Raw genomic sequence first — 288358 nt, 5'->3', positions numbered from 1 at the left:
CATCATGTTATCAAACATAAATATGTTATTTTGAAGAATAAATTTAAGTAAAGATATTACGAAAGCTGTATGTTCTCTGTACTTAGGACCTCTTGCGTCCAAATAGTGTTCAGCAGCTTTTAAACCTTCCCTGTGTGGGATAGATGAGTATAAACCCTCCACGTCTAAAGAGACTAGGAGGGTTTCTGTATTAACCTTAACCCCATCCAGTTTTTTCAAAAGGCTGTGGAAATGGTAAAGTGAACTTTAAATTTATTTCTCGTCATTCTGAGGAACTGGTGCATCCAAATAATGGTGCAATATTATTAGATGGAATTATGACTATGCTAGCACAGTTTCACTATGCATAATTTCGCCTCTATATCTACTAAGGGGACTGTTCTAATGTTGCAACATATGTTTGTTACACTTTTTGCTACATTGCTATAATCTGTTGGATAACATTTTCTCTGCAGTATGTAATACTGTTTGTTGTGTATATTTGTGGTTGTATATATCTATTCATCACATTACCAATTGATTATAGTTTCAGACTGGCCAGTCAAATGTGATTTTCTGCATCCTTTTTTGTGTATGTCTATGTTGTGTAGGTATACTGCCCATTGATAGGGCTGGATTCCGCCATTTTTTAGATTTTGATTCTGAAATAAATTTATATTAGACTATTTTCAAAAAGAGTGCTGCAATCCCTTTTCTTTATACTTAATTTGTCGAAATTTTGTATACTCTATCTATCTTTAATACTTTTTAAATATATATATATATATATATATATATCTCAATCAATACAAATTTTTGCATAGGAAATTAGCACATCTAGGCAAGTTCCCCACTTGCGTTTTCCCAGTAAAACTCCACATACATTGTTACCAATGCACAAGAGGATAAGGTAAGTTATGCAAATTAGATATGCAAAATCTCAGATTTTTTGCTTCAAATACTGTTTTAACACAGCGACCCCTTAACAGGATTACTGCAACAATACAGAAACCACTTACTAGACAGCCTGTTTTGTTCTTTTGAGAGCTTGTCAGTAGAAGATAGATTTGTGGTTGCTGCTTTGGTAAAGCTAATTTCAGGGTTAAATTAAAATTCATTAAAATTATGGTGGAGATAAAAATCTGATATAAAAATCCTCCATGTCTCAAAAGTAAATCGATACAAATTTTTGCAAAGGAAATTAGCACATCTAAGCAAGTTCCCTGCTTGCGTTTCCCCAGTAAAACTCCACATACATCGTTAACAATGCACAAGAGGATTCTGGGTAAGATATGGAAAATCTCAGATTTTTTGCTTCAAATTCTGTTTTAACGCAGTGATCCCTTAACAGGATTATTGCAGCAATAAAGAAACCACTCACTAGACAGTCTGTTTCGTTCTTTTTAGAAACCGTCAGTAGGCGATAGATTTCTGGTTGCTGCTTTGGTAAAGCTTATTTCAGGGTGAAATAAAAATTCATTAAAATGATGGTGGAGATAAAAATCTAAGATTAAAATCCTCCATGCCTCAAAAGTAAATTAATACAAATTTTTGCATAGGAAATTAGCACATCTAGGCAATTTCCCCACTTGCGTTTCCCCAGTAAAACTCCACATACATTGTTACCAATGCACAAGAGGATTCTGGGTAAGATATGCAAATTAGATATGCAAAATCAGTTTTTTGCTTCAAATACTGTTTTAACACAGCAATCCCTTAACAGGATTATTGCAGCAATACAGAAACCACTCACTAGACAGCCTGTTTCGTTCTTTTTAGAAATCGTCAGTAGAAGATAGAATCCTCTTGTGCATATCTATATATCTATATATCCATCATCTATCTCTATATCAATCAATCTCAATCTATCTATATCTATCTATCTATCTTTCTATAAATAAATAAATATTTTGAACTAAAAAGAACATTTTATTATATGTGCAGAATATTGGAATAATAAGTATTCATAACTCACTTCAGGTTTAGCATAGTTGGTCTAACGAGGTGTTGGGTTAGCTTGTGAGCAATAACTGTCCTGAATTTAGTATGCATCTGACTTCCAGTCTCACACTGTTTTACTTTCTACTTGTAATATGCACGCTAACCTGCCCGCAATACATTTTTACTTTGAGCTCAGCGTGTGAGAGAAAAATGTATTTAGAGTGCCATTTGTAATCTGACCTTAGTATATTTAAAAATACTTGCAATGTGAGAACTGAAAAATAACACAGTTCATATTTTTATAATTTTAATACTTTAATTTTGCACTCAAGTAGTGACATTACCATTAACATTGTATTATTATAATTATTAGATACTTAGACATACATTAAGATATAGTGAAATGGCATAGTGATTATTAGACACTAATATGGTTTACAAATTATGGGCAAAAAATAATAATAATTTACATGTAACCCAGACACCTTTACAATCAATGAGAACGCAAAACACTTGTTATGGATTAAAAAATTAAACAAAGCACTCTCTCTAATGGATTAGAGCAGAGGTCATGAATCAACAGTATTTTAAAATTTATGTCAACATAGATTGTACTTCAAAGCTCCCTTTCTGAAAAATATTCTTATTGATATTAATATTTAAATCCAATAGGGAAAGTATCATTCATTTTACTGGCCATATTGCAAAAGGTGTTCTGTATGACATTTTAAACCAGTTGTGTCTAGATATTATTGTGTCTTGTTAAAGAAAATATTTTTGGAAGCATTGTTTGTGGCGTTACTTTATTTACTTGTATTTGGTCAAGTCTATTTTACGTGTATATTAGGAACAAAAACATTACATGTGTAAGTGCAGCAGTATTGGTAGCCTTTACTAATTCATCAGCTGTCTACCAATGTATAACAGGCTGCAAAAGTAAGATAAAGCTCATTGCTTGGACAGAGATAATGCTTCTTTTTTTATTTTGCCCCTGGGGGAAGGATAAGTAAATTATGACTAAAACACTTCAATATATTTAATAACATTATTAAAATATGTTTTCTACCATTTTGCATGGTAAATAATATGCCTAGTCACTATTGCATATAGCACCATTGTTAACACACATGTTTATCAGAGGAATTTATATATAGATATGTTCCTGAAAATATTTTATAGGTAAGGAGAAACTATGTAACCCAGTTTTGAAGGTAAAACATCCATAATGGACATTCCTAAGTTTGGCAAAATGATAATACCAATTTTATATTATTTTTCACTTCTTCTATATGACAGAAATATATTTCTAAAAAATAAGAATCAAGGCTTAGATTACAAGTGAAGCACAGATATAGTCACACTCTTTATTGCTTGAGCAGTAGTCTAGGGCATGCTAACATCTACATGTCTCATAACGTGGGTTTACTAAATCCCTCACAGTCTTCTCTCGAGCATGCAGTTAATGGGCCAGATTACAAGTGGCTCGCTAATGATAGCGCAGGGGTGATAATCAATATCACTTAACCCTGTTTGTATCTCAGTGTGTTTAGTTGAAGAAGTGCATTGTTTGGCTGTAGGTTAATGACCCAGGGAGGAAAAAACCTTTATGTGGTCCTGGGCCTATCACCATTTGGCCAAATGCTGTAACTAACGCTTCAATTTTTCTTTTAATCTAGCTGTGTGCTTGCAAGAGAGTGTCAGGCTTTCTATGTGTTGTGTTAATAATTTTATAATTTTTCCCACCCAAGTTTCCCAGACTTGGCTGGAGTTAACTGCCTTAGACCCTGTAAACTGTGCAGCTGGCTATGAGTGCTGGTAAACCCCCAGGTCTGGAAGCTTTGTAGAGTCTGGTTTGAGAGTGTAGCACATTTCCGTGTTTTGTATGTGTCTAGGAAAATTACAAAGGACCTGTGTCTCCCTTGTTTGCATCTTAGTGTGTTTGGTTGAAGGTACACATTGTGTGGCTGCTGTAGGTTAGGGACCCAGGGAGGAAAAGACCTTGACATGGTTCTGTGCCTATTACCATTTGTGTTGTGTATGTATATATATATATATATATATATATATATATATATATATATATGTGTGTGTATGTGTATTTATATGTGTATACACATGTAAACACTTATATACACACATACATACAGTTTTGAGCCCTTCCCAGTCAAATACCTTGAAACATGCAATATCATTTTAATTATTTTTTAATGTTTTTCTTTTAATAGAAATACTTTAATTTCCTATGTTCTTTTCATAGAATTTTTTATTTTTTTTATTTTAAGTAGATATATATATATTTTACAGAAAAAAAAAAATATATATATATATACTGTAAATTAAAATTAAAATATAATTTTTTTCTATGTGGAGAACATAGAAATTTCATGTATTCCAAACTTTCTTCGAGTTTAGCGCAGTTGATCTAACACAGTCTAGGGTTAACTCGCGATCGATAACTGCTATTTTTTTACGTGTGCAACATAGAAGTCTATGGGGAGAAGAAGTTAAAGTGGTCCTGGTATTCAATGTCCTGAAGTTAGTGTGCCTTGTTCTAACTTTTTACTTTTAACTTGTAATACCCACTCTAATGCGTACACAATAACATTTTAACATTTTACTTTGAGCACAAAGCGCTATTTTGAATTGCACTCAAACACAACACATAACTCACCACTTGTAATAAAATCACTTCATTATTCTTTGCAAAGTTGAGTGCACTAGCTAGCGCAGGGTGCTTTATTGCGACCTCACACAATCTCACCAAAAATAGTAAATACAGCAGTATCTATTATTTATTATTATTATTATAAGTAAGACATTTAATTTGCAAATTATATTTGTTTAAACTACGCTGATACTTTTCTTACCCCCCAAAAAACAACAAAATAAAAGCACTAAACTACATTTCTTGTTGAAATGCAAGAAATGAGCCTTTTTAGCTTCCTTTTAACTTTGCATTACTTGCATCTGACGGTGATTCATGCTGTCCTGAATCTGTATGCATTAAAGCCTGAGGGAATCTTTTATTGGCTCAATCTGATCCAAATCGGCTTATGAAGAATCTTTGATGATAAATAACTAGGAGAAAAACGACTAAGGATAAGGAAATGTATTTACGTGGCAAAGCTTGTGTATCAGTTAGTTTAAGAATTCTTGATTTTAATAACATGTTATATTTGATATTGCACTGTGAGTACGAAACAGCATAAGGCTGGTAAAAAAAGCTCATGCTCTACATATGCTATCAGCAGGCAACAGCTGTGCTACAGGAGCAATATATCATTCCTGTGTAACATTTGGCTGTGAACTATTAAATATCTATCTATGGTTAGTCACCCAGCAAGGAAAGAAAATCAAAATATTAACATACAACATAGACTTAAAGGGACATTAAACTCAACATTTAATTCCACAAAATTGCTTTATTATGTTTAGCAATGCACTTTCATTAATTATTTTGACTGCTTTTTTTTTTTTTAAAGGGACAATAAACTACAATAGAACGGTCACTACTCACAATGCTAATTGTTTTTTGCTCCTGTGCCTGCAGCTGTCTTCAAAGTCATCCTCTTATTTTAACCCTTTACAAGTATCAGTAAGGCTCTGCATCTTCACACTGGGCGCCGCCATCTTGAAGTTTATATTTGTTGCATAAATTTTAAACTGTGCAAAAAAATATGCAAAGATGTAACACTTCTGCTATCTGTTATGTGAGCTAAACTCAAGTGTAAGGTACAGCTGTCAAATAGTCTGTAACATTACAGATCTGTGCAAGTGCACTGCTCCTATCACAGGATGTAACAATACACAAGCTACAAGATGGCGGCACCCAATATAAACTGCCATGGCCAGACTGTTATCATTTGTCCGCAGATAATATTCCGACAGACAAGTGGCCATTGGATAACAGTCCGGCCACAAGATAGATAGAGTCGATAGATTCAATAGATTGATAGATATATAGTCTTGATAGATAGATAGATACATTTGATGATAGATAGATAGATAGAGTATTACCTAGACAGAGAACCACAAGACGTGGGGGGGTGAGACCCATGGTTAGGTTCCCAGAGGCGGTTGCAGTGCCCGAGGCTCTGATTAGAACAGGGCACTCTGGAGCATATCTGCCATCGGCCAAATTCAGAACATGCTTCGGCATTCTGTCTGTTAGCATTCTGTCTGAGAACCATAAACTGCAGAGCTTTACCAGCTGGATTCTGTAAAGAGTTAAAATAAGAGAACGGCTTTAAAGAGAGTTGCAGGTACAGGAGGGAAAACAATAGTATAGTGAGTATTAACAATGCTACTGTACTTGTACACATTTGAAAACTGTGTTTTTTCCTACCAGAAGTGTGTTCTGTGGAATGCAGACTCCTAAACTTTTTACATACTTCACAATTATTGGCCTGTATTACTTTAATAGCTTTTAAATACCTGGTATTAAGGCCTTAGTGGTATCCATCTCAAGGATCTGCCTCTGCATTTTACCTCTTAAGTTTCAGAAACCCACAATTAATCACTAAACCATCAGAACCACCTCTACAATTAAATGAATGTGTGTGTGCTTGGAGGGGGGTGGTCTGGTAGTGTAGCCACTTAAAGAGACAGTAAACACCTTGACATTTTGAAATACAATGTTTAGTTATTGGAGGCATTGCCCTATGTTAAACAGCTCTTTAACTTAAAAAAAATACCAATTACCCCCTAACAGTAAACCCCCCCCTCGCCCAACCAACCGCACCAAAATAAAAAACTAACATTTAAAAAAAACTAAGGCCTAGATTTGGAGTTTGGCGTTAGCCGTGAAAACCAGCGTTAGAGGCTCCTAACGCTGGTTTTAGGCTAACTCCGGTATTTGGAGTCACTCAAAAAAGGGTCTAACGCTCACTTTTCAGCCGCGACTTTTCCATACCGCAGATCCCCTTACGTCATTTGCGTATCCTATCTTTTCAATGGGATCTTTCTAACTCCGGTATTTAGAGTCGTGGCTGAAGTGAGCGTTAGAAAAAACTAACGACAAAACTCCAGCCGCAGAAAAAAGTCAGAAGTTAAGAGCTTTCTGGGCTAACGCCGGTTCATACAGCTCTTAACTAATGTACTCTAAAGTACACTAACACCCATAAACTACCTATGTACCCCTAAACCGAGGTCACCCCACATCGCCGCCACTCGATTAAATTTTTTTAACCCCTAATCTGCCGACCGCCACCTACGTTATACTTATGTACCCCAAATCTGCTGCCCCTAACACCGCCGACCCCTGTATTATATTTATTAACCCCTAATCTGCCCCCCAATACGTCGCCTCCACCTGCCTACACTTATTAACCCCTAATCTGCCGAGCGGACCGCACCGCTATTATAATAAAGTTATTAACCCCTAATCCGCCTCACTAACCCTATAATAAATAGTATTAACCCCTAATCTGCCCTCCCTAACATCGCCGACACCTAACTTCAAACATTAACCCCTAATCTGCCGACCGGAGCTCACCGCTATTCTAATAAATGTATTAACCCCTAAAACTAAGTCTAACCCTAACACTAACACCCCCCTAAGTTAAATATAATTTAAATCTAACGAAATTAATTAACTCTTATTAAATAAATTATTCCTATTTAAAGCTAAATACTTACCTGTAAAATAAATCCTAATATAGCTACAATATAAATTATAATTACATTGTAGCTATTTTAGGATTAATATTTATTTTACAGGCAACTTTGTAATTATTTTAACCAGGTACAATAGCTGTTAAATAGTTAAGAACTATTTAATAGCTACCTAGTTAAAATAATTACAAAATTACCTGTAAAATAAATCCTAACCTAAGTTACAATTAAACCTAACACTAAACTATCATTAAATTAATTAAATAAAATACCTACAATTACCTACAATTAAACCTAACACTACACTATCAATAAATTAATTAAATACAATATGTACAAATAACTACAATGAAATAAACTAACTAAAGTACAAAAAATAAAAAAGAACTAAGTTACAAAAAATAAAAAAATATTTACAAACATAAGAAAAATATTACAACAATTTTAAACTAATTACACCTACTCTAAGCCCCCTAATAAAATAACAAAGACTCCCAAAATAAAAAATGCCCTACCCTATTCTAAATTACTAAAGTTCAAAGCTCTTTTACCTTACCAGCCCTGAACAGGGCCCTTTGCGGGGCATGCCCCAAGAAGTTCAGCTCTTTTTCCTGTAAAAAAAAAACATACAATACCCCCCCCAACATTACAACCCACCACCCACATACCCCTAATCTAACCCAAACCCCCCTTAAATAAACCTAACACTAAGCCCCTGAAGATCATCCTACCTTGTCTTCACCTCACCAGGTATCACCGATCCGTCCTGGCTCCATAATATTCATCCAACCCAAGCGGGGGCTGGCGATCCATCATCCGGTGGCTGAAGAGGTCCAGAAGAGGCTCCAAAGTCTTCATCCTATCCGGGAAGAAGAGTAGATCCGGACCGGCAACCATCAACTTCCAAGCGGCATCTTCTATCTTCATCCGATGAGGACCGGCTCCATCCTGAAGACCTCCGACGTGGACCCATCTTCATCCGGCGACGTCCAACTGAAGAATGACGGTTCCTTTAAGGGACGTCATCCAAGATGGCGTCCCTCGAATTCCGATTGGCTGATAGGATTCTATCAGCCAATCGGAATTAAGGTAGGAATATTCTGATTGGCTGATGGAATCAGCCAATCAGAATCAAGTTCAATCCGATTGGCTGATCCGATCAGCCAATCAGATTGAGCTCGCATTCTATTGGCTGTTCCGATCAGCCAATAGAATGCAAGCTCAATCTGATTGGCTGATCGGATCAGCCAATCGGATTGAACTTGATTCTGATTGGCTGATTCCATCAGCCAATCAGAATTTTCCTACCTTAATTCCGATTGGCTGATAGAATCCTATCAGCCAATCGGAATTCGAGGGACGCCATCTTGGATGACGTCCCTTAAAGTAACCTTTATTCGGCTAGTAGGCGTCAGGAGAAGAGGATATTCCGCGTCGGATGGAAGATGATGGCTCCCGAAGAAAGAAGATTGAAGATGCCGTTGATAGAAGACTTCATCCGGATCATGGACCTCTTCAGCTCCCGCTTGGATGAAGACTTTATCCGGATCATGGACCTCTTCAGCTCCCGCTTGGATGAAGACTTCAGCCGGATCATGGACCTCTTCAGCTCCCGCTTGGATGATGACTTCAGCCGGATCATGGACTTCTTCAGCCCCCCGCTTGGGCTTGGATCAGGACATCGGAGGAGCTCTTCTGGACCGATTGGTGAACCTGGTATGGTGAAGATAAGGTAGGAAGATCTTCAGGGGCTTAGTGTTAGGTTTATTTAAGGGGGTTTGGGTTAGATTAGGGGTATGTGGGTGGTGGGTTGTAATGTTGGGGGGGGGTATTGTATGTTTTTTTTTTTTACAGGCAAAAGAGCTGAACTTCTTGGGGCATGCCCCGCAAAGGGCCCTGTTCAGGGCTGGTAAGGTAAAAGAGCTTTGAACTTTAGTAATTTAGAATAGGGTAGGGCATTTTTTTATTTTGGGGGGCTTTGTTATTTTATTAGGGGGCTTAGAGTAGGTGTAATTAGTTTAAAATTGTTGCAATATTTTTCTTATGTTTGTAAATTTTTTTTAATTTTTTGTAACTTAGTTCTTTTTTATTTTTTGTACTTTAGTTAGTTTATTTCATTGTAGTTATTTGTAGGTATTGTATTTAATTAATTTATTGATAGTGTAGTGTTAGGTTTAATTGTAGGTAATTGTAGGTATTTTATTTAATTAATTTAATGATAGTATAGTGTTAGGTTTAATTGTAACTTAGGTTAGGATTTATTTTACAGGTAATTTTGTAATTATTTTAACTAGGTAACTATTAAATAGTTCTTAACTATTTAATAGCTATTGTACCTGGTTAAAATAATTACAAAGTTGCCTGTAAAATAAATATTAATCCTAAAATAGCTACAATGTAATTATAATTTATATTGTAGCTATATTAGGATTTATTTTACAGGTAAGTATTTATCTTTAAATAGGAATAATTTATTTAATAAGAGTTAATTAATTTCGTTAGATTTAAATTATATTTAATTTAGGGGGGTGTTAGTGTTAGGGTTAGACTTAGCTTTAGGGGTTAATCCATTTATTAGAATAGCGGTGAGCTCCGGTCGGCAGATTAGGGGTTAATAATTGAAGTTAGGTGTCGGCGATGTTAGGGAGGGCAGATTAGGGGTTAATACTATTTATTATAGGGTTAGTGAGGCGGATTAGGGGTTAATAACTTTATTATAGTAGCGGTGCGGTCCGCTCGGCAGATTAGGGGTTAATAAGTGTAGGCAGGTGGAGGTGACGTTGTGGGAGGCAGATTAGGGGTTAATAAATATAATATAGGGGTCGGCGGTGTTAGGGGCAGCAGATTAGGGGTACATAAGGATAATGTAAGTAGCGGCGGTTTACGGAGCGGCAGATTAGGGGTTAAAAAAATATGCAGGGGTCAGCGATAGCGGGGGCGGCAGATTAGGGGTTAATAAGTGTAAGGTTAGGGGTGTTTAGACTCGGGGTACATGTTAGGGTATTAGGTGCAGACGTAGGAAGTGTTTACGCATAGCAAACAATGGGGCTGCGTTAGGAGCTAAACGCGGCTTTTTTGCATGTGTTAGGTTTTTTTTCAGCTCAAACAGCCCCATTGTTTCCTATGGGGGAATCGTGCACGAGCACGTTTTTGAGGCTGGCCGCGTCCGTAAGCAACTCTGGTATCGAGAGTTGAAGCTGCGTTAAATATGCTCCTTTTTTGGAGCCTAACGTAGCCTTTATGTGGACTCTCAATACCAGAGTTATTTTTATGGTGCGGCCAGAAAAAAGCCGGCGTTAGCTAAGCGGGTCCTTACCGACAAAACTCTAAATCTAGCCGTATGCTATTCATTTCCCCTAGGGGCATTTGTATGGGCATTGCCCTTAAAAGGGCATTCAGCTTTTTAACTGTCCTTATAAGGGCAATCAGCTCTTTTCCAGATCATAAAATCTCTAATCTTAAAAAAATAAAAAAATCCTAACACTAAATCCATAGTAGAAGGTCTTCTTCCAGATGGCTCTATCATTTTCTATCTTCATCCAGAGCGAAGGCGGCGCGGAGCAGTGGTGTGGAGCTGTGGATCCTCAGCGGTGGTCCTAACCGGCGGCGTGGAGCGGAGGTGCGGAGCTGTCTTCTCCGATGCGTGGATCTGCAGCAGCGGTCCTCAATTAGCGGCAGCGGTCCATGGCGGCATGGAGGCTTCCCTTCATCTGATGTCTGTCGTACACTAAAGATTGAATGCAATTTCATTCCTATTGGCTGATTTTTTTTAAATCAGCCAATAGGATTAGAGCTACTGAAATCCTATTGGCTGTTCATTTCAGCCAATAAGATTTCAGTAGCTCTCATTCTATCGACTGATTTCAAAATTTCAGCCAATAGGAATGCAAGGTACCCCAATAAATATAGGGTACCTGGTATTCAATATTCAGTGTGCAACGGATGATCGCAGGAAGAGGAGCCTCGACACTGTGAAGGACCACCGCCGCCAAGGACCACCGCCATTGAGGACGACCGCCGCATCGGGGGTAGTCCTCTCCGGATGAAGATAGAAGATGATGGAGCTGCCTAGAAGAAGACCTTCTCCCCCGGACTTCAGGAATGATGAGTACCTATTTGGGGCTTAGTGTTAGTTAGTTTTTTTTCAATTTTTTTTTTTTTAAGATTAGGGATTTAATGGACTGAAAAAGAGCAGATTGCCCTTTTTAAGGGAAGTAACAGAGCTAAATGCCCTTTTAAGGGCAATGCCCATACAAATGCCCCATTATGGGCAATGGGTACTTTAGTTTTTTTTAATGTTATTTTTTTTTATTTTGGGGAGTTGGTGGGTGGGGTGTTTTACTGTTAGGGGGATGTAGTAATTTTTAAATGTAAAATATCTGTTTATCTTATTGTAATGCCTTAGAAAAGGCCCTTTTAAGTGCTATTAGTAGTTTAGTTTAGGGGGTGTTTTTATTTTGGGGGGACTTTTTTATTTTCATAGGGATTAGGTTTCATTTTTTTATTTTTGATAATTTTGTTTTTATTTTTTGTAATTTTAGATTATTTTTTTTTATTTAATATTAGGTTTTATTTAAGTGTAACTTAGTATTGGGGTTAATTTAGGGGGTGTTAGGTTAGGGAGCTTATTAATTAAATTAGTTATTTGCATTGTGGGGGGCAGGCGGTTTATGAGTTAATAGGTTAGTTAGGTTTATTGCGATATAAACTGTTGGCAGTTAAGGGGTTAATATTTTAATTATGTTATTTGTCGATTAGGGGTTAATTACTTTATTATTTTGCAATGTGGAGGTTTGCGGTTTAGGTGTTTGTTAATACTTTGTGCGGGAGGTTAGGTTATTTTTTTTATACTTCATGCGTGCGGGTATGTTTTTTTTGTTATACTTGGTGCTGGCGGTTATGTGTTTTTTATTTATTTCTTGCGGGCGGTTACTTGTTTTTTTTTTTTTGGCTTCGGTTTGCCTATGCTGCATACAGGTGGATTCTGAAAATGGCATTCTTTTGGCTACCATGAGCAGCCAACATTCCTTTGAGGATGTGTGCGCAACTGGTGATGGACGCGTTACAAATGCGAATATAGTATAGATATTATGACACTGTTTTAATTAAAAATATATGTGGATAGTTTTAAATGTAACCTTTATCTATAAAACGCGTTTGCAACTGAGACTACTACATTTTGCACATAATTAATAAATGGTAGCAAATAACTCAAAACAGTGATACAAAAAAAAAGGTAAGATTGAATTTCACATAGGTCATTTTGCCAGTGGCTAAAATAGAAAATTTAATTTAAAATGAAATATACAGTTATGTAGTTAAAATTATAGAAAATATACAGAAGCCTTTGGGGTTTGATTCTTCATGATTTTTCTGTGCTACTTTTTTATTTGGCATTTTATGTATTATTGAACATGACTGTGTGCGTTTTTCTTAATACAGAATTGTAATTTTTGTTACTAGATTTCTAAGATGCAATACAAGACCAATTAAAGTGGGATACAGTGAAAAAGCACATAATTGGATTTCTCATGGAAACCGTTCAGATTATTTGTGAACTATGTATTCAGAAATAAATACTGCAGGACAACATAAATTATAGATATTTAACCCTAGAACATTGTCAGTTAAAGCTGAAAGATCTTTCCAAGGACAGGACAAACCTTTTGAATTTTATGAACAAGCAAAACCTTATAGAAACACTCTGCATTTAGTACCTAGATAATTTAGCAAATTATGAAGACAAAGTACACTGAACGCAGCTGATTATATTCAACAACAATGTAATAGTGGTTTATTTTTGTATATAAAAATTGCTGTTACCGGTAATTGAAACCACAGCCCAATCAAATGGATTAAGCTTTAAGGGAGAGCAAATATCATTATCCTCTCTCTCTCTCTCTCTCTCTCTCTCTCTCTCTCTCTATATATATATATATATATATATATATATATATATATATATATATATATATATATATATATATTATATATTTATTTATATATTTATATATTATATACATTCAAAAGGCTTTTGTTTCACCAGTCTCACAATCCATGTGTCTGATGATATTTAAAAAGAAAAAAAAAAAAAGCAGGCTAATCCTCTCTGTCCCGACAGATGGTAATGTGTCTTTCATAACAAACAATAGGGATTTCTGTCTGAGCAAAAATCGTCCCACATTGCCAGTGAACTTGGATCTCGGGAATGTGGGCAGAGGCCGTGTATTTAAAGCATGTTTATACAACATAGAATGTGTATTAAATAGAAATAAATAATGGTTGATGTGTAGTAACAGTTCAAATGCAAATACATATGTAAGTTTAGTTTCACTGTACGTTCAATAGATTTCTTACAATTAAAAATCTATCCACTGAAAATCTGTCGAGACTGATAAGGGTGAACGGTTCATTTTGAGATGTAGGATAGTCTTTTTAAAAGGAGAGACTCCTGGAAATATTTCCCTAATAAAATGCAAGTTGCTCCTTTAGAGCACCCATAAAACTCTCATGGAACACCACCTATATATTCTCTATGTGTGCGATCAACATTGTTAATAAAGAAAAAGAAAACACCTTAAAGGATTAGTCTATTCAAAATTAAACTTTTGTGATTCAGATAGAGCATGCAATTTTAAGCAACTTTCTAATTTGCTCCTATTATCAATTTTTCTTCATTGTCTTGGTATTTTTGTTTGAACGTAATTATAGGAGCCGGGCCATTTTTGGTTCAGGACCTGGGTAGCGCTTGGTGATTGGTGGCTTCATTAAGACACCAATCAGAAAGCGCTAGCCAGGGTCTGAACCAAAAATGGGCCGACTCCTATGCTTACATTCTTGATTTTTCAAATAAAGATACCAAGATAACTAAGAAAAATTGATAATAAGACTAAATTAGAAAGTTGTTTAAAATTGCATGCTCTAGCTGAATCATGAAAGTTTAATTTTGACTAGACTATCCCTTTAATAAAAATTCTATAGGAGCTGGGGCATTGTGGGTATATTATAGATCTGTATGAAGTTAATTATATGTATGTATTAGACTGTCTCTAAAGTCTTTTAGAGTGCAGTTAATATAAAAAAAGTTAATTAATAAAGTGCATTTAATATTAATAATCAATGTTAATGTACAGCACTTGCAAAACAAAGAAGTCTACAGTACAATTGTCTGCAATGTATCGTAGTGAGAGAAGGTGTAAGCTGCTGATAAACCTGAACTATCATAGAAGAAAAAACCTTGAACGCAAAAAACAGTAAAATTTGAAAAACAATGCAAGAAAGTCGTTTTGCATTGCACATCTAGGACAAAGCACAACAAATTACAATTAGTTTATTTGAAGGGGCATCCTCTTCCATTCCTTTCCTACTAGTGCCCCCTATGGTAATCCCAGTGCCCCCTTCCACCTCTTATGCCTTAATCCTTAGTGCCCCCCTCAGTGGTATCACTATGGGAACCACTTCATTACACCTTCAATGCAGGTGCCATGCTAGTTTTAACATTTTCCTAGTGTCAGAGAAATATTGCCACCCACAGAAAAGTATAGTAAAATGCTTCTTGGTGAGACTGCCTTCAAACACTGATTTCAGCCCTTTATAACATTTCACAGACAATCTCGATCCCAAGATGGATCCCTTTTTAAATATCTCTATTATCACAATGCTTTTAACATTGGGGCCTTAGTAAGAACAATGGAAAATAATCTTTTAGTACCTCTTTCACCACTAACTGGGAGTGTGATTTCTTTTAAACCTTCTTGTATATTTTTTATTATTTTTAGTAGTAGTAGTATTATCATCATTTATTTGTATAGCGCCACAAAATGCCATAGTGCTTGGTACAGAGAAATGCACAAGATAATAATAGACTGTTTCTAAATAGCTGCAAAAAAATCCAAAATGCCATTCCAGGGCTTTATCAAGTGCCTTGAGGTGTGGAATTTTAAAGTCAAAACTGGCCTCAAAAATTTAATGAAGAGCCTCTTGAAAATAGATTCCGATCACGTAGAACTTTTTCACCCCCATAGTAAAAATTAGGGCTTTTAGCGATGGGCTGAAAACACAATTGCTGGGGTGGGAAATAGCAAAAAAACATAATATTAAGATTGCTTAAATCCAAAAGTGGCCTTTTCAGCCAGAAGAATCGGTGAAAAGTCCTCAGCCAATAGAGGGCTAGATGTGGTTGTATTGCTGCTCTTTGTGCGCGTTGGAAGTAGCGCACATATTATGAGTTGAAAGTAAATGCGTTCCTTCAAGCACAATTGAATTTAACATGCGTCATGATAGTACAATTTCAGAGCTCTGGTTAACTTTTACACTGGAAAGTTGCACAAAAAACATTTAAAATACATTTAAAAGTGCAGTTACACTCATAATAACACTGTCTAATAAAAAATATTTTAAAATTGGCAATATAAAATTATAAGGGCTCAAAAGTATGAGGTCTCAGGTGTTAGGGAACAAAAGGCTGCAAAGAGCTTTAACATATAGATACATACATATACATGTATATATATATATATATATATATATATATATATATATATATATATATATATATATATATATATATGTGTGTATATATGTATTTACAGTCATATAAACACATATAAAACACATAGATACATATGTATACATATATAGATATATATAAGAGCATTGGAGCCCTTTACAGTCAAGTAGCTGAAAACATGTAAAAGCATAGTTATGCAAAATTAATATTTATACATTTATTAAAGTGTTGAACTTTGTATTTACTGTAAATATTTCACATTCAAATGATTTTCACATAGGGGAATATGTTCTAAGTATTTTTAAATATAGATTCCTATACATATCTGTATATATCTATACCTATATAAAAAATATAATCATGTATATAGGTATTGATCTATTTTGTACTAAAATACCATTTATATCACCAGAAATGCTTGTGCAATGCCGGCCCCTGCTCACTGGTGGCCGCTAGCAGGGGCTGTCAATCATCGCAATTGAATCAGATCCTGTTGATTTCCATCCGCCACCCGCTGCTTCTTAACTTTCGTTTCAGGTGAGCCTGAAACAATGGGCCTCTGAGGCAGCATCCACTGCTTGATAAGTGGAACCCATAGAATGAAACTGTTATGCTGTTGTTTGAACAGTTGACCCATGGATGAATTTTGTTTGATTTGTCAGGTAATATTAATAGAAGCAACTAAAGCCTTATATATAATTACAATCAAGGGCTATCTTATGATAATACTATATTCTAAAAGTGACCTGATATAGAACTGGATTTAAAAAGCTATGTTATACTGCATAGGTAAAACCAAATAAATTGATCATTGTAAGCAGAATGTATGGGATTTCTGTTTATGAATAGAAGCAGCAGATCAGACAACTTGATGGAAATCATAAAGAATTATTTATGATCTTTTTTAATCTCCATAGACATCAAATAAATCTTTACTCCATCTACAAAAAAAATACAGCTTAATTTCCTTATCTGTGGACAATTTCTATTGATTGTATATCAATTTGAATGGCAAAGTCTGCTTTTAAATTGCAAATTATTGAAGTACTAATTAAGTAATACTAAATTATCCAATAAGAGATCTAGCTCTTACAACAGTTACAATAATCATTTTCTAAATAGATGATTTATATTTTTTTCCAACAATTTTCAGAATAAGTTCAAATGCTTTCAGAATACAAATATATTTCACTGAGTTAATTAAACTTTCTGGTGGGGTGACTTATTCCAGTTAGATTCTTTTTTTCCTTTGTTTGAATTCTCTACTGTAAAACTGATTATGTTTTCATATGGCAGGATTCTGCTCAATAACCCAGAGATAATTGAGGTCAGCAGGTAGAAGCTTATTACTGCAGAGAGATGGGTAAAAGTGGTAAAACTGAGAACAAGATAAAGTGTTGTTACTTAAAATCATATGCAAATATCACCTTTTAAGATAGAAGATTTATTCATTAGTTAATGATGATACTTTGGCCTCATTCCAATCCATTAGCGTTTGCTGTACATAAACCTATCATTCAGCGCTAGCAGCCTTCAGCTACATTATCTACAGCATTCTAAGTCAGCAGAATCAGAAAAGTTCTATTAGTTAAGCAACTCACAACAAAACAGGTGTTTCTCTGGCTTTTCATAATATATGCAATTAATGAGAAAGTAAACCATACTAGATAATTGATTCAATATAAATGATAAGCCACAAATGTGTTTTGACTGATGATTTTGAATGCAGGTTTTATCACTTCATGACTTGAGAAATGTCATATTTTTGCATTCAAATTTAGAACTGAGATGTTTTAACTGCTAAATCAAGATTTTGCATTCTAAGGTTTATATTGTAGTGGTGTATTTGCTTCATAGTTTAAAGCAATGATTTGAGATATATTTTTAACGCTTTAAACTGGGGGAGAAATCGTATTTATTGATATGTGAATTAAGTATGAACAACGCATCTAAATAAACATATGGGAACAAACAATATATGCAGATTATTTAAAGAGATGTTGAAATCATATCAAAAAGTAATTTTGTTAATGGATTGGAATACCAGCAGATTCTTTCAAAGCCACATATTTGTGGAGTTTACTCCGTTTAACGCAACTAGAAATCCACAATATAACCATAATTTATAAAGTGTTTCTAAGGAAAAAGACTGGCCTCTAATTTTAAAACCCACAAAACATTATGGAAAGAAGATTGATAGCTCCTCTGTTGGATTGGAATAAACCCCAGTAGTGTTCCATGTAAGCTTTAATTAGTTATAGTTCTAATATATATGGGGCTTTAAACCTAATGTGCTTAAAAAAAAAAATTCTCTCTTTTTATCTTCATTCTCATTTTTCTGTTTAATACTCCCCATCTGTCATGTTTTTATTAAATATGAAAATGAATTCATTTTAGAGACCAATACTTAATCTTCAGTTAAGATCTTAACTGATATCACAACCATCTCAATCCCTAACTATTTTTATTACCCATGGATGTTGCTACATGATCCCATGACTACATGCAATCTCTTTCCCATCCTGCTATTAGAACTGCACCTCTACAAACAATCTCCTAAGGGTTTCTGGCATTAGATACCCCAACGGCAAGTAATACCTAATTGTTTTAGTCCTATCCATCCAAGGGCCAGAATACAAGTGGCACGCTAATGATAGCACGCAATAACCAGTTTTGCTTGACCGCGCTACCATTAGCGCGCAAATTTGATATTGCAAGTCCATCGCAAAGTGCGTTAACCAGAGAATGGTTAGCACAGCCAACTTTGCTTGAGCACAACCATTATTTTAAACCACTTCATTTAACAATCTCAACCCTATTAGAAACAAAATAACATCCAACCTCTGTAACTCTGCTTTTTTTGCCCTTGGTACAGAGTATAAGGTATTGGCCCTTTAATCATTTCCCATCTTATTTCCTGCCCTCTTTTTCCCCAGGTCTCCTTGACACTGTTACACAAATCCTCAGGTACATATTCACACTTTTCATTCAAAAAGGCACTCTTTAAACATCAACAACTATTAATAGATTCTTATGAAACTGTCACTTGATCTAGCATTATGCTATGAAATTTCCCTATCTCCCTAATCCCTCTCACTTCATAACTTCTTGCAAAATATCTATAAGATTTGCTTGTGTTATCCTCTCTTTTTGACTCTATGTAGTCTAGCTTTCATCCCCAATAATCCAGAGACTTCAGTCACCAATGTGACTAATAACCTGTTCACAGCACAGTCTAAAGGTAATTTCACTCTGCTAATTCTAAAAATAGGAATAAGCATATAGGTCTTGAGTCTAATTTTGTATTAAGTAAGGAGTTATGTAGAACTGTAACAGCATGGCTAAACATTGTTTAGAAGTAATGTGTCCTCTTTAAACAATTAGTTGCTAAAAAAAATCTATTTGATTGGAGACCGTATGGGATAATAAGACAAAAAGTTAAGTCACATAAAAAGAAGCATAATTATGCAAATCCTTGAAGGTCAGCAAACCTTGAAACAGATGCATATTGTTGTACAAAGCAAGTACAGAAAATGCACTCTCATGTGACCAAGAATACATCTAATTAAATATACCTCCTGCTGATAAATAAGGTTAGAACATTTTTTATTAGATGTTACAATAACAGTCACTGTTTTCTTAAATTAGTTAAGGAAATGTAAAACACTAGTTTCCTGGAGGTATGAGTCTAAAATATTTATTCTATACAGGAAATGTTATTCTCACTTTTACTTAAAGGGACATGAAACCCACATTTTGTCTTTCATGATTTAGAAAGAGAATGTAATTCTAAACATCTTTCTAATTTACTTCTATTATCTAATTTGTTTTATTCTCTTGATATTCTTTGCTGAAAAGCATATCTAGATATGCTCAGTAGCTGCTGATTGGTTGCTGCACAAAGAAGCCTCATGTGATTGGCTCACCATGTGCATTGCTTTTTCTTCAAATAAGGATATCTAAAAAATGAAGCAAAATAAATAATAGAATTAAATTGTAATGTTGTTTAAATTTGTATTCTCTATCTGAATCATGAAAGAAAGATTTTGGGTATAGTGGCCCTTTAAAAATCAGCAATGTAAGAGAAAAAATAGATTTAGTTGAAATAATCTTTATTGTCAGAAAGGAAGACAAGAGACATATCTAATACATCATGCCCCTAGTTCAGATAAACATATTTATATTCATTGTTACAGTCTCAGGACCTCTTATCATGTTCGATAAAGTTTTATAATTCCATATGTCTGTCTCAAACAACATGAAAAAGAGTTGGAGGATGAAACAACTTCTCTCAGCAATTAGTATATCCATCCGGCTTTCCCAATGTATCTCCATCATTACTGAAATCTCTGAAAGTCCATAGAGTCCTAGGAAAAGCTCCCACCTACTGAAGTTGCCTTCAGGCATAGGAAATATATGAGGTCCTGTTTATTTTCCTGAAGTAGGAACAAAATTATCTATAGTCTTCCTTCCCCTCCCTTTTCTAATGTGTTTTCCTTTTATTTTAATAATTGTAAACATAAACTTTTGAAACTGTAAAACAATAAACTCATAACTGTATAACCTTTCCCGTCGAGCAGAGAGAGAACCATCAAATTGTATCTAAGATGTATATAAGTTCCCCATAAAAGACTTAGAAAAAATAGATTTAAAGGGACAGTCTAGTCAAAATTAAACTTTCATTATTCAGATAGAGCATGTAATTTCTTTCATGTAATTAGCAAGAGTCCATGAGCTAGTGACGTATGGGATATACATTCCTACCAGGAGGGGCAAAGTTTCCCAAACCTCAAAATGCCTATAAATACACCCCTCACCACACCCACAAATCAGTTTTACAAACTTTGCCTCCTATGGAGGTGGTGAAGTAAGTTTGTGCTAGATTCTACGTTGATATGCGCTCCGCAGCAGGTTGGAGTCCGGTTTTCCTCTCAGCGTGCAGTGAATGTCAGAGGGATGTGAAGAGAGTATTGCCTATTTGAATTCAATGATCTCCTTCTACGGGGTCTATTTAATAGGTTTTCTGTTATCGTTCGTAGAGATTCATCTCTTACCTCCCTTTTCAGATTGACGATATACTCTTATATATACCATTACCTCTGCTGATTCTCGTTTCAGTACTGGTTTGGCTTTCTACTTCATGTAGATGAGTGTCCTGGGGTAAGTAAGTCTTATTTTTGTGACACTCTAAGCTATGGTTGGGCACTTTTATATAAAGTTCTAAATATATGTGTTTAAACATTTATTTGCCTTGATTCAGGATGTTCAACGTTCCTTATTTCAGACAGTCAGTTTCATATTTGGGATAATGCATATGAATAAATCAATTTTTTTCTTACCTTAAAATTTGACTTTTTTCCCTGTGGGCTGTTAGGCTCGCGGGGGCTGAAAATGCTACATTTTATTGTGTCATTCTTGGCGCGGACTTTTTTGGCGCAAAAATGTTTTTTCTTTGTTTCCGGCATCATACGTGTCACCGGAAGTTGCGTCATTTTTTGACTTTTTTTGCTCCAAAAGTGTCGGCGTTACCGGATGTGGCGTCATTTTTGGCGCCAAAAGCATTTAGGCGCCAAATAATGTGGGCGTCTTTTTTGGAGCTAAAAATTATGGGCGTCACTATTGTCTCCACATTATTTAAGTCTCATTGTTTATTGCTTCTGGTTGCTAGAAGCTTGTTCACTGGCATTTTTTCCCATTCCTGAAACTGTCATGTAAGGAATTTGATCAATTTTGCTTTATATGTTGTTTTTTCTATTACATATTGCAAGATGTCCCAGATTGACCCTGAGTCAGAAGATACTTCTGGAAAATCGCTGCCTGGTTCTGGATCTACCAAAGTTAAGTGTATTTGCTGTAAACTTGTGGTATCTGTTCCTCCAGCTGTTGTTTGTAATGAATGTCATGACAAACTTGTTAATGCAGATAATATTTCCTTTAGTAATGTTACATTACCTGTTGTTGTTCCATCAACATCTAATGCTCAGAGTGTTCCTGTTAACATAAGAGATTTTGTTTCTAAATCCATTAAGAAGGCTATGTCTGTTATTCCTCCTTCTAGTAAACGTAAAAGGTCCTTTAAAACTTCTCATTTTTCAGATGAGTTTTTAAATGAACATTATCATTCTGATTCTGATAATGATTCCTCTGGTTCAGAGGATTCTGTTTCAGAGGTTGATGCTGATAAATCTTCATATTTGTTCAAAATGGAATTTATTCGTTCTTTACTTAAAGAGGTCTTAATTGCATTAGAAATAGAGGATTCTGGTCCTCTTGATACTAAATCTAAACGTTTAAATAAGGTTTTTAAATCTCCTGTAGTTATTCCAGAAGTTTTTCCTGTCCCTGATGCTATTTCTGAAGTAATCTCCAGGGAATGGAATAATTTGAGTAATTCATTTACTCCTTCTAAACGTTTTAAGCAATTATATCTTGTGCCATCTGACAGATTAGAGTTTTGGGACAAAATCCCTAAAGTTGATGGGGCTATCTCTACTCTTGCTAAACGTACTACTATTCCTACGGCAGATAGTACTTCCTTTAAAGATCCTTTAGATAGGAAAATTGAATCCTTTCTAAGAAAAGCTTACTTATGTTCAGGTAATCTTCTTAGACCTGCTATATCTTTAGCGGATGTTGCTGCAGCTTCAACTTTTTGGTTAGAAGCTTTAGCGCAACAAGTAACAGATCATAATTCTCATAGCATTGTTAATCTTCTTCAACATGCTAATAATTTTATTTGTGATGCCATCTTTGATATCATTAGGGTTGATGTCAGGTATATGTCTCTAGCTATTTTAGCTAGAAGAGCTTTATGGCTTAAAACTTGGAATGCTGATATGTCTTCTAAGTCAACTTTGCTTTCCCTTTCTTTCCAGGGTAATACATTATTTGGTTCACAGTTGGATTCTATTATCTCAACTGTTACTGGAGGAAAAGGAACTTTTTTACCACAGGATAAAAAATCTAAAGGTAAATTTAGGTCTAATAATAGTTTTCGTTCCTTTCGTCACAATAAGGAACAAAAGCCTGATCCTTCACCCTCAGGATCAGTTTGGAAACCATCTCCAGTCTGGAATAAATCCAAGCCTTTTAGAAAACCAAAGCCAGCTCCCAAGTCCACATGAAGGTGCAGCCCTCGTTACAGCCCAGCTGATAGGGGGCAGATTACGATTTTTCAAAGAAATTTGGATCAATTCAATTCACAATCTTTGGATTCAGAACATTGTTTCAGAAGGGTACAGAATTGGCTTCAAGATAAGGCCTCCTGCAAGAAGATTTTTTCTTTCCCATGTCCCAGTAAATCCAGCGAAGGCTCAAGCATTTCTGAAATGTGTTTCAGATCTAGAGTTGGCTGGAGTAATTTTACCAGTTCCAGTTCTGGAACAGGGGCTGGAGTTTTACTCAAATCTCTTCATTGTACCAAAGAAGGAGAATTCCTTCAGACCAGTTCTGGATTTAAAAATATTGAATTGTTATGTAAGGATACCAACATTCAAAATGGTAACTATAAGGACTATCCTGCCTTTTGTTCAGCAAGGGCATTATATGTCTACAATAGATTTACAGGATGCATATCTGCATATTCCGATTCATCCAGATCACTATCAGTTTCTGAGATTCTCTTTCCTAGACAAGCATTACCAGTTTGTGGCTCTGCCGTTTGGCCTAGCAACAGCTCCAAGGATTTTTACAAAGGTTCTCGGTGCCCTTCTGTCTGTAATCAGAGAACAGGGTATTGTGGTATTTCCTTATTTGGACGATATCTTGGTACTTGCTCAGTCTTCACTTTTAGCAGAATCTCATACGAATCAACTTGTATGGTTTCTTCCAGAACATGGTTGGAGGATCAATTTACCAAAGAGTTCATTGATTCCTCAGACAAGGGTAACCTTTTTAGGTTTCCAGATAGATTCAGTGTCCATGACTCTGTCGCTGACAGAAAAAAGACGTCTGAAATTGGTTTCAGCTTGTCGAAACCTTCAGTCTCAATCATTCCCTTCGGTAGCCTTATGCATGGAAATTCTAGGTCTTATGACTGCTGCATCGTACACGATCCCCTTTGCTTGTTTTCACATGCGACCTCTTCAGCTTTGTATGCTGAACCAGTGGTGCAGGGATTACACAAAGATATCTCAATTGATATCTTTAAAACCCATTGTACAACACTCTCTGACGTGGTGGACAGATCACCATCGTTTAGTTCAGGGGGCTTCTTTTGTTCTTCCGACCTGGACTGTGATTTCAACAGATGCAAGTCTGACAGGTTGGGGAGCTGTTTGGGGGTCTCTGACAGCACAAGAGGTTTGGGAATCTCAGGAGGTGAGATTACCAATCAATATTTTGGAACTCCATGCAATTTTCAGAGCTCTTCAGTCATGGCCTCTTCTAAAGAGAGAATCGTTCATTTGTTTTCAGACAGACAATGTCACAACTGTGGCATATATCAATCATCAAGGAGGGACTCACAGTCCTCTGGCTATGAAAGAAGTATCTCGAATACTGGTATGGGCGGAATCCAGCTCCTGTCTAATTTCTGCGGTTCATATCCCAGGTATAGACAATTGGGAAGCGGATTATCTCAGTCGCCAAACGTTACATCCGGGCGAATGGTCTCTTCACCCAGAGGTTTTTCTTCAGATTGTTCAAATGTGGGGACTTCCAGAAATAGATCTGATGGCTTCTCATCTAAACAAGAAACTTCCCAGGTATCTGTCCAGATCCAGGGATCCTCAGGCGGAAGCAGTGGATGCATTGTCACTTCCTTGGAAGTATCATCCTGCCTATATCTTTCCGCCTCTAGTTCTTCTTCCGAGAGTAATTTCCAAGATTCTGAAGGAATGCTCGTTTGTTCTGCTGGTGGCTCCAGCATGGCCTCACAGGTTTTGGTATGCGGATCTTGTCTGGATGGCCTCTTGCCAACCGTGGACTCTTCCGTTAAGACCAGACCTTCTGTCGCAAGGTCCTTTTTTCCATCAGGATCTCAAATCCTTAAATTTGAAGGTATGGAGATTGAACGCTTGATTCTTAGTCAAAGAGGTTTCTCTGACTGTGATTAATACTATGTTACAGGCTCGTAAATCTGTATCTAGGAAGATATATTATTGAGTCTGGAAGACTTACATTTCTTGGTGTCTTTCTAATCATTTTTCCTGGCATTCTTTTAGAATTCCGAGAATTTTACAGTTTCTTCAGGATGGTTTGGATAAAGGTTTGTCTGCAAGTTCCTTGAAAGGACAAATCTCTGCTCTTTCTGTTCTTTTTCACAGAAAGATTGCTAATCTTCCTGATATTCATTGTTTTGTACAAGCTTTGGTTCGTATAAAGCCTGTTATTAAGTCAATTTCTCCTCCTTGGAGTTTGAATTTGGTTCTGGGGGCTCTTCAAGCTCCTCCTTTTGAACCTATGCATTCACTGGACATTAAACTACTTTCTTGGAAAGTTTTGTTTCTTTTGGCCATCTCTTCTGCTAGAAGAGTTTCTGAATTATCTGCTCTTTCTTGTGAGTCTCCTTTTCTGATTTTTCATCAGGATAAGGCGGTGTTGCGAACTTCTTTTAAATTTTTACCTAAGGTTGTGAATTCTAACAACATTAGTAGAGAAATTGTGGTTCCTTAATTGTGTCCTAATCCTAAGAATTCTAAGGAGAGATCTTTGCATTCTTTGGATGTAGTTAGAGCTTTGAAATATTATGTTGAAGCTACTAAGAATTTCCGAAAGACTTCTAGTCTATTTGTTATCTTTTCTGGTTCTAGGAAAGGTCAGAAGGCCTCTGCCATTTCTTTGGCATCTTGGTTGAAATCTTTGATTCATCATGCTTATGTTGAGTCGGGTACAACTCTGCCTCAAAGGATTACAGCTCATTCTACTAGGTCAGTTTCTACTTCCTGGGCGTTTAGGAATGAAGCTTCGGTTGATCAGATTTGCAAAGCAGCAACTTGGTCTTCTTTGCATACTTTTACTAAATTCTACCATTTTGATGTATTTTCTTCTTCTGAAGCAGTTTTTGGTAGAAAAGTGCTTCAGGCAGCTGTTTCAGTTTGATTCTTCTGCTTATAATTTCAGTTTTTTTCATTATAAGATTTAAACTTTATTTTGGGTGTGGATTATTTTCAGCGGAATTGGCTGTCTTTATTTTATCCCTCCCTCTCTAGTGACTCTTGCGTGGAAGATCCACATCTTGGGTATTCATTATCCCATACGTCACTAGCTCATGGGCTCTTGCTAATTACATGAAAGAAAACATAATTTATGTAAGAACTTACCTGATAAATTCATTTCTTTCATATTAGCAAGAGTCCATGAGGCCCACCCTTTTTTGTGGTGGTTATGTTTTTTTTTTTGTATAAAGCACAATTATTCCAATTCCTTATTTTTTGTCTTATCACCCCACTTCTTGGCTATGCATTAAACTGATTTGTGGGTGTGGTGAGGGGTGTATTTATAGGCATTTTGAGGTTTGGGAAACTTTGCCCCTCCTGGTAGGAATGTATATCCCATACGTCACTAGCTCATGGACTCTTGCTAATATGAAATAAATGAATTTATCAGGTAAGTTCTTACATAAATTATGTTTTTTAACAACTTTCCAATTTACTTTTATAATTATATTTGCTTTGTTCCCTTGGTGGTATTTTTTAAAAGCTAACCTAGCTAGGCTAAAACTGATTGAAACTGGCCTCTTAGCTCAGAGCATTTTAAAAAAAATTCACAGTTAGACAGTACTAGTTAATCTGTGTCATACAGATAACATTGTGCTCACTCTCGTGGAGTTATTTAGGAGTCTGCACTGATAGGCTAAACTGCATGTCTGTCAAAAGCACTGAGATAAGGGGGCAGTCTGCAGAGGCTTAGGTGTAAGGTAATCACAGTCGTAAAAGGTATATTAATATAACAGTTTTGGTTATGCAAAACTGGGGAATGGGTAATAAAGGGATTATCTATCTTTTTAAACAATAACAATTCTGGTGTAGACTGTCCCTTTAAGTGTTAACTAAATAAAATAATACATGTGAACTTTACTGAATTTATCACTCAGACCTTGTCATTAAAACCACATAGCCCTAGTGATTCAGCTTTTTTTCTTTGCTTGAGCACGTTCTGCATAGAATCCATTGTCCATTTATCAAACACTGGATGGACAAGGCATTTCAGTAAAGGGGCAGCATTCACTGCTCACATTTCAGTGCACAAACATTTGCTTGTGCAGCCATGCCCCTGATCTTGCACAACCAATTGCACATGGGCAATAATTTAAATAGCATTTCAGAACTGCTTGTGTGAGCCTGCAATGCTTGGTTTCCGAAATTACGTCCACAGCTTCACAAATAGAATCTATTCCACTCACTTTATTGCATTGTATTGTATTTCTTCCTTTTTAAATAGTTTTTGTTGTGGCTGAATGCGTGTAAATATTTTTAACTTTAACATCTATTTAAAAATAATAGTTATGGCCTGCAAATCCTTGTTCTGTGCTAACAGTGAGGAATTTAGTTTAGAATGGATTGAAGTCCCCAGGTCATTTAACCAAGCAAACAAAAAATTAAATGTAAGCAGAATGTCCACCAATATCAGGTAAAAAAAATCTCTTAAAGAGAAACTAAATCCAAATGTTTTCTTTTATGATTCAGGTAGAACATGCAATTTTAAGCAACTTTCTAATTTACTCCTATTATCAAATTTTCTTTGTTCTATTGGTACCTTTATTTGAAAAAGAAGGAATGTACGCTTACGAGCCGGGCCATTTTTGGTTCAGCACCCTGGATAGCGCTTGCTGATTGGTGGCTAAATTTAGCAGCAAGCACTACCCAGGTGCTGAACCAAAGATGGGCCAGCTTGTAAGGTTGCATTCCTACTTTTTCAAATAAAGGTACTGAGAGAACGGAGAAAAAATTATAATAGTAGTAAATTAGTGCTGACTAGTAAATAACTCCACAGGAGTAAGTGCAATGTTATCTATATGGCACACACAAACTGTCAAAATGCACTGAGATAAGAGGCGGCCTTCAAGGGATTAGAAATTAGCATATAAGACTACCAAGGTTTAGCTTTCAACAAAGAATACCTCAAAAACAAAGCAAATTTAATGATAAAAGTAAATTGGAAAGTTGTTTAAAGTTGCATGCCCTATCTGAATCACGAAAGTTTAATGTTGACAAGACTCTTCTTTTAAGCACAGGATGTGAAATTACTTTTCTTTAAGGGTTTATAGATTAACATAATGGTAGTCAATGCAAGCAGTTGCATTAGCAATTTAATTCTAAATACAAAGGCTAACCTTATTATTTGTTATATATAGAATAATTTTGCTTAGTGTGTCTAAAGACTGTTGTTTAATGAAAATCCATTACGCTAGGTAAAACTTATTGGATACCATATTTAAAACCAATTTGGTCAATTTCCTGTGTTTATATTGATCCTAATGGACAATGGCTATAAAAAAACTAATTGTCTTTGAAAAGCACAGCCAGTAAGTTTACTTTTGCAGTCGAATAGGAAGAACTCCCAGTATGTTATATGGTCTCATTAAATGTAAAAATGAAAATCAGAAGTGAATGTGTAAGATTTACTTTCTGTTTTCTATATATTCATTTCAACATAAAACCACTTTAAGGTATCAAAACTGATCAACAGCTGTTGTAATAGTTGAAGCAATTAAAAATATGTTTTATTATGAGGAATTAAATTAATTGTTCTAGCAATATTTTTTGAATACATTCACATATGTATTATGATAATTATACATAGTTATTGACAAATGTATGTAAGATGTATCTGTGACATAAAGAAAAATGTATCAAGCTGAAAATAGACAAATTATCAGAGAACCTGTATGCCTGCAATTGGCACCTATGATGTAGCAATGTTTGGAAAAAATTATGATTGCACAAGAGCTCTCTTTTAGAATCTTGTCCTCAAATCTTGCACAACTAATCACATGAGAGCAGGGCCTGTATCTCACTCCAAATGAGCATGTGGAGTGCTTTATCTCTGCCACTGGTGAGAATAAGAAGCAGGAACTCTTTCTTAAATGGACATTAAACAGCAATCTTGAAACATTCCTTCATTCGAATCGAATTTCAAATGTTTATATAACATTTTATTATTCTATTTTTTAAGTTTCGTTTTTGAATGTTTCAATAAAATTCGAAAATATTTGTTCGAATAATAGAATGTTTAGCTATGCATTCATTCAATTTTGAAATATAATATTAGAATTTGAATGTCACATTCGAATTTGAATGTCACAATCGAATTGGAAATAGTATTTCTATATGTTTTTTTTTTTAAATGTAATATTCGAATGTGACATTCGAATTCGAATGTAACATTCAAATTCGAAATAGTATTTCTAGTCTACAACTATGTTTAATAAATGTAATATTCAAATTTGAATGGTGCATTCGAATTCGAATGTAACATTCAAATTTGAAATAATATTTCTAGTCTACAACTGTGTTTAATAAATGTAATATTCAAATTTGAATGCTACATTCGAATTCGAATGTCACAATCGAATTGAAAATAGTATTTCTATATGTTGTTTTTTTTAAATGTAATATTCGAATGTGACATTCAAATTCGAATGTAACATTCAAATTCGAAATAGTATTTCTAGTCTACAACTATGTTTAATAAATGTAATATTCAAATTTGAATGGTGCATTCGAATTCGAATGTAACATTCAAATTTGAAATAATATTTCTAGTCTACAACTGTGTTTAATAAATGTAATATTCGAATTTGAATGCTATATTCAAATTTGAATGTCACATTTGAAATGGAAATAGTATTTCTAGTCTAATACTGTGTTTTTTTAATGTAATATTCGAATTTGAATGTGACATTCAAATTTGAATGTAACATTCAAATTCAAAATAGTATTTCTAGTCTACAACTGTGTTTAATAAATGTAATATTCTAATTCGAATGTAGCATTTAAATTCAAAATAGTATTTCTAGTCTACAACTGTGTTTTATAAGTGTAATATTCAAATTCGAATGTGACATTCGAATTTGAATGTGACATTCGAATTCGAAAGTGACATTTGAATTCGAAAGTGACATTCGAAAACTGTAAATAATATTCGATAATAGAATTTTTAAGAATATTCGTTCTTATCAACATTCTATTATGTAAATTGAATTTCTACAATAACATTCGTTTTAACATTCAAATTTGAATAAAAACACATTCGCCCATCCCTACTCCTATTACAGAATGCATCAATATGCACACTACAACATGGCGACACCCAGTATAAAATACAGAGCTTAACCAAATGAACTTTTTAATGAGTTAAAATAAGGCAATGGCTTTAAAAGGAAACCTGCAGGTACATGAGCAATAGCATATTGAGTAGTAGCAATGCTACTGTAGAAGTTCTGAGCTGTTTAGTGTCCCTTTTAAAATTCCGGTTAAATGTTTACTAAACCCAGATTTTTTCTTTTATGATTCAGATAGAGCACATTTTTCTTTGTTCTTTTGCAGTCTTGATTTAAAAAGCAGGAATGTAAAGCTTAGGAGCTAGCCCATTTTTGGTTCAGAACCTAGGTTATGCTTGTTTATTGGTGGCTAAATGTAGTCACCAATAAGCAAGCGCTATCCATAGTGCTGAACCTAAAACTAATTACTGCTTTTTAAATGAAGATAGCAAAGGAACAAAGAAAACATTATAATAGGAGTAAATTAGAAAGTTGTTTAAAATTGAATGATCTTTCTGAATCATGAAAGAAAAAAATTGAGTTTAGTATCCCTTTAAAGATTCTCTTGTCAAATCTGAAGTGCAATGTCTGAAAAACTGCAAATGTAGCATGATACATTTTCCCTATCTATCCCCACAAACTAAATTAAAGTGAAAGAAATCGTAATCTTAAAGGGACAGAAAGCACGTTTACATTTTTAAATAAAATGTTTAGTTATGCATAATGCAACAATGTTGCAATATATTTTTATTATTTATTTTGCATCTTTTCATGTAATTTAGCTTAGAACATGAAAAGCACCCTACTAATTTCTCAAATAACTGCAGTTAAATATTTGTTAATTTGTTTTAAAAACAAGCAGGAATTGCTGGCCGCTATTTAAATAATTTTTTTAAGGAACCAAGGTTCACCCTTATGGAAAATAGGGTTAATAAAATTTGTACTTTTTTGTTACCTGTGTGACCAAAGGTCAGCCAACATAGGATATTCGCTCGGTAGGGGTATGTTAGGAGTTCTTGTTTTATGTTATGTGCAGTGTTTTTTGTTTTTTTTCTATTGCTATGTGTCATTTAAGTATACAGAGTATCTTTAAATGGGTACACAGTTGAATATCCTGTCATGGAATGTCAACAATTGGTGGTACACGATGTATGATAGGTAATATATATGGGCCAAATGTGTTTTCTCCACAGTTCTGGGACACAATTAAAAGTAAGTTATACTCAATTGCTAGTGAAAGATTAAGTTAGACAGATCCTCAACTAAAGAGAAGGTTAAGAATGAAAATATTGTCCAGTATTTTAAAAATACAATACGATATCTGGAGAATTAAAAACCCAGAAAGCTATGAATATACATGTGTGTCCAAGACTCATCGTTCATTCTCCAGAATTGATTATATTCAATTCATGATATATTAGTCTCGAATCACGCAATAATTTCCATCAAATTTCAATTGATAAAAGCTGAAAAGCGTGTAAATAATTTTTTCACATTTCCACGTTTTATGTTAGAGAATACTAAATGTAATACTTGGTTGTCCGGTCAATGGAAAGATTTCCATCATAATAACAGAGGGTATTATGATAAAATTGAAGTATTTTGGGAAACAGCAAAAGCGGTTTTGAGGGGAAAGATAAAAGCATATATGTGTAATTGGAAAAGAAAATGGCAAGCTAGGGAACTACAGCTATCTAATCAGCTCAGAAATGCATTTTTATGATATAGATTGGAGAACTCTAAGTTTAACTGGGATAAATACTGCCACGCTAGAACCAAAAGGGAGTTATTTTTAAAGCAAAAGTGTTTAGAGGAAGATAAGAAAATCAACAATCGATATAAGGGGTATATTGGTTGTTCAGCTAAATATTTAACAAAAATAACTAAGAATAGGAAGAGTAAAAACTATATAGCAGCAATTAAGGAAGGGGGTTATAGATATACTGATAACGAAAATATCAGGGAGGCATTTTTTAAATTTTATCAAAATTTATATAGAAAAGTTGATGAAGATCTATCTAATAGAACAAACTTCTAGCCTAAAATTTCACCTCCCAAGGTTTCAGAAAATGATCTTGAATTGATCAATAAACCATTCTCAGTAGATGAGATATGTGAGGCTATCAGTGAATCTAAACTGATTAAGGCGGCAGGCCCAGATTGGCTACCGGCAGAGTTTTATAACATTTTAGTGGAAGATATTAAGTATACACTTACTAAACTCTTTAACTCGTATTATATTACTAATATGCCAATATCAAGCTACTTTTCCACAGCTAATATTACTCTTATTCAGAAAAAAGGCAAGTATGCCGAAGAGCCAGCTACCTATAGACCGATTTCTGTTTAAAACGCTGATTATAAAATCCTCACGGCTATCTTAGCGAACAGGTTAAACAAATTTCTGTATAAAATAATACATCCTGATCAAACAGGTTTCATACAGGGAAGGAATATGTCTTTAAACTTGCATAAAGTGGAAGTCATTTTGGATTATTTTTGGAATACAATCCCTCAACAATTACCTAAAAAAATCTAATAAAAAGAAGATGTTTGACACAGATCTGGCTCTGTTGTCATTAGACGCAGAGAAAGCTTTTGACTCCATTTCGTGGATTCACCTACTAGATTCTTTATCCCAGTTTGGATTCATTGGTAATTTTGTAGGTTTTATTCGGAAACTATATACAAATCCTTATTCCTATCTATTGATTAATGGTAACCCCTCAGCTAGAATTTTATTAGGTTGTGGGACTCATCAAGGATGTCCCCTTTCCCCGTTATTGTTCAATATATCTATAGAATCCCTCGCTATATGGCTTTGGTCTGAATTGATAGGGCTGAAATTTGGTACTGAGAAGATTAAAATATTATTGTATGCTGACGATTTACTGGTTTTCTTGGAAAACTCAAAAAAATCTATACCTTTATTATTAGACATGCTCACTATCTTCAGCTCGATTTCAGGCTATAAGATCAATCTGGGAAAAAGCGAATTGATGTAGATCATGAAGAAGCCCGATAGCTATTTACATCATCCTTTTAAAACAACGGTTTACATAAAATTTTTGGGGATATTCTATTCTATTCTATTGGGTACTTGTAAAGCGCAAACTAATCACCCGTGAGGGTCTCAAGACGTTATGGGAGGGGGGAGAGGGGGGCTAAGGGAAGATGATTCAGTCGAAGAGACAGGTCTTGAGGTCCTTCCTGAAGTTTGTAAGGGAGGTAGATTGTTTGAGGTGCAGCGGGAGGGAGTTCCATGACCTTGTTGCCATATAGGAGAAGGGTTTTCCTCCAGTTGTTTTTTTCTTGATGCAGGGGATTACTGCGAGTGCATGGTCAGCAGAGCGGAGTTGTCTGGAGGGGGTGTAGAAATTGACACGGTGGTTGATGTATTCAGGACCGATGTTGTGGAGGGCCTTGAATGCATGGGTTAGGAGCTTGAAGGTGATTCTCTTGTTGACAGGGAGCCAGTGTAGGTTCCTTAGGTGTTCAGTGATGTGGTTTTGGCGAGGGATGTCAAGGATAAGTTTGGCCGGGGTGTTCTGGATGCGTTGGAGTCGTTTCTGGAGCTTGATGGTGGACCCGGCATAGAGTGCATTGCCGTAGTCCAGTCAACTACCGATGAGGGCGTGGGTGACAGATTTTCTAGTTTCAGTGGGGATCCACTTGAAGATTTTTCGCAGTAGGTGGAGTATGTGAAAACAAGTTGAAGAGAATAAGAATCGGAAATTTTGGTGTGAGATGAATTTTCCACAGGTTTTTAGTAAATCTATCTCAGATCTTAAAAACTGGATGGATCTTCCCATTTCTTTGTCAGCCAGAATCACCTTGATTAAAACAATTATATTTCCACAAATTCTGTATTTGTTACAGAATTTAACACTTTTTGTTTTTAAACAGCAGATAAATAAATTCTACCCAATTTGTTCACAATTTTTATGGAAAAAGCAAAAAGGCCCGCATATCAATAGCAAAACTTACTAAAAAAAAAGAGAATGCTGGGCTGGCTTTTCCAGATATTAAACTGTACAATTTTGTAACGTTAGCCAGGACTGCCATGGACTGGCTAACAAATCTTAATAAATTCACCTCTAATGAACTTGAAACAGAAATAATCTCACAATTTTCTCTCAAGGTGATTTTGCATTGTTCAATAGGGAATCTCCCTAGTATTCTAACAAATTTAATAACTTTAAATAATGTTATAATTGCATGGCACAAGATTTGCTTCAATCTGGGAATAGATTTTAAATGCTCTTCCCTTCTTCCAATATGCGGGAATCCAGAATTTATACCAGGAATCCAACAAACAGTTTTTAAATCATGGTCCCAAAAGGGGTTGATATACCTGCATTAATTGTTCTCTTCTACCGGACATTTACTATCCTTTAACCCCTTAAGGACCAGCGACGTACCCTGTATGTCACTGGCCTTTTTTTGGGACTTGATTGTTTTATAGCGTGGTCTTGCCACCAACGTTGAGACTGCTCTATTCCACAAAGCCTGCTGGAGGGAGGGCATTAATAGCGTGTTCTTGCTAGACTTGTGCTATTATGTCCGGAAAAAACCCTTAACGACCAGTGACATACAGGGTACATTGTGGTCATTAAGGGGTTAATAAACTTATTTGCAGGTTCCAAATATCTAGGAATGACTAGTTCACATATTTTCAGATACGTCATTTTATTAATTCTAAAAGTTGGAAAATTGAGCTACTGTGTCGATGGTCCGAGATCAATCTATCCATTAGGATATTTTCTGTAGGCAAATGTTCTATATCGTTATTGTATGATATTTTGCTTTCTAAACAGGGTTAGTTATATTTAAATACAATTCAAGCTTTCTGGGTATTGCATTTTCCAGCAGTAGACTCTATTAATATTAGACACAGTTTTATGTTAATGCAAAAACTTACAATTCCCATTGGTTGTATGTATTGGGTACTTGTAAAGTGTTGCAAATCACCCGTAAGGGTCTCAAGTCGCTGCTCATTTTATCAACCTCGGAAGGAAAAAAAACTGAGTGGACCTTGCCGGGGATCGAACCTACAACCCTTGGGTTTCTACAAAGCTCAGCCACAGTGCCTTAGCATGCTGAGCTATCTGTCCAGAAAGAATCACACGTCAAACTGATTGACAATGTCTATATCTCTCCCTCTAAATTGGCAAAATTCTTTTCAAATAATGATTTTTATTGTTCTAATTGCCACTTAGATAAAGCAGATATTCTACATATATTCTGGAAATGTCCAAAAATATCACAATTCTGTGCCAAATTTAATTTTTGGTACAACACACTTTTTTTCGGATCATTTCAAGATTAATGGTAGATATTTATTTTTTTCTGACGGATTTGGCAATTATTTGACCAAACTACTATCATACCTATTGTACGATGATAATGATAATGCGATACATGATATTGAAGAAGTGGAAGGATACTTCTCCACCTAGTTTTACCAGTTTTATCAGTACCCTTCTACAACATATTACATTTGAGATTCAGAATATTAATTTATTAAATGATAATAAGACTCAGTAATTTTTGGATAAATGGTTACCATTGATCAGAGCTCAAACATTGGTGATTCAAAAACAGTTATCTCCATTATTCAACACCAAACCATTTATATCAGCTGCCAAAACTGGGCTGTTTCCTCTTTCCTGGATACCAGCTTCATCAGTAACATAATCATTTGAAGACTGTGTTAAAGTGAATAATGTTATAGAGGGATGGAGTGATTTATTTATTATTTATGGTTGCGTTGTTGTTTTTTTTGTGTCTATTTTATGTTTCTGGGGGGATAAAAGAAAAATGGTATGGTTCACAGGCATGATAGTACCAAAAGATATTGGGATAACATATACAGGAATTGTCCTGTACTTGTGTTGGAAACTTTGAAATCAGGGTAACCTTTGGAATTGAGATTAATTCTTGGAAGACATGTGGTTTACTCTTATTTTTCGGTGGTTTATGTATTTATTTATTGTTTGTCATAATTTGTCATCTGTTTTATGGACATGAAATGTATGTAATTTTCTCTCTTATGTCTTGTGAACTGGTTTAATAAAAGAATTTAAAAAAAAAATGTTTTAAAAATATAAAGACTTGGCTCATATGTTATTCTATAGCAACACATCAGAAATGTCTTGTAATGACAAGGTTTTTACTGACCCTTTAAACTCACAATATATTTAAACCAATAGTCTATCTTTGCAATATGAAATAATGGTATAATTGTAGAGAAAATAATCAGCATCCCCATCCCCCATTAACTCCATTGCATCCACCCACAATCCTGAGGCAAAAGAAACAGCAACGCAAGGGGTGCAATCAAATATTTTAGGGGAAAACGGAGCACTGCAAAAATACACAGTAGTACAGTATAAAATATGCATTGAAATATACTCAGGTATACACTCACTCTCCTTAGGTAGCATTAAAGGAACATAATACCCAAATGTTGAAGCACTTGAAAGTTGTTAAAAGATGACTAGAACATATCGCCTGAACTTCTATATGTAAAAAAGGAAAATATTTTACCTCATAATTTCCTAACTATTCACATCTCACTGTAAAGAAACTTTAAGCAACCAATCAGAATGCAAGTCCCAGGACTTGCAAGGCAGTGTGCATCTTGCATGGGCAGGCACAGTCATTTTATTTTTATATTCAGTTTTTGAGGTAAAATGTTTTCCTTTTTACAGATTTTCAGTTGATATTTTCTTGTCAGCTTGTTACAGTTATGCTGCATTACCTTCTAGTGATTTAGCATATGAGTAGTATGTCCCTTTAAGCTAATGAACAATATATATTCTTCTATTTAGCATTCCGTATAATTATTTATTTAAAAAATATAAAAAAGCCACATCATGCAATCCAATTAAAAAAATTCTACTGGCTTTATTAGAAACACATGTATGCAATAAGATAAAAAAAATAGCAAAATAGCTTAATTGGATATTGCTCAATGTGCTTTAGTGGATTTCAGCCACCTTCCTCAGGTTCAACTTTATCACTGTATATAAGCTAAATAAAACTAAAAAAAAAAAGCAGATAAATGAGAACTTCAATTAGTTTTGTTTAAGGAGAAGGAAATCACTTATGTGCTAAGTGTTTAAGAATATAGTGCAGAAGAAGGCCAGGGAAATAGAGGCAAATGAAGATGGAAAAATCCCCTGGCTATACAGCTTTTTTTTGGCTATGCACCTTCTATAAATAAGTTGTTCTTTTAAAAAGAGTGCTGTTGTGTGCCCTCTAATACAAAACGAGTCATAAGTCGTGTGCAGAATCTTCAGATTACATGAATAGAAGTGGTGCTGAGCTTATGTGATTGTGTTGCTTCAAAATAAAAAGGAAATAATGTAAAAATTAGCAATAGAATGAATTAAAACTAATTTGAAAAAGTAGGCCAAAAACAAACCAAAAACAAAATGTTAACCAAAATGGTAACTATAATTAAAGAGGAAGATAAGAGGTAGGTATATTAATTATAAGTAGATCATCTTATATCAAGAAGGCTAAAAAAGATTCCATCACATAAAAATACATTATTTAATGCTCCCGCTCTCACGCTAACTCCGCTAGAAGTAAGCTTTTTGCACGTGTTGGGTAACGCTCGTATTACAAGATGAAAGTAAACAGTTTTCACACGAGCGCTAACCCATGCGTGCAAAAAGCAGGTTAGAATATAAGTGTGCTTTCTCATATTCCTCCCACAGAAGTCAATGAAGAAAGGGGAAAAAAAAATCACTATCACATATTCTCAAGCGCACTAACCCGACATGAAAGTATGAATATTTTACATTTTCACATTCTAATGTTCTTCAAATAGTAGACTATGTTCTATTTATTTATAAATACATATTTCTACATATATCTGATGGTTTTGTGGTACAACATATATATATATATATATATATATATATATATATATATATATATATATATATATATATATACAGGGAGTGCATAATTATTAGGCAAGTTGCATTTTTGAGGATTAATTTTATATTTTGAACAACAACCATGTTCTCAATGAACCCAAAAAACTCATTAATATCAAAGCTGAATAGTTTTGGAAGTCGTTTTTAGTTTGTTTTTAGTTATAGCTATTTTAGGGGGATATCTGTGTGTGCAGGTGACTATTACTGTGCATAATTATTAGGCAACTTAACAAAAAACAAATATATACCCATTTCAATTATTTATTTTTACCAGTGAAACCAATATAACATCTCAACATTCACAAATATACATTTCTGACATTCAAAAAAAAAACAAAAACAAATCAGTGACCAATATAGCCACCTTTCTTTGCAAGGACACTCAAAATCCTGCCATCCATGGATTCTGTCAGTGTTTTGATCTGTTCACCATCAACATTGCGTGCAGCAGCAACCACAGCCTCCCAGACACTGTTCAGAGAGGTGTACTGTTTTCCCTCCTTGTAAATCTCACATTTGATGATGGACCACAGGTTCTCAATGGGGTTCAGATCAGGTGAACAAGGAGGCCATGTCATTAGATTTTCTTCTTTTATACCCTTTCTTGCCAGCCACGCTGTGGAGTACTTGGACGCGTGTGATGGAGCATTGTCCTGCATGAAAATCATGTTTTTCTTGAAGGATGCAGACTTCTTCCTGTACCACTGCTTGAAGAAGGTGTCTTCCAGAAACTGGCAGTAGGACTGGGAGTTGAGCTTGACTCCATCCTCAACCCGAAAAGGCCCCACAAGCTCATCTTTGATGATACCAGCCCAAACCAGTACTCCACCTGCACCTTGCTGGCGTCTGAGTCGGACTGGAGCTCTCTGCCCTTTACCAATCCAGCCACGGGCCCATCCATCTGGCCCATCAAGACTCACTCTCATTTCATCAGTCCATAAAACCTTAGAAAAATCAGTCTTGAGATATTTCTTGGCCCAGTCTTGACGTTTCAGCTTGTGTGTCTTGTTCAGTGGTGGTCGTCTTTCAGCCTTTCTTACCTTGGCCATGTCTCTGAGTATTGCACACCTTGTGCTTTTGGGCACTCCAGTGATGTTGCAGCTCTGAAATATGGCCAAACTGGTGGCAAGTGGCATCTTGGCAGCTGCACGCTTGACTTTTCTCAGTTCATGGGCAGTTATTTTGCGACTTGGTTTTTCCACACGCTTCTTGCGACCCTGTTGACTATTTTGAATGAAACGCTTGATTGTTCGATGATCACGCTTCAGAAGCTTTGCAATTTTAAGAGTGCTACATCCCTCTGCAAGATATCTCACTATTTTTTACTTTTCTGAGCCTGTCAAGTCCTTCTTTTGACCCATTTTGCCAAAGGAAAGGAAGTTGCCTAATAATTATGCACACCTGATATAGGGTGTTGATGTCATTAGACCACACCCCTTCTCATTACAGAGATGCACATCACCTAATATGCTTAATTGGTAGTAGGCTTTTGAGCCTATTCAGCTTGGAGTAAGACAACATGCATAAAGAGGATGATGTGGTCAAAATACTCATTTGCCTAATAATTCTGCACACAGTGTATATATATATATATATATATATATATATATATATATTGATTTGTGCAGATTTGGATCATCCATTTTCATACAAACTTTCTGTGCAATCATTTTTTATTATATAGAGTGTGCTGGCTAGGGCATCCTTAAAGGGACATGAAACCCACATTTTTTTCTTTCAGGATTTAGAGAGAGCATGCAGTTTTAAACAGCTTTCTAATTTATTTATATTATCTAATTTGCTTATTTCTCTTGATATCCTTTGCTTAAAAGCATATCTAGATAGGCTCAGTAGCTGCTGATTGGTGGCTGCACTTAGAAGCCTTGGCTCACCCATGTGAATTGATATTTCTTCAACAAAAGATATCTAAAGAATGAAGCAAATTAGATAATAGAAGTAAATTGTAATGTTGTTTAAAATTGTATTCTCTATCTGAATCACGAAAGAAACATTTTGGGTTTAGTATCCCTTTAAACCCTCTTTTTCTTGTCTTTTCTTTTTTCTGCATATTCTTTTCTTTTTGAATTATATATATATATATATATATATATATATATATATTAGTAATAACTATTTTTAAATACATTGAACATATTCTGCTATGTGCAGAACATTTGAATTTAAAATAGTTACAGTAAATACACAGTATAACACTTATTAAATATGAATATTGCATAAATATGCTTTTACGTTTTCATCTACTTAACGGCAAAGGGCTCCAATGCACATATATATATATATATATATATATATATATATATATATATATATATATATATATATATATACTGTGTATATATATATATATATATATATATATATACATTTTTTTTTTGTGTGTGTACATATGTATTTATGTGTTTATATGTGTATATATATCTGTAAATACATATATACACATATAAATGCATAAATATATATATAAATATATATATATATTATATATATATATACACACGCATACATATATATATTTAGACATGTACATGTATGTATCTCTATGTTAAAGCCTTTTGCCTGCTTTTTTTTTCTAACATCTGAGACCTGATACTTTTGAGACCTTATAACTTTTTTGTGCAATATTCTTTTTTTTTATCAGATAATGTTATGAATGTAACTTACTTTGCATTAGGATAAAAAAAATTGATTTAAAAAAAAAAATAATAATAATAATATATATATATATATATATATATATACAGAGAGAAGTGCACTCACAAGATCAAACAACTGACTCAATACCATTGTTAGCCTGTTCTATGGCTATTTACCACCTGGGTGCAGCTTTTTAGCCCAGTAATGCTTTTTACAGAGTAGAACTTTCCTGTAGTATATCAGTCTGGTCCCACCTATTATGGTCAGTCCACCGCCGAAATACCAGGCAATTCCTCTCTGAACAAGGAACACAGCATCCCCAGACGATTGTTTCGGCCTTCATTGGGCCTCGTCAGTGAGGTGTAGCTATAATCCTCTAAGCACGCTGAGCAAGGAGTCCACGTCTGGTTGCCCCTTTTTCCCATAAGGAGACTAAATACATACAGAGAGAAGTGCACTCACAGGAACGAACAACTGACTCAATACCATTGTTAGCCTGTTCTATGGCGATTTACCATTACCACATGGTTGCAACTCTTTAGCCCAGTAATGCTTTTTACAGAGTAGAACTTTCCTGTAGTATATCAGTCTGGTCCCACCTATTATGGTAAGTCCAGCACCGAAATACCAGGCAATTCCACTCTGAACAATATACTATATATATATATATATATATATATATATATATATATACAGTGGATATAAAAAGTCTACACACTCATGTTAAAATGTCAGGTTTCTGTGATGTAAAAAAATTAGACAAAGATAAATCATTTCAGAACTTTTTCCATCTTTAATGTGACCTATAAACTACACAACTCAATTGAAAAACAAACTGAAATCTTTAAGGTGGAGGGAAGTAAACAAAAAAAACCTAAAATAATATAACTGGGGATGTAGCTATGTTCAGAATTAAGCAATCACCTTCAAAACCATGTTAAATAAGAGTCATCACACACCTGCCATAAATTAAAGTGCCTTTGATTAACCCCGAATAAAGTTCAGCTGTTCTAGTAGGTCTTTCCTGACATTTTCTTAGTCGCGTCCTACACAAAAGCCATGATCCGCAGAGAGCTTCCAAAGCATCAGAGGGATCTCATTGTTAAAAGGTATCAGTCAGGAGAAGGATACAAAAGAATTTCCAAGGCATTAGACATACAATGGAAAACAGTGAAGACAGTCATCATCAAGTGGAGAACATATGGCACAACAATGACATTACCAAGAACTGGATGTCCCTCCAAAATTGATGAAAAGACAAGAATAAAACTGGTCTGGGAGGCTACCAAGAGGCCTACAGCAACATTAAAGGAGCTGCAGGAATATCTGGCAAGTACTAGCTGTGTGGTACATGTGACAACAATCTCCCGTATTTTTCATATGTTTGAGCTTTGGGGTAGACGGCACGACGGAAGCCTTTTCTTACGAAGAAAAACATCCAAGCCCAGCTAAATTTAACAAAAACACATCTGAAGTGTCCCAAAAGCATGTGAGAAAATATGTTATGGTCTGATGAAACCAAGGTTGAACTTTTTGGCAATAATTCCAAAAGATATGTTTGGCGCAAAAACAACACTGCATATCAGGAAAAGACCACCATACCCACAGTGAAACATGGTGATGGCAGCATCATGCTTTGGGGCTGTTTTTCTTCAGCTGGAACTGGGGCCTTATTCAAGGTAGAGGGAATAATGAACAGTTCCAAAATACCAGTCAATATTGGCACAAAACCTTCAGGCTTCTGCTAGAAAGCTGAACATGAAGAGGAACTTCATCTTTTAGCATGACAATGACCCAAAGCATACATCCAAATCAACAAAGGAATGGCTTCACCAGAAGAAGATTACATGTTTGGAATGGCCCAGCCAGAGCCCAGACCTGAATCAAATCGAAAATCTGTGGGGTGATCTGAAGAGGGCTGTGCACAGGAGATGCCCTCACAATCTGACAGATTTGGAGTGTTTTTGAAAAGAAGAGAGGGCAAAGCTTGCCAAGTCAAGATGTGCCATGCTGATAGACTCATACCCCTAAAGACTGAGTGCTGTAATAAAATCAAACGTTGCTTCAACAAAGTATTAGTTTATGCAACCATATTATTTTTTTATTATTATTACTTCCCTTAACCTAAAAGATTTCAGTTTATTTTTCAATTGAGTTGCATAGTTTATAGGTCACATTAAAGGTGGAAAAAGTTCTGAAATTATTTATCTTTGTCTAATTTTTTTACATCACAGAAACCTGCCATTTTAACAGGGGTGTGTAGACTGTTTATATCCACTGTTTATATCCACTGTATATATATATATATATATATATATATATATATATATAGTCCAATTTACTCAATATTGAATAAAAGCAGCTGCACTCACCGGTCTGAAAAAAGTCATTTATTTTTTCTTTATCACAGCATCCAAAACACAGTTTACCCCCAGATATTTATATATATATATACGAAATGAGGAAAAAAGGAAAGCTGAGTCCAAAGGTCGGTAATACAGTTTATTGCAGAACAGGCTTCTGAAGGCTAGGTGAGCTCCATCTAACGCGTTTCGCGCATGGGCACATGCGCTTCATCAGAGATATATATACGCACACACATTTGAGCCCTTTACAGTTAAGTAGATGAAAACATGTAAAAACATATTTATGCAATATTCATTTAACTATGTATTTACTGTAAATAGTTCACATTCCTATGTTCTGCACATAGCAGAATATGTTCTAAGTATTTATAAATATTCTCATATATATATATATATATATATATATATATATATATATATATATATATATAAATAAAAACATGTAGAGATAGGTGCACTCCCACAAACAAACTTCATATGCCAGGTTGCTAAGAGTAGTAGATAGAGCTGAAGAACGAAGCACTCTCTGGTCTTATCAAGTGTACAACACAATTTTATTTACAGTGACGTTTCGGGGTGTTCACCCCTTCCTCAGACCAACAAGAGTAAAAAGAACAAACAATCATTTAAACCAAATCTGATCCCTCCCCCAACACAGAAATCCGCCAAAACGGTTGCCATGGTGATATCTAGGTGTTGCAAACTGTGCCACAACAAAAACATAGTATCCACATTGATACAATAGAATAAAACTTTGCAATACCTATTGTTTCTTAAGTGAGCGTAGCTAAAGTGATAATGCTAATAATATCCCTAACCTGAACCCTGTGCGTGTGTTTAAGAAAATTGGACTACAATGGGACATATTGTATACGAGATAAAAGATATGTTTTTACATTGTCTGATATATGGAAGACAGCAGCCATAGTATATAAGTTATCAGATTGTGCTGTTTATGCTTACCGTTATTGTTTAAAGGCTGATCATGCCTTAAGGATTATCTGTCACATACGGCATGTATTACAATAAAGACATGACAGTGTAAGAACGGGGTCAGCTTGGCCCCGCCCATATTGGGCATGTGTTATTGCGTCATAGACATTACTGTGTCTAACTTACATATCATATAACTAATTGTGTCATGATCCTAGCAATAGTATGTCCCTATTACATAACGGGTGGATTATTAGGAAATAAAAAATAAGTGAAAGTCACTATACAGAGGCACGCTAGATATGTGGCACATCGGTGATAGAGCCACAAGATAACGACTGGATAAATTAGGCTCAAAGATCAAAAACCAAAATAAAACCAAAATTAGATCATCTTATAAACTCTAACAGATAGATGTGTTGGCATAGCATAAAATATATACAAAGTACATTTGCAATGTAAAAGTTGAGAAAATGAGAACAAATTTTATGTTGCTATTTCAACATCAAAAATAAATTTGATGTTGCTATTTCAACACCAAAAATAAATATCAACAAAAATGATCAAAAGTTAGCAACTAAGAACTACCAAAATTCATCAAAAACAAAATGAGTCATGCTGATTATTTAAATTCAGACAAATCAGATGTCAGGTGCCTACCGCCCTAGGACAATTGTATCTATGGTATAATTAGCAAGAAATTAAACTAAAAAAATATCCTATTGTACGGGCCAAAAGACAGGATCTCACAGGTATATATCCTATGTATATCTATGGATCAAATGTAAAAGTTGGGAAAATAAAAAACAAATGTTATGTTGCTATTTCAACACCAAAAATACATTTTAATTTGATGTTGCTCTTTCAAAACCAAAAATAAACGGTGACAAGAATTGATCAAAAGTTAACTGCTAAGAACTAACAAAGATTAAAGTGAGTCAAGCTGATTATTCAAAATTAATTGTATCCAGTGGCGTAGCGTGGGGGGGGCAACAGGGGCGGTTGCCCCGGGCGCATAATTCTGAGGGGCGCTTCCAGCCTCAACTTAGCAAAGGGAAGAAGGGAGGCTAAAAATTCTGACAGGCCCCCAGCTCTGTTCTGCGACCCGTCAGGAATGTGGTGATGCCGCGACTAAGGTAAGGTGTCAGGACCAGACTTACTTATAGCCCTGTTTTTGCCTGATACTGGCAACATGCAAAATGCAGCTTAATTACGGTTCTATTATTATCCAACAATTAAGTTCCCTTCCAACAAAGGACCCAGAGCCTGAATGCCATGCATTGCCTGGGGCACTTTTTAAGGATCTCTAAGCAGAGGTGGGGGGGAGGAATCCTTAAAAAGTGCAATAAATCTCTTTCAAACCCGTGGCACTGGTGGCAGCATGGCTGGGCTCCGCCTTTCTGTTAACCCCAGTTACCTAGTTAGTGGGATGGTGGGGTGATCAGAGACCATACTTTCATGTTTGACCGGATTCTGATTACAACTTACGCCATCTTGTCCTTGCACAAAAAAAGTATATTTGTGACAGTTGACAAAAATGAGGCCTTGTTTCCTGTATTTGATTTTTCCCCTCCATGATCTTCCTAGGGCAGAAGTAGATTTAGGGATTTGTGTGCTGTCTGGCACCATGATTGTGCTGCTCACCAGGCATTTCACTGTGTTTGTCTCCTATCAAAGAAGTCCTATGAATTCACCATCTTGAATCTATTTCTTGCTGGACTCCTGAGGTGTGGACTTTTACTGATTTTTATGGTTTGGGTGCTCATTGCCTTTTTTATTTACATTAAACCCACTACTGCATTTAAAGTAAAAAAAATAACTATAATGTGTGTTAGTAAATAAATTTAACAGCACCCCCCTAAATACCATACACCCTCCCCCCATATATGTATGTAATGCTGGGTTGTCTGTCCCATGCCCCTTTTATATTGATTACTTACAATTGTTATATTTATTAAGGTAGAATATATACCACACTTTTATATGTCATTGGCACCCAAAAAACAGTCTGCCCAGCAGGGACAACCTTATGTAACAGCTGCCAACCTGTGTGTCCCCTTTTCCTCTTTTTAACGACTTACCAAAAACCTATTGCACCACATATACAATATGGGTTGCTGCAATGTGGGGGTGGGTGCACCCTGTGGTCTGCAGTATTTGTACCATGAAGTTTTACAGAGCAGCACATGTCACCACCAGATGGGGGTTAAGGGGGGCTTTCCACCCATGTGTAAAATGAGAATAAATCTTAAAATTTAATATTGTATATATTTGCCCAGCTCTGGAGAGCTGCAGACAGGGTTTGATCACAGTGGGATAGCACATAATGCTTGCAGGCTTCACCCACTGCCTCTTGTATTGCCAATATATTATTTTCATGGCTTTGTTTATAAGGCGCTACTGATTAGCAGCTGCTTATGACAAGGGACATATTTTGGGGATATGGGTATCAGTAGCAATAACTGTTAGTTATCCAGTAAAGATGGTTAAGGGAGCATTTTGTCCCTTGCTTTATGTGATCTACCAGGCTTGGGTCTTTGCTTGGTTTGTCCCAAATGTAAGAAGAAGCAGCATATCTAAAATGGGGTTGGGGGGGCACAATACTTGCCTTGCCCTGGGCACTGACAACCCACGCTACGCCACTGCTTGTATCTATGGCATAGGTAGCAAGAAATTAAACCAGAAGTATCCTGTTGTATATTGTAGTGATTTTTACTGGGTGCAATTTTCTTAGACACACGCACAGGGTTCAGGTTAGGGATATTATTAGCATTATCACTTTAGCTACGTTCACTTAAGAAACAATAGGTATTGCACAGTTTTATTTGATTGTATCAATGTGGAAATTATGTTTTTGTTGTTGCACAGTTTGTAACACCTGGATATCACCATGGCAACCGTTTTTGCGGATTTCTGTGTTGGGGGGATCAGATTTAGTTTAAATAATTGTTTGCTCTTTTCACTCTTGTTGGTCTGACGACAGGGTGAACACCCCGAAACGTCACTGTAAATAAAATTGTGTTGTACACTTGATAAGACCAGAGAGTGCTTCGTCCTTCAGCTCTCTCTCTCTCTCTCTCTCTCTCTCTCTCTCTCTCTCTCTCTCTCTCTCTCTCTCTCTCTCTCTCTCTCTCTCTCTCTCTCTCTCTCTATATATATATATATATATATATATATATATATATATATATATATATATACAGGTAGCCCTCAGTTTACGCCGGGGTTAGGTTCCAGAAGCAATGGTTGTAGGCCCCTCTCAAAATTGTCATAAGTAACACCTAATACATTATTTTTAAAGCTTTGAAATGAAGACTTTACATGCTAAACAGCATTATAAACCTAATAAAATAATCACACAGCACAGAATATATAATTAAACTAAGTTAAATGAACAAAAACATTTGCTAAACAGCATTATATACCTAATAAAATAATCACACAAAACAGACTTTACTTGCATTTTTCTGAAAACAGTTCTTTCTATGCATTCCAATCTGGACTGATTTATAGAAGATCTTGTTCCTTTGAAATCAGCTCGATAGCTCAGGTCTGGTTAAACTGATTAATATCAGCTTGCTTGGCTTGCATATCTTTGCTGCAACACAAGCGGACAGCTCCACCTACTGGCTATTTTAATCAATGCACTGCTTCTCAATGCTTTTCAATAGCAGTCACATGACTGAAAAAAAAGGTTGTTATTCTGAAACGGTGTAAATTGAACCGTTGTAAACCGAGGGCCACCTGTATATATAATCATCCATATATAGGTATAGATAAATTCTACAAAAAAACATCATCATATATATAGAAATATTTATTTATGAATACATAGAACATATTATTTTATGTGTAGAACATTAGAATGGGAAATATTAATATTTTCATGTCGGGCTAGTGCACATGAGAATATGCAGTTTAGTTTATGCACTTGTTGTGTGTTGGGTTTTTTTCTACTTTTTTTGCTCCATTTTACTTTTATGGGGAAATAGGTTATCACATGCGCAATATTCTAAGTTTTGCTTTTTGTGCTTGTCAGGTTACTTCTAGCGCAGTTAACGGTCTAGCGTGATCGTTAAATAACGCTCCACTCGTAATCTAGCCGTTAATGTCAGAGACTACATACAGTTATAGTTTTTAATGAATATTTTAGTTATTTTTTGTTAGAAAAATAGGTGTAGATGCAATTGTGTTTAAGTATCTACAGTATTGTAAAGGAATTTAGGAAGTTAGTGCACTTATTTATACAGGGAGTGCAGAATTATTAGGCAAGTTGCATTTTTGAGGATTCATTTTATTATTGAACAACAACCAGATTCTCAATGAAAACAAAAAACTTATTAATATCAAAGCTGAATAGTTTTGGAAGTAGTTTTTAGTTTGTTTTTAGTTATAGCTATTTTAGGGGGATATCTGTGTGTGCAGGTGACTATTACTGTGCATAATTATTAGGCAACTTAACAAAAAACAAATATATACCCATTTCAATTATTTATTTTTACCAGTGAAACCAATATAACATCTCAACATTCACAAATATACATTTCTGACATTCAAAAACAAAACAAAAACAAATCAGTGACCAATATAGCCACCTTTCTTTGCAAGGACACTCAAAATCCTGCCATCCATGGATTCTGTCAGTGTTTTGATCTGTTCACCATCAACATTGCGTGCAGCAGCAACCACAGCCTCCCAGACACTGTTCAGAGAGGTGTACTGTTTTCCCTCCTTGTAAATCTCACATTTGATGATGGACCACAGGTTCTCAATGGGGTTCAGATCAGGTGAACAAGGAGGCCATGTCATTAGATTTTCTTCTTTTATACCCTTTCTAGCCAGCCACGCTGTGGAGTACTTGGACGCGTGTGATGGAGCATTGTCCTGCATGAAAATCATGTTTTTCTTGAAGGATGCAGACTTCTTCCTGTACCACTGCTTGAAGAAGGTGTCTTCCAGAAACTGGCAGTAGGACTGGGAGTTGAGCTTGACTCCATCCTCAACCCGAAAAGGCCCCACAAGCTCATCTTTGATGATACCAGCCCAAACCAGTACTCCACCTGCACCTTGCTGGCGTCTGAGTCGGACTGGAGCTCTCTGCCCTTTACCAATCCAGCCACGGGCCCATCCATCTGGCCCATCAAGACTCACTCTCATTTCATCAGTCCATAAAACCTTAGAAAAATCAGTCTTGAGATATTTCTTGGCCCAGTCTTGACGTTTCAGCTTGTGTGTCTTGTTCAGTGGTGGTCGTCTTTCAGCCTTTCTTACCTTGGCCATGTCTCTGAGTATTGCACACCTTGTGCTTTTGGGCACTCCAGTGATGTTGCAGCTCTGAAATATGGCCAAACTGGTGGCAAGTGGCATCTTGGCAGCTGCACGCTTGACTTTTCTCAGTTCATGGGCAGTTATTTTGCGCCTTGGTTTTTCCACACGCTTCTTGCAACCCTGTTGACTATTTTGAATGAAACGTTTGATTGTTCGATGATCACGCTTCAGAAGCTTTGCAATTTTAAAAGTGCTGCATCCCTCTGCAAGATATCTCACTATTTTTGAATTTTCTGAGCCTGTCAAGTCCTTCTTTTGACCCATTTTGCCAAAGGAAAGGAAGTTGCCTAATAATTATGCACACCTGATATAGGGTGTTGATGTCATTAGACCACACCCCTTCTCATTACAGAGATGCACATCACCTAATATGCTTAATTGGTAGTAGGCTTTCGAGCCTATACAGCTTGGAGTAAGACAACATGCATAAAGAGGATGATGTGGTCAAAATACTCATTTGCCTAATAATTCTGCACTCCCTGTATATAGATTTCAGGAAATGTCCTTTTTTCTTTCTCATTTTTATCATATAATAATATGATCATATTTTCAGTGTCTATACAATCAAATAAATTTGCACTACTCATAATAAACATATTAATATAGTTGGGGCTAATTGCTGTTTAACAAAGTTTATTATTTTGCTCCCATTGTTATTTAATTTAATTGTATTGTAAGGGATAGAAAGGTCAAAAATGAAATGTGCATGGGTGCGTTTCAGTTTGAATTATAAGCATTTTTGCAATATACTTCTATTAGCAAAAAATCCTTCTAATTAAAGGGATTGTAAAGTCTAAATTAAACTTTCATGATTCAGATAGGGTATGTAATTTTAAACAACTTTCTAATTTACTTTTATCATCAAATTTTCTTTTTCTCTCTTGTTATTCTTAGTTGAAAGCTAAACCTAGGTAGGCTCATATGCTAATTTCTAAGCTCTTGAAGGCCACCTCTTTTCAGAATGCATTTCACCGGTTTTTTTTTACAACTAGAGGGCGTTAGTTCATGTGTTTCATATAGATAAAACTGTGCTCATGCACGTGAAGTTATTTAAGAGTCAGCACTAATTGCCTGAAATGCAAGTCTGTCAAAAGATTTGAGATAAGGAGGCAGTCAGCAGAAGCTTAGATACAAGGTAATTACAGAGATAAAATGTATATATATATACATTAGACATGTGCGATTCGGTTCGGTTCGATTCGGAAATTCGGAAAATTCGGCAAATTCGGCGATTCGGATCGAACCGAATTTCCGAATTCAAATTTTGCCGAATTTTCCGAACCGAATCGAATCGATTCGTAAATTCGGATGGCCATTGGATTACACTAGTATTATACAGTATGTTAGGTTAACACCTAATATACAGTATAATACTAGTTTAATCACACCTAACACTTACCGAATTGCCGAATTTACAAACCGAATCGAACCGAAAAGAACCGAATCCAGCCGAATTTCTTCAAATCCGAATGAATCCGAAATGAATCCGAAATGAATCGATTCAACATTTTCCGAATTCGAATCGATCCGAACCGAACTTCGAAAAATTCCGAATCGATCCGAACCGAACCAAATTTTTTCGCCATGCACATGTCTAATATACATATATAATTTGTAATAATTTATTAGTTATTGTTAAAAGGACACTGAACCCAAATTTTTTCTTTTGTGATTCAGATATAGCATGACATTTTAAGCAACTTTCTAATTTACTCCTATTATCACATTTTCTTAATTCTCTTGGTATCTTTATTTGAAATGCAAGAATGTAAGTTTAGATGCCGGCCTATTTTTGTGAACAACCTGGGTTGTCCTTGCTGATTGGTGGATCAGCAAAAAACAAAACAAAAAAAAAGCTTAGATGCCTTCTTTTTCAAATAAAGATAGCAAGAGAGTGAAGAAAATTTGATAATAGGAGTAACTTAGAAAATTGCTTACAATTGCATGCTCTATCGAATCAAGAAAGCAAACAATTGGGTTCAGTGTCCCTTTAAGTAGTTATCTATTTTAATTGTGAACCTCATTTCCAATGTGCCAGTATATTCACAGATGTTTTCTTCTACTATTGAAGGTGAATACTCCTATTATTCATTTTTCTTTGTTCTCTTGTTATCTTTATTTAAAAAAGAAGGCATCTAAGCAATTTTTGGTTCAGACCCTGGATAGCACTTGTTTAATGGAGGGTGCATTTAGCCACCAATTAGCAAGCACACCCCAGGTAGGGGAACCAAAAATGGGCCAGCTTCTAAACTTACATTCTTTCTTTGCTAATAAAGATAGCAAAATAATGATGACAAATTGATAATAGCAGTAAATTAGAAAGTTGCTTAAATTTGCATGCTCTATCTGAATCATGAAAGAAAAAATGTGGGTTCAGTGTCCCTTTAAACATATTATTGCATAGAAAAATGCTGTTTACATTAATAATGAAATTAGCACAGCTTCACACATATGGTACTGTTGTATCAATGAAGATTCTCTAACAAGGATTATTCTTACAGTTTCATTGGTAGAGAAAGACATAACTTATCAAACCTGAAGTAAAAAAAGTTTTATTTATCATTTACAAACCTACAATAATAAATTGAAATTAATTTTAAAATGCATTTTTTTTTTTGATTGGAGAAAAGATAAATTGTAAATGTATTATCCAGTAAGAAAGAAAAACTTCACTTTGAAATAGAAAACGCAACATACGCTACAAAATGTGCATTATGTCTAATAATTAACCAGGGGCACATCAAGCAGTCTAATAGAAAAATGAGAACTAAACAAAGTAGGTATTTCCCTACAGCCCTTGTTTACAGAGGAATAAGAGATCAGTCCTTAAAACTATTCTCAGTTGTGTTCTATTGTTCATCGATATGTGCTTATTCATAGCTTCACTTAATTAACTTTAATGAATTTTTTCTTCCGTATAACAAACTAGCAACTAGATCACATTAGAGCTGATGTGATTATCAGCCTTGTTTTCAGGATACAATATGCTTATTTATGTGATCTTAAGGTTTGTTGCAGAATCACATTAACACTGAACATTTTCCTCCAGGAATATTATTATGTCGTATTCATTTCTAGGCATGGGCAAAATTTCGGTATATGGCATTTACTAGTGAACCGAATACCTCATTTGGCTGCAGGCAGCAATATTCATTTAATTTTGGCACCGGATATATCAATGTAAAAGAATAACACACAGAGATCTATGCAAATCCACATAGTTGTGTGTTGCACTATCACACAGATATATCGGCACCAAAACGATGAATGCCACTGCTTGTAGCCATATTCTGGATTAGTTTTGCCAATGCCAATTATTTTTAATAATAAAAGCATTGATGGTGGGTATGTTTTACCCAGGTTTTAGAACATGAATAGCAAACCCTTTTTTTGTGTAATGCTATTTAAAAACCCAGGTCCTTTTTTCTACTCTTCCCCCTGAAAAAAGAAAATAGTTATACTCATGAATTGTTAAATAAAATAATTAGAGGGATTATTTTTTCTCCATTAAATTATTATTTTTACTTTATATGTAGAGTAGTGGTGTGCGTTCTTTTAGTTATAAAAGCTCATTTGTATTGAAAAATTGATATTTGTTTCCGTAAATTAAAATTAATATCCAAATGAATGCTCCAGTAAAATTTAAAGAAAATGAAAAAAATACTGACGAAATTCATTAGTATTCATTAGTTTTCTGTAAATGAATGACTCGATCCTTTTCTTGACAGAGCCCTTGCCGCGATAACAGGAGGCAGTTAGTGCAGGTTTGTGCACACTAAGGGGCCAAATTATCAAGCTCTGAATGGAGCTTGATGCCCCGTGTTTCTGGCAAAAACACAAGTTATGAAGCAGCGGTCTAAAGACCGCTGCTCCATAAACCTATCCACCTGCTTTGAGGCGGTGGAGAGACATTGCCAGAAAATCAACCCGATCTAATACGACACCCCGAATCTGCAGGGGGCGGTATTGCACCAGCAGTTCACCCGAACTGCTGGTCCAATGATAAATGCTGAGAGCGTATGCTATCGACATATATCGATGTGCAGCGGACATGATCCGCAATATTGAATCATGTCCACTCACAGCATCATAAATAGGCCCCTAAGCCTCCTGTTAGCACGACTGGGACTCTGGCAAGAAGAGGATTGGGTTAGCGCTCTCTTCAGAGCATGTTAGGGTAAGTATTGTAGTTACAGGTAAACTTTTCATCTGTAGCTTTGAAACATTTACATTAATTTTAACAAAACCAATTGTAAATGTTTAACTAAAATTCAGCATTCGTTTAATCTTAAACAAAACCAATATTGGATAGTGCAGACAAAGAATATTCGGGGAAACAAATTTCCCTGAATATTCAGAACGAAAACTTCATCCAAAACAAATTTTTCTTGGCTGCACAGGTTTACCGTAGACTTTGCATTTACCAAGAAAATAAATCATTTTTAATTATTTTACCTAAAGTACAACACTCTTTTAGTCTAGTCTAGAATGATGCAAGTGGTCATATCTAGGTTGACAAGTCTAATGCAGGGTTTGGTGGTTTCAAAATTCAGAATTTTGTATTGCCAACAGTTTTGATTTGATGTCATGTATTGGGCACCTCACATAACTATATATGTGAATGGCAGGAACACTCACACTATCTCTCCTTCCTAACACAGCCCCTTTTCAACCTTACAAGCATCTAAGTATCAAGGCCATTGTGTGAAACGTACCCTTCTTAACTGTGTGCAGTCAATTGTACTATTTTACAGTATTCTTCAATATTATTTTCAATGCATGATAATTGTGAGGCATACGTGTGTGTGCATGTGTGTTTAAATGGAGAAACATAGTATTTAAGTACATTTTGAATTTTCCATTTTTGATAATAATATAGATTCATAATTTATTTATGAATATTAGTTATTCTTTTCAGGGGATATGTGACTCCTTGGGGGTATCAAAGTCTTTAGCTGAGGATTCCACATAAAATTGGAGATGGCGTTAAATCTTTACCAAGTTGCTCAAGGTACCATTTTTTTTAATATAATCTGTCAAACTTCTGGGTTAACTTCTTTTTAATTTCACTTATTGGACTACATTTATTAAGCAGCGTATGCTGCTTCAGAGGCCCATCATTTCAGGCTTGCCTAAAACGTAAGTTAAGAAGCAGCGATCGTAAGACTGCTGCTCCTTAACCTGTCTGGATTGAAATCATCCTGATCCAATCGGGATGATTGGCAGCCCCTGCTAGCACCCGATTTGCCACCAGTGAGCAGGGGGCGGCTTTGCGTATGCTGTCTGCATTTAGCAATGTCGAGCACACATTATTTACTATAGAGAATCATGTCCGCATGACAAATGATAAATCAACCTCAATGTCTATAACTAAATTAATTTTTGTTTGAAAGTCATTTCTTATTGCTAAAACATACTAAAATACCAAAGATTGATATATATATATATATATATATATATATATATATATATATGGTTAAAAGGTTAAAAAAAGTTTTGAAATTAGAGCTTTATTACTCCTCATAAGCGTAGTGATTGGTAGAGTATTGAAGTATTGTTTATTAATTCAAGGAAGGCCAACAATATGTTAAAACTTGGATAAAAGACATTATTGAACAGTACCTATTCCAAACAATAAGGTTGTATGGTAACTTTGAGAAGTATTATTTCATATGAGACAGGACTATTTTGAGTATGGGTTCAATTTTTCTGTCTTTTTGAACAGCCTATTGTTCTAACCTTCAGAAATATTGCTAAACACCAGAATACAGTTCTCACCACCACCACTACAGTAAATGCTTGAACCCTCCAATGTGCTCTGTATAAAACAAGGACTACCAATAGCATATATTTTTATTCAAATTTATAGGAATAGATCTAAAAGACAGTTCTTGTCAGATGATGAACAACATTCTGCTTTGTTTGGCAAATAATTCTTCTGTAAACATTCTCTGAATTGGCAATTGATGAGTGTTAATTTGTTGGTTAAAGACTCCAACTTTGACCACTTTTCTCTTTAAAATGTTATTTTAAGGGACCAATTCTCTAAAGCTCTCTAGTTTGACAAAATTATAAAAAATGCCTTGTCAGAGGCCACTAGGGATTGTTTTAAATGCAATTTCGTGTGAGAGACACTGTATTTACAAAATACTGTATTTACAATATGGTTCTCAGTAAAATAAGCTGATGATGATATCTCTCAATAGAATTGGCCCTAACTCTGAACTGATTTGAAAACTATCCAGAAATGTAAGCCATAGGGTGTATTCAGCAATGTAATCCTTTACAGGTCATATTTCCTTCTAAAGTCTTTTTAGGGATACTCCTGCTATGTAGAACAATAGAACATTTAGCAAAGGCACCAAAGAAGTGTTAAAGTGATCACAAAGTTCACTATTACTACCCATGTTACTATTTAGCAGAGAGGTGGCAGTGCAAGTTTAATCAAAATTTAAGTTGCAGTTGTATTGCTTTAAACAACATACATTTAAAGGTAAATGCTATTTATATAATTTTAGCTTGAGAACAGTAAAACTTTTCTATTGGTGAAATCTGTTGTTCTGTTGCTAAATCTAAAGAAAAAAAAGATAGCTATTAGACGTGCATTTGTCTATTTCGTGCTAATCCAAATGCAGCCAATCAGAACAGCTTTCAAAGCTTTAATAATAAAATAAAATATATACATATATAATTTATTCATCTCTCTGCAATCAACACAAAAAAAATTGTGGGGGATGCTACACTATAGAGATGCATTTATACTTGTTTGCTGTCAATAGTAAAGAGTAGGAGAGGCATGGAACAGCTAATTGACAAGAGAGTAATATCAGTCATTTGAAAAATGCTATTTGTTCAGTTTTCCATGTACCGCAATTTTTTTAAATAAAAGGGACACTAAAGTCAAAATTAAAATTGCATGATTCAGATAAAGAATGTAATTAAAACAAAAAAACATTCCAATATACTTCCATTATCAAAACATGCATATACTTATATATACTTATATATACATACATGTATATATATGTATCCCTATGTTAAAGCCAATTCCCTGCCTTTTTTTTCTAACACCTAAGACCTCCTATCTTTGAACCTTTATAACTTTTTTTGTGCAATATTTTTTTTTAATAATTTTTATTACATGGTGTTATTGTGATTGTAACTGTACTTTTTGATGTATTTTGTATGTGTTTTGTGATACTTCTTTGTTTTGCAAAACAGTTAAACAGAGCTCTGAGGATGCGGTAATCATTGTAGCGTAAATCGCGATGGTGCTCAAGCGATCGAGTTTACTTTCAACTTGTAATACGAGTGATAGTTATGCATGAACGATAAATCCTTTATCGCTCATGCATAACTGTTAATGCGCCACTCGTAATCTGGCCCTTTATGAGGCTCCAGCTCTTACTAACCATATCGGTATATACTATATGCATTGTCTAATTGGATGATGGCTGCCACATGATACAGGGGGAGGGACAATTGGATTCACTTTGAAAATATCCTACACCTTTTTTAAATTCAAAGTAAATGTTGTTGCATTGTCTTTTTATTGTATTTGTCAATTATTTAATTATACTGTTTTTAAGTGGTCCTTTAATAAAATTAAAAATAAATAAATAAATAAAAACATTCATCAACAATTAGAAATTTGTAAGTGTAATAAGAAATGTAAAAGGAAGAAACTTCCAGACAATATGTACAGTAATGTGGCTGTTTTACATGTACAGAATACAGTAAACCTGCAGCTTAATATTGTTCTACTATCAGTACACATATAATAGAATAATAGAAGCCCATGTTAATGGGATTTCAAATAGTTCCCTTCATTTCAATGGTAAGTAAAGATATTGCCAAACTACATGTCATAAAGAAACATTACATGCAGTGATATATCCAGTGCTACAATGAAATATTTATTTAAGACAAATGTTAATGCTCTCTTCTACTAGATATTTTTACATTTACATGGAAAAAGTCGTATAAAAAAGTATAATATAACATATCTTCTAAATCAATGAAGGCTTTTTGCTGCAGTCTGAAACTTTAACTGCTGAAATAGAAATGTTCTGTAATTGCACCATTATTCTTGAAAATCATACTCACTGTTGGATTAACTGACAAGTTCAGTGTTCCCCTGTACACTTTTTACAGTATGTTAAATGCTTATGTCTTACTGCATAATTTTCCTTTTTGTAGCCAATGCTTATACTATGTTTCCTGAGTGGTCTATCTATTTAATCTATCTATCTATCTATCTATCTATCTATCTATCTATCTATCTATCTATCTATCTATCTATCTATCTATCTATCTATCTTAAGCTAACTCTTTCAGTCATGAATTTTAAGCAAATGCTTTACAAATATTTGACAATCAATGACAATGCTAAGATTTGACTTAGGTGAATTATTTTGCTGCACTGTATCAAATTAATCAGTCTTACAGTTTCGCCTTCCTTAGCACATGACCTGCTCTGTAAACCAATAGGTTGCAGCTATAGTCATTACTGCAATAACCTATTATCTACTACAGTCTACAGGCGGTAGACATGTTTGTATGTGGTGCCTAAACCCTTCAGCAGTGATAACGGTACCCTAACAATATGTTTTGTGTCTTTATGTAAATTACTGGTCCATAAAAGGTGTGTCCCATTAATAATTTCCTACTCCTTTTTTTTACCCAGCAATTTGGCTTCAACATTTTAATTTAAGCCATATTCATCTAAAACTCAATCATTTTTTTTTAACATGAGCTATATCTTGTTGTTTAAAAGAAGTAACCTTTCATAATAATGACAAGTTGGATAGTGTGGAAGATCAAATCGCTCAAGATGCCACTTGGCATTGATAGAAATAGCCATAATTGTCATGCTGGTATTGACAGACTCCTAACTAAATTAAGGAAAAATGTCTAGCCCATACTGTTGCTATCTACCTGATTTATTATGACTTTTAGTTGAATGTTGAAAGCATATGACACATATTTAAAAATCTAATGATGCAAAGTCCTAATACAGAAATGTCTACTAGAATTAAATGGGATAGGTAACCCAAATTAGTGCAGTATCTCAGATTATGGGCTCCATGTACGAAGCAGCGAAAGCTGTCTCAGAGCTTTTGCGGGGCAGGTTCGCATATGCGAGCCTGCTTCCTGCAATGTAAGAAGCAGCGTTTATTAGACCGCTGCTTCCTACACCCTATGCCACCTCTTAGGTGGCGAGGGAAAATCACAGAGAGCACGCTCGCTCTCATGATTGAGAGCCTCTTCAGTCGCGTGATTGGTCACGCGATTGAAGGGGCGGGCATTACACACTCCGATGAGTGTGTAATGATACATACGGGCAAGCGGATCAACAGATCCGCTGCCCGTGTAGTAGCGAAGGCGGGCGGACAGCTTCGCGAGTTGAGAAGCTGTCCGCCCACCATTTAGTACATGGAGCCCTGTGTGATGATTAAGAGCTCTGTCCCACTATTGTCCTTTATCTCTGTGTTACTCTAATTTATTTATAATGCCCAAAATCTGTCCAAAATCTGCAAACCCTTCTTAAACTGCCCAACTCTACTCTGCAGCGCTGTTCTTGGACTGACTGATACCATTCTTGGACCATTCAGCTACACCTATACGCAACTCTATCTCTATAATCTTGCACCTTCACCATTATTCCCAGAAACTGAATCTTCACAAGTAAATATTTGGAGGTATGGTAGTGTGCTGTTTTACAGTATGAGAAACTAAATTATATTGTTGCTTTGCTGACTTTTTTCAAACCTGATTCAACCCAATGTTTAGAAAATCAGACCCCAGACTCATACAGTATGAGAAACAAAAGTAGAAAAAAATATTATGTTTACATACCAGCAAAATGTGTTAAAAGGACATAAAAAACACCTTTTTCTTTTATGATTCAGAGAGCAAGGCATTTTAAAAAAACATTTCAGTTTACTTGTATTATCCAATTTGCTTTGTTCTTTTTCTATCATTTGTTGAAAATCATAGCAAAGTAGGGTCAGGAACAACTGCTGACTGGCTGCTGCACATACATGCTTCTTGTCATTGTTTCCCCCAATGTGTTCAGCTAGTTTCCAGTAGTGCATTGCTGCTTCTTCAGCAAAAGGAAAACAAGAGAACAAAGTAAATCTGATTATAGAAGTAAAATGGAAAGTTGTTTAAAATCATGGTTTAATAGGACGATAGGACGAGAGCTACTGAAATTCTATTGGCTGATTTGAATAGCCATTAGAATTTCAGTAGCTCTCATCCTATTGGCTGATTCAAACAGCCAATAAGATTTCAGTTGCTCTCATACTATTGGCTGATTTAATTTCAAAAATCAAATCAACAAATAGGAATGCAAGGGACGTCATTTTGAAAAGGATCCCTTGCATTGAAGATTCAGTGTACGGCAGTGACTGTATGAAGAGGACGCTCCATACCGGATGTCTTTAAGGATGGACCCGCTCCACGCCACCGGGATGAAGATAGAAGATGCCACCAGGATTAAGATAGAAGATGCTGCCGGGATGAAGATAGATGATGCCATCTGGATGAAGATAGAAGACGCCACCTAGATGGATGAAAAACTTGCCACCTGGATGAAGACTCCTCGCGCCTGGATGTCCGGACTTCAGAAACTGTAAGTGGATCGTCGGGGGTTAGTGTTAGGTTTTTTTTTAACTTTTTTTGGGTGTTTATTTTTTAGATTAGGTTTTTTTTTTTTTTTTTAAAAGAGCTGAGTGCGGTATGAAGCTTACAGCCACCATATCGCACGCACAAGGTGTCTTTTCAGAAACTTGTAATGGCAGCGCTATGCAGGGTGAAATAACGCAACTTTTGTTGTGTTCGCTTCGCACCCTCTATAGCGCAAAACTCATAATCTAGGCGTCTATTTTCTAATCTAAAGCTATAATTTACGTGAGTATATTGCCTACAGTTTGATTTATTAGTAAAATTAAAAATGGTTTAAGATATAAAAACATTAACCCAAGACAATATCACCAATAATATACTAAGTATTAACCGCTATTGAGACAAAATGGAAAGTTGTTTAAAATCATGTTTTATCTGTCTCTTTAAATATTAGGGAGCAAACTGCTTACCAGCAATTCCAACACGAGCTCTCATTTGCATTGCTGTTAACTTGTGATACCAGCGCACATTAGCATACGCTGGTATTACACAGTGGAATACAAATATCGCTTTCTTGAAAGCAATATTTAGCACTCCACTTGTAATCTGGCCCCAAATAAATACATTAAAATAAACTGTTACACTCATATAAACACTATCTGATAAAAAAAATTATTGTCATATAAACATTAATAAAAACATTTTTTATAAGGGTTCAAAGGTTTATGGCATATGACCAGGTATGTGATTGCAAAGGGCTATAATATATATATATATATATATATATATATATATATATATATATATATATATATATATATATATATAATATATATATATATATAATATATATATATATATATATATATATATATATATATATATATATATATATACATATATATATGTGGCTAAATAATAATATAATATTTGATAATGTGTTTTACTATGTGTTACCTGTAAATATTTAGCATATTTAGTTCTTCACATGCAGGAAAAGTTTATTTTTATTTTTAATACATATTTTTCTATATATCTGTATATATATATATATACTTATATACCTATTCCTATAGATAAATATGTATACATATGTATTTAACATTAACATTATGAGATCATTTTCAGAAAATACATAAATGTACCCCTATTTTAACATTATTATTGCAATAGATTTATTAAAATGTTAATATTTTTTTTCAAAACAATAAAATAATCATTACTTCTCCATCATTTAAGCAAATTAGATTAATGGAAAGAACTGGATTAATTTACATTGTATCTTTACTTTTAAGGTGAATAATAATTGTAATAGTTTAGGTTCTATTTTTGAATTGTACTTCTGGTTTCCATTTTTAAATAATTGAAATAAAGATTAATTTTTACAAGAATTACTCACTTCAGACCTATATAGTCCATGTGTGGTGGAAAAAATCGGTAATATGGAATATGTATATACTTTCTAAAAGTGATTGGGCTGTTGAACAAGGTATAATTTATAATAGGACCTAAAGCACTTTAAGTGCTGTGCACCTTAAAAAAAAATTATTTTGTGATTCAGATAGAGCATGAATTTTTTTTTTTCCCATTTATTTATAACCAACAATGAATACAATATCCATAGTGACAAAAAGAAAGAACAAGAGATATTTCAGTTATCATACATGTCATGTCAACAGAAAAACCGAAAAACAATGTCAACCAGCCATGAAGTATATGTTACAATTCATATATACAATAAATTAAACTGAATTATCCACATATTTGGTAATTACTCATTGTTGGAGTTTTTTAATCATTTATGAAATAAAACAAAACCAAATAAAACAAAAACAACAACACACAAAACAACAACAAAAAAAAGGGGGGGGGGAGGGGGGAAGGGGAAGGGAGGGAAGGAAGGAGAGTACCTGATTCTCTCTAACCCTCATTATTTCACCAAATACCTAGCAACACTATCTCCGAGTTCTTAAATGGAAATATCAAGTGGTCAATTTCTCTCTCAGGGAAGATCTTAATAAACGGAGCCCATTTTTCGAAGAATTTCCTTACTCCTAGCTCATTATCTATATTTGTGTTTTTTTGTTCTAAAACACATTGTTTCTTTAGATGATTCTTAATTTCAGAGGTAGATGGTATTGATCTCAGTTTCCATTTCTTGCATATCAAATATCTAGTAGCCAAAATAGATAAGTTTACTAATTTCTCCTTAGGATGGGGTCTATTTTCCAATTTTAAACATAGTATGATCTGGAACAGTGAGAGAGTTAATGATTCAATTCTTAGATTATTCTTAAGCCAGTATTCTAGCTTACTCCATACATTTCTAATTCTAGGGCAGAACCAGAACATATGAGTTAAATCTGCAGCTATATGGGAACATTTGGGGTATTTATTGAATTCCTGATTTCAGACTCTGAGGCCTCTTTCCGGGGTGAAGTATGCTCTGTGCAAAAGTTTTAAGTGTGTGTCACGCCAATTAGAGGAAAGGGTCTTTTTTATTACTTTGCTTAGTGATAGTTGAATGGTCTTGGGTTCAATGTTACTTTGTGGGATTAAGCCATTCCAAGTCAGCGCCAAATTTTCTATAATAGAGGTATCTCTAGAACAACCCAACATATAATAACAGGGAGCAATGGACAAGGAGCTAATTTTAGTAATTATCAACCAATTTTCTAGTTTGCCTAACGTCCAGCACCATCCAGACTTATGGACAAGATCTGTGACGTAGTGTCTTAACTGCAGATATGCAAAAAAGTCTTTGTTTGGCAAATTAAATTCACTCTTCAGCTCTTCAAATGACTTGACACATTTTCTATCCTGATCAATTAAATAGATGACTTTAGTCAGGCCATTGTTGTGCCATCTATTGAAGATCAAAGAGTCTAAGCCTGGTTGGAAGTTTGGGTTTCTAAGCAAGGTAAGGTATTTTGATGCTGTATGGTTTATTGAAAGGAGATTAGATAACTTAAACCATGCTTTAAGGGGATTCAAGATGAACTTAAGTTCTTTAATACTTATTGGAAGGTCGCTAGGTTCTAAATGCGCTAAGGCCACTAGTGAGTACGGTTCACATATGTTTAATTCAAGTTAATTATTTAGCACATAATTCTTAGAAGACATCCAGTCTGCTACTATGCGAGCTAGAAAGCATAGATTGTAAGCTCTTAAATTTGGAAGTGCTAAGCCTCCCCACTCTCTTGGGACTGTCAATTTAGAAAAGGCTATCCTCGATCTTTTCCCTTGCCAAATAAATTGCCTAATGGCTGAGTTCATAGAGGGTAGATCTTTTTCGAATAGGGTTACTGGAACGTTCTGTAGAATATAGAGCAGCTTTGGAAGCAGTACAATTTTGAATAAGGCCGACCGACCAGATATTGAAAGTGGTAAGTTTTGCCAGGCCTTAAGTTTTTCTTTAAAATAATCAAGCATTGGAGTTATATTTACTTTGTATAGGTCCCTTAACTTGATTGGGATGTTAATTCCTAGGTATTTCATTGAATCTGTTACCACTCTAAAAGGCAACTCTAAGTTACTTCTAATATTTTTCCTAAGCCAAATTAGCTCTGATTTTATGGCGTTAACTTTATACCCTGAGAAAGTGCCGAAATGATCAGTAATTTGCAAAAGCTTTGGGATATTGCAGGCCGTATTGGAAAGGTAGACAAGCAAATCATCTGCATATAGACCAATTTTAATTTCGTAGTTCTGGATTTTTATACCCTCCAGGGTGTTCCTAATCATAATTGCCAAAGGTTCTATGGCTACGTCAAAAAGAAGCGGGGAGAGAGGACAGCCCTGTCGAGTGCCCCTATTCAGTGCAATTGGGGAAGAAATATCATTGTTAATAATTATACTTGTGAAAGAATGGTCATATAGGTTCTGCACAAGCTTAGGAAAATTGCCCTCAATCCCGAACTTTGTTATGGAGAAAATGATATGCTTATGTGTTACAAGGTCAAAAGCTTTTTCTGCATCAATTGACAGAATGGCCAAATCAGTGAGGTCCTCCCTCCCTAAGCCCCCTGAAGAGATTCCCTGGATATATTCCATGGTGACAAGTAATTCCGTAATTTTTGCTGATGAATTGCGATTGTTAAGAAAACCAGCCTGATCCGAGTGGATTATTTTAGATAGAATAGTCTGAAGTTGCGTCGCTAAAATTGAAGAAAGGATTTTATAGTCCGAATTCAGCAGTGCAATTGGTCTATAGGACTCTTTGCATGTCGGATCCTTTCCTTCTTTTAGAATCAGAGTAGTCAGAGAAGAGGAGAAGGAAGATGCAACCGGTTTATTGTTAATAAAGATGTCATTGTACAAATTGCCCAAATAGGGGACTATCTCTGATGATAGAATTTTGTAAAACTCATTGGGTAATCCATCTGGGCCTGACGCTTTATTAAGAGAAAGTTTGGCAATTGTTTTTTCAATTTCTTCTCTTGTGATGGGAGAATTAAGTCTATTTATTGCTTCAGCAGTAGCCGTAGGGAATGTGATCTTACTCCAAAATTCATTTGCTTTCTCTGTGTCAAACTCTTTACTAGTGTATAGATCTTGGAAGTATTGATGGAATGTGTTTGAAATTTCTTCGGGCTTAGATAAGTGTTTCCCATTATGCTGAATTTTGTCAATGTTAAGTTTTTTGTTCTCATTCTTAATTAATTTAGCTAGCATTTTCCCGGACTTATTCCCAAATTTGTGCAATTTAGCTTGTAGTCTCAATTCGTTGTAAGTTTCCTGAGTAAGATAAAAAGTATCTCTGGCAGCTTTAGCACGTATATATCTTGCCCAGTTTAGGGGAGTTCCTTCAAGCAAATAAAGATTATAAGAATTGATCACTGAGTTGCAAACTTCCTTCTCCCTTTTTTGAATAGTGGAATATGCTATGATTTCCCCTCTGAGGACTGCTTTGGCAGTTTCCCAGAAGATACCTGTACGATCTACATAATTGTTATTGAATTGAGCATAATCCTTAAATTTATTCCTGAGCCACTCTTTAAATTTCAAGTCAGTGAATAAATAATAAGGAAATAAAAATCGCATGGTCTTTATTTTTGGTTGCACAGAGTTAAATTCAAGGGAGATGGGGCCATGGTCTGATAGAAAGATTGGCAATATCTCTGGGTTTTTTTTTTTTGAAATTTATTTTTTTATTGAGGTTTCAAAAATACATAAAGAAAAGACAAATAAGCAACAACTCGACATTACAGTGGTCAGTGGAATTATAGAGCAATATAGTGAGTGACATCTCTGCAAACATACATTATGAATGAACAACCTAGATGTTATAAATATCGCATTGGTATATAGTAGAATGAAGGTTCCATACTGTATACAAGTTTTAATAGCAAGACCTTGAATAATGTATTACATAGTGATGAGTTGCTGATGATGTGACCTCAGTTTTTAATATAAATTAGGATATGATAGCTAGAGCTTGAGCATAGTGTAGATTAATGCATAAACACCAGAAAAAGAAAAAGAGAGAAGAGATCTTATGTTCAAGTGGGTTGGTGGGAGCTTGGCGTGTTATCGTCAAGGAAAGGTAGTTGATCCATGGTTCCATATGAGAGAGTTTAAGGTGTATAAGCGATGAGCTTAGCTAATGAGCAGGGTGTAAGGCAAGGGAGTACAGCGGACCAGAGCCGCTCAGAAAAGGATGGGGGGATAATCTTATTATAGAAACCGGACCTCTTAGGATATGTTATGAGGGATAGGAGTTGCATCAGGGGGTTATTAAAGTAGAGACATATGTAAGTGAAATATACCACAAGAAAACCAGGGGGCCCAAAATAAGTAAGTGAGGATGGTTATGTAGGGAGGAGGAGTAAAATTAATTAGGCATATGACAGCTGGTGGGATCTATAGTCCGTGGAAAGCTATGCAGGATAGAATAAAGGAGGGACATATTTTTGCGAATTGTAAAGTAATGGGGGTAGTTCCTCCATGTTTAGGGGGAGGGATAAGACCTAAAAGGCATAAGAGGTATGATATGTTATATGTGGGCTATAGATAATGCTTAGTTGTGTAGTATAGGAGAAAAAAAAATGAAACGCTTTGTAGGTAATGAGAGCTAGAAAGCTAAGTAAGTAGAAATGACTAATTATAGCATACAATAATATCTTCTCTTTCTGTATGATATCAAGTATGTGGGTAGTTCTCAGAGCCCTTGCTGATCCATATTGATTTGTAGCTTCTATAGATGAGACCATGAGATAGATCAATCTGAGCGCATAAGGCTGCCAGATGCTACATGTAAGAATAGCAAAGAGATTATATGATTTGAGGGAAGAGAGTGAACAACCAATAGGACAGAACTCTGCAATGAATATGTCCCAGTAGGCTTATTATCTGTGCGTTCTGCCCTGACTGAACCCATATTATTAAGCAACAGGGAAGCTGGACCATAAACAGTCCGTGGTGTAAGCACATAACATCTCACACATGATGTTCAGGCCAGAGCATGATATTAGTTATGAACATATGTAATAGCTATAATGAGACGGTATTGGTCTAAATGGCATGTCTATGACATAGTAGGCCCCTTAATTTAAACTACATTAAAGTAATAGTATTCCCACTGTATAACTGGATCCTATAAAACATGAGAGACATCTCAAAGAAACTATATAAATAGCTTAAATATCACCAACAACTGTGAAACTGTAAGAAGGTAAATGATTGTGAATAACAAAAAAAAAAATTTAGGGTTAGTTCCCTGGCTGTAGCTAAGAGTCTTAGTCGCCATAAGCAGCTGTACTATTTCACCCTATGCCCAATGGTTTGTGAAAGCAGGCATGTGGATAACAGATCAAGAAAAGTCCACCTTCAACGTATCGGAAGTTCCACTGGTGTAGTTCAACTGCTGACATAGAAGCATCTGGATATTTTGGAGCCCTATTCGTTGGTAAGTTCACAGTGGTGCAGAGCAGATAGGAGATAGAGTGCTGCAGGGTAATGCCTAACCGAAACCCCCTTTCGACCGGCCGCATCTCCAGCGGGTCCGGTCTCGGCTCAGCATCGCCAGATATAATATCAGGACGTAGGTGTGTAGAAAACATGGCGTCTGGCAACGAGGAACAGGATGTAATCCCCGCAGCATCTCCGGGAAGAGTAACCAGACGGTCATCTCTATCTGGGAGCAGAAGGTAATCACTGTTGCAGATTTCTAATATCTCGTTCTGTATGGTGCTTAAGTTGGAGTCAATGCTGCGACTAACGTTCTCACAATTGTCAGGGCTCTCTACTTTCAAAGCCACCATGAGGGAGATGTAATGACCGTGTAACTTGCGTGAGAGTAATTGCAGTAGGGCTGTTATTGCGGGTTCCATCGTGGGGAAGCGTAGTCTCGTCTGTTTGAAAAAAATAGTGGAGAATAATTTTCACTCCTCAGCCGATAAGCCTCTCTGTGATCTGATGCAACTGTTCTATCCGGCGTAGTATGAGGCCGGGGGGGAGAGATGGTAAAATCGTGAGTTGGGCCGCAGTCAGAGGTCTCAGTTGGATAGGATCATTTGCGGTACAGAGATGTATTAAAAGTAGGATCCTTAGATAGCCCACCTCTTCTCCGGGAGATATATGACAAATATATTGGAGGTATAATTCTAAAAGTTAAGAATAAGTGTCCAAGTTTGTGAAATAATATCGGAGCTACTATGAGGCACTTCTGAACATGGCTGCGGCCAGGACACGCCCCCCGGCAATATCTCTGTTTTAACCTTTGCAGAGCCTAAGCGATCATCAATTAAAAACAAGTCAATCCTTGATAAAGTTTTGTGAGCCTTAGATAGACATGTAAAATTCTGAATATCAGGATTCTGATATCTCCAAATATCCCATACAGCAAGAATCTGTTTAATTGTATTGATCATTTTAAAATGAAGACTATCTTTCTTTTGTTTTGGGTGCTTGGTATCTCTTCTGAGTCTGTCTAATGGACATTGTGGGGCCATATTGAAGTCCCCCCCCCAAGATTAAATGGCCTTCACTGATGAGAAGGAGCTTGGCCTTCAATAAATCCCAAAACTCAGGGTCAGTTTTATTCGGGTCCTAAACGTTGCAAATTGTATATTTCATCTGGCATCGCCAGATATAATATCAGGACGTAGGTGTGTAGAAAACATGGCGTCTGGCAACGAGGAACAGGATGTAATCCCCGCAGCATCTCCGGGAAGAGTAACCAGACGGTCATCTCTATCTGGGAGCAGAAGGTAATCACTGTTGCAGATTTCTAATATCTCGTTCTGTATGGTGCTTAAGTTGGAGTCAATGCTGCGACTCACGTTCTCACAATTGTCAGGGCTCTCTACTTTCAAAGCCACCATGAGGGAGATGTAATGACCGTGTAACTTGCGTGAGAGTAATTGCAGTAGGGCTGTTATTGCGGGTTCCATCGTGGGGAAGCGTAGTCTCGTCTGTTTGAAAAAAATAGTGGAGAATAATTTTCACTCCTCAGCCGATAAGCCTCTCTGTGATCTGATGCAACTGTTCTATCCGGCGTAGTATGATGCCGGGGGGGAGAGATGGTAAAATCGTGAGTTGGGCCGCAGTCAGAGGTCTCAGTTGGATAGGATCATTTGCGGTACAGAGATGTATTAAAAGTAGGATCCTTAGATAGCCCACCTCTTCTCCGGGAGATATATGACAAATATATTGGAGGTATAATTCTAAAAGTTAAGAATAAGTGTCCAGGTTTGTGAAATAATATCGGAGCTACTATGAGGCACTTCTGAACATGGCTGCGGCCAGGACACGCCCCCCGGCAATATCTCTGTTTTAACCTTTGCAGAGCCTAAGCGATCATCAATTAAAAACAAGTCAATCCTTGATAAAGTTTTGTGAGCCTTAGATAGACATGTAAAATTCTGAATATCAGGATTCTGATATCTCCAAATATCCCATACAGCAAGAATCTGTTTAATTGTATTGATCATTTTAAAATGAAGACTATCTTTCTTTTGTTTTGGGTGCTTGGTATCTCTTCTGAGTCTGTCTAACGGACATTGTGGGGCCATATTGAAGTCCCCCCCCAAGATTAAATGGCCTTCACTGATGAGAAGGAGCTTGGCCTTCAATAAATCCCAAAACTCAGGGTCAGTTTTATTCGGGTCCTAAACGTTGCAAATTGTATATTTCATCTGGCCAACTTTCAATTTAGTCACAACATACCTCCCCCCGGGGTCAGCCTCAGAGTGCAGAGTCTCCACTTGTAGTCTTTTACCTATAAGTATTGCAACCCCCCTTTTCTTTCCAGAACTCGGAGCACCAAGAACCTCCTTTACCCAGGATGATTTTAATTTTAATGATTCCTCAGAGTTTAGGTGAGTTTCCTGTATTAGTCCAATATCAGCTTGCGCTTTCCGTAAGTGTGTCAAAATTGCCTTTCGTTTGATGGGGGACGAGACTCCCCCTACGTTCCAGGATATAATTTTAAAATTATCTATTCTTTGCATCGTAGTTTTCTAAAACGTTACAGAAATAGTAAAGGCGGAAACTGTGGGGGAGGGGAGAGAATCGGGGAGAGAGGAAGGGCGGAGAGAAAAAAAAAAAAAAAGGGGGGGGAGGGGAAAAAAAGGAGAATTGTGGGATATCCCCCAACCTTGTGGCTGCCATTGCCATACACCTGTCTTATAAAGATGTTAAAAAAGATAACCCAATTTATGACTTATACTTATGTGTCTAGGGTCTTAAAGAGATTTTCTGCAGTTGGACCATCCTCAATTATGTGTGTTGTCCCTTTTACCACTACTTTAAGTTTAGCAGGATAGATCAGGGCCGCTCTATACCCCTGTTGAATGAATTTAGAACAAATCGGTGCTAGCTCTCTTCTCCTAAGGGCTGTATCTGCCGAAAAGTCTTGAAAAATCAAAATTCTATTATCCTGAATCATAATTGGTTGATTTTTACGAAAATATTGTAATATTAAGTCTTTGTCTTTGTAGTTAAGTAGTCTTGTGATTACAGGCCTAGGTCTACTGCTATTGTTACTATCAGAGCGGGGAACACCTATTCTATGAGCTCTTTCAATTATGATCGGTGGATGTGTGGATGGAATTTTTAAAGCTTTGATGAGTGTATCAGATATAAAAGTATCAAGGTCTTCAAAATGTTTATTTTCAGGGAGGCCAATTATTCTTAGATTGTTCCGTCTGGAACGGTTTTCAAGGTCTTCAAGCCTATCAATCATTTTTTGTAGATTTTTAGTTGAGGGCTCTAAGACCTAGATTTGGAGTTTGGCGTTAGCCGTGAAAACCAGCGTTAGAGGCTCCTAACGCTGGTTTTAGGCTACCGCCGGTATTTGGAGTCACTCATAATAGGGTCTAACGCTCACTTTCCAGCCGCGACTTTTCCATACCGCAGATCCCCTTACGTCAATTGCGTATCCTATCTCTTCAATGGGATCTTTCTAACTCCGGTATTTAGAGTCGTTTCTGAAGTGAGCGTTAGACATCTAACGACAAAACTCCAGCCGCAGGAAAAAAGTCAGTAGTTAAGAGCTTTCTGGGCTAACGCCGGTTTATAAAGCTCTTAACTACTGTGCTCTAAAGTACACTAACACCCATAAACTACCTATGTACCCCTAAACCGAGGTCCCCCCACATCGCCGACACTCGAATATTTTTTTTTAACCCGTAATCTGCCGACCGCCACCTACGTTATACTTATGTACCCCTAATCTGCTGCCCCTAACACCGCCGACCCCTGTATTATATTTATTAACCCCTAATCTGCCCCCCACAATGTCACCGCCAGCTACCTACAATAATTAACCCCTAATCTGCCGACCGCAAAGCGCCGCCACCTACATTATAGCTATGTACCCCTAATCTGCTGCCCCTAACACCGCTGACCCCTATATTATATTTATTAACCCCTAATCTGCCCCCTCAACGTCGCCTCCACCTGCCTACACTTATTAACCCCTAATCTGCCGAGCGGACCGCACCGCTACTATAATAAAGTTATTAACCCCTAATCCACCTCACTAACCCTATAATAAATAGTATTAACCCCTAATCTGCCCTTCCTAACATCGCCAACACCTAACTTCAATTATTAACCCCTAATCTGCCGACCGGAGCTCAACGCTATTCTAATAAATGTATAAACCCCTAAAGCTAAGTCTAACCCTAATACTAACACCCCCCTAAGTTAAATATAATTTAAATCTAACGAAATTAATTAACTCTTATTAAATAAATTATTCCTATTTAAAGCTAAATACTTACCTGTAAAATAAACCCTAATATAGCTACAATATAAATTATAATGATATTGTAGCTATTTTAGGATTAATATTTATTTTACAGGCAACTTTGTAATTATTTTAACCAGGTACAATAGCTATTAAATAGTTAAGAACTATTTAATAGCTAAAATAGTTAAAATAATTACAAATTTACCTGTAAAATAAATCCTAACCTAAGTTACAATTAAACCTAACACTATACTATCAATAAATTAATTAAATAAACTACCTACAATTACCTACAATTAACCTAACACTACACTATCAATAAATTAATTAAATACAATTCCTACAAATAAATACAATTAAATAAACTCGCTAAAGTACAAAAAATAAAAAAGAACTAAGTTACAAAAAATAAAAAAATATTTACAAACATAAGAAAAATATTACAACAATTTTAAACTAATTACACCTACTCTAAGCCCCCTAATAAAATAACAAAGACCCCCAAAATAACAAAATGAACTACCCTATTCTAAAATACTACATTTCAAAGCTCTTTTACCTTACCAGCCCTGAACAGGGCCCTTTGCGGGGCATGCCCCAAGAAATTCAGCTCTTTTGCCTGTAAAAAAAAACATACAATACCCCCCCCCAACATTACAACCCACCACCCACATACCCCTAATCTAACCCAAACCCCCCTTAAATAAACCTAACACTAAGCCCCTGAAGATCTTCCTACCTTGTCTTCACCCTACCAGGTTCACCGATCCGTCCTGAAGAGCTCCTCCGATGTCCTAATCCAAGCCCAAGCGGGGGGGCTGAAGAGGTCCATGATCTGGCTGAAGTCTTCATCCAAGCGGGAGCTGAAGAGGTCCATGATCCGGATGAAGTCTTCGAACAACGGCATCTTCAATCTTCTTTCTTCCGGATCCATCTTCCAGACCTCCGACGCGGAACATCCTCTTCTCCCGACGCCTACTAGCCGAATGACGGTTCCTTTAAGGGACGTCATCCAAGATGGCGTCCCTCGAATTCCGATTGGCTGATAGGATTCTATCAGCCAATCGGAATTAAGATAGGAATATTCTGATTGGCTGATGGAATCAGCCAATCAGAATCAAGTTCAATCCGATTGGCTGATTGGATCAGCCAATCAGATTGAGCTTGCATTCTATTGGCTGTTCCGATCAGCCAATAGAATGCGAGCTCAATCTGATTGGCTGATTGGATCAGCCAATCGGATTGATCTTGATTCTGATTGGCTGATTCCATCAGCCAATCAGACTATTCCTACCTTAATTCCGATTGGCTGATAGAATCCTATCAGCCAATCGGAATTCGAGGGACGCCATCTTGGATGACGTCCCTTAAAGGAACCGTCATTCGGCTAGTAGGCGTCGGGAGAAGAGGATGTTCCGCGTCGGAGGTCTGCAAGATGGATCCGGAAGAAAGAAGATTGAAGATGCCGTTGTTCGAAGACTTCATCCGGATCATGGACCTCTTCAGCTCCCGCTTGGATGAAGACTTCAGCCGGATCATGGACCTCTTCAGCTCCCGCTTGGATGAAGACTTCAGCCGGATCATGGACCTCTTCAGCCCCCCGCTTGGGCTTGGATTAGGACATCGGAGGAGCTCTTCAGGACGGATCGGTGAACCTGGTAGGGTGAAGACAAGGTAGGAAGATCTTCAGGGGCTTAGTGTTAGGTTTATTTAAGGGGGGTTTGGGCTAGATTAGGGGTATGTGGGTGGTGGGTTGTAATGTTGGGGGGGGGTATTGTATGTTTTTTTTTACAGGCAAAAGAGCTGAATTTCTTGGGGCATGCCCCGCAAAGGGCCCTGTTCAGGGCTGGTAAGGTAAAAGAGCTTTGAAATGTAGTAATTTAGAATAGGGTAGGGCATTTTGTTATTTTGGGGGTCTTTGTTATTTTATTAGGGGGCTTAGAGTAGGTGTAATTAGTTTAAAATTGTTGTAATATTTTTCTTATGTTTGTAAATTTTTTTTTATTTTTTGTAACTTAGTTCTTTTTTATTTTTTGTACTTTAGCTAGTTTATTTAATTGTATTTATTTGTAGGAATTGTATTTAATTAATTTATTGATAGTGTAGTGTTAGGTTAATTGTAGGTAATTGTAGGTAGTTTATTTAATTAATTTATTGATAGTATAGTGTTAGGTTTAATTGTAACTTAGGTTAGGATTTATTTTACAGGTAAATTTGTAATTATTTTAACTATTTTAGCTATTAAATAGTTCTTAACTATTTAATAGCTATTGTACCTGGTTAAAATAATTACAAAGTTGCCTGTAAAATAAATATAAATCCTAAAATAGCTATAATATAATTATAATTTATATTGTAGCTATATTAGGATTTATTTTACAGGTAAATATTTATCTTTAAATAGGAATAATTTATTTAATAAGAGTTAATTAATTTCGTCAGATGTAAATTATATTTAACTTAGGGGGGTGTTAGTGTTAGGGTTAGACTTAGCTTTAGGGGTTAATCCATTTATTAGAATAGCGGTGAGCTCCGGTCGGCAGATTAGGGGTTAATAATTGAAGTTAGGTGTCGGCGATGTTAGGGAGGGCAGATTAGGGGTTAATACTATTTATTATAGGGTTAGTGAGGCGGATTAGGGGTTAATAACTTTATCATAGTAGCACTCAGGTCCGCTCGGTAGATTAGGGGTTAATAAGTGTAGTTAGGTGGAGGCGACGTTGTGGGCGGCAGATTAGGGGTTAATAAATATAATATAGGGGTCGGCGATGTTAGGGCAGCAGATTAGGGTTACATAGGGATAATGTAAGTAGCGGCAGATTAGGGGTTAATAATAATATGCAGGGGTCAGCGATAGCGGCGGCGGCAGATTAGGGGTTAATAAGTGTAAGGTTAGAGGTGTTTAGACTCGGGGTACATGTTAGGGTGCAGACGTAGGAAGTGTTTCCCCATAGACAACAATGGGGCTGCGTTAGGAGCTGAACGCGGCTTTTTTGCAGGTGTTAGGTTTTTTTTCAGCTCAAACAGCCCCATTGTTTCCTATGGGAGAATCGTGCACAAGCACGTTTTTGAGGCTGGCCGCTTGCGTAAGCAACTCTGGTATCGAGAGTTGAAGCTGCATTACAAATGCTCTACGCTCCTTTTTTGGAGCCTAACGCAGCCTTTATGTGGACTCTCAATACCAGAGTTATTTTTATGGTGCGGCCAGAAAAAAGCTGGCGTTAGTTTTTCGGGTCGTTACCGACAAAACTCCAAATCTAGCCGTAACTTAGCACACTGTGAAGTTGCTTGATCTTCCAAATCCGAGACCCTCTGCTCTACTTCCTGCAGCCTATTCTAGAACTGCCTTATCTCTTGAGTTAGGGAGGAAATATCTTATTTAATTTCAAATTTAAGTACCTCAAATTTAGGAGCAAGTGCATCTGCAATATTAGATACTAGTGTCTGCATGTTAAGAGTTTCTAAAGATACTGCAGTATTAGCGGGGGTTGTTTGAAAATCAGAGACTGGGTCCTGTGCATTCTTAAGTTTCCTGTCTCTATGCCTTCCTGCCATATTTGGGGAGGGTGTTTTCAGTGAGTTAGAAAGGTATTTATCCATATACCACGTGATTGGGGGTGAGAGTGAAAAAAATGATTTTTTAAATTAGATGTGGTGAAGTGAGAAAAAATAAGGAGATTGTGGAGGTGATCAATTTATTGAATATAAGACAGTGAGGCAGTGATATTGCAAGGAAAGTGAGAAGGTTGTGATCTAGGGGACCGAGGCCCGGTCAGTGTAAGGGGCTAAAAGCCCGTGGTAATATAAATAATAAGTGTGGTAAAGATAATTTAACTGTAGAAACTATCTGTGTGCAATTGTGAGAGCATATGAGACAAGTGTAAACTTTGTAATGCAGTAACCGATTAATACTCCTGTCTCATAAATGGAGCTTCTAACTAAGTAATTCTTACACTGTTGCTATTTCTCCTCTAGCCGTTGCTTGGTAGGATTTGAGTGAACTTGTAGTAACCCTTGGTGAGGTTTTCTCCTTATCCTAAGTGGGCAGAGGGTATATATTTTTTACCCTAATTATATCTTGCTGGTAATAATCCTTTGTCAGGGGTTAACAGGGAGCCTTAAATCAATGACAAGGCAATTTTGGAAAGGATAAATAGAGAGCTATACCTGTAATAATTTAAGCCACCTTTCAAGGTGAGTTTTACAGTTTTCTTAAAAACTTAAGGTTGCTCCTCTATTATTTTTGTTTTCCCCCCTCGCCTGCCCCAGTCAATTAATGTATATAGAAAAAAAAAATGTACACTTAAGTCATGCAAGGCATAAGTTAAGTTGAAATGAACAGAGTTTCTGTGAAGCCAGAGGTAAAAGTAAAGGAATAATTCTCTCTCAAGGTTTGCTTATATAAGAACACAATTTTCTAGGGTACAAATAGTCTCTATCAAAGCATCATTTTACAAATTCAAGCCAAATAGATTTTATCTATACAACCTGAGTTTCTGATTTACAGACAGCATAGGCCTAAAGGCTAGAACATAGCGGCAGTGTCTTGTTAATTTAACTACTGAGTCAGGAATAAACGTTTACCACCTTTCCATAAGGGATAGAGGGCTTAAAAAGGAATCATACATTTGAGTTCTCTTATATAAAGCAGTGAAGCAAGCTAGGGAAAAAAAAAAAAAAAAAATTTTTTTAAACAGGTCCCTAAGAATTACCTTGAGCCCTCTATATCCAATTATATGTAATCAATTTGTAACCAAACATAAATTAACCAATGTAACACTTTTAAGTCATCCTCATTAGCTTCTGTAAGAGAAGCATATGTTCTTAAATATAGAATTATTGAAGCCGTCCCTTTTAATTATGCTAGGACTCCAGAATTAGCTTCATGATGGAGGGATAATTTGTCAGATTTTGAATAAACATAAGGTGAAGATACCAAAACAAGGGGGAAAAAAACTAAAAAACAAGGGAAACAACAAAACCATAAACCTTGTTAAGGATTATTTCTAATGTGAGACAAGCAAAATAGAAAGTTAAAGTCCATCTTTTCTCAGTTAAACAAATCTTTTTAAAGATTTATTTCCATGTAATATAACAGTTTGTGTTTCTTATCTTTGTCTTCACTCCCCTTCCCCCTTTTCCTTCCTCTTCTTCGTTCCACTCTTTTTTGAAATGAGCTCTAGGCAGCAATGATAGCTCTTAGATTCAGATCTGGGGCCGTTTGAAAAAAAGTTATTTTTATTCTTTTTCTTTTTCTTTATCACCTTCTTGACTTTCTCTCCCTTATGGGTCTTAGTGTAGGGGGTATATGACTCCAAGCTAATTGGAGCCAAATTCCTCCCTACGCACCCCCTCAAGAAAAGTTCAATTACTCACCTCCTCCTTCCACAGTCTTCTGCTGGTAGTGTTCCCACTGATGTTTCCTGTGGAGTGGCTTGCTTGGTATCCTAAGATGCTAGGGACTTACTCTGCGTGAGAGCTCCCCGAGTTTCAGCCTTCAGCAGCTTACCTCCCGCCTCTCACGCAGCAGCGGTGGCAGAGGAGGGGGAGGGATCCAAGTAAGGGACCATCTCACGGGCCGGTAGGCTCGGTCACACACCGCCACTTGACTTCTGTGCGAAATTACCCTAACCCCCTCTCACACAGCACCGGTGGGAGAGGGGGAGGGCGAAGGATATATCCAGAGCTGGAACAGGACCAACGGAAAGTCCAGAGGCGAACGATATGCCTCTATCTGCGGCAAAATTTCTACGGCAAGAAGTCTCAGCCGTTAGAGAAGGTGGAAGGGAGGAGACAGGTGAGCGAAAGCCAGGGGTGCAGGGAATGGGAGAGCAATGGAGCTTAGCGGGAGACTCGGAATACAGCCAATATTCTGCTGTTATAAAGTTGTAATTATGTCTCTTTCTGACCCAGTAGAGTTAGATTAGGAGAAAACGGTGATCACTATTTTGTAATTTCTTACATTAAAAAAGTGGTTAAGTCCGTTTCAATAATCCTTTTGTAGGGGTCTAAGTACAAGGTATGTTTAGCAGCTCCTCAGCCTTGGCAGCGGGATGTAGTGCCGCTGAATGGGTTCCAGGAGTGTTGACAATAACTGTCCTAATACAAACTCCCTAGCTTGGGAGAGGCGCGAAGATCACCGCCAGCAGCTGTGGGACTGGAGATCAGAGCTCAGGTACACCTGCTTGCTCCACCTCCACCAGAACCAGTCAGAGCCAGAGCATGTGATTTTCAGAGCATGAAATTTTAAGCAACTTTCTAATTTACTCCTATTATCAAATTGTCTTCATTCTCTTGGTATCTTTATTTGAAATGCAAGAATGTAAGTTTAGATGCCGGCCCATTTTTGGTGAACAATCTGGGTTGTCCTTGCTGATTGGTGGATAAATTCATCAGCCAATGAAAAGTGCTGTCCAGAGTTCTGAACCCAAAAAAAAACTTAGATGCCTTTTATTCAAATAAAGATAGCAAGAGAACGAAGAAAAATTGATAATATGAGTAAATTAGAAAGTTGCTTAAAATGTCATGCTCTATCTGAATCACGAAAAAGAAAAAATTTGGGTTCAGTATCCCTTTAATGCAATCAAATCAAATGACTAAAACAGCTTTAGCAAAAAGGGTGCGAAGTGGCACAGTTGTGAAAAAAATATTTAGATGGTGTCTATCACATATATAATTTATGTTTAGTCCAATTAGTTTCTGTGCAAAGTGAAAAACCGTTTCTCATGGTATCTTACGCTTTATATTGTTTTAAATTAACATAATAGAGCATTAACTTTGCCTAAATGTTTTATTTTGGTCTCATCATGTCAGACAAAACAGTGGCTGATATTTCATTTCTATAAAGAATGTAGAGATTGTTTGACTTCTATTGTGCTAACTCTGCTATTCCTATTCATTTTTTTTATAGTTTCATAAAGTATGTTTAAGAAAAAATAGCACAGTTAAATTATATCCATGAAACAACACTTATAATAGCTTTAAAGAAAAAAAAAATACAGGCATTAACCTTGCTTTTTTTTTTTTTTTTTTTTGCAGCCATAATTCTATTCTAATGTTTGCAGAGTTTAATAGATAGTTTGAAAACCTTTAATACTAATACCCAACTTTCTTCACACTAGATGACTCTGTAATATGTTTGCAAAAATCTCATGCTTATTGTTTACGTAGACACCTTACAATTTACATTAAAATTGAAAGGTTTAAGAATTTTCTCCTTTATTTCCACTGAGATGGAGACTCATGTTGACATTCTAGCTATTTTCTAACAATAAATTTTAAAACAAAATTGTAAAGTATATTGCCTTTGACAAACAGTTACATGTCATCAAACTGTAGGCAATATACTCACATAAATGATAGCTTTAAATTACAAAACAGATGCCTAGATTACGAGTTTTGCGCTATAGAGGGTGCAAAACGAATGCAACAAAAGTTGCGTTATTTCACCCTCCATAGCGTTGCCATTGCAAGTTTCTGAAAAGCCGTCTTGTGCGTGCAATATGGTGGCGTTAGCTCCATACCGCTTAAAATCCATAGGCTGCTTTGATATGCTCGTGCACGCTTTCCCAATAGACATCAATGGGGAGATAGTGTTAGAAAAAATATAACACCTGAAGCGCGGAATGGCGATCACCGTAACAAAACCCCATTGATGTCTATGGGAAAAAAAGTTACATTTAAACCTAAATCCCTGACATAAAGTCTAAACACCCCTAATCTGCTGCCCCTGACATCCCCAATACTGAAATAAAGTTATTAACCCCTAATCTGCCGCAACCAACTTAAAAGTTATGAACCCCTATTCCTTCACACCCCAATATTGCTGACACTTTAATAAAGTTATTAACCCCTATCCCGCCACTCCCCAACATCGCCGCCACCACTAAATAAAGTTATTAACCTCTAAACCTCTGGCCTCCCATATCATGGCCACTAAATAAACCTATTAACCCCTAAACTGCGAGCCCCCCAAATTGCAAAAACTAAATTAAACTATTAACCCCTAAACCTAACAACCCCCTAACTTTATATTAAAATTACAGTATCCCTATTTTAAAACAAATAAAAACTTACCTGTGAAATAAAAAAAAACTCAGTTTAAACTAACAATTAACCTAACATAAATATTACACTAAAATTAAAATAACTACCAATTAAAGAAACTAAATTACGCATTATAAAAACATAACACTACTAAAAAAAGAAAGTCTAACATGACAAAAAAATACTAAATTACAAAAAATAACAAACACTAAATTTTGAAAAATAACAAATGAAATTATCAAAATAAAAACAATAAACCTAATCTAATAGCCCTATAAAAGTAAAAAAGCCCCCCAAAATAAAAAAACCTAGCCTACAATAAACTACCAATAGCCCTTAAAAGGGCCTTTTGTAGGGCATTGCCCCAAACAGTAAAACCTATTCCCAACCAACCCCCAAAATAAAAAACCTAACTCTAACAAAATTGTAAGCTACCCATTGCTGAAATGGGCATTTGTATGGGCATTCAGCTCTTTTACATTGCCCTTAAAATGGCATTCAGCTCTTTCAAAAAAGTCCAAATCCTAATCTAAAAAAAAACCCACCCCAAAAAAGTTAAAAAAAAACTAACACTAAACTCCGACAATGCACTTAGAGTTTCTAAAGTCCAGACATCCAGACAGCAAGAAGTCTTCATCCAGGCAGTGAGATCTTCATCCACCCAAGCGGCATCTTCTATCTTCATCCAGGCAACTACTTCTACTGAATCTTCAATGCAAGGGAGTCTTTTCAAAAGGCATCCCTTGCATTCCTATTGGTTGATTTAATTTTTGAAATTCAAATAAGCCAATAGGATGAGAGCTACTGTAATCCTATTGGCTGATTTGAATAGCCAATAGAATTTCAGTAGCTCTCATCCTATTGGCTGATTCAAACAGCCAATAGGATTTCAGTTGCTCTCATCCTATTGGCTGATTTAATTTCAAAAAATCAAATCAGCCAATAGGAATGCAAGGGATGTAATTTTGAAAAGGCTCCCCTGCATTGAAGATTTAGTGTATGGCGGTGACCGTATGAAGAGGACGCTCCATACCGTATGTCTTTAAGGATGGACCCGCTCCGTGCCACCGGGATGAAGATAGAAGATGCCACCAGGATTAAGATAGAAGACACTGCCGGGAACAAGATAGAAGATGCCATCTGGATGACGATATAAAACGCCGCCTGGATGGATGAAAAACTTGCCACTTGGATGAAGACTTTGCGCGCCTGGATGTCCGAACTTCAGAAACAGTAAGTGGATCGTCGGGGGTTAGTGTTAGGTTTTTTTTTTTAACTTTTTTGGGGTGTTTATTTTTTAGATTAGTTTTTTTTTTTTTTTAAAGAGCTGAATGTGGTATGAAGCTTATAGCCACCATATTGCACGCACAAGGTGTCTTTTCAGAAACTTGTAATGGCAGCGCTATGCAGGGTGAAATAACGCAACTTTTGTTGTGTTCGCTTCGTACCCTCTATAGTGCAAAACTCATAATCTAGGCGTCTATTTTCTAATCTAAAGCAATAATTTATGTGAGTATATTGCTCACAGTTTGATTTATTAGTAAAATTAAAAATGGTTGAAGATATAAAAACATTAACCCAAGACAATGTCACCAATGATATACTAAGTATTAAAGCTATTGAGACAATATAAAATCGTCTGCCTTGCTTGATAAATAGCCTTAATACCTTTGTATAATATAAAACTATGCACTATGGCACAATAAATCAATTTGCAATGCTTATGTACTAGTGCTTTGATATGATAATGGCTATATTATTATGTTGTTGTTCCCACGGCAAATAGATATTATATGGTAGTCCAGTGTTAAAACCATAACGCAAAACTCGTAATCATAGGTGAGAGTTTGATGTTATAAGTAAGGTTGAGGCTCCTACCAGACAAATTGTTAGCTATGGGACAGTGCGTTATGATTAGGGTTTCTAGCTGTCCTCCTTAAAAATACTGGACACACAATGCCCCCCTCCCCCCCAAAAGCTCACAATCTTGATCCAACCATGTATATTTTTAACAACCAAGCTGTTATTTATTCTTTGGCCTCTATTTATCAAAGTCTGGTGGACCTCGCTGAATGCAGAGAGCAATACGCTCTCCGGGGGATAGTTATCAACGTGTCATCTTTCCTGCCTTCGCCGGCCCAATACACCTGCCTAAGCTCGCCTACCATCGCCGCCGTGGACCTGAAAAAATTTGCCTAAGTTATCAATATATCTGTCAAAAAGCCGCACACCAAGTACGGGGCGATGAGCAGCGGACTGTGAGAGTTATCACTCATCCGATCTCGCTGCTCTTCGGCTTTTTTACAGCTTTATTGCTAGCCTGTCACTAAGCACTCACACTAACTACACTGTTCTACCCCCTATACCGGCACCCCCGGAGCCCCCCGCAACTAACCCCTTAACCGCCGCTCCTAGACCCCACCGCAACTCTTATAAATTTATTAACCCCTAAACCGCCGCTCCCTCACACCGCCGCAACTCTTATAAATGTATTAACCCCTAAACCGCCGCTCCCGGACACCGCCGCAACCTACATTATACCTAGTAACCCCTATCCTGCCCCCCCCTATACCGCCGCCCTCTATAATAAAGTTATTAACCCCTATCCTGCTGATCCCGCACCTTGCCGCAACTAAATAAATAGTTTAACCCCTAAACCGGCGCTCCCGGACCCTGCCGCAACCTACATTATACCTAGTAACCTCTATCCTGCCCCCCCCTATACCGCCGCCCTCTATAATAAAGTTATTAACCCCTATCCTGCTGATCCCGCACCTTGCCGCAACTAAATAAATAGTTTAACCCCTAAACCGCCGCTCCTGGACACCGCCGCAACCTACATTATACCTAGTAACACCTATCCTGCCCCCCCCCTATACCGCCGCCCTCTATAATAAAGTTATTAACCCCTATCCTGCTGATCCCGCACCTTGCCGCAACTAAATAAATAGTTTAACCCCTAAACCGCCGCTCCCGGACCCTGCCGCAACCTATATTAAATTTATTAACCCCTAATCTAATAATTTATTAACCCCTAAATTACAATTAAACCACTAACACTACACTATCATTAAATAAAAAACACTACACAATCATTAAATAAATTACATAAATTAAATACAAATAACTACAATTAAATACAATTACATAAACGAACTAAAGTACAAAAAATAAAAAAAAAGCTAAGTTACAAAAAATAAAAAAATAGGTTACAAACATTTAAAAAATATTACAACAATTTTAAGATAATTACACCTAATCTAAGCCCCCTAATAAAATAACAAAGCCCCCCAAAATAAAAAAATTCCTTACCCTATTCTACATTAAAAAAGTTAACTGCTCTTTTGCCTGTAAAAGAAAAATACAACCCCCCCAACATTAAAACCCACCACCCACATACCCCTAATCTAACCCAAACCCCCCTTAAAATAACCTAACACTAATCCCCTGAAGATCATCCTACCTTTAGTCGTCTTCACTCAGCCGAGCCACCGATGGAACTGAAGAGGAGATCTGGAGCGGCAGAAGTGATCCTCCAAGGGGCGCTGAAGAAATCTTCCATCTGATGAAGTGATCCTCCAGGCGGCGCTGAAGAAGTCTTCCATCCGGGCAATGTCATCTTCCAAGCAGCGCTGAAGAAGTCTTCTATCCGGGGCGATGTCATCTTCCAAGCGGGGTCTTCAATCTTCAATCTTCATCCCGCCGACGCGGAACATCCTTCTTTCCCGACGGACTACCGACGAATGAAGGCTCCTTTAAGGGACGTCATCCAAGATGGCGTCCCTTCAATTCCAATTGGCTGATAGGATTCTATCAGCTAATCGGAATTAAGGTAGGAAAAATCTGATTGGCTGATTGAATCAGCCAATCAGATTGAACTTGCATTCTATTGGCTGATCCGATCAGCCAATAGAATGCGAGCTCAATCTGATTGGCTGATTCAATCAGCCAATCAGATTTTTCCTACCTTAATTCTGACAGCTGCTTCATAACTGGTGTTTCTGGCGAGCCTGCAGGCTCGCCAGAAACACGGGGTCTCAAGCTCTATCCAGAGCTTGATAGATAGGCCCCCTTGTCTACCATTAACATGCAAATCAATAATTTTATCTCTGATTGCCAGTAACACATGTAAACAGTAGTGATTTGACTACTCTGTAATGCATTAAAACATAGGAGGATTTTTACATTAAGCTAAAATTCAGGAACTTTAAAAAACTGGACATTTAAGTGTCCAGTATTTTTGTAAAACATTTACTGGACAGCCTGCTAAAATACTATACTGTCCAGTTGAATACTGGACACCTGGCAACCCTAGTTATGACTGAAAAACACTTGACAAACGCATGATTTTAGGCACTCAATGGTTAATATATATTGGGCTACATTACAAGTGGAGATCTTACTATCTCTTGAATGCAAGCAAGATTAGCGCTCCACTTTGTAATATCAGCTCATGATTATATGCTCTGGTATTGCCAGTAAATCGCAAGTAAATCTGGAGATCCCACTTCCATAGGCTCCTATGGGAGCCTCGTTCTGATGCCATCACAGACATCATCAGAACCTCACGTAGCACAAAGGGAGTAAGTAGCCTAGGGATGGACAGCATTTTTAAATATATATGTACAGGGAGTGCAGAATTATTAGGCAAATGAGTATTTTGACCACATCATCCTCTTTATGCATGTTGTCTTACTCCAAGCTGTATAGGCTCGAAAGCCTACTACCAATTAAGCATATTAGGTGATGTGCATCTCTGTAATGAGAAGGGGTGTGGTCTAATGACATCAACACCCTATATCAGGTGTGCATAATTATTAGGCAACTTCCTTTCCTTTGGCAAAATGGGTCAAAAGAAGGATTTGACAGGCTCAGAAAAGTCAAAAATAGTGAGATATCTTGCAGAGGGATGCAGCACTCTTAAAATTGCAAAGCTTCTGAAGCGTGATCATCGAACAATCAAGCGTTTCATTCAAAATAGTCAACAGGGTCGCAAGAAGCGTGTGGAAAAACCAAGGCGCAAAATAACTGCCCATGAACTGAGAAAAGTCAAGCGTGCAGCTGCCAAGATGCCACTTGCCACCAGTTTGGCCATATTTCAGAGCTGCAACATCACTGGAGTGCCCAAAAGCACAAGGTGTGCAATACTTAGAGACATGGCCAAGGTAAGAAAGGCTGAAAGACGACCACCACTGAATAAGACACACAAGCTGAAACGTCAAGACTGGGCCAAGAAATATCTCAAGACTGATTTTTTCTAAGGTTTTAAGGACTGATGAAATGAGAGTGAGTCTTGATGGGCCAGATGGATGGGCCCGTGGCTGGATTGGTAAAGGGCAGAGAGCTCCAGTCCGACTCAGACGCCAGCAAGGTGGAGGTGGAGTACTGGTTTGGGCTGGTATCATCAAAGCTTGTGGGGCCTTTTCGGGTTGAGGATGGAGTCAAGCTCAACTCCCAGTCCTATTGCCAGTTTCTGGAAGACACCTTCTTCAAGCAGTGGTACAGGAAAAGTCTGCATCCTTCAAGAAAAACATGATTTTCATGCAGGACAATGCTCCATCACACGCGTCCAAGTACTCCACAGCGTGGCTGGCAAGAAAGGGTATAAAAGAAGAAAATCTAATGACATGGCCTCCTTGTTCACCTGATCTGAACCCCATTGAGAACCTGTGGTCCATAATCAAATGTGAGATTTACAAGGAGGGAAAACAGTACACCTCTCTGAACAGTGTCTGGGAGGCTGTGGTTGCTGCTGCAAGCAATGTTGATGGTGAACAGATCAAAACACTGACAGAATCCATGGATGGCAGGCTTTTGAGTGTCCTTGCAAAGAAAGGTGGCTATATTGGTCACTGATTTGTTTTTGTTTTGTTTTTGAATGTCAGAAATGTATATTTGTGAATGTTGAGATGTTATATTGGTTTCACTGGTAAAAATAAATAATTGAAATGGGTATATATTTGTTTTTTGTTAAGTTGCCTAATAATTATGCACAGTAATAGTCACCTGCACACACAGATATCCCCCTAAAATAGCTATAACTAAAAACTAACTAAAAACTACTTCCAAAACTATTCAGCTTTGATATTAATGAGTTTTTTGGGTTCATTGAGAACATGGTTGTTGTTCAATAATAAAATTAATCCTCAAAAATACAACTTGCCTAATAATTCTGCACTCCCTGTATATGAATATATACATATATATTTATGTGGAAAAGTATAGAAGGAGACAGGCGCACAGGGGCACACTTCGTGTAATACGTTCACAGAAGTAACATAAAAAGCAAACAGTGGGGGAATTATCCGCGCTCACCTGGTGTACCCTCAAGTAGTGAGGTACTAGAAGTGCACTTATATGGTTGTACTCTGTTCCTTTTCTCCCTTCTCGTGTGTCCGCGATCCTCCGGTGTTAGGTGTATCTTCAGTGGATCACCGTTATCCGTTGTCAGTGATAAGGGGAGTAAGGGGATATTATATGTATAGAGGTGTGTGTATAGTCTATATATCTCAATTGACCACACAATACACTATAGTATAACAGAGATTATAAAACCATATATTTATTTTGAATAGTATAAAACAGACACACTTGTCTGATTAGGATACAAGTAGAACAAACATATATATACAATGGTAGTGAGCCGTAGTGCTGCCCGGTAATAAGATCTTTATACAAAAGGTCTGTTTCCAAATGCATACACTAAATTGCTCCACAACCGTTAAAACGTTAGAAGTTAACAGTATCACAGATATACAAATATACAAGTATACAAGTAAGGAGCACCAAAGGTATCAATCGGAGCTAATAAGGCTAATTTCGTTGCCCAGCAACCGATTACCTTATGCAGCTCCGTGTATGCTGTGCACTCGAAAGCGTGCAGGTGTGACGTGTGGCGGGGGGCGGAGCCTAACGCGTTTCGTAACCAATGGGTTACTTCATCAGAGGTGTGGGCCGCCCCCAAACCTAGCTCTATAAATGCGTGTGGCTGTGGCTGATTGGCCAAGTGTTAGCCCCTCGGTCGCCATTTTGTTTAAGGGCAAGTGGCCAGGTTTTACTGTTCTACTAAACCCAGTATTTTTAGTTTTCTTTTTCTAGTTTCGTTAGCCATGCATTTTAAATTGACAATAGATTTTTAGTTCCAAGTTGGCAATCAAACTTTTTGTGTGCTTGTTTGTAACTTTGAGTGTTACTATATCAAATTGAAGTATCCAGTTAGAAACGATACTTAATAGAGTAAGGTCTATATAAAAAAATAATAATCGTAAAATATATATATACAGTAAACTTAACGAATTGTATTGTGACTATCATTTTAAAAAATGTAATTAAGAATAGGTACAGAATTACTGTAATGTTATTAAAAATAGGTACAGAATTACTGGGATACGTTATGTATACTCGTATTATTTCTTCCTCATATTTGTTAATGAAGAAAGGATACTTAAAAGAACAAGAAATGTCAAAACACCATAAAATTAGCATATTATTAAAAGGGGAGATAAAATTCTAAAGGGATAGGATATTCCAAACTAACTTAATTAAGAGCCATAGTGTATATTTCCTAATGGTTTATATACTTTTAAAACTCTAAAAACATAAAACATAAATTAACTGTCTCGTGATTTTTTGGAATACATACATGGGGGAGAGATCAAGTGGTGTTCAGAAAAGTCTCCCCAGTTAGTATACCAATGATTATAGAAATGCTGCTAGGTCAATATCTCTATTTAACCCATTTGGTTCTAGCGTTCCCAATTTATGGATCCAAACTGTCTCCCTTTTTCGTAGTTCCAGAAGTCTACTACCTCCTCTGTTTCCTTTGTGTATTTGTTCTATAGCCTTAATGAAAAAAGCCTCTTTGTTTTTATTGTGAATATTCGTAAAGTGGTTTATGAGAGGATTTTTGAGGGTTCTTGCTTCTATATTTTTCATGTGTTCCAGACAGCGGATTTTTAAACCCCGTGTCGTGCGTCCTATATATCTTTTTGGGGTGTTACAGGTGCACTCCAGCATATAGACTACATGATCAGATCTACAATTTAGTAGACCTTTAATCGGATATTTTTCTCCTTCTTTTCCACAGTCTATAAATTTATTAAAATTTGTATTCTTATTTATATGTGCACAGCACACACAGTTTTTTCTTGCACATTTGAAAAAACCTTGTATATTAGTAATCTGACTTTTAGGTTGTTTATCTGTTTTCCTGATTTTCTGAATGTCACTAGGTGCTAAGAAATTCTTTAGATTCTTGTTTTTCTTGTATGTGACATATGGTCTGTTGCCTATAGTGTCTTTTAGTATGGGGTCATTTTTCAAGATTGACCAATTTTTCTGTAGAATGTTCTTAATCTTCCAGTGGCCTTCATTGAAAGTTGTAACAAAATTAATTTTAGTATTAGTATCTCTTTTCTGTATTGCCCTTATTGTATCTGGTGTTGTGGTTGGTTGTGTCTGTAATTGTTGATTATTACCATGTACTAATGTTTCTCTGTTAAGTTGAATTGCTCTATTATATGCCTTTTGGATAGTTTTAGTTGAATAGTGTTTTTCTGTAAACTTATCTTTGAGTTTATTTGCCTCTAATTCAAAATTACTCATATCTGAGCAGTTTCGCCTCAGTCTCTGAAACTGTCCGAATGGAATATTTTCTATCCATTTAGGATGGTGGCTGCTACGTGCGTCTAGGTAACCGTTAGTGTCAGTAGGTTTTCTGTATAGCTTGCTGCATATATTCCCATTTGATACATATAAAGTGACATCTAGAAAATCAATGGATGAGATTTCTATTCTTTGTGTAAAAGTGAGATTCATGCAGTTGGCATTAAGTTCTTGTACATATGTATCCCATAGATTAATCTCTCCATCCCAAATAACTAGGATGTCATCTATAAAGCGATGCCAGAACACAACATTTTTGTTTTTAAATTCAAAATTATTATAAACCATCTCCTCCTCAAATATACCCATATATAAGTTAGCAAAATTAGGTGCAAACTTTGTACCCATGGCTGTTCCTGTGTTTTGCAGATAATATGTTCCTTCGAATTTGAAATAATTATTCTGTAGGATATATCTAATGGATTCTAATAGAAAGTTTCTCTGCTCAAGGGCAATCTGATTAGCATTGTCTAGTGATCTCTTAATCGCACTTATCCCTTGGTCATGAGGGATAGATGTATATAATGCTGTTACATCGAGTGTAGCCCATTTATAAGTTGACTTCCATTGTATTCTTTCTATAATTTGGAGAAGGTGGGGTGTATCTCTAAGGTATGATTTGAGATTAAGTACCATAGGTTTTAAAAATTGATCCACATATTCAGATAGTCTAGATGTTATTGAATCTATACCTGAGATGATAGGCCTGCCAGGTGGTTTGGTCAGGCTCTTGTGGATCTTTGGTAGGTAATAAAATATTGCCATTTTCGGTTCATCATTTGAGAGGTATTTTCTCTCTCTGTCCGTGAGTACTCTGTTTTGGTAACCAGAATTTATGTGTTCCATATAAGTTCTCAGGAATAGAGGTGTAGGGTCACTTTTCAGGGTCATATATGTCTTACTATCAGAGAGTTGGCGATTAGCTTCCTCTAAATAGTCTTTCCTGTCTAGAATGACTATGCCTCCTCCCTTGTCAGCCTCCCGTATCACAATCTGTTCATTATCCATTAGTGTTTTTAGCACCCTTTTCTCTCTTATGCTCATATTATGTTTCTGGATTTTGTAGTTACTGCAGAGTTCCATACAGTCTTGAATGACCTTATCCTTAAACATGGTTATGTACTTTCCCTGTGATTGGACAGGGAAGAAAATGGACTTGGGTCTTAGGCCACTATTAATAATACTTAATTCATTTGAGTCAACTTCTGGTCCAAAATAGTTATTACAATCTATTTGTGAGTGATGGTTGTTCCCATTCTCTAGATCCATTAAGGCTTCCAGTGTTTCTAAATCTGATTGTGTGAGGTTAACTGAATTTTGTGTCTTTTTATCTTTTTCAAAATGTCTAACTAATGTTAGTTTACGTATGAATTTATTTATGTCAATAAATAATTCAAATGGATCTGGTTTTTGTGTAGGCGCAAATGACAAACCTTTTTTTAGAAGGTCTGTTTCGTCTAAACTTAGATTGTGTGTGGACAAATTGAAGATTTTTATGGTTTCTTCTTTTACTGTCTCATCTCTCTGCGTCTTTTTAAGTTGGAATTTTCTACCAGCTCTACATCCTCTTCTTCTTCCATATGTCTTTTTCCCCTTCTTCCTTCTACATGTGTTTGTGGTTGTCTCCATTCTAGTGGTATATGTTCTTGTGGTGGGGGTCTTACTTCTCTCTGTACCTCTAAAGCTCTTGGTTTGTCTGTCAGATGTCTGTCGTGAAAACCCTTATCATTATAACTATCTCTATTCCTAGAGTAGGTGTGTGGTTGTTGTTCCCAATTAGAATTTTGGTTTGCCCTTGTATCATTCCACCCTTGATTACCATATGAATCCTGATCGTACCTGTTGGATCTATAATTTGAATTATAATTATAGTTATGGTTATAATGTCTTATACCTCCCCTGGGATGTGCTCTACCTCTAGAGTGATAATAATTTCCCTCTCTATTTTCTCTTTCAATCATATGGGAATCATGTCTCAGGTTTGGATTATGATAATAGTTATCTCTGTTAGTATTGTGACCCCTATTTTGTCTAGGTGTATACTCTCTAGAGGGGAAATTGAACTTAATGTTTGTTTGTTTGGGGGTTCTTGAACCTGTTTTTTTCAAACTTTTGAGATGATTATTCCTAATTACATCACTGTATAGAGTGTTTGTGGTTGTTAGTGGAGTGTTAGGTGTCTCATTACCCCCTGGTGTGTTTGGTGTTAAAGGTACATCGGTCTCAATTTCGATATTTCCTGTTTGTTCACTAACTTTATTTTGTAAGTCTCGTTCCAACTTTTTCTTCTTTTTAAGTTTTAAATCCCTTTCTAATTTGCTCATTCTTTCTCTTATGTCACTATCTAATTTGTCAAAATATGTGTCTCCCTTAAAGGGTAACAGTAAAGTGCGCAATTTGTGTAGTTCTGCAGTAACCTTATCCAGGTTCGCCTCTCTAAATCTGATTATAATACGTATCAATTTATTTGAACTCTCTTCCAGAACAGTTTCCCACTCTGTAATGAGTTCTATGTCTGTACTGTTGAATATAACTGTTTTTGTCAACATCAAACCTTTGGGTATTACCCCTGCCTTCAGATAAGCTTCTAGTCCTATTATATCGCACCAGTTTTTAATCTGTATTTTACTTAATTTTTCCACCTGTTTAAATAGTTCTCTAGGGTTAACTGGTTTTTGTACATTACTGATGTTAGTATCCCCTTGTAAATCTACAGACAAGGTTCTTTTTTTACTATTTGGATCGAAATACATTCCAAAATTACATGTGGATAAATCTTCAGCTGCTGATGACATGATATAAGACTTCTGATCACAAGTGGTCACAGTGAATACCCAAAAATACAAAAACAAAAAAATGGTCAGCGCTCAAAGTTAATGTATGAACTGCTATTTACAATAAATATATATTCTCATCCACTATTAAGAATAAATATATTTATATAGATATATGTCTCTATATATGCAACAATTTATAGTTAGTGCAAATGGCAGTCTTATTCGGATGGAAAGTCTGTGGATGTATAATATTCCATATAGTCCACAAAGCTAGTTCCCGTGTGCTATAGGTGTGGGCAGCCCGTCTGGTCTAAAGATGATCCCCCGCAAGGTGAGGTTCTTCTCGAATTGTCTGGAAAAGTATAGAAGGAGACAGGCGCACAGGGGCACACTTCGTGTAATACGTTCACAGAAGTAACATAAAAAGCAAACAGTGGGGGAATTATCCGCGCTCACCTGGTGTACCCTCAAGTAGTGAGGTACTAGAAGTGCACTTATATGGTTGTACTCTGTTCCTTTTCTCCCTTCTCGTGTGTCCGCGATCCTCCGGTGTTAGGTGTATCTTCAGTGGATCACCGTTATCCGTTGTCAGTGATAAGGGGAGTAAGGGGATATTATATGTATAGAGGTGTGTGTATAGTCTATATATCTCAATTGACCACACAATACACTATAGTATAACAGAGATTATAAAACCATATATTTATTTTGAATAGTATAAAACAGACACACTTGTCTGATTAGGATACAAGTAGAACAAACATATATATACAATGGTAGTGAGCCGTAGTGCTGCCCGGTAATAAGATCCTTATACAAAAGGTCTGTTTCCAAATGCATACACTAAATTGCTCCACAACCGTTAAAACGTTAGAAGTTAACAGTATCACAGATATACAGGTGGAAAAATTAAGTAAAATACAGATTAAAAACTGGTGCGATATAATAGGACTAGAAGCTTATCTGAAGGCAGGGGTAATACCCAAAGGTTTGATGTTGACAAAAACAGCTATATTCAACAGTACAGACATAGAACTCATTACAGAGTGGGAAACTGTTCTGGAAGAGAGTTCAAATAAATTGATACGTATTATAATCAGATTTAGAGAGGCGAACCTGGATAAGGTTACTGCAGAACTACACAAATTGCGCACTTTACTGTTACCCTTTAAGGGAGACACATATTTTGACAAATTAGATAGTGACATAAGAGAAAGAATGAGCAAATTAGAAAGGGATTTAAAACTTAAAAAGAAGAAAAAGTTGGAACGAGACTTACAAAATAAAGTTAGTGAACAAACAGGAAATATCGAAATTGAGACCGATGTACCTTTAACACCAAACACACCAGGGGGTAATGAGACACCTAACACTCCACTAACAACCACAAACACTCTATACAGTGATGTAATTAGGAATAATCATCTCAAAAGTTTGAAGAAAACAGGTTCAAGAACCCCCAAACAAACAAACATTAAGTTCAATTTCCCCTCTAGAGAGTATACACCTAGACAAAATAGGGGTCACAATACTAACAGAGATAACTATTATCATAATCCAAACCTGAGACATGATTCCCATATGATTGAAAGAGAAAATAGAGAGGGAAATTATTATCACTCTAGAGGTAGAGCACATCCCAGGGGAGGTATAAGACATTATAACCATAACTATAATTATAATTCAAATTATAGATCCAACAGGTACGATCAGGATTCATATGGTAATCAAGGGTGGAATGATACAAGGGCAAACCAAAATTCTAATTGGGAACAACAACCACACACCTACTCTAGGAATAGAGATAGTTATAATGATAAGGGTTTTCACAACAGACATCTGACAGACAAACCAAGAGCTTTAGAGGTACAGAGAGAAGTAAGACCCCCACCACAAGAACATATACCACTAGAATGGAGACAACCACAAACACATGTAGAAGGAAGAAGGGGAAAAAGACATATGGAAGAAGAAGAGGATGTAGAGCTGGTAGAAAATTCCAACTTAAAAAGACGCAGAGAGATGAGACAGTAAAAGAAGAAACCATAAAAATCTTCAATTTGTCCACACACAATCTAAGTTTAGACGAAACAGACCTTCTAAAAAAAGGTTTGTCATTTGCGCCTACACAAAAACCAGATCCATTTGAATTATTTATTGACATAAATAAATTCATACGTAAACTAACATTAGTTAGACATTTTGAAAAAGATAAAAAGACACAAAATTCAGTTAACCTCACACAATCAGATTTAGAAACACTGGAAGCCTTAATGGATCTAGAGAATGGGAACAACCATCACTCACAAATAGATTGTAATAACTATTTTGGACCAGAAGTTGACTCAAATGAATTAAGTATTATTAATAGTGGCCTAAGACCCAAGTCCATTTTCTTCCCTGTCCAATCACAGGGAAAGTACATAACCATGTTTAAGGATAAGGTCATTCAAGACTGTATGGAACTCTGCAGTAACTACAAAATCCAGAAACATAATATGAGCATAAGAGAGAAAAGGGTGCTAAAAACACTAATGGATAATGAACAGATTGTGATACGGGAGGCTGACAAGGGAGGAGGCATAGTCATTCTAGACAGGAAAGACTATTTAGAGGAAGCTAATCGCCAACTCTCTGATAGTAAGACATATATGACCCTGAAAAGTGACCCTACACCTCTATTCCTGAGAACTTATATGGAACACATAAATTCTGGTTACCAAAACAGAGTACTCACGGACAGAGAGAGAAAATACCTCTCAAATGATGAACCGAAAATGGCAATATTTTATTACCTACCAAAGATCCACAAGAGCCTGACCAAACCACCTGGCAGGCCTATCATCTCAGGTATAGATTCAATAACATCTAGACTATCTGAATATGTGGATCAATTTTTAAAACCTATGGTACTTAATCTCAAATCATACCTTAGAGATACACCCCACCTTCTCCAAATTATAGAAAGAATACAATGGAAGTCAACTTATAAATGGGCTACACTCGATGTAACAGCATTATATACATCTATCCCTCATGACCAAGGGATAAGTGCGATTAAGAGATCACTAGACAATGCTAATCAGATTGCCCTTGAGCAGAGAAACTTTCTATTAGAATCCATTAGATATATCCTACAGAATAATTATTTCAAATTCGAAGGAACATATTATCTGCAAAACACAGGAACAGCCATGGGTACAAAGTTTGCACCTAATTTTGCTAACTTATATATGGGTATATTTGAGGAGGAGATGGTTTATAATAATTTTGAATTTAAAAACAAAAATGTTGTGTTCTGGCATCGCTTTATAGATGACATCCTAGTTATTTGGGATGGAGAGATTAATCTATGGGATACATATGTACAAGAACTTAATGCCAACTGCATGAATCTCACTTTTACACAAAGAATAGAAATCTCATCCATTGATTTTCTAGATGTCACTTTATATGTATCAAATGGGAATATATGCAGCAAGCTATACAGAAAACCTACTGACACTAACGGTTACCTAGACGCACGTAGCAGCCACCATCCTAAATGGATAGAAAATATTCCATTCGGACAGTTTCAGAGACTGAGGCGAAACTGCTCAGATATGAGTAATTTTGAATTAGAGGCAAATAAACTCAAAGATAAGTTTACAGAAAAACACTATTCAACTAAAACTATCCAAAAGGCATATAATAGAGCAATTCAACTTAACAGAGAAACATTAGTACATGGTAATAATCAACAATTACAGACACAACCAACCACAACACCAGATACAATAAGGGCAATACAGAAAAGAGATACTAATACTAAAATTAATTTTGTTACAACTTTCAATGAAGGCCACTGGAAGATTAAGAACATTCTACAGAAAAATTGGTCAATCTTGAAAAATGACCCCATACTAAAAGACACTATAGGCAACAGACCATATGTCACATACAAGAAAAACAAGAATCTAAAGAATTTCTTAGCACCTAGTGACATTCAGAAAATCAGGAAAACAGATAAACAACCTAAAAGTCAGATTACTAATATACAAGGTTTTTTCAAATGTGCAAGAAAAAACTGTGTGTGCTGTGCACATATAAATAAGAATACAAATTTTAATAAATTTATAGACTGTGGAAAAGAAGGAGAAAAATATCCGATTAAAGGTCTACTAAATTGTAGATCTGATCATGTAGTCTATATGCTGGAGTGCACCTGTAACACCCCAAAAAGATATATAGGACGCACGACAAGGGGTTTAAAAATCCGCTGTCTGGAACACATGAAAAATATAGAAGCAGGAACCCTCAAAAATCCTCTCATAAACCACTTTACGAATATTCACAATAAAAACAAAGAGGCTTTTTTCATTAAGGCTATAGAACAAATACACAAAGGAAACAGAGGAGGTAGTAGACTTCTGGAACTACGAAAAAGGGAGACAGTTTGGATCCATAAATTGGGAACGCTAGAACCAAATGGGTTAAATAGAGATATTGACCTAGCAGCATTTCTATAATCATTGGTATACTAACTGGGGAGACTTTTCTGAACACCACTTGATCTCTCCCCCATGTATGTATTCCAAAAAATCACGAGACAGTTAATTTATGTTTTATGTTTTTAGAGTTTTAAAAGTATATAAACCATTAGGAAATATACACTATGGCTCTTAATTAAGTTAGTTTGGAATATCCTATCCCTTTAGAATTTTATCTCCCCTTTTAATAATATGCTAATTTTATGGTGTTTTGACATTTCTTGTTCTTTTAAGTATCCTTTCTTCATTAACAAATATGAGGAAGAAATAATACGAGTATACATAACGTATCCCAGTAATTCTGTACCTATTTTTAATAACATTACAGTAATTCTGTACCTATTCTTAATTACATTTTTTAAAATGATAGTCACAATACAATTCGTTAAGTTTACTGTATATATATATTTTACGATTATTATTTTTTTATATAGACCTTACTCTATTAAGTATCGTTTCTAACTGGATACTTCAATTTGATATAGTAACACTCAAAGCTACAAACAAGCACACAAAAAGTTTGATTGCCAACTTGGAACTAAAAATCTATTGTCAATTTAAAATGCATGGCTAACGAAACTAGAAAAAGAAAACTAAAAATACTGGGTTTAGTAGAACAGTAAAACCTGGCCACTTGCCCTTAAACAAAATGGCGACCGAGGGGCTAACACTTGGCCAATCAGCCACAGCCACACGCATTTATAGAGCTAGGTTGGGGGGCGGCCCACACCTCTGATGAAGTAACCCATTGGTTACGAAACACGTTAGGCTCCGCCCCCCGCCACACGTCACACCTGCACGCTTTCGAGTGCACAGCATACACGGAGCTGCATAAGGTAATCGGTTGCTGGGCAACGAAATTAGCCTTATTAGCTCCGATTGATACCTTTGGTGCTCCTTACTTGTATACTTGTATATTTGTATATCTGTGATACTGTTAACTTCTAACGTTTTAACGGTTGTGGAGCAATTTAGTGTATGCATTTGGAAACAGACCTTTTGTATAAGGATCTTATTACCGGGCAGCACTACGGCTCACTACCATTGTATATATATGTTTGTTCTACTTGTATCCTAATCAGACAAGTGTGTCTGTTTTATACTATTCAAAATAAATATATGGTTTTATAATCTCTGTTATACTATAGTGTATTGTGTGGTCAATTGAGATATATAGACTATACACACACCTCTATACATATAATATCCCCTTACTCCCCTTATCACTGACAACGGATAACGGTGATCCACTGAAGATACACCTAACACCGGAGGATCGCGGACACACGAGAAGGGAGAAAAGGAACAGAGTACAACCATATAAGTGCACTTCTAGTACCTCACTACTTGAGGGTACACCAGGTGAGCGCGGATAATTCCCCCACTGTTTGCTTTTTATGTTACTTCTGTGAACGTATTACACAAAGTGTGCCCCTGTGCGCCTGTCTCCTTCTATACTTTTCCAGACAATTCGAGAAGAACCTCACCTTGCAGGGGATCATCTTTAGACCAGACGGGCTGCCCACACCTATAGCACACGGGAACTAGCTTTGTGGACTATATGGAATATTATACATCCACAGACTTTCCATCCGAATAAGACTGCCATTTGCACTAACTATAAATTGTTGCATATATAGAGACATATATCTATATAAATATATTTATTCTTAATAGTGGATGAGAATATATATTTATTGTAAATAGCAGTTCATACATTAACTTTGAGCGCTGACCATTCTTTTGTCTTTTGTTTTTATATATATTTATGTGTTAATATTTGTATATACACATATTAACACATAAATATATATGTATATATGCATATACATATATATTTACATTGAGGTCTATGAAAACACATAGTTTCCATAGACCGCAATGTAAAGGCACTTTTCAGTGCTTTTTTTTCTAATACCCACTTTAAAGCCCCAAAACTGCCTAGTGCAGTTTTTTTATAAAAAAAAAATGCTAGTTTTTTTTCAATAAAAATCTATAATGCCCTGTATTTCGAGGTCATTTTTGGGCACGTTAAAAAACCAGAGCTCGAGGGGGCGGAGCCAACAGTTAAAGTAGCAGGACGTGTTTATACAGAGCTCCCGCTGCTGGATTAAATAACCTATTATTATGAGCAAGTAGAGGACTTTTGTACACCTATATCTCTCACTAACTGACCCCCAGATCTCTGGGCAATCACTTTGGGTCGCTGAACTAAAGCATTGGCCACTACACCGGCACATAGATTGCTGGGCCTGGTGTAAATGTTATACGGAGCAGCCGCCATCTTAGAAAACGCACCGCAACTTTGACAGAGACTCTCTTATTATCCACTAGCCCAGATCTAATATGGAAAGTCAGATCATTTCTTCTCTGCAGGGCTTGTCACGCTCTCTGGATGCCCACCACCACACACTCGTTGAGGAGCTGAGAGCTGCTATGAATCTGAAGTGGGCTATGCTGATACCATGTGAGCCCGAGAGAGAATCTGAGCGCGGCGCGTTAAACATATTGTCAAGGGGAGTAGATAGACTCCAAGACCTACGAGAGGCACACGCAGCAACTAAACAGGTCCTTGAGTCTCCTGAGCTGAACCCGACAGATTACTACGAGGGACTGAGCTACATTACACCAGAGGCCGGGTGGTCCGGTGCGCTGCCTCTTCAGAGCCGGTCGATGCAGATGAGAGTTATAGCGGTGGAGTTACATTCGGGTCTGCCTGAACAACTAACCAGCTCTGGACACCCAAAGGTTGATTTCAAGTGTATGTCCGTTACTTGGACAAATGCCAAATCTGACTGGAGCTTTCTCATTACCTGCCCTACACTAAGCCTCCAATTACTGTCTGCGCACCCTTACTTAATATGGCTTGGTCAGGATCTGCTGACCACACTCTTGCTCTCTCCAGAAAATATTAATAATAAAGGTCTAAAGAGAGGTGTGGGCTGAGGATCAATGAGTGAGTAGCGCAAAGCAGTCTTTAGCGTTCCCATCATAACGTTCCCTTTTTTTTTTCTCTTTCTTCGACCATGAAACCTGTGAACTCTCATATACATAAAGGGACTCTGATGTAAAATGGACGGTATTTGTCTCTTGGTTAATCCCCACTAACAGACAGGGCCCTCTACGTAACACTTCTTTTTTGTCAAGCTCAAAGATTTAGTTCTCAGCAATAACTGTTTGTTTGTTTTTTTGTGAGATTAACTATGCTAGTGCTTACTGAGATTTTTCTCACATTTTTTTTTTTATTTAGATATATTTCACTGTTAAGGATTGTCCTACGAACCTAGCCAGTACTCAAGGATTGTTTCACACATATTTTAGGAGATTTATATTTGTACTACTGTCACGTCCTTAGGTTAAGTTGTACCTTTATAAAAGCAGTGCACCTGAGCAGGCTATTGGATACAAAAGCTTAGGTTCTTTAGTTCAACATGTAACTGAAATTTATCTATAACTAGTTTGATGTTGCTGTCTATGTGTTTTGCACATGTATCTATGTTTTATCTTTTACTGTCGATATAATAACCCCATAGAGATATAAGGACAAAAACACTCTACGATTTACCCCAATCACTGCTATATATCTTATGTCTAAGCCATATATTTGTTTAAGTTGGTATGTGTGAGATGCATAGATTCTAGATAGTTGGCTCTCATGCCACAAATGCATTTTACTACGCTAATATGTCCGTGTTTTATATTTCTCCATCTAGATATTGAGCTCCTAGGATGCATGTATATTGTACCTTACTAGTATGTGTGGGTGTTATATCATCTCTAGAAGTGTAGCTTGTATTGCACATTTTTATGGCGCTGTGCTAGTATGTATGGGTTTTCTATTACCTCCTCTAAGATAGCTAGCTCTATTATAAGATATTGGTCCAAGATGTCCTATGGCTCTCTATGAGCATTCAACCCTTATAATCCACTAATTACCTAATCTTCCCCCAATGTATTAGAAAGTAGGAAGAGTTACTTTGCATTCTATTCTTAATTTGAGGGTAGTAATTGTCTATGGGACTTATTGGCAGGGCGTTGCAGTGTTGCTCTTTTTAGTGACAATCCTATGATTAGATCTAAGGGTGACAGTTCTCCTGTTCAGGGGTTCAAAGACCAAGCTAAGATATAGATATGGTATGTCCAGGTTTCACTACTTCTTACTTCGGCTTGAACTATGTTTAACTAAATTTGCATATACCATGTTCTCCTTGTGCTTTATTATCTCTAACTTGAAAGAAAGCAACACAGACTTAAGCTTTATTTGTGCACATGTCATCACAACGACTCTATTGCCTGATCCTTACAGTACATTTCCCCCGCTCTCTCAGTGAATCCCTCACTTCTTTTTATTAGCCCCTAGATGTCTTGCAAAATAGCTTCTTCTGTTTATCTGAATATTAATGCCTAACCTAGTATACCAGCTAGTTAATTAATACAGAACATATCTAATGATTTCCCTCTCTCAATAATTTTTTCTCACTGCCTAGTACACTTGATACCTATGTTGAAACTATTAACATGCGGCTCAATTAGCTGAGACATCTTGAGGGGAGTTATTTCTACTACCAGCAACATACTAGTTCATAAATTATTAATAGAAATTGGGTAACAAGTTCAAAGCCTGTTCTATCTTGTGTTCAATAGTTATTGTTGTTTATTTGGGTGTGCGTGACTTTTCTTTTGCCTAAATGTTGTCTTATATTCATATTATTTGGTACTGGCTATCATTTTCTGTGACTGTACGACTGTTACCCCTAAGTTATCTATGCTTATGCTCACATTACTAGTACATAATAGCTGTCCTGCTTGAGCCTCTCTACTCCCTTTCCCACTGGTTCCTATGCCTGCGGGTCATATCCCTTCTCCTTTTTCCCACATCGCCTATAGGTGGCACTCCCCTAGGAGAGGGGCTCACCCAGAGGTTCCCCAGGCTCCCCCAGACTCCAACTATTCTAACGTCCCCCCTCCACTTGATAATATATTATATGTTTCCAGGCCCCCTCTGTAGATATACAAGGGCTTAGATGAGTGTGATTTTGTTTATATTAAGTAATAACACTCTAGTTCCATCTAAATTCGCTCCCGGTGAGGACATACTAACCTGCTCCGCCCCCCGCCTCCCCCCCCCCTCCCTATTGTATCTTGAGCGGCTCTTGCCCGCTGCATCCCTCTTCCCTATATAACTATAGAGTTACCTCCTCCCTAGACTTGCCTTTATCTGAATAGATACCTTACTTCTCTTTGTATATAGCTAGGTGAGGACCATTTTTGCTTATGTTACATTTGTTATACTCTAAAACAAAACTGAAGTCTCTAAATGTGATAGCCCATATTTTATTGAAATGTTTGAGATACCAGAATATACTGTCTCCTATTTATGTTCTGTACACATTGTCTCGTGTATGTTTTGAGACATACCCTACGCTCTGTATTGGTTTTTGACTTCAATAAAAAATAATTAAAAAAAAACAAAAAAAAAACAGAGCTCAGATAGATGGCTAATTTTCTAAGAGCTTATTGCTACCTTGAGCTGGCCACTTCTGATGGCTATTTTATTATTGTGCTCCCGCAAATGGACAAATATGCAAATTTGCGGGAGCATGATAATTTAGCGCCCCACTTGTAATCTAGTCCATTGTGTCCACAGTAGTATAGTGCTTGTTGAAACATTTCCTTCAGTTAATATATTTTTACAAGGACCCATACTAAAGTTCATGTTGGGTAACAATGGAGCACAAAGCCAAGGGAGTGCAAACATTTTGCTCAAGTAGAGGATTTTTTCATTTAGTCCATTGCCATACACTTTCAATGTAGATTGTACTATTATTATTATTATTATTATACTTTATTTATGAAGCGCCAATATATTCTGCAGCACTGTCTGTGGTTACAATTGTTTTAAATAAAAGAATGATATAAAACTTGTAAGAAACAGGACAAAAAATAACAAACACATACAAGAGGAATTGAGGCAGTCTCAGTTGATTGCTTGGGGTGGAATCCAGATTACAGGGGGTCAAGCAAAGAGTTGGTGGACAGGAAGTGGGTTAGGCAATTGTTAACTAGTTTGTATAGGAGTTTTTATGTTAGTGGAAGCATTGATATGAGGCGGTAGCCTTCAGGAGAATTAGGGTCAAGGGAGTGACTTTTATGTGTTTGAAAGAAGATGGGAATAAACCGGTAGAGAGATAGGTTGCAGATGTGAGTAAAAGCAGGAGTGAGGGTGGAAGACAGGGAGGGTATTAGATGGGAAGGGACAGGTTTGAGCGGGCAGGTAGTGAGGCGTGAGGAAGATAGTAAGGAAGAAACTTCATTCTCAGTGGCTGGATAGAAGATGCAGAGGGTGGCAGAGGGAATAGCTGGGCCTGTTGTTGGAAGATTGCAGGTGGTATTGGGATATTGCTTCGCATAGTACGTGTTTTGTTTAAAAAGTAGTCTGGCTGGTGGAGCAGGTGGGTAGAGGAGAGAGTTAAAGAGGGAGAAGAGTCATTTAGGGTTTGAGGAAAGAGTGGATATGAGAGAAGAGAAGTAGGTTTGCTTGGCTATTTTATATATAAGATTGAAAGGGACAGTAACATCAAAATTAAACTTAAATGTATTGGATCGAGCATGACAATTTACAAATTTCCAAATGTCCAAATTACTTCTCTTGGTATCCTCTGTTAAAGAGTAATCCTAGGTGAGATCAGGAGTATGCACATGTCTTTAGCCATCTGGCAGCAACCATGTTTATAGCAATGTTAAACATAGTTGCAAACACTGCTGCCATAGAATGCTAAGGACACATGCACACTCCTAAGTCCCTAACAGTCTACCTAAATTTACTCTTTAACACAGGATGCCAAGAAAACAAAGCAAATTTGATAATATAAATAAAAGGAAAAGTTGTTTACAATGGCATGCTCTGTCATAAATGTTTAATTTGGAGTTTGCTGTCCCTTTAAAATATACATATACTCATACATATATCTTATCTCTTTAACCATTCCCCAAAACTTTTAGTTTTTTATTTATTAACCATTAATTCACCTCCATTAATATATTTCTTGTCAGCAACCTTACCTTCGGTGCTGGATCCTGCAGTTGGGTTTCTCAGTGAGTGCTATGTCCGGCATTGGCTTTCAGTGTGGTGTCTCCAGCTGCTGGATCTCTAGGTTTTGCTTCTGGTGTATTATCCCATATGGGGCACACAACACTTTGCTGTAATTTATGGATTCCTTTTGTGTGTTAAAGCAGGTGCAACTATTGCTCCACCAATCACAGCTTAGTTATGTCAGAACAAAGCCCATATATACCAAGAACTACCTTCCTTTTATGCTTGGTTATTCTAGTGTTATAATGCTAGTCTACCCAGCTACCAAAAGCTGTCAGTACTGCTACCGGCTACTTGGTCCTTAACTATTCTCACCATTACTACCTTGAAGCCTGACCCCTTTAGAGTTGACACCTGTTCTGCTTTATATATATATATATATATATATATATATATATATATATAAATATATATATATATATATATATATACAGTATCTCACAAAAGTGAGTACACCCCTCACATTTTTGTAAATATTTTATTATATATTTTCATGTGACAACACTGAAGAAATTACACTTTGCTACAATGTAAAGTAGTGAGTGTACAGCCTGTACAACAGTGTAAATTTGCTGTACCCTCAAAATAACTCAACACACAGCCATTAATGTCTAAACCGTTGGCAACAAAAGTGAGTACATCCCCCAATTAGACATTTTCCCTCGCCGGTGTCATATGACTCGTTACTGTTACAAGGTCTCAGGTGTGATTGGGGAGCAGGTGTTAAATTTGGTGTTATCACTCTCACACTCTCTCATACTGGTCACTGGAAGTTCAACATGGCATTTCATGGCAAAGAACTCTCTGAGGATCTGAAAAAAAAGAATTGTTGCTCTACATAAAGATGGCCTAGACTATAAGAAGATTGCCAAGACCCTGAAACTGAGCTGCAGCACAGTGGGCAATACCATACAGCGGTTTCACAGGACAGATTCCACTCAGAACAGGCCTCTCCATGGTCGACCAAAGATGTTGAGTGCACGTGCTCAGCATCATATTGAGAGGTTGTCTTTGGGAAATAGACGTATGAGTGCTGCCAGCATTGCTGCAGAGGTTGAAGGGGTGGGGGTCAGCCTGTCAGTGCTCAGACCATATACCGCACACTGCATCAAATTGGTCTGCATGGCCGTCGTCCAAGAAGGAAGCCTCTTCTAAAGATGATGCACAAGAAAGCCTGCAAACAGTTTGCTGAAGACAAGCAGACTAGGGACTTGGATTACTGGAACCATGTCCTGTGGTCCGATGAGACCCAGATAAACTTATTTGGTCAGATGGTGTCAAGTGTGTGGGGCAGCAACCAGTTGAGGAGTACAAAGACAAGTGTGTCTTGCCTACAGTAAAGCATGGTGGTTGGAGGGTCATGGTCTGGGTCTGCATGAGTGCTGCTGGCACTAGGGAGCTACAGTTCATTGAGGAAACCATGGATGCCAACATGTACTGTGACATACTGAAGCAGAGCATGATCCCCTCCCTTCAGAGACTGGGCCGCGGGGCAGTAATCCAACATGATAATGACCCCAAACACACCTCCAAGATGACCACTGCCTTGCTAAAGAAGCTGAGGGTAAAAGTGATGGACTGGCCAAGCATGTCTCAAGACCTAAACCCTATTGACAATCTGTGGGGCAAACAGAAGTTGGGGGAGCGCAAGGTTTCTAACATCCACCAGCTCTGTGATGTCATCATGGAGGAGTGGAAGAGGACTCCAGTGGCAACCTGTGAAGCTTTGGTAAACTCCATGACCAAGATGGTTAAGGCTGTGCTGGAAAATAATGGTGGCCACACAAAATATTGACACTTTGGGCCCAATTTGGACATTTCCACTTAGGGGTTTACTCACTTTTGTTGCGAACGATTTAGACATTAATTGCTGTGTGTTGAGTTATTTTGAGGGGACAGCAAATTTACACTGTTATACAGGTTGTACACTCACTACTTTACATTGTAGCAAAGTATAATTTCTTCAGTGTTGTCACATGAAAAGATCTAATAAAATATTTACAAAATGTTTGGGGTGTACTCACTTTTGTGACATACTATATATACCAAGATAAAAAGAGTACTGCATTGAGCAATAATACTTTTTTATTTGGAAACTATACATTTATAAGTAGAAAAGCTTTTGGAGATATTCTTATAAATGTATAGTTAGTCCAATAAAAAAGTATGATTGCTCAATGCTATTAATATTTTTGAATCTAAATCACTGGATTAACATGGCTACTCCAATCATTCAATCAATCAATCAATCAATCAATCAATCAATCAATCAATCTATATATATGTGTGTGTGTGTGTGTAATACTTTATTTTAATAAGCTTTAAATGTGTTTATGAGACTTTTCTTGTAGCTCTTTACTTCAGTTATCTAGTTGTGCTAACTTTTTTGAACTGCTATGTGTTGTGCTCTAGCAACATGTAATATGAGAGGTGTTTGCGCTATCCAATTAAAGTATAAGGCAGGCTAGAAGAAACTAATCTTAGCACAGTCCAGCAATATTAATAGTGCACCCTGTGCTATCAATAGAGCTCCACGTGTAATGTAGGTTTTGGGAGGTTAGGGTGTGTGGAACTCAGAATGCCGGAAGAGATACATTGAACAACAGAAGTTGTTTACTGAATGTTAAACAAAAGAACAGTAAAATAGTTAAAACTATATATATATATATATATATATATATATTCTGTGAATAAAATATTTAATTTATATTAATTTTCTAAATAGAGCATACATATCAACTAGATCACTAAATCCCAGTCACATTACAAATTCACTAAGAACACTTCACCAATTATTTTCTTTGATTCTCACTGCAGCTTGAATTTCAAGCTGTGACAGCTCAAAAATAGATAGGGCATGTCCTTGATCTTATTTGAAAATGAATGCTTTGAACTTCAAAAAAAAAAAATATATACCATGCAGATATGACAGTTATATGACCACTGTCTTAGTGGATCACTAGTTAATTTATTTTATTTATTGGGAAAACAGACATATGCGTATATTCTTAGGAGAAAAAAGCAAAAGATTGTAAAATGACTTTCTATTAAACGCAAACAGTAGTTTTTGATGTTGTTGTTATAACACATACTATTTTGTGGTTTTAGTACCAAGGTCATGCTAGAGCATAGGTCAGCTGATGCTCTCCAATGCCTACCCTGGTCCCTGCATACATTATGCTTTCCTCCCATGACTCTGCCATATATTGTTAACTACTCCTGGTTGCATACCTGTTAAATACCTGGTAATTCCACAAGCTGTATAGCATTGCATTCCACTAAACATAAAAAGTTACAGCAGGTTATATAACATGCAAATATTTAGTACTGCTTCAGGTTACACAGCATTGAATACTCCTGAACATAAATAGTTACAGGAGGTTATCTAACATACAAGAGAACTTTTATATAGCCTTTACATGCAATCACATGTAAATAAAGAACATTTGACATTTTAAATTTCACATTTAGGGCTAGATTACAAGTGGCGTGCTTATGTTAGCGTGCAATATTGAAATATTGTGCCAGCACTAACTTGTGCTCCTATTAAACATTGAAAGTAAAAGCGATCACATACAAGCAAACTAAATTTGTGCTCATCAGAGTGGTGCAACTGAAGACCTCGTGTAAAGGGTTAGGGCAAAAATGTAATTTGCACTAAACACAACATAAATACAAAAAAGTAGACTTGTATTTACCCTATCTAATACAAATTACACATATTAATAAAAAAGTTATAAAGGTTTAAAGGTATATGGTATGTGACAAGGGGTTTTGACTGCAAAGGGCTAATATATATATATATATATATATATATATATATATATATATATATACAGTCATGCCAAAAATATTGGCACCCCTGCATTTCTGTCAGATAATGCACCACTTCGCCAAGAAAATTGTTGCAATTACAAATGTTTAGGCATTCTCATATTTTGTTTTTATTGGTATGACACAAAAAAGTAGAGAGAACAAAGCCAAATCTAACACATTCCACGCAAAACTCCAAAAATTGACTGGACAAAATTATTGTCAACAAACAAAAGTTCAGGAGCCGCAAAAAAAGTGAAGTTCAGCTTTATTCCATAAAACAGAAGTGATACAAAGATAGACAAAAGACATGCCCTTTAGTGTATAGTTCAGCTTACGCGTTTCAGCATGTTTGCCGTACTCATAGCTTACTATTACCTTGTAACTACTGGGCTTAATAAAGGGTGTAAAAACATTCAATTGGCTAAAGGGCACTTTGCAGGATTAACTCCTTCATTACTAATTAACCTATTACAGGTCTGACAAATCTCTTATACAATGTCTATTTCATAACTTATTAAGTATTAACACTGTTCATACCAATATAGTTCCACTCATAAAGTTCTATAACTGGGATTAGATAGCAATCTATTGAATAGTAATTCACTTAAATAAAAGACTCATCTAAGTGAGAAAACATTTTATATAAATGAATAAACCCCTATAGATAGACTCATTTAAATGAACAACTCATCTAAATAAAAGAAGAGGCTCATTTGGAGAAACCTTTACACAAAGGAAAGAAAGGGAAGAGTTTATGGAGAAAGCTGTGTATGCTCTATACTTGATTGAGATAATCATATCAAAACCTCTATTACATACATCTTTAGCTTAGATCCTTGAAATGGGGCTTATGATAATTTATTTCTTATCTAGCAACTACTAGTACATTCCTTTGGCTCTCACCATTTGACATAACCCAATTTGAAAAATGGCCCTACTTGCTCCTATCAGTCACTGTGAGCTAGCTGAAGCAAATTGCCCAAGAATTGGATATTTATTTTTGTCTATCTTTACTATACTGCTATAGCCCCTGAATGTGCTTAATTATATGTTTACCTAACTTGTAACCTCCCCTCCTATGATGTTACTCCATTTTGACTTAAAATACCTTTAATGCCAATGATTTATAAGGTCATAGGCTGAATTTAATCCAGTTGGTTGCCTAGTCCTTAATTGGAAGATCCAAAATACCTCTCTTCCAGCCAAAGTGGCTTCTCTGTCCCCACCTCTTCGTCCAGCATCCACATTTTCTAGGATAGTCCATTTGAAGAATGCACACTCTTTATTGTGGACCAATTTAAAATGCTGTACGAGTGGGGTAGTCAGAGTGCCCGCCTTGATGTCAGAGAGGTGCTCCCTTATACGTACTCTTGTTTCCCTGGTCGTCATTCCTACGTACTGTAGGTCACAGGCTATACAGCCTGCTAGATACACTGTAAATTTACTTCTGCAATTCATACATTTCTTATGACTATACCTTTAATTAGTGACACTGCTTTTGAACCCCTCGCCTATCAAAAGATGTTCACACGCCTTGCATGTTAAATTACTGCATTTATACACTCCCTTAAATCTAAGCCAAGAACTAGATTCACTTTGTTGTATACTCTTTAATTGTGTGGGGGCAAGAATATTGCCTATTGAAATTCCTCTCCTAAAGGAGCATTTGCATCCTTTTTCCACTGTCTCTGCCAGAGCATCGTCTGCAGCCAATAGTTTAAAATGCTTCTTAACTATTTGGCAAATTGATATTGTACACTGAAATTTGTTACAAAGAAAACACCTTCCTTCTTGTCCTCCCTTGTAACTGTCTTACTTAGGAAGTTCTCTCTATTCCTCGTTGCTAATTCTTTTCTGGCTTTACAAATATCGTGAAACTTATACCCCCTCTTCTTGAGGCGGTCAGATAATTGGTCAGCATGTGACTCATATTGTTCAACCCTGCTACAGTTCCTCTTGAGCCTTGTAAACTGGCACTTCGCAAACAGATCTAAATACCTGTTGAGGATGACTGTTCCTGGCGTGGAGAAGCTTATTGCCAGTTATTGGCTTTCTATAGACCTCCGTCTCAATACCGACATTGGGACCACCAATCAAAGTGAGATCCAAAAAATTGATCTTTCAGTCGTTATATTCAAACGTGAAATCAAAACCAATGTCGTTATTTTTCAACCAGTCAACAAACAATTTTGCACTCTCTTCAGTGCCCCTCCACACCAGGAGCAGATCATCTATGTAGCGTCTGTAAAATTGAATACTCCCCCAGAAGGGGTTTTCATCTCCATAGATGCGGGACAGCTCCCACCACCCCATATAGAGGTTGGCGAAAGATGTCGCAAATTTAGCGCCCATTGCTGTCCCGCATCTCTGGAGATAAAAAACCCCCTCGAAAGTGAAGTAGTTGTGTGTCAGTAGATATCGTGTTACCCTCAACACATATTCAATCAACTCATCAGTGAAATTATCCTCCCTTCGTAGAAAGAATTCCAAGGCTACAAGGCCTTTTTCATGGGGTATAGAGGTGTACAATGACTTAACGTCTATTGTGAGCCACTTGGAAAAAATAGCTGAAACCAATCGCTTCCTGTAACCATCAATGAGTTTCTTTTTCTTACACCTCTCTATTGGAATTTTGGACCACTCTTCTTTCACAAATTGCCCCAGGTCTCGCAGCTTGGAATGGTTCCTTTTCCCAACTGCTGTTTTGAGATCTCTCCACAAGTGCTCTATGAGATTGATATCTGGACTCATTGCTGGCCAGTTCAGTACTCTCTAGTTCTTTGTCTTAAACCATTTCTGGGTGCTTTTTGACGTGTGCTTTGGGTCGTTGTCCTGCTGTAAGACCCATGACCTCTGACAGAGACCCAACTTTCTGACACTGGGCCCTACATTGCACAGCAGAATTCTTTGGTAGTCTTCAGATTTCATAATGCCATGCACACAGTCAAGACATCCAGTGTCTGAAACAGCAAAACAACCCCAAAACCTCCACCATGTTTGACTGTGGGGACTGTATACTTTTCTTTAAAAGTCTCATTTCTTTCTTCTAAAAACAGAAGAATGATGGGCTTTACAAAAAAGCTGTAGTTTTGTTTTTGTCTGTCCACAGCACATTTTCCCAAAATGATTTTGGCTTCCTCAGATAAGTTTTGGCATACTCCAATCTGGCTTTTTTATTTCTGTGTCAGCATTGGGGTCCTCTTGGGTTTCCTACCATAGCGTCCCTTTTCATTCAGATGACGATGTATAGTGCGAGCTGACTCTGTGCCTGAAGGTCAGCTTGAATTTGTCTGGAAGTTGATCAAGGTTCTTTATCCACAATTCGAACAATCCTTCATTGCAATCATTGATACCTTTTTTCTCTTTCGCCCTTGTCCAGGGAGATTAGCTACAGTGCCAAAGGCTGTAAACACCTTGACAACGTTGCGCACAGTGGACACAGGAACATTAAGACCTCTGGAGATGGACTTGCAACCTTTAGATTGTCCATTCTTTTCCACAATTTTTGTTCTCAAATCCTCAGACAATTCTTTGCTGCTCTTTCTCTTCTCCATGCTCACTTTGGCATGCAAGAGACACACAACTGAAAGGTCAATTTTTCACCATTTTAACTGGTTCCCAGTGTGATTTCTATATTGTCAGCACTTGATACAGGTGAGTTTAATTACAAATTACAGGAGCATCACAAACTTGGAATTCAATTATTTGTTACAATTTTGAGAAGGTGCCAATAATTTTGTCCTGTCCATTTTTGGAGTTTTGCGTCTAATGTGTAAGATTTGGCTTTTTTTTTCTCCATGTTTTTGTGTCATACCATACCAATGCAAACAAAAGAAATAAACATGAGAATGCCTAAACATTTGTAATTGCAAAACATTTCTGGGCAAAGTGGTGCATTATCTGACAGAAATGCAGGGGTGCCAATATTTTTGGCCATGACTGTATGTATATATATATATATTTATATAATAAGATTCACACACTTCACTGTGCTACACCCTGTTCTATTACAGAATAGTACATTCAATATTTAATAAAATTTGACTATCTGTAGGGTGGTTTTGTCTGACGCCGGTCAGTGGCCTCGATTTGTGCTGTGAAACGGAATTTAATTTAATTGTACAGCACACTGTAGAGAAGAGCTGTGCACAGACTTCTGAAGGAAGAGGGAGGAAGTGGGTGGAGCACATGATGCCTCATGTGAACTGCAGTGTAGGAGTCAGATAAGAGGGTAGATCGTGTTCCTATGCAGTTATGTGAAACAACCTGGATGGGGAATAATATTTGCCACATGGAGTTAACACCAAAGCATAACTGGGACTGTCAGTGAGAAAAGGAACCGGGAGATACTGAGCGGAGGTGTTCCAGCAGGAAATCTTCAACTCGATCCAACATTTGTGCAACTAACTTACCTCATACGAATGAGGTAGCCGGATTTAAGTAGGATAGGAGCCCAATAAGGGATACTACTTGGACACCTAAGCAAGCTGAATGTTTTTTTAAATGTAACTCTTTTGATGATGCGATAGTCTTTGCATTTTGCATATTACATTAAATATTATCCAATTATCTCTGCATAGATTAATTGCCCTATTACAAGTAGCTATAAATAGAGCTCTTAGGTCCGTAATAACTATCTTGTATTACTTCTATAGATATTGGGAGTTGAGTTGTGTGACCGCTTTTTATTGTAATATCTGGTATTTTTTATAAGTGGGTAACATGTTTTGATACATATACAGATGCTTGTTACATTTATTGTGCATCAATACCCATATACAGTCAAATTTCATTGTATATCCTCATCCTACAGATAGTCAAATTTTATTAAATATTGAATGTACTATTCTTTAATAGAATAGAATAATCTGCACTCTCTGGCTTTACAGTGTTCAAATTATTTTATTGTTAAGGTTTTCGGGGCTGTCACCCCTTCCTTAGACTCAGTACACATGGCACCCAAAACCTTAGCCACACGCAACATACATAGGGACAGATTATAAGTCAAGCCCTAATTACCGCTTCATGCATTAACTGAGCTAGAAGTTAGCTTTTTGTGCATGTTGGATTGCGTCGTATTATGAGTTGAAAGTAAACTGTTTTCGCTCGCACTACCCAAGCGAGAGCAAAAAGTAGAATTTAGAATATAAAGCGCATGATAACCTATTCCCCTATAGAACTCAATGGAGCAAAAAAGTGGAATAAAACTTAACACCCTACTAACGCGCAAACCCGATCGCATATTCTCATGTGTCCTAACCTGACATGAAAATATAAATATTTCACATTCCAATGTTTTTCACATAGAAGAATATGTTTTGTGTATTTTTTATAAATATTTCTACATATATATGATGGTATTTTGGTACAATATATCTATACCTATATATATATATATATATATATATATATATATATATATATATATATATATATAGATGCTTATATATAGGATATATAGGATATATATATATATATATATATATATATATATATATATATACTGTATAGCCAACATTGAAAATGAAAGATTAATTGCAAAGGATTTTACGTCAAACCCTAAATGTTTTTTTAAGTATATAAATGGCAAAAAAATCTAAGAAGGACAATATAAATACATTAAAATGTGTAGAGGGTAGCATGATTAATAGTGACAGGGAGAAGGCTGAGGTACTAAACCAGTTCTTTTCTGTTGTACACACAAGAGAGGAACCAATGGGAGATACACACAAGCCCATGCCATTAATTGGGTTATCTTTAGATGATATCAGGAAAAAAATGATAATATTAAGGTAACTCCAGGCCCAGATGGAATACACCCAATGGTTTTACTCGAATTTAGCACTGTTATAGACAAACCTCTACTCTTATTGTTTCAAGACTCATTATCCCCAGGCATAGTACCCCAGGACTGAAGTAAAGCTGATGTGGTGCCACTTTTTAAAAAGGGAAGCAGGGCTAATCCAGGAATCTATACACCAGTTAGTCTGACATTAATATTGGGCAAGATAAGGAATTATATTCATGTAAACAAGATTATGGGGCCGAATTATCAAGCTCCAAATGCCCCTGTTTCCGTGCAAGTCAGAAACAGCAGTTATAAAGCAGCATTCTTTAGACCACTGCTCCATAACTTGTCCGCCTGGCTGCGGACATCAATCCGCCCAATTTTATACAATCGGGCTTATTGACACCCCATGCTAGCGGCCGATTGGCTGCAAATCTCCAGGGGGCGGTATTGCACAAGCAGTTCACAAAAACTGCTTGTGCAATGGTAAATACTGACAATGTATGCTGTCTGCATTTATCGATTTTGGGCGGCGGACATGATACGCTACATTGTATCATGTCTGCTCGCACTATAATAAATTGGCCCCTATGAGTTCAAATCAGCATGGTTTTATGAGAAATAGATCATGTCAAACTAATCTAATTAGATTCTACGAGGATGTAAGTAAAATTATAGATAAGGGGGAATCAGTTGATGTGATATAATTGGATTTTGCAAAGGCTTTGATACAGTGCCACATGAGAGATTAATGTACTAAATGAAGGGACATGGGATAGCTTAAAATGTTAGCTCATGGATAAATAACTGTATAAAAGACAGAGAGCAAATAGAAGTAGTTAATGGATCATACTCAGATTGGACAAAGGTAATCAGTGGAGTCCCCCAGGGATCAGTAATGGGCCTGTTCTTTTTAATACTTTTGATTTGGAGCAAGGATTAAATAGCAACATCTCTATTTATTTTTTTGCAGAGGATACAAAGTTGTGTAAGTTCATTAGGTCAGGGTAGGATGAACTTACTTTACAAGGGGATCTGCAAGAATTAGAATAATGGGCAGGTAAATAGAAAAATATTTAATACTGGAAAATTCATGGTTCTACATTTTGGAAGTAAAAATAAGCAGACAATCTATTGTTTAAATGGGACTAGATTTAGCCAAACAAAGGACGAAAGGGATTTGGGAAAAGTAATAGATAACAAGCTAAAGATTGGCACACAATGCAGGGCAGTGGCTTCAAAGGCTAATAAGATACTAGCCTGTATTAAAAGAGGCATTGATACAAGGGAGGAAAAGCATAATTCTGTCACTATATAAATCCCTTTTAAGACCTCACCTTGAGTATGGAGTGCAGTTCTGGGGAGCGATCAGAAAAAAAGACATTGCAGACTTAGAAAAAATTCAGAGAAGGGCCACAAAACTAAGGAGAATGTAGAATTTAAGCTATGAGGAGAGATTAGTCAAACTGGGTCTGTTTTCTCTAGAAAAAAGGTGCTTGAGCGGTTACATGATTACTATATGTAAATATTTTCAAAGGTCCATATACAGAGATAGTATAAGCTCTGTTTATTCCAAGAAAATGGTTTATGACAAGAGGTTATGATTTAAGACTGGAGGAAAGGAGATCAAGGCCTCTAGATATTAATGTCTGTCGGACCTGATCCGACAGAGCGGATCAGGTCCAACAGACATCGCTGAATATGGAGAGCAATACGCTCGCCATATTCAGCATTGCACAAGCAGCTCACAAGAGCTGCTGGTGCAACTCCGCCCCCTGCAGACTCGCGGCTAATGGGCCGCCAGCAGAGGGGTGTCAATCAACCCGATCGTACTCAATCAGGGTGATTTCCGGCGATGTGTGTCCACCTGCTCAGAGCAGGCGGACAGGTTATGGAGCAGCGGTCTTTGTGACCGCTGCTTCATAACTGCTGTTTCTGGCGAGCCTGCACGCTCGCCAGAAACACGGGGCATCAAGTTCCAAACGGAGCTTGATACATATGCCCCTTAGTCTGCTGCAACATAAACATTCTTTCACTGTAAGAGCAATAAAATTGTGGAACACATTACCTGAGGAGATAGTAAATGCCAATATCTTACATACATTTAAAAATGGTTTATATAAATTTCTGGCTAGAAACAGAATTCAGGGATAAGATTGTTTATGTTAAATGGGTCACCTTTATATAAGTTTAATTTAAGCTTTTTATAAGTGTATACACATATAAATACATATGTAAACACACACACACACACACATATATATATATATATATATATATATACGTATATATACATACATAACCATATTTAGATATGTATATGTATGTATCTCAAAGTTAAACCCCTTTGTCTGTGTTTTTTATGCACCTGAGACCTCATATCTTTGAACCCTTATAACTGTAACTATATTATTTTTTTAAATAATTTGTATTAGATGGTCTTATTATTTTCATAACTGTACTTTGTAATGTATTATTGATGTGTTTTGTGACACTTTTTTGTTTTGCAAAACAGTTAACCAGAGTTCTGAGGACACACTAACTCGACGAGCATCAACTTGAATTGTGCTCAAGCGATCACATTTACGTTCAAATTGTAATCCGAGCAATAAACACAACGTCTGTAAACCCCCATGATAAACCCCTTATCACTCACGTGCAAATGTTTGCGCTCCACTTGTAATCTGTACCATAGTATTTAAACACCCTGCTTACAATTGTCCCCAAAATTTCTCCAAAGACCCTTCTCAATCAAACCAACTGTCATGATAATTATATCCACCTATTCACAATCACTTACACTCCTTCACTCCTCCACACCCATCACATCTGCACCATTCCGCTGCACCAATATCTAGCATGACCTTATTTACACCTATCTCCACTACGCATTTCCCAGACAACCAGTATGCAAAAAATCCATACTAGTGTTTGGTTTCAAGGCGCTGTAAGAACCACATTACATTCACCTGCAGGGCAAGAGCTATAGTATATGGTCATACTAATTCTAGGATGTCTAAAGTGGTAGAAGCTCAGGGTCATGCTAAAGAACATATAAGGAACCTTCAAATTAGTGAGGCAAACAGTGGAGGTGTGCTGCTTGAGTAAAGGACTGTTGGTGAAGTGCGCTAAGGGTTGTATTATTTATTATTCTTTATCAGAATTGACCCCCTGCAGTTACTTTGGTGAGAAGACCGAACCTTTATCTCCTATTCCGAGCTTGGTTTTTCTTTATGGAAGTCCTAGCATTCTTGTTCCAGGTCTGCCATCTTGGTTTTGATCCTTAATTACATAATGTGCTTAACCCTTTATATGTGCCTTAAATTTCAGACTCACTACCTTTGTAAATAACTTTGCATCTGCTGTTTAAAATATTCTGCTATTTACCTATATGCTTCAACACCTGGTTCTTAACATCTTCTGGTTTTGAATTTTAGCCTTGATTTTGACAACACTCTTGTTTGTCCCCATATTTCAAGCAACTGTTCTCTCCTACTCAGAGTTGCTCTGAGTCTACTTTTGTTCAGATCTAACTATACATTTTCTGTAGAAGTGGTTACATGTACCAAATGAGGCAATTACTGTTTTACTTTGTAGCTACATATACACTGCTGTAATAAGACATCCATATAACCATAATCAATAGCATGTGCACCTATTCCACCACATCCAAATATCAATGTCTTAACTACTTTTTTTAAAAAAAAAAAGGTTAAACAAACATATACAACACAGTTGTTTGCAACATTGTAACAATGTGACCAACTAACAACTGCTCCATTATTTTGATTAAATGTTTATTTTATTTGTATTTCTTCTAGTTTTACACACTAATTTGCCTTATGGCACATCTATAGTAATGCAAAAAGTATCTGTTATGAATACATCATTTCTATATTTCTATATTTTCAGTACATAGTTTTCAGTTATATGCTATATGTATCTTTTAGTGAGAAAGCATAGGCCTAGATTTGGAGTTTGGCGGTAGCCGTGAAAACCAGCGTTAGAGGTTCCTAACGCTGGTTTTAGGCTAACTCCGGTATTTGGAGTCACTCAAAAAAGGGTCTAACGCTCACTTTTCAGCCGCAACTTTTCCATACCGCAGATCCCCTTACGTAAATTGCGTATCCTATCTTTTCAATGGGATTTTTCTAACTCCGGTATTTAGAGTCGTGGCTGAAGTGAGCGTTAGAAATCTAACGACAAAACTCCAGCCGCAGGAAAAAAGTCAGTAGTTAAGAGCTTTCTGGGCTAACGCCGGTTCATAAAGCTCTTAACTACTGTACTCTAAAGTACACTAACACCCATAAACTACCTATGTACCCCTAAACCGAGGTCCCCCCACATTGCCGCCACTCTATTAAATTTTTTAACCCCTAATCTGCCGACCGCCACCTACGTTATACTTATGTACCCCTAATCTGCTGCCCCTAACACCGCCGACCCCTGTATTATATTTATTAACCCCTAATCTGCCCCCCACAATGTCACCGCCAGCTACCTACAATAATTAACCCCTAATCTGCCGACCGCAAAGCGCCGCCACCTACATTATAGCTATGTACCCCTAATCTGCTGCCCCTAACACCGCCGACCCCTATATTATATTTATTAACCCCTAATCTGCCCCCCTCAACGTCGCCTCCACCTGCCTACACTTATTAACCCCTAATCTGCCGAGTGGACCGCACCGCTACTATAATAAAGTTAATAACCCCTAATCTGCCTCACTAACCCTATAATAAATAGTATTAACCCCTAATCTGCCCTCCCTAACATCGCCGACACCTAACTTCAATTATTAACCCCTAATCTGCCGACTGGAGCTCACCGCTATTCTAATAAATGTATTAACCCCTAAAGCTAAGTCTAACCCTAACACTAACACCCCCCTAAATTAAATATAATTTTAATCTAACGAAATTAATTAACTCTTATTAAATAAATTATTCCTATTTAAAGCTAAATACTTACCTGTAAAATAAATCACAATATAGCTACAAAATAAATTATAATTACATTGTAGCTATTTTAGGATTAATATTTATTTTACAGGTAACTTTGTATTTATTTTAACCAGGTACAATAGCTATTAAATAGTTAAGAACTATTTAATAGTTACCTAGCTAAAATAATTACAACATTACCTGTAAAATAAATCCTAACCTAAGTTACAATTAAACCTAACACTATACTATCATTAAATTAATTAAATAAAATACCTACAATTACCTACAATTAAACCTAACACTACACTATCAATAAATTAATTAAATACAATATCTACAAATAACTACAATGAAATAAACTAACTAAAGTACAAAAAATAAAAAAGAACTAAGTTACAAAAAATAAAAAAATATCTACAAACATAAGAAAAATATTACAACAATTTTAAACTAATTACACCTACTCTAAGCCCCCTAATAAAATAACAAAGACTCCCAAAATAAAAAATGCCCTACCCTATTCTAAATGAATAAAGTTCAAAGCTCTTTTACCTTACCAGCCCTGAACAGGGCCCTTTGCGGGGCATGCCCCAAGAAGTTCAGCTCTTTTGCCTGTAAAAAAAAAAATACAATACCCCCCCAACATTACAACCCACCACCCACATACCCCTAATCTAACCCAAACCCCCCTTAAATAAACCTAACACTAAGCCCCTGAAGATCATCCTACCTTGTCTTCACCTCACCAGGTATCACCGATCCGTTCTGGCTCCAAAATCTTCATCCAACCCAAGCGGGGGCTGGCGATCCATCATCCGGTGGCTGAAGAGGTCCAGAAGAGGCTCCAAAGTCTTCATCCTATCCGGGAAGAAGAGGCGATCTGGACCAGCAACCATCTTGATTCAAGCAGCATCTTCTATCTTCATCCGATGACGACCATCTCCATCCTGAAGACCTCCACCGCGGACCCATCTTCATCCGGCAACGTCCAACTGAAGAATGACGGTTCCTTTAAGGGACGTCATCCAAGATGGCGTCCCTCGAATTCCGATTGGCTGATAGGATTCTATCAGCCAATCGGAATTAAGGTAGGAATATTCTGATTGGCTGATGGAAGCCAATTGGATTGAACTTGATTCTGATTGGCTGATTCCATCAGCCAATCAGAATATTCCTACCTTAATTCCGATTGGCTGCTAGAATCCTATCAGCCAATCGGAATTCGAGGGACGCCATCTTGGATGACGTCCCTTAAAGGAACCGTCATTCTTCAGTTGGACGTCGCCGGAAGAAGATGGGTCCGCGGTGGAGGTCTTCAGGATGGAGCCGGTCGTTATCGGATGAAGATAGAAGATGACGCTTGGATCAAGATGGTTGCCGCTCCGGATCGCCTCTTCTTCCCGGATAGGATGAAGACTTTGGAGCCTCTTCTGGACCTCTTCAGCCACCGGATGATGGATCGCCAGCCCCCGCTTAGGTTGGATGAAGATTTTGGAGCCAGGACGGATCGGTGATACCTGGTGAGGTGAAGACAAGGTAGGATGATCTTCAGGGGCTTAGTGTTAGGTTTATTTAAGGGGGGTTTGGGTTAGATTAGGGGTATGTGGGTGATGGGTTGTAATGTTGGGGGGGGGTATTGTATTTTTTTTTTTACAGGCAAAAGAGCTGAACTTCTTGGGGCATGCCCCGCAAAGGGCCCTGTTCAGGGCTGGTAAGGTAAAAGAGCTTTGAACTTTATTAATTTAGAATAGGGTAGGGCATTTTTTATTTTGGGGGTCTTTGTTATTTTATTAGGGGGCTTAGAGTAGGTGTAATTAGTTTAAAATTGTAATATTTTTCTTATGTTTGTAGATATTTTTTTATTTTTTGTAACTTAGTTCTTTTTTATTTTTTGTACTTTAGTTAGTTTATTTCATTGTAGTTATTTGTAGATATTGTATTTAATTAATTTATTGATAGTGTAGTGTTAGGTTTAATTGTAGGTAATTGTAGGTATTTTATTTAATTAATTTAATGATAGTATAGTGTTAGGTTTAATTGTAACTTAGGTTAGGATTTATTTTACAGGTAATGTTGTAATTATTTTAACTACGTAACTATTAAATAGTTCTTAACTATTTAATAGCTATTGTACTTGGTTAAAATAAATACAAAGTTACCTGTAAAATAAATATTAATCCTAAAATAGCTACAATGTAATTATAATTTATTTTGTAGCTATATTGGGATTTATTTTACAGGTAAGTATTTAGCTTTAAATAGGAATAATTTATTTAATAAGAGTTAATTAATTTTGTTAGATTAAAATTATATTTAACTTAGGGGGGTGTTAGTGTTAGGGTTAGACTTAGCTTTAGGGGTTAATACATTTATTAGAATAGCGGTGAGCTCCGGTCGGCAGATTAGGGGTTAATAAGTGTAGGCAGGTGGAGGCGACGTTGTGGGGAGCAGATTAGGGGTTAATAAATATAATATAGGGGTCGGCGGTGTTAGGGGCAGCAGATTAGGGGTACATAGGGATAATGTAAGTAGCGGCGGTTTACGGAGCGGCAGATTAGGGGTTAAAAAAAATATGCAGGGGTCAGCGATAGCGGGGGCGGCAGAATAGGGGTTAATAAGTGTAAGGTTAGGGGTGTTTAGACTCGGGGTACATGTTAGAGTGTTAGGTGCAGGCGTAGGAAGTGTTAACGCATAGCAAACAATGGGGCTGCGTTAGGAGCTGAACGCAGCTTTTTTGCAGGTGTTAGGTTTTTTTTCAGCTCAAACAGCCCCATTGTTTCCTATGGGGGAATCGTGCAAGAGCAAGTTGCGTTAAAAATGCTCTACGCTCCTTTTTTGGAGCCTAACGCAGCCTTTATGTGAACTCTCAATACCAGAGATATTTTTATGGTGCGGCCAGAAAAAAGCCGGCGTTAGCTACGCGGGTCCTTACCGACAAAACTCCAAATCTAGGCCATAGTGTTTTTACATTAAATAATATTTTCAAAATAAAAATAGTGCAACATTTAACAGGTATAAATCAAAATCTGAAAAATTTCTGGCTAACTTAGCTAAGAGCAGGAAAAAAAAAATAACTATATTGGAGCAATCACAGTTAATGGGTCAAGCTACAACCTGTCTAAAGATATTTTGAACCAATTTTATAGGTTCTTCGAGAACTTACAGTATATACATTTGATACTATTAATATTGAAGCTAAAGAAAATCTGGGGAAGAATTAAGCTACCTTAGCTATGGCCAGAGCAAGTATCAACACTAAATAGTGATATTATGCTGGAAGAAGTTATACAGGCTATTCATAATTCAGCCAATGGTAAGGCTCCAGGTCCAGATCAAATACCATCTGAATTCTATAAAGTCTTAGAGGAGCAAATCTTTCCTCTCGATGTCAGCCTCTATAATAATTACTTTATCCAAGGAATCAATCCATCTGGATATTTTACTGCATCTAATGTAGTACTCATTCTTAAAAAACAAAGTCTATGGATTCCTACTGACCAATATCCCTCCTTAACACTGATTATAAGATGTTAGTTAGCATTTTATCTAAAAGATTAAAATTAATCATAGGAGAAATAATATGCTTAGATCAAACAGGTTTTATGTCAGATAGGACTTTACAGAAAAATATAAGACTAGCTATGCTGCTAATTGACCATTTTACATCCCAACTTAAAAGTAAGACATATACAGGATGATTTTGCGCTACTTACCATTGACACTGAAAAAGCATTCAATTCCATATCATGGGATAGTTTATTTACATCCTTAGAGAAATTTGGTTTCACAGGTTGCTTTGCTAGTTTTATAAAACTAATATATCAAAATCTGATCTCACAATTAAGCATAAATGAAATCCTCTCACCAAGTATTACTCTATATAAAGGAACCAGACAGGGCTGCCCTCTCTCTGTGCTTCTTTTCAATATTGCATTAGAACCCCTAGCTGTATTATGCAGGAAAACCTTAGAGGGTACATTAATTGGGAAAAAAAAGATTTATCCTATCCTTATACGCAGACTATATTCTCTTCTATATGGGGAATACTAAAATAAATATACACCGACTACTAGACATAATCTCTTAATTAAGGGCTGATGCTGTAACTGGTAGTTCCAACCCCTTACAAAAACCTCTTAACATAACTACTTAACCTATAAATAAAGACACGACACAGTTAGCTGGGATTTAAAGACCATTAGGAGATACATGGATGTTATGAAGCGCTTCAGCCTCTAAGGCACTGGTATGGCAAAGCCCTGCAGCAAAGCTCATCCAGGAAGCAAATAAATTATGGCTAAGGTCTTACCAAGACTAGGTCAACTAACCCCATCCCTGCCTTTCGCATCTAAAGGACCAGCAACCCGTCCGGGAAGCCATTGGCCTGAATGACGCCATGGATGTTGCATTAGCAACTACTTATTAACCATTAACAATAGGGTTGGGAGGGAGGGAAACTTTCTCCTTGCAAAATCCCAGATGGAAGAGGCCAGATTGTTCCAGAACATCCCTTATATGAGGTAAGCCTAAGACCTCCCCTCACCTTGCAACATTGTTGCTACTACACTGCCCTGGGATTTTCCACTAGCCTGTCAGCTCATCCCTTAACTCCATTAAAGGAGACTCTGCTACCTTTCATTCCCCTAAGGGCTGATGCTGTAACTGGTAGTTCCAACCCCTTACAAAAACCTCTTAACATAACTACTTAACCTATAAATAAAGACACGACACAGTTAGCTGGGATTTAAAGACCATAACGATGGTCATATTTATTAACAAATACTAACTTGACTTCAACGGAAGTCATTCAAATATTTAACCTGTGGCGGCATTCGAGGCCTAGTAAAATAATACTATTAGCTCCATATGACAAGAGGTCGCAGCCAGATGTTGTGGAATTGCAAATGCCATGGGTGGGCTGCAAATGTGGCCCCACCCCATTCCGTCTAATAGGTGCGGACGTCCTAAAGGATCTTCAGCCAGCAGACCCGTGGGGCGGGGCCCCCCAGGTCACGACCTGAGGACATCACCCCCGCCCATTAGCCTGACTGTCACCTCTGCAGACTCCGCCCTCAATTGTTGATGGCTACGACCTCCCGCCACAAGAGACAGGCACTCCCACATAAACCGGGCTCTTGCCGCCACCCGCTAAATATTACTAACCAGAGCCATTTTGAGGTCCGCCAGGAAGATCGCCAGCCCTTCATCGGACAGGTGCACCCCATCCGGGCGATACAGCCCTTTTTTGTCCGCTGAGATCAGTTCATGGCGGACCACAAAACCCCCTACCTCTAGTACTGCTCTACCCAGCTCCCTATTAACTTTTTTCCTAACCCTATATGCTATCCTAGGTGTGGGAAAATATCTCCAACGCAGCCGGGGGATTATGTTGGACCATGCTAGCCTAACCCCTGGGAACGTGGTACAGATCCACTTGACATCCGACCTCATCGCATTGATGAGGTCCAAAGCCGGTGCACTCCCTATGTCATTTCCCCCCATGTGAAGGAGGATGATGTGGGGCTGTCCCCATCTATGTCTAGCATTCTGGAGGAGGTCAGGCAAACCATCCCACTGTAAGCCTCTACGGCCCAACCACCGTATTGATGCCTTAGACGTCGGAATCCCCAACTGCTGCCCCTCAGGAAGAGGATGGGCCCTCAGTGCCGCCCAGTGCACGTAGGAGTGCCCTATTATCCAGATGCGAGAAGGACCTGTAGCCACACCTGAAAAACGGATTACATAGTCAATCACCAGAGACTAAAGAGAGACAACACAACCAGAACAACTGTAACACGCATGTTTCCTTACTCATGCCCCGATTACCCCCTACGCCTCAGCTGGAGGGCACACGTAAGACTTGTAACATTGGGACCTCCATCTGCCCAACTTCTGTATGCGTTCTCCCTTCCAACCCAGTGCCGCAAGTTTGACATGAGCCAACTGCATGCCCGCGTTAACCGCATCCTTTGAGGTTGCGACCAGCTCGCCCGGCCTAAGGGCCGCAAAGAACGCCAAGGAGAATGCGCACTGAAACAGTTCTCTTTCACCGGGTTCGACGCAAATGCCCTCGATGGCGTCCATCAGCTTGGCTAGCCTACAGAATGTCACAGGTTCGCGCGCATCTTTCGCTCTACCCTCGAGCCTTCCCCAGCCCTTAATCACTTGCCTCACCAGAAAACCTTTAGTGATGTTGGGCCACTCTAACATATTGCAAAAGAAGGAGATTGCTGCTATTCTATTGGATATAGCGCCTTTCGAAGTCCCTTGCCCGTGTTTCTCTGCCAGCCACTCCAAGAACAGATCCCTTGAGACCCTGTCCGGCGCTGCGCCCTGCTCGTGACAGTAACTTACCCACTCACCCCAGTGCTGTGAATAAGCTCTCCATGTATTTGGCGCCAGGGACGCCGTCACTAGTTGCCCTATGGACCTCCCTGCCCCGCCAACTGCCAAATAGAGTGGGGACAAGGTAAGCCAACTGCTGCTGCGTTAGGGGCCAGTCTGCGAAACTGCTCCCATTGAAACCTCGAGAGTGCGTCCGCCAGGGTGTTGTTGACCCCTGGAACGTGCCTCGCGGAAAACTGAATATTGTATTGCAAGCACCTCAGCACTAGCTGACTCAAGTACCTAACAACTACCGGTGACAACGCAGACAACCTATTTATGGCGAACACAACGCTAGCGTTGTCTGTCCAAAACACAATGTAACGATCCTTTAACGCCGGCCCCCAGAGCTCCATAGCCACAACTATGGGAAAGAGCTCCAGAAGTGTCAAGTTCCTTGTCAGACCGACTTGGACCCATGACAGGGGCCATGGCTCGGCCCTCCATTGCCCATCCAAATAGACACCATAACCTGCTGCTCCAGCTGCATCCGTCAGCAGGTGCACTGTCTGACTGGAAACCCTAGGAGCGCGCCAAAGCAGTGTTCCATTGAAGCCTTGCAGGAAGTGCTCCCATACCTTCAAGTCTTCCCACATGTCTTCCGAAACCGACACTTAAAGCTTCCATCCTCCTGTTAAACATGCGACCCATGGGTATAATTTTGCACGCGAAATTGAGTAAGCCTAGCACTGACTGTAGCTCCCTCAGGGGCATGCTCTTTGCTGCCCTTGCTTTGCGCACCGCCGAGAGCATTGCTTTCACCTTATCGGCTGGAAGACGACATAGCCTTGCAGCAGTGTCAATTTTGATCCCCAAGTACGTGAGTCTTGTACAGGGGCCCTGTGTTTTTTCCTCAGCTAGTGGCACTCCAAATTTCGACATTAGCCTTCGCATTACTGCGATCAGTCGATCGCATTCGCGTGTGTTCACGGCGCCAACCAGCAGGAAGTCGTCCAGGTAATGAGCGACTATTCCCCCGCCGGCCGCCGTGATGATAGCCCAGTGCAAGAATGAGCTAAACTCTTCAAAATAAGCACACGATAGCGAGCAACCCATGGGCAAGCATTTGTCGATAAAATAATTCCCCTCGAATTTACACCCCATCAGTCTGAAAGATGCTGGGTGTATGGGGAGTAACCGAAAAGCAGACTCGATGTCCATTTTGGCTAGCAGCGCGCCCGGACCTGCCGCCACTACCAATTCCAATGCCTGGTCAAACGATTGGTAAGACACCGAGCTTATCAGGGGGTCTATTGCGTCGTTGATGGAACCCCCTTTCGGATAGGACAAATGCTGAATCAGGCGGAACTTCCCTGGTTCCTTTTTGGGGACCACCCCTAAAGGGGAAATAACCAGGTCAGGGATGGGAGGTTGTTCAAATGGACCAGCAAATCTCCCCAGAGCAATTTCTTTGCTCAGTTTCGCAATAACTTCGCCCGGCATTTCATAAGCCGACTTTAAGTTCTTATGCGACGAGGACCCCATTACCAACCCCAATGTTGGTATCTTGAAGCCTTTCCTAATACCCGCTAGTAGGTTGGCAGCCGACACCCTGTCTGGGTAGGCCGCCAGCCAAGGTCTAATGGCGTCCAGCTTCAGGGGTGTTGGAGCTCTTTTGTCCAGCCCCCCCGATTTTGCCCCACGGAAGGCTCCTCCGTCCCTCCGCTTCGGACATTCAACACCAGGGTGTTGACCGCTGCAGTACATGCAAGCATGCCGAAAGGAACAGGAGGCTCCTTTGTCACACTGCTTCTCATTGTACTTCCAGCACTCCCTGCCTCTCCGCTTGATGGGGCCTGCTGATTGCCTCTGGAGCCCTGTCCGCAGCAAAGAAACTCCTGCCCCCCCCTTTTCCGGTATGAGCAGGGACCACAGGTCCAAGTCTTTTACCCCAAAGTTCAAAACCGGGTTACCGACCATCTTCCGCCTAAATTCGCTATCATAAGCACGCCACATGCCTTCCCCGTATCTATTATAGATACATTCTATTATTTCCGCGTACTTAATTACATCTACCGCGGCCTCCGGCCTCTGTTCGATGTAGCAGGAGGAGAATACCCTAAAGCACTTCCTCCACTCCTCAAATGTATCTGGGCGCTGGATCTTTTTTGGCCCAGTCCCATCCTCACTACGCTCTTTGTCTCGCTGCGCCTCTAGGGACAGCTCGAACATATTGACGTATTTATGATTGCAAATGTTTTGTACCGTCTTGGGCTTGAGATGTGCATGCAGGCAGTGGATCTTGCAAGGATAAGAGTCACCCTGCAAAGCCACCCTCCTGGCACTGCCTGACATGTCCTGCAGCTGCGCAGCGCTCTCGCCTCCCTGGGCATTGCCCATGGATATTGCCACTGTGCTTTGCCCCACTGTCAGCACAGGCTGCTCCATGCTACCTAAACCTCTAGCCTGATTACGCTCAGCCACCAGTAGCTTTAACATTTTGAACATGCCCTAATTTCTTCCCACTATCTGAGTCTGAATCAGTGCTATAGTCGGTGTCAGTGGTGCGTGACAAATTAAATAAATTTCTCTCACCCACTGCCGATGTGGAAGGTGTAGATATTCCTGGTGCTGCTGCCACCGATTCGCTTGACGGCTGTACAGATAGTCCAACTCCAGTTGTACCCGGGCCCTCTCTCCTCGGCGGTGCAGGCATTGTGTCCTGTGGGGGAGAAACAAACGAGAGGGGAGTATCCAGGCCAGCCATGCGTCCCCCTTGCCTGCCGCCACCAATCGGGGTAGAAGTACTGCCACCGGCCCTATCTGGGACCCCTCTAGCCCTCTCGTCATTCATATCACCATTCCATTCAATCACTGGCCCTGCCACATAGGGGGATTCTCTGACCACGTGTTCCCTGACTGAGTGAACGCTCTGAGCACCTGCAGCAACAAGCCCTTGGCCTCCCTGGACCCCTGCAGTTATTGTGTATAGCGACTCGCCCTGTGCCCCATCAGCGGGCACATTCTCCCTGGTTTGGGGTACATAAGTGCTGCTGGCACCCCCCCTGTTAGACCACTGGCGCTCCAGCAATGCGCTTCTAGCTCTCCCATAAGCCTGCCTGGTAACCTTGGACCCCCTGAGCCTCCCTCTCTGCACGCCGCGGCCCCTCTGCAAGAGACTGGCCCTGTCCGCAATGCTAGATGCTGCAGAGTGTCGCGCAGCGGAGCAGGCCCACCCGGATACTCCCCCCTCACCTGTGGAGTGTACCCGGCTAGGCCTCTTGCGCGCTCCCTGAATGCGTCCCTCCGCTCCAGGTTCCGGCCGTGTGACTACCGCGGCGCTGGAAGTGACGTCACGCGTGTCACCTGACCGGCCGGAAATGGACGCGGCGGACGCAAGGCCGCAACCGGAGCCTGCACTGGAAGTGGCAGGCTCTGACTGAGCCACCAATGAAAGCGGCGGTCCGGTGAGTGGGCGAGGACCCGCAGGCCCCGCTCCAGCAGCCGACTGAGCCACCAATGAGGCATCCGGGCCGGGCCCTAGGGACCCGGCCGGATGAGTTTCAATACTGGGCCCTGCCTGTTGAGGGTCGCTAGGCCCCTGGCCCACATGAGGGGGATGATGAGGGGCGGTAGGCCCCGGTTCCACCCAGCCTGCCACCGGAGGCAGAACGGCGGCCGTGAGGGCCTTAAACATGCCCACAATGGCCGCCGCCTCAGGAGACATTCCGGAGGCCGTAAGGGCCCCCAGGCCTGCCTCCAAAGCCATGTCCAGGCCGGATGGGCCAGCGCTCACTGCACTTGCCTGTCCCGCAACTATAACAGTACCGGGCCCGGCGGGTGCAAGCTCAGGGGCTGGGGGGTTAATCACCACAACATTAGGAATCAAAGCAGATGATACTGGCCTTGTTTTTTCCGGAGTTGGTGGCACCACATCCTCATCTTCCTCTTCAATTACAGGTGCACTCCTCAAGGATCTCCCAAGGGACTCCCTGAAGCGAATGGGCACCGCAGCACTTCTCCTGGACCTAGACATTTTCACTTGAAGAATGGCAAAACTTTCTCCTTGCAAAATCCCAGGTGGAAGAGGCCAGATTGTTCCAGAACATCCCTTATATGAGGTAAGCCTAAGACCTCCCCTCACCTTGCAACATTGTTGCTACTACACTGCCCTGGGATTTTCCACTAGCCTGTCAGCTCATCCCTTAACTCCATTACAGGAGACTCTGCTACCTTTCATTCCCCTTAGTAAATTTTCGGACTATAAAATCAATCTTAAAAAATTGGAATTACATTGGATAGTGAAAAAAAGAGACAGCTTACTGTTAAAAGGATAATCTAGTCAAAATTAAACTTTCACGATTCAGATAAAGCATGCAATTTTAAGCAACTTTCTAATTTACTCTTATTATCAAATTTCCCTCGTTCTATTGGTATCTTTATTTAAAAAAGCTGGAATTTAAGCTTAGGAGCCGGCTCATTTTTGGTTCAGCACCTGGATAGTGCTTGCTGATTGGATGGCTACATTTAGACACTAATCAGCAATCACTACCCAGGTGCTGCACTAAAATTGGCCCGCTCCTAAGCTTACATTTTTTTTTGCTTTTTTAAAAAAGATATCAAGAGAACGAAGAAAAATTGATAACAGTAATAAATTAGAAAGTTGCTTAAAATTGCCCACTGACAGAAAAATGAAATATTTAGGTATATTTCTATCCAATAACCAAATTGAATGGTATGATCTTAATTTTTTCTCCCTATTGCAAAAATGTTCAATTCTATTTAATAATTGTACTAGATTGCCCTTATCTCTTTTGGCTAGAATAGCCCTTATTAAAATGATTATATTCCCTAAATTATTATTCGCAATTCAAAATATTCCAGTCTTTTTGCACGCTCAAGATATTAAAATGTTTAATTATATCTTTTCTCAGTTTCTATGGGGAAAGAGGAAGCCTAGCATCTCAATTAACAAATTGTCACAGTATAGAAAGGATGGTGGTCTTGCCCTGCTTAATATCAAGTTTTACAACTGGGCAACTGCTGGTGCAATATCGCATGCAGATTCGCAGCCAATCGGCCGCTAGCAGGGAATATCAATCAAACCAATCGTATTTGATTGGGCTGATTGCTGTCCACAACCCCAGAGGTGGCAGACAAGTTAAGGAGCAGCGGTCTAAATACCGCTGCTTCTTAACTTTCGCTTCAGGTGGAACTGAAGTGGAGTGGGACAGAAGCAGCATCCGCTGCTTCATAAATCGACCCCTATATCTTGTGTCATAGACTGCCAGGTCTTTGGGGGATATTGATACCGTCATTAATCGCTTAAGCTCTGGGTATCACTCCATTTCTATGATCTACAAACTCAGTATCCCAGGACACAGAAGATAAGATGGTAGATCTCTTTCATCAATGGCGCACAGGCATTCCAGGCCTTAATTTTGAATGCTTTAGTAGAAGTTTTTCTTATGTAACAAAGTACACCAAGGCAATCTTTTTCAGAGGAGCCCATATAAGAATATTAAATAGATCTTACATCACTTAAAAAAAGTGTACCCACAGGGTAATAATTTATGTTCCAGATGTAGTAAGCCAGCATCAGATCTACTTCATGCATTCTTTTTATGTCCCAATCTTCAGAAACTCGGGATGCAAGTCACAATCTGGCTAAACAGATTTCTCCCTACCAAAATCAATCTGGACATTAAACATGTGTTCTTCCTGGTTACTCCAAGAAGTCTTCAGAACATATACTTAATTAATCTGGCAATCTTAGTTGTAAGACAAATTATTTTAAAAACCTGGAAGGACAAAAAGGCCCCAACTATTTCTGCCTTCTTTAAAAACATGTTATTCCAACTGGCAGTTGAACAACAAGACCCATTGATATACTCAGATACTAAACTAAAAGCTTTTTTATCAAAGTGGGAGAAAGTTATACTGTCCCTCCTTATCGAGATTCAAATGTAAATTCTAGATCCTTTCCGTGCCTCCCCTCTCTTTCTCCAACAGCTGCAACTGGATTGTTTCCCATCGCATTGGCAAAAAATCTTGGTATAGCTAAAGGGAATTCCCCCCCCCCCCCATATTGCGGTATTGTATTTACTTTATTTTGTTTATTTTAATATTTAATTTTTTGCTTAGATATAAATGACAAAGACAGGATTTGACCATTGCAAGTGAACACTATATTTTCGCATGGTTCCTGTCAAATTTAACAAATCACTGTTTTGTGATATATTTACTTTTCTTTTGTTTATTTAGAAAATTATCCATTTCCGGGTTAATTTAATCTGTTATGGCAGAATTTGATTTATGATAAAATGAATTATGTTTACATTGATTGCTTTCTGTCAAAGCTAATTATGCAGATCCCCTTTTATACCTTTGTAAGTCATGCCTTGTACAGATGTTATGGTCCTTATTTTTCTTTTCTGTTTCTGGAATTAGATTTTAAATAAAGATATAAATATATAGATATATCGCAATACAGACATGAGCAGCGGACTGTGATAGTTATCACTCATCCGATCTCGCTGCTCTTTGGCTTTTTTACAGCTCTATTGATAAGCTGTCACTAAGCACCCAAACTAACTATACTGTTCTAGCCCCTATATCGGCGCCCCCAGAGCCCCCTGCAACTAAATAAATTTATTAACCCCTAAACCGCTGCTCCTAGACACAGCCGCAATTCTTATAAATGTATTAACCCCTAAACCGCCACTCCCGGAGCCCACCGCCACTCTAATAACTGAATAACCCCTAAACCGCCGCTCCCGGACCCGCCGCCACCTACATAACCCTATCCTGCCCCCCTATACCGCCGCCACCTGTAATAAATTTATTAACCCCTATCCTGCCAATCCCATACCCCGCCGCAACTAAATAAATAGTTTAATCCCTAAACCGTCGCTCCCAGACCCCGCCGCCACCTATATTAAACATATTAACCCCTAATCTGCCCCCCCTACACCGTCGCCACCTATAATAAATTTATTAACCCCTATCCTGCCCCTCTTACACCGCCGCAACTATAATAAAATTATTAACCCCTAAACCTAAGTCTAACCCTAACACCCCCCTAACTTAAATATTAATTAAATACATCTAAATATTATAACTCTTATTAACTAAATTAATCCTATTTAAAACTAAATACTTACCTTTACAATAAACCCTAATATAGCTACAATATAAATAATAATTATATTGTAGCTATCTTAGGATTTATTTTTATTTTACAGGCAAATATCAATTTATTTTAACTAGGTACAATAGCTATTAAATAAGTATTAACTATTTAATAGCTACCTCATTAAAATAAAGAGAAATTTACCTGTAAAATAAAAACTAACCTAAGTTACAATTACACCTAAAACTACACTATCATTAAATAAATTATTCCTATTTAAAACTAAATACTTACCTGTAAAATAAACCCTAAGATAGCTACAATGTAATTAATAATTACATTGTAGCTATCTTAGGATTTATATTTATTTTACAGGTAACTTTGTATTTCATTTAGCTAGTTAGAATAGATATTAAATAGTTAGTAATTATTTAATAACTACCTAGCTAAAAGAAATACAAATTTACCTGTAAAATAAATCCTAAGCTAAGTTACAATTAAACCTAACACTACACTATCATTAAATTAATAAAATAAATTACCTACCAATAACTACAATTAAATACAATTAAATAAACTAACTAAAGTACAAAAAATAAAAAAAACTAAGTTACAAAAAATAAAAAAAATAAGTTACAAATATTTAAAAAATATTAAAAATTTTAAGCTACTTAGACCTAATCTAAGCCCCATAATAAAATAACAAAGCCCCCCAAAATAAAAAAATGCCCTACCCTATTCTACATTAAAAAGTTAACAGCTCTATTACCTTACCAGCCCTTAAAAGGGCCTTTTGCGGGGCATGCCCCAAAGAATTCAGCTCTTTTGCCTGTAAAAAAAAAAATACAACCCCCCAACATTAAAACCCACCACCCACATACCCCTAATCTAACCCAAACCCCCCTTAAATAAACCTAACACTACCCCCCTGAAGATCATCCTACCTTTAGCCGTTTTCAGCCAGCCGACCACAGATGGAACAGAAGAGGAGATCCGCAGCGGCCAAAGTCTTCATCCAAGGGGCGCTAAAGAAGTCTTCCATCCGACTGAAGTCATCATCCAAGGGGCGCTGAAGAAGTCTTCCATCCGATTGAAGTCATCATCCAGGCTGCCTCTTCAAACTTCATCCATCCGGAGTGGAGCGTAGCCATCTTCAGATGAGCTGACGCGGAGCAATCTTCTTCCACCGACGGTTCCTTTAAGTGATGTCATCCAAGATGGTGTACCTCGAATTCTGATTGGCTGATAGGATTCTATCAGCCAATCGGAATTAAGGTAGGAAAAATCTGATTGGCTGATTAAATCAGCCAATCAAATTGAAGTTTAATCGGATTGGCTGATCCAATCAGCCAATCGGATTGAGCTCGCATTCTATTGGCTGTTCCGATCAGCCAATAGAATGCAAGCTCAATCTGATTGGCTGATTGGATCAGCCAATCCGATTGAACTTCAATCTGATTGGCTGATTTAATCAGCCAATCAGATTTTTCCTACCTTAATTCCGATTGGCTGATAGAATCCTATCAGCCAATCGGAATTCAAGGGACGGCATCTTGGATGACGTCACTTAAAGGAACCGTCATTCGTCATTCAGTCGTCGGTGGAAGAAGATGGTTCCGCGTCGGCTCGTCTGAAGATGGCTCCGCTCCGGATGGATGAAGATTGAAGACGCCGCCTGGATGATGACTTCAATCGGATGGAAGACTTCTTCAGCGCCCCTTGGATGATGACTTCAGTTGGATGGAAGACTTCTTCAGCGCCCCTTGGATGAAGACTTCGGCCGCTGCGGATCTCCTCTTCTGTTCCATCGGTGGTCGGCTCGCTGAAAACGGCTAAAGGTAGGATGATCTTCAGGGGGGTAGTGTTAGGTTTATTTAAGGGGGGTTTGGGTTAGATTAGGGGTATGTGGGTGGTGGGTTTTAATGTTGGGTTTTTTTTTTTTTTTTTACAGGCAAAAGAGCTGAATTCTTTGGGGCATGCCCCGCAAAAGGCCCTTTTAAGGGCTGATAAGGTAATAGAGCTGTTAACTTTTGAATGTAGAATAGGGTAGGGCATTTTTTTATTTTGGGGGGCTTTGTTATTTTATTAGGGGGCTTAGATTAGGTGTAAGTATCTTAAAATTGTTGTAATATTTTTTAAATGTTTGTAACTTATTTTTTTTATTTTTTGTACTTTAGTTAGTTTATTTAATTGTATTTAATTGTAGTTATTTGTAGGTAATTTATTTAATTAATTTAATGATAGTGTTGTGTTTGGTTTAATTGTAACTTAGGTTAGGATTTATTTTACAGGTAATTTTGTATTTCTTTTAGCTAGGTAGTTATTAAATAGTTAATAACTATTTAATAACTATTCTAACTAGCTAAAATAAATACAAAGTTACCTGTAAAATAAATATAAATCCTAAAATAGCTACAATGTAATTATTAATTACATTGTAGCTATCTTAGGGTTTATTTTACAGGTAAGTATTTAGTTTTAAATAGGAATAATTTATTTAATGATAGTGTAGTGTTAGGTGTAATTGTAACTTAGGTTAGTTTTTATTTTACAGGTAAATTTCTCTTTATTTTAATGAGGTAGCTATTAAATAGTTAATAAATAGTTAATTTAATAGCTATTATACCTAGTTAAATAAATTGAAATTTGCCTGTAAAATAAAAATAAATCATAAAATAGCTACAATATAATTATTATTTATATTGTAGCTATATTAGGGTTTATTTTAAAGGTAAGTATTTAGTTTTAAATAGGATTAATTTAGTTAATAAGAGTTATAATATTTAGATGTATTTAATTAATATTTAAGTTAGGGGGGTGTTAGGGTTAGGGTTAGACTTAGGTTTAGGGGTTAATAATTTTATTATAGTTGCGGCAGTGTAGGGGGGGGGACAGATTAGGGGTGTTTAGACTCAGGGTACATGTTAGGGTGTTAGGTGTAGACATCTCCCATAGGAATCAATGGGCTATCTGGCAGCAGCGAACATGAACTTTCGCTATGGTCAGACTCCCATTGATTCCTGTGGGTTACGCCGCCTCCAGGTATGCTGGGCCAGAAAAGTGTCGAGCGTACCTGCTAGTTTTTCGATAACTAGCAAAAGTAGTCAGATTGTGCCGAACTTGTGTGCGGAACATCTGGAGTGACGTAAGAATCGATCTGTGTCGGACTGAGTCCGGCGGATCGAAGCTTACGTCACTAAATTCTACTTTTGCCGGTGTGTAGGGCTTGATAACTTAGGCGAATCAGCCTCGCCACAAATACGCTGCGGAATTCCAGCGTATTTGAGGTTGACGGCTTGATAACTAGGGTCCTTAGTATCAAGCGAATGTGTACTCAGATGGCGATCAAATATAGTTATATGTAAGTTACATTGTAAATAGCATGTACACTATACCTGATCAGGTGTTACGATCAGGTTAAAAATATGCACTTGAACAAGGATTAGTAAACACATACGATATGAGCACTAACCTATAAGTTCAATAAGGTAACGCTCTTAAAGGGACACTGAACCCAAATTTTTTTTGTAATTCAGAAAGAGCATGCAATTTTAAGCAATTTTCTAATTTACTCCTATTATTAATTTTTCTTTATTCTCTTGCTATCATTATTTGAAAAAGAAGGCATCTAAGCTTTTTTTTCTAGTTTCAGTACTCTGGATAGCACTTTTTTAATGGTGGATGAATTTATCCACCAATCAGCAAGGACAACCCAGGTTGTTCACCAAAAATGGGCCGGCATCTAAACTTACATTCTTGCATTTCAAATAAAGATACCAAGAGAATGAAGAAAATTTGATAATAGAAGTAAATTAGAAAGTTGCTTAAAATTGCATGCTCAATCTGAATCACGAAAGAATTTTTTGGGTACAGTGTCCCTTTAAGGAGAAATCATATTTTAGAAAAACGGAAAACCCTAATTTTTGAGCACACAGTATTTGTTGAGCACAAATATTTTTGATATATATTAGTATACATAACATGATTTAAATAAACTGGTAGTATCACAGATTAACACTTCCAGTTTTACACAGATGGAAAGCAAGTTATGCGTTCCACACAGAAGTTTGCCGCGATTTTCACTGAGTGGATACAGGTATTAGTTATTTGTTGATTGCACATATATGTATATAAGTTTGAATGTTTTAACACCTTTTGTTATGCTGATGAAGGGGAAGAAATCCCTGAAAACGTTACATTAAAGAAAGCTTTGTTTTTTCACCTTAAAAAAGTCCTGTGAGTGCATTTGTTCTGCAAGGAGTATTTATTTCATTTCTGCACCCAGACAGATGTCCCTGGGAGGGTGACACAGTACATTGGACGGTATTTATGTGATTTATACTAGTGTACCCCCTGGAACCTACAGTGGACATACTCAGTGACTACTATACTACAACAAGTTTGTGCATTTTTTCTGGCACTCTCATATATTGCAATAGGATAGTGTGGGAAGTACTGGAGAGACCCTTATCCCAGACCTGAACCAAATTGATCCATACAGAGCTGACACCAACCCACTACAATGGAACCTGTGTTTCCTCCTATCTCTGACCTCCCCCTGACAGGAGTGACCACAACGGATATCGCAGATGATCCGGGAGTGCAGGCACTAGGAGCACAGATTGGCATGGTGACATATACACATAATGATGCGGCCAGAATCTTATTTGCACCCATCAATAGAACAGCTGGTGAGACCCTTGTAAATGTATACTATAATCTGTTAAAATTAAAAAAATGTGAAATAGATCTTATGTTACATGGTAGCTACTTATCAGAAAATCATAGATTAAATCACATCCCTAGGGGGTTTAGGGTAAAAAATATCCCCACAATAGGAAGAGAGAATCCAGAATTCAGAAAAAAGTGGTGCCATATATTAAAAAAATGTTCTCTAGACTTAATATTACTTGTTGTGGAAGAAGTAACTACTATTCTGACCAGAGTTAGGATGGAAATAGTTAACCAGAGATCAACAAGAAAATTGGCTACTTAAACTAAAACAGCAAATAGAAAAAAATAGATCAGAGTTATTGGTCTTTAGGAACAGAAAATTATACACAGTTAACTCTGACTATACACATGGAAGAGTATACAATATAATACAAATGAAGGTAGAGTTAGGAGACCGCATAGACCTAGGAGGGTACAATTCCATACTATTGATACCAGTGGAGCAGAGACATCAGACACTGACACAAGTACCCTACGTATAAACCATACACCACCTGATACATACACCTCACAAACCTCACACCATGCCCCATATTCAGGTAGAGGACACTCCATACCTGAACATTTTTTAGGGGTAACTACACGATCAAGAGGGGAGGGAGGAGGCACAGACCACACATCAGGAGGGCGGGGGGGCAGAAACAGACCAACACGCCGTTACAGGCGGAGGATATAGTGGTCAATTTAAGCAAACATACTCTAACTCCAGCTGAACAACTCATTTTAAACAAAGGATTATCCTTTGTACCCACTCACACTATATCTGAAATTTACCTGAAGATGGGCATCTACAAGCTCAATAGAAACATGAAAATTAAAGAATATTTCCAAATTACACCACAGAGGGAGGATATACACAATCCCTTGCATAAGTTTAGGAAATCCAGTACATTTGAGCCCCAGAATAGTAGTGCGAGTACCAAGACATACATGATGCTAGTTACACAAGACATGGAACAAGAGAGGACAAGTAGGGCATGGAAACACAATCTATCCAACATAGAAAAAGTAGCCATTAAGACACTACAGGATAAGCATACTCTCTGACACTATCTATGAATTTTGTCCACCAAAGAAAACAATTGAGAGCGCTAGTATAAAATAAAATATAACCTTTATTTGGTATATATAAAATAAAGTAGGACAACACAGTGTCAAAAGAGACAATATGGGGCACCTCTGGCTGGCAGGCTTACGCGTTTCGGCATAGCCGTAATCATAGCATACTGAAGCCAGCCACAGGTGTTCCTTATGTACATAAGTAAGAACAACCTCATTGGCTAAAAACATATTGAGAAACAACACGCCCTGAGTTTATTTTAACCCCATATATACTGGTTGTGAACAAAAGATGACAGAGCAACAAGAGGTCATGAGTCCATTTTTTGTACATTTTTCTTTCCCGGTATTAACAAATAAATGAAGAATTATATCATATTTAAATACTATTATCTGCAGTGTATTTGTTTAACCTGGGCATTCTTTAACAAAAACCATGGTCTACAATCAACATGATATAAATTATGAATTAAAAGTCTAACAATTAGCAAAGAGTTATTTAACTTTCAAAAATGCTTACGTCCTGAATTTGTGATTGTATCACATACATGAGAGTAAGGGCCACTTTTTCAGGCTTCTGATAACCTGTTACACAACTATGCGTTCATGTATGACGCTTAATAGTTTAGACCCACTCTCTGTGACAAAAAAACAAAACACAAAAACAAAATAAGTTGAAAAGTTACCTCTATGCATTGATGTATGAAATATACAAATATATATAGAGACACAATCCCCTATTTTCTTAATCCGTAGAATTACATATTGTTTGGAAAATCTAAGAGGACCTATATTCTAAGAGATGGAGTAATTAGTGATTATATCTCTAGATCGAAACTGTAATATGTACATATATACAAATAAGTGTAATGTTTTAGATGATTGTTTGTTTTGTATAGATAGCAGTAAGAATAACCTTGAGGAATATAATTGTAGGCATAACAAGGAATAATACATTCAATCCTATTCCCAGTAATTTATAAGATCAAACTCAGAGTTCAATCCTTTTGGGACTCTGGTTTCCATCTTAAAGATCCACAGCATCTCTCTTTTAGAGAGTGCTACTTCACGATCACCCCCTCTTCTCGGTCTAGGTACCATATCAATAGGTTGCCAAGAAAAGCAAGTCAGATCTTGTTCGTGGATTTGTGCGAAATGATGTACTATAGGAGTAGTAGCCTTGCCCACTCTAATGGTGGACAGGTGCTTTCTAATCCTACTTCTGATGTCCCTAGTGGTGAGCCCAATGTATTGTTTTCCACATCTAGTGCAGGTAATGCAATAGATCACGAAGGTAGATGTACAATTTAGGCAGAAATTTATATCATAAGAGATACCAGTCACAGTGGAGCAAAATTGTTCCGACACAGTCAGATATTCACATGCCCCACATCTAGAACTACCACATCTGTAGGACCCTTTGCTGGTTAACCAAGCACTTCCTTGTGAAATGGATTTTGGTAGGACAGTTGGAGACAAGATATTTCCTAGAGTTTTATTGCGTCTATAGGAACATCTAAGTCCTCCTTTTACGCATTGTATTAGTCTGTCATCTGCCACCAGCATATTAAAATGATGTTTTACAATATTACAGACCTCTTCATACTGGTCGCTGTAGTCTGTCACAAAGGTTACCCCTTTCATGGGGTCCTTAGTTTTCCGATCCTTTTCTTTTAAAAGATCTTGTCTGTTCAGATTCCCAACTTCTCTCTGGGCCCTATTGACCACCTTTTTTGGATAGCCTCTCTGTAGGAGGCGCTTTTTAACTTCCATCATCTGTTTCTCACCTTCTCTGGTGTCAGAGCAATTACGTTTTGCCCTCATAAGTTGACCTTTCGCTATGCCATACGGGACATGCTTGGGGTGGCAGCTCTTGGCATGCAACAAAGAGTTGCCTGAGATTGGTTTTCTGTACAGACATGTTTTTACTGAGCCCTGAGGGCTACCACTTAAAACTACATCCAGATAGTTGATCTGAGTCTGTTGAATCTCACTCGTAAATTTAAGGCCTATGTCATTGACATTCAGCCCTTCAATGAATGTTTTTAGGACATCATATTCACCGTGCCATATGACAATCAGATCGTCGATAAAACGACGATAGAAAGCAATACAATTGCGTGATGGGTTCCTATCTCCAAAGATGTGGGACAGCTCCCACCAACCCATGAAGAGCTATCAAGAATTTTTTCAACGGATAAAGCCTATTCCTCACTAGGAGAACTTTTTGACGATATGGAGAAGCTAAAAATCAGGGAAATAAAACTTCAATGGGACATTTGGTCTATGAATAAATATGTTGAATTATGTATTGTCCCAAGGGGGTTAAGGGTAAATAAGTACCCAACTTTTGATACCAATGATACTGATTTCATAAAAGCTTGGAACTCAATATTAACGGAATGTTCTGTGAGGCTTATGATACTACTATGTGATTATAAATCAAAATTATTGTCTACTGTTAGAGATAACATATGTGAGATACAAATGGAACTTAACTCTAGAAAAGAGGATGTAGATTATGGTCGATTTGATACTGTATTACGAGACACTATAGCAGAAGCAAAAAGAACTATTATTAACACTAAACACAATAAATATATCCGAGATCAGACTGACTATGACACTGATTCAGTGTATGTGTGGAATAGATCTAGACGTACACAAGTTCGTAGGCAACAGAACCGCAATAGGGGAAGACGAAATAGAAGAGGGAGAAGACAGTCACAAGTAACCTTTTCAGACACCGAGGCAGAATCAGGGGACAGTACTAGTGGGGATGAGCTTATACCACAGAAAGGAATCCTTAAACATAAACAAACTGAGGGAATAGCATACAGTGCACCCACATACAATAGAACATCAGAGGTAGATCCTGCAATAAAACAAAGGGAAACTAACACTAAGTATAAAGCCAGTGAGCCAGCAGTATCCCAAAGAGATGTAATTGTGGCTAATACCATGGCTAATGCCATGAGGTCAGCTTTACCCGCTAACCCTGATATTGGACATGAACAAGTACAGCAGGTTTTTTCCTTGCCCCAGAGCAACCCCGACAGGGGAGGGGCTATGGGACAGGCAAAAAGAGGGTACAAACTGAGAGAGACAAGGAAGGAAACGAAGTACAAGTAACATGTGTAATTAATCTTTCAGATGAAACTTTGTCTGAGACTCAGATATATGTACTGAGCCTGGGACTGGGATTTGTGCCATCTACAAGTTTCAATCTCTTTAAAACTGTAATTGATGTAAATCGTCTAATTCGCAATGTTACATTGAAAGGTCATTTTTCAGGTGGAGATGAAACACCACCAGACGAAAGTCGGGGTGTAAAGTGGGTTACCACTAATCTCAACACTGACCTTTCGTTTCCTGACTTTTGTGATTTGGTTTCACTCAACACTCTTTTTATAGAAGGCGATCAGCCAGGGGCCAGACTCAGCACAAATAAAGTGAAAAGTCTTAAATCGCCTTCTAAATTTTACCCCATACACAGTAGGGGAACAGTTATTGAAAACTTCTATAAAAGAGTGGAGAGTGATTTAAGAACACTATCGAAGTCTCCAAAACAGAGACCTGATAATTTGGGCAGAGCTGAAAGGGAAGCCCTTTCCTCTCTGGCTAATAACCAGAATATTGTGGTGAAAAATGCGGACAAAGGCGGCTCGGTGGTAGTACTGAATAGAATTGATTATATAAACGAAGCATTGCGTCAACTAAATGATGATTGCTGCTATTCAGTGCTACCGACCGATCCAACCTTTCGATTTCAGAGAGAACTATTGCACCTTTTGGATGAAGGGATGGAAAATGGCTTTATTGATAAAGAGACTATGTCATACTTATACGTTGAACATCCGGTTACTCCTGTTTTCCATCACCTCCCAAAAGTGCACAAGTCCCTACAGGATGTCAAAGGACGTCCAATCGTAAGTGGTATAGGGTCCCTTTTTGAACATCTGTCCCAATGGTTGGATATGATCCTACATCCATTTGTGGAATCACTCCCCAGTTTTCTCAAAGATACCAAGCATTTAATGAATTTGGTACAGGACATTAAATGGCAGGAAGGGGCACATCTATGGGCAACCATAGATGTTACAGCACTGTATTCCACCATTCCACATTCTAAAGGATTGGAAGCTGTATCATTTTTTCTAAAAAATTGGTCCTCTTTCACGACAGATTTCCAACAATATATTTTGCAGGTGACTGAGTTTTTATTAACTCACAACTTTTTTGAGTTTCAGGGTGTCTTTTATCTCCAAAGATGTGGGACGGCGATGGGGGCTAAGTTTGCCCCCTCCTATGCCAACCTCTTCATGGGTTGGTGGGAGCTGTCCCACATCTTTGGAGATAGGAACCCATCACGCAATTGTATTGCTTTCTATCGTCGTTTTATCGACGATCTGATTGTCATATGGCACGGTGAATATGATGTCCTAAAAACATTCATTGAAGGGCTGAATGTCAATGACATAGGCCTTAAATTTACGAGTGAGATTCAACAGACTCAGATCAACTATCTGGATGTAGTTTTAAGTGGTAGCCCTCAGGGCTCAGTAAAAACATGTCTGTACAGAAAACCAATCTCAGGCAACTCTTTGTTGCATGCCAAGAGCTGCCACCCCAAGCATGTCCCGTATGGCATAGCGAAAGGTCAACTTATGAGGGCAAAACGTAATTGCTCTGACACCAGAGAAGGTGAGAAACAGATGATGGAAGTTAAAAAGCGCCTCCTACAGAGAGGCTATCCAAAAAAGGTGGTCAATAGGGCCCAGAGAGAAGTTGGGAATCTGAACAGACAAGATCTTTTAAAAGAAAAGGATCGGAAAACTAAGGACCCCATGAAAGGGGTAACCTTTGTGACAGACTACAGCGACCAGTATGAAGAGGTCTGTAATATTGTAAAACATCATTTTAATATGCTGGTGGCAGATGACAGACTAATACAATGCGTAAAAGGAGGACTTAGATGTTCCTATAGACGCAATAAAACTCTAGGAAATATCTTGTCTCCAACTGTCCTACCAAAATCCATTTCACAAGGAAGTGCTTGGTTAACCAGCAAAGGGTCCTACAGATGTGGTAGTTCTAGATGTGGGGCATGTGAATATCTGACTGTGTCGGAACAATTTTGCTCCACTGTGACTGGTATCTCTTATGATATAAATTTCTGCCTAAATTGTACATCTACCTTCGTGATCTATTGCATTACCTGCACTAGATGTGGAAAACAATACATTGGGCTCACCACTAGGGACATCAGAAGTAGGATTAGAAAGCACCTGTCCACCATTAGAGTGGGCAAGGCTACTACTCCTATAGTACATCATTTCGCACAAATCCACGAACAAGATCTGACTTGCTTTTCTTGGCAACCTATTGATATGGTACCTAGACCGAGAAGAGGGGGGTGATCGTGAAGTAGCACTCTCTAAAAGAGAGATGCTGTGGATCTTTAAGATGGAAACCAGAGTCCCAAAAGGATTGAACTCTGAGTTTGATCTTATAAATTACTGGGAATAGGATTGAATGTATTATTCCTTGTTATGCCTACAATTATATTCCTCAAGGTTATTCTTACTGCTATCTATACAAAACAAACAATCATCTAAAACATTACACTTATTTGTATATATGTACATATTACAGTTTCGATCTAGAGATATAATCACTAATTACTCCATTTCTTAGAATATAGGTCCTCTTAGATTTTCCAAACAATATGTAATTCTACGGATTAAGAAAATAGGGGATTGTGTCTCTATATATATTTGTATATTTCATACATCAATGCATAGAGGTAACTTTTCAACTTATTTTGTTTTTGTGTTTTGTTTTTTTGTCACAGAGAGTGGGTCTAAACTATTAAGCGTCATACATGAACGCATAGTTGTGTAACAGGTTATCAGAAGCCTGAAAAAGTGGCCCTTACTCTCATGTATGTGATACAATCACAAATTCAGGACGTAAGCATTTTTGAAAGTTAAATAACTCTTTGCTAATTGTTAGACTTTTAATTCATAATTTATATCATGTTGATTGTAGACCATGGTTTTTGTTAAAGAATGCCCAGGTTAAACAAATACACTGCAGATAATAGTATTTAAATATGATATAATTCTTCATTTATTTGTTAATACCGGGAAAGAAAAATGTACAAAAAATGGACTCATGACCTCTTGTTGCTCTGTCATCTTTTGTTCACAACCAGTATATATGGGGTTAAAATAAACTCAGGGCGTGTTGTTTCTCAATATGTTTTTAGCCAATGAGGTTGTTCTTACTTATGTACATAAGGAACACCTGTGGCTGGCTTCAGTATGCTATGATTACGGCTATGCCGAAACGCGTAAGCCTGCCAGCCAGAGGTGCCCCATATTGTCTCTTTTGACACTGTGTTGTCCTACTTTATTTTATATATACCAAATAAAGGTTATATTTTATTTTATACTAGCGCTCTCAATTGTTTTCTTTGGTGGACTTTATACTTTAGCCTGGAGAGCGTTAGTTCCCTGCCTCGTCCACTCCTCTGCTTATCTGGGAGCAATTACTGGAACTGTTTTGGTCTGTATTATACACACGGCAACTGGGATATCCTATTACCACACATGTGAGAAGCCGTTTTGGTACGAAGGTTTCGACTATCTGAGCGGAGGATTCCTATGGTTCCAGACTGCGGTCCCGGGATTGGTGGACAACAGGTGTGACGAAAGCAGTCGAGCACTTGGATTGGAGTATTGTCCGGCAGAGTTCTGGACACGCCCCCTGGTGGGCGGTAGGCCTCTGATCCTCAGAAGGAGTGAATCTGCTGAACACTCGGCAAGCGGCAAGTGAGTGTAAAGATCGATGGAACGGTTTGTGGAGTACAACTGATACAGCACTGTATACGCCTTCCCCCCCCCCCTGGTGGGGACGAGTGTGCAAAAGCTCAGCGGTATTCTGTGATCATAAAAGGAGAAAGAGCGGAATACAGTGTGAACCGAAATACACATAACAGAGGTGAGACTGTATCATTCTATCTATATATCTGCATTTCCTGCATCACGCACCACTACCTTATTGCCTGAACTTTATTTCGACATCTGTCCACTACCTGAGACTGTTTGCTTAAATTGCTCCTGTTCTGTGCAGTACATTTTGAGATGGGACGTTGTTTAATTCTTGTTGGGTATTAGGTTTTCTCACTTTGTGTCTTTGGTATATCTATGAATTTTGTGTCACCCAATACCCAAAGGTTCCTATCCTGTACACAACTCCAAAAATACATAAAAAATTACATCAACCTCCAGGCCGCCTCATAGTGTCAGCGGTGCAGTCACTAACACAACCAGTTGCCCAATTGATTGACATTCTCCTACAACCTATTGTGGATGTCAACAGTCTCTACACCATTATCCCACATGACACTGGAATAAATGCTGTCAGAACCCATCTTATAGAGGGTACGCAATATGAAGGACCACCAGTGGAATACTTGCTGACCCTCTTGGAGTTCTGCTTTACCCGAAATTATTTTCGATTTGAGATAAAATTCTACCTTCAGGTAGCAGGAATGGCGATGGGGTCTAATATGGCCCATCTTACGCCAATATATTCATGTCCCATTTCGAAACAAGGCGAGAAACAGAATGGATGTACAGACTGGGCACCATAGCCCCAGGGGGCCTCAATTCACCGCCGGATTATAAAGCGCTTATTTAGATTGGAGATACAATATAAGGTACAGCCAGTGGTTAATTCTTGTATATTTGGTGCTGCTGACAGCCTGTCCCCTGAGGGGGTGGACTTTCTAGCACATACCAAAATACCGAGTAGGAGGGAGACACGGAGGTGTCACCCACCACTTGTTGAACAAGAAGCCCACTAAGGCGAGTTACCCTGCCCCAAAACCTCTCCTGTATCTAAACACTGAGCCATATAACGGCTGATATTGCTCCTACATAAGGACAAAGGCATTGGTATAACACCTTACAGGAGGGATCAGAAAATGGCGAATTCATGGATCATGGTGGACTATGTACATATTAATAAGTAGCATACGGCTAATAACAGTATATCAACAGTGCCCTATACTAGGTGGAACAGCGTGGAATGACCACAAGGGCCCTACATGGAACACCATTGAAGGTCATTATACAAATACAGGGACTCTATGTGTAGGAATAAGAATGTCTAACATGTTATAAATCTCTCTAGGATAAAAATATATAAGTAATATGAGCTTTAACAGCTATTCCCAAGAAATGCAATAGCTAGTGTGATGTTCAGTAAAATACTGGTTTTGAACATGTAAAAATGGTAACTTGAAGTAGATGATAGTAGACTATGTAGTAATGCATAGTACTTGGTAGCATATTGGCATAAAAATTAATGTCAGTATTGATAATACATAGGATGAATATCTGTATGATTTTAACTGTGTGTGGGTTAATCTGGGACCATACTATAGTTGCCACTTTGTACATATACCTTAGCGCTACTATATTAAGCCATATACGGGACTACACTGATATAAATCATTTATACATTAAAACAGGCTATTCACATGAATACATATGAATATATAAGTAGATCCCTATGCCAAGTAGTTCCGGCAAGTCACGGTTACTAAGCCAACCAAGACAACAAACATAAGAGCCGGGACCGATATCGCAATACAGACTTAGTATCCAGCGAATGTGTACTCAGATGGGGATAAAATATAGTTATATGTAAGTGACATTGTAAATAGAACGTATACTATACCTGATCAGGTGTTACAATCAGGTTAAAAATATGCACTTGAACAAGGATTAGTAAACACATACGATATGAGCACTAACCTATAAGTTCAATAAGGTAACGTTCTTAAGGAGAAATCATATTTTAGAAAAATGGAAAACCCTAATTTTTGAGCACACAGTATTTGTTGAGCACATATATTTTTGATAAATATTAGTATACATAACATGATTTAAATAAACTGGTAGTATAACAGATTAACACTTCCGGTTTTACACAGATGGAACGCAAGTTATGCGTTCCACACAGAAGTTTGCCGCGATTTTCACTGAGTGGACACAGGTATTAGGTATTTGTTGATTACACAAATATGTAAGTTTGAATGTTTTAACACCTTTTGTTATGCTGATGAAGGGGAAGAAATCCTTGAAAACGTTACATTAAAGAAAGTGTTGTTTTTTCTCCTTAAAAAAGTCCTGTGAGTGCATTTGTTCTGCAGGCAGATGACACAGTACATTGGACGGTATTTTTATATATATATATATATATATATATATATATATATATATATATATATATATATATATTTCTGATATTACATGACTGAAAGTATACTACCTGAAATAAATAATATTAAAGTGACAATAAACATCTTGTAGTTAAATTTAAAAAGTGTACATTTTTTCAATATATTAAAGGGACATAAAACTACAAATTTCTCAGAATCACTGTAGCTCTGAGTATATGGCGTTTTTCAATAATCCCAACAGGTATACTTGATTTAAACATTACAATAAGATTGCATACACCACACTCAGGCATATCTTAGCCTTATAGTAAACACATTAGAGGTATAGTAATATATTATAATACATACTGACCTAAAAAAGTCTCATAGAAACACAGAAATATATAATTTTATGGCCGATTAAGACCTAAAAGGCTCATTAAGTCTACCCATATTACATGTTACTGTTTTCTTAGGATAGCCTTATTCAGGTCCCAGGCATTTTATTTTAGAGTCCCTGTGTTTACCACCTCTATTGGAAGTGTATTCCAGGAATCCACAAACCTTTCTATAAAAAAATAGTTCTTCACATTGTTCCTGAACCTGCTACACTCTAACCAAAGATTATGACCCCTTGTTTTGGTATTTTTTTATTTTTGTTTGCAGAAAATGCTTTCAGCTTCCACTTTATTAAGTCCCTTCATATATTTGAAGTTTTTTTTATATTTTATATTTTTATTGAGGTTCATACACCATTACAAGAGTAGTTTGTATATCAAATGAAGTAATGTTGAGTATACAATGGGTACAAGCAACAAAATGGAATTATGGAAAGGTCACATAGGGTAATACACTTATCCTGTGAATAATATAAAAGGAGTATGCCATCTAGAGACCTCTCAAATGAAACAAGAGGCTACACTTGGACCTTCAGAAATGGATGGAAAATAATAAAGCTATAGGTGGTCATTTAAGACTAAGGTGAGCACATTTGGGTCTCAGATACTAAACCTCTTTTAAAAAAAAAAAAGAAAAAAAAAAAAATGAAAACATGTGTTTTAACCCTTTCAGTGCTAACGATGGCTCAGAGCCATTGCAGAGTTTCCAACTCTGCTGCTCAGAGCCGTTGCTAGCACTCTCACACCTTGAGGGAGATCTGCGGGCTCCCACCCACTCCTACCCCGGTGATCAGGCCTGTATAGTAACAGGCATTGCAGGGGCTTCATGTTATGCGTGGTGACGTCACATGCAATGACGTGATGACATCACCGCACAACTTTATTTAAAAATAACAATATTAAGTATAGGAAAAGGGGGTATGCTGCTTAGAAGCCTGTATCACAGCCTGTATCACAGTCATATAAGCAGCTACTGACCCCAAGGACCCACTCTTGGAAAGGTAATTGCCTAACCTTTCCAACAATGGGGATATGAAAAAAAAGTTAAAAATATATTTAAAAAAATAGAAAAACCCTTAAAATAGGCTTTGCACCCAGGTGGGAAAGTACTTAGCACTCAAAGGGTTAACATCACTTGTATCTTTCAAATAATAATATTAGCATTGTAGTTTGGACCCATAAACTGAAATATAACATAGAACCATCGGCAGTAATAAGAGAGTAATAAACTTTGATTAAATAAAGGCAATTAGTAAAGGACATAGATCATTGTAACTGCGCAATAGAGGTAAATCGTTTTTTAAATCATAAAATATTATTGTAGAGACTGGCCACCTACTTAAATTTGTGTACCATCTTCCATAGGATTAGTTTGAGGATAAACTGGGGTTTTCTAAGCATTAACAATTATTAAATGGTGTAGAACTCATGAACAGTGTCAAAACAGAACAAAATGAGCATAAGCTGTTCCTGAAATCGACTTCGGCTATCAGATTTAAAATGGTATAATTATACTACTATTATTATCAGGTATTTGTAGAGCACCAGCAGGTGCCACAGCACTATGAACATAGGTGGTATATAAAAAACAATTACAGGGATCAAATGGGTAGAGGGTCCTGCCGAGAGTTGCACTGTTGTAGTTGGCTCTTATGAAGAAGGACTATAAACAGCTGGGCTCATAGTCTTACATGCTATGGGGTTTAAAAGGATAGCAGTGGAGATAGGAAAGTTTGTGTAAGTTGAATGCATCCATGAATAGCAGAGTCTTCAGGGAGCACTTGAAGATTTAAAACTAGGGGAGAGTCTTGTGGAGCAAGGCAGAGAGTTCCATAAGATGGGAACTCATCTGGAGAAATCTTGTAAACGGGAATGTGAGGACATAACAAGAGAGAAGGAGAGTAGGAGATCATGAGCAAAGTGAAGGGGATGGGAGGGAGGGTATCTGGAGACAAGTTCTTAGATGTAAAAGGGAGCAATATAATTGAGGGATTTGTGTGTCAGAGTGAGAATTTTGTGTTCAATCCTGGAGGCAAGAGGAAGTCAGTGAAGGGATTGGCAAAGAGGTGCGGCAGATGAAGAGTGACATGTAAGGAAGATGAGACTGGCAGGGGCATTCATTATGGATTGTAAAGGAGCTAGGCGGCAGCTAGGGAGACCAGAGAGGATGGAGTAGCAGTAGTTGAGGTGGGAAAGGATGAGAGAGTGGATTAAAATCTTAGTTGTGTCTTGTGTAAGGAAATGTCTAATTTTAGCGATGTTTTTAAGGTGGAAGCGGCAGGCTTTAGTCAAGGTCTGAATGTGAGAAGTGAAAGAAAGATCTGAGTCAAGTGTGACCCCTAGACATCGGGTATGTGAGGTTGGGGTAATGATGGAGTTATCAACAGTTATAGAGACATGGGGGGGTGGAGATTTTGGAAGAAGGGTGGAAAATAAGTAGCTCAGTTTTGGAGAGATTTAGCTTGAGGTAGTGAGAGGACATCCAAGATGAGATATGAGAAAGACAGTTAGTGACACGGGCTAGTAGGGAAGAAGATAGTTCTGGTGCAGAGAGGTAGATTTGGGTATCGTCGGCATACAAATGATAGTGAAACCCATGGGACTTTATTAAGGAACCTAATGAGGACATGTAGATTGAGAAGAGAAGGGGACCGAAGACAGAGCCTTGCGGTACCCCAACAGAAAGAGGTAATGGGGAAGAGGATGCGCCAGAGAAGGCTACACTAAAGGTACGGTTAGACAGATAGGAAGAGAACCAAGAGAAAGCTGTGTCACAGATGCAGAAGGATTGGAGGGTATGGAGCAAAAGATGGTGGTTGACAGTATCAAAGGCTGCGGACAGATCAAGGAGGATAAGTAGAGAGAAGTGGCCTTTGGATTTTGCTGTAACAATTGCTGTCTCCGTTGAGTGAAGGGGCAAAATCCAGATTGCAGTGGATCAAAGATGGAGTTTAATGTAAGGAAATGGGATAGACGTGCATATACTAGCTTTTCAAGAAGCTTTGAGGCAAGAGGGAGTAGGGAAACAGGGTGGTAGTTGGATGGGGAGGTTGGATCAAGAGAAGGTTTTTGAGGATAGTTGTGACTAATGCATGTTTTAGAGATGTGGGAACTATACCAGTGCTGAGGGACAGGTTGAATATGTGTGTGAGTATCGGGATAAGGGTAGAAGAGAGGGAGGGGAGTAGCTGTGAGGGTATGGGGTCGAGGGGACAGGTAGTGAGGTGAGAGGATAGAATAAGGGCAGAAACGTCTTCCTCTGTAACAGGGGCAAAAGAGCTAAATTTATGGCCATGTGGGTTTTGGATGATTGTGAGCTTTTGAGGGGGTGGGAGACCGGTAGAATGTTGAGAGCTGATTTAATTTCTGATGGAGTCGAACAATTACAGGGATCAAATGGGTAGAGGGTCCTGCCGAGAGTTGCACTGTTGTAGTTGGCTCTTATGAAGAAGGACTATAAACAGCTGGGCTCATAGTCTTACATGCTATGGGGTTTAAAAGGATAGCAGTGGAGATAGGAAAGTTAGTGTAAGTTGAATGCATCCATGAATAGCAGAGTTTTCAGGGAGCACTTGAAGATTTAAAACTAGGGGAGAGTCTTGTGGAGCAAGGCAGAGAGTTCCATAAGATGGGAACTCATCTGGAGAAATCTTGTAAACGGGAATGTGAGGACATAACAAGAGAGAAGGAGAGTAGGAGATCATGAGCAGAGTGAAGGGGACGGGAGGGAGGGTATCTGGAGACAAGCTTTTCAAGAAGCTTTGAGGCAAGAGGGAGTAGGGAAACAGGGTGGTAGTTGGATGGGGAGGTTGGATCAAGAGAAGGTTTTTGAGGATAGTTGTGACTAATGCATGTTTTAGAGATGTGGGAACTATACCAGTGCTGAGGGACAGGTTGAATATGTGTGTGAGTATCGGGATAAGGGTAGAAGAGAGGGAGGGGAGTAGCTGTGAGGGTATGGGGTCGAGGGGACAGGTAGTGAGGTGAGAGGATAGAATAAGGGCAGAAACGTCTTCCTCTGTAACAGGGGCAAAAGAGCTAAATTTATGGCCATGTGGGTTTTGGATGATTGTGAGCTTTTGAGGGGGTGGGAGACCGGTAGAATGTTGAGAGCTGATTTAATTTCTGATGGAGTCAATGTTGTTGTTGAAGTAGCTGGCAAAATATTGATCTGAGAGAAAAGTTGTGGTGGGAGTTTTGGGTATGTGGAGAAGAGTATTGACTGTGGAGAACAGATGTTTTGGGTTTGAAGAAAGAGTAGAGATAAGGGTAGAGAAAATACTCCTAAAATTGGGCAAGTTCGACTGTAAAATTCTCCTACTCTGTTCTAACTCTCCTTGGAGAACATGTTCTCCAAAAAAAGGGTTAAATTAGATCTTTTTAGTCGTATTTTATTTAGTTCTCCTCATAATTCTCCTAGTTTATAATTTATATTCTCCTGTGGAGGACTGAAAGTTCTCCTGCAAGTTCCTACCTTAAAGTTCTCCATAGTTAATGTGGAGAACAGCATTAGAAATCTATTCTCTACCATTTGTAGAAGCAGTTACACACAAAAAAGGGCTCTACAAGGTGCAAAACTTATCTATAACAAAGCACAATAATAATAGTTATTGGAGTGCAATAATAATTTATGATGGAGTAAAAAAAATATATATATAATGGAGCACCAAAATAATATATAACAGAGCACAAAAAATGATATCTATTGGGGCATAAAAATAAGATATAAAAAAGCACTAAAATTGAAGCACAAAAACAATGAAAATGTAGATCTATTTTCTTATATGAAAGTTTGCTGAAGAGGGGCATTAACAAAGCTACTAGGAAGGCTGTATAAAGATTTCTATTGGTTTATATATGATTGACATGGAGAATAGTTGCTTATTTTTAGTGAATAAAGAGAAGATACTAATCCGACTGGAGAAATTTATCATTAGTTCTCCCCAGCTCTCCTCATCTCTCCCATGGAGAAAAAACAACTTTTTTATGAAAAATTTGGCGCACATGTGCTCCTCTCCTAAGGACAGCTGTGGAGAACTGATAGGAGAACAGAAAGGAGAATTCCCCAAATGATTGATAAATGGAGCCCATTATGTGAACTTTTGGGCTCATAAACAAATTTTGGCGAATATGCGGTAGTAGTAAGCTAGGGTGTAGATCTTGAGAAATCTCCATTCCTCCCCGGCTGATCGAGGAGTCGGCAGACTTTTCTGAAGAGATACTGATCTGCCCATAGAGCTTGTCAACCCCATCCAGTGGATCTCTAGGTTTGGCTCTGTTACTTTCAGCAGCTGACTGCATATAGCCCCTCGCATCTGTGTCACGCACTTTATGCAGCTTGTCATTCTGGATTACTGAGAGCCGTGTAGGAGACATATCCTCAAATGCTGCTATCAGCATCTGTTCCAATCTTTGGAAGTGGTCATCCAGAAGTTTAACGGTTGCTTCTTCACTTAAGGATAGCGCCATCTTTGTTCACCTAAAATAGGGTATTTTATTTTTGAAAAGTGAATGCAGTTGTTCTTAATAAAATTTAGTTATACAACAATGGTTTTGAATAGCTCAACTGGCTATTGTACCTGGAGTCATTGGGGGGAAGGGAGTGTTAGGTGAAGACCATGGGTGTTTTCGCACAACAGTTAAAGGCTCCAGGTTCCAGTACCTCAGAGCTGGAAATCGAGCTTCAAAAGATCTTCACCAAATCCTGTGCAGATCACTTAATTAGAAGGTGTAGGTATATATCAGGTATGCCTGCTCTATCCACTGATAAACAACAAATTTGTCAGCTTGTCCATGCAGCTCCAAAATAAGTCAGCCATCTAGGCTACCACCCGGAAGCGTCCCCCATATTTGAAGGTTTTTATCATGTCATCTCTTTCCTTTCTCTACTCTAAACTATGCATATTTAAATCAAAGTGTCTTTCTTTGTATGTTTTATGTTTTAGACCATGTACCATTTTAGTAGCCCTCCTTTGGACAGTTTCTAGTTTATTTATGTGCTTCTGGAGATATGGAGGCCAATTTATCAAAGGTCTTGCAGACCTGATCCAACAGTGCGTATCAGGTCCGCAAGACCTCACTGAATGTGGAGAGCAATATGCTCTATGTATTCAGCATTGCACCAGCAGCTCACAAGAGCTGCTGGTGCAATGCTGCCCCCTGCAAACTTGCGGCAAATGGTCCACCAGCAGGGGGTGTCAATCAACCCGATTGTACTAGAATTCCAGCGATTCCTGTACACCTCATCAGAGCAGGCGGACAGGGTTATGGAGCAGCGATCTTTACGACCGCTGCTTCATAACTGCTGTTTCTGGTGAGTTAGTGCACAAATAAAAACATTTTACTTTCAACTTATAATATGAGCGTTATCCGACGCTCACAAAAAGCTTACTTCTAATGGAGTTACCGTGTAAGCGGGAGTGTTGAATGCTGCTCCACTTGTTATCTGACCCATAGTGAGCCAGGAGTTCATTGCTGTTCCTAAGCCTACCTACAGTAGATGTTCTCTTAAACAAAGAGAAGATAAAGAGAATTGAGTAAATATGATAATAGAAGTAAACTGGAAAGTTGTTTAAAATTGTATGCCCTCTGAATCATAAAAGTTTGACTTTACTGTCCGTTTAATGTATTTGATGTTGTAAAGTATGGATCTATACTTCTTTTTCTTACTGTCATTCACCTAGATTACGAGCTTTTAGCACTATAGGGAAAGTAAAGCGCTGCCATTACAAGTTTTTAAAAACCCGGCTTGTGCAGACAATATGGCTGCATTGAGCTCCATACCGCACACAAAACAAGCACTGTGTTTGACATGTTCATACACGCTTTCCCCATAGACATCAAGGGGGAGAGCCGGCTAAAAAAAAAAACTAACACCTGCGATTGCGGAAAAAAAAGCTCCGTAACGCCGCTCCATTGATGTCTATGGGGAGAAAAAACCTACACCTAGATGACGAGTTTTGCATTAGCAGGGGTGCGGTGCTAACAAGTAGTTTTCCCTCACCGCTCACTTGCAGACAGCGCTGGTATTACAGGTTTTTACAAACCCGGCGTTAACCGCAAAAAAGTGAGCGAAGAGCAAAATTTTGCTCCACATCTCACCTCAATACCAGCGCTGCTTATGTTAGCGGTGAGCAGGCAAAATGTGCTTGTGCACAATTTCCCCATAGGAATCAATGGGGAAGAGCCAGCTGAAAAAAACCCTAACACCTGCAAGAATGAAGGTTTCTTTAAATGACGTCATCCAAAATGGCGTCTATCAGCCAATCGGAATTAAGGTAGAAAAAATCCCATTGACATGCAATCAGCCAATAAGATTGAAGTTCAATCCTATTGGCTGATCCAATCAGCCAATAGGATTGAGCTGGCATTCTATTGGCTCATAATAGAATAGAATTCTATCAGCCAATCGGAATTGAAGGGACACCATCTTGGAAGACGTCATTTAAAGGAACCTTCATTCTTCAGTCTGTCGTTTGAAGAGGATGCTCCGCGTCGGATGTCTTGAAGATGGATCCGCTCCGCGCCGGATCAATGAAGATAGAAGATGCTGTCTGGATGAAAACTTCTGCCCGTCTGGAGGACCTCTTCTGTCTGGCTTGGATGAAGACTTCTGCCCGTCTGGAGGACCATTTCTGCCCGGTTGGGTGAAGACGTCTCACGGTAGGGTGATCTTCAAGGGGTTAGTGTTAGGTTTTTTTAAGGGGGGATTGTATGGGTTTTAGAGTAGGGTTGGTTGTGTGGGTGGTGGGTTTCAATGTTGGGGGGCATTTGTACTTTTCTTTTTCAGGTATAAGAGCTGATTTCTTTGGGACAATGCCCTGCAAAAGGACCTTTTAAGGGCTATTTGTAATTTAGTGTAGGTTAGGGCTTTTTTATTTTGGGGGCTTTTTTATTTTGTTAGAGGGATTAGAGTAGGTGTAATTACCGTATTTTTCGCTCCATAAGATGCACCTGACCATAAGACGCACCTAGTTTTTAGAGGAGGAAAACAAGAAAAAAAATATTCTGAATCAAATTGTGTAGTAAACTATTTAATAAACTATACCAAATTCTCCAATACAAAGCACAGGTGGCTGAACTAATTAGCAGGGCTAACCTGAAAACCTGTGTACAGTAATTTAGAAAAAAAATTACTATAAGAATCTTAGCAAGATATAACAATGAAGATCTGACAGTCAACCAAAGGTTGATCTAGGCCAGTCTAAAAAGGAAAGTCTATTTAACACGACCTTTCTCTTTTGCTTGTAAATCAGAAATATACTTAAAGAAGTGTCTGGAGGCGTTATAGCCAATATAAGAATATTGTCATAACAACAAATATTTTAAATAAAATGTTTTAAACAATATATAAATAAGACCTATTGTAAATAACAATATCTACATCCTATTACCAATTTGGCCACGCTTAAAGGCTGGGTTTGTTTGTCAGCGGGAACACTGTATAAATTAAAATCTACATCTGCTGTGTATATATTACTGTTACAAGTCAGTTAAACATTAACCATGTTAAACCAGACAAAAATTGTTTTAAGGACAACGTAGCCGTTTGATTAACATTTAATATAATGAAAAGCTTTTTCTTTGGCCACGCTAAAAGGCTGGGTCTGTTTATATGCAGGTACACTGTGAATATGCAAAAAACTATTTACAAACAAATATCTACATCTGCTATGTATATTTAACTGTCACAAATCATTCACAAGGTTGATGCACAAAAAAACTTTCACAAGTCGTTTACAAAGCTGTATATGCAAAAAAACTATCTACAAACCAATATTTACATCTGCTATGTATTTTGAAGTGCCATAAGTCATTTACAAGGCTGATTTATTAGTCTGATTAACGGTTTATTTAATATACATCTCTTTCTTTGGCCACGCCAAAATGCTGGGTCTGTTTATATGCAGGAACACTGTATATATGCAAAATAACTACTTATAAACCAATATTTACATCTGAATATTTAACTGTCATAAGTTATTTAAACATTATCTATGGACCAGACATAAATAGTTTTTCCATCAAGGATAACATAGCCGTCCTATCAGACGGTGCATTAAACACACACCTTTTTTCTTACCCAACCAAAAACATGCATTGAACCAAGCCTGTCAAAACACTGAGCCAATAAAAATTGCCGAAAATCGTCAAAGACAATAAACGTCTGTTCATGCTTGATGTGAGTTATAAATATATACTACAAACTTTATATGGTAGTAGTAAAATAAGGATCTTTTCGATACAAATATGATTGATATAATTTGTGTTACATAGAATTTATTATAAAAAAAAACGGAACTACTAAGCATCCACTTCCGGTATCACACCACAGCTGTTTCCAACTAGGAGGGTATAAAAGACCACATATTAAAATTAAAAACTAGTCTTGATAAAGACTGTGAGATCCGAAATGTCCTAGGTAAGGACAATACTATTCTTATACCCTTTGAATGCAATCTACACTATTGTATATTTCTTCCTTTGGCAGGAGGATTATTCAGAACCAACGATCGAAATTTACACCTTATCGTCCAAACAACATTTATCCACTGAACATAGGAGCCGTTACTGACATATAAATACTGAAGTTGGGGCACCAAATTACTTTTTCATTATCTGACTTTAAGCAACCTCACCTTGTTATCGTTTTGGAACTACACATTATTTACAAAGCAGTCTAAGTGCTAAATACTTCAATATTTAAAGGCACAATTTACCACTGTTGATTCAGAGCTTTTTTCACTTTTTTCATAATTTTTGTTTTTAATTTTTGTTTTTCATAGATTTGGTTTTCAGTTTGATTTTATATTTATTTGCCTTTTATCTGGTTTTAGACAGCGTACACAGTTAGCATTTTTATACACCTGGTTTATACACTGTACCACCATCACACTGACACCTTTATATTGAGTTTGGATTAATACCGTTTATTTGTTTTGTTCACGCCACTGCCCTATATAATTTTTGTACATACATCCAAATGCACCATTGTATTGTTGCAGCCAATATATTAAACATATAATAAACACATAATTGAAGCACACGTTGTGAGCTTTTTCACATTCTGCACTCACAGTTTGCTTATATCCCATTCCTTCTGATATGTATATAGGAATCTAACAGCCTACTGAATTCTGTTATTTTCACTCTCAACTTGTGAATTGAATCTATAAATTTATTACTGAAATTTATTATTGAAATACAAGTTGCGCTTGTTCACCCTTATTGATCGTTCACACACTGCTGAGCGTCACCTCATTCATCAAGATTGTTTATAATTTTTATCATTTTATATCATATTGAATTTTAACTAATATTGTTAAACCAATCGATTGAGTTGTTGTTTTTATTTAGTATTGTTAATCACATGGATCCATGATATATATTTGTACTGTTTTTAAGTTTGTCAATAAATTGTTATTTTAATACCAGTATTGTCACCAGTGGCAATTTATATATACCCAGCCTCCTCCAGGGTGGCGCTTTGGTATATTTCTGATTACTTGTCATACTCTAGTTGAAAACTAGGTGTCAACACATCAAAGCCAGAGGTCTGTACATAGTAGGCGCTTAGTGTATCCACTTCAATTGATAGGATTCTATCAGCCAATCGGAATTCAAGGGACGCCATCTTGGATGACGTCACTTAAAGGACCAGTCATTCAGTCGTCGGTCGTCGGATGAAGAGGATGCTCTGTGTCGGATGTCTTGAAGATGGACCCACTCCGCTCCAGAAGGATGAAGATAGAAGATGCCGCCTGGATGAAGCCTTCTGCCGGTCTGGATGTCCTCTTCTGCCCGGATAGGATGAAGACTTCGGCCCCTCTGGATGTCCACTTGTGCCCGGCTGGGTGAAGACGTCATAAGGTAGGGTGATCTTCAAGGGGGTAGTGTTAGGTTTTTTTAAGGGGGGATTGGGTGGGTTTTAGAGTAGGGTTGGGTGTGTGGGTGGTGGGTTTTAATGTTCGGGGGGTATTGTATTTTTTTTTTTACAGGTGAAAGAGCTGATTACTTTGGGGCAATGCCCCGCAAAAGGCCCTTTTAAGGGCTATTTGTAATTTAGTGTAGGGTAGGGAATTTTATTATTTTCGGGGGCTTTTTTTATTTTATTAGGGGATTAGATTAGGTGTAATTAGTTTAAAATTCTTGTAATTCTTTTTTTATTTTCTTTAATTTAGTGTTTTTTTCCGTAATTTAGTTTATTTAATTTAATTGTAATTATTGTAGGTAGTTTAGGTAATTAGTTTAATTATAGTGTAGTGTTAGGTGTAATTGTAACTTAGGTTAGGGTTTATTTTACAGGTACTTTTGTACTTATTTTAGCTAGGTAGTTATTAAATAGTTAATAACTATTTAATAACTATTGTACCTAGTTAAAATAAAATACAAAGTTGCCTGTAAAATAAAAATAAACCCTACGATATCTACAATGTAATTATTAATTATATTGTAGCTATCTTAGGGTTTATTTTATAGGTAAGTATTTAGTTTTATATAGGATTAATTTATTTAATTGTAGTAATTTAATTTCGTTTTATTTAAATTATATTTAAGTTGGGGGGGGTTAGGGTTAGATTTAGATTTAGGGGTTAATAAATATAATATAGTAGCGGCGACGTTGGGGTCGGCAGATTAGGGGTTAATAAATGTAGGTAGGTGTCGACGATGTTAGGGATGGCAGATTAGGGGTTAATAAAATTTAACTAGTGTTTTTGGAGTGTGGTGGTTTAGGGGTTAATACATTTATTAAAGTGGCAGCGATGTCCGGTCGGCAGATTAGGGGTTAAACATTTTAGTTAAGTGTTTCCGATGTGAGGGGGGGCTCGGTTTAGGGTTTAATAGGTAGTTTATGGGTGTTAGTGTACTTTTTAGCACTTTAGTTAAGAGTTTTATGTTACGGCGTTAGCCCATAAAACTCTTAACTACTGACTTTTATATGCGGTAGGAGTCTTGCCAGGAGAGGGTCTACCGCTCACATTTTCAGGCGGCGATTGTAATACCGGCATTAGGCAAATCCCATTAAAAAGATAGGATACACAATTGACGTAAGGGGATTTGTGGTAAGCTAAAATCGTGGAAAAAATGTGAGCGGTAGACCCTCTCCTGCCTGACTCGTAATACCAGCGGGCGTTAAAAAGCAGCGTTGGGACCCCTCAACACTGCTTTTTAAGGCTAACGCAAGACTGGTAATCTAGCCGTAAGTTTGTATTCAATTGGCATAAAAAAATACAATTAACAAAAAATTAAAAAAGAGCAGCACATATAACTGAAGCAGATTGCAATTGATCTATGTGAAGATAGCAGGTATGTGTTTTGTAGACACTTAGGACACATGAAATGCTTAAAATCATAGGGGATATACTTTCACAGATGGTGTTCATGTCTATATAGTGAATGAAAATACAGAAACTGCAAGCTAGAAGATTAACACATATCAATGTTTAGCCTTACTAATGTGATAAAAATCTGAATGGGAAAAAATAACCAGAACACAACAAAGAATTTGAGTAAACAAATAATATAGTTCAACACATAATCAGTTCATCATTTGTCACAGTTTGATGTAGAGTGAAAGATCTTCCGTTATGTTACCATATAAGAAAAGGCAGAGAAAGATCCTAGCCTAAATGAATTAAGAAGATAGAAATTCAGAAATTGGCCTTAACACTACTTTATCTTGATAAATAAATCAAATACGGCCAGATTACGAGTTTTGCGTTATGACTGGCTAGGTAAAACCTTGCAAGTTATTTCCACCGCTCAGCTTTAATAGCCCTGCTATTACAGGTTTTCCAAAAACCTGCGTTAGTGGGCAATATGGTTGCGTTGAGCTCCATACCGCACACAAATACCAGCACTGCTTTGAGCTGGTTTTACGTGCTCGTGCACGATTTCCCCATAGTCATCAATTGGGAGAGCCGGTTAAAAAAAACCCTAACACCTGCAATAAAGGAGAGTATAGCTCTGTAACGCAGCCTCGTGGTTTCCTATGGGGAAAGAAAAGTTATGTTTACACCTAACACCCTAACATAAACCCAGAGTCTAAACACCCCTAATCTGCCGATCCCGACATCGCCGACACCTACATTACATGACGTCACTTAAAAAGATATTCATTCCAAAGAAGACGTCGTTTGAAGAGGATGTCTTGAAGATGGATCCGCTCCACGTCGGAAGGATGAAGATAGAAGATGCTGTCTGGATGAAGACTTCTGCCCGTCTGGAGGAACACTTCTGAGGGCTTCGCTGAAGACATCTTGCCGCTTGGATGAAGACTTCTCACGGTAAGTGAATCTTCGGGGGTTAGTCTTAGGATTTTTTAAGGGTGTATTGGGTGGGTTTATTTTATAGGTTAGGGCTTTGGGCTGCAATAGAGCTAAATGCCCTTTTAAGAACAATGCCCATCCAAATGCCTTTTTCAGGGCAATGGGGAGCTTAGGTTTTTTTAGTTAGGATTTTATTTGGGGGGTTGGTTGTGTGGGTGGTGGGTTTTACTGTTGGGGGGTTGTTTGTATTTTTTGTTACAGGTAAAATAGCTGATTTCTTTGGGGCAATGCCCCCGCAAAAGGCCCTTTTAAGGGCTATTGGTAGTTTAGTTTAGGCTAGGGTTTTTTTTTAATTTTGGGAGGGCTTTTTTTTATTCTGATAGGGCTCTTAGATTAGGTGTAATTAGTTTAAATATCTTGTAATTTGTTTTTTATTTTCTGTAATTAAGTGTTTTTTGTGATTTAGCTAATTTAATTTATTTAATTGTATTTAATTTAGGTAAGTTATTTAATTGTAGTGTAGTGTTAGGTGTTAGTGTAACTTAGGTTAGGTTTTATTTTACAGGTAAATGTGTATTTATTTTAGCTAGGTAGTTATTAAATAGTTAATAGTTAATAATTATTTAGTAACTATTCTACCTAGTTAAAATAAATACAAACTTGCCTGTAAAATAAAAATAAACCCTAAGATAGCTACAATGTAACTATTAGTTATATTGTAGCTAGCTTAGGGTTTATTTTATAGGTAAGTATTTAGTTTTAAATAGGAATAATTTAGTTAATGATAGTAATTTTATTTAGATTTATTTAAATTATATTTAAGTTAGGGGGTGTTAGGGTTAGGGTTAGACTTAGGTTTAGGGGTTAATAAATTTAGAATAGTGGCTGCGACATTTGGGACGGCAGATTAAGGGTTCATAAATGTAGGTAGGTGGTGGCGATGTTGGGGGCAAGCAGATTATGGGTTAATAAATGTAGGTTGCAGCGATGTTAGGGGCGGCAGATTAGGGGTTATTAAGTATAATGTAGGTGGCAGCGATATCCGGAGTGGAAGATTAGGGGTTAATAATTATAATGTAGGTGGCGGTGATGCTAGGGGCAGCAGATTAGGGGTTAATAATATTTAACTAGTGTTTGCGAGGCGGGAGTGTGGCGGTTTAGGGGTTAATATGTTTATTCTATTGGCAGCGATATCCGGAGCGGCAGATTAGGGGTTAAAAATTTTATTACAGTGTTTGCGATGCGGGAGGGCCTCGGATTAGGGGTTAATATGTAGTTTATGGGTGTTAGTGTATTTTTTAGCACTTTAGTTATGAGTTTTATGCTACAGCGTTGTAGTGTAAAACTCATAACGGACAGACTTGTAATACCAGCGCTATGGAAGTCCCATAGAAAAAAGGGTTTACGAACTTTACCTAAGTCGGTTTGCGGTAAGGCCAAAAAAGTGTGCGGGCCCCTAAACTTGCAAGACTCGTAATAGCAGCGGTAGGGAAAAATCAGCGTTAGGACCTTTAACGCTGCTTTTTCAGCTTACCGCAAAACTCGTAATCTAGCTGTTTGACTTTTTATAACTTCTCTGTGCAATATAATTTTTAAATATTTTTCATTAGAGAGTACTAATATCAGTGTAATTTTACTGTACATTGTATTTTGTATATGCTTTTTGACACATTTTAGGTTTGCACTATGATTAACACCTGCTTTTCAGAAGCGTTGCTAACCATTGCAAATTGCGATCATGATGTTGTGATCGCATTTACTTCCCACTTGTAATATTTGTAGCATTACGGGTGTGCTATAAAGGTATATTTTTGCCCCAACAAAAGTGCCCGGAGCATTGTGCTCTAACTGTAATCTAACCCTATATGTACAACTGGCAGATAATGTAGATAGTAAAAAATGAAGCTGTACAAATAGCCAAGATATGCTGCAACTCAATAGGTGAAGCATGTACAATTATGTGAAAAAGTGTTCTGAACATTGTTTCCTGATGGATTAGGATACACAAGTTGGATTATTGTATGCAAAATATAGTGGTGATATTAGCAATGTATACATTTGAAAAACTTGTAAAAGGTGGGTTATAATGGGTTTTTGCATGGTTTGTGTTTGCAGTATTTTTTGTGATAGGCTCCAAATGATAATGTCTAATGTTATTTGCACAACAAACCTCTGTGCATCCTTAATAATATTTTGTGGCACTTTTTCTTTGTGGCTAATGTATAATTAGGGTAAGATACTGCTAGTAATTAATTAACAGTAAAATACTATTTATTTAACTATAGTGAACCAATAATAAACATGATGAAAACATACATTGCCAGATTACAAGTGGAGTGCCAATTAATGCTCCTGCTTGAGCTTTAATTGCGCTAGAATCAAGAATTTGCATTTGTCGGGTTGCACTCGTATTATGAGTTGAAAGTAAACTGTTTTTGGTCTTGCGCTAACCAGACAAGCGCAAAAATCCAAAGTTAGAATATCACACGCGCGTTCATGTATTCCCCATATAAGTAATTAAAAAAAAAAAGTAGGATTAAAAAACACCTTACTCTGGCACACACTTGATTGCATATTCTCATTTGCGCTAACCCGACATGAAAATATGAATATTTCATATTCCAATGTTATTTACATAACAGAATAAGCTAGATTACGATTTTGGCGTTATGAGACAAATAGCATTGTTATGGCCCATAACTCTGCTTTTTCCCTAATGCTGCTATTACAAGTCTTGTAGGTATAGATGTAAAGCACACCTTTTAGCCTGTCACGCAATGTCAGAACCACACTTTTAAAAAAGTCCCATTTCAATGCGACTCCCATAGCGCCACTATTACGAGTTGGCCTGGGAGGCCAAAAAGTGAGCGGTATACCCTATAACGACAAGATCTGTACCGCCATCTAAAGTCAGTATTATGAGTTTTACGTTACAAAGCTGTACCATAAAACTCATAACTAAAGTGTTAAAAAGTACAATAACACCCATAAAAAAACTTGGTGTCCGCCCACACCACCGCTATAATAAACCTATTAACCACTATACCGCCGCCCTAACACATCGTAAACACTATTTAAATATTATTAACCCCTAATCTGCCATCTGCCCACACTGCCATTTTAATAAACCTATTAACCACTAAAACACAAGCCCCCACAACGAAATATACTAAGATAAATTATAAACCCTTAAACCTCTGACCTCCCACCTCACTAACTCTGCATAAATATATTAACCCCTAATCCTAAAATTAACGTAACCCTAACCCTAAGCTTAACACCACCTAATTTAAAGATAATTAAAATAGATCTAAATAAACTTTACAATTATTAACTAAATAATTCCTATTTAAAACTAAATACAAACTTACCTGTAAAAAAAAAACCTAAGCTAGCTACAAAATAACTAATAGTTATATTGTAGCTATCTTAGGTTTTATTTTTATGTCACAGGTAAGTTTGTATTTATTTTAACTGGGTAGACTAGTTAGTAAATAGTTATTAACTATTTACTAGCTACCTAGTTAAAATAAATACAAAGTTACCTTTAAAATTAAATCGAACCTGCCTTACACTAAATCCTAACATTACAATAAAATTAAATAAATTAAATTAGTAAAATACAATTTACTAACTTACAAAAATATAAACACTAAATTACAAAAAATAAAAAACAAAATTATCAAAAATAAAAATTAATTACTCCTAATCTAATAGCCCTATCAAAATAAAGAAGCCCCCCCAAAAAAAATAAAAAACCCTAGCCTACACTAAACTGCCAATGGCCCTTAAAAAGGGCCTTTTGCGAGGCATTGCCCCAAAGATACCAGCTCTTTTAGATTGCAATACAAACAACCCCCCAACAGTAAAACCCACCACCCACCCAACCAAAACCCACGCAACGTCAGTACCACACTTTTAAAAAAGTCCCTTTTCAATGTGACTCCCATAGCGCCACTATTACGAGTTGGCCTGGGAGGCCCAAAAGTGAGCGGTACACCCTATAACGACAAGATCTGTACCGACATCTAAAGTCAGTATTATGAGTTTTACGTTACAAAGCTGTACCATAAAACTCATAACTAAAGTGTTAAAAAGTACACTAACACCCATATAAAAACTTGCTGTCTGCCCACACCGCCACTATAATAAACCTATTAACCACTAAACCGCCGCCCTCCCACATCGCAAACACTATTTAAATATTATTAACCCCTAATCTGCAATCTTCCCACACCACCGCTTTAATAAACCTATTAACCACTAAAACACAAGCCCCCCACAACAAAATATACTAAGATAAATTATTAACCCCTAAACCTCTGACCTACCACATCACTAACTCTACATAAATATATTAACTCCTAACCCTAACGTAACCCTAAACCTAAGTCTCACCCTAAGCTTAACACCACCTAATTTAAATATAATTAAAATAGATCTAAATAAACTTTACAATTATTAACTAAATAATTCCTATTTAAAACTAAATGTAAACATACCTGTAAAAAAAAACCTAAGCGAGCTACAATATAACTAATAGTTATATTGTAGCTATCGTAGGTTTTATTTTTATTTCACAGGTAAGTTTGTATTTATTTTAACTAGGTAGACTAGTTAGTAAATAGTTATTAACTATTTACTAGCTACCTAGTTAAAATAAATACAAAGTTACCTGTAAAATGAAATTGAACCTGCCTTACACTAAATCTTAACATTACAATAAAATGAAAAAAATTAAATTAATAAAATACAATTTACTAACTTACAAAAAATAAACACTAAATTACAAAAAATAAAAAACAAAATTATCAAAAATAAAAATTAATTACTCCTAATCTAATAGTCCTATCAAAATAAAAAAGCCTCCCCAAAATAAAAAACCCTAGCCTACACTAAACTGCCAATGGCCCTTAAAAAGGGCCTTTTGCGAGGCATTGCCCCAAAGATACCAGCTCTTTTAGATTGCAATACAAAATGCAAACAACCCCTCAACAGTAAAACCCACCACCCACCCAACCAAACCCCCCCAAATAAAAACCTATATAAATAAACCTAAGCTAAACATTGCCCTGAAAAAGGCATTTGGATGGACATTGCCCTTAAAAGGGCATTTAGTTCTTTTACAAATTGCCCAAAACTCTAACCTAAAAAAAACCCACACAAAAAAACCTTAAAAAACCTAACACTACTCAGGGACCTACCTACGAACAGATTACAATCTTTTACTAATAAATGGGAGACAGAGCTTCAGCTCAGGCTTCCAAAAGCTGACTGGGCACAATGCTTTCAAACGACACACTCCGCTGCAATCTCCTTGATACTAACTGAACTTAAAGGGCCACTAAACCCAAAATCTTTCTTTCATGATTCAGATAGAGAATAGAAATTTAAACAACATTACAATTTACTTCTATTATTTATTTTGCTTCATTTTTTAGATATCCTTAGTTGAAGAAAAAGCTATGCACATGGTGAGCCAATCACACGAGGCTTCTATGTGCAACAACCAATCAGCAGCTACTGAGCATATCTAGTTATGCTTTTCAGCAAAGAATATCAAGAGAATAAAACAAATTAGATAATAGAAGTAAATTAGAAAGATGTTTAAAATTGCATTCTCTTTCTAAATCATAAAAGAAAAAATGTGGGTTTCATGTCCCTTTAACTATAAAATCATCTCCCGATGGTACCTAACTCCCCAGAGACTGACGGAAATATTCCCTGGGACTAGTTCGAGTTGCTGGCGGCGCTGTGGGGAGACCGGCACTTTAGCCCATATATGGTGGTCATGCGATAAACTATCGAATTTCTGGGCCCAAGTGGAACGTTGTATTAACATCACACTGAACACACAATTTACTCTCTGTGCCCCAATGATATTACTAAATTTAGTCCCAATTATGCAGTGCGTTTATCGCAAAAAACTCCTACAGCTGATGCTCACATGTGCTAAACGTCTTATACCTAGGTTGTGGAAGCAACAACAACCCCCTACATTCTAACAATGGGAATCAGAGCTAACTCATACATTATCCCTAGAAAAGAGGCATTATTGTTTTCTGGGGAAAAAAGATTTTATTCTTGATATCATTTTTATCTGGGAACAAAGAGCGCAATAACATATAGACATGGTCCCTTTTGCTCTCCATCACCGACCACTTACGCCTGAACATAAATTAGTGAGCTATTCCTTAACTCCTTAACTACTTCAAGTCCATTAAGTGTGAGGAAAACTCTTACACTACTTTTTCTTCCTCTTCTCTCCCTTTCTTCTATTTTTTTTTCTTTACCCTAAATATTGGTTCTTCACCTTTACCTTTCCTTCTTCTAAAAAATTATATGCTGAATTAACGTCAGAGTTATACAGAGTGTTAATACTTATTGTACCATACTCTTTATGTTAACTGTATGCTTGAGCTTATTTATACTGTTTGAAAAATTGATAATAAAAACCATTTGAAACAAAAAAGGTTACTCAGGAAAGACAAGTATCTGTCTAAAAAACAAAATAAAAAAAAACAAAAAAACCTAACACTAACCCCCGATGATCCACTTTATTATCAAGTTATCAAGTTAGTTATCAAGTCCAGACATCCATGCTCATCCAGACGGCAAAGTCCTCATCCAAGCGGCAAGATGTCTTCATCCAGATGGGCTCTTCGATCTTCATCCAGCCGGCAAAGTCCTTATCAAAGCTGCAAGAAGTCTTTATCCAGACGACATCTTCTATCTTCATCCATCTGGCACGAAGCAGGTCCATCTTCAAGACATCCGGCGTGGAGCATCCTCTTCTTATGGTCGCCGCCGTAAACTGAAGATTCCCTTTAAGTGGCGTCATCCAAGATGCCGTCCCTTGCATTCCTATTGGCTGAAAGATTTCTATCAGCCAATAGAAATTAAAGGGGAGAAATCCTATTGGCTGTTGCAATTAGCAAATAGGATTGAGCTTTCATCCTATTGGCTGATTCAATCAGCCAATAGGATTGAGCTATCATTCTATTGACTGATTGGAACAGACAAAAGAATGAGAGCTCAATCCTATTGGCTGATTGCAACAGCCAATAGGATGAAAGCTCAATCCTATTACAAGGCTATTATGAGGCTTGGAGTACAGCGTTATGCCGAAACATGTTAGCCTGTGGTTTATTTTCTCTAATAATTGACTCCGTTTTACCCCGGGGGTTTCTAGACCCTGTTTTAATGTATACCCAATAAACTGACTTTTTACCTACTCAACACTTGGTGCTCCTCTATCTTTTTGTTATAGGATTTTTCCCCTTTAATTCCTATTGGCTGATAGAAATCTTTCAGCCAAATGGAATGTAAGGGACGCCATCTTGAATGACATAACTTAAAGGAAACCTACAGTTTACGGTGGCAACCATAAGAAGAGAATGCTCCATGCCGGATGTCTTGAAGATAGACCTGCTCTGCGCCGGATGGATAAAGATAGAAGATGCTGTCTGGATGAAGACTTCTTGCCGCTTGGATGAGGACTTCGCCGGCTGGTTGAAGATCGAAGAGACTGCCTGGATAAAGACTTCTTGCTGCTCGGATGAGGACTTCGCCAGCTGGATGAGGATTGTCGGGGGTTAGTGTTAGGTTTTCTTAAGGGTTTTCTGGGTGGGTTTTTTTTTAGGTTAGGGTTTTGGCAATTCGTAAAAGAGCTAAATGCCCTATTAAGGGCAATGCCCATCCTAATGCCCTTTTCAAGGCAATTTTTAGCTTAGGTTTATTTAGATAGGTGATTATTTGGGGGGTTTGGTTGGGTGGGTGGTGGGTTTTACTGTTGGGGGGTTGTTTGTATTTTTTATTGCAATGTAAAAGAGCTGGTATCTTTGGGGCAATGCCCTGCAAAAGGCCCTTTTAAGGGCCATTGGCAGTTTAATGTAGACTAGGGTTTTTTTCTTTTGAGGGGGCTTTTTTATTTTGATAGGGCTATTAGATTAGGAGTATATTTATTTTTTTTGCTAATTTTGTTATTTATTTTTTGTAATTTTGTGTTTATTTTCTTTGTAAGTTAGTAAATTGTATTTTATTAAATTCATTTATTTCATTTTATTTGTAATGTTAGGTTTTAGTGTAAGGCAGGTTAAGTTTTATTTTACAGGTAACTAAATATTTATTTTAACTAGGTAACTAATAAATAGTTAATAACTAGTCTACCTAGTTAAAATAAATACAAACTTACCTGTGAAATAAAAATAAAACCTAAGATAGCTACAATATAACTATTAGTTATTTTGTAGCTAGCTTAGTTTTTTTTTTACAGGTAAGTTTGTATTTAGTTTTATTAATTAGTTAATAATTGTAAGGTTTATTTAGATTTATTCTAATTATATTTAAGTTAGGGGTGTTAGGGTTAGGGTTAGGGTTAGACTTAGGGTTATGTTAGGGTTAGGGTTATGCTTAGGGTTAGGGTTACATTAGGGTTAGGTTTAGGGGTTAATAACTTTAGTATAGTGGTGGCGACATTGGGGACGGCAGGTTAGGGGTCAATAAGTGTAATGTAAGCTGCGGCGATGTTAGGGGCAGCAGATTAGGGGTTAATAGCTATTATGTAGGTGGCAGCGATGTTGGGGTAGCAGATTAGATGTTAATAACTGTAATGTAAGTGGCGGTGATGTTAGGGGCAGCAGAGTAGGGGTTAATAACTGTAATGTTGGTGTGGCGATGTTAGGGGCAGCAGATTAGGGGTGTTTGGACGTGGGGTTTTCTGTTAGGGTGTTAGGATTTAACGTTACTTTTTCTTTTCCCCATAGACATCAATGGGGCTGCGTTACATGGGGCTGCGTTACGGAGCTTTTCATTCCACGATCGCAGGTGTTAGGCTTTTTTTTGCCGGCTCTCCCCTCTGAGGTCTATGGGAAAATCGTGCATGAGCACATCAAAGCAGCGCTTGATTTCGGTGCAGTATGGAGCTCAATGCCACCATATTGCCCACACAAGCTTGCTTTGTTTAAACCTGTAATAGCAGCGCTATAGGTAGGTGAAATAACGCCGCTTTTGTGACGGTCGTTAAAATCCCTATATCGCTCAAAACTCGTAATCTAGCTGAATATGTTCTATGTATTCATAAATACATATTTCTGAATATATCTGATGGTATTTTGGTAACAAACAGTATATATATAGGAAAGAAAGAAAATCCTGGAAAATAGACCAAGATAAAAGACAGGGAATTCAGCACTCTTTTTTTAAAGAAATTTATTAGCTCATAAAAATAAATAAATAAATGGTGTATCCAAAAAGAGCATGGGTTGCTGGGAGAGGAGGTGATCTTCAACACCCTTAATACTTATTCTCCCTATTTCTGTCACAGCCCATTAACAATACAGATGATACAATTATGTGTATATATTATCAGCAACAAAAAATATATAAATAAATTAAATTAACATTCAAACCTGACCGGTCAGGGGGCTATGTAGGTACCTGTTCAAGAAAAATGCATGCAAGTATTATCGGTTATCGATTAAACCTCTTACATCAATATACAGCAAGTTTAGGCATCATGATGTACATTCGTTAAGGTAAATATAAGTGGGGAACAGCAACCAGGATACTACACCCAGCTGCATACGACACCTTAATGTATAAGGCTTAATGCTGGGCAGGTATTAAGTAGGCTCTAATGCAAAATACCATCTTGGAGATCAAAACTGGATTAAGGTTGTATGCTTCTATGACTTTTGCCTGATTGATAGGCAAGCACTACTATGTGTTTTACTTAGCTACCCTGTCGTGGGGGCTAATCATTAGTCCTTGAATCCATAAGGAAACTGCAAAATATGAGAATGCTCGATGTACATAAATCATACATTTAGTGACTTGCTATCCTGCACTCCCTTACATCCTGCTTTCCTGCTTTATGGCTAACATACCGCCTGCTTGCATGACTGATTTAAGGACTTTAATGCAAAACTAACGACCTTCAGTATTATATGTGATCACAAGCCTACTAATCTGGTTGAATATATTGATCTTGAATCTTGTCACTTGCATTTTCGCTACTTGACCATAGCATATGTACATATTCTGGGGACATGCTCTCAGTAACTACTTAGATCCCACTACTTAATACCTGCCCAGCATTAAGCCTTATACATTAAGGTGTCGTATGCAGCAGGGTGTAGTATCCTGGTTGCTGTTCCCCACTTATATTTACCTTAACGAATGTACATCATGATGCCTAAACTTGCTGTATATTGATGTAAGAGGTTTAATCGATAACCGATAATACTTGCATGCATTTTTCTTGAACAGGTACCTACATAGCCCCCTGACCGGTCAGGTTTGAATGTTAATTTAATTTATTTATATATTTTTTGTTGCTGATAATATATACACATAATTGTATCATCTGTATTGTTAATGGGTTGCGACAGAAATAGGGAGAATAAGTATTAAGGGTGTTGAAGATCACCTCCTCTCCCAGCAACCCATGCTCTTTTTGGATACACCATTTATTTATTTATTTTTATGAGCTAATACATTTCTTTAAAAAAAGAGTGCTGAATTCCCTGTCTTTTATCTTGGTCTATTTTCCAGGATTTTCTTTCTTTCCTAACTCATGTATGATATTTAAGGGTCTGCACCAAACATATTGATATATTCCCGTTTCAACCAGTATTTATTAAAGAACTGGTTGGATGTTTATATTTAGCTCAAAGCAGTTGCGTCCCCTCTGTATAATTCTTGAATATATATATACAGTAAACTCTCAGTTAACCAGAACTCAAGCAACCAGAAAAAAAAAAAAATTTAAGATACTGTACGTTAAAACGAACACTACCTTTGCTCTGCAGCTTCCTTTCTCTATAGTGGGCTCTCAAAGGTGAAAGCAAGTTTTTTTTAATGCCACCAGACCCAACATAACTGCTCTTGAAAGTTTTGAGCACAATGCAGTCTGAGAATTAGACATCACGCTGCCACTGGGTGCCCGGGACTGAACGAAGGCGGCATTAATATTAATTAATTATTTGCTTTTATTTACTGTATTTAAATATTAACATTATGTACAGCATTTATAGTATTGTATGGGTTATAGAACCTAGTTAGGCCTATTTTAATAGTAACTCTCAAGCAACCAGAGACTACACTTATCCGGAATCTACCAATCCCCATGGGTGCCGGTTAACTGGGAGTTTACTGTGTATATATATATATATATATATATACACAGGGAGTGTAGAATTATTAGGCAAATGAGTATTTTGACCACATCATCCTCTTTATGCATGTTGTCTTACTCCAAGCTGTATAGGCTCAAAAACCTACTACCAATTAAGCATATTAGGTTATGTGCATCTCTGTAATGAGAAGGGGTGTGGTCTAATGACATCAACACCCTATATCAGGTGTGCATAATTATTAGGCAACTTCCTTTCCTTTGGCAAAATGGGTCAAAAGAAGGACTTGACAGGCTCAGAAAAGTAAAAAATAGTGAGATATCTTGCAGAGGGATGCAGCACTCTTAAAATTGCAAAGCTTCTGAAGCGTGATCATCTAACAATCAAGCGTTTCATTCAAAATAGTCAACAGGGTCGCAAGAAGCATGTGGAAAAACCAAGGCGCAAAATAACTGCCCATGAACTGAGAAAAGTCAAGCGTGCAGCTGCCAAGATGCCACTTGCCACCAGTTTGGCCATATTTCAGAGCTGCAACATCACTGGAGTGCCCAAAAGCACAAGGTATGCAATACTCAGAGACATGGCCAAGGTAAGAAAGGCTGAAAGATGACCACCACTGAACAAGACACACAAGCTGAAATGTCAAGACTGGGCCAAGAAATATCTCAAGACTGATTTTTCTAAGGTTTTATGGACTGATGAAATGAGAGTGAGTCTTGATGGGCCAGATGGATGGGCCCGTGGCTGGATTGGTAAAGGGCAGAGAGCTCCAGTCCGACTTAGACGCCAGCAAGGTGGCGGTGGAGTACTGGTTTGGGCTGGTATCATCAAAGATGAGCTTGTGGGGCCTTTTCGGGTTGAGGATGGAGTCAAGCTCAACTCCCAGTCCTACTGCCAGTTTCTGGAAGATACCTTCTTCAAGCAGTGGTACAGGAAGAAGTCTGCATCCTTCAAGAAAAACATGATTTTCATGCAGGACAATGCTCCATCACATGCGTCCAAGTACTCCACAGCGTGGCTGGCAAGAAAGGGTATAAAAGAAGAAAATCTAATGACATGGCCTCCTTGTTCACCTGATCTGAACCCCATTGAGAACCTGTGGTCCATCATCAAATGTGAGATTTACAAGGAGGGAAAACAGTACACCTCTCTGAACAGTGTCTGGGAGGCTGTGGTTGCTGCTGCACGCAATGTTGATGGTGAACAGATCAAAACACTGACAGAATCCATGGATGGCAGGCTTTTGAGTGTCCTTGCAAAGAAAGGTGGCTATATTGGTCACTGATTTGTTTTTGTTTTGTTTTTGAATGTCAGAAATGTATATTTGTGAATGTTGAGATGTTATATTGGTTTCACTGGTAAAAATAAATAATTGAAATGGGTATATATTTGTTTTTTGTTAAGTTGCCTAATAATTATGCACAGTAATAGTCACCTGCACACACAGATATCCCCCTAAAATAGCTATAACTAAAAACAAACTAAAAACTACTTCCAAAACTATTCAGCTTTGATATTAATTAGTTTTTTGGGTTCATTGAGAACATGGTTGTTGTCCAATAATAAAATTAATCCTCAAAAATACAACTTGCCTAATAATTCTGCACTCCCTATATATATATATATATATATATATATATATATATATATATATATATATATATATATATATATATATATATATATATATATATATAGATGATTGTATATAGGTATAGTGTAAACTATGCTAGACGGAGACTGTTTAGGTGCATTGGGTTGCGATTGTATTACAAGTTGAAAGTAAGAGGTTTGTGTGCCAAAAAAATTGTTGCAACCGAAAAAACGTACGGATAGATTACGAGTTGTGTGTTAAGGTAAAAAAGCAGCGTTACGCTTTTTTACGCCCGCTGGTATTACGAGTCTTGCAGGTTTAGAGGCACCGCACACTTATTTGGCCTTACCACAAAACGACTTACGCAAAGTTTGTAAAGTCTTTTTTCTATGGGACTTCCATAGCGCCGGTATTACGAGTCTGTCCTGGGAGGCCAAAAAGTGAGCGGTGCACCCTTCCCCGTCAAGAGTCCTAACGCATTTAAAAGTCAGTAGTTATGAGTTTTATGGTACAACGCCGTAGCATAAAACTCATAACTAAAGTGCTAAAAAGTACACTAACACCCATAAACTACCTATTAACCCCTAAACCGAGGCCCTCCCGCATCGCAAATACTAAAATAAAAATTTTAACCCCTAATCTGCCGATCCGGACACCGCCACCACTATAATAAACATATTAACCCCTAAACCGCCGCACTCCCGCCTCGCAAATATTAGTTAAATATTATTAACCCCTAATCTGCTGGCCCTAACATCGCCGCCACCTACCTACATTTATTAACCCCTAATTTGCAGCCCCCAACGTCGCCACCACTATATTAAAGTTATTAACCCCTAAACCTAAGTCTAACTCTAAACCTAACACCCCCCAACTTAAATATAATTTAAATAAATCTAAATAAATATTACTTTCATTAACTAAATTATTCCTATTTAAAACTAAATACTTACCTATAAAATAAACCATAAGCTAGCTACAATATAACTAATAGTTACATTGTAGCTAGCTTAGGATTTATTTTTATTTTACAGGCAAGTTTGTATTTATTTTAACTAGGTAGAATAATTATTAAATAGTAATTAACTATTTAATAACTTACCTAGTTAAAATAAAGACAAAATTACCTGTAAAATAAAACCTAACCTAAGTTACACTAACACCTAACACTACACTATAATTAAATAAATTAACTACATTAAATACAATTAACTAAATTAAATTAAATTAGCTAAAGTACAAAACCCCCCACAAAATTACAGAAAATAATAAACAAATTACAGAAATTTAAACTAATTACACCTAATCTAATAGCCCTATTAAAATAAAAAAGCCCCCCCAAAATAAAAAATAACCTAAACTAAACTACCAATAGCCCTTAAAAGGGCCTTTTGCGGGGCATTGCCCCAAAGTAATCAGCTCTTTTACCTGTAAAAAAAAATACAAACAACCCCCCCAACAGTAAAACCCACCACCCACACAACCAACCCCCCAAATAAAATACTAGCTAAAAAAACTAAGCTCCCCATTGCCCTGAAAAGGGCATTTGGATGGGCATTGCCCTTAAAAGCACAGTTAGCTCTTTTACCGCCCAAACCCTAATCTAAAAAATAAATTCCACCCAATACACCCTTAAAAAACCAACACTAACCCCCTGAAGATCGACTTACCCGGAGACGTCTTCATCCAAGCTGGGCGAAGTGGTCTTCAAGACGGGCAGAAGCCTTCATCCAAGCCGGGCAGAAATGGTCCTCCAGACGGGCAGAAGTCTTCATCCAAGTCTGGCAAAAGTGGTCCTCCAGATGGGCAGAAGTCTTCATACAGATGGCATCTTTTATCTTCATCCATCCAGCGTGGAGTGGGTCCATCTTCAAGACATCCAACGTGGAGCATCCTCTTCATCCAATGACTAAAACAGAATAAAGTACCTTTAAGTGACGTCTTGATGAAGACTTCTGCCGTCTGGAGAACCACTTTTGCCCGGCTTGGATGAAGACTTCTGCCCATCTGGAGGACCACTTAGCCCGGCTTGGATGAAGACGACTCCCAGTAAGTCGATCTTCAGGGGGTTAGTGTTAGGTTTTTTTAAGGGTGTATTGGGTGGGTTTATTTTTTAGATCAGGGTTTGGGCGGCAAAAGAGCTAACTGCCCTTTTAAGGGCAATGCCCATCCAAATGCCCTTTTCAGGACAATGGGAATCTTAGGTTTTTTTAGATAGTATTTTATTTGGGGGTTGGTTGTGTGGGTGGTGGGTTTTACTGTTGGGGGGTTGTTTGTATTTTTTTTTAACAGGTAAAAGAGCTGATTAATTTGGGGCAATTCCCTGGAAAAGAGGATGCTCCACGTTGGATGTCTTGAAGATGGACCCGCTCCACGCCGGAAGGATGAAGATAGAAGATGCCGTCTGGATGAAGACTTCTGCCCGTCTGGAGGACCACTTCTGTCCGGCTTGGATGAGGACTTCTGCCCGTCTGGAGGACCACTTCTGCCCGGTTGGATGAAGACATCTCCCGGTAGGGTGATCTTCAGGGGGTTAGTGTTAAAATTTTTTAAAGGGGTATTGGGTGGGTTTTAGAGTAGGGTTGGTTGTGTGGGTGGTGGGTTTTAATGTAATTTTTTTTACAGGTAAAAGAGCTGATTACTTTGGGGCAATGCCCCGCCAAAGGCCCTTTTAAGGGCTATTTGTAATTTAGTGTAGGGTAGGGCTTTTTTATTTTGTTAGGGGGATTAGATTAGGTGTAATTAGTTTAAACATCTTGTAATTTTTTTTTATTATTTTCTGTAATTTAGTGGGGGTTTTTTTGTACTTTAGATAATTTTATTTAATTTAGGGAATTAATTTAATTATAGTGGTAGTGTTAGGTGTAATTGTAACTTAGGTTAGGTTTTATTTTACAGGTACTTTTGTCTTTATTTTAGCTAGGTAGTTATTAAATAGTTAATAACTATTTAGTAACTATTCTACCTAGTTAAAATGAATACAAACTTGCCTGTAAAATAAAAATAAACCCTAAACTAGCTACAATGTAACTATTAGTTATATTGTAGCTATCTTCGGGTTTATTTTATAGGTAAGTATTTAGTTTTAAATAGGAATAATTTAGGCCTAGATTTGGAGTTTGGCAGAAGCCGTGAAAACCAGCGTTAGAGGCTCCTAACGCTGGTTTTAGGCTACCGCCGGTATTTGGAGTCACTCAAAATAGGGTCTAACGCTCACATTCCAGCCGCGACTTTTCCATACCGCAGATCCCCTTACGTAAATTGCGTATCCTATCTTTTCAATGGGATTTTTATAACTCCGGTATTTAGAGTCGTTTCTGAAGTGAGCGTTAGACATCTAACGACAAAACTCCAGCCGCAGGAAAAAAGTCAGTAGTTAAGAGCTTTCTGGGCTAACGCCAGTTTATAAAGCTCTTAACTACTGTGCTCTAAAGTACACTAACACCCATAAACTACCTATGTACCTCTAAACCGAGGTCCCCCCACATCGCCGACACTCGAAAAAAAAATTTTAACCCCTAATCTGCCGACCGCCACCTACGTTATCCTTATGTACCCCTAATCTGCTGCCCCTAACACCGCCGACCCCTGTATTATATTTATTAACCCCTAATCTGCCCCCCTCAACATCGCCTCCACCTGCCTACACTTATTAACCCCTAATCTGCTGACCGCAAAGTGCCGCCACCTACGTTATCCTTATGTACCCCTAATCTGCTGCCCCTAACACCGCCGACCCCTATATTATATTTATTAACCGCTAATCTGCCCCCCTCAACGTCGCCTCCACCTGCCTACACTTATTAACCCCTAATCTGCCGACCGGACCTGAGCGCTACTATAATAAAGTTATTAACCCCTAATCCGCATCACTAACCCTATAATAAATAGTATTAACCCCTAATCTGCCCTCCCTAACATCGCCGACATTTAACTTCAATTATTAACCCCTAATCTGCCGATCGAATCTCGCCGCTATTCTAATAAATGTATTAACCCCTAAAGCTAAGTCTAACCCTAATACTAACACCCCCCTAAGTTAAATATAATTTACATCTAACAAAATTAATTAACTCTTATTAAATAAATTATTCCTATTTAAAGCTAAATACCTGCAAAATAAACCCTAATATAGCTACAATATAAATTATAATTATATTATAGCTATTTTAGGATTAATATTTATTTTACAGGTAACTTTGTATTTATTTTAACCATGTACAATAGCTATTAAATAGTTAAGAACTATTTAATAGCTAAAATAGTTAAAATAATTACAAATTTACCTGTAAAAGAAATCCTAACCTAAGTTACAAATAAACCTAACACTACACTATCAATAAATTAATTAAATACAATTGCTACAAATAAATACTATTAAATAAACTAGCTAAAGTACAAAAAATAAAAAAGAACTAAGTTACAAAAAATAAAAAAATATTTACAAACATAAGAAAAATATTACTACAATTTTAAACTAATTACACCTACTCTAAGCCCCCTAATAAAATAACAAAGCCCCCCAAAATAAAAAAATGCCCTACCCTATTCTAAATTACTAAAGTTCAAAGCTCTTTTACCTTACCAGCCCTGAACAGGGCCCTTTGCGGGGCATGCCCCAAGAAATACAGCTCTTTTGCCTGTAGAAAAAAACATACAATACCCAAGCCCCCCAACATTACAACCCACCACCCACATACCCCTAATCTAACCCAAACCCCCCTTAAATAAACCTAACACTAAGCCCCTGAAGATCATCCTACCTTGTCTTCACCTCACCGGGTATCACACCGATCCGTCCAGAAGAGCTCCTCCGATGTCCTGATCCAAGCCCAAGCGGGGGGCTGAAGAGATCCATGATCCGACTGAAGTCTTCATCCAAGCGGGGCAGAAGAGGTCTTCCATCGGATTGAAGTCTTCATCCAAGCGGCATCCATCCGGAGCGAAGCGGCAGCATCCTTAAGACCTCCACCGCGGAACATCCATCCTGGCCGACGACTGAACGACGAATGACGGTTCCTTTAAATGACGTCATCCAAGATGGCGTCCCTCGAATTCCGATTGGCTGATAGGATTCTATCAGCCAATCGGAATTAAGGTAGGAATATTCTGATTGGCTGATGGAATCAGCCAATCAGAATCAAGTTCAATCCGATTGGCTGATCCGATCAGCCAATCAGATTGAGCTCGCATTCTATTGGCTGTTCCGATCAGCCAATAGAATGCAAGCTCAATCTGATTGGCTGATTGGATCAGCCAATCGGATTGAACTTGATTCTGATTGGCTGATTCCATCAGCCAATCAGAATATTCCTACCTTAATTCCGATTGGCTGATAGAATCCTATCAGCCAATCGGAATTCGAGGGACGCCATCTTGGTTGACGTCATTTAAAGGAACCGTCATTCATCGTTCAGTCGTCGGCCAGGATGGATGTTCCGCGGTGGAGGTCTTCAGGATGCTGCCGCTTCGCTCCGGATGGATGCCGCTTGGATGAAGACTTCAATCGGATGGAAGATCTCTTCTGCCCCGCTTGGATGAAGACTTCAGCCGGATCATGGACCTCTTCAGTCCCCCGCTTGGGCTTGGATCAGGACATTGGAGGAGCTCTTCTGGACGGATCGGTGTGATACCCGGTGAGGTGAAGACAAGGTAGGATGATCTTCAGGGGCTTAGTGTTAGGTTTATTTAAGGGGGGTTTGGGTTAGATTAGGGGTATGTGGGTGGTGGGTTGTAATGTTGGGGGGCTTGGGTATTGTATGTTTTTTTTACAGGCAAAAGAGCTGTATTTCTTGGGGCATGCCCCGCAAAGGGCCCTGTTCAGGGCTGGTAAGGTAAAAGAGCTTTGAACTTTAGTAATTTAGAATAGGGTAGGGCATTTTTTTATTTTGGGGGGCTTTGTTATTTTATTAGGGGGCTTAGAGTAGGTGTAATTAGTTTAAAATTGTTGTAATATTTTTCTTATGTTTGTAAATATTTTTTTATTTTTTGTAACTTGGTTCTTTTTTATTTTTTGTACTTTAGCTAGTTTATTTAATTGTATTTATTTGTAGCAATTGTATTTAATTAATTTATTGATAGTGTAGTGTTAGGTTAATTGTAGATAATTGTAGGTAGTTTATTTAATTAATTTATTGATAGTGTAGTGTTAGGTTTATTTGTAACTTAGGTTAGGATTTCTTTTACAGGTAAATTTGTAATTATTTTAACTATTTTAGCTATTAAATAGTTCTTAACTATTTAATAGCTATTGTACATGGTTAAAATAAATACAAAGTTACCTGTAAAATAAATATTAATCCTAAAATAGCTATAATATAATTATAATTTATATTGTAGCTATATTAGGATTTATTTTACAGGTAAGTATTTAGCTTTAAATAGGAATAATTTATTTAATAAGAGTTAATTAATTTCGTTAGATGTAAATTATATTTAATTTAGGGGGGTGTTAGTGTTAGGGTTAGACTTAGCTTTAGGGGTTAATACATTTATTAGAATAGCGGTGAGCTCCAGTCGGCAGATTAGGGGTTAATGTTTGAAGTTAGGTGTCGGCGATGTTAGGGAGGGCAGATTAGGGGTTAATACTATTTATGATAGGGTTAGTGAGGCGGATTAGGGGTTAATAACTTTATTATAGTAGCGCTCAGGTCCGGTCGGCAGATTAGGGGTTAATAAGTGTAGGCAGGTGGAGGCGACGTTGTGGGGGGCAGATTAGGGGTTAATAAATATAATATAGGGGTCGGCGATGTTAGGGCAGCAGATTAGGGGTACATAGGGATAATGTAAGTAGCGGCGGTTTACGGAGCGGCAGATTAGGGGTTAATAATAATATGCAGGGGTCAGCGATAGCGGGGGCGGCAGATTAGGGGTTAATAAGTGTAAGGTTAGGGGTGTTTAGTCTCGGGGTACATGTTAGAGTGTTAAGTGCAGACGTAGGAAGGGTTAGCGCATAGCAAACAATGGGGCTGCGTTAGGAGCTGAACGCGGCTTTTTTGCAGGTGTTTGGTTTTTTTTCAGCTCAAACAGCCCCATTGTTTCCTATGGGGGAATCGTGCACGAGCACGTTTTTGAGGCTGGCCGCGTCCGTAAGCAACTCTGGTATCGAGAGTTGAAGCTGCGTTAAAAATGCTCTACGCTCCTTTTTTGGAGCCTAATGCAGCCTTTATGTGGACTCTCAATACCAGAGTTATTTTTATGGTGCGGCCAGAAAAATGCCGGCGTTAGTTTTTCGGGTCGTTACCGACAAAACTCCAAATCTAGCGGTTAGTTAATGATAGTTATTTTATTTATATTTATTTAAATTATATTTGTTAGGGGGGGTTAGGGTTAGACTTAGATTTAGGGGTTAATAACTTTAATATAGTGGCGGCGACATTGGGGGCGGCAGATTAGGGGTTAATAAATGTAGGTATTTTGAAATATCTACTTAAAGGGACATGAAACCCTAATCTCTTCTTTTGTGATTTAAAGAGTATGCCATTTTTTTCGTGAAAAGCATAGCTAGATAGGCTCAATAGTTGCTGATTGGTTGCTGCACATATATGCCTTGTGTGATTGGCTCCCCCATGTGCATTGCTATTTTTTCAATAAAGGATATCGAAAGAATGATGCGAAATAGATAATAAAGGTCAATTTGAATCTTGTTTAAAATTGTCTTCTCTACTTGAATCATGAAAGAAAATATTTGTGTTTAGTGTCCCTTTAATTGTGGCTGGCCAACAATACCTATTTTCAAGGTTTACACAGATTTATTTAGAGCAAGATTGCATATCAGCTCATGAAAGGGACGGAAAATTAACAAGCTTTTAGTTCTGGAATATGTAAAAAAATATAATTTAAAACATTAACATTTAATTCTATCATCTATTTGAAAACATTATTTTATGGTTATTTGCTTTAAAAACAAATGTAGATATGCTCAGTAGATGAAGATTGGTGGATACACAGAGATGCCTTTTGTGATTTGCTCAAACATTTGCATTGCAATTTCTTCGGTTAAGGTTATCTAAATAAAAAGATAAATTGAGTTACATTTCAAAGTCTAAAAATGTATTCTTTCTCCGGATCATTTTTAGAAAATATTTTGGTGTAATGTCTCTTTAGAAATAAAGACGCCATTGCACAATAACATATGTGAGCAGTTCAGACAAATACAAGCTCGAGGTTTGTTTACTAATAAGAAACAAACATGTAGTTTAACATTTATAAACAGATTATCCAAGTTACAGACATTAGAACCAGAAATTACGCATTTGAGAAATGTCACGTGGGAAACGTATCTGGCAACACGAGATTTGCATCTTTAAATATTCTAGTCTAATGTCACGCAATAGCGCACATTCAATGTGCATTATAAATACATTTAATAGAGCATGTGTATGGAAGTTACTAAGATATGAAACATTAAGAAACGTCCAATCAGAGTTCATCACACAAACACAACTTGAGTCAGGATGGTCTCACAGACATTCTAACAATATTTTAAAGTTTTATCCAATCAGATGTACAGATAACAACATGTCCCATGGTGCATCTCATGTTTACGTCACCATATAAAAGTCCATTACACGTTGCCATCTTTGTCAGTTCTCGAATGCCTGCAGGCAGTATATATTATTATTATTATTATTCTTATAATATATTCGACAACCCTGCAGACATGACACCACCCTGGTTCACCAAGCAGGACAGTTCTGCACTGGTCCATGTCGTCCAGGACTTTTATCCGCAGCTGTTTGGGAACAAGAGGAGGTCGACAGATATGCATGTTAAGAAGGCCCTCTGGGTGGCTATCACCAATGCGGTTCAAGAGCCAGGATTAGATCATGAAGAGGTTTGGAGATATGAGGTTGCGACTGCACAAAAAAAGTTGACCTCATAAGGGACTGGGTACAAGCCCATAAGAGAGATGGCAAGAAAAATAAGCCCAAGCGGAAACTATACCTACTCCCTTATAAGGTGACTTTATGCAAGCTCCTCAGTCTCCAGGTCCCCAGCAGATTTTGATCCTCTCCATCCTTGGCCTCCTCTTCTTCCCTTCCAGCTGCTGGATCACAAAGTCCGGACCCGGGGGCCAGTGCAGCTGCATCTCTGTCCAGTGGCCTCGGAGGAGCAGACAGAGATTCTGAACAAGGTAACAATCCAACTTCATATAATATATTAATATTTGATTAGACTTTTAAGAAATGTGTATATAGTCATATATTCAACCTATATAGATCTCACAACATACGCTACATATGATGTTTAGATATCTGAATTTAGATTAGTCACACATGAAATAGGAATGATGTTTCTTGCGCTCTACAGAATATGTGTCACAGAGCAAAAAGGGAATTGCGCATCCGTGAAATCACTATCATCCGCCATTTCATACATTGACTATCGAATCATAACCCAGGAGGTATGTGTATGGAAGTTACTAAGATATGAAACATTAAGGAACGGCCAATCAGAGTTCATCACACAAACACAACTTGAGTCAGGATGGTCTCACAGACAATTTAACAATATTTCAAAGTTTTATCCAATCAGATGTACAGATAACAACATGTCCCATGGTGCATCTTATGTTTACTTCACCATATAAAAGTCCATTACACGTTGCCATCTTTGTCAGTTCTCTAATGCCTGCAGGCAGTATATATTATTCTTTCTTCTGTTAAGTGTGATCAGTCCACGGGTCATAATTACTTCTGGGATATTACTCCTCCCCAACAGGAAGTGCAAGAGGATTCACCCAGCAGAGCTGCATATAGCTCCTCCCCTCTACGTCACTCCCAGTCATTCTCTTGCACCCAACGACTAGATAGGATGTGTGAGAGGACTATGGTGATTATACTTAGTTTTATATCTTCAATCAAAAGTTTGTTATTTTAAAATAGCACCGGAGTGTGTTATTACCTCTCTGGCAGAGTTTGAAGAAGAATCTACCAGAGTTTTGCTATGATTTTAGCCGGAGTAGTTAAGATCATATTGCTGTTCTCGGCCATCTGAGGAGTGAGGTAAACTTCAGATCAGGGGACAGCGGGCAGATGAATCTGCATAGAGGTATGTAGCAGTTTTTATTTTCTGACAATGGAATTGATGAGAAAATCCTGCCATACCGATATAATGTCATGTATGTATACTTTACACTTCAGTATTCTGGGGAATGGTACTTCACTAGAATTACACTGTAAGAAATACATAAAGCTGTTTAATAACTAGATATTATGTTTAACGTTTTTGCTGGAATGTAAAATCGTTTTCATTTGCTGAGGTACTGTGTGAATAAATGTTTGGGCACTATTTTTCCACTTGGCAGTTGCTTAATCTGTTTTTCTGACAGTTTCTGTTCTCCCTCACTGCTGTGTGTGAGGGGGAGGGGCCGTTTTTTGGCGCTTTTTCTATGCATCAAATATTTCAGTCAGCAACTCATTGTATTCCCTGCATGATCCGGTTCATCTCTACAGAGCTCAGGGGTCTTCAAAACTTATTTTGAGGGAGGTAATTTCTCTCAGCAGAGCTGTGAGAATTATAGTTTGTCTGAGATAAAAAACGTTTATTCTGTAATTTGTTTCCTGCTTTCAGAATTTGTTATCTTTGCTAATGGGATTAAACCTTTGCTAAAGTTGTGTTGTTTACAAGGATTGAGGCTATAACTGTTTCAATTTATTAATTTTCAACTGTCATAGATCTTCTGTGCTTCTTAAAGGCACAGTACATTTTAATATTATTCTAATTGAATTGTATTTCCAAGTTGCAAGTTTATTTGCTAGTGTGTTAAACATGTCTGATTCAGAGGATGATACCTGTGTCATTTGTTGCAATGCCAAAGTGGAGCCCAATAGAAATTTATGTACTAACTGTATTGATGCTACTTTAAATAAAAGTCAATCTGTACAAATTGAACAAATTTCACCAAACAACGAGGGGAGAGTTATGCCGACTGACTCGCCTCACGTGTCAGTACCTACATCTCCCGCTCAGAGGGAGGTGCGTGATATTGTAGCGCCGAGTACATCTGGGCGGCCATTACAAATCACATTACAGGATATGGCTACTGTTATGACTGAGGTTTTGGCTAAATTACCAGAACTAAGAGGTAAGCGTGATCACTCTGGGGTGAGAACAGAGTGCGCTGATAATATTAGGGCCATGTCAGACACTGCGTCACAGGTGGCAGAACATGAGGACGGAGAACTTCATTCTGTGGGTGACGGTTCTGATCCAAACAGACTGGATTCAGATATTTCAAATTTTAAATTTAAACTGGAAAACCTCCGTGTATTACTAGGGGAGGTGTTAGCGGCTCTGAATGATTGTAACACAGTTGCAATACCAGAGAAAATGTGTAGGTTGGATAAATATTTTGCGGTACCGACGAGTACTGAGGTTTTTCCTATACCTAAGAGACTTACTGAAATTGTTACTAAGGAGTGGGATAGACCCGGTGTGCCGTTCTCACCCCCTCCGATATTTAGAAAAATGTTTCCAATAGACGCCACCACAAGGGACTTATGGCAAACGGTCCCTAAGGTGGAGGGAGCAGTTTCTACCTTAGCTAAGCGTACCACTATCCCGGTGGAGGATAGCTGTGCTTTTTCAGATCCAATGGATAAAAAGTTAGAGGGTTACCTTAAGAAAATGTTTGTTCAACAAGGTTTTATATTGCAACCCCTTGCATGCATTGCGCCGATCACGGCTGCAGCGGCATTCTGGATTGAGTCTCTGGAAGAGAACATTGGTTCAGCTACTCTGGACGACATTACGGACAGGCTTAGAGTCCTTAAACTAGCTAATTCATTCATTTCGGAGGCCGTAGTACATCTTACTAAACTTACGGCGAAGAATTCAGGATTCGCCATTCAGGCACGCAGGGCGCTGTGGCTAAAAACCTGGTCAGCTGATGTTACTTCTAAGTCTAAATTGCTTAATATACCTTTCAAAGGGCAGACCTTATTCGGGCCCGGGTTGAAAGAGATTATCGCTGACATTACAGGAGGTAAAGGCCATGCCCTGCCTCAGGACAAAGCCAAAGCCAAGACTAGACAGTCTAATTTTCGTTCCTTTCGTAATTTCAAAGCAGGAGCAGCATCAACTTCCTCTGCACCAAAACAGGAAGGAGCTGTTGCTCGCTACAGACAAGGCTGGAAACCTAACCAGTCCTGGAACAAGGGCAAGCAGACTAGGAAACCTGCTGCTGCCCCTAAAACAGCATGAATTGAGGGCCCCCGATCCGGGATCGGATCTAGTGGGGGGCAGACTTTCTCTCTTCGCCCAGGCTTGGGCAAGAGATGTTCAGGATCCCTGGGCGCTAGAGATAATATCTCAGGGATACCTTCTGGACTTCAAATACTCTCCTCCAAGAGAGAGATTTCATCTGTCAAGATTGTCAACAATCCAGACAAAGAAAGAGGCGTTTCTACGCTGCGTACAAGAGCTCTTGTTAATGGGAGTAATCCATCCAGTTCCACGATCGGAACAGGGACAGGGGTTTTACTCAAATCTGTTTGTGGTTCCCAAAAAAGAGGGAACTTTCAGACCAATCCTGGACTTAAAGATCCTAAACAAATTCCTAAGAGTTCCATCGTTCAAGATGGAGACTATTCGGACAATTTTACCTATGATCCAAGAGGGTCAATACATGACCACTGTAGATTTAAAAGATGCTTACCTTCACATACCGATTCACAAAGATCATTATCGGTACCTAAGGTTTGCCTTCCTAGACAGGCATTACCAGTTTGTGGCTCTTCCATTCGGATTGGCTACAGCTCCAAGAATCTTCACAAAGGTTCTGGGTGCTCTTCTGGCGGTACTAAGACCGCGGGGAATCTCGGTAGCTCCATACCTAGACGACATTCTGATACAAGCTTCAAGCTTTCAAACTGCCAAGTCTCATACAGAGTTAGTGCTGGCATTTCTAAGGTCACATGGATGGAAGGTGAACGAAAAGAAAAGTTCACTCGTTCCACTCACAAGAGTTCCCTTCCTGGGGACTCTTATAGATTCTGTAGAAATGAAGATTTACCTGACAGAGGACAGGCTAACAAGACTTCAAAGTGCTTGCCGCACCCTTCATTCCATTCAACACCCGTCAGTGGCTCAATGCATGGAGGTAATCGGCTTAATGGTAGCGGCAATGGACATAGTACCCTTTGCACTCTTACACCTCAGACCACTGCAACTGTGCATGCTAAGTCAGTGGAATGGGGATTACTCAGACTTATCCCCTTCTCTGAATCTGGATCAAGAGACCAGAAATTCTCTTCTATGGTGGCTTTCTCGGCCACATCTGTCCAGGGGGATGCCATTCAGCAGACCAGACTGGACAATTGTAACAGACGCCAGCCTTCTAGGTTGGGGTGCCGTCTGGAATTCTCTGAAGGCTCAGGGACAATGGAGTCAGGAGGAGAGTCTCCTGCCAATAAACATTCTGGAATTGAGAGCAGTTCTCAATGCCCTCCTGGCTTGGCCCCAGTTGACAACTCGGGGGTTCATCAGGTTTCAGTCGGACAACATCACGACTGTAGCTTACATCAACCATCAGGGAGGGACAAGAAGCTCCCTAGCTATGATGGAAGTATCAAAGATAATTTGCTGGGCAGAGTCTCACTCTTGCCACCTGTCAGCAATCCACATCCCGGGAGTGGAGAACTGGGAGGCGGATTTCTTAAGTCGTCAGACTTTTCATCCGGGGGAGTGGGAACTTCATCCGGAGGTCTTTGCCCAAATACTTCGACGTTGGGGCAAACCAGAGATAGATCTCATGGCGTCTCGACAGAACACCAAGCTTCCTCGTTACGGGTCCAGATCCAGGGATCCAGGAGCAGTCCTGATAGATGCTCTGACAGCACCTTGGGACTTCAGGATGGCTTACGTGTTTCCACCCTTCCCGTTGCTTCCTCGATTGATTGCCAGAATCAAACAAGAGAGAGCATCAGTGATTCTAATAGCACCTGCGTGGCCACGCAGGACTTGGTATGCAGACCTGGTGGACATGTCATCCTGTCCACCTTGGTCTCTACCTCTGAAACAGGACCTTCTGATATAGGGTCCCTTCAAACATCAAAATCTAACTTCTCTGAAGCTGACTGCTTGGAAATTGAACGCTTGATTTTATCAAGACGTGGATTTTCTGAGTCAGTTATTGATACCTTAATACAGGCTAGGAAACCTGTTACCAGAAAGATTTACCATAAGATATGGCGTAAATACCTATATTGGTGTGAATCCAAAGGTTACTCTTGGAGTAAGGTTAGGATTCCTAGGATATTGTCTTTTCTACAAGAAGGTTTAGAAAAGGGTTTATCTGCTAGTTCATTAAAGGGACAGATCTCAGCTCTGTCCATTCTGTTACACAAACGTCTGTCAGAAGTTCCTGACGTCCAGGCTTTTTGTCAGGCTTTGGCCAGAATTAAGCCTGTGTTTAAAACTGTTGCTCCACCATGGAGTTTAAACCTTGTTCTTAATGTTTTACAGGGCGTTCCGTTTGAACCCCTTCATTCCATTGATATAAAGTTGTTATCTTGGAAAGTTCTATTTTTAATGGCTATTTCCTCGGCTCGAAGAGTCTCTGAATTATCAGCCTTACATTGTGATTCTCCTTATTTGATTTTTCATTCGGATAAGGTAGTCCTGCGTACTAAACCTGGGTTCTTACCTAAGGTAGTTACTAACAGGAATATCAATCAAGAGATTGTTGTTCCTTCTTTATGCCCAAATCCTTCTTCAAAGAAGGAACGTCTACTGCACAACCTGGATGTAGTCCGTGCTCTAAAATTTTACTTACAGGCAACTAAGGAATTTCGACAAACGTCTTCTCTGTTTGTCATTTACTCTGGGCAGAGGAGAGGTCAAAAAGCTTCCGCTACCTCTCTTTCTTTTTGGCTTCGTAGCATAATTCGTTTAGCTTATGAGACTGCTGGACAGCAGCCTCCTGAAAGAATTACAGCTCATTCTACTAGAGCTGTGGCTTCCACTTGGGCCTTCAAGAATGAGGCCTCTGTTGAACAGATTTGCAAGGCTGCAACTTGGTCTTCGCTTCATACTTTTTCCAAATTTTACAAATTTGACACTTTTGCTTCATCGGAGGCTATTTTTGGGAGAAAGGTTCTTCAGGCAGTGGTTCCTTCTGTATAAAGAGCCTGCCTATCCCTCCCGTCATCCGTGTACTTTTGCTTTGGTATTGGTATCCCAGAAGTAATGATGACCCGTGGACTGATCACACTTAACAGAAGAAAACATAATTTATGCTTACCTGATAAATTCCTTTCTTCTGTAGTGTGATCAGTCCACGGCCCGCCCTGTTTTTAAGGCAGGTAAATATTTTTTAATTTATACTCCAGTCACCACTTCACCCTTGGCTTTTCCTTTCTCGTTGGTCCTTGGTCGAATGACTGGGAGTGACGTAGAGGGGAGGAGCTATATGCAGCTCTGCTGGGTGAATCCTCTTGCACTTCCTGTTGGGGAGGAGTAATATCCCAGAAGTAATGATGACCCGTGGACTGATCACACTACAGAAGAAAGGAATTTATCAGGTAAGCATAAATTATGTTTTTTCTTCTTATAATATATTCGACAACCCAGCAGGCATGACACCTCCCAGGTTCACCAAGCAGGAGAGTGCTGCACTGGTCCACACCGTCCAAGACTTTTATCCGCAGCTGTTTGGGAACAAGAGGAGGTCGACAGATGTGCATGTTAAGAAGGCCTTCTGGGCAGCTATCACCAATGCGGTTCAATTGGTGTTGGGCGTCCAGAGGAGCCAGGATCAGATCATGCAGAGGTTCAGAGATATGAGGTTGCGATTGCACAAAAAAGTTGACCTCATAAGGGACTGGGTACAAGCCCATAAGAGAGATGGCAAGAAAACTAAGCCCAAGCGGAAACTATACCTACTCCCTTATAAGGTGACTTTGTGTGAGCTCCTCAGTCTCCGGGTCCCCAGCAGATTTCGATCCTCTCGATCCTCGGCCTCCTCTTCTTCCCTCCCAGCTGCTGGATCACAAAGTCCAGACCCTGGGGCCAGTGAAGCTGCTTCTCTGTCCGGTGGCCTGGGAGCAGATAGAGATTCTGAACAAGGTAACTATCCAACTTCATATAATATATTAATATTTGATTAGACTTTTAAGAAATGTGTATATAGTCATATATTCAACCTATATAGATCTCACAACATACGCTACATATGATGTTTAGATATCTGAATTTAGATTAGTCACACATGAAATAGGAATGATGTTTCTTGCGCTCTGCAGAATATACGTCACAGAGCGAAAAGGGAATTGCGCATCCGTGAAATCACTATCATCCGCCATTTCATACATTGACTATCGAATCATAACCCAGTTAGAAATAGTCTTTGTTATTGTTCAATAGTAACAAATATACGATTTCCATCTCGTAATACACCCAATCGCAAATATATTTGAAGTCTTTATGAAATGATACTCATCACACTACTACTAATTAATTTAGATTCACGGATGCGTAATTCCGCTTGGAATCATTGCGCAATGATCACGAAAAATAGAATTGCGCACACATGTGAACATGTGTTTGCTGTAACTGGCATCGCTTTACACATGTTGGTCAAATCACGGATGCGTAATTCCGCTTGGAATCATTGCGCAATGATCACGAAAAATAGAATTGCGCACACGCATGAACATGTGTTTGCTGTAACTGGCATCGCTTTACACATGTTGGTGAAATCACGGATGTGTAATTCCGCTTGGAATCATTGAGCAATGATCACGAAAAATAGAATTGCGCACACATGTGAACATGTGTTTGCTGTAACTGGCATCACTTTACACATGTTGATAAAATGTATATGTCAATTATTATATATGTGAAGAATACAGTATCCTTATTTTCAATCTTCTACATTCAAAAAAATATACTAGCAAAATCAAAATAAACAATGTACCATGTCCATCAATTGGTGAGAATGAAAGAACACAACAAATGAATTAAAGCTACAGTCAACAACATAAAAGATTGAAAATAAGAGTACAGGATATATTTTTTATGACATTAATTGAGGAAACAATGAACTCATGTGAATAAAAATCGATTATTAGTTTGTCACTGATTTTTAAAAAAAAAAAGGTTTTCAACATGGCCTGATTCGTATTAATGATATCCAATCCTCATTTAATATTTTACAGATATGGATGTTGGTGCTGGAACTTCAAGCCAGGGCTTGTCACAGTATGGTATGTCTAATTTTAATTGACATTTGTCTTAGAAACATGGACAGAACATTACATAATACATTCACATTGATCGATATTTATATGGATCATCAAATTCTATTTTTTTAATATTTTAAATTAAGAATCACAAATCAAATTTTGGATTACATTGTAATACAAATCTAAAATTTGGACTATTTGAAGATATCCCTTCTATTCTTGATATCTTCATTTTACTGTAAGATTATTTTCATGGCCAATTTATATTCTTCCCCTGTGTATTGCTTGATATTTTTGGGATACATTTTGACAACATTCACACATTTTTGCATATGTTTCGAATTTAAAAATATACATTACATATTTTTATTGTTTCGAGTCATTTAAGGGACATGACAACTAACTTTTACATTTAATGATTTAGACACGTGATTTGCCTGATTTTTAGAAACATTTGATTAGCTAAATTGCTTCAGTCTATTGTTATCGTTATTCTAAAATCATATCTAGGTCGGTTTCGGTTAAGCAATGCATTACTGGGATTAGCCGGCTGTTTTTTAATGCTGAAATTGGCCTATTTTCATAGGTTCAAATTATGTGTTCAGATAACAGTAGTACATAATTGTTCCTTTCAAAAAAGATTATAACACAATGAAGCAAACAAGTCCAAAATAAGTCTATTATCAATTATTAAAAAATCACATGCTTGATTTTAAGGCAAAAATTATCCAATTACACATTTGGAGATTCATGTCCCTTTATGAGAGGATAATTAAATAATCTTGAGGATATCCTTAAATAACATATTAGATTGTAATTGCATGCTCCATCCCATTCATTACATCAACATATGGACTCAGGAATTCATTAACAGCGACATTGTCAAATCCAGATCTTTTTATATTAAAGGGACACTGAGCACAAATTATTTCTGTTGTCATTCAGATAGAGCATGCAATATTAATCAACTTTATAATTGACTCCTAGAATCATATTTTAATTATACTCTTGCAAAATTTATTTGAAAAGCAAGAATGTAATTTTATCTGCAGGTCCATTTTTGGGGACCAACCTGGGTTGTTCTTGCTGATTGGTGGATACCTTCAACGACCAATATTTATTGATAACAATATTTGCTTAGCTGCCTTTAAGATTAAAATGTTGACAAATAAATAGTATAATAGGAGTCAATGTAAAATTATTTTTAAAAATTGGAAAAGTGAAATCACTGATTTTAAAAATTTATGTCAGTGTCCCTTTAATAAACAATATATTAATTCATCCTTACATTCTTTGGATGAAACAATATTGATATATAAATCACATATTCACTGTTGGACTTACTTTATAGATATAAGCATACTCTAACAGCACCATGATTACATATTTCGAAAAATAACTTCTGTTTGGTATTGTGATCAATATGTGTTGTGTCCTAAACAAGATTATTGTACATTGCACAAATGGCTCGATGTGCCACATGGCTTTGTTTAGATATGTCGACAGTTGTTATTCCAAATGTTGTTTGTGTCATTGAGAATAACAAATGTAATGTAATTTGTATGCTCCAACAAAATGATGTAAATCATAACTTTGGCTGTGTATATCTTTAATGCAACATTGATGTGTGTTTTTGAGCAACAGTAACATATGTTATAATATCTGGTATTAACGTGTACATAACATGTTATGTTTTACAGAGATGAATGTAACATGTGGGATGGAGGAGGAAAAGGCTCCCTTGGAGTCTGATGGTATGTGAAATATATCTAACATGTATCCAACATGTTTTTTTTTTTTTTTAAACATTTTCTTGAAGAAAATCAAAGTCTACAGCTTTTGCACTTTAAAAAGTAATATTCCTTTTATTTTCGAATACACTACTGCCCCTTTCTATATCATGCAGCATGAACATATGCTTTGATTATTCTTTCAATTTTTGTCTGATTTGTAATTCATGCCATCATGATGTCACATGCATATTCCAGGCACAACCACAATAATCATTTTCTAATTGTACAGACAGTCATTGCTATTCATCTGAGTACCTATATGCATACCATATCCTTATGTCATCATTGTTTATAAATTCAAACCCACTTCTAAGTATATCTAAAGCATAATCATGTTGAAATGCCTTGATTTGATTTCATGATGTATGAGATGTTAATATATTTTTATTATATATTTCAGATGGACCCTCCACTTCTGGTCATCATTTTCCCGCCTCTGCCCAGTCCCCTCTCCAGGCCCCTACCCAGTCCCCTGCCCAGTCCCCTTCCCAGGCCCCTGCCCAGGCCCCTGCCTCTTCTCAGGCCCCTGCCCCTTCCCAGGCCCCTCTACAGGACCAAGACCCTCCTGTCCCTTCCCATTTTGCCTGTCCTGTCCCTCCCAAAAAATGCCCCTTACCCCCCCCTTCGCCGCTCTCCCCGTCTTTTGGCCCATACAGCTCCCCCACCTGCCCAGCCCTCAACTCACCACTCCCCAGCTGTACGGGATACCCCAGAGCGGCAGCCTATGCCTCCCCAGCCCATTCCCATCCCTTCCCCTTGTCTCAACCTTCATTGTCCTGGGTGTCGGATTGTCCTTCCCAGGCACAGCTGTAAGTATCATTCAAAATCAACATTATAAGATATTTAAAGGTGCACTGAAGGCAAATTGTTTCTATTGTGATTCAAATAGAGCATGCAATGTTAATCAAATTTATAATTTACTACTGGCCCTTGTCTTCTCCCTCCAAAGACTGTGATGCACTCTATTACCTTGTCAAATGGCTCCAATGGGGCTGTGCTGGCCCTTGTCAACTCCCTCCAAGGACTGTGATGCAGTCTTTTACCTTGTCAAATGGCTCCAATGGGGCTATGCTGGCCTTTGTTGGCCCTTGTCTTCTCCCTCCAAGGACTGTGATGCACTCTTTTACCTTGTCAAATTGCTCCAAATGGGGCTGTGTTGGCCCTTGTCAACACCCTCCAAGGACTGTGATGCACTCTTTTTACCTTGTCAAATGTCTCCAATGGGGCTGTGCTGGCCCTTGTCAACTGTCTCCAAGGACTGTGATGCACTCTTTTACCTTGTCAAATGGCTCAAATGGGGCTATGCTGGCCTTTGTTGGCCCTTGTCTTCTCCCTCCAAGGATTGTGATGCACTCTTTGACCGTATCAAATGGCTCCAATGGGGCTGTGTTGGCCCTTGTCAACTCCCTCCAAGGACTGTGATGCACTCTTTTACCTTGTCAAATGGCTCCAATGGGGCTGTGCTGGCCTTTGTTGGCCCTTTTCCTCTCCCTCCAAGGACTGTGATGCACTCTTTTACCTTGTCAAATGGCTCCAATGGGGCTGTGCTGGCCCTTGTCAACTCCCTCCAAGGACTGTGATGCACTCTTTTACCTTGTCAAATGGCTCCAATGGGGTTATGCTGGCCTTTGTTGGCCCTTGTATTCTCCCTCCAAGGACTGTGATGCACTCTTTTACCTTGTCAAATGGCTCCAATGGGGCTGTGCTGGCCCTTGTCAACTCCCTCCAAAGACTGTGATGCACTCTTTTACCTTGTCAAATGGCTCCAATAGGGGTATGCTGTCCTTTGTTGGCCCTTGTCTTCTCCCTCCAAGGACTGTGATGCACTCTTTTACCTTGTCAAATGGCTCTAATGGGGCTGTGTTGGCCCTTGTCAACACCCTCCAAGGACTGTGATGCACTCTTTTACCTTGTCAAATGGCTCCAATTGGGCTGTTTTGGCCCTTGTCAACTCCCTCCAAGGACTGTGATGAACTCTTTTACCTTGTCAAATGGATTCAATGGGGCTGAGCTGGCCCTTGTTGGCCCTTGTCTTCTCCCTCCAAAGACTGTGATGCACTCTTTTACCCTGTCAAATGGCTCCAATGGGGCTGTGCTAGCCTTTGCTGGCCCTTGTCTTCTCCCTCCAAAGACTGAGATGCACTCTATTACCTTGTCAAATGGCTCCAATTGGGCTGTGCTGGCCCTTGTCAACTCCCTCCAAGGACTGTGATGCAGTCTTTTACCTTGTCAAATGGCTCCAATGGGGCTATGCTGGCCTTTGTTGGCCCTTGTCTTCTCCCTCCAAGGACTGTGATGCACTCTTTTACCTTGTCAAATGGCTCCAATGGGGCTATGCTGGCCTTTGTTGGACCTTGTCAACTCCCTCCAAGGAGTGTGATGCACTATTTTACCTTGTCAAATGGCTCCAATGGGGCTGTGCTGGCCTTTGTTGGCCCTTGTTTTCTCCCTCCATGGACTGTGATGCACTCTTTTACCTTGTCAAATGGCTCCAATGGGGCTGTGCTGGCCCTTGTTAACTCCCTCCAAGGACTGTGATGCACTCTTTTACCTTGTCAAATGGCTCCAATGGGGCTATGCTGGCCTTTGTTGGCCCTTGTCTTCTCCCTCCAAGGACTGTGATGCACTCTTTTACCTTGTCAAATGGCTTCAATGGGGCTGTGTTGGCCCTTGTCAATTCCCTCCAAGGACTGTGATGCACTCTTTTACCTTGTCAAATGGCTCCAATGGGGCTGTGTTGGCCCTTGTCAGCTTCCTCCAAGGACTGTGATGCACTCTTTTACCTTGTCAAATGGCTCCAATGGGGCTATGCTGGCCTTTGTTGGCCCTTGTCTTCTCCCTCCAAGGACTGTGATGCACTCTTTTACCTTGTCAAATTGCTCCAATGGGGCTGTGTTGGCCCTTGTCAACACCCTCCAAGGACTGTGATGCACTCTTTTTACCTTGTCAAATGTCTCCAATGGGGCTGTGCTGGCCCTTGTCAACTGCCTCCAAGGACTGTGATGCACTTTTTTACCTTGTCAAATGGCTCCAATGGGGCTATGCTGGCCTTTGTTGGCCCTTGTCTTCTCCCTCCAAGGATTGTGATGCACTCTTTGACCGTATCAAATGGCTCCAATGGGGCTGTGTTGGCCCTTGTCAACTCCCTCCAAGGACTGTGATGCACTCTTTTACCTTGTCAAATGGCTCCAATGGGGCTGTGCTGGCCTTTGTTGGCCCTTGTCTTCTCCCTCCAAGGACTGTGATGCACTCTTTTACCTTGTCAAATGGCTCCAATGGGGCTGTGCTGGCCCTTGTCAACTCCCTCCAAGGACTGTGATGCACTCTTTTACCTTGTCAAATGGCTCCAATGGGGTTATGCTGGCCTTTGTTGGCCCTTGTCTTCTCCCTCCAAGGACTGTGATGCACTCTTTTACCTTGTCAAATGGCTCTAATGGGGCTGTGTTGGCCCTTGTCAACACCCTCCAAGGACTGTGATGCACTCTTTTACCTTGTCAAATGGCTCCAATTGGGCTGTTTTGGCCCTTGTCAACTCCCTCCAAGGACTGTGATGAACTCTTTTACCTTGTCAAATGGCTTCAATGGGGCTGTGCTGGCCCTTGTTGGCCCTTGTCTTCTCCCTCCAAAGACTGTGATGCACTCTTTTACCCTGTGAAATGGCTCCAATGGGGCTGTGCTAGCCTTTGTTGACCCTTGTCTTCTCCCTCCAAAGACTGTGAGGCACTCTTTTACCTTGTCAAATGGCTCCAATGGGGCTATGCTGGCCTTTGTTTGCCCTTACCTTCTCCCTCCAAGGACTGTGATGCACTATTTTACCTTGTCAAATGTCTCCAATGGGGCTGTGTTGGCCCTTGTCAACTCCCTCCAAGGACTGTGATGCACTCTTCTACCTTGTCAAATGGCTCCAATGGGGCTGTGCTGGCCCTTGTCAACTCCCTCCAAGGACTGTGATGCACTCTTTTACCTTGTCAAATGGCTCCAATGGGGTTATGCTGGCCTTTGTTTGCCCTTACCTTCTCCCTCCAAGGACTGTGATGCACTATTTTACCTTTCAAATGTCTCCAATGGGGCTGTGTTGGCCCTTGTCAACTTCCTCCAAGGAGTGTGATGCACTCTTTTACCTTGTCAAATGGCTCCAATGGGGCTATGCTGGCCTTTGTTGGCCCTTGTCTTCTCCCTCCAAGAACTGTGATACACTCTTTTACCTTGTCAAATGGCTCCAATGGGGCTATGCTGGCCTTTGTTGGACCTTGTCAACTCCCTCCAAGGAGTGTGATGCACTATTTTACCTTGTCAAATGGCTCCAATGGGGCTGTGCTGGCCTTTGTTGGCCCTTGTTTTCTCCCTCCATGGACTGTGATGCACTCTTTTACCTTGTCAAATGGCTCCAATGGGGCTGTGCTGGCCCTTGTTAACTCCCTCCAAGGACTGTGATGCACTCTTTTACCTTGTCAAATGGCTCCAATGGGGCTATGCTGGCCTTTGTTGGCCCTTGTCTTCTCCCTCCAAGGACTGTGATGCACTCTTTTACCTTGTCAAATGGCTTCAATGGGGCTGTGTTGGCCCTTGTCAATTCCCTCCAAGGACTGTGATGCACTCTTTTACCTTGTCAAATGGCTCCAATGGGGCTGTGTTGGCCCTTGTCAGCTTCCTCCAAGGACTGTGATGCACTCTTTTACCTTGTCAAATGGCTCCAATGGGGCTATGCTGGCCTTTGTTGGCCCTTGTCTTCTCCCTCCAAGGACTTTGATGCACTCTTTTACCTTGTCAAATGGCTCCAATGAGGCTGTGTTGGCCCTTGTCAATTCCCTCCAAAGACTGTGATGCACTCTTTTACCTTGTCAAATGGCTCCAATGTTTCCGATGTTGCAACATGTTTTTGGTCAACGTTATCTTATTTGTTTATGTTTTATGACTTAATAATAAAATACATATCATTCCACTATTCTTTGTCCTCTTTATTCATGTCATGACTCATTGATTGAAATCTCTAGTTTATGTGGTTAATCCTTAAAGGGACATGAAACCAATATTTTTTAAAAATGAATATTTGAATGTTGACAGCACATGTATTACAATTTCACGTATATCCAATTGTAGTAGTGTAACAAAATCAATCACTGTGTGTAATGCGCATATTTTAGATGATGAATATGTTTCTCTTATTAATGTTTATATTTAATTATGCAACGATATATGGTCATAGATAGGCTGACCATATCTAAACTTGAATAAGTGACACGTTTGATCAATATATGTGTCATTATTGTTATTTAAAAATAAAAATAACATATCTGAAAACATCAATGACATATGCATTTCTCATGTGTACCTTTTAAATGTTAAAGATGGACACCATAGCTATAAGAAACATATAATATATAACACATCCCTATTTTCCTAATGCATCTCCTAGCATTATAAAGCAGTTAAAGGGACATGAAACACAACAAAACAAACATTTACATTTATTTCTAAAATGTATTTAAAATTGCAATGTCGTACATAATTGAGTAACCTAAAATGTTGTTTTCTAGTCTATTTAAACCATGCTGCTTGCAAAAAAGTTGAGTTACTAATCCTCTGCTTCTAATGAAATATCTCTTTATTTTCAATAATGGATTCTATTTCATATATCACAGTATTACATTATCTCGCGTGACATTCATAGCTAGCAATATAGCACATACTAGTTTATAAAATATAAATACGTTTCTTATTGATAGGCCAAGCTGTCAATTGAGTCCTTGTATTGGATGATGTTTTCACTCAATCAAGGATGAGCCATGTTGCTTAAGACGTCACCTGCCAGGCTGTCCAATGAGTCTTTGTATTGGCTGACGTTTTTACGCGATCAAGTATGTGCATTTTATTGGCTCACGTTTTTACGCGATCAAGGATGTGCCTTTGATTGTATGGCATTTTTACGCGATCAAGGATGCGCCTTTGATTGTATGGTGTTTTTACGCGATCAAGGATGTGCCTTTGATTGGATGGTGTTTTTACGCGATCAACGATACGCCATGTTAATTAAGACGTCACATGCCTTGGTGTAAAAACCGTCTGATTGGATTACGTAGTCCCACAATATTTGAATTTGCACGTAACCCACGTTTGTGAATGAGAAGCCAAGTTTAAAACCATGGAGAGTATGGATTGTGTGAATCATGCACATTGTTGACCCATAGCTGATAAAGAACACAACATTCTCTTTTGATGGCTATCTCGTTGAATAAACAAATGAAAGCAAAATGTTTTCCTGCATAAGATATTTTGAGGCAAGTGCGAATCCATGGATATAGTCCATCTTGTTTAATATGTTTCTCAACAATATGTTCCTTTATATGAATAATGACTGTGTTGGTTATAAGTTTCAACATATCAAATTCAGAAATAGGTCCAATTGTCTTTGAATCAAGTAATCAATATGCATTGACATTTATCATATGCTAAATATATGAGATGCCTACGTTTTCAAGATGTTATTAGTGATGTCGCGAACAGTTGTGCTGCGAATAGTTCGCAGCGAACATAGCATGTTCGCGTTCACAGCAGACGGTGAACATATGCGATGTTCTATCCGCACCCTATTCGTCATCATTGAGTAAACTTTGACCCTGTAGCTCACAGTCACAAGACACATTCCAGCCAATCAGCAGCAGACACTCCCTCCCAGACCCTCCCACCTCCTGGACAGCATCCATTTTAGATTCATTCGGAGCCTGCATTCTTAGTGAGAGGAGGGACAGTGTAGCTGCTGCTGATTTAATAGGGAAATCGATAGCTAGGCTAGTGTATTCAGTGTCCACTACAGTCCTGAAGGACTCATCTGATCTCTGCTGTAAGGACAGCACCCCAAAAAGCCCTTTTTAGGGCTAGAACATCAGTCTGCTTTTTTTTTTTTTCCCTGTGTAATCTAATTGCAGCCTGCCTGCCAGCTCAGGCTCACAGCGTATACTGTGACCACTTGCCCAGTGCCACCACTCATATCTGGTGTAACAGTAGTGTACATTTAAAATAAAAATAAAAACTTTTTTTAATTTGAAATAATAGCAGTCAGTTTCCTTCACACGTGTGCGTTTCAGGTCCTGCCAGGGCACAGTGTGACACCAGTGCAAGTCATATCTGCTAAAACAGTAGTGTACATTTAAAAAAAAAAACCACCTTTTTTTACTGTGAAATAATAGCAGTCAGTTTCCTTCACACGTGTGCATTCCAGGTCCTGCCAGGGCACAGTGTCACACCAGTGCAAGTCATATCTGCTAAAACAGTAGTGTACATACATTTAAAAAAAACCCCTTTTTTATTGTGAAATAATAGTAGTCAGTTTCCCTCACACGTGTGCACTCCAGGTCCTGCCAGGGCACAGTGTCACACCAGTGCAAGTCATATCTACTAAAATAGTAGTGTACATACATTTAAAAAAAAAAAAAACCCTTTTTTTTACTGTGAAATAATAGCAGTCAGTTTCCCTCACACGTGTGCGTTCCAGGTCCTGCCAGGGAACAGTGTCACACCAGTGCAAGTCATATCTGCTAAAACAGTAGTGTACATACATTTAAAAAAAAAACCAATAACTTTTTTATTGTGAAATAATAGCAGTCAGTTTCCCTCACACATGTGCGCTCCAGGTCCTGCCAGGGCACAGTGTCACACCAGTGCAAGTCATATCTACTAAAACAGTAGTGTACATACATTTTAAAAAAAAAAAACTTTTTTTAATGTGAAATAATAGCAGTCAGTTTCCCTCACACGTGTGTGTTCCAGGTCCTGCCAGGGCACAGTGTCACACCAGTGCAAGTCATATCTGCTAAAACAGTAGTGTACATTTAAAAAAAAAAAAAAAAACCCTTACACTACCTGAACGATACAACATCATACCTGATGTTTTAAAGCATGTTATTCCAAACAATTTAGGAATGTTAGGTGATTTATGCCCTTTATGGATTAAAATCAGACTCTGCATCAACTATGTAATTTTCCATGGTAGTTTTGCCATGGACCCCCTCCGGCATACCACAGTCCAGGTGTTAGTCCCCTTGAAACAACTTTTCCATCACTTTTGTGGCCAGAAAGAGTCGCTGTGGGTTTTAAAATTCGCCTACCTATTGAAGTCTATGGCGGTTCGCCCGGTTTGCCGGTTCGCGAACTTTTGCGGAAGTTCACGTTCGCCGTTCGCGAACGCAAAATTTTAGGTTTGCGACATCACTAGATGTTATGTCATGGTATGTTTAATTTAAGGGTCATTAGACACTCATTTTTAAAACAAATATGTTTTTTATATTGTTTTTTTATTTTGCATATATAAAATAAATGTCTATTTTTGATGATGTTTAAATAACATTGCATTGATTTTCTGACTCCTCCCCAAGCCTCAAAGTTTGATGTGAATACCATCAGCTACCTTCTCCAGCTTGCTCCTGTTTGTGTAAAGGGTCTTTTCATATGCAAATGAAGGGGTATTGTGCTATTTTCCACTTGGAATGGGCTTTCCAGCTATCTTTTCAACATAGCTAAACATATTTTCTAAGTAAGTCTTTAAACCGTTTTCTCATGGCTTTTGATATCAGTATGTGGTCATCTGGTTGTTTATAGTAGTATCTATTACATGCAGTTGTCTGAAAATGATTGTATACTGTCTCCAATGTAAATGTTGAGTATTGTGTCATGTATGAGTTCCACATTGGTTAATCTCCAAATATATTATTGTGAGCATATATTTCTAAAGTAACTCATAAAAGGACCTGAAACCATATTCCTTCTAAATGAAATGTCTTACTTAAAAAAATTCAAACTCAATAATGTCTCTTTAAGAAAATAGACTTTATTTAACACGTCATTAGAAATCCTATTGCAATATTTTCTTGTTTGAAGAAATACATGTAGATATACCAACAATCAAATAATTAGCATATGTTAGCATATGCAATTTTTTAAAGGGACAGTCTGGAAAACCAATAAGGAATTTAATGGTGAAAAAAAACATTTGTATTTTTAAAAATTATCGCAAACTTTTATCACCAATTTATCATAATTCTCTTGTTATTGTTAGTCGACAGCTAAACCTAGGAGGTTCATCAGATCATTTCTTAGAGCTTGAAGAGTGCATGTAATCTGAATGAATTTTGTCCACTAGAGGGCATTTTGTTAAAATTTTCATATAGAAAACATTGAGCTCATACAGCATAGTGACCATGGATTGATCAGTGATTGGCTAAAATGTTGGTCTGTCAAAATAACATAAATAAGTGGTCATTTTTCAGAGGCATAGATACAAGGGTAATCACATAAGTCACACGTGTATTTCTCAAATTTTCATTTTCAAAACTTGATAATGCGTAATACAGTGTTTTCTTTGTAAACAACAATAATGTTCTGACTGTCCCTTTAAGCTGTGTTATTGGCATTCAAACAGTAATATGCCATCATGTATAATTGAAATGGTAATTTTGTTTGAGATTAGGGAAACAGTTTGGACATCACATCACCGAAACCAATCAATGAAATGAACAAGGACAGGTATGTGATGATGTGGTGTCCACACACTTGTAACCCCCATAGAAGCAGATTATATGCAGAGTGTGTTCCACAAGTGTAAGAAGACCACATCATCACATACCTATCCATTACACATTAAATCACCAAAAAAATATATACGTGAAAATACTTACTTCCTCTTCCTTCCCCTCTTCCCACGAGACTGAGGCTCTGGGGGGGGCAACTGCCCCCTCCGACGAGTTCTCATGGGAGATGTTTGGGGAAGAGGGGAAGGAGGAGTACTGGGATGACCAGGCTGAGGAGGAGATTGAGTACCAGGAGCAGATGGCCCAGGTTCAGATGGCCCAGCAGCAGATGGCCCAGCAGCAGATGACCCAGCATGCGCCTCCTGGAGGAACTGAAATAGATCTGTGAGAATCTGCACAAACCGGTTTTGGCCTTCTATAATTTCTCTTTGTCCTTGTTGAAGGGAACGAATATCTTCTGACATCTGGACTCGAGTTTGAATATTTTCCCTCCGGGAGGCACGCATTTGTTCTTGGAAATCCAGCAATACCTGCACCTCGGCTATCTCCTCCTCCTCAGGTGCTGCTGGTGCACGGCGGCCTGCTGGTGCATGGCGGCCTGCTGGTGCATGGTGGGCTGCTGGTGCACGGCGTGATGCTGGTGCACGGCGGGCTGCTGGTGCACGAGGCTCTGCACAAGGCTCTTCTGGTGCACAAGGCTCTTCTGGTGCACGAGGCTCTTCTGCGTCAAGAGGCTCTTCTGGTTCAAGAGGCTCTTCTGGGTCAAGAGGCTCTTCTGGTGCAGGGATCTCTTCGGCAGTGGGGCGGCTTCTTCTTCTTCGTATAGAGGGATGTCTTTGATGTGTCCCCGAGGTGGCAATTGATCCCCACCACTCTCATACCTGGGTGAATGAGGAGCCTGTGGTTGCTGTGCTGGCTCCTCCCCAGACTCTGTATATTTGAAATAAAAAAAAAAATGTATATATTAGCATATTTCCAAATAAAGATGTAAATGCTTTTGCTTACAATAGAATTACAAATGCAGCCTCATTAATCCACTTTGAAATCAAACAATCAATACGATTTCCGCATTTTCAAAACCGTGTTTGTGATATCTAACTGGTCAATCTGAATGTTTTTACGTTTGTTTTCAGTCTGTTTAAATCCACACCTAATCTGTAGCCTAGATACTAATGTAATCGCAAAGTAATTGTGAATGCATAATAATGTGTAAAAAAGCGTAATAGAATTAATCATATTCTTAAAGGAACATTAAACCCACATTTTTTATTTCAATGTTCAGATAGAGAATTCAAATGTACTTCTTTTATTTAATTTGCTTCATTCTTTAGATATCTTTTGTTGTTGAAATACCAATGCCCATGGGTTAGCCAATCACATGAGACATCTATGTGCAGCCATCAATCAGCAGTTTCTAAGCCTATCTAGATATGCTTTTCAGCAAAGGATATCTATATAAGGAAGCAAATTAGACAATAGAAGTAAATTATCAAGTTGTTTAAAATTGCATGCTATTTCTAAATCGTGAAAGACACATTTTGTGTTTCATGTCCCTTTAAATCCATTCTTTATTTTTGATGTTGAGAAATTCTTAAATGAGCTTAGCGTCAGATGAGAGTGGCAGGTACCCGGTATCGACTCCTCCGATACCGACTATGGCCACCTTGGAGATGCTGGGACGCAACATCTGCTCCCATCGGTTATACTCCACGGTCAGTGGAGGCCCGCCACCGGTTGCTGTTGCAGGTTGATGCTCCCAAGATATTTTTCTTTTCAGCTTCATTTTGCAGTCCCGGTAGCGATGTTTAATGGATTCGACATCCCTGTTGTGGCCCCCTACTGCATTAACTGCATCCCTTATCTCCACGAGAATGTTTCACACATTTTATTCCTATGTTCGTCACATAGAATTTTTTTTTTTATTATTAAATATATATTTCTATATATAAATGATAATGTTAATGTAAAATAGATATCTATACCTATATATCTATAGGAATAGATATATAGGTATAGGTATATAATGATAAATCTAATAATAATAAATACTTATAAGAAAAATAACATTTTCCTGTAAGTGAAGAACACTGGACCTTTTAAATATGTACAGTAAATAAATAAATACAGATATATAAATATATATAGATATATATATATATTATCATTTATTTGTATAGCGCCGCCAAATTCCGTAGCGCTGGGTACAATGATAGGGGTAATCAACGACAAAGATTTGTGATACAATACAAAACATATCAAGACTAAACAAATCTAGCACAGGAGGAAGAGGGCCCTGCTCCGGAGAGCTCACAGTCTATAGGTTTAGGGTGCAGAGACATAAGGTTGGGGTAGCTTGTTACATTGGTTGTATTTGCGGCAGTGAGTCAGGCAGTTCATGTACGTGTATTAACTTGGTTCGGATGCGGGATGGAGGAGAGATGGTAAGCCTCTCTGAATAGGTAGGTTTTCAAGGATCTTCTGAAGCTATACAAGGTTGGAGACAGTCTGATGGAGCGGGGTAGAGAATTCCAGAGGACAGGAGCAGCACGTGCAAAGTCTTGGAGGCGGGAGTGGGATGTAAAGATAACAGGAGTGTAGAGACGTAGGTCAGAGGTTGATCGAAGAGGACGGGATGGGGAGTATTTCACGATGAGAGAGGAAATATAGTTGGGAGTTAGACTGTTGAGTGCTTTGTAGGTTAGGGCTAATACTTTAAATTGTATTCTGGAGTGTATGGGGAATATATATATATATATCTATATATATATTATATATATATATATATATATATATATATATATATATATATATATATATATACATACATACATACACATATTTAGACATGTATGTATATATATATATATATATATATATATTATTTAGCCCTTTACAGTCAAACAAATTGTCAAATACATATACCTTTGAGTCCTTATAACTTTTTAAAATATTTATATGAATATTTTTTATCAGATGTTGTGTTTGGTGCAACTTTTTTATAACACACTATCATTTATGCAAGGTTTTCAGTCGTGCTAATCCGAAGAGAGTAAAAGTTGATTGTGCCTTCGCAATCTCGTTTACTTTCAACTTCTAAAAACAAGCGCTCTTTCCATTGCACGCAAAAATCCAATATCGCTCGTGCACAACAGTTTGTACGCAACTTGTAACCTAGTCCTAAACTGGTTTAATGTTTCATTTATAGTACATCTATTTTCTTAATTATTATCAAATGTCATAACAATATAATTATCTGAATTTATCATGAATAGATACAAAACCAATCGCTGTTTACTTAAAGATGTTATTTATTTCTTTTTTTTTAAGTGAAAGTAAATAAGTAATATATGTGTATATATATATATATATATATATACACACACCAAATGTTCATTTAATTTTACACTTCAGTGCTAACATTTAAAGTTGTTTTTTTAAATATACTAGAAGACAAATTATTAAAAAGCTATTGATTTTACATTTTTCTAAATAACAAATCACCTTTATATTCTGATCTATGTTTTAAATATGTCAGCCTCATTTATTTAAAAGATTAAACAAACATCAAAAACATGGTTCAAAGTATTAGAAAACAATTTACATAGAACAGGATAGAACAGATGGATAATGTGCTGTGATTTCTCCTGTAGTAAGACAGATTATTGCAGATGTTCATAAAAAGATCAATCACATTTCTGACAACAGTGCAGTTCCATATAGATATTGCAGTTTTTCTTTCTACCAATTGAATAGTCACAGATGATCAAAGATAGATAAGCTGAGACAGTAGTGATTGCTTGTTCTGCAAACACGATTTGGAAATAACAATAAAAACTGTATTGCACCTAGTAATAAAGATAACATTTCTTATCAGAGCAAAGGCCTTGATCCCAAGTGTTCTGTAAAATGCTTGGATGCTGCTTTTGCTTATTAAGTGCTGTACTGCTTTATTTAGAGCTCTACAGTGACATCTTCATTCGCTAGTGGATGATGTGGATGTACGTACAGAACTACATACTATATCCTGATAGAAAGCAGAATCACTGTAAGGTTGCATACACATTAAGTGCTAGTTTGCACTTGCGTTTGAATGTTAAAACCGATATAATTTTTATTTTTTGCCCAGCGATTCGTGCTTAAAAGTAAAAAGCTTGCGCTCTCGCATTCACAAAGTCACAGTAACAAAAAGACTTTGAGAAGTTGCGAACACAAAGTCGCATTTCTCTATAGACTTCATGGGAGCCGAAGAAGTTGAAAACCCCCCACAAGTCATGCAAACACGATCAGGGTTATTTAAAAGCACAACATAAGAAGATAATATTGCATATTTTATAATCCAATGTTTTGCACATAGCAGAATATGTTATATATTAAAGAACCTATTTGAGAATAAATAGATCTGATGGATTTTTGCACAAATACATATATACTGTATATATATATACATATTCATATACATACTGTTATAGTCTGTATAACCATGCAGTCTCAAATATGATTCTCATACAATATGTAAACCTGAGAATGCAGAATCTCATCATAGACTGCTGTATTTAGTCTTGTAAAACTGCAGCTATAAAGTATATTTTACTGTTGCTTTAGCTACAGGTGAAACTTGAAAAATTTGAATTTGTGCAAAAGTTCATTTATTTCACTTATGCAACTTAAAAGGTGAAACTAATATATGAGATAGACTCATTACATGCAAAGCAAGATAGTTCAAGCTGTGATTTGTCATAATTGTGATGATTATGTCTTACAGCTCATGAAAACCCCAAATCCACAGTCTCAGGAAATTAGAATATTACATGCAATCAATAAAACAACGATTGTACATACCTGTAGAACAATATTCGTCTTCTGAAAAGTATAAGCATGCATACTGTATTTACTCAGTACTTGGTTTGGGCCCCTTTTGCAGCAATTACTGCCTCAAAGCAGCGTGGCATGGAAGTTAACAGTCTGTGGCACTGCTGAGGTATTATGGAAGACCAGGATGCTTCAATAGCGGCCTTCAGCTCTTCTGCATTGTTCGGTCTCATGTCTCTTATCTTTCTCTTGGCAATGCCCCATAGATTCTCTATGAGGTTCAAGTCAGGCGAGTTTGCTGGCCAATCAAGCACAGTAATCCCACGGTCATTGAACCAAGTTTTGGTGCTTTTGGCAGTGTGGGCAGGTGCCAAGTCCTGCTGGAATATGAAGTCAGCATCCCCATAGAGCTCATCTGTGGAAGGAAGCATGAAGTGCTCCAAAATCTCCTGGTAGACGGCTGTGTTGACCCTGGACTTAATGAAGCACAGTGGACCAACACCAGCAGATGATATGGCTCCCCAAATCAACACAGACTGTGAAAAATTCACATTGGACTTTAAGCATCTTGCAGTGTGTGCCTCTCCATTCTTCCTCCATACTCTGGGTCCTTGGTTTCCAAATGAGATGCAAAATTTGCTCTCATCAGAAAACAGGACTTTGGACCACTGAGCAACAGACCAGGTCTGTTTTTCTTTAGCCCAGGTAAGACGCTTCTGACATTGTTTGTTGTTCAGGAGTTGCTTGACAAGAGGAATATGACATTTGAAGCCCATGTCTAGGATCCGTCTGTGTGTGGTGGCTCTTGTGAAAGTCCCCAACACTTTTGAATGGCCTTTTCCTGACAATCCTCTCCAGGCTGTGGTCATCACTTCTGCTTTTGCACCTTTTTCCTCCACACTTTTCCTTTCCACATAACTTTCTATTAATGTGCTTTGATACAGCACTTTGGGAACATCCAACTTCTTTTGCAATTACCTTTTGAGGCTTTCCCTCCTTATGGAGGGTGTCAATGATGGTTTTCTGCACAACTGTCAGGTCAGCAGTCTTTCCCATGATTGTGATTCCTACTGAAAAAGACTGAGAGACCATTTAAAGGCTCAGGAACCCTTTGCAGGTGTTATGGCTTAATTAGCTTATTAGAGTGGGACACTTTGAGCCTAGAATATTGCACCTTTTCACAATATTCTGATTTTCTGAGATTGTGTATTTAGGGTTTTCATGAGCTGTAAGCCATAATCATCACAATTATGACAAATCACGGCTTGAACTATCTTGCTTTGCATGTGATGAGTCTATCTTATATATTAGTTTCACCTTTTAAGTTGCATTAGTGAAATAAATGAACTTTTGCATGATATTCTAATTTTTCGAGTTTCACCTGTATTTCCAATGCTCAGAGTAACATGCAACAAAGTATGTTACCATAGCATATCATAATTCATTTAGACTAGCCAACTTACTAAGAGGAGACTGATGAGAGTCAGGATCTTGTTACAAGCCAACTACTTGTTTACAAATAAGCAACATGGAGAGAGGGAGTGGTTTCCTGAGAGCAGACGATGATGTCACAGAGAATTATTTACAAGAGTTTGAGGATAAAATATGTACAAGTCAAAATCAACAATAGGTAAGTAGGTATAAATACTGGTAAGTATACTTGCAAACTTGTAGGGGGAGTTGCTGAGTAGATCCATGGAGCCAGAGGGATGCAACAGAGCCGGCTCTGAAGGCTGAGAGTTGAATCCACAGGTGCTGAATCACAGGCAAGCTGGAACTGCAGGATTCTAAAGAAAAACACTTCCTTAATAAAACAGGGACAAACTAGGCAAAGAGTTTTGAATAACTTCTGTACCACAGTACAGGTAGAATTTCAAATAGGAAAAAGTTTAGCTTAAATAACTTTAGCAAAGTAGAATCTATAATGGATAGGGCTAGGAATACTTGTCTGCTATGAAACAAAATACCCAAGCAATGAATAGCTGGAGAGGAGGAGTTTATATAGGGAGGTGCAAACATGAATACTAGAAATCCTTAAAGGCGTAGTAGATATGAAACAAACATGATTATATATAGGTATAGATGTATAGGTAAATCTATTTAAAATACATATAACATATTCCCCTATGTACAGAACATTAGAACATTTAATATGTACAGTAAATACACAGTATAACACTTTATTATATTTATAGTATATATATATATATATATATATATATATATATATATATATATATATATATATACAGACAAAACAAAAGTGAGTACACCCCTCACATTTTTGTAAATATTTTATTATACCTTTTCATGTGACAACACTGAAGAAATGGCACTTTGCTACAATGTAAAGTAGTGAGCGTACAACCTGTATAACAGTGTAAATTTACTGTCCCCTCAAAATAACTCAACACACAGCCATTAATGTCTAAACTGTTGGCAACAAAAGTGAGTACACCCCCAAGTGGAAACGTCCAAATTGGGCCCAATTAGCCATTTTCCCTCCCCAGTGTCATGTTACAAGGTCTCAGGTGTGAATGGGGAGCATATATAAATACATAATTAAATATGTACACATATATAAACATATATATATATATACTGTAAGAGAGATGTATCTCTATGTTAAAGCCCTTTGCAGTCCTTTTTTCCTAATACCTGAGACCTCATATATTTGAGCCCTTATAACTTTTTATTGCAATTCTTTTAATATCTGCAGAAAAAGGAGAAGAAAAAGAGAGGCGCTTGTGTGTACCAGTAAAACAGATTGGTGTATATATAAGAGCTATGATCAATATGCTTTATATGCCTGATGAAACAGCGTTGGAGCTGAGAAATGCGTTGCATGTTAATAAAGAGGGTTACCTTATGCCCTACCTTATGGCTCCTGCTTTTATCATTGTTTTAATAAATTTGATTTTTATTTAACATTGGAACCTTTACTGATCGTTACTACAATCCTACTACCTCCTACCTTTCGTTTTCACTGGGACTGGGTCCACTCTGTGTGGAGGTCCTAGTGTGCTTTTTGTTGCCTGCCTTGATTTGTGGAGCTGCTTTTGCTGGCAGCCATTCTTCAGCTCTAGGAGATTAGAGCCAAAGGTGTTCCGGTACACACGTTGGAAAGTTCAGCAAGCTGGGTTGCTATTGATCACCCAGTCCACACCTGATAGCACTGTCTGAGAGCTCCACTAAAATGTGAGTACCCTGTTGTGGGTGAAAATAAGTCGTCCAATCTATTTTACTGTTTTACACACAAGAGCCTCTCTTTTTCTTCTCCTTTTTCTGCAGACGTCATACCACTCTAATGTGAGGAGAGTGCAGCTTCAGACTATTCCTCCTATGGTTTGGATCCATCAGTAGGACTACTCCTGAAAGAGACTTTGCTATATTTTGCTTTTGCTTTTATTGTTTATTTAATGTTATATATTTTTATATAGCAGGTTCATTCATGTGTTATATATGAGCATACTTATATATGAGCACACTTGTATTTATTTTGGTTTTCGGGTTCTTTACCATTATATACATATTCATATTTCTATATAGGAATATTATTACAATTACATTTGGTAAAACTCATTTCCCTATACTATTATTATTAAGTGCCCCCTATTAGGATATCTATAGAGAGATACCTGTTGTTAATTATTTTAATATGTTTCATTAGATAGTGTTATTATGAGTGTAACTGTCCTTTTAAATATATTCTTTATGTGGTTTGTGAAATTTTTGAGACTCGCATAACAGTTAACATGAGCTCTAAATTTGCAATAATCATTATTGCATAAATCCTGATTGTGCTCATGAGTTCGCATTTACTTTCAACTTGTAATATGGGCGGAATTTAACTTGCTGCAATTGACCTCTAAAACCCAATATCGCTCACACGGAAATGATAGTGCCAAGGATGTGGAAGTAGGGGAGGCAGAGCCTCACCTGTCAAAATAAATAAATAATAATAATAATATGGAAGTAAAATAAAAATAAAAAAGAAACATTTTCTTAGAGGCAGCAATGAGCTCAATTCCCTTGATTGCTCAACAGCTCAGAATGTGCTGGATGGAGCTCCCACCCACTGCCTGACAGGTTAGGTGTCATATTCATGATTGAGCCAATCATAAAAAAGCTCCAGAGGAGGCAGCTAACACACTCGCCTCATTGAGGGGTGTGTGTCTTGAGTCTAAGAATGTGTCTTACTGTTACATTTACCTGGATGGGAACTTGCTTGTAATCCATGTGGCAGAGCAGCAATTAATCCTGTTCAGTGCAGGTCTCACTGACAAGAATGCAGTCTGTAAGCGTTCAAGAGACAGTTATTGTACTCTCTGAAGCTTTAACATTGAGATACATAGATATACATGTCTAAAGATATATATCTATGTGTATGTATATATATTTTTGCTAATAAAGAAAAAATACCAGCGCTCAAGTTGGATCGCAATGTCCAGACTCACTGTTGTACAGTGTGAAATAGAACTGTGTGTGTCTCAATGTACACTCCTGGGAGGTGAATATACTCCCTTCTATTTTGATATTCCCTGGCTAATTAAAGTATCTAAAAAACAATATTTGTGACGGGAATAGTGCAGCAAGAAGGTAAGATACCAGTGTACCCCTTACACTGTGAAAAATGGAATATAAAGAGAACAAATCATATGTACTTCTGCGCAACAACAAGGATTATCGAGAATAAAGAAAAATAAACTTTTCAAAGTCTGTTGTAAACAATTAAAGTTCAAAAGGATGTAAAATGTAGTCTATTCAGGCAAGGATAAGGTATAGGTGTCCTCTTACCGGATATTACCTCAATCTTATGAGGTAATGTATGGTCACGTAGGGATTGTGGTGGTTAGGCGGTCTGTGGTTCAAACAGTGTCACTGTAGAGGTTAAAGACTTCGATGCTGGCTTGTGTATGGTATTCTCCTTTCGGAAACTTCCAAGACCTTGTATAGTAGACTTGGTACCTCTTGTTGGTATGGTATTTTTCATCAGATCAGTCTGCCAACACAGCTGAAAAAAATTGGAGAAAGACCGGCTGACGAAAAATACCATACCAACAAGAGGTACCAAGTCTACTATACAAGGTCTTGGAAGTTTCCGAAAGGAGAATACCATACACAAGCCAGCATCAAAGTCTTTAACCTCTACAGTGACACTGTTTGAACCACGGACCGCCTAACCACCACAATCCCTACGTGACCATACATTACCTCATAAGATTGAGGTAATATCCGGTAAGAGGACACCTATACCTTATCCTTGCCTGAATAGACTACATTTTACATCCTTTTGAACTGTAATTGTTTACAACAGACTTTGAAAAGTTTATTTTTCTTTATTCTTGATAATCCTTGTTGTTGCGCAGAAGTACATATGATTTGTTCTCTTTATATTCCGTATATATATATATATATATATATATATACAGTTGTATTTAAAATGATTCAACCCCCATTACAAATCAGGTTTATTGTCAAAATTTACAGACTTTCAGCTGTTTGCAATGAACAAATCAAAGAAAAGCAATTGAAATAGTTTCCCCACATTCAACTGAAATGCAACTTTTAATAAATTCTATGAAAGGAAGGGTGGACAAGGGCAACTTAATAATAAAACGTGGAGTTTATATTTAAAAGATAAAAAATACAAAGTGCAATCATATAAAAACAGATGTACTAATTACTACGCGTTTCTCGGCGCCTGCTGCACCATTTCCTCAGGCATAATATGATATATGATTGCACTTTGTATTTTTTATCTTTAAATATTAACTCCACTTTTTATTATTAAGTAAGATTTTGAGTCTTCTTGCTTGATATTACCGCTGCTGTACACCAGTGGAACACACGCATCCGGGACGCCAAGGGTTATGTGCACTGGGCCACTACAACAGCCCAGTAGGTGTCACTTGCACCATTTGGGTGCTTTGGAAAACGTGAGTATCCGCAATATTGCTGGAGTGAATTGTTTCAGAAATACCGTAATGATTTGCACTAGGAGTCGCCCTTTTCCTCCCTCCATTTCATAGATCCTGGAATCCACTTCTGATTCTAAAAGGAGCAGCCCGCTACAGTGCACAGTTTGCTGGGACACTGTTAGTTCCCAGAGAGTTCTCTTAGGCATTATCTCTGCCTTCATACATTGTGAGTATATTCATCTACACATGTTTGTTATCCAATTACCATATTGGCTACACTAGGAGGCACCCTTCTTTTTTCCCTTCTAATTTAATACATTCTGCAGTCTCAAAATTATTCAACCTCCTGAACAGAATCCCTCAGAACAGCACAATATGCAAAACAGGTGTTGTCTCAAGCACACCTGATGCAACTAATCAAGGGCTTCATTAGTTGCACCATGTGTGCTTGAGCTAGAACACATGAACTACCTGAACGGGCTAGGGTATTTTGAGTGTTACGTTTGACTGCATGTTAGAAAAATGGCCAAAAAAATGGTCCAAAAAGTTAAGAGAAGAGCTCATCCCCCTTCACAAACAAGGAACAGGATACAAAAAGATAGAGAAGGCAATTAATGTTCCTAGAGACACAGTTGGAAGCATAGTTTGCAAGTTCAAAGTTAAAGGGCCAGTATATTTACCTGACAAATTTTGAAAGACAGATAGGTAAAGTATTAAATATGCAAATCACATATATACAAATATTGTTAAAAAAGTAACTTTGTAAAAATGAAATATTGTTCTCTATTAATAATAATTTTTGTTCTCATTAATTTTTCTCTTATACCATTAGTGTCAATTTGTTATATATGCATATATATTCTAACATGATTTTGTTTACACTGATGTTTGCATAAGATATGGAATATATCACATGGCACTTTATATTTTAATGAGAATTGCTGTCAATTTTTTTGCTTCCTGTTTTTGAATTATGCATATTCATTTTTCACATTTCCATATATTTACAAATACGCATATACTATTACTATCATTATTATGTGCCAAGTATTGCCATCTCTTCACAAGTAAATTGTGTATGTTTTTATTCTGACCTGCTACATTTATCTCAAATTCTACCAAGGCTTGGTTGCAGAAGTTATGGAAGATTCTACAGTAGCCATCACAGTCAACTGACTTGAACCCCATAGAAAATCTCTGGTGGGATTTGAAAAAGGCAGTTGCAGCACACAAACGAAGGAAAATTGCTGAATTGGAGGAAGCTGGTATCTGGCTATGCATCTCATTTGCAACAGGTCATAATAACCAAAGGATGCTCTACAAAATACTAAAGATGCTTGCCATGAAGGGGTTGAATAATTTTGAGACTGCAGAAATCATTAAAAGTTGCATTTTAGGGGGGGGCGGAGCCGGCCGGTGACCAACATGGCCGCTTAACTAGAGAGTTCCGAGTTTCGTCAGACACCTGCAATGAATCTTGGCATCTAACAGCAGCAAGAACAGGCTACAAACATTTGCAGAGGCTGGAATAAGCAACCAACATTCTTCTGATGCAAGTCTCGTGTCCCCAGCTTGAACACTCGAGTAGCTATAGAGACAATCAAGGTTAACCCCGCATGGACACGGAAGGAACAGGAGAATCGAGGTAACACTCATAGACAGACCCCCGATATTTAACCGCATCCCTATTAACAAGCACTAGCTAAGGGACAGTATCATAAACAGGACATAGCGGTCTGACAGAAGACTCAAAAAATAAAACCACGCACCTGCTTGGGGAACACTAGGAGGTTAAAGAGACTCTGAACATTGCGCCGCAACGGTGCCTGCGAGGGGAGTAAGATAAAATATTAAGCCTGATTAGATCACCCTCTAGATGTAGGGGACAATACATTTTTCAGCCACATATCTACTAGAAGGGGCCCAGAAGGGCGCACACAGAGCTGGCCTTGTAAATATAACATTGAGGCTGAAAATCACAGGCCCTATCTGCTGTCCACTTTATGGCACACTATATCAAACTTTTATTATCAGGGCGGTGTTGTGCTATTTTTTGACATTATAACTAGAGGTACATAAATAAAAACACATCATTCACTAAGAAGGCCACAGCCATTATTTGGTGCCATAAACTCCATTAGGCCTGCAGAGTGCACTAACTCCCACAGTGCCAGAGGGCTGAAAAACACCTTGTATACGACTAGCCAAAACATACGAGGAGAGTGGCTCATCTGCACCGGGTCGCAGAATTATCATTCTTGGTCCTAAAACCTGAAACTAAGCGACCATAGGGTAAAATTACTACTTTCAACATCTATCAACTTAGTCCGCAACAAAACAGCACTTCCTCAATGGCCTCTAAGAGAAACCCCAGGCAGGATAAAACCATCATAGGGGCTACTACTGCTGCTAGCAAATTGAATAATTTTTTAAAATTGTGGAAGCAGTGTCAGACAGCAGCTCAGACCCCCAAAACCAAGAAATGGAGGACACCAACCTAAGCACAACCACATCAACCTTGCAAGACAGGGAACCTATTACCAAAGTAGACCTAATAAACCTCCCCACCAAAGATGACTTTGCTCTATTACTCACACAAGTGGGGAAACTCATTAAAGATGATCTAGCGGAAGTTAAAAGGGATATTTCAGAGCTGGGGGATAGGGTAATGTACCTGGAAGAGGATGCTGAATATGTGAGCAAGGAGTTAGACTCCCATAACCGCACCATTGAGATGCAAGATCAAATAATGCACCAGATGCAATTACACCTCGAAGATTTGGATAATCGCGGAAGGCGCAACAACGCCAGAATCAGAGGGGTTCCTGAATCCATAACCTCTAACCAATTGTTCCCTATTTGCATCGGTTGTTCTGCTTCCTTTTGCAGAGTGAAGAAACCCTATTGCTACCTATAGAAAGTGCCCACAGGGCCCTTAAACCCAAGCCGCCTGACAATAAAACCCACGAGACATTGGCTCAGTCCAACACAGATCGATTCTTACGTCACTCAAGATGTTCCGAACACAAGTTCGGCACAATCTGACTACTTTTGCTAGTTATCAAAAAACTAGCAGGTACGCTCGGCACTTTTCCAGCCCAGCGTACCTGGTTTTCAATCCACCGCCCTGGAGGTGTCGGATCCCATAGGAATCAATGGGAGTCTGACCATAGCAAAAGTTCATGTTCGCTGCTGCCCGACATACCATTGATTCATATGGGAAGTGTGTACACCTAACACCCTAACATGTACCCCAAGTCTAAACACCCCTAATCCGCCGCCACCTACATTAAACATGCTAACCCCTAAACCGCCACTCCCGGAGCCCACCGCCACTATAATAAATGTATTAACCCCTAAACCGCTGTTCCCAGACCCCGCCGCCACCTACATAATACCTATTAACCCCTATCCTGCCCCCCCTATACCGCCGCCACCTATAATAAATTTATTAACCTCTATCCTGTGGATCCCGGACCCCACCGCATCTAGATAAATTGTTTAACCCCTAAACCGCCGCTCCCAGACCCCGCTGACACCTATATTAAACGTATTAACCCCTAATCTGCCCCCCTACACCATTGCCACCTATAATAAATTTATCAACCCCTATCCTGCCCCCCCTACACCGCCGCAACCTATAATAAAATTATTAACCCCTAAACCTAAGTCTAACCCTAACCCTAACACCCCCTATCTTAAATATTAATTAAATACATCTAAATAAATATAACTCTTATTAAATTAATTATTCCTATTTAAAACTAAATACTTACCTATAAAATAAACCCTAATATAGCTACAATATTACTAATAATTATATTATAGCTATTTTAGGATTTATTTTTATTTTACAGGCAAATTTGAATTTATTTTAACTAGGCACAATAACTATTAAATAGTTATTAACTATTTAATAGCTACCTAGTTAAAATAAAGACAAATTTACCTGTAAAATAAAAACTAACCTAAGTTAAAATTACACCTAACACTACACTATCATTAACTAAATTATTCCTATTTAAAAATAAATATTTACCTGTAAAATAAACCCTAAGATAGCTACAATGTAATTAATAATTACATTGTAGCTATTTTAGGATTTATATATCGGAACAGCCAATCAGATTTTTCCTACCTTAATTCCTGAATTCGAGGGACGCCATCTTGGATGACGTCACTTAAAGGAATATTCATTCGGCGAGTAGGCGTCGATGGATGAAGATGGCTCCGCGTCAGCTGCTTTGAAGATGGCTCCGCTCAGCTCCGGATGGATGAAGATTGAAGATGTCGCCTGGAACAAGACTTCTATCAGATGGAAGACCTCTTCAGTGCCCCGTGCATGAAGACTTCAGCCGCTGCGGATGTCCTCTTCTGTTCCATCGGTGGTCGGCTGGCTGAAGACGGCTAAAGGTAGGGTGATCTTCAGGGGGTTAGTGTTAGGTTTTTTTAAGGGGGGGTTGGGTGGGATAGAGTAGGGGTATGTGGGTGGTGGGTTTTGATGTTGGGGGGGGTGTATTTTATTTTTACATGCAAAAGAGCTGTTTACTTTGGGGCATGCCCCGCAAAAGGCCCTTTTAAGGGCTGGTAAGGTAATAGAGCTGTTAACTTTCTTAATTTAGAATAGGGTAGGGCATTTTTTTATTTTGGGGGGCTTTGTTATTTTATTAGGGGGCTTAGATTAGGTGTAATTAGCTTAAAAATCTTGTAATATTTTTTTATTTTTTTGTAACTTAGTTTTTTTATTTTTTGTACTTTAGTTAGTTTATTTAATTGTATTTAATTGTAGCTACTTGTAGTTAATTAATTTAATTTATTTAATGATAGTGTAGTGTTAGGTTTAATTGCAACTTAGGTAAGGATTTATTTTACAGGTAATTTTGTATTTCTTTTAGCTAGGTAGTTATTAAATAGTTAATAACTATTTAATAACTATTCTACCTAGTTAAAATAAATACAAAGTTACCTGTAAAATAAATATAAATCCTAAGAAAGCTACAATGTAATTATTAATTACATTGTAGCTATCTTAGGGTTTATTTTACAGGTAAGTATTTAGTTTTAAATAGGAATAATTTATTTAATGATAGTGTAGTGTTAGGTGTAATTGAAACTTAGGTTAGTTTTTATTTTACAGGTAAATTTGACATTATTTTATCTAGGTAGCTATTTAATAGCTATTGTACCTAGTTAAAATAAATTTAAATTTGCCTGTAAAATAAAAATAAATCCTAAAATAGCTACAATATAATTATTAGTAATATTGTAGCTATATTAGGCTTTATTTTATATGTAAGTATTTAGTTTTAAATAGGAATAATTAATTTAATAAGAGTTATATTTATTTAGATGTATTTAATTCATATTTAAGACAGGGGGTTGTTAGGGTTAGTGTTAGACTTAGGTTTAGGGGTTAATAATTTTATTATAGGTTGCGGCGGTGTAGGGGGGGGCAGGATAGGGGTTGATAAATTTATTATAGGTGGCGACGGTGTAGGGGGGGGCAGGATAGGGGTTAATCCGTTTATTAGAGTAGCGGTGGGCTCTGGGAGCGGCGGTTTAGGGGTCAATACATTTATTATAGTTGCGGTGGGGTCTAGGAGCGGCGGTTTAGGGGTTAATAACTTTAGTTAGTTGCGGGGGGCTCCGGGGGCGCCGGTATAGGGGGTAGAACAGTGTAGTTTAGTGTGGGTGCTTATTGACAGGCTAGCAATAAAGCTGTAGAAAAGCTGAAGAGCAGCGAGATCGGATGAGTGATAGCTATCACAGTCCGCTGCTCATCGCCCCGTACTTGGTGCTTTTTGACAGCTTTATTGATAACTTTGGCGAGCATATTCAGGTCCGCGGCGGCGATGGTAGGCGAGCTTAGGCAGGCGTATTGGGGCTGGTGAAGGCAGGTAAGTAGACACGTTGATAACTAGAGGCCATTGTCTTAAAACTCCAGGTTATCACAGATAAGGAAAGAATAATGGAAGCCTCAAGGAAGGCAAAGAACATCACATTTGAAGGAAGCAACATCCAAATATATGCGGACTTAAGTCCTATTACATTGAATAAACGGCGTAAAGTAAAGTTTCTAACTAACCACCTCCAAAACCTTAAGATCCCCTACAAATGGGGATTCCCCTTCAGTGTTAAAGTACTGAGGGGCACCCAAATGTTCGTTTACAAAAACCAGAGGTTCTGGAGTCTTTCTGTAAGAACTTGGAGATACCACAACCACAATTACCACCCATTTACTCTCCTCCAGCTTCCAGGGACCAATCACCATCTACTCGCTCAAGACCCCTACATCCAGAGTGGAAAAAAAAAAGGGCCAAAACGACTTCAAGTCCAACCTCCACAGTGCCAAAACCACCATGAGGAGCTCAGTATCTCAAGAAATCAGTATGGACAAATCCTAGTACGGTATTGTGACAGGTGGAGACACATCACCAGGATCTGATAATCTTTTAATTATGCCCCTCCCCTCTGGGGTACCTGTTTATGTATGTGTGGGTCTGTGTGGGCACATGTGTGTGTTTACATATAAGACACTTATCTTAATCCACTGTATTGCCAAGATGTTAGTAATACTGTAACTACCAGCGGTGCTCTGCTGGCATTCTCACAATAGCATAATAACCCTTCTAAAAGGGTTCTGCCCACTAGTGAGGAGCCAGATTCCAGTTTCTAACTAGATACCCCCCTTATTTTCTGACCAACTGATCAAGTAGCTACTAGTGTTAGCTACCAGTATTGTAATGAATATGCAATATTTGTCTATCTTGTTTAACTTGTTTTTACATTTACAGTTATTGTTATCTTGTTTTTCTTTAAGGCGCTATCTCCCACAGGTTCTTAGTACATTACCATCCTTCCCATATCCTAAAAACGGTCAAGTAAGGTATGTTATCTATGCACCACACCACATAGGGCTCAAGCTACTGTTTAAAAAGACAGGAATACATCTCCTCTTAGATGCTACACCTCATATCACATTAAATCACCATAAGCAGCCCTCTTCACCCCGAAATCCCCAATGACCCAGCGAACATTGAGACTAACCACCCAAAACACGAAGGGTCTAAACTCCACGAAAAAAGGTCAATAGCAACCAATTGGTTCACCAAACATAAAAGTAAAATTGTATTTGTCCAAGAGACACACTTCATAAGAAATGCAGAACCCAAATTTACCTCTAAACAATACCCAGTGGGTTTTTTCAATTCACACCCCTCAAAGAAAAAGAATGGTGTGGGTATACTTTTACATAAATCTATCCCTTTTCAGCTTATCCAACAGCATTCTGACAATGAGGGTCGCTTTCTGATACTGGTGGGTCTTCTGTTTAATAGAATGGTCACGCTGGCCAATGTTTATGCACCAAATTCAGGTCAAGCCCGTTTCTTTAAACGTTTTATTGGGAAACAACTGGGAGTCTCAAAAGGTACAACAATTCTAGCTGGGGACTTTAACATAGCATTAAATCCCTCACTAGACTGCTCACAGGCGAAAAGTTCACATCCCCAAAGCTCACTTAAAAATATTGCCCAACACTTGAGATCTGCCACATTAATAGATGTGTGGAAGCTACAACATCCATCATAGAAAACATATACCTTTTTCTCTAACCCTAGACCTACTTACTCCAGACTTGATTATATTTGTATTGACCAACCTGGACTGAAGTTAGCACTTGATTCAGACATTGAGCCTACACCTTGGTCAGATCATGCAATGGTCTCCCTGGCCTTGGATTGGCCGGAGAGACCAGCTTTGTACTTCACCTGGAGGTTACACGACTCCATGTTATTGCAGCCACCCATAGTTAGGAAGATTCAGTTATCCCTACAAGACTATTTTAATCATAACACCACTCTACACTCATCCGCAGCCATGGTATGGGAAGCACACAAAGCAGTCATTAGGGGTGAATTCATCAAACAAAAAGCTATCCTGGCAAAGACTTACAGGACTGAATACATCCATTTATTAGAGGCCCTACAAACCACAGAGTCCGCTCACATGTAGAGCCCATCTAACATTAAGTACGCAGAAACTCTTAAACATGCTAGGTTAGATATAAATAACCTTTTACGCACTGAAGCCCACAAAAAAGGCTTTTTTATCTTAAAAGGCTTTACTTTGTAGAAGGGAATAGAGCGGGAACACTCATGGCCAGAACTCTGAAAAAGAAAAACCTTGCCAACTATGTGCACTCAATTAAAACACAAAATGGCCCTGACACCTTAGACTGCAAGGGTATTGCAAATGCTTTTAGTGATTATTTCAGCAAAATCTACAACATATCACCAACTGAACACTTGTCAAATATATCCCTCATAGACCAGTACTTATCCGAGGCCCAACTCCCCACACTGTCTACAGAAGCAACCAACACCTTAGAAGCCCCAATCACAACCCAAGAAATCCTGTTAACAATTAAAGACATCCCCCCACACAAGAGCCCAGGACCTGACGGACTAACCAACTTCTACTATAAACAATTTACACAAATTCTAGCCCCTCACTTAACGACACTCTTCAATGACCTGGTAGATGAAGGACAGCTATCACCACGACTACTTGAAGCTTATATTTCAGTCATCCCCAAAACAGGGAATCCTCTGACGGACCCCAGCAGTTACCGCCCGATTTCAATGCTTAACAGTGATATCAAGATATATGCCAAAGTCCTAGCTAGGTGAATTAACTCTGTATTACCCTCTATTATACATGTGGATCAGGCTGGTGTCAGGATAGGTAAAGTCCAGAGTTAGACCCAAATGCTAGAATGAGGTTAATAACACCCTAGCACAGTGAGTATATACCAGGACCTGACCCTGCGACAGCTGTAGTATAATATACTCACAGTAATAGACTGGAAGATGACACAGCAGGGTCAGGAGAAGAAACTTTGTGTAGAAAGGGTTAACCAATAGAGTAATCAGGCAGGCAATGTCCAGCAACGGGTAATCAGGCAGGTAAGGGTCAACCAATAGAATATTCAGGCAAGCAATATCCAGTAACGTGTAATCAGGCAGATAGGAGTTAACCAATAGAGTAGTCAGGTAAGCAATGTCCAGCAACGTGTAATCAGGCAGGTAAGGGTTAACCAATAGAGTAGTCAGGTAAGCAGTGTCCAGCAACGTGTTATCAGGCAGGTAGGGGTTAACCAATAGAGTAGTCAGGTAAGCAGTGTCCAGCAACGTGTTATCAGGCAGGTAGGGGTTAACAAATAGAGTAGTCAGGTAAGCAGTGTCCAGCAACGTGTTATCAGGCAGGTAGGGGTTAACCAATAGAGTAGTCAGGTAAGCAGTGTCCAGCAACGTATTATCAGGCAGGCAGGGGTTAACCAATAGAGTAGTCAGGTAAGCAGTGTCCAGCAACATGTTATCAGGCAGGTAGGGGTTAACCAATAGAGTAGTCAGGTAAGCAGTGTCCAGCAACGTGTTATCAGGCAGGTAGGGGTTAACAAATAGAGTAGTCAGGTAAGCAGTGTCCAGCAATGTGTTATCAGGCAGGTAGGGGTTAACCAATAGAGTAGTCAGGTAAGCAGTGTCCAGCAACGTATTATCAGGCAGGTAGGGGTTAACCAATAGAGTAGTCAGGAAAGCAGTGTCCAGCAACGATATCAGGCAGGTAGGGGTTAGAATAAGCAGGCACAAATTCAGGAATCACAAGAATAAATTTGTACTCACATAGCCCACGAGTAACAACAAACAGGCACCGATGAGAGGAGACGCCGGAATAAGAAGGCCTCCTGACGTCATCAGAAGAGCCGACAGGAACAGGGTTGCTAAGCAACCAATGAAAGCACTACCGCGCTGAGACAGAGGAAGCGATCAGCAGCTGAGCGATCGCGACAGTGCCCCCACCTCAAGGACCCCTCAGGGGAACACGAACAGGCTTTGAAGGATTCTGGGCGTGGAACTGTTTGATCAAAGCAGAGGCACGGACATGAGAAGCAGGTTCCCAAGAACGTTCAGTGATGGGATACCCCTTCCAATGGACCAAATAGTACAGACGGTTACCCCTTAATCTGGAATCAAGAATTTGACTGATCTCAAATTCCGAAGTTCCATCCACAAGGAACGGAGAGGGAACTCTACATTTAGTGGAAAACCGGTTAGAGACTGCTGGTTTAAGAAGAGACACGTGAAAGACAGAGTGAATCTTCAAGTTGTCTGGTAAAGCCACCCTGTAGGCAGTAGAACATACCTTGGAAACAATCCTGAATGGTCCGATGTATTTGGGACCCAATTTAGCACAGGGTTGTTTGAGTCGGATGAATCTGGTGGAAATCCAAACCTTGTCTCCAGTCCGAAAAGAGGGTGCCTTCCGGCGTCTGCGATCAGCAAATCGTTTATACTTTTGAGTAGAGAGAAGAAGGATTTCCCGAATCTTCTTCCAGTGTTTACAGAGACTTCTCACTGTACGATCTGCTCCAGGAACTCCCGAACCTCCCGAAGACATAGGAAAAATTCTAGGTTCTAATCCATAGGCTGCCTTGAAAGGAGAAGTCTGTAAAGAAGAGTTGAAACGGGAATTGTAAGCAAGTTCTGCTAAAGGAAGAAGCTGCGACCAATTGGAGTGCTGATGATTAACATAGTGCCTGAGATAGGACTCAAGAGATTGATTTACCCGCTCAGTTTGACCGTTGGACTGAGGATGATGCACAGTAGAAAGAGATATGGTAACTCCAAACTGTTTGCACAGAGATTTCCAAAATCTTGAGACAAATTGAACTCCTCGATCAGAAACGATGTCCAAAGGAAATCCATGTAATCTGGTGATATGGAGTATAAACAATTCAGCGAGTTTCTGGGCCGATGGTAATCCAGTTAAAGGAACAAAATGAGCTGCTTTGGAAAACCTGTCTACCACAACCCATATGGTCTTGTTTCCGGCTGAATTAGGAAGATCTGTAATAAAGTCCATGGAAACATGAGACCAGGGATAGTACGGAACAGGCAGAGGTTGTAAGAGCCCAAGAGGTAATGATGAAGATTGTTTATTTGAGGTACAGGAAGTACAAGCTGCAACATAATCCTTGACATCTTTGCCCATGGAAGGCCACCAGACATGTTGTTTGAGTTTCCACAAAGTATTACGTACTCCTGGATGTCCAGACAGAACATTATCATGAGCCCAACGAAGAAGTTTTAGGCGGAATTCAGTAGGTACAAATAAGATCCCAGGAGATATGTTATAAGATGAAGGAACAGAAGCTTGAGCGGACTGTAACACTTGTAAAGGAAACGTAGATAACTGAGCCAGAACTTTAGCAGGGCGAAGAATGGGTTCAGAATCCAGAAATGTAGAATCAGAAGCCAGAAATTGTCTAGATAAAGCGTCTGCTTTCATATTCTTAGAGCCAGGAATATAAGAGAGGACAAAATTAAATCTGGAGAAGAACAGAGCCCATCGGGCTTGACGTGAGTTGAGGCATTTGGCAGTATGAAGATACAGAAGATTTTTATGGTCTGTGAGTATAAGAAACGGTTGAACAGTGCCTTCAAGCAGATGTCTCCATTCTTCCAAAGCCATTTTAATAGCTAATAGTTCTTTGTTTCCAACGTCATAATTCAGTTCGGAAGTATTGAACTTCTTGGAGAAAAATCCCACAGGAAGAATCTTGCTAGAAACAGGATTTCGCTGAGATAGTACTGCCCCAGCAGCAATCAGAGAAGCATCCACTTCAAGAATGAATTGAAGAGTCGGAACAGGATGGCAAAGAATGGGAGCCGAAGTAAATGCAGACTTTAGAGATTCAAATGCCTGTACAGCTTGATCAGACCAATGCTTGCAATCCTGACCCTTTTTAGTAAGAGCAGTAAGGGGTGCAGAGATGTTAGCAAAGTCCTTTATGAACTTACGATAGTAATTGGCAAACCCCAGGAACCTTTGAAGAGATTTTAAGGAAGTAGGTCTAGGCCAGTCTAGGATAGCCGACAGTTTGTCAGAATCCATCTTGAATCCAGACGGAGAAATAATGTAACCCAAGAAAGGAATAGATTCTTGATGAAATGAACACTTTTCAAGCTTGGCAAAAAGAAAATTCTCACGTAATCTCTGGAGTACTAATGTAACATGATGAATGTGATCCTGTACAGTCCGGGAATAAATCAGAATATCACCAATATAGATAATAACGAATTGATTAAGATAGTCTCTGAATATTTCATTAACGAAATGTTGGAAAACTGCAGGGGCATTGCATAACCCAAAAGGCATAACTAAATATTCGTAGTGTCCAAACCTAGTGTTGAAGGCAGTTTTCCACTCGTCCCCTTTACTAATTCTGACCAAATTATATGCCCCACGAAGATCCAATTTGGTAAAGATGGAAGCACCCTGGAGACAATCAAATAATTCGGGAATGAGAGGGAGTGGATAACAATTCTTGATTGTAATTTGATTTAGAGCTTGATAATCAATGCAAGGACGAAGACCTCCATCTTTCTTTTCCACAAAGAAGAAACCTGCCCCTACTGGAGAAGAAGAAGGGCGGATAAAACCTTGGGCCAAATTATCCTTGATATATTCCTCAAGTGAAACATTTTCTTGACGAGAAAGTGGGTAAGTTTTACCCTTAGGTAGAGGTGCTCCTGGTAATAAGTCAATGGGACAATCAAAGGTCCGGTGAGGAGGTAATACTTCAGCATCTTTTTGGAAAAGACATCACAAAAAGAATGATATTGTTCAGGCAAAGAATCAGGAACGTCCAAGACTTCCACAACAGTACTGGAAGTTTTGGGAGCATTCCGTAGACACTGTGTGAAACAAGAAGATCCCCAAGCAACAAGCTCTCCTTTAGACCAGGAAAAAACTGGATCATGTAGTTGAAGCCAAGGAAGTCCCAAAATGAGGGGAAACTGTGGGGAAGAGATGATGTCAAAACAAATGGTTTTGGAATGAATTACTCCTACAGACATGAGAAGAGGAATGGTAGAATATCGAATGAAACCAGAACCTAAAGGTTGACCACTGACAGTAGTGACTTTAATTATTTGGCTCTTGGAAAGCAAAGGAATACGAAGAGCATTGACAAACTCTGAATCCATAAACATTCCTGCAGCTCCAGAGTCGATGAGTGCTTGAGCCTGAAATTTGATGTTGCCAAAGCGGACAGTAACCGGAACAAACAGTTTGGGATTGAGGGAAGAAAAAGAACTTTGGCTTAACTCAGCCCCTCTTCCTGGAGTTAAGCCCTGGCTTTACCCTTCATAAGAGAAATTAAAAAGGTGATCTTGGAGGAAGAGGAAATAAACATCTGAGGATTATTTCTGAAGTGAAGGCGGCACTGATTAAGAAATCCTCGACAGTCTTCAGGATTGCCGTCATATTTATCCGGTAGTGGAATTCTAGGAATGAAGTGTTCTGCAAGTTGTGGCAGATTAAATGCAGGGTTAGAGCTGGCCGCAGGAACATCAGGTGTTGCCGAGGCTTGAGAAGGAGGAGAAAGGTTATGCAAAAGAGCAGTTATTTGATCCAATTTAGAATCCAGGGATTGCAGGTGTGCAGAGTGGGTTCCAAGAAGCTGTCCCTGTAAAGCCACTGCTCTGGATAACTCACCAGGGTCCATTATATGGCCTGTTTGTAATGTCAGGATAGGTAAAGTCCAGAGTTAGACCCAAATGCTAGAATGAGGTTAATAACACCCTAGCACAGTGAGTATATACCAGGACCTGACCCTGCGACAGCTGTAGTATAATATACTCACAGTAATAGACTCTAAGATGACACAGCAGGGTCAGGAGAAGAAACTTTGTGTAGAAAGGGTTAACCAATAGAGTAATCAGGCAGGCAATGTCCAGCAACAGGTAATCAGGCAGGTAAGGGTTAACCAATAGAATAGTCAGGCAAGCAATATCCAGTAACGTGTAATCAGGCAGATAGGAGTTAACCAATAGAGTAGTCAGGTAAGCAATGTCCAGCAACGTGTAATCAGGCAGGTAAGGGTTAACCAATAGAGTAGCCAGGTAAGCAGTGTCCAGCAACGTGTTATCAGGCAGGTAGGGGATAACCAATAGAGTAGTCAGGTAAGCAGTGTCCAGCAACGTGTTATCAGGCAGGTAGGGGTTAACAAATAGAGTAGTCAGGTAAGCAGTGTCCAGCAACGTGTTATCAGGCAGGTAGGGGTTAACCAATAGAGTAGTCAGGTAAGCAGTGTCCAGCAACGTGTTATCAGGCAGGTAGGGGTTAACCAATAGAGTAGTCAGGTAAGCAGTGTCCAGCAACGTATTATCAGGCAGGCAGGGGTTAACCAATAGAGTAGTCAGGTAAGCAGTGTCCAGCAACATGTTATCAGGCAGGTAGGGGTTAACCAATAGAGTAGTCTGGAAAGCAGTGTCCAGCAACGATATCAGGCAGGTAGGGGTTAGAATAAGCAGGCACAAATTCAGGAATCACAAGAACAAAATAGCCCACGAGTAACAACAAACAGGCACCGATGAGAGGAGACGCCGGAATAAGAAGGCCTCCTGACGTCATCGGAAGAGCCAACAGGAACAGGGTTGCTAAGCAACCAATGAAAGCGCTACCGTGCTGAGACAGAGGAAGCGATCAGCAGCTGAGCGAACGCGACAGCTGGTTTTGTCCCTTTGAGAGAGTCTAGGGACAAAACTATCAGGGTGATACACTAGTCAGAATATGTCTCCCCACACGGCATCCCCTCCGCTCTGGTGTCGACAGATGCGGAGAAAGCATTTGATCGACTGAATTGGCCCTTCCTTAGACAAACTCTCAATCAGTTCGGATTTGGCGAACTGATTATAAAAAGAATATTCCACCTGTATAACAAGCCATCAGCTAAAGTTAAAGTTAACGGAGTGCTCTCTGATGGATTTTCCATCACAAATGGCACTAGACAGGGGTGCCCTCTTTCCCCAGCCCTATTCATATTGACTATGGAAGCCCTAGCTGCACACATTTGGAACAACCCATTAATTAAAGGTATCTCAATAGGACCCAAAGAATATAAACTCGCTATGTTTGCGGATGATGTCCTAGTAACAATATCCACTCCTCAAACCTCAATACCGGCATTGGTCCAGGAATTTACAACTTTCGACTCCCTGTCCCCTTCCTTATAAACCAATAGAAATCGGAGGTCCTCTGTATCTCACTTTCGCAGAAAGCGATCCTCTCCCTTAAAACAGTCTGCCCATATAAAATAAAAACATCCCAGCTGGGATATCTAGGAGTCAAACTATCTCCCCACATTTACCAGTTATTTGATGTTAATTATAAACCCCTTCTCCGAAATACACAACAGACCCTCCTATCACGGCAGGACAGAGCCCTTTCATGGTGGGGCAGAATACAAGCAATTAAAATGACAATTTTGCCTAGAATCTTGTACATATTTAAAACTGTCCCAATAGCCTTACCTAGGATATATTTACAACAGCTTCAAAGATGTATAAACTCTTTCATTTGGGGGCGGGTACGTCCACAAATCAATGCGACTACTATGTATAGCCCTACAGGGGGAGGGGGATTGGGAGTCCCGGATATAAAAAGATATTACAGAGCAATAGTTCTCCAGCGTATCTATAATTGACACAACAAAGCTGAGGCTAAATCTTGGGTTTCGCTAGACTCACAAATTGAAAACACCCTCCCCGGGATCCCTTTGCTGGACCCCTAAAGCAAGTAGACCCCTAGCATGTTCTGAGTCTACCTTATACCGTTATATATTCAATACCTGGGATCATATAATAACAAAAACAACAGGAATCTCGATTTTAATGCCAATCTCCTTGAACATGGAGTTCTTAGGGGTTATGCACCTAAGAGTACAATAGGGAAAATCCTAGAAACACCTGAGTCGGTTCCTTTCCTCTCCCTCTTGGATCAGGGGAAGTTGAAACTAAGGGCTAACGTACAACACATTTTAAATGGTGCATTTTCATCATGGGTCAAATTTTCCCAAATCCACCACTTCTTACACAGTACCCCCTTCAAATTAGATCTCACTAGACCACTCACTCCATTTGAGCATCTTTGCACCTTGCCTGCCATACAGAAAGGTTCATTGACTAGATCAAGAAACATGTTGGAATCTGCATTATCTATTCAAACTCCTTTACATGTTATACAATGGAGTAAAGAGCTCCATCACACCTTAGAGACACAGGAATGGAAACAAATATACGCGAATACTTGAAAATCCTCAACCTCAACTCGTGTACTGGAGTTGAGCTTCAAAATTCTTCTGTGTTGGTATTTAGATTACACAAAATATATCCCTCATCCTCCCCACTGTGGTGGAGAGGGTGCAATAATAAAGGCACCATGATTCATATGTGGTGGGAATGCCCTAATATAACCCTTTTTTGGAAAGACCTAGAAAATATTTTTAAGGAACTTCTGGGAGAAGACTTTACTCTAACACTAGCATTAGCGCTACTTAACAAAACCCCCATAAACAAATGTAAACTGCAAGTTGCACTATTACAAATGGGTCTCAACTGCACTAGGCTAATTATTGCTACATATTGGAAATCTCCTCAACTCCTCACCTTGGCACTCTGGCACCAAAAAATGGGTGACACTATACCCTTAGAGCAGTATGGCTACTATAGAACTAATAGACTCCCTATGTTCCTAGACATAAAACTCTATTGGGAAACCCTGTCTATTAATAACAACCAGACCCCTTCTCTAGGAATGAGAGTTTGAAGCAAAGGATTTGGTGGTAAATGTAGGATGGTCACCAGCCATTAGTCATAATGGATAAGATAGAGTCATGGGGGATACGTTGGGGTATAAACTACAAGCCAAAACGAACCTGTGGGCAGTAAATACTAAACTTTTCAACTGTTAAGTTTGTAAACTTATGGGATGCATGTTTGTTGTTAACTGTTAATTCTTCATAATGGAAACGTACTCACCTTATTGTCTTATCTCCTTTGCCCCTGCCCCGGGGGTCTCCATGGTGAGGTATGAACAAATTCTTAATCTTTTCAACCAATACCTACCAGGGGATGACTGGGACTAGTAGCTAGTGAGTTTTACGATCCTTGGTGACATAAGCAGCAAAGGATTGACAGTGGAAATAAAGATGTAACGTATTACTAAGAACTGTATAATGTTCATCTTGTTTACACTATCTTGTTGACTTTGTTTTGTAATTGAAAAAGTAGCATTTTAAGTTGAATTTGGGGAAACCACTTGAAGCATTTGTTGTGTTGAGCTATTTCAATTGCTTTTGTTTGATTGGTTCATTGTCTTGAAATTTCGACAATAAACCTGATTTGCAATGGGGCTTGAATATGTATTTACAGACATATATACACATAAAAACACATACTGTAAATACATATGTACACATATATAGACATATATAGACGTGCATAGGAGCCCTTTGCCATTAAGCAGATGTAAAAATATAAAAGCATATTTAGGCAATATTTAATGTTAATAAAGGTTTTAACTATGCGTTTACTGAAAATATTTCACATTCCAATGTTCTTTACATAGCAGAATATGTTCTATGTATTTTAAATATTCCTATGTATATCTGTATATATCTATACCTATATATAATCATCTATATATATATATATATATATATATATATATATATATATATATATATATATATATATATATATATATATATATATATATATATATATACAAAATCAGGAAAAAGGACCTTGGAGTGGTACCTGGGCTTGTCCCATTTGGCCAAATGCGGTAACTAAATCTTCCAGTTTTGCTTTTTAATCCTAGCTGAGAGCTTGTAAGTGAGTACTGGACTTTATGTGTGTTGTATTGTCTGTTTTTGTAATTCTCTCTAAGCACTTGCACCCTGGCAGGCCCGGGGTTAACTGCCTGTGACTCTGTAAATAGAGTAGCTTTATGTTAGTGTGATAACAACCAAAGCTGAGCCTGTTTATGGGTCATGGGATGTGTACCTGGTCCAGTCTGAATGTGCTGTCCTTTTCCTGATTTTGCTTATGCCCAGGGTGATTACATAAGCCTGTGAACCCTGACTTGTTCCTGTTTGTTTGATTATTAGCTTTCATTTGTGTGCATGGCTGCATTTGTGTGGTTGTATTAGGGATCCAGGTATGGGGAAGAGACCTTGACGTGGTACCTGGGCTTGTCCCATTTGGCCAAAATTCGGTAACTAACTCTTTCGGTTTTGCTTTTTTAATCCTATTTGAGAGCTTGTGAGTGAGTACTGGACTTTATGTGTGTTGTATTGTCTGTTTTTGTTATTCTCCCTAAAGACTTGCACCCTGGAAGGCCCGTGCTTAACTGCCTGTGACTCTGTAAATAGAGAAGCTTTATGTGAGTACAATAGCAACCAGCTGAGCCTGTTTATGGGTCATGGGATGTATACCCGGTCCAGTCTGAATGTGCTGTCCTTTTCCTGATTTTGCTTATGCCCAGGGTGATTACATAAGCCTGTGAACCCTGACTTGTTCCCGTTTGTTTGGTTATTTGTGTGCATGGCTGCAGTTGTCCCATTTGGGCAAATGTGGTAACTAACTCTTCCGGTTTTGCTTTTTAATCCTAGCTGAGAGCTTGTAAGTGAATACTGGACTTTATGTGTGTTGTATATATATATATATATATATATATATATATATATACTATATATATATATACTATATATATATATATATATATATATATATATATACTATATATGTATATATATATATACTATATATATATATATATATATATATATATATTAGTATTGATATAAGTATTGATATATATTGCACCAAGATACCATCATATATATATATATATATATATATATATATATATATATATATATATATATATTTATGAATAAATAGAACATATTCTGCTACGTAAAGAACATAGTAATATGAAATATTCATATTTTCATGTTGAGTTAGAGCAAATGAAAATATGCAATTGTGTTTGCGTGAGAGGGTTTTTTCTCTCCATTGACTTCCATGGGGGAATACATGAACGCACACGGGATAGTCAGATTTTTGCCCTAGTTGGGTTACCGCTAGAGTGAAAACAGTTTACTTTTAACTTATCATCGCAACCCGATGAGACAAAAAATCTTACTTCTAGCGCAATTAACTCTCAAGTGGGAGAGTTAATTTGCACTTCACTCATAATCTGGCCCTATATGAGGTTTATGGTTGATGTAAAGATAAGTCAATTTGTTAGTAAACATTTGAAGCATACATTTGTGTTGTTGGAAACATGCCAAAATGGAGAAGCCATGTGTGAAAAATTAAGTACACCTTATGATTTAATAGCTTGTAGAACCACCTTTAGGATCAATAACTTAAAGTAATCATTTTCTGTATGACTTTATCAGTTTCTCACATCATTGTGGAGGAATTTTGGCCCACTCTTCTTTACATTACTTCAGTTCATTGAGGTTTGCGGGCATTTGTTTATGCACAGCTCTCTTAAGGTCCCTCCCCAGCATTTAAATCGTGTTGAGGGCTAGGCTTTGACTGGGCCAATGCAGTACATTGATTCTTTTCTTTTTCAGCCATTCTGTTATAGATTTTATCGATTGATTTTCGCCAAACATGTTCTGTGCATTATGGCAAACATCTCCACTTTGGTCTCATCTGTCAAAAGGACATATTTTCAGAAGTCTTGTGGTTTGTTCAGATGCAGCTTTGCAAACCTTAGCCCTGCTGCCATGTTCTTTTTAGCAAGAAAAGGCTTTCATACAAACCATACTTGTTCAGTATTTTTCTTATTGTACTGCCATGAGCTTTAACATTTAACATGCTGACTGAAGCCTGGAGAGTTTGAGATATATGATTTTGGATATTTAGCAATTTCTCTGAGTATTGCATGGTCTGACCTGTGGGTGAATTTGCTGATATGTCCAATCCTGGGATGATTAGCAACTATTTTGAATGTTTTCCACTTGTGAATATTCTTTCTCACTGTAGAATCGTGGACTTTAAATTGTTTAGAAATTACCTTATAACCCTTCCCAGATTGACGAGCAGCAATAATTACTTCTCTTAGATATTTGCTGATGTCTTTCCACCTGAATGCTCCAGACCAGCAAACTGCTAAAACTTTGGCTTTTATAGAGGTAGTCACACTTGATGATGGGCATTTGATTAGCAGCACATGGTTGCTACTTAGCCTCTTTATTCCTATGGAAGCAGCAAGGGTGTACTTAGTTTTTCACACATAGCTTCTCCATTTTGGCTTTATTTATTATGAAATAAATCATGAAACGGTGTAATATGTCATGTGTTGTTGTTCATCTGAGGTTGTATTTACCTAATTTTAACACCTGCTAAGGACCAGATGATTGTTATTATGTCATGATAAATATAGAATTTAAAGAAGGTGTACTTTATGTTTCACTTGACTATATATATATATATTAAATACAGGTATGGCTAGGAGAGAATTACCAGGACCCTCCTGATTACAGGATTGGAACTTTATACCTGGATAGTAAACATAGTCTAAACGGAATTTAACCGTATTGGGCTAGGTGCAGACCCCCAAAAAGTAATTATTAATTCAGAATTGTTTAGAAAGAGAATATTGCACAGTAGAGCTATATGAGATACTGTGAAAAGTTGGGGGATTGATGCACTCAATAAAAAAGGTTTTCCTTTTTAATCTAAAATGTAGATATATGGCTGGGAGATTTTTTTTTTACCACAAAACAGATACACACAGGTTCAGGAAAATGCAACAGTTTTATTTACAGATAAAAAACATCACTAGTAAAGGCATACAGCATAGTGTCAAACCAGTAAGCTAAAGGAGTATACCACTGCAGTGGATAGCGACTACTGGACTAGAATACTAACTAAGATATGTAGTATTAAGTAGCAACAACCAAATGAATACATTCCTTAATGGTAACGCTTATTGGTTATATATGTAACAAAATAATGAAAACAATTTTACAAAACAAATAACACCAGAAGCATGTTAGTATACAACCTGATTCATATGATTGGTAATGTCCTCCTTAGGATGTACAGGCAATAATAGCCATAGGGAGCTCAGAGTCCTTATTAAATCAAGGCTGAGACACAAGGTGAAAAAATCCTCCAGGAGTTAGAGGTTTAGGTTTCAAAATATGGTGAGCTTAATCAAGCTTACATCCGGTGTATACATCAGGTATAGTCAGCTAATAAATCGAGGTAAGAGCGTCCTCTTTAGCCAGCAAGAAAGGTGTTAAGTGATGAAAAGACGTTGTTACAACCAAGTTTAGTTGTTGCTTGAACAAGTGACAAATGCAGCCTTACAGAGTGTTGCGGTAGATGATAATATGAAGACCAGGTATTTCCTTTCCAGGCACTTTGACAAGACCGGGACAGCAGCCTCTGATGTCTAATACTTTTTGGATCCTCCTTCACATATAATCGTGTCTCATTGCTCATAGAGACCCTGACTGTGATGGGTAAAGTATAGTTGCCTGTGTACTTTTTCCTCCGGACTTCTAAAAACTGTTTTAGCTGTTTGTAAATGTCAGTTGACGTGCGTTTCACCCGACAATGCTGAGCGAAAGCAGGGGCCTCGTCAGGACTCTTGGTCACCTGTGTCTCTAGACTTTTGTTGGCTTTCAGTCGTGAGGGCGTGGTTATATTAATACTTCCACTTACAATCATTGGTTGCTAGAGCTAAGCCTCTTTAACTGTTACCAAATTTTAGTCTAGAGTAAATGTACGTGATATGTTTAAAACAAGGTTGCATCAACCCAAGCCTATGTGCACTGTTTTACAAACATCGCTCATTATCATTACACCTAATGGGATAGTCGGTTAGTATAATTGCGAGGTGACGTTATATTTAAATAACATGTTAAAGAATAGGAAAACTTGTCAGTATTCTACAGTAGCCGAAAGTAGGGTATTTCTTTGTTCTCTGTTTCATTTGTTAAGCTCTCTCTTTTAGCAGAAAATTCAAAAGGTTTCCATAAATTTATTATCATATCAAAAAGTTACAGTAAGGTTATTGGACAGGTAACAAAAAACGATGGAGCCTCTGGATCCCAAAGCATAGATATAGGAGGAGGGGGGGAGGGAGAAAGAGGAGGAGGGGTGAGAGGTGCAAACTTACAATAGAGAAGATACTCCCAATGCAATCAGAGAGGGAGAGGGGGAAATTTGAGACAGGGATTGAGAAACAGGGGGAGACCACGAAGGAGACCCTATCAGGGGTACTAACTCCAATTATAGAAAGTGAGTTACAAATGATTAATCTTTTCTCCTTTAGGTTAAATTTGACCCACACTGAAGTTTTAAAGAAGGGACTAACATTTTGTCCTACAAATAAACTAAACAAATTTGAACTAGTAAAAGATCTTCATCTGTTTGCTAGAACAATAGTTCTACACCACACTATGGCATCTACTTATCAAGCAAATATGCTGGAATTCCGCAGCATATTTGTAGTGAGCCTGATTCCCCTTAGTTATCAAACCCTACAGACCGGCAAAAGTAGAATTTTGTGACGTAACATACGATCCACCGGGCAAAGTCCGACACAGATCGATGCTTACTTCATTACAGATGTTCCAAATGCAAATTTGGCCCTATCTGACTACTTTTGCTAGTTAACAAATATCTACCAGGTACGCTCGCAACTATTCCGGCCCAGCGTACCTGGTTTTCAATCCGCCGCCCTGGAGGCGGATAACATAGGAATCAATTGGAGTCTGAAAGCAGCGAAAGCTCATGTTCGCTGCTGCCCAATATCCCATTGATTCCTATGGTAATGTTTACACCTAACACCCTAACATGTACCCCGAGTCTAAATACCCCTAATCTGCCGCCCCCTACACCGCCGCCACCTACATTATACTTATTAACCCCTAATCTGCCGCCCCCTACACTGCCGCCACCTACATTATACTTATTAACCCCTAATCTGCCACCCCGCTACCGCTGCCACCTACATAATGTTATTAACCCCTAATCTGCCCCCCTACACTGCCGCCAACTACATTATACTTATTTACCCCTAATCTGCCACCCCCTACACCGCCACCACCTACATTATACTTATTAACCCCTAATCTGCCACCCCTACACTGCCGCCACTATATTAAATGTATTAACCCCTAAACCTAAGTCTAACTCTAACCCTAGCAAACCCTAACTTAAATATAATTTAAATAAATCTAAATAAATATTCCTATCATTAATTAAATTATTCCTATTTAAAACTAAATACTTACCTATAAAATAAACCCTAAGCTAGCTACAATATAACTAATAGTTACATTGTAGCTAGCTTAGGATTTATTTTTATTTTACAGGCAAGTTTGTATTTATTTTAACTACGTAGAATAGTTATTAAATTGTTATTAACTATTTACTAACTACCTAGCTAAAATAAATACAAATATACCTGTAAAATAAAATCTAACCTAAGTTACACTAACACCTAACACTACACTACAATTAAATTAATTCCCTAAATTAAATACAATTAAATCAAATTATCTAAAGTACAAAAAAACCCCACTAAATTACAGAAAATAATAAACAAATTACAAGATTTTTAAACTAATTACACCTAATCTAATCTCCCTAACATAATAAAAAAGCCACCCCAAATAAAAAAGCGATACCCTACACTAAATTACAAATAGCCCTTAAAAGGGCCTTTTGTGGGGCATTGCCCCAAAGTAATCAGCTCTTTTACCTGTAAAAAATTACAAACAACCCCCCAACATTAAAACCCACCACCCACACAACCAACCCTACTCTAAAACCCACCCAATACCCCCTTAAAAAAACCTAACACTAACGCCTTGAAGATCACCTTACCGGGCGGGAGAAGTCTTCACCCAACCGGGCCGAAGTCCTCAACAAATTCCGCAGAAGTGGTCCTCCAGACGGGCAGAAGTGGTCCTCCAGACGGACAGAAGTCTTCATCCAGATGGCATCTTCTATCTTCATCCATCCGGCGAGGAGCGGCTCCATCTTAAAGACATTTGATGCGGAGCATCCTCTTCGGCTGAATGAAGGTAGCTTTAAGTGACATCATCCAAGATGGCGTCCCTTAGATTCCGATTGGCTGATAGTATTCTATCAGCCAATCGGAATTAAGGTAGAAAAACTCCTATTGGCTGATGCAATCAGCCAATAGGATTTAAGTTCAATCCTATTGGCTGATCCAATCAGCCAATAGGATTGAGCTTGCATTCTATTGGCTGATTGGAACAGCCAATAGAATGCGAGCTCAAACCAATTGGCTGATTGGATCAGCCAATAGGATTGAACTTAAATCCTATTGGCTGATTGCATCAGCCAATAGGATTTTTTCTACGTTTATTCAGATTGGCTGATAGAATTCTATCAGCTAATCGGAATCTAAGGGACGCCATCTTGGATGACATCACTTAAAGGTACCTTCATTCAGCAAGAAGACGTTGGCCGAAGAGGATGCTCGGCGTCGGATGTCTTGAAGATGGAGCCGCTCTGTGCCGGATGGATGAAGATAGAAGATGCCTTCTGGATGACCACTTCTGCCAGATTCGTTGAGGACTTCGGCCCGGTTGGGTGAAGACTTCTCTTGGTAAGGTGATCTTCAAGGGGTTAGTGTTAGGTTTTTTAAGGGGGTATTGGGTGGGTTTTAGAGTAGGGTTGGTTGTGTGGGTGGTGGGTTTTAATGTTGGGGGGCTTTTATATTTTGTTAGGGGGATTAGATTAGGTATAATTAGTTTAAAAATCTTGTAATTTGTTTATTATGTTCTGTAATTTAGTGTTTGATTTTTTGTACTTTAGATAATTTTATTTAATTGTATTTAATTGTATTTAAATTATGGAATTAATTTGATTGTAGTGTAGTGTTAGCTGTTAGTGTAACATAGGTTAGGTTTTATTTTACAGGTATATTTATATTTATTTTAGCTAAGCAGTTAATAAATAGTTAATAACTATTTAATAACTATTCTACCTAGCTAAAATAAATACAAGCTTGCCTGTAAAATAAAAATAAACCCTAAGCTAGCTACAATGTATCTATTAGTTATATTGTAGCTAGCTAAGGGTTTATTTTATAGGTAAGTATTTAGTTTTAAATAGGAATAATTTATTTAATGATAGGAATATTTATTTAGATTTATTTAAATTATATTTAAGATAGGGGATGTTAGGGTTAGACTTAGGTTTAGGGGTTAATAAATTTAATATAGTGGTGGCGGTGTAGGGGGGCAGATTAGGGGTTAATAAATATAATGTAGGTGGCGGCGGTGTAGGCGGCAGATTAGGGGTTAATAAGTATAATGTAGGTGGCGGCAGTGTAGGTGGCGGCAGATTAGGGGTTAATAAGTATAATGTAGGTGGCAGTGGGTTCCGGGAGCGGCGGTTTAGGGGTTAATATGTATAATGTAGGTGGCAGTGGGGTCCGTGGGCGGCAGTTTAGGGGTTAATGCATTTATTAGAGTTTGGGTGTGCTCCGGGAGCGGCGGTATAGGGGGTAAACAGTATAGTATAGTGTGGGTATTTAGTGAAAGTATACCAATAAAGCTGGGAAAAAGCCGAAGAGCAGCGAGATCGGTGACTGTTAGTTTACAACAGTCCGCTGCTCATCGCCCCGTACTTGGTGCGTGGCTTTTTGACAGCTTTTTTGGTAACTTTGGAGGCGATCTTAGGCGAGCGTATTGGTGCCGTAGAATGCAAGTAAGTTGATGGCTTGATAAGTAGATGCCTATGTATCAACATAAGTCTGAACAAAGAAAAGATGAGGAAACTATTAATGTTCTAAAATCCCTTCTTGATGAAAATGAAGATAGGGAGAGGCCTGTAAAGGGAAACCACACCTTTAGAACTAATTTAAAACCAAAATCCACATATATGCCATCCAAAGCACAAGTCCCTGCAGCTTCAATCACCTAGATTACGAGTTTTGCGTTAGAGGCTATGTGGTGCTAACGAGCAGTTTTCACTCACCGCTCACTTACAGACAGCGCTGGTATTACGGGTTTTTACATCTCAGACAAGTAGTGAGTGTTGAGCAAAATTTTGCTCATTACCACACTCCAATACCAGAGCTGCTTACGTTAGCGGTGAGCTGGTGTAACGTGCACATAGGAATCAACGGGGAGAGCCGGCTGAAAAAAAGACTAAAACCTGCCAAACAGCAGCGTAAAGCTCCTTAAAGCAGCCCCATTGATTCCTATGGGGAAATACAATTTATGTCTACACCTAACACCCTAACATGAACCCTGAGTCTAAACACCCCTAATATTACACTTATTAACCCCTAATCTGCCGCCCCCGACATCGCCGACACCTGCATTATATCATTAACCCCTAATCTTCCACTCCGGACACCGCCACCACCTACATTTTACTTATGAACCCCTAATCTGCTGCCCTCAACATCGCTGACACCTACATTATATTTATTAACCCCTAATCTGCCGCCCCCTATGTCGCCCACACCTACCTACATTTATTAACCCCTAATCTGCTGCCCCCAACGTCGCCGCCACTATAATAAACATATTAACCCCTAAACCGCCGCACTCCTGCCTCGCAAACATTAGTTAAATATTATTATCCCCTAGTCTGCCGGCCCTAACATCGATGCCACCTACCTACATTTATTAACCCCTAATCTGCCATCCCCAACGTCGCCGCCACTATATTAAAGTTATTAACCCATAAATCTAAGTCTAACCCTAACCCTAACACACCCTAACTTCAATATAATTAAAAGAAATCTAAATAAAATTAATATAATTAGCTAAATGATTCCTATTTAAAACTAAATAATTACCTGTAAAATAAACCCTAAGATAGCTACAATATAACAAATAATTACATTGTAGCTATCTTAGGGTTCATTTTTAGGATTGAGCTCACATTCTATTGGCTGATTGGATCAGCCAATAGGATTGAACTTCAATCCTATTGGCTGATTGCATCAGCCAATAGGATTGTTTCTACCTTAATTCCGATTGGCTGATAGAATTCTATCAGCCCATCAGAATTGAAGGGACACCATCTTGGATGACGTCACTTAAAGGTACCTTCATTCTGTGTTAGCCGTCGATTGAAGAGGATGCTCTGCGTTGGATGTCTTGACTCTTGAAGATGGACCCGCTCCACGCCGGATGGATGAAGATAGAAGATGCTGTCTGGATGAAGACTTCTGCCCGTCTGGAGGACCACTTCGCCCGGCTTGGATGAAGACTTCTCCCAGCTTCGTTGAGGACTTCAACCCTGTTGGATGAAGACTTCTCCCGTTAAGTTGATCTTCAAGGGTTTTTTTTAAGGGGGTATTGGGTGGGTTTTAGAGTAGGGTTGGTTGTGTGGGTGGTGGGTTTTTTTTACAGTTAAAATAGCTGATTACTTTGGGGCAATGTCCCACAAAAGGCCCTTTTTAGGGCTATTTGTAATTTAGTGTAGGGTAGGGCTTTTTTTATTTTGGGGGGCTTTGTTATTTTGTTAGGGGGATTAGATTAGGTGTAATTAGTTTAAAATGTTGTAATTTGTTTATTATTTTCTGTAATTTAGTGGGTTTTTTTTGTACTATATAATTTAATTTAATTGTATTTAACCCTTTACCGACTTGGCCAATAGGAGGCATATCCCCAGGGGGGAACAGTATAACTGAGAGGTTCTACCCTGTAAACTTCTATTTACCCACCCTGACGTCATTCAAAATTGAAGAAGACCCCACTCTAGATCATCACTTATTAACTCATCACTCCAATCTCTGGCTTTAATCCTACTTTTGTCGGTCCACATGGCTCACAACATGCACTAAGGGGTGGGGGTCCTTGGGGCCGAGGCATAAGATGATAAATTAAAGGAATGTGATCTAAGAATTTGGTCCTATATACCTTACTGAGGGATCTCTGCCTAATTGTATTACTTTACATTGCTGTTTCCCTGCTAAATCCCCACTATCTCTATCATGCCACAGGGCTCTAGGAGGAAAACCGCTAACCCTTCCGAATATAGAAAGTCAGTGGCGTATCATTTTAAAGCTAAGCCTGCTGCTGGGAGACCTGCGGCCGAACTTAACACCTCACAACAACTGTTGGGGAGTTGTCCTGATATGGCGGAAGCTGCAGGAATAGAAAACAGCATCCCTGGCTCTGTGGCTTCGGATATTGTTACTACCCTTACTCAGAGGATGAACTCCCTTCAGGAAACCCTTACCAAAGCTATCAGGAGTTCTACGGCAGATCTCAGGAGAGATATTGGCGTCATCAGCGAACGTATTGACGTTCTGGAAAAGAAACAGGAAGACCTAACGGTAGAGCAGGGGAACTTGGCTAATCACTCACAGGTGCTAGTTGACATGCTGGACATGTTTGAAGCTAAGATGGCTGACATGGAAGATCGTTCCCGTAGGAACAATTTGAGATTTAGTGGTGTTCCCGAAGAAGTTACTCCAACTGAACTTGGCAAGTACCTTATTGAGCTTTGTGAAATACTTCATCCTCCAGGATTCCCTAACGAGACCCTAATAAACAGAGCACATAGGCTCCCCAGAGGGAGGAATGTCTCAGCGGAGAAACCAAGGGATGTGATCGTCAGATTCCACTATTTCACATATAAAGAACAAATCCTTAGATCCATGTTTCAGCGTCCCACTTTGCCTAACAGATTTGAATCTATACAAATATTTCCAGACCTGTCTCAGTACACGGTGCAAAGAGAGGCACCTTCCGTGAGGTTACAAAATCATTGAGGCAGATGGGAATTAAGTACAGGTGGGGATACCCCACTAAGCTGCTGATTCAAAAGGATGGTCGATTTTACACGGCTGATACCCCAGACAAGGGTCAATTTCTCCTCAAAGGATGGATCAAAAACAACAGTCAAAACAGAGAGAATAGCTCCCCTATTCCTAAGGAAGCAGAACAAGGCACCACCTCCTCCTCCATTCTAAGACTGACAGCATTTGAATGGATACCTCTTGCTCAGAGAAATGCCCCCTCTAAAAGACAGAACTTAACATCACAATGGCTGTCATCAGATCAAGCAGAAGATCCCTCAGATGATGAAGACTGATTAGTATATTTTTCATTACTGAATGTTCCTTGTTACCATGTTCTGCAGGGGGGTGTTTTTGTTTATTCCCTAGTTGTATAATTGTGAGAAGAAAGAAATGTTTTATTGCAGGACTAGAGACATTTAGCCCCACTCAAGGAAATGTTGCAGGGCCATGGACATATTATAAGAGACTCTTTGCCCTAATTATCATGATCCTGATTTGGTACTAACAGCGAACATGCTTGAGTTATATATTTCTTTTGCAATGTTTATGATTATCTTATATCATTTCTGCTGCTTGTTACAAGTACTGGTGAGCCTTATTTAGAAGGCCTATGCAAGGACATGCTACAGGGCCATGGACATATGATAAGAGACTCTTTACCCCAGTTATCATGATCCTGATTTGTTACTAACAGCGAAAATGCTTGAGTTCTATGTTTCTTTTGCAATGTTTATGGTTATCATTTATCATTTTTGATGCTGGTTACAAGTATTGTTGAGCCTTATTTAGAAGGCCCATGTTCACTTTATATTATGTGTGCCTGTAGAATTGAAGTATGTAACACCCAACAAATTAGCATAGTTAAACAGGTGATAAGACATGACTTACTACGTTTTAGGGTACCTGCCATATGTCAAGACCTGAATTGACATACTCCACCCTCCTAGATACTTATACCTAACTGTATTAGATCTTAACCCACTAAGCCCTGTAGATATGCTTTCGCCCTGTAGGCACACTTACTAGTTGTTGACAGAGATACAAATGAAGTCAAACACGAGACCGGTTAAGCTAGTATAATTGTGAGAAGAAAGAAATGTTTTATTGCAGGGCTAGAGACATTTAGCTCCACTCAAGGAAATGTTGCAGGGCCATGGACATATTATAAGAGACTCTTTGCCCTAGTTATCACGATCCTGATTTAGTATTAACAGCGAAAATGCTTGAGTTATATATTTCTTTTGCAATGCTTATGATCATCTTTTATCATTTCTGCTGCTTGTTGCAAGCACTGGTGAGCCTTATTTAGAAGGCCTATGCAAGGAAATGTTACAGGGCCATGGACATACGATAAGAGACTCTTTACCCCAGTTATCATGATCCTGATCTGTTACTAACAGCGAAAATGCTTGAGTTCTATGTTTCTTTTGCAATGTTTATGGTTATCATTTATCATTTTTGATGCTGGTTGCAAGTATTGTTGAGCCTTATTTAGAAGGCCCATGTTCACTTTATATTATGTGTGCCTGTAGAATTGAAGTATGTAACACCCAGAAAATTAGCATAGTTAAACAAGTGATAAGACATGACTTACTACGTTTTAGGGTACCTGCCATATGTCAAGACCTGAATTGGCATACTCCACCCTCCTAGATACTTATACCTAACTGTATTGGATCTCAACCCACTAAGCCCTGTAGACATGCTTACGCCCTGTAGGCACACTTACTAGATGCTGACAGAGATACAAATGCAGCCAAACACGAGACCGGTTACGCTAGCAGCACTTAAGCTCACTGTTAGGGGCCCTAGGTAAATCAATACGCTATTAGTTAAGCTACACTCACATACAATTGACTTCAGATGATTTACCAAGCTATATTTGATGCCTGATATATCTAGAGAAGATATTTATTTCTTCACCTCTTGGCCCTAGCCTACCCAGCCTGGAATCGAGGTTGTGAGCCATCACACATTAGTGATATTTTGAGAGACACCTCACCCTGCCCTGCTGGACAATGAGAACTCTTAGACATGCTGAGAAAGCCTTTTCTAGTCTAGGTTTTAAAATACCAAACTGTTACACATTGACAAAGGGCCCTACTAACCTCTTTTGGTTTTATGTTATTTATATCAGTTATTTATTATCTTGATATGTCTGCTTTTACACTTATAAGTATGGATTAGTTAAACCATAGGTGGATATCAATAAGTAAGGTGTTTGACTAGAGCAGAAATGTCTGATCCAGACAGCAAAGAAAATATTGCATGCCAATTTATGTTTGAAAAGTTCTTGTTATAAACAGTTATGTTTTTGGGATCACCACAACACCATACCAACTTATCCCATATTTATTTTTGAAAAATGTTGTTGTGATCAGATAATGTTTAGGAGATCATTAAGACATCATGCTAGCCTATCTAATATTCAATCTCTTTCTCACTGACATGTACACTTCTAACCAGGTACAGACGGATCCCACCCAAAGTCCACATACCACCTCCCCTCATGACTCACTTGGTAACACTAACCCACACAGGTACGTCTCGAGGGAGACATATAGAATAGGACATATCTATACGAGACATGAGACGCCTCATTACGTGGTCAGGTATGACTTTACTTTCTTTCCTAAATATAATCACAGTAACGAATTAGGGATATAGAAAAGAAAAAGAAAAAGAGAGGGAAAAGAGAAAGGAATAAAAGAAAATCCTATTTGATAACACCCCCTCTCCCCCCTGACTACGGACTTTGCCTCGGCCCCGACCTCACCCCCCCCCCTTTTCCCTTTCCTTTGGACACCGGTTTATACGGTCGTTAGGCTGTATCTCTCCACCCCCCCAAGGGTAACACCATAGCTTACCAAAAGTAAGCAAAAGAACACAGATTCAATCGCACTCAATAAGTGACTTATTATTCATATCCTCATAATCGAGGATCGGACAACAACAACCAAACCACACTAGCATTAACTCTCTGACCCTCTTCCCCCCCTCCCTTTTTTTTTTTTTTTTTTTTTTTTTTGTGGCAATGAGTCCCGGTCTCAAATTTGTCTCCCTTAACACGAAGGGACTTAACTCGCCAGCGAAGCAAAGCGTGGTGCAATCGTACTTCAATGTGATGTATCCTTTTTACAGGAGACACATTGGGCTTCAACTAATACCCCAGTTCTGAAATCTAAACACTATCCGGTGGTCCTCAACTCGACTTACCACGAGAAGAGCAGAGGTGTATCAATCTGCATCAGTACAGCGGTGGCATTTCAACAATTACATGTGGAAACGGACCCAGAAGGGAGGTTTCTATTGGTTATTTGCAGACTCAATTCACACCTCTATACTCTTGAAAACTTGTATGCCCCTAATCAGGGTCAGATAACTTTCCTGCGCACAATGCTGCATTTTATAGATTGTTTGAAACAAGGCACGCTGATATTAGGAGGTGACTTTAATTTAGTCTGGAACCCCTATACAGACAAAAAAATCCCGAACGATAAAGTTTTAGATAGCTACTCTAAGTCCACGGCCCCTAAATTTGAAAACCTCATATACCAGTCCGCACTTTACGATGTGTGGAGGGCATGCCACCCAGAATCAAGAAACTATACGTACTTCTCACCCCCTCACCCGTCGTACTCGAGGTTAGACTACTTCTTTGTTGACTACTGGTCTATGAACAACATCACAAATTCTAGCATATGCAGTTGCCCATGGTCAGACCATGATGCTGTCATAATGTCAATTGACATGGAGAGATCCGCATTGATCAGGCCGTCATGGAAACTTCCGTAGTTCTTATGGGAAGATGCATCCTTTGTCCCAGAATTGGTAGACAAGTATCGCAAAGACATCTAGTATTAAAAAAAAGTGGGGGGCCCCATTAGGCAAACTAACCTGCGACCTGAGGACGAAAGAACGGCAAAATAAACTGGCTCCTACAGCTATCTTATCCACTGAGATTCTGAATTTAAAATCACAGATTAAGAGCCTGGAAGTGGAAAAATTTAAACGAGCCCTTTCGAGATTCAAAATAGTTATGTACTCCAAAAGCAATAAAGCGGGCTCGATGCTAGCAAATAAATTGAAACAGAGACTGGCTTGCTCCCGGATACCGTACCTCGTCCTCAAGGGACAAAAAGTACATGCCCCTGACGACATAGGGAAGGCCTTTGCGGACTTCTATGAGCGCCTTTATAACATTGACTCCCACGAGAGGCCTAAAGTGATACCTCCTCAGGCCATCTCCTCCTTTTTGGAGAAATTAAATCTGCCCACACTCTCGGAAGAAGACAAAGATAAGCTAGTTGAACCTTTCACTGAGATAGAAATTGGACTGGCAATTAAGCAGTTAAAAAATTATAAAGCCCCGGGCCCGGACGGGTTCCCGGGCAACTCTATAAAAAGTTACAGGCACAACTTAAATCCATACTATGTCACGCTTACAATGAAATTGGGTTGGAAGGACGGATACTAAAAGAATATCTTGAAGCGATTATTGTCGCGATACCTAAGCCAGGTAAAGACCCATCCCATTGCAGCAATTTCCGCCCTATTTCGCTCATTAACGTGGACCCAAAATTATACTCTAAAATTCTTGCGGACAGACTGTCCCCCTTGCTACTGTCGTTGATCGATACAGACCAAGTTGGCTTTGTGAACGGCCAGCAGGGACTGGACAATACGAGACGTTTGATATCTATCTTCTCCGAAACAAAGAGACAGGAAACCCCCCTTCTGGCCCTGTCATTAGATGCCGAAAAAGCGTTTGACAGGGTCAGATGGGAGTATATGTGGAGGGTCTTGGAGGCGTTCGGTTTCCCACCCGAAGCTATAACCATGATCGGAGTCCTATATTCCAGTCCAAGCGCTAGGGTGAGAGGGTTGGGCTTTTGCTCTCCCCCCTTCGACATCTCTAATGGAACCAGGCAGGGCTGCCCACTGTCCCCCTTTGCTATTTGCCCTAGTCATGGAACCATTGGCGGAGGCGATTCGTACGTCCCCTGCTATTGAGGGAGTACCAATGGGCCCCTGTCAGGAAAAAATTGCGTTATACGCAGATGATGTCACTCTCTTTCTCACAAACCCTCTATGCTCAGTTCCGACAGTCTTTACCACCCTAGAACAGTTTAGTCTCCTGAGCTACTACAAGATAAACATGTCGAAAACTGAGGCATATGGTATCAATATACCTGGCGAGCAGCTCTTGAACCTACGGGAAATGTATGATTTCCACTGGTCCACAACGTCTATCAAACATCTAGGTGTCCTCCCAAGTGCTGACTTGGGTGGCATTCTATCTCTAAACTTCGATGCTCTAATTACTGAGCTACAGTCTTTAACACACAGATGGGATTTTAAGGAAATCACTTGGATGAGACGTATAGCTACGGTAAAAATGTCGCTACTCCCTAAGGTGCTATACCTATTTCGATATATCCCGTTGAACATCCCACATGGCACCTTACAGAAAATCCACCGGCTCTTTTCTAAATATGTCTGGGGGAACAAGACACCCCGGATTGGCTACAAAACCATGCAGAGAGAGTTCTCTGGAGGTGGAGTGGCTTTTCCAAACATATTTCTTTATTATGAAGCTGCCAGAATATCGCAGATCACGGCCTGGGGCCCTGCTAGAGAGAAACCGAAATGGTTCAAACTCGAGGAATTACACCTACCTGAAGGTTTGGATTTTCAAGTGCTCTGTGGGTTCACAGACACAAGCAACTAGTTGATAGGGTTACTAACCCCATAGTACAGCAAAATATTAAAATGTGGCATGAGCTCAGACATCACACAGAGATTGCCCCACACCCCTCGCTGATCCACCAGATGAGGGGTCTTCTATGGGACCTCCCAAGTATCCATGTCGAATTCTGGATACAACATGATTTGGAACTGGTGGAGCATTTGTTTTCCAATGGTAAGCTTATGACAGTCCACCAAGTACTCGACTTACTAAGGGGTTCTCCCTTATGGCTTTACTTTGAATGCTGTAGGATACTTAGCTTTCTCCACTCCTGGAAATTTGGGACTCAAGATCTCAGACCCCACTCTAAATGGGAAGAGAGATGGCTGCATGAGATGGGGACGGTAAAGCCTCTTACATTCCACTACAAAGCCATGCTCAAGATCACTCGGTGGGCCTTCCGAGCCAAATCAAAATGTGGTGCAGGGCGTTAGCCTTAAACATATCAGACATGGAGCTGAAAGATGTGATCCAACTGACAAAAAAAAACGATTCATTGCATAACGATTTTCGAAAGCTACATGAAACTACAATGCTACAATGGTACAGAGTGCCTACCAAATTGTCGAAAATGTTTCCTGGTGTATCCCCAGAGTGTTGGAGACTATGTGGAGAGGAAGGCTCCAACTCTCATGTGTGGTGGTCGTGCCCAAAAATCCGAGATCTCTGGAGGGATGTTGAGACTCACTTGCACTCTATGAATCTGACTATACAATTGACGCCAAGCTTAGCCCTCTTCCATATCCTGGATAAAGCCCTCCCTAAATGTAGCAAGCAATTGGTGATCTATGTGATGGCAGCCACTAAGCTCTGTATTGCTATAGCATGGAAGCAAGTCGCTCCACCCACAATCTCGGATGTTTGCGAGGTAATACAATACTTGGCTAACATGGAGAAATTTGCATATAGTTCGCTGGAGCGGATGGAGGACTACTGGGCAATATGGGAAGACTGGATTCAGATCCAGTAGACTCGAATGCTCCCTCATGCTACTGTTCTTTCCCCCAGACAACTGAGTCTGGGGACACTGTGCACAAGTTGCTATAATTTTTTTTATTTATTTTTTTCTCCTCTCCCCCTCCCCCCTATTCCCTACAATTCCATTGCCACTATCACTCTCTTTTCTCTGTTTCCTCTTACCCTATCCCCCCTTCTTACCTTGACTTCCCCACCACCTCCCATGAGATGACTCCTCTGCCCTTTACCCTTTGGCCTATCCCTCCCACACAACACCATTGAATGATCAAGATGAACTAGAGACCACCTTGACACTTGAGATATGTGGTTATATTTGTCACTTACAACCTTTTTATCACAGATGCTAGATTTATGTTCCACTATTTGAGATCCCTATGAAACCTCAGGATGCTTCTTAACAAATATCTAGAAATATACATTTTGTTTATAGTATACTTGGATGTTTACCACTCAGTAATATGTCTAGATGCCATATGTCAAACCTATGTACTTACTTTAATGTCTTTGTGGAAAATAATTTTTCCTTTCTGTTTATTGACTGTATGTACTTTTGGTTCTCAATAAAAAAATCTTTTAAAATAAAAATAAATAAATAAATAAATACAAACTTGCCTGTAAAATAAAAATAAACCCTAAGATAGCTACAATGTAACTATTAGTTATATTGTAGCTAGCTTAGGGTTTATTTCATAGGTAAGTATTTAGTTTTATATAGGAATTATTTAGTTAATAAAAGGAATTTTATTTAGATTTATTTAAATTATATTTAAGTTAGGTGGCGTTAGGGTTAGATTTATATTTAGGGGTTAATAACTTTAGTATAGTGGCAGCGACGTTGGGGGCGGCAGATTAGGGGTTAATAAATGTAGGTAGGTGTCGGACGGCAGATTATGGGTTAATAATATTTAACTAATGTTTGCGAGGCGGGAGTGCGGCGGTTTAATGGTTAATATATTTATTATAGTGGTGGCGATGTCCGGTTCGGCAGATTAGGGGCTTAAAATTGTATTTTAGTATTTGCAATGTGGAGGGGCCTCGGTTTAGGGGTTAATAGGTAGTTTATGTGTGTTAGTATACTTTTTAGCACTTTAGTTAAGAGTTTTATGCTACGGCATTGTAGTGTAAAACTCTTAACTACTGACTTTAAAATGCGGTACCAGTCTTGACAGGAGAGGGTCTACCACTCACTTTTTGTCAGACTCGTAATACCAGCACTATGCAAGTCCCATTGAAAAAATAGGATACACAATTGACGTAAGTGGATTTGCGGTATTTCCAAATCTGGCCAAAAAAGTGAGCGGTACACCTGTACCTTCAATGCCGGCCAATGCTGCTTTTTAAGCCTAATGCACAACTCATAATCTAGCCGACTGTTTGTTAAAGAAGTTGAAAAAGAAATAGAAAAACTGCCTGATGACTGGATATGGTCAGATAACCTAAATTTTAGACAAAGACAAGCACTAAAAGAACTAAGTACAGCAAAATATGTGATTTTTAAGCCGGCTGATAAGGGCGGCAATCTAGTTCTCCTTGATGAGTCATTTTATCTAAATGAGGTAAAGAGACAACTAAATGATAAATCTCAATATGAAAGATTCCCTAGAAACTCAATGGTACAAATGAAGTCTAAACTAAATAGAATCTTACAAGAAGCTAAGATGGAAGGTCTCATTACCCAAAAAGAGTTTCAATTCTTGTGTCCGGTGTGTCCAGTGATGCCAACATTCTATATAATTCCAAAAGTCCATAAGAATATTTCACATCCTCCTGGGAGGACGATTGTCTCGGGGATTGGCAGCATCAGTGAACACATTGGTGAATATGTGGATTGCTTTCTCAGGCCCTTCCTCCTCTCGCTCCCCTCCTATGTCAAAGATACTTCTGATCTCCTAAGGAAGCTAGACGATCGCTCAGTTAAACCTGAAACAATTCTGGTAACTCTAGATGTGGAAAGTCTTTATTCATCCATACCTCACGAGATAGGAATAAGTGCATGTGAACAGTTCCTTAAAACACGAGGACCAGACAGTGATAGGCACACAGCCTTTACTATTGATCTCTTACATTTTATTCTTGAAATCAATGTTTTCCAATTTGACAATTCGACCTATAGACAGGTCAGGGGGACAGCCATGGGAACAGTCTGTGCCCCAACGTATGCATGTCTTCACCTGGGAGCTGGATATATTTGAACAGTTTAGTGAAATATTTGACTCCCATGTTTCCCTAAGGATTAGATATGTGGATGATATTTTCATGCTATGGGATGGCCCCCTGACCCGTCTTCATGAATTTGTTTCAAAACTAAACAAAAATAATCGTAAGGCAACCATATTTCAACAGAGAATCATCGCAAAATTATAGCTACAAATAGTCTCTTGGAAGCATCCAGCTGCCATCCAACTTCAAGTTTAAAAGAAATTGTTCCTCTAAAATCAAGTTTGGACATCATGCAAGCTTGATGTGTAAACGATTCATTGAGAGAGGATACTCTCATAAGCTTTTAAAACATACTCTCAATAAAGTAAGAAAATTGAATAGGGATGACCTCCTATATTCTAAAACTGATAAAAAGAGTGAGAATAACCTAAGGTTTATTACAACCTATAATTGTCATTGGCAAATTATCAGACAAAAATGGCATATCCTTACTCTAGATGAAAGAATCACAGAGAAAGTAGGAAAAAATCCACTTATGACCGCAAAAAAATCTCCTAACCTAAAAGATAAGTTAGTTAAAAGTAGATTTGTAAGGTCAGAATCAGAAAGTAACTGTTTGAAAAAACACCAACAGATCAAAGGGAATTATCCATGTGGACACTGTGTCTACTGCCCTTATATGCTCAAATGCAAAACCTTCTCAGCAAATACTGGTAAACAATTTGACATTAGATGTTTTTCCAACTGTAATACAGTAGGGGTTGTCTATCTCTTGCAGTGCTCCTGTCCTCTGTTCTATTTTGGAAAAACTAAACGGATGTTCAAGGATAGAGTAAAGGAGCATAGGGATGACATCCTCTGAAAGGGATACTAGTGTAACACGTCACTTTAGAGAGGCACACAACAGTAGCACTGTATCTTTAAAATTTGTAGGAATAGACAGAGGAATAACAAATGGAAGAGGAGGTGATGAAAACAAATGCCTTTTAAATAAAGAAGCTAGGTGGACGTCCATGCTAAATACAGTCTCTCCACATGGTTTAAATGAAAGAATAGAGTATGCATCTTTCTTGGGCTGATAACCAGTAACTTAAAAACTGTCCAATAACCTTAATGTAACTTTTTGATATGAGAATACATTTATGGAAACCTGTTGAATTTTCTGCTAAAAGAGAGAGCTTAACAAATAAAAAAGAGAACAAAGAAATACCCTACTTTCTGCTACTGTAGAATACTGACAAAGTTTTCCTATTCTTTAACATGTTATTTAAATATAATATCACCTCGCAATTATACTAAACGACTATCTCATGAGCGATGTTTGTAAAACAGTGCACATAGGCTTGGGTTGATGCAACGTTTTTTTAAACATAACGTATCACGTACATTTACTCTGGACTAAAATTTGGTAACAGTTAAAGAGGCTTGGCTCTAGCAACCAATGATTGTAAGTGAAAGTATTAATGTAACCACGCCCTCACCACTGAAAACCAACAAAAGTCTAGAGACACAGATGATCAAGAGTCCTGACGAGGCCCCTGCTTTCGCTCAGCATTGTGGGGTGAAACGCACATCGACTGACATTTACAAACAGCTAAAGCGGTTTTTAGAAGTCCGGAGGAAAAAGTACACAGGCAACTATACTTTACCCATCACAGTCGGGGTCTCTATGAGCAATGAGACATGACTATATGTGAAGGAGGATCCAAAAAGTATTAGACGTCGGAGGCTGCTGTCCCGGTCTTGTCAAAGTGCCTGGAAAGGAAATACCTGGTCTTCATATTATCATTTACTGCAACACTCTGTAAGGCTGCATTTGTCACTTGTTCAAGCAACAACTAAACTTGGTTGTAACAACGTCTTTTCATCACTTAACACCTTCCTTGCTGGCTAAAGAGGACGCTCTTACCTTGATTTATTAGCTGGCTATAGCTGATGTATACACCAGATGTAAGCTGGATTAAGCTCACCATATTTTGAAACCTAAACCTCTAACTTCTGCAGGATTTTTTCACCTTGTGTCTCAGCCTTGATTTAATAAGCACTCTGAGTTCCTTATGGCTATTATTGCCTGTACATCCTAAGGAGGTGTTATTTGTTTTGTAACAGTGTTTTCATTATTTTGTTACATATATAACCAATAAAAGTTATCATTAAGGAATGTATTCATTTGGTTGTTTCTACTTAACACTACATATCTTAGTTAGTATTCTATATGTACACTAAGGAAGAATGATATAAAGGATATCAAAATTCCCAAAGCATGCACTTGCAGCACTCTAGGCCCTAACTAAGGAACAGAATTCCTCAACAGGATTTTAAAATATAACCTTTATTAATTATAAAATAAAAAAAACAAATTTGTTTGGTTGATGCACATACAATTAAAATACACTCCAATACCAAGAACAGTGTAATACGTTGTAGGTTAGATCACTTGATATTATGATTCGGCCTCTATGAGTTCACCGTTATTCGTGATCTAAATAATAGACTGGTAGATTAGCTAGGTAATGTTACCACAAGTTATACCTATAATGTAGAGCTAATAAGTATATTCAAATCTGGGTGATCTAATATCAACTCAAGTGAAAACCAACTATCCACGTTGAGTATAATATTAAATTAGATTATGGACACATATTATTATTCGGTCATAAATTCCATATTTGATATTTATATGTATCAATTGCCCAGTGATATGTGGATATTTGGGTATCCAAAGAAGAACAGTCAACTGTAATGATTTTAATTAGATATTAATAATAGTTAGGTGCTGACAGCACTACAATAAGAGAGTAATTCAGATAGCTGTCTTTATTAATAATTGTCGATGTGTACAAAATTGTGTAAAAATTATTATAAGTAGTTCAGCTAGATCTGGAACTCTACAACCAAATAGTTCAGAATTGTGTCCGTTTCATAATGAAATCCTAAAATTATTAATTATTATAGTGGTCACTATGTTAGCTCTATGATCAGAGTTGTTAGCATAAGTAACACATGTATAGCTGTTGTTAATATAGTCAATTCAAATGATTTTTAGAGGGTGATCAGGACATTGTCATCTTATTTATGATCAAACCTGTACTTAAACAGTTAATTCTATCAGTTAAACTGTGTCTATTACAGCCTTTATTGTGCTTGTAAATAGTCCTGCTGAGTTAATAACAAAGTAACGATATGAGTGTAGTAAGTAATCTGTTACCATCGTAGTCAGAAAATGTTAATAGGTGACATTATGTTTTAGTCCTAACCAAGTTCTTGCAAAGCGGATTTAATAAATTGTTTTACTGAAATAGACTAAGTCTGGCACAACCCAGACCATAAATATAGCCAATTATATTTTGTGATGAGCGGTGTGAGCACAGCTTTTGCCGCTGATATCAAGTGATTTTGCAAACATCCATAAGTTATACGACTGGTTAGGTACACATTTAATCAGGAGCTGTGTTAACAATATGATAAAGTCCGGCACAACCCGGACTGTGTAATTAATGTTACTCGGTTAACGAACCTAGCATGTGCTGCGATTATCAAATAGTAAAGCACACATTCACAGGTCCTAGGTTTGCGCACACTCATTCAGGTTTTTACAATAAGTAGACTAGGTCTGGCACAACCCAGACCACGGATATAGTCCGTTATATTATGAAATGAGCGATATGAGCACAGCTTATTCTGCAAGCATCAAGTGATTTTGCAAACATTCGTTAATCATGCGATAGGTTAGGTACACATTCACTCACTTAGTTAGTATTCTAGTCCAGTAGTCGCTATCCACTGCAGTAGTATACTCCTTTAGCTTACTGGTTTGACACTATGCTTTTTGCCGTTACTAGTGATGTGTTTTATCTGTAAATAAAACTGTTGCATTTTCCTGAACCTGTGTGTATCTGTTTTGTGGTAAAAAAAAATCTCCCAGCCATATATCTACATTTTAGATTAAAAATGAAACCCTTTTTTATTGAGTGCTGCAATCCACCATCTTTTCACAGTATCTCATATAGCTCTACTGTGCAATATTCTCTTTCTAAACAATTCTGAATCAATATATATATATATATATATATGTATATATATATATATATATATATATATATATATACACAGCATCTCACAAAAGTGAGTAAAACCCTTAACATTTTTGTAAATATTTTATTTCATGTGCCAGCACTGAAGAAATTACACTTTGCTACAATATAAAGTAGTGAGTGTACAGCCTGCATAACAGTGTAAATTTGCTGTACCCTCAAAATAACACAGCACACAGCCATTAATGTCTAAACCATTGGCAACAAAAGTGAGTACACCCCTAAATGGAAATGTCTGAATTGGGCCCAATTAGCCATTTTCTCTCCCCGGTGTCATGTGACTCATTAGTGTTACAAGGTCTCAGGTGTGAATGGGGAGCAGGCGTGTTAAATTTGGTGTTATTTATCTCACACTCTCTCATACTGGTCACTGGAAGTTCAACATGGCATCTCATGGCAAAGAACTCTCTGAGGATCTGAAAAAAAGAATTGTTGCTCTTCATAAAGATGGCCTAGGCTATAAGAAGATTGCTAAGACCCTGAAACTGAGCTGCAGCATGGTGGACAAGACCATACAGCGGTTTCACAGGACAGGTTCCACTCAGAACAGGCCTCGCCATGGTCGCCCAAAGAAGTTGAGTGCACATGCTCAGCGTCATATCCATAGGATGTCTTTGGGAAATAGACATATGAGTGCTGCCAGCATTGCTGCAGAGGTTGAAGGTGTAGGGGGTCAGCCTGTCAGTGCTCAGACCAAACACCACACACTGCATCAAATTGGTCTGCATGGCTGTCATCCCAGAAGGAAGTCTCTTCTAAAGATGACACACAAGAAAGCCTGCAAACAGTACTAAGACAAGTGTGTCTTGCCTATAATCAAGCATGGTGGTTGTAGTGTCATGGTCTGCGCCTGCCAGCACTAGGGAGCTACAGTTCATTGAGGGAACCATGGATGCCAACATGTACTATGACATACTGAAGTAGAGTCTCCCTTCAGAGACAGGGCTGCATGGTAGTATTCCAATATGATAACGAACCCAAACACACCTCCAAGATGACCACTGCCTTGCTAAAGAAGCTGAGGGTAAAATAAAAGTGATGGACTGGCCAAGCATGTCTACAGACCTAAACCCTATTAAGCATCTGTGGGGCATCCTCAAATGGAAGTTGGGGGAGCGTAAGGTCTCTAATTTCCACCATCTCCATGATGTCTTCATGGAGGAGTGGAAGAGGACTCCAGTGGCAACCTGTGAAGCTCTGGTGAACTCCATGCCCAAGAGGGTTAAGGCAGTGCTGGAAAATAATGGTGGCCACACAAAATATTGACACACATTTGGACATTTCCACTTAGAGGTGTACTCACTTTTGTTTCCAACGGTTTAGACATTAATGGCTGTGTGTTGAGTTATTTTAAGGGGACAGCAAATTTACACTGTTATACAGGGTATACGCTCACTACTTTACATTGTAGCAAAGTGTCATTTCTTCACTGTTGTCACATGAAAATATATAATAAAATATTTACAAAAATGTTTGGGGTGTACTCACTTTTGTGACATACTGTATATCTATAATACTTATGCTAAGTATTATTATAACAACATCATTTAATTTATCTGACTTCAGAAAATAAAACATTAACATTGGAACATGTTATATCTCAATAATTATTTAATTATTTTCAACCATATTAATGGCATGATATACTAATGCTCAATGTGAATAGACACTATTGTTTGAACTTTTATTATTGAAATTTTTTTTATTTATTTATTAGGGGTTTTTTTTGACCAGAAACTATTAATTGTGTATTATGAAATAGATATAGCTGCTGATATGAAATATCAGCATAGAAATTGTTTTGTATTTCAATAAAGGCAGCCCCCATACCTCCTCCTTATTGTTTCTCATCAATAAAGGGTTTCCAATTTTAACATTTATTCTGAAAGATTCAGTATTTTTGCCATAAGTTCTCTCTAAAGCTTGCAGATTGTCTGAATTTGATGTATTTTGCATCAGGTGTGCTTGAGACAATATATGTTTTGCATATTTGTGCTGTTTATTAGATCCTATAAAAGTCTATTTTATTATTATTTTATACTTCATATTTACATACTTCAGATATGTTAAAATGAAAGATATTTAATTTTTGCCCTTGTTAATGACAAAATGTGCAAATAATGTTCAGCGAGATCACTGATTAGAAACTTTTGTTTAACTTTGCGAGTGGAGCTTCTACTGAAATTATTTAAGTAATGTATTTATTTAATACCAAAAACATGGAAATTGTCTGCAATTGCTGCATTTTACACAGTGCTTGTTTAGATCCCAATAAAGCCTAAAAAATAATATCTTGGCAACTTTAAAGAGGTGAACACATGAGGACTGGTATGACTGCAAATCTGAGTATTTGTTATGCCTTAAAATATATACATTTTTCAGTAAATTATTTTTTTAACTGGTGAGTGTGATATACAGGGGAGTAACTACAGGCGTAATAACTGAGATTTAGCCAGGCTCCCAGCAGACCTATCCAGCCTTACAGATTCTCCCTATCTCCCATACATTGCTGCAGTTTACATGTAACAAAAAATAAATGAGGATAGAATAAGGTGTGATATTTAGATAGTTAATTAACGTGTCTCATATTTGCTGCGTTGTATGCAACTCTAGAGTTTCGGGTTCAGCCTGAACTAAAGGTGGCAACCCAAATTGCGGCTCGAACCTGCCACTACCAGCCCAACAACCCTGCTTACTTGACTCATGTCTCAGGCCCCATGGCAAGCTTTTCCCTGTCAGCAGGTAAGGGGCTATGGCTCTTGGAAACTGTCTCTGCCACACTCTCCAGACCATCTCCCTATCCTTCCCTCCCTCTCTCTCCCTCAGGATAACAGCCCATCTGTGCCATGGTACTTTATGTTCCTCCATGGTACTAGATTTATAGAACTATTCATAGTTAAAAAAAGGCTGCGGATGACGTAAAAATGAAAATACACTCGGCTAGATTACGAGTTTTGTCGGTAATGGTGTGCGATGCTAATGAGCATTTTATGCTCACCGCTCACCTACAGACAACGCTGGTATTACTGGTTTTTAGAAACCCGGCGTTAGCTGCAGAAAAGTGAGCGGAGAGCGAAATTTAGCTCCACATCTCACCTCAATACCAGTGCTGCTTACGATAGCGGTGAGCTGGTAAAACATGCTTGTGCACGATTTCCCCATAGGACTCAATGGGGGAGAGCCGGCTGAAAAAAAACCTAACACCTGCAAAAAAGCAGCGTAAAATTCCCTAACGCAGCCCCATTGATTCCTATGGGGAAATAAAATTTATGTCTACACCTAACACCCTAACATGAACCCCGAGTCTAAACACCCCTAATCTTATACTTATTAACCCCTAATCTGCCGCCCCTGACATCGCTGACACCTACATTATATTATTAACCCCTAATCTGCCTCTTCAGACACCGCCGCCACCTACATTATACTTATGAACCCCTAATCTGCTGCCCCCAACATCGCTGACACCTACATTTTACTTATTAACCCCTAATCTGCCGCCCCCAATGTCGGCGCCACCTACCTACACTTATTAACCCCTAATCTGCCGTCCCCAATGTCGCCGCCACTATATTAAAGTTCTTAACCCCTAAACCTAAATCTAACCATAACCCTAACACCCCTAACTTAAATATAATTTAAATAAATCTAAATAAAATAACTACAATTAACTAAATTATTCCTATTTAAAACTAAATACTTACCTATAAAATAAACCCTAAGCTAGCTAGCTTAGTTATTTTACAGGCAATTTTGTATTTATTTTAACTAGGTAGAATAGTTATTAAATAGTTATTAACTACTTAATAGCTACCTAGTTAAAATAAAGTCAAATTTACCTGTAAAATAAAAGTTACCTAAGTTACAATTACACCTAACACTACACTATAATTAAATTAATTCACTAAATTAACTACAATTAAATACAATTACATACAATTATCTAAAGTACGAAAAAAACAAACACTAAATTACAGAAAATAATAAAATAATTACGGTACAAGTTTTTTAAACTAATTACACCTAATCTAATCCCCCTAATAAAATATAAAAGTCCCCCAAAATAATAAAAAGCCCTACCCTATACTAAATTAAAAATAGCCCTTAAAAGGGCCTTTTGCTGGACATTGCCCCAAAGTAATCAGCTCTTTTACCTGTAAAAAAAAGTACAATACCCCCCAACATTAAAACCCACCACCCACACACCCAACCCTACTCTAAAACCCACCCAATCCCCCCTTAATAAAACCTAACACTAACCCCTTACCCCTAAGTGAACATTTATAAGTGAGGCATTAAGAATTGGGTAAACGAATTATACAAGAATTGGAAAAGGAGTGAACAAGGGACAAGACACTAGGCAAGTGCTGCTGTAATACTGTGTTTTATGTGTTTCATTGGTTCCCTATTTGTAAAACAAATGCTCAATATCTTCAGACTCGTTTTTTGCTACTGCTTGACTCTATAACAAACTAATTTACTCAATTACTCCTTCCCCCTCACCACCTGCACTGTTCATTAGCCCATCTCTCTTAACCTCACCTTATTTTTGTACTCATGAACTTTACAGATTCCTGAACACTCTCTCTACCCCCAGCATCTCATCCCAAAAACAGTCTCACTACTTCAAATCTGCATCTCACCACATGTTTCGCTTCCTCCTGCTCATAGTAGCTGCTGGTGACATCTCCCCTAATCCTGGTCCACAACAACTTCCTAGCTGTGCACATCAATGTGTGCCTTTCCATTGACTCAGAAAAGAAAACTCTGATAACCTTACATTCCTCTTGTATTTAAAGACACTACCCCCTTCACTTGTGCACTTTGGAACTCTCGCTCAGTTTGCAACAAGCTCACTTCTATCCATGACCTCTTTATCTCTTACTCCCTCAACCTGCTGACACTCACAGAAAACTGGCTCTCTCCTTTAGACACAGCATCCACTACTGCACTGTCACATGGGGGTCTCCACTTTAGCCACAATCCTAGGTCTGGTAATAGACAAGAAGGTGGTGTAGGTATTTCAATTTCCTCTTGTTGCACCTTTCAACAAATACATCCCATCTCTTCCCTCACATTTTCCTCATTTGAAACCCACATGATTCGCTTATTCTCTCCCCTCTCTATACGTGTTGCAGTCATATACCACCCCCTGGCTCTTCAACTCAATTTCTAGATGACTTTGCTGCCTTGCTACCTTTTTTCCTTTCCTCATACACCCTGCCCTCATTATTGGCGACTTCAATATCCCTCTTGACAATCCCACTGCCTCCTCTGCAAAACAACTTCTGCAACTCACTTCCTGTAACAAATACGATATAATTGCTGCAATATTTGTTAGATAAATGAGTTTTTGTTGCTCTTTTGTGAATGAAACCCAAGAGTCACTGATTACTCTAGGTAACAGTACAGTGAGCTAGTTTTTATGTTAAGTAATTTCAGGATTAATGAGAGCAGAGTTTATGCTTTAAGATGTTTCTCACAGCGTGGGCTGACTCTGATATGAATAGATTAGCAAGGAGATAAGTAGTTTGAATTGGTATTACAGTAGTAAGACTCCTTACACAGTTGATGAGGTATTAACTGTTAGTGTGCTTCTATCTTCACACACACTGTCAGGTTTCACCATTCTACTCCACCTCTCCAGTACGCCCACTCTCTCCTGATTGGATAACTCTCCTTTAAGACACCTGTGCACCACTCAACCTGTGCTTAGTATTGTTTGTTTATAGGATACTAGCTTTGAAGTTTCTCTCACGTTCCCCAGAGGTTTCCAAAGAAGCTTAATTCTCTGTTTTGAGACTACCTTCTACTCTGACCTGACTCATCTAACAGCCGTGTTCAGGAGAATACCTTGCAACTCTAAAAGCCTCTCTCAGTGCGGTAATGTACTATCAACTACTTCATTGAAGTTCATTCACTTACCGTCTTGTTACAGCACTTCTGCCTTCTCTCCCCTAACGCTGCCTGTCAGCACTACACAACTCCGCTGCAGCGTGACGTCACTTCCGGTTTCCCCGGCACCAGCTTCAGATCACTGACAAACAGCTCCGGACCAACTCGCACAAGCCTGCCACTAAGACAAACTTTCAGGTACCTTTAACTGCTTTACAGTACCGGACAGTATACATTCTGTTCTCTTGCTTGCTACACTGCCTAAGCTGCTTCTTAAATATGAACTGTGCCTGTGTTTAATCCACTTTGTGCGGCTGCTTCCTCCTACTGTGCTTCTATGAACTGTTGCTACTCAGGTTTATATATTTGGCTTGTTTTGCTATTATCTTGGAACATCTGTGATAACTTCACCTAAAACTCTCCTGCCGATTATTCTGTGAGGTTTGTCATTTCTAACAATCTGAGCATAATCACTTAGACTGAGGAATATCCTTTTCACTCATAGAGGATTTTATCAGTTAAGTGAGACATTCCACATACTTTTAGGTACTGCAGTTGCGTTCCAATCTCCATTCTAACAGTTTCCTTATATAATACTAAGCCTTGCAAAATGGAACCAGCAGACCTACGCCAGATTGTTTACAACTTAACTCAAAAAGTTGATCAATTAGCTCAGGGATTACATGACCTGCAAATTGAAAATGCATCCTTAAGAAGTATTATAAAAGACTCTTTAGCATTAAATGCTACTCAGACTGAAGCGATTATTGAACCACAGATTCCTTTCCCTGACTTATTTTCTGGAAACCGTAAAAATTATAGGCAGTTTAAAAATGCCTGCTACCTCCTCTTCACTATGAGGCCTAAAACATACCCCACTGAGAGAGTGAAGGTTATGACTACTATCTCCTTCCTCAGGGGGGACCCCAGAACATGGGCTGACAAATTCCTAGAGACCCAAGATCCAATTTTAGGCTCCTTAGAAGATTTCATTTCTGCTATGGACGAGTTATTTCAAGACACTGATATACAGCTTACTGCTGAAACAAGCCTCAGAAATCTCAAACAGGGTAAGAGACCGGTTGAAGAGTACATTTCGGATTTTAAACAGTACGCCACTGATTCTCTATGGAATCCAGTTGCTCTCAGGAACCAATTCCGTTTGGGACTGTCTGAACAATTAAAAGACGAGTTTGCCCGAATTGAATTGCCAAAAACTCTTGATCTCTTCATGAAAACCGCTATACAAATTGATCGTCGCCTACGCGAACGTAAGGCAGAAAAGTATGCCATGGATTCTAAGGCAAAGGTCTCCTATGTACCCTCAACCCTCTCCACCACCTCAAGTGCTAAGGTTCAAGCTGAACCCATGGAGATTGGTTTCTTGAGGGGTCCACTCACACCTGAAGAAAAACAATGCAGAAGGCTTAAAAACCTCTGTATGTACTGTGCAAGCTCCTCCCATTCCGTCCAGGAGTGCTCACTTTTGTCCAAAAACAAGAAATGTAAGTCTGATTCTTTAATGTCTTCCTTACAACAACAAATGAAACCTTCTCATTGCACCATCTCTCTCTCCCTACAGCTGGAGCAAAGCCTGCAGATGATTGATGATGCCATAATAGATTCTGGGGCTTCTGCGAATTATATGGATCAAGTATTCTGTGAAAAGAACAAAATCCCTCTGATCCTGAAGAAGACTCCTATACCCATCAAAGTTATTGATGGCTCTTTTATGTTTTCTGGTCCCATAACACATGAGACCGTTCCTTTATTAGTTAATATTTCTGGTCATATAGAAAATGTGTCCTTTGATGTTTTACCCTCCCCCCATTTTTCTGTTGTTTTGGGATTAAAATGGTTACAAATCCATAACCCAAGTATTCTTTGGTTTCCTTTTCAAATAAAATTTGATTCTGTTTACTGCAAAGACACGTGTTTCCCTGCTTCTTTTCTGCTGCAATCAACCTCAGTGGTTGACACGTTACCAACAGAGTACCATGATTTTACTGATGTTTTCAGTAAAACGGAGGCTGAAAACCTCCCTCCACATAGGGCATACGATTGCCCTATCGACCTTCAACCAGGTGCTCGGATCCCTTATGGACACCTTTATCCGTTAAGCAATCCAGAACTCGAGCACCTTAAACTCTATTTAGAAGAAAATCTAAAAAAGGGTTTCATTAGACCTTCCTCTTCCCCCGCAGGGGCAGGTTTCTTCTTTGTACGAAATAAAGACTCCACTCTTAGACCAATTATAGACTACCGTGAGCTCAATAAGTGCACTATCAAAAACCGTTATCCTCTGCCTTTGATCCCAGAAATGATTGAAAGACTCTCAGAGGCTAGGATTTTTACTAAGCTTGATTTAAGAGGGGCGTATAATCTGATCAGGATTAAGCAGGGGCATGAGTGGCTGACGGCATTCAGGACCAGATACGGTCTCTTCGAGTATCTGGTAATGCCGTTCAGTCTCTGCAATGCCCCTGCCACCTTTCAGTTTTTTATCAATGATGTATTCCGAGATTTATTAGACGTTTGTCTAGTAATATACCTCGACGACATCCTAATATACTCAAAGACTCAACAAGAACATGTCAGACATGTTTGTCTAGTTCTTTCCAGACTTAGAGCACACAAGCTGTACGCAAAACTTGAAAAATGTAATTTCCATACTGACCAAGTTTCTTTTCTCGGCTATGATATCTCACCCTCTGGTATAAAAATGCAAAAGGAAAAGGTGGATGCAGTTCTTCACTGGCCACAACCTAACTCTAGAAAGGATTTACAACGCTTTCTAGGATTTTCCAATTACTATAGGAAATTTATTAAAGACTTTTCTAAGATCGTGAGACCTCTAACAGCCCTCACTGGTTCCACATCTTCATTCTCCTGGGGACCTGATGCCGATAAAGCTTTCCAGTACCTGAAATCCAGATTTACTACAGCTCCGATTTTACAATTTCCTAACCCTCTCTATCAATATACCCTAGAAGTAGACTCTTCTGATTTTGCTATTGGCGCTGTGCTCTCACAACAAAAATCCCTCACAGAACCATTACATCCAATATCTTTTTTATTCTAAAGTTATGTCTCCTGCGGAAAGGAATTATGCTATTGGGGATAAGGAGTTGCTGGCTATTCGTCGCTCTCTAGAACACTGGAGACACCTCTTGGAGGGTACCAACATACCCATTAACATATACACTGATCACAAAAACCTCCAATACCTTCAATCTAACAAAACTCTTTCTGCTAGACAGGTCCGTTGGAGCCTCTATTTTGACCGTTTTAACTTTAACATTATTTACAGACCAGCTCACAAGAATGCTAAAGCCGATGCCTTATCCTGTTTGCCAGAGAAACCGATTTCCTACCCTCTTAGGAGGGAAATTGTTTCCCCTGACTGTTTTATTGGCCTCACTACTCCCATGCTCACGGACTTACGAAACTACTGTAAACAACAAACAAGACCACCTTTACCTAACCTCATAAAATCTTCTGGAATTTTCTATCATGGCAAGAAGATTTTTCTACCACCTGAGATGAGAGTCCCCTTGATACAGAATTACCATGACTCTCCGTTGGCTGGTCACCCTGGGGTCCGTCGGACTCTTGATTTGCTTAGCAAGACCTTCTGGTGGCCAAGGATGAAAACCTCAATATACGATTATATCACCACTTGTAGAACCTGTGCCACTTGCAAACCTGAGCGAAAACCACCTTTTGGCTTATTGATGTCTTTACCAGTACCTACCAAACCCTGGCACCACGTTTCAATGGATTTCATAGTTGACCTACCTCCATCTAATTCTCAAACTACTATTCTTGTTGTCATCGATCTTTTCACAAAAATGGCCCATTTTGTTCCGTTCCACAAATTGCCTACTTCCTCTGAAACAGCTACTCTCTTCATCGATCACATCATTAAGCTACATGGCATACCACCCATGCTAACAACAGATAGAGGAACACAATTTACCTCTAAGTTTTGGTCTAAACTCTGTGAACTAACCCAGATTGATCATCGCTTCTCCACTGCTTTTCACCCTCAAACCAATGGGCAAGCAGAAAGGTTTAATCAGTGGCTCGAACACTACTTGAGATGTTATTGCTCCTACCATCAGACTGACTGGGTCAAATACCTCTCCATGGCTGAGTACGCTTACAATAACTCTATCCATTCTTCCACCAAGATGACACCATTTTTTGCAAACTATGCCTACCACCCAGATTTCATACTATCATCTCTTGGCTCTGTGGACTCCCCTACACTTGATGAGCTACATGATTCACTTCAACACAACTTCGATACAATTCGACAAAACATCCTGGAAGCTCAAAAATCTCAGAAACACTACTACGATCTCAGACGAAGGAAAGCTCCTCAATACTCCATTGGTGATCTTGTATGGCTCTCCACTAAGAACTTGAGATTACAGATTCCATCAAAAAAGATGGCCAGCCTTTTTATAGGACCTTTCCCAGTAGAGAAGGTCATAAACGATAATGCTGTCAGGCTAGAACTCCCTCATACTCTCAAAATCCACCCAACGTTTCACGTTTCGCTTTTGAAACCCTATGTCCGCACGAGGAACGATCAGCTCCTGTTACCACCTCTTCCTGCTACCCTTGCGGACGATGAGTATGAGGTTGATTCAATCTTAGACTCTAGATACTCTAATGGTGTCTTACAGTATCTAGTTCGGTGGAAGAACTACTCCAGTGATGAGGATTCCTGGGAGCCTCTTTCTAATCTCAACTCTCCCCGACTCTTGTCTTTGTTTCACCGACGCCATCCTGATCGTCCTGGTCCTGTCGCTGTGGGACAGCTCCCTTGTTGAGGGGGTACTGTCAGGTTTCACCATTCTACTCCACCTCTCCAGTACGCCCACTCTCTCCTGATTGGATAACTCTCCTTTAAGACACCTGTGCACCACTCAACCTGTGCTTAGTATTGTTTGTTTATAGGATACTAGCTTTGAAGTTTCTCTCACGTTCCCCAGAGGTTTCCAAAGAAGCTTAATTCTCTGTTTTGAGACTACCTTCTACTCTGACCTGACTCATCTAACAGCCGTGTTCAGGAGAATACCTTGCAACTCTAAAAGCCTCTCTCAGTGCGGTAATGTACTATCAACTACTTCATTGAAGTTCATTCACTTACCGTCTTGTTACAGCACTTCTGCCTTCTCTCCCCTAACGCTGCCTGTCAGCACTACACAACTCCGCTGCAGCGTGACGTCACTTCCGGTTTCCCCGGCACCAGCTTCAGATCACTGACAAACAGCTCCGGACCAACTCGCACAAGCCTGCCACTAAGACAAACTTTCAGGTACCTTTAACTGCTTTACAGTACCGGACAGTATACATTCTGTTCTCTTGCTTGCTACACTGCCTAAGCTGCTTCTTAAATATGAACTGTGCCTGTGCTTAATCCACTTTGTGCGGCTGCTTCCTCCTACTGTGCTTCTATGAACTGTTGCTACTCAGGTTTATATATTTGGCTTGTTTTGCTATTATCTTGGAACATCTGTGATAACTTCACCTAAAACTCTCCTGCAGATTATTCTGTGAGGTTTGTCATTTCTAACAATCTGAGCATAATCACTTAGACTGAGGAATATCCTTTTCACTCATAGAGGATTTTATCAGTTAAGTGAGACATTCCACATACTTTTAGGTACTGCAGTTGCGTTCCAATCTCCATTCTAACAGTTTCCTTATACACACACACCCGTACAATACATGCACTCACAGAAGCTCACAATTATAGAGTGGAATCCAGCAATGAGCAATACTGAGGTAAAGTCTAGGTAAACAGTCATAGAATGAGTTCCGGTATTTGCAGTGGCAATTGGTGAGAAAGTTGATACAAAGTTTTGTATGTACACAAATCAATGAGAGAAATAATACACTTGAAGTGGATAACACTTTGATACCTGTCCTCCTCGGCGTGTTCAGAGTTTACACAGCAGCGGGTATGTGCGTGACTAACTTCCGGTCCTGCAGACGCTGTGTCCTCGCTGAGAGATTTTGCAGACAGCTGATTCCTGTCAGCGTAACGGTAAGTTTGAATGAGAGATTCCTGGAAAAGGCTGTGAAGAGCTTGCCCAACAATGCAAAAGGAAAAAGTAACAATACTGCTTTACAGAGTAATAATTAGAACTTAGTAATAGAACATGTAGTAGGAAGTTTGAAACACAGCAGAACAATCAGAGAAATTTAGGTACTCGGATTCACTGCAGTGCATATGTCCTTCAATATTCAGGCAATGAGATACAGGAACAGGAAGCCTTATATAGGGTTAGAGGCCAAACAGGTGATATACCTTAAAGGTATATCACACTTCCTCTGTCACAATGGACTGACTCACCCACTCACAAAGATGGTCACTCCCTTGATCTGATCTTCAGCAATCAATACATTATTTCAAATTTCACAAACTCCCCTCCCTCTTTCTTACCATCATCTCCTCACTTGCAACATCAAATACCTCCCTACAACTCTCCCTCCTTCTACCTCTGACATCAAACTTCACAGAAGCAGTATGGCATTAGATCAGCAACAGCTTGCTAGTTCTCTCAAACTTTTCCTCTCTTCCATCTCCTCAACCCCATCCCTCACAGCTACTGCCTCTCTTCTACTCTTACACCTATTCTCACACACATTTTTAACCTCTCTCTCAGCACTGGTATATTCCCTCATCTCTAAAGCATGCACTGGTCACACCTATCCTCAAGAAACCTTCTCTCAATACAACCTCCCCATCCAACTACCACCCTATTTCCTTACTCCCTCTTGCCTCAAAGCCTCTTGAAAAGCTAGTATATGCTTGCCGATACAATTTTCTTTTATTAAACCCTCTCCTTAACCCACTGCAATCTAGATTTCAACCCCATCACTCCACAGAGACAGCAATCGCTAAGGACCTACTTTACAGCAAAATCCAAGGGCCACTTCTCTCTGCTTATCCTCCTTGATCTGTCTACAGCCTTTGATACTGTTGACCACCCTCTTTTGCTCCAAACCCTCCGATCCATTGGTATTTGTGACACAGCCCTCTTGTGGTTCTCTTCCTACCTGTCTAACTGTACCTTTAGTGTAGCTTTCTCTGGGGCTTCCTCTGCCCCATTACCACTTTCTGTTGGGGTACCGCAAGACTTTGTCCTCGGTCCCCTTCTCTTCTCATTCTACAAATCATCATTAAGTTTCCAATAAAGTCCCATGGGTTTCAATCACATTTGTATGCTGATGACACCCAAATCTACCTCTCTGCAACAGACCTATCTCCTTCCTTGCTAACCCATGTCACTAACTGTCTTTCTCACATCTCATTCTGGATGTTCTCTCACTACTTTAAGCTAAATCTCTCCAAAACTGAGCTCCTTATTCCCCCCCCCCCTTCTTCCAAAATTCCCATCCCCTATCTTTCTATAACTGTTGACAACTCCATTATACCTCTACCCTGCATGCCCGATGTATTGGGGTTACATTTGACTCCGATCTTTCTTTCATTCCTCACATTCAGTCCTTGGCTATATCCTGATGCTTCCACCTTAAAAACATCTCTAAAATTAGACATTTCCTTACACAAGAAACATCTAAAATTTGAATCTACTCTCTAATCCTTTCCTGCCTTGACTACTACAAATCTGTCCTCTCTGGTCTCCCTAGCTTCCGCCTAGCTCCTTTACAATCCTTAATGAATGCCTCTGCCAGGCTCATCTTCCTTACACGCCGCTTTTCAGCTGCTGCATCTCTCCTCTCTGTTATTTCATTCACTGGCTACCTCTTGCCTCTAGGATTAAACACAAAATTCTGACTCTGACATACAAGGCCCTCAACTGCACTGCTTCACCTACGTCTCAGACCTTGTCTCCAGATAATCTCCATCTTGTCCCCTTCACTCTGCTCACAATCTCCTACTCTCCTCCTCTCTTATTAGCTCCTCAGATTCCCAGGGTAATGATGGAGTTGTCGACAGTTATAGAGAGATGCGGGATGGAGAATTTGGAAGAAAGGGGGAAAATAAGGAGCTCAGTTTTGGAGAGATTTAATTTAAGGTAGTGAGAGGACATCCAGGATGAGATGTGAGAAAGACAGTTAGCGACACAGGTTAGCAAAGAAGGAGATAGGTCTGTTGCAGGGAGGTATATTTGGGTGTCATCGTCATACAAATGATATTGAAACCTGTGGGACTTTATTATGAAACCTAATGATGACATGTAGATTGAGAAGAGAAGGGGACCAAGGACAGAACCTGGCGGTACCCCAACAGAAAGTGGTAACGAGGCAGAATAAGCCCCAGAGAAGACTACACTAAATAATTAATGCATATAATGAAAAAAACAGAATTTATGCTTACCTGATAAATTGCTTTCTCCAACGGTGTGTCCGGTCCACGGCTTCATCCTTACTTGTGGGATATTCTCTTCCCCAACAGGAAATGGCAAAGAGTCCCAGCAAAGCTGGTCACATGATCCCTCCTAGGCTCCGCCCACCCCAGTCATTCGACCGACGGACAGGAGGAAATATATATAGGAGAAACCATATGATACCGTGGTGACTGTAGTTAGAGAAAATAATTCATCAGACCTGATTAAAAAACCAGGGCAGGCCGTGGACCGGACACACCGTTGGAGAAAGCAATTTATCAGGTAAGCATAAATTCTGTTTTCTCCAACATTGGTGTGTCCGGTCTACGGCGTCATCCTTACTTGTGGGAACCAATACCAAAGCTTTAGGACACGGATGAAGGGAGGGAGCAAATCAGGTCATCTAAACGGAAGGCACCACACCTTGCAAAACCTTTCTCCCAAAAATAGCCTCCGAAGAAGCAAAAGTATCAAATTTGTAAAATTTGGCAAAAGTGTGCAGTGAAGACCAAGTCGCTGCCTTACATATCTGGTCAACAGAAGCCTCGTTCTTGAAGGCCCATGTGGAAGCCACAGCCCTAGTGGAGTGAGCTGTGATTCTTTCCGGAGGCTGCCATCCGGCAGCCTCATAAGCCAAACGGATAATGCTTTTAAGCCAAAAGGAAAGAGAGGTAGAGGTCGCTTTTTGACCTCTCCTTTTACCAGAATAAACAACAAACAAGGAAGATGTTTGTCTGAAATCTTTAGTAGCCTCTAAATAGAACTTTAGAGCACGGACAACGTCCAAATTGTGTAACAAACGTTCCTTCTTTGAAACTGGATTCGGACACAAAGAAGGTACAACTATCTCCTGGTTAATATTTTTGTTAGAAACAACATTTTAGGAAGAAAACCAGGTTTAGTACGCAAAACCACCTTATCTGCATGGAACACCAGATAAGGAGGAGAACACTGCAGAGCAGATAACTCTGAAACTCTTCTAGCAGAAGAAATTGCAACCAAAAACAAAACTTTCCAAGATAGTAACTTAATATCTACGGAATGTAAGGGTTCAAACGGAACCCCTTGAAGAACTGAAAGAACTAGATTTAGACTCCAGGGAGGAGTCAAAGGTCTGTAAACAGGCTTGATCCTAACCAGAGCCTGAACAAATGCTTGAACATCTGGCACAGCTGCCAGTCTTTTGTGTAGTAAGACAGATAAAGCAGAGATCTGTCCCTTTAGAGAACTTGCAGATAAACCTTGCTCCAAACCTTTTTGAAGAAAGGAGAGAATCTTAGGAATTTTTATCTTATTCCATGGGAATCCTTTGGATTCACACCAACAGATATATTTTTTCCATATTTTATGGTAATTTTTCTAGTTACAGGTTTTCTGGCCTGAACCAGAGTATCTATCACCGAATCTGAAAACCCACGCTTTGATAGAATCAAGCGTTCAATCTCCAAGCCGTCAGTTGGAGGGAGACCAGATTTGGGTGTTCGAATGGACCTTGAACAAGAAGGTCCTGTCTCAAAGGTAGCTTCCATGGTGGAGCCGATGACATATTCACCAGGTCTGCATACCAAGTCCTGCGTGGCCACGCAGGAGCTATCAAGATCACCGAGGCCCTCTCCTGATTGATCCTGGCTACCAGCCTGGGAATGAGAGGAAACGGTGGGAATACGTAAGCTAGGTTGAAAGTCCAAGGTGCTACTAGTGCATCTACTAGAGTCGCCTTGGGATCCCTGGATCTGGACCCGTAGCAAGGAACCTTGAAGTTCTGACGAGACGCCATCAGATCCATGTCTGGAATGCCCCATAATTGAGTTATTTGGGCAAAGATTTCCGGATGGAGTTCCCACTCCCCCGGATGAAATGTCTGACGACTCAGAAAATCCGCTTCCCAATTTTCCACTCCTGGGATGTGGATCGCAGACAAGTGGCAGGAGTGATCCTCCGCCCATTGAATTATTTTGGTCACTTCTTTCATCGCCAGGGAACTCTTTGTTCCCCCTTGATGATTGATATAAGCAACAGTCGTCATGTTGTCTGATTGGAACCTTATGAATTTGGCCTTTGCTAGTTGAGGCCAAGCTCTGAGAGCATTGAATATCGCTCTCAGTTCCAGAATGTTTATCGGGAGAAGAGACTCTTCCCGAGACCATAGACCCTGAGCTTTCAGGGATTCCCAGACCGCACCCCAGCCCACTAGACTGGTGTCGGTCGTGACAATGACCCACTCTGGCCTGCGGAAGCTCATTCCCTGGGACAGATGGTCTAGGGTCAGCCACCAACGGAGTGAATCTCTGGTCTTTTGATCTACTTGAATCATTGGAGACAAGTCTGTATAATCCCCATTCCACTGTTTGAGCATGCACAGTTGTAATGGTCTTAGATGAATTCGTGCAAAAGGAACTATGTCCATTGTTGCAACCATCAATCCTATTACTTCCATGCACTGCGCTATGGAAGGACGAGGAACAGAATGAAGTACTTGACAAGAGCTTAGAAGTTTTGATTTTCTGACCTCTGTCAGAAAAATCCTCATTTCTAAGGAATCTATTATTGTTCCCAAGAAGGGAACTCTTGTTGACGGGGACAGAGAACTCTTTTCTTTGTTCACCTTCCATCCGTGAGATGTGAGAAAGGCTAGAACGATGTCCGTATGAGCCTTTGCCTTTGAAAGGGACGACGCTTGTATTAGAATGTCGTCCAAGTAAGGTACTACGGCAATGCCCCTTGGTCATAGAACCGCTAGAAGGGACCCTAGCACCTTTGTGAAAATCCTTGGAGCAGTGGCTAATCCGAATGGAAGAGCCACAAACTGGTAATGTTTGTCCAGAAAAGCGAATCTTAGGAACTGATGATGTTCCTTGTGGATAGGGATATGTAGGTACGCATCCTTTAGATCCACGGTAGTCATAAATTGACCTTCCTGGATGGTGGGTAGAATCGTTCGAATAGTTTCCATTTTGAACGATGGTACCCTGAGAAATTTGTTTAGGATCTTCAAATCCAGAATTGGTCTGAACGTTCCCTCTTTTTTGGGAACTACGAACAGATTGGAATAAAATCCCATTCCTTGTTCCTTTATTGGAACTGGGTGTATCACTCCCATCTTTAACAGGTCTTCTACACAATGTAAGAATGCCTGTCTCTTTATTTGGTTTGAGGATAAGTGAGACTTGTGGAACCTTCCCCTTGGGGGTAGTTCCTTGAATTCCAGGAGATAACCTTGAGAAACTATTTCTAGCGCCCAAGGATCCTGAACATCTCTTGCCCAAGCCTGAGCAAAGAGAGAGAGTCTGCCCCCCACCAGATCCGGTCCCGGATCGGGGGCTACTCCTTCATGCTGTTTTGTTAGCAGTGGCAGGCTTCTTGGCCTGCTTACCCTTGTTCCAGCCTTGCATTGGTTTCCAGGCTGGTTTGGGTTGTGAGGCATTACCCTCTTGCTTAGAGGATGCAGAATTAGAGGCTGGTCCATTTGTGCGAAAGGGACGAAAATTAGGCTTATTTTTAGCCTTAGAAGACCTATCCTGTGGAAGGGCGTGGCCCTTTCCCCCAGTGATGTCTGAAATAATCTCTTTCAAATCAGGTCCAAATAAAGTTTTACCTTTGAAAGGAATGTTAAGCAATTTTGTCTTGGATGACACATCCGCTGACCAAGACTTTAGCCAAAGCACTCTGCGCGCCACGATAGCAAACCCTGAATTTTTCGCCGCTAATTTTGCTAATTGCAAAGCGGCATCTAAAATAAAAGAGTTAGCCAATTTAAGTGCGTGAACTCTGTCCATAACCTCCTCATATGGAGTTTCTCTACTGAGCGACTTTTCTAGTTCCTCGAACCAGAACCACGCTGCCGTAGTGACAGGAACAATGCATGAAATTGGTTGTAGAAGGTAGCCTTGCTGTACAAAAATCTTTTTAAGCAAACCCTCCAATTTTTTTATCCATAGGATCTTTGAAAGCACAACTATCTTCGATAGGAATAGTAGTGCGTTTGTTTAGAGTAGAAACTGCCCCCTCGACCTTGGGGACTGTCTGCCATAAGTCCTTTCTGGGGTCGACCATAGGAAATAATTTCTTAAATATAGGGGGAGGAACAAAAGGTATGCCGGGCTTTTCCCACTCTTTATTTACTATGTCCGCCACCCGCTTGGGTATAGGAAAAGCGTCGGGGGGCACCGGAACCTCTAGGAACCTGTCCATCTTGCATAATTTCTCTGGAATGACCAAATTGTCACAATCATCCAGAGTAGATAAAACCTCCTTAAGCAGTGCGCGGAGATGTTCTAATTTAAATTTAAATGTCACAACATCAGGTTCAGCTTGATGAGAAATTTTTTCTGAATCTGAAATTTCTCCCTCAGACAAAACCTCCCTCATGGCCCCTTCAGATTGGTGTGAGGGTATGACAGAACAATTATCATCAGCGTCCTCTTGCTCTTCAGTGTTTAAAACAGAGCAATCGCGCTTTCTCTGATAAGTAGGCATTTTGGATAAAAGATTTGCTATGGAGTTATCCATTACAGCCGTTAATTGTTGCATGGTAATAAGTATTGGCGCACTAGATGTACTAGGGGCCTCCTGCATGGGCAAAACTGGTGTAGACACAGTAGGAGATGATGTAGTATCATGTTTACTCCCCTCATTTGAGGAATCATCTTGGGCAATATCATTATTAGTGGCAGTACTGTCCTTACTTTGTTTGGACGCTATGGCACAATTATCACATAAATTTAAATGGGGAGACACATTGGCTTTCATACATATAGAACATAGATTATCTGAAGGTACAGACATGTTAAACAGGCTTAAACTTGTCAACAAAGCACAAAAAACGTTTTAAAATAAAACTGTTACTGTCACTTTAAATTTCAAACAGAAAACACTTATTACTGAATATGTGAAAAAGTATGAAGGAATTGTTCAAAAATTACCAAATTGTCACCACAGTGTCTTAAAGCCTTAAAAGTATTGCACACCAAATTTCAGAGCTTTAACCCTTAAAATAACGGAACCGGAGCCATTTTTCAATTTAACCCCTATACAGTCCCAGATACAGTCTTTGCTAAGACCCAACCAAGCCCTGAGGGGAATACGATACCAAATGACGCCTTCTAAAAGCTTTTTCAGAGATTCTTAGATCCTCACACATGCATCTGCATGCCCTGCTCTCAAAAAACAACTGCGCATTAATGGCGCGAAAATGAGGCTCAGTCTATGACTAGAAAAAAACCCTGACTGAAAAAGGTGTCCAATACAGTGCCTGCAGTTTTATAAACGTTCCCCAAGATTATAAATGTCAATTGTTAGCCTAAATTTGAATAATATGCACAAATAAAGCAATCGATTTAGCCCATAAAAATGTCTACCAGTTTTTTAGCCCATAATAAGCCCTTTATTCTGTTTGTTTTTGACTAAGAAAATGGCTTACCGGTCCCCATGAGGGGAAATGACAGCCTTCCAGCATTACACAGTCTTGTTAGAAATATGGCTAGTCATACCTTAAGCAGAAAAGTCTGCTAACTGTTTCCCCAAACTGAAGTTACTTCATCTCAACAGTCCTATGTGGAAACAGCAATCGATTTTAGTTACTGTCTGCTAAAATCATCTTCCTCTTACAAACAGAAATCTTCATCCTTTTCTGTTTCAGAGTAAATAGTACATACCAGCACTATTTTAAAATAACAAACACTTGATAGAAGAATAAAAACTACATTTAAACACCAAAAAACTCTTAACCATCTCCGTGGAGATGTTGCCTGTGCAACGGCAAAGAGAATGACTGGGGTGGGCGGAGCCTAGGAGGGATCATGTGACCAGCTTTGCTGGGACTCTTTGCCATTTCCTGTTGGGGAAGAGAATATCCCACAAGTAAGGATGACGCCGTGGACCGGACACACCAATGTTGGAGAAAACTTATTTACTATAAAAATAAGACATGTGCACGAGTGAAAAATTTGTTTCATCCGAAATATTGGTTTTATATTTTTTGTTAAACCGAATTTCGCCCATGCAATCATTTAATTTGGATTCATTACAGTTATTTCCAATTGCATCAACTTTCAATGTAAAAAAATAAACATTCAAATCCTGTATGACTAAAATCCAGTATTTAGTGCTGTCCCTAACATCAGTCATTTTAATACTATGGCAGGATTGGACAGGGGATGATGTGGACAAAGGAATGGTAAGATCCTTCTACATCATTACAAAGGAGCTCATTAACCAAACTTTAAAACTCCTTCCCCCCTTCATGCATCTTTTTATTTGGTGCCAATGGCATGAACGAATTGATTTTGTCAAGCAATCATTTGTTTTTTATGCTGTTTAATTCATTAATGTATTTGGCTGTTCATATCTCAAACAACTCAAAAAATCAGCAAAATTAAGACAAATATGCAATGTCAAAAGACCAAATGCACATCTCTAATAGAAACATACGGCTAGATTTAGAGTTTTGTCGGTAACGGCCCGCGTAGCTAACGCTGTTTTTTTTCCCCCGCACCTTTTAAATACCGCTGGTATTTAGAGTTCACAGAATGGCTGCGTTAGGCTCCAAAAAAGGAGCGTAGAGCATAATTTACCGCCACTGCAACTCAATACCAGCGGTGCTTATGGACGCGGCCAGCTTCAAAAACATGCTCGTGCACAATTTCCCCATAGGAAACAATGGGGCAGTTTGAGCTGAAAAAAAACCTAACACCTGTAAAAAAGCAGCGTTCAGCTCCTAACGCAGCTCCATTGTTTCCTATGGGGAAACACTTCCTAAGTCTGCACCTAACACCCTAACATGTACCCCGAGTCTAAACACCCCTAACCTTACACTTATTAACCCCTAATCTGCCGCCCCCGCTATCGCTGACAGCTGCATATTATTTTAACCCCTAATCTGCCGCTCCGAACACCACCGCAACCTACATTATAGCTATGTACCCCTAATCTGCACCCCCTAACACCGCCAACCCCTATATTATATTTATTAACCCCTAATCTGCCCCCCACAATGTCGCCGCCAGCTACCTACAATAATTAACCCCTAATCTGCCGACCGGACCTCATTGCTACTATAATAAATGTATTAACCCCTAATCCGCCTCACTCCCGCCTCAATAACCCTATAATAAATAGTTTTAACCCCTAATCTGCCCTCCCTAACATCACCGACACCTAACTTCAAGTATTAACCCCTAATCTGCCGACCGGACCTCGCCGCTACTCTGTTAAATTTATTAACCCCTAAAGCTAAGTCTAACTCTATCACTAACACCCCCCTAAGTTAAATATAATTTTTATCTAACAAAATAAATTAACTCTTATTAAATAAATTAATCCTATTTAAAGCTAAATACTTACCTGTAAAATAAACCCTAATATAGCTACAATATAACTAATAATTATATTGTAGCTATTTTAGGATTAATATTTATTTTACAGGCAACTTTGCAATTATTTTAACCAGGTAGAATAGCTATTAAATAGTTAATAACTATTAAATAGCTACCTAGTTAAAATAATTACAAAATTACCTGTAAAATAAATCCTAACCTAAGTTACAATTAAACCTAACACTACACTATCAATAAATTAATTACATAAAATACCTACAAATAAATACAATTAAATAAACTAACTAAAGTACAAAAAAAAATTAAGTTACAAAAAATAAAAAAATAATTTACAAACATTAGAAAAATATTACAACAATTTTAAGCTAATTACACCTACTCTAAGCCCCCTAATAAAATAACAAAGCCCCCCAAAATAAAAAAATGCCCTACCCTATTCTAAAATTAAAATAGAAAAGCTCTTTTACCTTACCAGCCCTTAAAAGGGCCTTTTGCGGGGCATGCCCCAAAGAAAACAGCTCTTTTGCCTGTAAAAAAAAACATACAATACCCCCCCCCAACATTACAACCCACCACCCACATACCCCTAATCTAACCCAAACCCCCCTTAAATAAAAATAACACTAAGCCCCTGAAGATCATCCTACCTTATCTTCACCACGCCGGGTATCACCAATCGGTCCAGGCTCCGAAGTCTTCATCCAAGCCCAAGCGGGGGCTGAAGATCTCCATGATCCGGCTGAAGTTTTGGCCCAAGTGGGGGCTGAAGATGTCCATGATCCGGCTGAAGTCTTGGCCCAAGCGGGGGCTGAAGATGTCCATGATCCGGCTGAAGTCTTGATTCAAGCGGGAGCTGAAGAGGTCCATGATCCGGCTGAAGTCTTCTATCAAGCGGGAGCTGAAGAAGTCCATGATCCGGCTGAAGTCTTCTATCAAGCGGCATCTTCAATCTTCTTTCTTCCGGATCCATCTTCATCCCGCCGACGAGGAACATCCTTCTTCACCGACGACTTCCCGACGAATGACGGTTCCTTTAAGGGACGTCATCCAAGATGGCGTCCCTCGAATTCCGATTGGCTGATAGGATTCTATCAGCCAATCGGAATTAAGGTAGGAAAATTCTGATTGGCTGATGGAATCAGCCAATCAGTTTCAAGTTCAATCCGATTGGCTGATTGGCTTTTCTCTGCTGCTGGAGTTTTTTCATTAGATTTCTAACGCTCACTTCAGCCAAGACTCTAAATACCGGCGTTAGAAAGATCCCATTGAAAAGATAGGATACGCAAATGGCGTAGGGGGATCTGCGGTATGGAAAAGTCGCGGCTGGAAAGTGAGCGTTAGACCCTTACCTACACGACTCTAAATACCAGCGGTAGCCCATAACCATGATGGCTAACGCAGAACTCTAAATCTAGGCGATAGATTTTGACAGCAGATAAGAACCATTGGCCAAACAAGTCTAGCCAACATTTCCTAAAAGTGCACATTTATCTAATTTGTAGGATATCTTTATGCTTATCCCAGACATTCTTGAAGTCCCCCACAGTATTTGTTTTTACCACCTTTAATGGAAAGTTTATTCCAACCCCCTTCCTGTTAGAAGTGCTTCCACAAATTACTCTTTGACCTACTACTCTTAAGCTTGAGTTCATGACCCCCTGTTTTGCAATTGTCCTTTTTGTGAAAAATAAGTTTACAGTCTTTCATGTGTTTTGTTGGACAATACATAAGTACCAAACTTCCTCAGATTGTGGAGTATTTTGCACCATTTCAAACCTTTTATTTTTGCCTTATAATTTTTTTACACAGCAAATGTTTCTATAAACTCGTCTTCTCTTATTTTTTTAATTGTGCAGCAGTCAAAGAAATAAATCAAAGAGTTATATAGGTAGGAAAAAATATACTTTAAACTTAAAACAATGTAATATAGTGCAATATGTTATCTAGATGAACATTTTAATGGTCTTTATTTTCAACTTAGATGTTGAAAACATATTGAAAAGCTGATCAATAAGCATTGATCTGGTCATTGATGTTCTAAACCCTATTTATACAGAACTACACTATTAAGTGGAAGATTCATATAAGGACAACAATAATTTGCTAATGAGCTATTGAATTTAACTAAATTGTAAATGTATGATAAAGTCTAATCCAAGTTTAGGTATGTTAAAACTAATTAGCAAAATAAAGGAGTTTGAAATGACATGAAATACCGATAAATCATAAAATAATTCAACAAGAACACCATTACTATTATTCAAAATTCAATAGAATTAAATTAAGTTTAAAGTGAAGGTAAACTTTGATGAATGAAAGCCCATTTTTTAAAAATACTATTAAAAACAGGGGCACTTTCATTCATCAAAGTTTACAAAGCAGCCGTTTTGATTAACAACTTTCCTCTCTTCTTTGCACAGCCAGAGCAGTTTCCCCCACATGGAGATCCTCTCTTCACATGTCATCAATGACTAATCCAGCTTCCTACAATCATGGCTTTCCCTCCAGGGTAGTCATTGCCTGAGGTCATGCCGTGATTGGAGGAAGCTGGATTAGTCATTGATGTAATGTGAAGAGAGGTTAAAAAACCAAAGGTAAGTTTTTAATCAAAACGGCTGACTTCTAAACTTTGATGAAAGAAAGTGCCTCTGTTTTTAATAGTATTTTTAAAAAAACGGGCTTTCATTCATCAAAGTTTACCTTCACTTTAACCATTTGTAAACCAATAGGTTATTTTTTTTATTTATTTTTTTATCACTCAAGGAAATTACATAAACAATTGCCTTTTATAATTAACATTAAAATCGTTTTATGCGCTCACATATTCTACTATGTGTGAATCTCAAAGACGTCCACAGTACCCAATTTTCTTTTCAGTACTTTATTAAGGCAATAAAATAAGCAACGTTTCGGGGTTGGTCCCCTTAGTCATGCTCCAATTTTACTACACTTTGACACAGCTTTTAAACCTTAATTTTCGTGCCAGACAACTTCTGGTTAAACATTAAATCCCTCTAGTGGGCATTTTCTTATTCACATTGTTTAACAGTATAAAAAGTATGCTACTTTCTTAACATTTGATTGCACATATAGATACCTTGTATCACTTCATTATGGTGTTCTCGTTGCTTATAAGGAGTTATACATATAATAGAGATCATACAGTTGAATATAACAATTCGATCAAAAGGGTATAGCGAATAGAATAACATAGATTTTGCATACTAATACATTTCATATTATACAAAAAAGGAAATCAGTTTGTTAGAAGATGCAGGTTAAGTCATAATCTTTATTGAAACCCTTGGGGGTCAAAATTTTTAGTTTATGTATCCACCACATTTCCTTCTGTTTTAGATGTTTTTCTCTGTCCAATGTGTCCATGACATTTCTAGGAGGTTTTATATGGTCAATGACCTGCCATTTCAATTGGCTTATACCAGGGCCTTCATCTGTAAAATGTTTGGACAGAGCAGCCTCTAAGTTTTTGCACCTGATATTAGAGCGTGTTGGCTCATTCTATCACTTACTTTATGTGTAGTTTCACTTAAGTATACCAGGGAACATGGGCACTTTATAAGATATACCACGTAGGAAAGTTTACATGTATAAAACCCATTTATATTATATATGGATGGTAGAGCCTCTTATGATCAAACTGCAGCTCATACAGTTTAAACATGGGAAATGTTCTTTTGGTACCCATGTGGGTCTGAATACATTCCTTAATGGGTCCCACATCTGTTTTTATGAAATGATTTTTTAAACTTTTAACCCTTCTGTATGCCATTATGGGCATTATTTATCTTATAAAGGGCCCATGTTCCCTGGTATACTTAGAAGAAACTACACATAAAGTTAGAGATGGAATGAGCCAACACTGCTCTTATATCAGATGCAAAAACTTAGAGGCTCCTCTGTCCAAACATTTTATAGATAAAGGGCATGGTATAAGCCAATGATGATGGCAAGTCATTGACCATATAAAACTTCCTAGAAATGGTATGGACAAAGAAAAACTTCTAAAACAGAAGGAAATTTGGTGGATACATAAACTAGAAACATTGACCCCCAAGGACCCCCAAGGGTCCACCAGTGCAGATCAGGTCCGGAAGACCTCGATAAATGCTGAAATCAATACGCTCTCCATATTCAGCATTGCACCAGCAGCTCTTGTGAGCTACTGGTGCAATGCCGCCCCCTGCAGATTCGTGGCAAATTTGCCACCAGCAGTGGGGTGTTAATCAACCCGATCATACTCGATCGGGTTGAATTGCAGCAATGTCTGTCCACCTGCTCAGAGCAGGCAGACAGTTTATGGAGCAGCGGTCTTTAGACTGCTGCTTCATAACTGGTGTTCTGGTGAGCCTGCAGGCTCGCCAGAAACACGGGCCATCAAGCTCCATACGGGTCTTGATAAATGGGCCCCTATGACTTAACCTCTTTCTTCTAACAAACTGTTTTCCTTTTTTGTATAATATGAAACGAATTAGTATGAAAAATCTGTGTTATTCCTTTCACTCTACCATTTTGATCGAATTGTTATATCCAACTGTATGAGCTCTATTATATGTATAATTTCTTATACGCAATGAGAACACCATAATGAAGTGATACAAAGGCCTCTAGTTATCAACCTGTCTACTTACCTGCATTCGCCGGCCCCAATACGCTCGCCTAAGCTTGCCTAACATCACCACCGCAGACCTGAATACGTTCGCCAAATTTATCAAGAAAGCTGTCAAAAGCTGCGCACCAAGAACGATGTGATGAGCAGTGGACTGTTGTTAACTAACAGTCATCGATCTAGCTGCTCATCAGCTTATTCGCAACTTTCTTGCTAGTCTGTCACTAAGCACCCACACTATACTATACTGTTTTACCCCCTAAACCACCGCTCCCGGAGCCCCCGGCACCTAAATAAACTTGTTCACCCCTAAACCACCGCTCCTGGACCCCACCGCAACTATAATAAATATATTAACCCCTAAACCGCCGCTCCCGGACCCCGCTGCCACTATAATAAATATATGAACAACTAAACCGCCGCTCCTGGACCCTGCTGCCACCTATTAACCCCTAATCTTCAGCCCCCTGTACCGCCCCCACCTACATAAAGTTATTAACCCCTATCCTGCCGATCCCGGACCCCGCCGCAACTAAATAAAATGTTTAACCCCTAAACGATCGCTCCCGGTGCCCACCGACACCTACATTACATTTATTAACCCTTAATCTGCCCCCCTACACCGCCGCTACCTAAATGATATCTATTAACCCCTAAACCTAAGTATAACCCTAACCCTAAATCCACCCTAACTTAAATATTATTTAAATTAATCTAAATAAATATTCCTATAATTAAATAAATTATTCCTATTTAAAACTAAATACTTACCTATAAAATAAACCCTAAGCTAGCTACAATATAACTAATAGTTACATTATAGCTATCTTAGGATTTACATTTATTTTACAGGCAACTTTGTATTTATTTTAACTTGGTACAATAGTTATTAAATAGGTATATTAATTATTTAATAACTACCTAGCTAAAATAAGTACAAAATTACCTGTAAAATAAACCCTAACCTAAGTTACAATTACACCTAACACTACACCATCATTAAATAAATTAAATTAATTAAATACAATTACCTACAATTAAATTAAAATAACTAAAATTAACTAAAGTACAAAAAAAAACCTCTAAATTACAGAAAATAAAAAAATTACAAGAAGTTTAAACTAATTACACCTAATCTAAGCCCCCTAATAAAATAAAAAAGCCCCCCAAAATAATAAAATTCCCTACCCTAAACTAAATTACAAATAGCCCTTAAAGGGGCCTTTTGCAGGGCATTTCCCCAAAGTAATCAGCTCTTTTACCTGTAAAAAAAAGAAATACACCCCCCCAACATTAAAACCCACCACCCACACACCCAACCTTACTCTAAAACTCACCCAAACCCCCCTTAAAAAAACCTAACACTGCCCCATTGAAGATCACCCTACCTTGAGCCGTCTTCACCCAGCCGGGCCTAAGTCCTCAACGAATCCGGGCGAAGTGGTCCTCCAGATGGGCAGAAGTCTTCATCCGATCCGGCCAGAGGAGGTCCTCCAGATGGGCAGAAATCTTCATCCAAGCGGCATCTTCTATCTTCTTCCATCCGACGAGGAGCGGCACCATCTTGAAGACATCCGCCGCGGAGCATCCATCGATCCCGATGACTAAACGAAGAATGACGGTTCCTTTAAATGACGTCATACAAGATGGCGTCCCTTGAATTCCGATTAGCTGACAGGATTCTATCAGCCAATCGGAATTAAGGTAGGAAAAATCTGATTGGCTGATGAAATCATCCAATCGGATTGACTTTGTATTCTATTGGCTGATTGGAACAGCCAATAGAATGCAAGGTCAATCCTATTGGCTGATTGGACAGCCAATTGGATTGAACTTCAATCCGATTGGCTGATTTCATCAGCCAATCTGATTTTTCCTACCTTAATTCTGATTAGCTGATAGAATCCTATCAGCCAATCGGAATTCAAGAGACGCCATCTTGGATGATGTCAAATAAAGGAACCGTCATTCTTTGTTTAGTCATCTGGATCGATGCATGCTCTGCGTCGGATGTCTTCAAGATGGTGCTGCTCCTCGCCGGATGGAAGAAGATAGAAGATGCCGCTTGGATGAAGATTTCTGCCCATCTGGAGGACCTCTTCTAGCCGGATTGGATGAAGACTTCTGCCCATCTGGAGGACCACTTCACCCGGATTCGTTGAGGATTAGGCCCGGCTGGGTGAAGACGGCTCAAGGTAGGGTGATCTTCAATGGGGTAGTGTTAGGTTTTTTTAAGGGGGGTTTGGGTGGGTTATAGAGTAAGGTTGGGTGTGTGAGTTGTGAGTTTTAATGTTGGGGGGGTGTATTTCTTTTTTTTACAGGTAAAAGAGCTGATTACTTTGGGGCAATGCCCCGCAAAAGGTCCTTTTAAGGGCTATTTGTAATTTAGTTTAGGGTAGGGAATTTTATTTTTTGGGGGTGCTTTTTTATTTTATTAGGGGGCTTAAAGATTAGGTGTAATTAGTTTAAACTTCTTGTAATTTTTTTTCTGTAATTTAGAGGGTAATTATAGGTAATTGTATTTAATTAATTTAATTTATTTAATGGTAGTATAGTGTTAGGTGTAATTGTAACTTAGGTTAGGTTTTATTTTACAGGTAATTTTGTACTTATTTTAGCTAGGTAGTTATTAAATAGTTAATAACTATTTTATAACTATTCTAACTAGTTAAAATAAATACAAAGTTGCCTGTAAAATAAAAATAAATCCTAAGATAGCTACAATGTAACTATTAGTTATATTGTAGCTAACTTAGGGTTTATTTTATAGGTAAGTATTTAGTTTTAAATAGGATTAATTTATTTAATTATAGGAATATTTAATTAGATTAATTTAAATAATATTTAAGTTAGGGGGTGTTAGGGTTAGGGTTAGACTTAGGTTTAGGAGTTAATTCATTTAATATAGTGCAGGCGGTGTGGGGGGCAGGATAGGGGTTAATAAATGTAATGTAGGTGGTGGCGGGCTCTGGGAGTGGCGGTTTAGGGGTTAAACAATTATTTTATTTGCAGCGGGGTCCAGGATCGGCAGGATAGGGGTTAATAACTTTATGTAAGTGGCGGCGGTATAGGGGGCGGCAGATTAGGGGTTAATAGGTATAATGTAGGTGGCGGCGGGGTCCGGGAGCAGCGTTTTAGGGGTTAATACATTTATTATAGGTGCGGCGGGGTCCCGGAGCGGCGGTTTATGGGGTTAATACGTATAATGTAGGTGGTGGCGGTGTTGGGGCGGCGTTTTAGGGGTTAATAAGTATAAAGTAGATGGCGGCGGTGTAGGGGGGGCAGATTAGGGGTGTTTAGACTCGGGGTACATGTTAGGGTGTTAGGTGCAGGAATTAATGGGATATCGGGCAGCAGCGAACATGAGCTCTCGCTGCTGTCAGACTCCCATTGATTCCTACGGGATCCGCCACCTCCAGGGTGGTGGATTGAAAACCAGGTACGCTGGGCCGGAATAGTGGCGAGCATACCTGGTTGTTCTTTGATAAGTACCAAAAGTAGTCAGATTGTGCCGAACTTGCGTTCGGAACATCTGTAGTGACATAACCATCGATCTGTGTCGGACTGAGTCCGGCAGATCGTATGTTAAGTCACTAGATTCTACTTTTGACAGTTTGTAGGGCTTGATAAATATGGTGAATTAGCCTCGCCACAGATACGCTGCAGAATTCCAGCGTATTTGCGGTTGACGGCTTGATAAATAGAGGCCAAAGTATCTATATGTGCAACCAAATGTTAAGAAAGTAGCATAATGCTTTTCTTACTGTTAAAAAAATGTGAATAAGAAAATACCCACTAGAGGGAGTCAATGTGTAACCAGAAGTTGTCTGGCGCGAAAATTAAAGTATAAAAGCTGTGTCAAAGTGTAGTAAAATTTGAGCATGACTAAGGGGACAAACCCCAAAACATTGCTTATTTTATTGTCTTAATAAAGTGCTGAAAAGAAAATTGGGTGCTGTGGACGTCTTTGAGATTCAGTTATTTCTGTGGAGTCCAGGCAGTGTCTCGTGTCCTACATGCACCTTTCAGTAGTGCTGTTCCATTTCTTTACGTATATGTATTTCCACTGCTGGGATACTTGCACACTGAATGCCCTCAGATGCAACTAGAAAAAGACAACACAGTGATGACTGATGGCAGCAAAATGTTTGCATATTCAGAGATGGATCCTGTCTGTATCACTTCACTTATGAAGGGTTCATGAGATTTTTTAAGAACCGCACCAGTGGAGAACAAGTTAAGAATATGAATTGTTAAAAACTGATGAAATGGGACTTATATGTTACCACATTGGCAGAATACTATAGGGCAAAGAGGATCCCGAGGGGGCTCAGAATGAGCACCTGCCCTACCATATTAAAGGATAATAAAGCATACAGTGAAAAATGTGATGCAATACTAAACAAATGATCGAACAATTTCATGGTGTGGACTGTTGAGTCATTATTAAAGTAGATGCAGCTACAGGAGGATACCATCAAAAATCACAAGGAAAAGTTACTTACCACCATGTCGCCCGAGGATTTCGAGAGTTTGGAGAAAAGGACTGATGAGAAAATCCAAACAGAACAAAAAGTAATAAAAGAAAGGAAAATAACAAAGTTCCAGAGGGATGAGGATGACTATCACTAAGGCAGAGTTTACAAATGGAGTTATGGTTACCAAGGTAACTGTCAAGTGCAAGGAGTCAGAGGCAGACAGAGAACCACACAGCAGAGAGTAAACCAAAGAGAGCAAGAAACAGTGACAGAGCATGAGACTGTGGTAAACTTATCTAGCTATATCCTGTCCAATAATAAAAAACAAATTGCTTATTAAGGGACTATCATTCTGCCCTTACCAAAGGACTGACTTTTTTTTAACTTGATAAAGATTTGCAAAGATTATATAGAAAATTCAAATTGAAAATGTGGTTTGGTAATGATGTAATTAATGTTGAAACAATGGTAATTTTAAAAAAGAGGAATGGTCTTTAAAAACTTTAGGACTATGGTTAAAGGGTACTTTTAACCCTAATATTAACAACCAAAGTATTAACACTTTAATTAATTTAGTGGATAATGAAATAAAAACATGACGTATCAAAAGCAAGAATGAAACACCAGGTTAATAAATAGGAGAGAGGACAGTTTACAAGATTTACTAATTGTTCTGTTGAAGATTATAAAACATTGGATAATCTAAAGAAAAATAGGGGGATTATACTAAAAGTGGCGGATAAGGGAGGAGCCACCGTAGTTATGGATAAGTAATACTACATTGATGAAATACAGAGACAACTTAGGGACACCAACACCTATATGAAATTCAATGCTAATTCACTTCTAAGAATACCAAAAGAAAAAAACAACCATCTTAAAGAGAGCATTAGTAGCTAAATTTCTATATGTACTTGCACCCCGAAACCCCATTTTTTACACAGTTCCCAAAGTCTACAAGGACAATTAAAGGCCCCCAGGGAAACCTATGGTCTCAAGTGTAGATTTGGTATATACCAATATCTCTAAATTTATTGATAAGATACTCCAACCAGAAGTAATGAAAATGTTGAGCTATCAAAAAGATACAAATCATTTCTTAGATAAGGGTAAATCTCTGGAATTACACTCAGAAAAATAGTTATTGTTCACCATGGACGTGAAAAGTCTATATACCTCTAGAAAGCACAAAACAAGAATATGTTGGTAAACAAGAAGTATTTACATGATCAGAGTGATATCATTGAGGAGTTGCTGAAGCTAATTTTATACTGGAACTATTTCTTGTTTCTGGACGAGTGGTATATACAGATTAAAGGGATGGCTATGGGTTCCAATTTTGCCCCATCATGCGCCAACCTATTCATAAATGAATTTGAAGAGAGGATAGTTTCTGAGAACCACATTTTTAGAGAATACAGAGCAATATGGTGGCGGTACATCGACAATGTGTTTGGTGTGTGGTTGGGCGACAGTGGAACCTTCATGGACTTTGTAAGTGAACTTAACTCCATGGTAAGATGACTGGAATTCACAGTCACATACAGTGAGGAATCTGTATCTTTCTTAGACACAAAAGTATATAAAAATGGCAATAGTCTAAGATTTGACTTATATGTCAGACACGGATGAGAACACCTTACTCCAATATGATAGTTTTCACCCTAGAACATTAGTTAATTCCCTCCCCAAGAGCCAACTGCTCAGGTTAAAGAGAATAGTGAGCAGTTAGAAGTATTGTGAAGTTAGAATACAGGAAATGTCTAAAAAATTAAAGATAGGGGATTTCCTCCAAGCCTTATACAAAGTAAAGTGGAAGAAATAAAGAATCATATTATTAAGAATACCAAAAGATAAAAGGAAAATAGGATGTTTATTTGTGTCAGAATACAGTCCTCTCAGTGATAGGATTTCTAAAATTATATGGAAAAAGTGAATGCAATCAGCAAGTAGCTTTATTAAAAGACTCTTCTCTAATGGCATACAGAAGGTTAAACAGTTTAAAAGATCATTTAATAAAAAGAGATGTGGGACCCAGTAAGGAATGTGACCCACAGACCCACATGGGTACAAAAACAACAGGCAGTTTCCCATGTTTAAACTGTATGAGCTGCAGTTCCATTATAAGAGGGCCTATTATCCACAGAGTGGGAAAAAAATATAATATAAATGGGTTTTATACGTGTGAAACTTCCTACGTGGTATATCTTATAAAGTGCCCATGTTCCCTGGTATAATAAGGGGAAACTACAAGTAAAGTGAGAGATAGAATGAGCCAACACCGCTCAAATATCAGATGCAAAAATTTAGAGGCTCCTCTGTCCAAACATTTCATAGATAAAAGTCATGGTATAAGCCAATGGAAATGGCAGGTCATTGACCATATAAAACCTCCTAGAAATGGCATGGACAGAGAAAAACTTCTAAAACAGAAGGAAATACATAAACTAGAAACCTTGATCCCCAAGGGTTTCAATAAAGATAATGGCCTCTAGTTATCATGCTCTGGCGGACCTGATCCAACAGGGCGGATCAGGTCCGCCAGACCTCACTGAATATGGCGAGCAATACGCTCGCCGTATTCAGCATTGCACCAGCAGCTCATATGGGCCGCCAGCAGGAGGGTGTCAATCAACCCGATCGTACTCGATCGGGTTGATTTCCGGCGATGTCTGTCCGCCTGCTCAGAGCAGGCGGACAGGTTATGGAGCAGCGGTCTTTGTGACCACTGCTTCATAACTGCTGTTTCTGGCGAGCCATACGGAGTTTGATACATATGCCCCATGACTTAACCTGTTTCTTTTAACAAACTTTTTTGTATAATATGAAATGTATTAGCATGCAAAATCAGTGTTATTCCATTCGCTATACCCTTTTGATCGAATTGTTATAGCTAACTGTATGAGCTCTATTATATGTATAACTTATACTTATCCTTATAAGCAATGAGAACAACATCATGAAGTTATACAAAGTATCTATATGTGCAACCATACGGCTAGATTTAGAGTTTTGTCGGTAACGACCCACGTAGCTAACGCTGGCTTTTTTCTGGCCGCACCTTTAAAATAACTCTGGTATTGAGAGTCCACAGAATGGCTGCGTTAGGCTCCAAAAAAGGAGCGTACAGGCATATTTAACGCCACTGCAACTCTCGATACCAGAGTTGCTTACGGAAGCGGCCAGCTTCAAAAACGTGCTTGTGCATGATTCCCCCATAGGAAACAATGGGGCTGTTTGAGCTGAAAAAAAACCTAACACCTGCAAAAAAGCCGCGTTCAGCTCCTAACGCAGCCCCATTGTTTGCTATGGGGAAACACTTCCTACGTCTGCACCTAACACTCTAACATGTACCCCGAGTCTAAACACCCCTAACCTTATACTTATTAACCCCTAATCTGCCGCCCCCGCTATCGCTGACCCCTGCATATTATTATTAACCCCTAATCTGCCGCTCCGTAAACCGACGCTACTTACATTATCCCTATGTACCCCTAATCTGCTGCCCTAACATCGCCGACCCCTATATTATATTTATTAACCCCTAATCTGCCCCCCCCCCAACGTCGCCTCCACCTGCCTACACTTATTAACCCCTAATCTGCCGAGCGGACCGCACCGCTATTATAATAAAGTTATTAACCCCTAATCCGCCTCACTAACCCTATAATAAATAGTATTAACCCCTAATCTGCCCTCCCTAACATCGCCGACACCTAACTTCAAACATTAACCCCTAATCTGCCGACTGGAGCTCACCGCTATTCTAATAAATGTATTAACCCCTAAAGCTAAGTCTAACCCTAACACTAACACCCCCCTAAGTTAAATATAATTTAAATCTAACTAAATTAATTAACTCTTATTAAATAAATTATTCCTATTTAAAGCTAAATACTTACCTGTAAAATAAACCCTAATATAGCTACAATATAAATTATAATTATATTAGAGCGATTTTAGGATTTATATTTATTTTACAGGTAACTTTGTATTTATTTTAACCAGGTACAATAGCTATTAAATAGTTAAGAACTATTTAATAGCTAAAATAGTTAAAATAATTACAAAATTACCTGTAAAATAAATCCTAACCTAAGTTACAATTAAACCTAACACTACACTATCAATAAATTAATTAAATAAAATACCTACAATTACCTACAATTAAACCTAACACTAAATTATCAATAAATGAATTAAATACAATATCTATAAATAAATACAATTAAATAAACTAACTAAAGTACAAAAAATAAAAAAGAACTAAGTTACAAAAAATAAAAAAATATTTACAAACATTAGAAAAATATTACAACAATTTCAGATTGAGCTCGCATTCTATTGGCTGTTCCGATCAGCCAATAGAATGCGAGCTCAATCTGATTGGCTGATCGGATCAGCCAATCGGATTGAACTTGATTCTGATTGGCTGATTCCATCAGCCAATCAGAATTTTCCTATCTTAATTCCGATTGGCTGCTAGAATCCTATCAGCCAATCGGAATTCGAGGGACGCCAGCTTGGATGACGTCCCTTAAAGGAACCGTCATTCTTCAGTTGGACATCGCTGGAAGAAGATGGGTCCGCGCTGGAGGTCTTCACGATGGAGCCGGTCCTCATCGGATGAAGATAGAAGATGCCGCTTGGAAGAAGATGGTTGCCAGTCCGGATCTACTCTTCTTCCCGGGATAGGATGAAGACTTTGGACCCTCTTCTGGACTTCTTCAGCCGTCGGATGATGGATGTCTAGCCCCCTCTTGGGTTGGATGAAGATATCAGAGCCAGGACGGATCGGTGTGATACCCGGTGAGGTGAAGACAAGGTAGGAAGATCTTCAGGGGCTTAGTGTTAGGTTTATTTAAGGGGGGTTTGAGTTAGATTAGGGGTATGTGGGTGGTGG

This window comes from Bombina bombina, chromosome 6 (genome assembly GCF_027579735.1).
Source record: "Bombina bombina isolate aBomBom1 chromosome 6, aBomBom1.pri, whole genome shotgun sequence".
NCBI classification, from domain to species: domain Eukaryota; kingdom Metazoa; phylum Chordata; class Amphibia; order Anura; family Bombinatoridae; genus Bombina; species Bombina bombina.
The sequence above is the reverse complement of the archived record's forward strand: the minus strand, read 5'-3'. Positions refer to the sequence as shown.